This window comes from Mus musculus, chromosome 7 (genome assembly GCF_000001635.26).
Source record: "Mus musculus strain C57BL/6J chromosome 7, GRCm38.p6 C57BL/6J".
Classification (NCBI taxonomy): Eukaryota; Metazoa; Chordata; class Mammalia; order Rodentia; family Muridae; genus Mus; species Mus musculus.
The window spans coordinates 111917527-112205884 of record NC_000073.6 but is presented as its reverse complement, the minus strand read 5'-3'; the positions used below and the strand labels follow the sequence as shown (position 1 = coordinate 112205884).

General features: G+C 43.3%; 2 protein-coding genes, 3 long non-coding RNA genes, 1 other non-coding gene and 1 pseudogene across 14 annotated transcripts; 4 read left to right on the top strand and 3 right to left on the bottom strand.

Moving 5' to 3' along the window:
• Positions 1-1892: 1892 nt before the first annotated feature.
• Positions 1893-6280, bottom strand: Gm39070. The gene is made up of 3 exons (XR_001778349.2): positions 6215-6280; positions 4094-4197; positions 1893-1995 (listed from the first exon to the last, which is right to left on the bottom strand). It is a non-coding gene; the product is annotated as a predicted gene, 39070 (long non-coding RNA).
• An 11701-nt stretch (positions 6281-17981) lies between these two features.
• On the top strand, positions 17982-19054 carry Gm39071. Of its 2 annotated transcripts, none has more exons than XR_869869.3 (3): positions 17982-18098; positions 18480-18614; positions 18906-19054. It is a non-coding gene; the product is annotated as a predicted gene, 39071 (long non-coding RNA). The 2 variants fall into 2 exon arrangements; XR_869870.2 differs by having other exon boundaries at positions 18416-18614.
• Positions 19055-46402: 27348 nt separating this feature from the next.
• Dkk3 (dickkopf WNT signaling pathway inhibitor 3) lies at positions 46403-89866 on the top strand. Of its 4 annotated transcripts, none has more exons than NM_001360257.1 (8): positions 46403-46486; positions 47467-47702; positions 55137-55274; positions 56841-56924; positions 84203-84295; positions 85353-85497; positions 86381-86537; positions 87455-89866. In NM_001360257.1, the coding sequence occupies exons 1-8, from the start codon at positions 46459-46461 to the stop codon at positions 87672-87674; spliced, it is 1101 nt and encodes a 366-aa protein (NP_001347186.1). In that variant the 5' UTR covers positions 46403-46458; the 3' UTR covers positions 87675-89866. The 4 variants fall into 4 exon arrangements, with proteins under 4 accessions (NP_001347186.1, NP_056629.1, NP_001347190.1 ...); NM_015814.3 differs by lacking the exon at positions 46403-46486 and adding an exon at positions 46754-46919; NM_001360260.1 differs by lacking the exon at positions 46403-46486 and adding an exon at positions 47189-47263.
• A 4632-nt stretch (positions 89867-94498) lies between these two features.
• On the bottom strand, positions 94499-182409 carry Usp47 (ubiquitin specific peptidase 47). Of its 5 annotated transcripts, none has more exons than XM_006508273.4 (30): positions 182139-182409; positions 158899-158958; positions 152465-152668; positions 150930-151043; positions 149272-149410; positions 146817-146913; positions 142494-142639; positions 141441-141520; positions 138651-138800; positions 131318-131413; positions 131076-131228; positions 127926-128093; positions 125654-125713; positions 123324-123455; positions 122721-122797; positions 121973-122028; positions 119778-119890; positions 118780-118884; positions 117912-118119; positions 116245-116360; positions 114361-114480; positions 112399-113179; positions 103972-104147; positions 103366-103446; positions 101820-101935; positions 101417-101535; positions 98976-99106; positions 97402-97449; positions 97181-97311; positions 94501-95940 (listed from the first exon to the last, which is right to left on the bottom strand). In XM_006508273.4, exons 1-30 carry the CDS (start codon positions 182175-182177, stop codon positions 95766-95768), a joined length of 4191 nt encoding a protein of 1396 aa, XP_006508336.1. In that variant the 5' UTR covers positions 182178-182409; the 3' UTR covers positions 94501-95765. The 5 variants fall into 5 exon arrangements, with proteins under 5 accessions (NP_796223.2, NP_001344881.1, NP_598519.2 ...); XM_030243044.1 differs by lacking the exon at positions 182139-182409 and adding an exon at positions 173740-173818; NM_177249.3 differs by lacking the exon at positions 125654-125713 and having other exon boundaries at positions 94499-95940; positions 182139-182379.
• On the top strand, positions 182310-183934 carry Gm3960. The gene is made up of 2 exons (XR_001778258.2): positions 182310-182788; positions 183808-183934. It is a non-coding gene; the product is annotated as a predicted gene 3960 (transcript).
• A 9475-nt stretch (positions 183935-193409) lies between these two features.
• Gm33204 lies at positions 193410-196109 on the bottom strand. Its single transcript, XR_378422.2, has 3 exons — positions 196062-196109; positions 195740-195889; positions 193410-193742 (listed from the first exon to the last, which is right to left on the bottom strand). It is a non-coding gene; the product is annotated as a predicted gene, 33204 (long non-coding RNA).
• Positions 196110-258554: 62445 nt separating this feature from the next.
• On the top strand, positions 258555-258704 carry Gm23345 (annotated as a pseudogene).
• Positions 258705-288358: the final 29654 nt, after the last annotated feature.

Sequence of the window (288358 nt, the reverse complement as noted above, 5' to 3'; positions counted from 1 at the left end):
ATCATCACCTCTACTTTGTGCTTCTCCGGGATCTTATTTTTTTCTTGTAACTGTGTCCAAATACTTAACAAGAATGCTGAACATCAAATGGGACATCTATATCAACCCAGCCCTACCCTGTCACCCACGCCCCAAGGCTCAGGGAACATCACAGAGGAGGATGGGGGGGGGAGCTCTGTTTTATGCTGCCATCTGGACGTGATATGGCGACTGTACTTGTGAACTTACATCTGCTGTCCTTACCTGCACAGGATCAAACCAGCCAGAGTTTCCCAGGTCCCGCGCCTTACTGAAGAGCTATTAGCAGTTGATAGTTGCAGTAGGCCTCTGGGCAGAGGGCCTGGAGGGTTAAATGAAGGTTTCTGTATGTGCTCTGCAGTTAGTGATACAAGGTACAAAGAGGCTGCCAGGTGTTCCTGTGACCATGGGCCAGATGTATGGTTTCCCGTGGTGATGGACTATATATCCTCAAACTGTGAGCCAAAACACCCACCCCCCACTTAAGTTGTCCCTCCCCCCCCCAGATATTTTGTCACAGTAATGTGAATCAATCTTCCTTAAGGATGTGGCCCCACTATACATAACTCACTATACTTAGTAGGTTATGACCAAAGACATGAAGTTGAGAAGGAATCTACTGGAAAAGGATATGGAAAGCCACTAAAGATCCACTTCCTCCTTCTAGACCATGGCCCCTATGGGCTCCACAGTCTCCCAAAACAGAGCCACCAGCTGGAGACCAGGTGCTCCAGCACATGAGCCTATGAGAAAATGTTTACATACAATCCGTAATAGCCCAAAGCAAGAGCCTTCACCCTCTTGAACTCCGAATCTCAGTCCTTCATGCATATCCTAGTATATCACGTCCCTGTGAATCTGGCTTATCCAGAACCACAGACAATCTTATTGGCAGTAAGCAGGGCTTGCTTGGTGGTCGGCTCCGGGAGCAGAGCTGGGTACACTCAGTGTGGCAGCTGCCTAGGAGGAAGGCTCACTTCCTGGATGATGCCTCAGCTTGCTTGGGAGCTGTATCTCCTCCTCCTCCCAGTGTGTTAATTCCATTTCTTCCCAAGTGAGTGTTTTTAGGACATGAGCTAATTATAGTGTCTCCTAAGTCTTTTGCAGTCTGTTTCCTGTTCAAGTACTGCATTAGTCACCAGCAAGAGTCCAACAAACTCCTGTCCCTGCCTGATCTCAGCCACTTGGAACAAGGGGACTCTGGAGAGACTAGGGACAGATCCCAATGGGGAGATAGGACGAGGGGGCTAGACACTGGCTGGGGGGGGGCAGCGGCACAAGGGAGAGTCTCCTGTGCCCCATCCTCTGTGGCCCTCTTGGTCCTGGAGTTTGCTCAGCTGCAGAGGCTGCACAGCATCTCCAGTCAGCTGCATAGTTTTGCTATTACTTGGTGACCTATTTGCATCTTTGCTGAGGATTTCCTCTCAGGCCATATACGGTGATTTCACTGCCTCACAAACGGAGGCTTCCTGCTGCAGCAGTGCTCAGGATCCTTCGCACATGTCCCATCCTTGCCTTTAATTTAGTTTGTGCAAAACAAACAAACAAACAAACAAACAAACAAACAAACAAGCAAGCAAACGCCTTCATACTCAGACCTTCCCATGCATGGCTGGTCCCAGGATCTAACCAGTTGCATTTGATGGGAACTCCCTGCCTCGCTGACTTTTGTGCTCACAGGCGCATGAGCAGCTCCTGCACCCAGGGAGGAAGAGGAGACTGGGCCAGGGTTTGACAAAGCTCCACCTCCAAGCCCTTTTGCTTTCCTGTGTCGTTGCTCCTGCTGTCTCTGGCCTGGAATGAATACCTTGGACCAGGTGTCAAGGTATCCATTGCCAAGACTCTCCATAAGGCCACTGTGTTGCTTTGGCTGTGACAAAATGCTTGACAAAAACAACTTGAAAGATGGGCCCGTTTATTTTCATTTTGGCTCACTCCATCATGATAGGGTGAGCCAGCTGGTCCAGCATGTTGCATCTGCAGTTAGGAAACAAAGAGAGATGAATAGCTGGGGTTCAGCTAGCTTTCCCCTTTTTGTGCAGTAGGATTGGTGCCATCTGACATCAGGGCGGGGCCTTCCCACCTCAGTTAACTGTATCTAGAAAAGCCCCTTACAGACGACACACCCAGGGGGTTGTCTCTTCAATTCTATGTTCTGGAAAGCTGACCATCAGTATTACCCATCACAGCCACCAACATCTTCTGGCCTCCTTGACTGTTTGACCCACCTTTAGCAATCCCTGGTGAAGGAGGGGAGAGCAGGGCTTCCAACCTGAGTCCTCCAGGGACAAAGGAGGGACAGGAAAGGGGAACGTTCTAGTTGAAAACCACATCTTCAGGTGGCCAGCATTCTAGAGACTAAACTCATTCGAAATTGGCTTTACCACTCCCCAGTCACCCCAAAAGGGGACTTGTCCCTTGAACAAAGCTTCTGGGAGCTGTGGAGATGGCTCATTCCACGCTGTCTCCCTTGGAACTTTGGCTTCTGATGCCAACCTCGGGTGGGCCAGGTAAGTCAGGGAGTATCTGATCTGTACCAGGAAGCTTTCTGGAAATGCATACTAAAAGCGAGCCTCTAAGAAGGTGCCCGAGCTCGCATCATCCTCTGTTCCCATTTGGAGCTGACATGCAATGGGTACCTTGAGGTAGACAGGATGGAAGAAAGTGGGTATGAGCCTCATTTGCCAGCCACTAGCTTGGGCTCAGACATCCCCGGGCTACTCCTGAGCCGTGGTGCATTCCAGCAATCTGGCCCAACTATTTTTATAGTCATTTGGTTTCCATCCTAAGAAATTTGTTACAGACCGTCTGCCCACAGAGCATACACGATTACATCCTGGGAAGGGCAATAGCCCAGAAGACGCCATCAGGGGTGGCTGAGTCAGGCTTAGTCAAAGATAAGCTTGCCTCTGCCAGGGCTGAGGACCAGGAGACCAAGTCCCAGGGGAATGGGATATTGGGGAGAAGGGGTGTGAGCACCCAGCACAAACTCTCTCTCCTTAGGGCTACAGTTGTAGGTCTTGAAACAAAGAGCATCTGAAAAAGATTACCTTCAGCTAAGCTCCTCTTTCTCTTCCTCCTTCCTCCCCTTCTCCTCTTCCGTCTTCCTCCTCCCTTCTCTCCCTCTTAAAAGAAAAACATCAACCCCCCCCCCAGCTCCTCTCCCACAGACACCCACCAGGCAGTAGGGCTGAGTTTCTTCTACAAACTTCTTTTTCAGCTACCCAACATAAGAGCAAAGAAGGATGGTAGAGATAACTCGGCCGGCCAGCTGTTCCTCTTGAACAGGGGGGGCCCTGAGAAGTATCCCCAAGACTGCTAGCCCATCCCCTCAGGTGACTCTCCAGACAATCCCCAGCCCCCATCAGCTCTGCAGCTGGGCAAAGGATCGCAAAGGCTCCTGGCAGACAATCATTTACCAGGGAGAATGCCCCATGGGAAAGGATTTCTTCTTGATTACATAGACTATCTCCCGCTCTGTTTTTCCAACAGTGACTCACCCAGGAGTCATCAAAGCTGCTGATGGGGACCATGCCTGTGCTCCTGCCTTAGCTTTGATCACGATTGCATAACTCAGAGCTCAGAAACTGGCTCTAGCTCTTCTGTTCATCCCAAAACCCAAGACAGAAAACGACAAGCCTGAGGGTGGCATTAGCATCAAAGCCTTTCACTTAAATGTACAGATGGGCATGGAAGTGTCAGTGAAAGCCCATAATACCAGCCCTCAGGAGGCAGAGGCTAGAGGACTGCTGCAAGTTCAAGGCTGCTTTCTTCTACCTGGGAGGTTCCAAGTCAGCCAGGGCCACATAAAAGTACTGTAGTAGAGGCTGGAGAGATGGCTCAGAGGTTAAGAGCACTGACTGCTCTTCCAGAGGTCCTAAGTTCAATTCCCAGCAACCACATGGTGGCTCACAACCATCTGTTATGGGGTCTGATGCCCTCCTCTGGTGTGTCTGAAGACAGCTACAGTATACTCCTATAGATAAAATAAATGTAAATAAATATTTCTTTAAAAAAAAAAAAGACTGTAGTAGTTACTTTTCTGTTGTGGTGATAAAATACCAAGGCAACTTACAGAAGGGAACGTTTACTTGAACTTATAGCTCCAGAAAGAGAAGAGTCCATCATGGCGGGGAATTGTAGCAGCAGACACAATGGTCAGGACGCTTACATCCTCGACTGTAGGAGCAAAGCAGAGAGAACTAACCAGAAGTGGAGAAGGGTGTAAACTCTCAGAGCCTGCCTGAGATAGTTCCTCCAGCAAGGCTACACTTCCAAGACCTCTCCAAATAGCATCACCAACTGGATACCAAAGTGTTCGAACACCCAAGCCTATGGGGACATTTCTCATTCAAACTGCCACAGAGACCTTGCCTCAAGATAAAATAAAATAAATTTTAAAAAGAAAAATAAAATAAAAGGTATTCAGCCACATCTAAACACACCTCTGAGTGACACTGGACCTTGAAGGAAAGTGCCAGGCTCTCAGAAATTCTTGCTCAACAGACCTCTACAAGGGATTGCTCATTTGTCCTGTATTTACCGGGTAAGTACCAGTCTGTGGACCCTGTACTAGACAAGACCATTAGCATCTCTATATGAAGTCTTAAAACATGGCCCTGTGAGGCTGAGGAAGGGAGAGTGGGACACAGACCAAGGAAGAGTGTGAGGAATGGGAATTGCTGAGAACAAGGGCAAGTGGCTCGGGAGGAGTCAGTTCTACAGTGAGCCTTGGCCAGTGGCAAGCCTGGGGTGGGGGTGGGGGTGGGGGTGGAGGCGAGGCCAGATGGGGCTGCACGATGAGAGACCTCCTTCCCAAGATCTTTAGCATGGGCTTCATCACAGAAGGGTTTGATTAGGGGAGCTGAGTCACTGAGGGACCCAGCACAAAGCAACAGGGCTCATCTTGGCTAGCTTGGAGAGCATTCGTGAAGAACTGTTTACTGAGGGCTGACCACGCAGTATAGAACTGTCTGCATAAAGATGATGAGGCAAGAGGGGCTGAGGGAAGAAACAGTTACTGGGAGTCAGGGGAAGGTCACTTTGAGAGGAGCTGTGGCCTAGAATTATTACACTGTGAGGAGCCAAATTTTGACTCTCTTCTCCCTGACAGAATTGACTAAGCCCACCCAACATCAGAGAGGTAAGAATGTGAAAATGTGAAGCTGGAATCTAGCTGAGACCACAGCCTTTTCTTTTCTCTTCTCTTCTTTTCTTTGTTTCTCTCAGACACAAGCAGGCCTCCTACTGAGACTGCTCTGTGGCTCTCCAACCAGCAGACTCTCACCAGGGAAGTGAGTTTCTATATGAAGCAGGTATTAGTGGCCATATATCCTACTCCTTGCCCTATTCCCTGACCCCTTCCCTGCCTCCTGCTTGGAAATAAGAGAGCCATGCTGCAGGCTTACACTGTGAAATTTACCCCACACTCAGGTCTGAGAAGATTCCAAGCTTCTGCTTTGTAGACTCTGGTCTCTCTCTTTAGAGACCCCATCATGTAATCTGCTTCTGGTACTAGGTGCTAGATTAATTCTTTGCTGATGAAATGAGCCAATTCAAGCCAGATGGGTTGTATATAGGCAGACTTATTGGGAAGCTGCTCTCTGGTGAATTCACTGGCTCCAAGGATTGAGGCCAGGGGAGTCACCATGGATGTGGGGAAAGAGAGAGAGAGAAAGGGCACTCTTGGGTCAGGAAAGAAGAGACCAAAATGTCTGGATTATCTAGGGAAGAACCTCTAGGGGAAGGGCAGCCCATCCCTGGGCTAGAAAGTTCAGAGTTGGGGGCAGGGCATGCCAGATAGGGACTGAGGGATGCTGGGAAAACCTGGAGGTCAGGTCTGCTTTAATGTGTAATATATGCACCTCAGTCCCTTATCCCAGGGTCTGAAACCAAACAGAAATAACTGACAATCTTCCAAAGATATATGGACATTAATCTCTAACAAGATTTTAAACTCTGGACTTTTTAGAGGCCCTCTGAACCTCCCTTTCATCCTGTTCCCACAACTCCTTAAAAGAATTCAGGCAAGGGATTCAGTGCCTGGTCTTAACTGTGGCCACTCCTTATTAGCATCAAAAAAAACAAACAAACAAACAAAAAACAAAACAAAATGGTGTTATAAAATGGCAAATGCACTAAGTTTAAGAGTAGAGGTGCCCCCCCCCCGAAACCCCATTATCCCACCCACAGCTACCTTAAAAGACAGCAAGGTCTCCAGAGAACCTGGCACCAGAAGGAAGAGTGATGGGAGAGAAGGGAGACATTGTTACTAGGTAACATGCTGCTGTCCTGTGGTTGCCCTGGTGATGATGGTTTGTATGTTCGAGGAGTGGTAGTGGGTGGTTCCTCGCTAAGCTTCTGCAGTAGCTGGCTGGGCTTTGTTAATGGTGCTGCATTCTCTGACAAGATGTCACAGGCAGTCAAAACTTCCAGGGGATTAGAATTGTCTCCTTGAGAAGCTGCCATAGTTGAAGGCACAAGTGTTGGGTATCCTTCATGACTTCCAGAGCTAAAAGTGTACTTCAGCCTCACTGCAAAACTAACACCGGGCTCTATATTCATTCACTCACTCATCCACTGACTCACACATCTACCCATTTACCAGGTTATCCATCCATCCATCCATCCATCCATCCATCCATCCATCCATCCATCCATCCATTTAAATATAGATTCACTCACCTATCTATATCTTTACACACTTATTTATCTCTTCTTCTATCTATCCAGCCATCCTTTTGAGGGTTTTAGGTGGCATTGTAACTTCCTCTAAAATCTAGCTCATCTCAAAAGATCAGTATTCTAAGCTAAATTGTGTTCTCCCAAAATGGTATATCAGCATCCTAACTCCTGGTACTTTGGAGCAAGTTGTGAAGGTGAAACGTAGCCATGTGTTTAGATTCACAGTCCCTAGCAGGTGCTGCTGTTGTTGAAAGCTGTGGAACCTTTAGGAAATGGGACCTTGCTGGGACGTTGGGGACACTTCCTATCTGCATCATCTTTGCTTCCTAACTTAGGACACAATAGAACCCCTTGTTTTATGCTCCTGCCATTGTGGACTCTGTTCCCTTGAACTATAAGCTAACCCCCACCCCTACCACATTCATTACTTCTTGTCTGATATTTCATCACAACAACGGGAAAGGTAGGTAACACAGAAGAAAACTATATTAATAAATAAGGAGTTTACAAAAGACATTTAGTTGAAATGAGGTAATTAAGGAGAGAGTATATCTGGTATCCTTATTAAAGGGGACACCGAGAAACAGACAGAGACACACACACAGGGGAAATGTGAGTGTGACGTCACAAGGCATCACTTGAAGACAGAGAATTGGGATAACACTAAGGATTTGGGGCAGCAGCCAAGATAGACCAAGTGCAGCCAGCAAGCCACACCAGAGGCTAGGAGGAAGTACGTCTAGTCTTCTAAAGTGTGGAAGGTACAATTCAGTGACTTTAGACCACCCAATGTGCCCAGCTTGGTTGCAGCAGCACTAGGACGTAACTGACTAACAATCCCATGCCCTTTGCCCAGTCTTCGCTGTGGAGCTGTAAGAAGGCCTGCTCCTGGATAGCTCTGTGAGTTGCTCAAGTCCAGCTGTGCTAATCTCAATGTTAATGCTGATTATCAACCTGATGGGATCCAGAATCACCTCGGAGATACACCTCTGTGAGCGTCTGTGAAGGAGTTTCTACACTGGTTAAACTGGGGTGGGAAGACCTAACACTCTACATGTGGGCAGCACCATCCTTTAGGCTGTGGGCCTAGACTAAATAAAACGGAGGGTGTGGGCTGAGTACCAGCATTCACCTCTCTGTCTACTGACTCTGGACATATTGTGACCTGTCAACTCACACCGTTGTCACCATGACTTCCCTGCCATGATGGAATGTATCCCTGCAACTCGGAGGCAAAACAAGGCCTGCCTTCCTTAGCTTTCTTTTTTTCAGACATTTTGTCCCAGCAATAAGAACGTAACTAATCAGCCCTGTAAGGGCCCAGAATCAAAGCTTCATCGCAGAGGGCAGAGAAGGAGTGTCAGGAACCCTGCTGAGCCACCGGTTCAGAGAACTGCCAAGGTTCCCACCCCTGTTACCCTCCCGAAGAGTTGGTTAGTGAATCCAGTCTATTTCTCCACTCTTGTTTCAGGCTTGACCATGTGACTTGCCTTGATTTGAATGTGTCCCCAACTTGGGAACTGTCCTAATTTGCTTCTCTGTTGGCTGTGACGAAACAATGACCAAAGGTAACCAGGGGAAGAAAGGTTTATTTCACTTACAAGTTTCAGTTCATCGTTGCGGGAAGCCGAGGCAGGAGCTCAAAGCAGGCGGCAACTGGAGCAGAGCCCACCAAGAAACTGCTTACAGGGTTGTTTTTCAAGGATTTCTCAGCTTGCTTTCATTTGCAACTCAGGACAACCAGGGACACCATCCACAGTGAGCCGGATCCTCCCACAGCAATCATCAATCAGGAGAATTCGCCCCTAGATCAATCTGGTGGAGGCAATTCCCCAACTGAGGTTCCCCCTTCCCAAGTAGCTCTGGTCTGTGTCAAGTTGACAACCAAAGATGAACCAGAACAGGAAGTTCCCAATGCAACCATGCTGAGGGTAGTGTCTTTTGGAAGTAATTAAGTTGCAAGGACTCATTGAAATCACAAACATGGACTGTGTTCATTAATGTCCGGGGGAGATCCGTCTGAAGGCTGAATTCTGCTCCCTCCACATCCCTATCTCTGGCCCAATGTCTTCTGCCATGTTATAATGCAGAAAAGGGCCCTGGTTAGAAATTGAACTTCTTAGCTTCCAGAACTACTTTTCAAATGAATGTCATTGTTTTGACAAGAGGGTGACAAGACAACTTGAAGAAGATTTACTTTGGCTCTTGGTTGGAAGGGATACAGTGCATCATTCAGGGGACAAGGCAAGCATGTGAGGCAGCTGCTCACAGGTCAGCAGCCAGGCTGGGGGGAGAGAGAGAGACAGAGACACAGAGACACGGAGAGACAGAGATGAATGCTGAATGTTAGTTCCTTTTCTCTTTCTCTTTTCCTTCTTTTTATTCTGCCTGGCACCCCAGCCCATGGGGTGGTACCACCCACATTCAGGATGGGTCTCCTCTCTTTAGTTAAACCATTCTGGAAACTTCCTCAAGGACTCACCTCTTAGGTGGTTCTAAATCCAATAAAGGGATCCAATCCTTCTGTCTCCCAAGAGCTGGCTGGAACTGCAGGCGGGTGACTGAGGGGTATAGTGCTTGCCTTGCATGTGTAAGGCCCTGGGTTTGATCTCAGTACAGCGAGAAAGGAAGAAGAGAAAGAGGAGAGAGACTGAGGGAGAGGGAAGTGGACCCAGTTATGCAGAAAGATCCTGTGGTCTTAGAAGCCTGTAGTTAATTTTCCAAACTGGTCCCTACAACTACATGACTGAACATCATTAATCTAGATCTCACCTTCTTAAATTGTGAATTGCAACATGTGTGGGTCACAAAAGTCTGACAGTAGTATAAGGTTTCTGTGTGCATTGTGATCCAATGTTGATTCAGAATCATAAATAAACTCCATGTTTCTGGCAGATTTTGCTGTAGCCTTGGTTCTGGACATGCAGAGACGCGTGTTTGCTGTGCTCCTGCTGTCAGACCACACAGTGTCTGTCAGCAGATACTACCTGACGGACTTTGGCTCACTTCTGCTAAGACTGCATGTTATAGACTGCAGGACTTTTAATGTACACGTTTCCACTCTTGTAGAAATGTGTTGGCTTCATTATGGAAAACAAAGACTTTAAATCTTTTCCTACCATCATGCCTAAGCATGTGAATCTCAAATTAGTGTATCTTTGGTCCTCATATTAATATTTGATTTTAAAAGTTGCCCCTTGAACTTGTTTTTCCAGAGGATCTGAGTTTCATTCCCAGCACTGTCATAGCAACTCACAACCATGCGTAACTCCAGATTTAGGGTATCTGATGCCTCTAGTCTCTGTGGACATTACCCACATGCCCACACACAGACACAACACAAATAATTTATAATAATAACAATAAACCTTTAAAATTTCAGGTTGGGTTGCTGGCTTGAGATTCATTAAAATCAATTAATTAATAAAACGTGATTCATGAATGTTAGTTTGAGATTAGGGCAGAATTTCCAACAGTTTCTGAAATGTGTCTAAATTTCCTTGTGTCGTTTGTCACTATACATTTATGTGAAGCAGTATTCTCAGCATTGATTAGAAAGTCAACTCCAAATTCTGATTAACTCTAAAACATGTTAAAGATGCTTAGATTCTGCAGCATCCAATACTCAGTATTGATATCCTTATGGAAAAACAAATAAGTACATCCGCCTCATTAGTATGCAAGTTTTCTTTCTTTTTAAGGTTAAAATTATATGCATACAAAGGAAATATTGGATTTGGGCTTTTTGTTTTGTTTTAGATTTTGAAATAGAGTCTTTCATGTAGTACAGGCTGGCCACGAACTTGCTATACAACCAAGAATGAACTTAAACATTTGATTCTTAGGCATTCACGTCCTGTGTGCCACTATGCACAGTTTATGTGGCTCTGAGTTCAACCCCAGAGCTATGTGCATGCTGGCTGGCAAAGCAGTCCACCAACTGGGCCATATCCCAGCTCCCAAAAGATTGCTTTTAAATAACTTTCATCATGATTTGTTATCAGTAAATGTTTGGGCCCTCTATCTTATAGCACTACACACCTGGGGTCATGTAAAAGTTTCGTAGAAACACGAAGTTTAGAATGGGAAGTTTTCAGAAGCCCTGCCTAGTTAGAAAAATAGGCTTCCTGTGATTGCCGTCAGATAACAGAGCCTGGTCCCTGGTCCTAGTGTACAGAGCATTGAAGGAGATGCTGGCTTGAACCCAATGCTCTAGGCACAGATGAGGATGTATACAGGGATTGGATAGAAAGCAAGTCCTACCTAGAGCACCTCATACCCCTGCCATGCCAGAGCCCCTAGAGGAGGCAGGACACTCTCACTTGCAACAACCTTGTTTTGTGCCAGGCATGGAGCAGGACCCTTCAGAGATAGTTCATTTAAAACAATAGCCCCATGTAGTGCCAGGTGTTAACCCCCAGTTTATAAATAAGGAGTTAAGTTTTAGTGGTGGTAGGAAAGTTAGTCCGAAGAGCGCAGAGCCTTTGGGCGTTTGCAGCAGAGCTGGGGTAAGATCCCAAGTTGCCATGTACCCAGACACCTGCTGAGAGCCCAACCTTTGGGCTGCATAAGCCACAACAGTCAGATGCCCCTCCTGACTCGGCTCTGACTGAAATAGAGCAGAGCTCAGAGGTGCTATGGTCCTCATTGCCACGGTCACAGTTATAAATGTTACAGAGTGAAACCACTGACCTTGGCTGAGAGTAAGCGCAACATCTCAAGAAGCTGGCAAGCCAAGGTACAGGGTGTGCACTTCAGAATGGCAGGGGACAAGGTGCTCTGTATTCACCGGGCCTTTTGTCCTCAGATTTCACAGGCTCCATGACACATACCTTCTGGACCAGCACCAGGGGCCACGGGACAGCCTGGACCTCTCATTGTTTATTCAACAGTGGCTGCCATGAGCCTACCAGGTTAGTCCTTGTGCAACCACGCTGGGCAAAGTGGGTAAATCGAGGCACTGAGAGGTAGGTACCCAAACTGGGACTCACACCTTGGGGAGGATTGAGAACCCTGTACTTTGGAGTCCCCAAGTGTGCCCAGAAAGTATCTGATTATTGAGAGTAGGATACCTGGACCTCAGGTTGCCCTCGAATGTGAAACCCTCTTGCCTCAGTCTCTAAGTAATTGGATTATAGGTGTGTGCTAACCAGGCCTATCTGGAACTCTCTCTACAGTAGGAATAAATGGCTCCAAATTAAAATTTGTCTTTGTCTCTGTGAGGATCACATGAGCAGAGTTGATGACCATAGCCAGAGTCCTGGCTCCTGCTGGTGGGCAGTGATAGAAAGTACTAGAATAATCTCCAAGAAACTGCTTGTCACATCTACAGTGTGCCCTTCTCTTACCCTTAGGACAGGGCTTCAGGAATATAAATATATAAGGTCTCAGGAATGATGTAAATATATACATACATACATATATACATATACACACATATATATACATACTATATATCACATTATATATAATATTACATATATAACATTATATATTACATATATAGCATTATATATGTAAATATATATATATATAAAATGTTATATATATAGTAGTGCCCCAAATATCCCTCTGGCCACCTAGCTCTCCATCACCACGTCATGATTATTTTTAAGAGGATTGATTGGTAAGTCTTAGGCCAGCCAGGGCTATGTATTAAGTCCCAGACCAAAATGATATGCAAAAGAAAAGCCTCTCTCAGAAATAGATAGATAGATAGATAGATAGATAGATAGATAGATAGATAGATAGATAGATAGATAGATAGATAGAGGGTGGATGAGTGTTTCTCCTTTGTTAATTAACTGACTCTCTAGTTAAAAAGTCTAAATGGGAAAAGTGACCTAAAATTTTGATGTATCAAAATCTACAAACTGCCAAGACTCACTGAGGGCTCTAAGACGTCACTCACTTAGTAGGGGACAGTGACTCACTAGCACCCTTCTAAGGACAGTGAGTAGGATGGCGATGACACACAAGAGACAGCTCAAACACATGGGACACTTGTCCTGAGCAGCACAAGGCACTGCTTCCAGATCCTTGGGGGATTCCAGGGACAGGAGGGATGGGCTTATACACAGAAAGGCCCCACAGTGGAGGCACTATAGGATGGCCACCTGGAGGTCATAGCAGCTGACCCCAGGGCAGAGACCGATTTCAGATGTGTGCAATCTTGCTCACTCACTGAGTCGATGTATAAACCTGAACATCAGGGCACTAAGGCTGCCCATGAACTTAGGAGACCTGGGTAGGTGCAGAGGTCAAATTGTCACAATTTGTTAAGTGAATGGATGTTTGGATATTTCCAGAAGCAGGAGCGCAGCACCTTATATATAGGTCACCCTCTGCTATTTGTGGATGAAAAAAAACGCACGCAGGTCCAGATACCACTGTCAGGAAGCTTGCATTCTGGTGATGATGAATGGAGGGGACAGACAGACAGACAGACATGTATGTGCATGGCACATACATGAACACACAGAGAAAGAGAGACATCCACACATGTGTGCACACACACTCATGAAAAATGCGGTAAGTCATTAACCACTTTCAGGAAACTTAAGGAGCATATGGTTGCCACCCCCTGTGGTGTTTGAGGGGACCAGAGCGCCTCAATCACAGTGACCTAGGGACTACCCCTTCTTTCCACCTGTGTCCCCATCCCACATGTGCTATATCTCCCAGGCTAGTTACGTAACTGCCTGGCCTGGGTTCAGAGCCCAGCTCAGCACAGCGCTTGTAAAATATTCCCTCACTCCATGAAATGCCAGCGATTTCACAGCCAGCCAGTCCTGTTCTCATAAAGTCCCCACACCAGCAGCCTTGCATCTAAAAGTGGCCTGGAGATTGAGAGATTGATGTCAGACCCATTCTGGAGCCAAGAACCAAGTGGTTTCCAGGTTTGCACACAATGTCAGCCTCTCTGGAGAGAAGGCCCTCATTGCTTGTCTACTCCCCAGGCTCTGCTAGCACAGGCACCCCCACCCCCACCCCTGCCTCCACTGCTGCCATCAGAACTCTGAGCAGGGCTCAGGGTGGTCACTCCATGCCGGAGCCAAGGAACTGAGCTACATTTGTTTTTCTTTCTTTATCCATTTTAATATGTGATCTGATGTATGTTTGCTTATGAATTGTGTGTATATGCTTGAGTGCATTTGGGCACATGTGTGTGGGGGGAGTGTGCATGTGTGTGCCTATGAATATTAGGAATCTCCTTGATCGTTCTTCCATCTTATTTAATGAGACAAAGGCTCAGTCAACCCAGAGCTGCCCACTATGGTTAGTCCAGCTGGCCAGCTTGCCCTGGGGATTCCCTGTCCATACATCCAAGGCTGGAGTTATGGGCAGGCTGCCACACCCATTTGGCACTTAATGCCAAATTCACATGGGATTTATGTGAAGTCTGGGGATTTGAACCCCAGTCCTCAAGCTTGTATTAGCAAGTACTTAAACTATCGATTCCTCTCTTCAGCCTCTGGACCACATTTATGTTCAACACTGTGTAGGAGAGGTCTTAGTTATGGTTTTTACTGCTGTGAAGAGACACAATGACCACAGCAACTCTTATCAAGGAAAACATTTAATTGGGGCTGGCTTATAGTTCCAGAGGTTTAGTTTCTTATCATCATGGCAGGAACCATGGCAGCGTGCAGATGGGAGCCGAGAGAGGTAGCTGAGAGTTCTACATCTGCAGCCTCAAGCAACAGAAAATGAATGCCTCGCTGGGCTTAGTTTGAGCATCTGAAATCTCAACTCCTTAGTGATAAACTTCCTCCAACAAAGCCATAAATATGCTGGCAAGGCCACACCTCTTATTAGTACTACTTCCTATGAGGTGGGGGGCATTTTCTTTCAAATCTGTTGGGGTACACTGTGTGAAGGTTGTCTTTGTATATTCAAATATTGATTGCTAAATCAGCAGAGAGATGAGTACCAACTGGATACACACACACACACACACACACACACACACACATACACACACATACACACACAATCTTCTAGTGACTGAAAGTAGATTTATGGTTACCTGGGCTTAAAGAGTGAGTGGTTGATAAAAGTATTCTAAAACTAGATTATGGAAATGGCTGCATAACTTAGGATGTTGTTATTGCTGCTGTTGTTTTAAATTGTGTGTGTGCCTGCAGTGTTCGTGAAGGACAGAAGAGGGCAGTAGACGCCCTGGAGCTGGAGTTGCAGGCAGTTGTGAGCCACCTGAGGTGGGTGCTGGGAACCAAATTCCAGTCATTGGCAAGAACAGTGCTTGCTCTCAACCACCAAGCCATCTCTCCAGACCATGGACTTGTTTTAAGAATCACTGACCTCTACGCTTACAAAGAGTGGATTTTACGTCATGTAAATTAACCTCCATAAACTATAAGGAAGTTACATTTCGTATCTTGAACCAATTAATTCATGTTAAGGGCATCATTAAAAATATTCACAAAAAAATCTGCAAACTCATAAAATTGCTTTTTGAGAGTTAATGGAAAAACGAGAAACATTCTAAATAGAAATAATGCACTATTAAGAAAGGGTAGAGACTTTCCAGTGTGACTGCTCTGGGGCTACCCACACTCAGGTCAGTGACTGACTTCTGAACAGTCATTAAAATCAGTATTTATAAGAAATTTTTGAAGGCTCTGGGTTATTACTGCTTAGGATACAATACCAAGTTGTTCTTATGGTCAAATTACACTAAGAGTAAAATAAATTTATATACAAATGTTTGTGTATGTGCACATATGTGTTCATGTGTGTGTGCATGCGTGTGAGTGAGTACATATACACATGTGTGTGGGTATATGTGTGTGGGTATATGTGTGTGTGTGTGTATTTGTAAGACAGAGGACAGCATTAAGCTTCTTCCTTCGTTTTTCTCTTCACTATTTTTTTTAAGACAGGTCTCTGATTGAGCCTAGAGCTCACAGAGTTGGCCCGACTGCCTGTCCAGCAAGCCCCACAGTTCTTGCCATCTCTGCCTCCCCAGCACTGGGATTACAGACAGTCACTGCCACATCTAACTTTTCCTTGGGTGCTGGGAATCAAACTGAAGTCCTCCTGCTTCCTCGGCAAGCACTTTACCAACTATGCTGTGTCTGCAGCCGCAGTCTTTAAACAGTTGAATCTGTCCTGGGAATGCATGATCTATGTATAGTATAACCAGATGCCCGTGTGCATACATTGTTTTCCATCTGGACATCTTTAAATAGCATCCTGCTGCTGTGAGCTTTCCTATATAGAAGGAGATGGGGAGAGTCCATAGATCCTCACCTGATAGTTTAACCGTCCTCCCACCCGCACCTTTCAGGCACTTATATGCAATCCTGCCCTGGTTGCATGTGGCCTAGGAGTTTAGGGAAATGCTAAGTGGAAGATTAACTGAGGGGCTCTTTATCTACGTGGCTATAGAGATGTTGGCTCCCTAGCAGGTAGAGACTTTCCAGTGTGACTGCTCTGGGGCTACCCACACTCAGGTCAGTAAGGCCTCACCCACTCTCTGTAAGTAAGTCCAGTGAACTTGCTTCTCCACGATGAGCTTCAGTGAGCTGGTCTTCAGTCTCTTGTTGGAGTCTTAGGAGGAAAGGGAAAGATGTGGTTAACATCTCCTTGGGAAAGAATTCTTATAACACCCAGCATGGCTCAGACTTTTCCATTCCTCCTGCTTCTACAGTGTTTGTGCGTGAGAGCCCCTGTGATTTTCATTTGTTGATTATACTACAATAGATCTGGAAAGACCCAACCAGTGATTTGAGTCTACTTTTATTTCTGGAGCGTATTTTATTTCTGAAATATAAACATCATTTCTGTTGACAAAAGACATTGTCAAGTTTTGAAAATAAACTACATCTAATGTTCAGACACGAAGTTTTAGACTGGGTTCTTGGAACATGTGCACGAGATCAGAGGACAGCCCAGTTTCATCTCAGGGTCATTGGGTGACTTCCAACTGTCTTCAAGCACAAATCCACAGCAAACACCACCCCTGAAGAATCCAAGTATGGGTGAGCGTCTGTTTTTTGACAGAGGGTCTCATTCTGTAGCCCAGACTGGCCTGGAATTCACTTGTAGCCCGGGCTAGGAAGTAACTATGGGAGATGGAGGATGTGGGATTGGTGAGGCCAGCTGCCCCAGGCCTGCTCTCAAGATAGGGTACTCCCGAGGGTAGGAGACAGTCAGCTTATTTACAGTGAACAGCCGTAGCTGTGCAGCCAGCTTCAGGGGTGAGTGAATGAGATGAGGGGTGTCAAATGCAGGCTGACCCTGGAAGCATGGCCACTCCTGGAAAAGGTGGACATAGATGGTGGCTGCCTGGCTCAAACACACGTACTGTGAGTCATGCTATAGCCAACAGCACACACATTCTATCTCCCCACCCCAGCAGTCCTCTGGGTAAGGCTCACGGTCCCTGAGGCTCAAGGATCAAGCCTTCAATGGTACAATGATCCCCTTAGTCCCCTGAGTCAAGCCCTGTTCTCAGTGCTGGCCTCCATCTGACCTCTGACCCCTTTCATGGTTGTAGGACAGAGGGCACCCCTGTGCCTCAGCTTGTACCCATTCCTGAGTGTCACTGTGAAGTTAGGTCAAGGGGAGTTCTACCAAGCATGTCCCTATACATTAAAACATCCACCTTGTGAGTAGTTCTCCCTAGATAAAGTATCATTGAACGGTGCCCCACTTGAGTTCCTGAACATGAGCCACAAGCACCCTCCTTCCAAGATCCATGAACCCTATCTACCCCCAAGTAACATCTGAGGGACCAGGAAACAGACTAATTACCCCAGCCATGCCCACAAGCCCCACCTACTCCCTGGCCCTCTAGTGAGTTGTTTCTCTATACTTTTCTGCCCAGCTCAGGCCTTGCTCAGCTGTCTGCTCCAGGGTGGGGCAGAGACCCGTGAGGTGACGTAAACAGGGCGAGGCCAGGGAGGTCGACTGGAGTCGGGCTCCTTGGGCTCAGACTGGAGGTGGCTCTCTGGGCTCAGACCTGCCAATTAAAGGCAAGGGAGATGAAAGAGGAACTCTCCTGTAAGCAGTCTTGCAGCCTGGCAAGATGAAAGCCAAGCCAAGTCCTGTTTTACAGCCTTCGGTATGGGAGGATTCTAGGTGTTCCTTACTATAACAGTGAGAGCTTGTAATCACAGAGACCTGGGAGCCACTGGGGCTGTCTACCAGCTTTGCTTTCCTCTGCTGGCTGGCTTTGACAAGTCACATTTGCCCCACCCAGGGACCTGGGGACAGGCTAATTACCTTGGTCATAGGCCCCACCCGCTCCTGGTGCAGAAACTACACACCTGGTCCTCTCTAGCCCAGGAGCCTCACAAGCTGCCTCTCTGTGTGCTTCTATTCCAGCCAGAGCCAGGGAGCTCTGGACACCGTAGGCAGACAGAGCGGAGGTGTGAGGCCCAGGGGGTGGGGGAGGGTGGGGGAGGAGTGGCTGAGTGGGAGGGACAGAGGGGTGGCCTGTCATCGTCTGACCCTTGATCCCAGATGCAGTATGTCCTGCCTTTGTTTCTTACTGTGTGTCTGTCCTTAAAAGGCTAGAGACTCCGAGCCGAAGGGCTTGTGTTAGTTTCCTTTGGTTGCTATAACTCCCCAAAGTTGGTGGCTTAAAGCCATGAGAATTTATATCATTCTGGACGGTCCAGTCTTATCAAGCTACCGTGAAGGGCGGCCCGGCCACTTTCCATCTCCTTCCCTTTCTTGGTCCTAGGTTCAGGCTTCATCCCCAAAGCCACAGTCACCTCACTCATAACCTCTGCCTCCTCTGCCATCAGGACGTCCACCTGCGCGCTGGCTCACCTGCACTCTCCTTATAAGGGCCTTCAGATGAGATGGACACACCCGGGCAATCCCAGAATAGCATCCCTTCCATCTGTAACCACAGTTCCTCAGCCACTTGAGGCGGCATGGTAACCAAGTCCAGGCACCGGAACACGGGCACCGATAGTCTGAGGACTGCTCTGGTTTAAGTGTGAAATGTCCCCTGTCGGCCCAAGTATTGAACACCCACTGTTTCATCAGCTGCTGGCACTGTTGTGGGAAGTTGTAAAACCTTTGGGACCAGAGACATGGGGTGGGTGTGGAAGTGGGGGTGGGGACAGGATTTAAGGGCTACAGCCTGATCCAGTTTCAGATCCTATTTGTGACTTCCTGACCTAGCCGCCTGCCACGTGTGAAATGGCTGCCCCATGTCCCTGCAGGTTTGGAAGAAGCCACTCCTGTTGCCCTGCCCTCTCTACCATGAAGGACTGTACCCTCTTCAAACAGTAAGCCAAAACAAGCCTTTCTCGCTGAGGTTGCTCCTGCCAGGCGATTCACCAGTTGATTGACAGTTGGTCTGTCGTGCCTCCTGCCCCTGGGGGATCCCCAGTACCCAGAACACTGCAGACTCTCTATAAAGACACTGAGGAGCGCATGGAGAGACAGATGAGTATAATGTTTAATATGGCAAACAGCTGTGGTTATTCAGCGCCGGCAATATTTGAATGCTTTTGTGTGTATGAGCTCATCTAATCCCCTCCAGTGTTTGGTTTTTGTTTGTTGGTTTGAAATAGGGTCTCCTCACATGGCCCAGGGTGACCTTGAACTGACTATGTGGCAGAGGACAACCTTGGACACCTACCTCCACCTCTCCAGTCCTAGTTTTACAAGTGTGGGCCACCACTACACACCCACGGTGTATATGGTGCTAAGAATGAAGCCCAGGGCATCCTGCATGCTAGTCAGGTGCTCTGGGCCATATCTCTGGCCCTCCCCAGCAGCCCTGTGAGGCACAGTTGGGTATTATTTGTAGTGTACAAATAAGGACACTGAGGCATGCCATGCTGAGTGGTGAAGCTGCAATGCAGCCACCCGTTTCTTGAGGTTTTACCGTGCTCCAAGCTGGCGACTGTGCATCTCTCATCTCAGTTCATCCCATTGGCCGGGAGATAGGAGTGGGGGAAGCAGTGATGAAGGGGATACGGAATACACTGTGAAACAGAATAAGGTCCCTGGCTCTGCTGGGGGATTCTGGGAGATTTAGTGACTCTGCAGTGGTTTCTTATTGCTCTCTGAGTCTCCTTTATTCATGATATCAGGACTCTGTGTCTCAGATGACCCCAGATGTCTAGGTTCCTACTATGGCAAGGGGCTTCTGGAATGTACTTCCTCCCTGGTTCCCCTGTCCCCTTATAGACGTTCCCAGTCTCCTGCCAGCCTGAGACACACCGTGACCTCCGCCTGAAGGTAGATATGACCACTCCGTCTCTTAAAGCCTGTCCTTTGAAGGATGATAAGAATGAACTCCAGGCCTCCCCTAGGGCTCAAGTCACATTGGCCATTTTCCTGAGAACTGTACCCTGACTACTTCAGCACATCTTATGGCTGCTCTTGGTCTGAATATTGGCCCAGCCCCCAGCCCTCTTCACCAGCTTCTTCTCCAGGGTCCACCTATGTCCCATCTTCACTGGGTATCTCTCTTCTTGCTCCTCATGACCATGCACACACAGGCTTTGAGAAGCCCACACTGTCACCTAGCCTTCAGCTGCCTTCTTCTTTGCGGCAAGAACCTGCCCCCAGCAGGGAGGAGGCCCCGCCTGCTCTCTCACATCTTAACCTTTGCAGTCAGTCGGCAGCCAAGAGCAGACACTGGTGCCTGCCAGCACAGTGGGCCATCACATTTTCTGTGCCTGCCAGCACATTTTTCTAGGTCAATGTCAGATCAGGGAAATCCAATACCGCATGTCCCAACGTTTTATTTGAAAACAGAGCAGTTGCTTTCCAAAATAAATAGTGTTTACAGGCAAGGTCTGGAGGAGAAGTGTCCACTGGAAGCGGACAAGAACTTCCTGGCTTGTCTGCTGCTAGCCTGGTGTCAGCCTCCGCTCTCAAGCCTTGGAGACGCTGGCTAGAGGAAACACACCGAGGAGAGGTCACCTTTGCTGCACAGTCCCCCAGCCTTCCTCTTTCTGCAACCAACACCATTGGTCTCCAGGCTTCGTCTTTTCCAATACATGCCCCCCACACACACCCTGCCCCCCACCCAAACCATGCCGTACCCAACTGCAGCAACATGGCCTAGTTTCTGATACTCTTCCTCTGGGTCCCCGCCCCCAACTGGCCACTTTCCACTGTGTCTGCTCAGGCCCTCCCTCCCAACCTCCCAGTCTCTCCCCATCCTTGCATGGTTCTGCCCAATACCACACCATGAGGCTGATTTTTCCCCCTCCCCCATTATCTCTGTTGTTCCAAAACCCATGCAGGCCCTCTCATGTAAACTTTGTAAGCATGGTGTCTCTCCTGTGGTCCTGTCCCACAGGGCCATGTACAAGCCCAGATGGGACCTAGCAACAGTTTTGGACTGATCATGTCACATATCTTACCAGTCACCTAGATGACCATCTCCTTCTGGAATCAAGCCTCGTGCTACCAGTGAGCCAGACATAGGTTTCCATGGTGACAGCCCAGCCTGAGAGTACATGGGCTGCAGAACAGAGCTGGGGACTCACCTGTTGTTAGTTAGTAATAACTGTGGCAGCTGGCAATCCTGTCTGTACCGCATAGATGAGATCACAGCTGGAGTGAGACAAAGTGGCTTGTCCAAAGCTTCAGCCATAAGACTGAGTAGTAGACTCAAGCATTTGGCCTGCGCCCTGCCTGACCCTACCTCCAAGAACCTTGCAGGAACCACATCCTTGGAAGGTAGTGTTAGACGGCCAAGTGTACTCCGACATGCAAACGAAACCCTGTCGGTGGGAGACATGGGTTCTGGGTTCATGTTGTCTAACAGGACTTTCAGAGATTGTCTATACTCATCTCTGTGCTGGCCTGGTAGCAGCTACTAGCCACTACTATGTGTCTGAAGTGTGGCTAATGGAACTAAGAAACTGGATTTTTCGCTTCAGGGTTTTGCTGTGTATCCCAGGCTGCATCCAAACTCACAGCAATCCTCCTGCCTTGGTATCCTGAGTGCTGTGATTACAGGCGTGTGCAGGAACTGAATTTTAAGTTGTTAGAGAGCCTGCCTGACATGTGCCCTGGCTTCCATGCCCAGCACTGCCCACACCAGCTGTGCTCACACAAATCTGTCATCCCAGCACTCGGGAGGTGGAGGCAGGAGATGAGAAATTTAAAGCCATTCTCTGATACCTGTCAAGTTCACGAACAGCCTGGAACATGGTATACCCTATCTCATAGGATCTCAAAGAATTTTTTTATTAATTAATTTAACAGCTATATGCATCTAGCACCTGCCACCATAGTGGGCCTACCTCCCAAGTATGTTTGTGTGAAGCTGCTATGGCAATCACCACTGCAAAATAGTGAGGCTCCTTGTTGCCAGAGGCAGCTGTTCAAGGAGCTGTCTCCCCCTGACCCCCCTGGCTTGCCAGGTGCTTCAGTTTTTAATGAGGGCCAGCTTTCCCACCTGCTCCAGGCCTAGAACACCTTCAGAGGTATAGTAGGGTACAAAGAGCTTTGTCGGCCATTGCATGGCACCACACACACACACACACACACACACACACACACACACACACTTACAGGGGGCACTCAGAGCCTGGTCTCCACTGAGCACTGGACAGTAGTAATGAGCAGAGACGTCTTGGCCTTCATTGTGTATAACAGGACCCCTGTTATAGCAGAGATCGGACTCTTGACCAAGGCCAACTACATCTGTTGGCATGGCAGCACCCCTGCAGATCCCCTCCTTCTCCACACAGGGGCTACCTTCTGATTAAGAGGTTCATAGGCAACTGTTGTGGACATCAGTTTGGCGCCACCTCCTGGACATCTTGCAGAATGCAAGTGGCTACAAGCCCAAACTGCAGGAGGAAGGGAGACACGCAGCACTGTCACTGTGTGGGCCTAGAATGGGAACATTCCAGAACCCAGGCTTTAGGGATCCTGATCACTCCTGTTACATAAACTTCCAGGCTATGTTTACATGGAGAAACAAGATATGTTTGTGGGTCTGCTGGGATTGCTGGAGCAGGCAGAGGGTGTGCTTCTCATATGGTCCTAAGAATTAGCAGTGTGACCACTGTGGCGTGTGCTGAAGTGTCCTCCTTGAGAACAAACCCTGGGTGAGAGCATGGAGGGGTGAGGCACTAAGAGTGCCCAAACAGTGGAGACCTTGTGGAGACCACATGGAGAGGTGTCAGTCAGCCCCCACCTGTTCGACCTACCCCAGAGATAAATTATTAATAAAGAATTTGCCATTGTTATTTATTAATGAATAAATAAGAGTATGGCTGCTTTTATCCAGACCATCTAGTAGATGCCTAAGGCTACAGTGGATACAGGAAGGGGGAGACCCAAGAGAAGAGATGATGGTGGTGATGATGATAATGGTGGTGGTAGTGGTGATTATGTGTATGCTGTGGATATAGTGTGTGTGTGTGTGTGTGTGTGTGTGTACTTGCCATGGAATGTATGTACAAGTTAGAGGGCAACTTTAGGGAGTTGTTTCTCTCCTTCTACTGTGTGTTTCGGGGATTGTCCTGCTTGTGAGGCGTGCTATTTTACCCTTTGAGCCTTCTCATTTGCCTCAGATGAGAATCTTGCTTCATGACCTGGCAACATTCTTTCCCTCAGTGGGACTCAGTTTCCCCACTGGAGAAGTGTAGAATTGTCGGCTCTATCAACTCTGACTTAATTATTCTGAGCCCTAAAAACCTGAAGATGGCTAGAGAGAGATGGCTCATGGGTAGAAGCATTTCCTGCTAAGCCTGACATGTAGCTTCAAACCCAGCACCCACGAGATAAGGAGAGAACCAACTCCCACATACAAGCTGTGACCTGTACCCCCAACTCAAACTAAGTACATAAATGTAATCATAAAAAAGAACTGGAAATCTGGGTGGTGGTGGCGCATGTTTTTAATCCCAGCCCTTGGGAGGCAGAGGTAGGTGGATCTCTGAGTTCAAGGCCAGCCTGGTCTACAGAGTGAGTTTCAGGGTAGTCAAGACAAAAAAAAAAAAAAAAAAAAAAAAAAAAAAAAAAGAAAGAAAGAAAGAAAGAAAGAAAGCAAGCAAGCAAGCAAAACAAACAAACAAACAAACAAACACCCAGTAGAACATGTGATGTGGATTGTGGTTTGGGGACTGTCTGTGACCAGGCTGTGTGGATGAGGGAACACATCCACTCGCTAGGTGGGCACCTTCACCTGTGGCTCTGAGGTTCTCAGAAGAGACTGGTGAGCGAAGGGCCCCAGTGGAAGGTTTACTGTGGGACTGGGTCACAGAGGCTTATGGGATGGGGTCACTGGGTCAGCCTGAAACATTTTTCTACAGCATCCAGAGAAGTTTCTGCTATTGATCTTTGTCAATCCTTTAAAACTCCAGAGAGCATCTCAGTCATTAATGCTGGCTTGATAGCGGGAGGGTCCGACTGGGGCTCCAGAACCCCTGGTTTGTTTGTTTGTTTGTTTGTTTGTTTGTTTAAAATAACAATCATTTTTAAGAGCCATGTGTGGTGGTGTGTGCTTGGAATCACAGCACTGCTGCGGAGACAGGCAGATCTCAGGCTCACTGGCCAGCCAGACTAGGCTACTCAGTGAGTTCTAGGTCAGTGAGCAATCTGTCTCAAAAATCAAGGCGAGCAATGCCTGAGGAGAGACATCTGAAGCTGCGCTCTGACCTCCACACCTGTGTGTGCATACATGAGAGTGTGTGTGTGTGTGTGTGTGTGTGTGTGTGTGTGTACTGATGGGGGGAGATTGGAGGGGAGACAGACATGATCCAGTAGAACAGGGATGGATAATCCATCTTCCTCAGGCCAAACACTCGTCACTTCATTTTCTAAATCTCACACAGCCACCATGGCCCAGTGTGAATGCCTCCATGTGACTTTGCCAGGTCATGTTGGTCTCTTCTACCAACTACCAAAGAATCCTATGTCCTTTCTTGTGCTAACTGCTGCTGGTGTGTGTGTGTGTGCATCTGTGTGTTTCCAATCTAGTAAAATACATACAGAATCCCAAAGCCTTAGAACCAGGGTGGGAAGTGGAGCTAAAGATAACATTACTCTTTTGTTTATCTTTGTTTGTCAGATGGTCTCTCTGTTTTAGTCCAGGATACTCTAGTTCACAATCCTGTTGTCTCAGTCTCTCAAGCACTGGAATTACAGCTGTGTACCACAATGCCTAGCTCTGAATTCTATTTTCTTAACATGTTAAAATGCCAAGACATCAGATCTGTTGGATGAAACAAAATATAGTATCCAAATTAATTTTTATTTGCTTCGTATACTTATTTTGATGTAGCTGTTAGAGGAAAAAAGCACAGATGACTTTCGTGTTCCCTGCCTGTGGTGGCAGTCATCTTTGTCTCAGACAGAGATGTGTTGTGCTTGAGAGTCCCACTGAGAAGGTGAGGAAGGGAAGAGCTCCGGGTGCCTCTGGGACTTCCGATGTTCTAGGAAACTGCCATCTTATTTTACCTTCCTGGTACCCTGTGTTGGGGTGATGGGGGGCAGCAACGGGAGAGACCAATAGACACACCAAGACAGAGCTAAGGGAAGGAGTGGCCAACCCATCTGCCTTCTGCCTTCCCAATGCAGACCGCCTGGTTCCCCAGCTTCCCAGCTTGGGCGTGGTCTTCCAGGCTCTCTGCCAGTCCCTCCAGATCCAAATGGTCTCATGAGTGCCAGCCACACGCCCTTCTCCCCCGCCCCCCCCCCCCGCCTCTTCTTCAACAACTATGTAGCTGTGCCAGAGTAGTCTTTAATGAAGTCTTTTGAGTCAGGCAGCTGGGCCTGTCGGAGCTAGGTTCTAGTGCAGATGTCTCCCAGTCTCCGAATCAAAGTCCTAAGTCCAAAATGTCCGCCCCAGTCTGGTGGCAGCTGGCACTGCAGCTATAGCTGCTCTGGAAAGTAATGATGAGACCACAAGGTGGCGCTGTTCCCACGGCCCTCCACCCTTAACCATCCCCACCCTCTTCCTGAAACCTCAGGCCATATTTGCATCCAACGTAAACATTTCAGCTTTGGGAAAAGGCTCTGGATGGGTTGTTGGGTTTGTTTGTTTGTTTTTCCCTCTCAGCCTTCAGCTGCCAAAGGTTGCTCAGATTTCGGAATTCTGCTGCAACAAATGCTCCTCTGGGTGCACACTTAAATGTTGAGCAGGTTTTAGACCCAAGGCCAAGTCCTGCTCCAAATGAATTCTGTACCCAGAGGTATGCCTAATACTTTGGAGAAGAGCACCCGCATCGCACAAACACCCTGTGGGTGTTCACGGGTGTAAGCACGAGGGCAGGGGAAGGACGATGATGACCTCCACAGATCAATCAATGTGGTTCCTTACTAAGGGATGCTGGCTGGTTGGTTGGTTTGAGATGAGATTTTATCACATAGACCAGGCTGGCCTCGAACTCACAATCTTCTAGGCCTCGAAAATGCGTAGATCACAGGCATGGAACCCCCCCCCCCCGCCAAACACACACACACACACACATCTCACTTATCTTTAGGATTTTATTTTTAAATATCTAAAGCTTACAAAGAAGTAAAATATGTAGCAGCAGGGTGAGTTTTAAAACATAACCACTGCTTTTGGCTACAGCCATGGGCTAAAGGGATCCCTGCTGCAGCCACTCTGGAACGTGGCTTGAGAAGCTCAGGCCAGGCCTGAGTTAAGGGGAGACTCAAGGGGGTTGTATGCTACTCTGTGATGGCTTCATTTTAAAGTCCAAGTCTGCAAACGCAGCTATTACAACTCAGAGGGTTTTGGTTTTTGTTTCTTCTGTTTTTTTATTTTCTCTGTGTCCAGAGTGTCCTCAGACTATTCTGCTCGTGGAGAGTGGCATCTGAAGCTCCTGACCTGTTCCGTCCACCTTACCCCTTTCAGCATCTTTATACTCAAGACCCTCAGGACTCCTGAGAACAGGAGAGGACAGAGACAGCCAAAGCACAGAGACAGAAGTAGACTCACTTTAGAGCACACACTATGTCTATAAAGATAAAACTTAAGCCAAGTACAGCAGCTGGCACCTGTGTAGTTCCAGCACACGGGAGGCTGAGGTCAGAGGACTGGGAGTTCAATACCTGGGCTATCTTGTATGACTCTCTTTTTTCCTTTAAAAAGATTTATTTTGTATATGAGCGCTCTTTCTACATGTACACCTGCATGCCAGAAGAGGGCATCAGATCCCATTATAGATTGTTGTGAGCCACCCTGCAGTTGCTGGGAATTGAAATTAGAACCTCTGGAAGAACAGTCAGTGCTCTTAACTGCTGAGCCATCTCTCCAGCCCCATGACTCTGTTTCAAACGAGAAAATACTATGCACTGAGCTGGGGCAATGGTTCAGTTGGCGAGGTGCTTGCCCTGCAAGTGTCAGGACTGAGTTTAGATCCCTAGAACCCATATAAAAAGTGAGCTCTGTGGTCTGTAACCCTGACACTGGGGAGAGGAAACAGAGACAGATGGGTCCTTAAAGCATATTCATCAATTAGACTAGCCTAGCTAGTGAGGTCCAGGTTTAACACAAAACCCTGTCTTAAAACAAGACAAACATCAACCCCTGACTTCCCTGGGCATGCACATGGATACCCCTTCCACACACACAATGCAGTGACACAGACAACTACACACATTACATCACAGCACACACACACACACACACACACACACACACACACACACACACACACACTAAATAATAGCATTTGGTACTCCCATAACAATTCTATGCAATAATCTAGAGTTGTGTTTAAGGTAGAATTCATGGAAAACATTAGACACTATGAAGAAGGGGCTGGGGACACAGCACAGTGGTGGCACACACCTATGATCCCAGCACTCAGGACCTGAAGACAAGATTATTAGAAGTTCAAGGTTGTCCACAGTTATATAGTGAATTTGAAGGCAGTCTGGGCTACTACGGAAAACCCAGTCTCAAGAAAATAAATAAGGTAGCAGTTGAAAGTGGCTCTGAGAAGAATGTCACTTTATTCAGTGATGTAGCTGCTGATATGCTGCTCCAGTAAATGGCCCCCTACCCATGCTTACACAGGTAGCCATACTTAAACTCAGTGGATAACGCATGCACAAAAAAGGGACAGACTTGTAAATAAGGGTTTCAGCAGGAGAGGGGGATAGCAAGAGTAATTTGAGTGAGACGGGATAAAATTATAAATGTATATTGATATTTAATGTATAAATTAATATGTAAATTTATATAAATAAAATATAAACTTATATGCAACAGTCAAAGAATAAAAAACAAACTAAGGGCCAGCAAAACAGTTCAGCAGGTGAAGGCACTTGCCACTAGGGCTGGTGACACTAGGTCTGGTAACACTAGGGTGTGTGTCCTGAGTTTGATCCCTGGGACCCACATAGCAGAAGAGGACATGATACCAAAAGGTGACCTCTCACCTCAACAGGTGCACTAATAACGTGCATGTACACATGTGTGTGTGTGCACAAAAAGGTAAAACACTAAATCTAAAATACAACAATTAAAAATTAAGAACAAATACATAAGTAAAAAATGTTAAAGGATGCTGACACACAAGTAATGCGTAAGGAGTTAGAGCAGAGCTTGCCATTGCTGAGATCAGGACCTCTGCCTTCTTAGCTCTTATATCTCTGGGCCAAGTATGATGGCACCTCTGTTGTGTTCCACACAGTCTCCCGATGACTAAACAGTATGACATAGACACATAAATAAATAGTCGGTCCCTAAGATACACAATTAAAATCCTGCCCAAGTCACCGCCATCTCCATCACCCACACAGACAGATGCTTTCCCTGGGTGCCTCGAGGAGAGAGAAGGCCCTAAGCCCAAAGATCTTTATCTTGTGTCGCTGAGAAGAACAGCAGCCAGGGTGAAGGCAGGCTTTGAACAGTGCTGGTCCCTGCATCATGGCTACTGTTCAGCTCTTCCATTCAGATAATATGTTCTTTCTACTCATTCTGAATGGCTAAGCCTGAGTCCTGAAATATACATCACAGGTGGTTCAGATAGGATGTGCAGTCATGTGACAATTCAGCACCAAAACTCTGTGGTGGTTGACTGAGAAATCTATGCCACAGACATTTGAACACATGGTCTCTGGTTAGTTACACTATTTTGGAAGGTTTAGGGGGTGTGGCCTTGCTGGAGGAAGTCTGTCACTAGGGGTGGGCTTGGAGAGTTTGTAGTCTCACCCAGGTCTAGTTCACTCTCTCTATTTTGGGCCAGCAGTTGAGAAGTGATGTCTCAGCTCCCCATTCCTCCACACAGCTGCCACTGTAGCCATGTCTCCCCATGATGGTGAACTCTTACCCGCTGGAACTGTAAGCCAAAATAAATGCTTTCTTCTATGGGTTGCCTTGGCTATGGTGTTTTATCACAGCAATAGAAAAGTGATAGCACACTTAACATGAAAGTGTGTAGGAGCTAGAGAGATGACTCAGTAGTTGAGAGTGTAGGCTGCTCTTATACAAGACCCAACTTCAATTCTCAGTGGCTCACAACCACTAATAACTCAGGTTCTGGGAACTTAATGCCCTCTTCTTGTCTCCACAGCACCTGCATGCACACGAACACACACACACACACACACACACACACACACACACACACACAAATTAATTAACTAGTGAAAATAATCTTTTTAGTGAGAGGACAGTGAGCCCAGTGTGGTGACAGAATGTGCCTGCAATCTCAGAACTCTGAAGGCTTAACTGGGAAAATTGTAAGTGAGAGGCCTTAAGTGGGCATGGGATTTGGGGGAGGGGTGATGATTCTCAAGTCAATATCGTGATAATGTATGTACTAGCCCCTAGCATGTCCCAAAACAAGAGCTGGCGGATGTCTGCTGTGGTTTGGAGACAGCTCAGGTGTCTTCAACAGTCTGTGTGCCCCATGTGAGAGCATCAAGTGGTGGATTCCTTAAGGGGTGGGGCTTAGGTCATGGGGGGAGGGCACCTTGGAAGGGACTAGTTTTGTCAGCGAGTTAGGTCTCAGGAGGCTGGTTTATTGTAAAGTGAGGTTTTTCCAATAGAGTTGATCTCGTTTGCTGGATCTGTGTCTGTTTCTCCCTCATAATGTGACACACAACCAGGAAACCCTTGCCAACACAACAGTACCATGTCATTTGGACCTTCCTAACCATCAGTATTGTCAGCTGAACAAACCTCTAGTTTATAAAGTGTCCAGCTTCAGCTATAGCAACATAAGATAGACCAGACCCGTGGGGAAGCCGGGGTAAGACGAGACAGAAGCTTGACAGATACAGCGTCAAGACTAGCACATAAACAGCCACAGTTCTAGGCAGCATCCAATGAAATAGTGCAAGCTTAAGCATCCAGAGCCATTAACAGTTGGGATGCTCCCCACATTTTAACTGTGGTTGGGTAATCAAGTGCATTGTCTGGAGGCATAGTACATCTTCCCTGCCTCCACCAATGGAACTCTGTTGTACACACTTTCCACAAATCCTTCCAAGTTAAAACATTGCAAATAACTTTGTTCATTCTGAAGACCCTTTATGTGGTTCATCCTGGCTCCAGATGTAAGGCCCTGAAATGAGGGTTAAAACACACGCTCCCTGCTCTTTGGTAGCTCTGGTAGCTCCAGTAGTGTACCATAAGAAGTCATTTTCTTCTTCTGTGCACCTCGGTTGGAACTCTTTATCGGGGGAGATGGTGGTGGCCATATTTATTGAGCCCCTGCTATAAGCCAGAGACAATGAGAAGAATATTATGTAGATTATTTCACTAGATCTTTGTAAACAGCCCACAGCTTCAGGACCCTTATAATTATTAATGCAGGTTCTATTATTAGTAAGTGTGGGAAGCCACATGTGCCGTTGCAGAGTGGCGTTGACTACTGCTGGCCACCACGTATAAGTTTGGACAACCAACCAATGTGTACATATGCAGTAAAGTTTTTTGCAAAGACACTGCCTGGCCCGGGCATGATAATGAGAGTATAACCAATCAGATGTGAGACATGCAAATGAGGTATGATAATGAGGCTCTGTGAGGTACAGAGAGAGAGAGAGAGTAGCCAATCAGATGAGGAACATGCAAATGAGGCTTAGTGCATAACCAATCCAGGTGTGAGACACGCCTCTCCTAGGCCTATATAACCAGCACCAGTTCTGGGCTCGGGGTCTCTTCGCCTCTGCAATCAAGCTCTCCCAATAAACATGTGCAGAAGGATCCTGTTGCAGCGTCGTTCTTGCTGGTCGAGTCGGGCGCGTGCAAGAAGTAAGGACCTGGGGAATAAAGGGTTAATAATCTTCTCAAGGTCATGCTGGATCTGAAACCAAGCAGTATAGGTTCAATTCCCCTGATGCCTTCAGCAGCTGCTGCTGCAGCAGCCACAAAGCTACGATGAATATTCCTATTCAGATATCTTTTATAAAGCACTTGTGTGGAGATGGGCTTAGGTATGTGTGTATGCCATGTGTAGGCATGTGCCTCAGACAGTCAGAAGAGGGCTTTGGGTCTCCTGGAGCTGGCGTTACAGGTGGTTATAATCTGTCCAACGTGGGTCACAGGAACAAACTCGGGTTCTCTGCTACAGTGGTGAGTCTAGCTGAAATAGCAAACTCCAGGTTTAGTGAGAGGCCCTGTCCCAAAAAAAGAGATGAAGAAGGATCGAGACAGGCATCCAAGGTCAACACACAACCTCCAATGTGTGTGTATGCCTGGGCACACATACCTACACTTTCATGCATGTGCCATGTACACAAGTTGGCACACAGCCCTCTATAAGAACAGATGTAAAGAAGTGAGTTTCTAATAAAACCACGATTCCAGAGGGAAGACTGGAGAGCCTAAATGGTTTCTTACTGCTCTTTCTTGAGGAAGACAAAGCAAACAAAACCCAGCCACCGATGTTCCTCTCTTGGAATTAGATTGTCTAATGCTTGTTTCTGCTCCATGATTTTGACCTGGAAGATGATTTAAAGCCCCCAGTGACCACTTTGCCTATTGTAAAGCAGGAGCCAGTGAGAGGTTAACACCCTGTCTCCTCTTATGTTCCATTCTCCCAACAACGCATTGATCACCTTATGGTTTCAGGCTTGTGAACTCTGGAATCTATCTGAGCTACATTTCACTGGACTGTACCTTAACCTTCCAAGGAGACTCTAGCCACACACCAATCTGAGGTCTTTGAGAGTGGGACTTCCGGCTTGAAGGACAGGAAGGAATTCGGAATCCCAGCAAGCTCAAAGGGACAGCGAGGAGCTTGAGAGATAGTTCAGTTGATTAAACACTTGTGATGCATGCATGCATGTGGTTCAGCATGTGTGTGTACACGTGGTCCAGCATAAGAGTGTGCACGTGTGGCAGCATGTGTGTGTGTGCACACGTGTGAAGACACAAGGACTTGAGTTTGTATTCCCAGTACCCACATAAAAAGATGAGCAAGAAGGGCTAGAGAGATACGAGCTCTGGCTTGGTTTCCATTCCCTGTGTCTACATGATGGCTTACAACCATCGTTACTCTAGTTCCACCGGCTCCATTGCCCTCTCTGTTCTCCTCAGGAACCAGGCGCACAAGTGGTAGATATAAATACATACACACAAGTAGGCAAAACATTCATACACATAAAATAAATAGTAAATTACAAAAAAAAAAAAAAGTGAAGCAGGGTAAGTCTTTAGCCCAGTCTGGGGATTGCAAGGGTGTGAGGGTGGTCCTCAGAGTTCACTAGTCAGACAGTCTAACCAATCAGTGTTTATCTCAGTAAGAGATGCTGTCTAATAAATAATAATAATAATAATAATAATAATAATGAGGGTCGGCAAGGAAGATACCTGAAGTTGACCTCTGTCTTATACATACACATTTACCCACAGTGACCCACTTCCTCCAGCAATGCACCACTTCCTATGTGGTCCACAACCTTTCAAAACAGCACCACTAGCTGGGGATAAAGAGCACAAACCATGAGCCTATCAGGGGCAGTAGGGTGGTGGTGAGCCTATGCAGGGGTGGAGAAAAGGTGGTGGTTCTCTTTGAAACCACCTGGACTGCATAGTGAGCCCCTGCCTCAACCAACCAGTCAATCAACTAGACAAACAAGAAACATCCAGGGATTCTGGCTAAGACCATCTACCATATTCATTGTTCAACTTGGAACTTGGTGCTCTGACATCACCTGGTTGGTGAAAGGGTGGAGGATGTCTCACTTTCACTACCTCCACCTAAGTCACCCCTTAGCAGAGCGTCTAAGACTCTTGCTCTGTGACTGCAAAGTCGAGAACAGTGTGGGCAGGAGGGACACATGGCTGAGACAGGCTGGGTTGTTTTGCTTGAGTTCTGACATGAAGTGATGGAGCCCAGAACCAAATTTATTCATTTATTCCATGGTTCTTGGGCAATGCTGTGAGCCAGTTCCTGCTAAATGCCAGCACTCAGGAGACTAACCAGATGGTGTTCAGGATGTCTGAAAGCACCCAGACCGGGAGGTGACACACATGGAGACACACGTGGAGCCTGGGTGCTGAGTGAGCACACCCAGGGCCTCTCAAACCAGAATGAGAGGGAGACCAGGCAGAGGAAAGAAGACACCAAAGAAAAAGAAGTAAGCAAGCGTTTGGGGAGCTTTGGAATGCGGTCACTGAAAGAAGCAAACCTCTGTGTCCTGCCCACTCCTTATTTTTAAGTTGCTTGCTTATAGTGTCTTTTGTTTCGCTCCATTTCAGCTTGGTTTGTTTTGTTTGTTTTGAAACAATGTCTCTCTGTGTATCTGACCCAGGCTGCCCTCCCTTTGGAAAGCATTGGAATCCCACCTCTACCAGGGGAGGCACCCTGCCTTAGAATTTTCATTGCTGTGAAGAGACCAAGAGAACCTGTATAAAGGTCAGCATTTGATTGGGGCTGGCTTACAGTTTCAGAGGTTTAGTCCATTATCATTATAGCAGGAAGCATGGCAGTGCGCAGGCAGACATGGTGCTGGAGGGGCCAAGAGTTCTACAACTTGATCTGCAGGCAGCCAGGAGACCAATTTCACACTGGATGGCGCTTAAGTGTAGGAGACCTCAAAGCCCACCCCCACAAAGACACACCCACTCCAACAAGGCCACACCCCCTCCAACAAGGCCACACCTCTTAGTAGTGCCATTCCCTGTGGGCCAAGCATTCAAATTTGTGAATCTATGGGGGCCAAAACTATTCAAACCACCACACATCCCTTGTCCCATTTCAACTTCCAGAGATTTTGTTTGTCTGTAGTTAAGAAACTGCTGGAAGGCTGGGTGTGGTGGAACACACTTTTGCTCCTAGCACTTGGAAAGCAGGAGTTCCAGACCTGCTCGGGCTACATAGCTAGTTGCAGGCCAGCTACATAGCTAGTTGCAGGCCGGCTACATAGTGAAATTTTGTTTCAAAAATAAAATAAAATAAAATAAAAGAAGTCTAAGCTGCTTCCCTCCTGGTGACAGTGTCTGTCCTCTGTTGACTGCTGGTCCTGCTACATCTTGCATGGCCATCAGACTCCAGCTTCTCTGGCCTTCCAACATGGGCTGAAGACCAACAGTTCCTGAAGAATCCTCCAAGCCAGACTGGGTTTGCTGGAGCCGGCAGCTGGTGGACTGAACAACCAGATTGGGTTCTCGGCACCTCCAACATGCAGCCAGCCATTGTTGGATGACCCAGCCTTTGTAAACCAGTCTTGTGAAGGTCTTTTCATAACACTTTTCATTCTATTGGCCCTGTTCCTCTATGGAGCCCTGGCTAATAAACACACCACCTATGGGAGAGAAGATGGGGATTTGACTTTGAGCATCTGGCTTATTTCACATACTGAGATAATGTTTAGCTCCATCCATTTTCCTGAAAATAGTTGCTTTATTTGTTTCTTATGCCTGAATAACTCTGTATATTTGTATACTACATTCTCTTGGCTTTTAAGTCGGTCTTGGCTTTTAAGTCGGCTACTAGCTACTAAGCTGGCTATAGTGAATGCTGCAATGACTGAGTGGGTGCTCAGCAGTGACGTAGAGGAACCACACAAAATTCCATTACTACTTTTCTTCCCCCCTTCAAGACACAGTCTCATTATGTAGCGCTAGCTGGCCTTGAGCCTTCTGAGTAGATCAAACTGGCCTCAAACTCTCGGAGCTCTCCATGCCTCTGCCTCCTATGTGCTGGGATCAAAGGTCACTGTGCCAAGACCGTTTCTTGAGAACTTCTAGGAGCCTTCTTGAGATGCTCTGGTTGCAGGTTTTTCTCCTGGTCTCTGGGCCTGGATTCAGAGGAAGGACTGCTTGCCACCAGAGTACTTCTAAGGAATCATGGTTGTGTTGTCTGTGGCCAATGCTGGGCCCAGGGCTTTAGTGTATGGCTCAGTATGAATCTGACCCCCTATGAGGTACCAGACCACTAATCTCAGATGACGGGCTTCCTAACCTGAGTTTGCAGCAATATTAGTCTGTACATCCTATGGGCTGTGGAACCTTCTGGTAGCTCCACAGGCTGGGAAACCTTCAACACATTTGTTGTTTTGTGTGTGAGTCTAAGTGATGGAGTTTCTTGGGCATGCATCACTGTGCCTGGTTCAAGAGTAACAGCCTTAAACTGAGAACCCCAGCATCAGCACCCGGGACTGGATGGGGGCATGTTCTGCATGCAAACGTTGTTTATTAGGTGAACTTCTGACCCGGCTCTCCTGGCAGCTCTATGCTGGGAGGGAGATAAAAGGCTTGCCTGCGTAAACAAAAAGGGCAGTCCGCTGGACTCTCCGAAGCTCTTTGTGGTCCTAGCACATTTACTGTGGACACTCCCTTGCCGGCCTTCCCAGAGCTTGGCTGGGCCCACACAAAGGGGCTCTGTTCCTGCCCATGTCCGTGTGTGATAAAAGGCTTAAAGCTCTGCCAGCCAGGCCTGGTAATGATGTTGCTGATGGCTGTCTAACCATAGTCAGTGCTCCCCAGGGCTTCCTATGAGCCAGGCACTTTGCTGGGTGCTTTGAGGAGCTATTTCTTACAACAGACCCGGGAGGGAGATTGAGTTCCTGCCCTCCTTTTGTAGAGGAGGCCAACAGAGCTCAGAGAAGTGGAGAAAACTGCCAGCTCACCTGGGAGATGAGGAAGTAGTATTGCTTTGGACCACGCTTTTATAATTGAGTTGCAGTGTTGGGGAATAGGGAAGTGGCTCAGTGGGTGAAGGGCTTGATCCCTGGCACCCATGTAAAAAACAAACAAACAAAACAAAAACAAAACAAAAACAAAAACAAAACCACAACCAAGTCTGGTAGTGCACACTTGTAATCCAAGCACTGGGGAGGAGGAGGTGGTGGGTCCCTGAGGCTCCATAGTCAGCCAGTTCAGTCTAATCATTAAGTTCCAGGCCAATGAGAGACTTTATCTCAAACATCAAGGTGGATTGCTCCAGAGAAGTGAACTGAAGTTGGTCCTTTAACCTCCAGATCCACGTGCCCGAATACACCTCACAAGCATGCTCAGCCCATCCCGAAATGCAATGGCCCCTGGCAAGTTTCTTCTTTTTAAGGCAGACTTTTGTTGTTCTTTTGTAACAAATGAGATACCATATTTCAAAAAGTAAGGAAATGTTAGGGTTATACACACTGGCTTATCCAAGATTATGAGTCTAGAAGGCTTTGCAGGATAGCATCTGAGGCCTGGTTGCCAAACGCTTGTCAGAAAAGGCCTCCTGGGGTGCTGTCTAAGTCACGGTTTCTATTCCTGCACAAACATCATGACCAAGAAGCAGTTGGGGAGGAAAGGGTTTATTCAGCTTACACTTCCATACTGCTGTTCATCACCAAGGAAGTCAGGACTGGAACTCAAGCAGGTCAGGAAGCAGGAGCTGATGCAGAGGCCATGGAGGGGCGTTCTTTACTGGCTTGCTTCCCCTGGCTTGCTCAGCTTGCTTTCGTATAGAACCCAAGACTACCAGCCCAGAGATGGTACCACCCACAAGGGGCCCTTCCCCCTTGATCACTAATTGAGAAAATGCCCCACAGCTGGATCTCATGGAGGCACTTCCCCAACTGAAGCTCCTTTCTCTGTGATAACTCTAGCTTGTGTCAAGTTGACACACAAAACCGGCCAGTACAATTGACCCCTTGTCAACTTGACACACAAACACATCACTAGTAAGCCTCAACCCATTTGTTCTTATTCATCCCCAAGATCTAAATAACTTTAAAGGTCTCACAATCCTTACATATTAAAAGTTCAATCCCTTTAAAATATCCAGTATCTTTTAAAATTCAAAGTCTCTTAACTGTGGGCTCCACTAAAATACTTTCTTCCTTCAAGAGGGAAAAATATCAGGGCACAGTCACAATCAGAAGCAAAAATTAAACTCCAACCATCCAATGTCTGGGATCCAACTCACGATCTTCTGGGCTCTTCCAAGGGCTTGGGTCACTTCTCCAACCCTGTGCATTGTAGGACACAGTTTTTCCTTTAGGCTCCAGATGCCAATACTCCACTGCTGCTGCTGCTCTTGGTGGTCATTCATGGTCCAGGCATCTCCAAAACACTGCATGACCCCTTCAGTCCTGGGCCATCAATTGCAACCGAGGCTGCACCTTCACCAATGGCCTTCCATGGCCTCTCACATTGCTGAGCCTCAGCTGCTCTGCATGACCCCTTCATGCCTTCAAAACCTGTACCACCTGGGTGATTCTTACACATTACCAAGTCCAGACACAGCACAAGGTACAACCTTGGCTATCTCAACCTTGGCAGCCTCTGTGCTCTCAGAAAACACTTCCCAGAAGATGTCACCTCAGTGATGCTGGTCTCTCCTTAATCACCACTAATTTCTTAGCTCCAGCTAACCAGCATCAATAGTCCCAGTAATGCAAAAGTTTCACTTTAGTAGTTCTGGTATCTTGTTAATCACAACTGATTCTTCAGCCCCAGCTAACCAGAACCACAGAATCTTCATAATCAAAATATCAATGGCCCTGAAAAGAGTCTTTAATCTTCCCTCTGTAATTTCACAAGCCAGACCTCCATCTTCTGCACTGTTTTCAACATTATCTTCCAAGCTCCTACACAACGTCTGACAGAGCTCTTAACAACAAATGGATCTTCAAGCCTACAGCTCCAAAATCCTTCCACAGTCCTCCCCAAAATATGGTCAGGTTGTCACAGGAATACCCCACTATGCTGGTACCAATTTGTCTTAGTCAGGGTTTCTATTCCTGCACAAACATCATGACCAAGAAGCAAGTTGGGGAGGAAAGGGTTTATTTGGCTTACACGTCCATACTGCTGTTCATCACCAAGGAAGTCAGGACTGGGACTCAAGCAGGTCAGGAAGCAGGAGCTGATGCAGAGGCCATGGAGGGATGTTCTCTACTGGCTTGCTTCCCCTGGCTTGCTCATCCTGCTCTCTTATAGAACCCAAAGACGACCAGCCCAGGGATGGTCCCATCCACAAAGGGTCTTTCCCCCTTGCTCACTAATTGAGAAAATGCCCCACAGCTGGATCTCATGGAGGCATTTCCCCAACTTTAGCTCCTTTCTCTGTGATAACTCCAGCTGTGTCAAGTTGACACAAAACCAGCCAGTACAGGTGGTGAACAAGCTTTGCCCTATTATATGTATTATATGTATGTGTCTGAAAGTCAGGATTCAGAAAAGAAAGCGCTCTCTCTCTCTCTCTCTCTCTCTCTCTCTCTCTCACACACACACACACACACACACACACACACACACACACACACACACACACACATAGACACACTGTCTTAGCTTTGCTCCATGTTGGTGACAACAATACCCCTACAAAAGCAAATCACAGGAGAAAAGGTTTATGTGGCTCACAGTTCTGGGCTATGCTCTACCATTGTGAGGAAACCAAAGTGTCAAGAACGTGAAATAGCCAGGTTTGTCACATCCACAGCAGATATGTCACACCTACAGCAGATACGTCACATGCACAGTTAAGAGCAGGGAGTGATGGGCTTGTGAGCATGCTGGTGTTCAGCTCACTTTCTCTGCTCCTTCAGTCCAGGATCCTTGTCTACAGAAAGGTGCTGCCCACAGTGGACAGGTCTTCCAAACTTGAACACCCTGCCCTAGACATAGCCAGAGACCTACCTCCCAAGTTATTCTGTGTTGTGTCAAATTGACAACTAAAACCAACCATCACAAACTCACATCCATAAAATTTCTCTCATTAGTGGCCAGTGTAGTGCCCACGGATAGGCTCCAAAGTTACATGCCCACGGCCATGATCAAGGCACAGACTCTTCCAGTGTGTTCCAGTTTCATCTTCAATTCCTTCTTGCCCCAGCCTCTGCTTGCAGACCCAACAGCTTGACTTTTCTAGAACATTCAAATGGACCCTAATTCTTTAAACCTAGATTCTTTCTCTTAGTGTAATGTATCTGAGATGTGTCCATATTGTATATAGAGTTTTTTTCCATTCAGCTGCTGACCAGTAAGGATCTTAAGGTCACACAGCCCACAGAAGCCACCCCCACTTTTCTGGAAACACCTACCAGGTGAACAGTGCCTGATGGGTCCTGCCTCAATATCTTCAGGAAGGCCCTGCCCTCCTGGTGGTGTTGGTAGTGCTATGCCTAGAAGTCAAGGTTGATTCTTGGCTGCACAAGCATTTCCTAGAGGCTTCCCTAATGACATGACTGATAGCATCACTATCATATACTATATCAATACTGGGCTAGGAGCCCAGGTATTGGGTGCGAACCTGCATATTTTACAGGAGAACCTACAGGAGATGAGAGGGTCCAGTCCTCAAAGGATCTGAACCCAGTATTGTCAGGCTCTCCGTCCACCCGTCTTCCCTCTTCTCCAGCAGTTTCCAAGAACATCAGGAGGACGGGCGGCCCTGCTGGGTGTGAACAAGCTAACTCAGAAGCTAGAGGAGAAGCTGGTGAAAAGACAGAAGAAGAGCTTTGTGGTGAGGCCTAATGATAAGAGGATGCTTTGCAAGGATGCTTCCTGTGGTCTCCGGAGCCAGACTGGACCACAACATGAAAGGAACCCCATGTCACACCTACCAAGTCAACACCTCTAAACATGGCAGGCAAGCAGGCACCTGGATTTATCAGCAAACATCTATATAGTAATATGGTTCCTATCAGCCAGCATTTTCAAACAAACAAACAAACAAACAAACAAACAAATCAGACAAACTGTCCTAGAGAAGAAATAAACACATGTTCAGACCCCAAGAGGTATGGTGGAGGGGACTGGGTAAAGACAGTTTTAGTTCTCCTCATCTATACCTGACAGCGTGAGGATAATCTTGAATTCCTCATTTTCTTGACTCTACCTACTCTACTTTACTCTCCTTCCCCAGGAGCTATGAATGACATCTACCCCCTCCCGGTAAGGCCCTGATGACAAATTAAAGTGGGATCTCATCAACGTTTACCCTGAGCAACCAGTGAGACCATCTGGGCTTCCTTACAGAGTGTGGGTGGGAGGCTATTTGCAGCAGTGCGGGGATCTCTGAGTGGCCACACCAGGAAGTCTTTATCCAGTGTGGATGATGGCTTCCCCATAACTCTCCACACTCTGTGGGATAGCACCTCTGAGAGCCTGAGTGATTGGGGTAGAATTGCATACAGCTGGCTGGGAAGAGCAGGGGTTATGAAATGGAGCTAGTCCTCCTCCATTTCAGACACATGCGATAACACAGGGAGCCCACGGATCCACCTGCCAGCCAGAGAAACAAGGCAACCAGCCTCCAGGTTCTCCCTCCTGTGCTGTGCTAAAGGCTAGGAATAAGGTCCTATGGGTCTCTTTTGCTCCACCCATGGAAACTTGGCAAAAGAAACATATATTTTGGATATTCAGGGGTGGAGGGTGTGTGTGTGTGTGCACAAAGAAGCATCCATTGTCTCTCAGAACCTCCTACTTCTAAGGGGACTCAACAGGCCTGCTCTCTGTGGTCTTTCGAAAGCAGGCTGCTTTGCTTGAAGGACTGGGTTCTATAATAATAACTACTCACCATCAGGCTCTGCCACGTTTCCTTTTGTGAACTAGTTCCAACAAAATACTATTCCTGCTTGCTAGTCCTCCTCCATTTCAGACACATACGATAACACAGGGAGCCCACGGATCCACCTGCCAGCCAGAGAAACAAGGCAACCAGCCTCCAGGTTCTCCCTCCTGTGCTGTGCTAAAGGCTAGGAATAAGGTCCTATGGGTCTCTTTTGCTCCACCCATGGAAACTTGGCAAAAGAAACATATATTTTGGATATTCAGGGGTTGTTACTCATGGAAACCATGAATCCACGTAGACAGTCTTTCCAAGGGCAGTTGGAATTTCCATTCAGAAAAATCTTGGCACCATTTTTTTCTGAACTATTTTATGTTACAGGCAGGAACAGAGAAGGCTTCAGGAAACTGTGCATATGGCATTGCCAAGCAGAGGCTAACAAAGGGGGCCTGCTCTTGGGGACTGTCTCTGTTCAGTAGGACCAGCTGATCCTGCTTCCTAGGAATCTCAAGGGAAGACAGTACGCTCCTGTGAGTAAACAGACTACCTTGAAGAGAACCATCTCCTTAAAATGAAAGCAAGCAAGCCAGGCACAGTGGTGCACACTTGTAAGCCAGGCACTTGGCAGGTGGAAGTGAAATGATTCAAGAGTCAAGTCACCTTTGCCATTAGTGAATTGGAAGCTAGCCTTGGTGACATGAGACAGCCTCAAATAAGTAAACAGATGAAACTGGAAGAACGTAGGAGAACAAAGTATCACCAAACCCAGCAGGCTACATGCAAATGCAACACTTGTTTACGGGGTGAGTATCTGTGAGCATTCTGGAACAGTCTCCAAGGACTTGAAGATTCTAAGGACAGATATCTCAGCTGGATCTCAGAAAGATTCATAAGAAACTAGAGGCAAGGGTCCGGGGGTGTCTCCACCTATGTCCCTACTTCTCCCTCAGACTCTCGAGCTTGACTCGGGTTTCTCTCTTCCTCCTTTGGATGGTTTCCTCAGCCTCAAGTCCAGGAGAGAAGAAAGTGGCTCCAGCTTCGCTGAGCTGTCCATCCTCAGATAAATGGAATGGAATGCCATGACAAGCTGCCCCCTACCCTGATGCTATGAGGCAAAGCAGGGATGGTGGTACTTCAAGCACTTGATGATGGATCAGCTTTGGCCTTTGTTTCACCTGTTCCCTCCATCCCCCATCTTGTCTAATTATTCTTCATGGCACTGTGACCTCACAGGCTTGACTCTATTTGACGTGTCCCTGTGGCTGCTCTGGGATGGACTGTAGGTGGCTGCAGGGACATGCAGAGTCATGTGTAACCTCACTCTTTTCATTTGAGCCATGAGAACAGCTGTCAGAGACATTTTCTCCACCTCTAACTCCATCCAGTTGGTCCAACTTATTGGGGGGTGCGGATTTATTGGGTTACATGTCCCAATCACAGTGGATCAGTAAAAGAAGTCAGGACCAAACCCAGGATTAGCACTGCCCACAGTGGGATGGGCCCTCCCACATCAACTGTCAATCAAGAAAATAGCCCTATAAATTTGCAAGACAAGACTAAATAGCACAGACACATGAAGCAGCACACACACAACACAGCGCCATTGGATCTGTCTGGAGACTCAGAAAATATACAGTGGCCGTACTTAACTATGTACAAGTGCATCCTCCGTAGCACACTTTAAATAGCTTTACAAAACAAAACAATTGCAGCAGAGCACATTAACCTTCTGAGTTATCTCAACATATATTCACCATTGAAGATGGAGAGGGCCAAGTGGCGCTGTATGCCTACAATCCTTTTATTTGGAAGGTAGAGGCAGGAGAATTAAGGATTAAAGTAAACACCTTACTTACATAGTGAGGTCAGCCTGGCCTTTAACTATATTAGAAAACAGGGTGGGGGGTGGAGGCTTTGTGTGTTTTCTGCTGCCTCTCACTCAGAAGCAGGCTATACATTTCTGCCTGCATTATACCTGCATTTGTTACAATTTACAAGGGTTCACACATAATATCTGCTCTTATTTCGTGTTTTTAAAATATGCATACAGAGTAGTCTGTGAATTTCATTTTGCAAACTGCCTTTTCCAACTTTACATAATGTTTCTGAGACTTAGCAATATTGTTGTATAATGTCACTCATTCTTTTTATTGCCACACAGCATTGAGCTGTGTGAGAGAGAGACACCCAGTCTGTCCTCTCTCCTCTTCAATAGTGCCAATAAGTGGCCTTTGCACGCTCAGCAGCACACATGGATCTTTGATGAACAACACTGTACAGGCCTCCTTGGGTGCGTGTTCCCGAAGGGTGGGGGTTGGGGGCGGACAGCAAGACCCAAAGCTGCTGAGCAGCCTCTAACTCTCTAGGAAATTTCTAGTGAGTGACAAGCCTGCTGGGACCACGTCTTCATCCACGAAATGAGATGTTTATGTCACAGTTGATTCTCCAAAAAAGAATGTGAGAATTTAAAACGCTGTATAATTATTCCAAAAAGTGCTCCCAGTGCTCTGAACGAAGGCAGAGAAATAAACAAAACCACACTCCCTATGGTGGTTTGAATGAGAGATGTCCCGACAGGTTTGGGTATTTGAATGCTTGGTCCCCAGTTGATAGAGGAAGTAGGTCACTGTGGGGTTGGCTTTGAGATGATATCTACTCACCTAATTTCAAACTGCCTCATGTTTGTAATTAAAGATATGAATTCTCAGCTTCTTGTTTCCTGCTGCTTGACGTGTTGTCCCCACCAGTGTGGAATAAGGACACGACCAAAATTTTAAACCAAATTTGAAGCAAGCTTTAATTAAGACCTGACCAAGTTGATGAACTCTGGCTAGGTTCATCTCTGGGTTCCCAGGAAATGGCCATGAGTCACATTTTCCAGGAGTTTAAAAAGGCAAAATTCACAGTTCATCACACTTCCCATCGGGTCCAATCAGGAACAAGCATACATCCTGACGTATTTCCTGTCTGTGTACCTGCCGCCTTTATCCAATCAGGGGCAAGTGTACATCCTGATGTATTTTCTGTGCCTGTTCCTCCTATCCACATGCGATCAAGCACATCTGGTGCAGATGGGACAAACAAACATAGGACAAACAGGAGCTTATTCTAACTGTCTTAACTGCAAATATAACCCTTAACCTGCAAGGTATATTTTTCCTGTGTAGGTCTCCTGTTAACTTGAAAGGTGTATTGCTCTTGTTTCTGCTTTGATCTCACAGTTGCCATGCCTCCACTGCGTGAACCCTTATCCCCTGGATAAACTCTCTCTCTCTCTCTTCCTTAAGCTGCCTTTGGCCGTGGTGTTTATCATAGCGGCAGAGAAGTACCTAACACCTCCACTGCCCCTGATATCCCTTGCGTATTTAGATCTTGGACAAATTGCAAGTGTGGTTCAGAAGGTTTGTTTTGCCAAACATAACAGAACTGTGCAGATCTGCTCTCTCTCTCTGCTCCAGCCCCCACCCCTCATCCCTTCATCTCACAAAAGCCACCTAGGTAGGGACTCTTCTACCAGTCTCCAGAGTAACTGGGCTTTCTTTGCCCGAATCCAAGCTCTTCAGAGCCGAGCATGCCTGCACTGGGGTGGTGTCCATGGCTACAGCTTGCTCAGTGTCTCTGCTACCAGCCTGGGGCTATCTGCCAGACTGCTCAAAGCTAGGCAGGTAGAGACCTAATAATTGAGTCATGTATGGTTTCATTTCCTTTTTGTGATCGTTTTGTTTAATAACAAAACTATTTATCTGCACAACAGTTCTGCAAAGAATGTGATCACAAAATTGATATTTCCCCGTGTGAGAAAGCACAACCCTTCTGTTGCCGTTTAGGAAGAGCCTTTGTAATTTGGTCAGTAGTAGACCTAAGGTGGGAGTCAGGGCTCATCTGAGGAGATCCTCAGTATTTTACAGCCACATAGAGGGCTGGATAGCAAATTTGGCCTTTTGCAGTTTCTCACTCGATGCCGGATCTCTCTCTCTCTCTCTCTCTCTCTCTCTCTCTCTCTCTCTCTCCCTCTCTCTCTCTTTCTCTCTCTCTTTCCCCCCAGGTCAGCTTTCATCTCTGTTGGTGAGTGAACACTGATGCACAGTGACAGGCAGGACATCTAGAGCCTAAGTAGAAGGCTCCTTGCACAGGGTCAGCCATCTCCAGCAAGCTAACAAGCAACTGAGCAGGGCCTTCCAGACACCCAGGAGGGCAGAGCAAAGCATGCTGGGAGGGAGCTTTCCTTGGACTCTATGAGTCTCTACTTAGAGGCCTGCCAGTTGAGGAGTGGCTGGGTGTCCCATCTTGGCCAGAGGCAGGTCTACGTCACTGAGTGGTAGCCTGGCCTTTCTGAGTCTTCATTCCCATTCTCTGCCTACAGAACAGGACGGACATCTCGAATCAATGGCAAGCAGTTGCCTAGTAGGAAGAAGGCCTCAGGGATGCCTCCTCTCAGCGGCCACTGCTGTGGACTCAGGTGTATGGACATGACACAGCAGTCACCATCGCAGACACTTATTTTCTATGTTTTCCCAGGGAAATTGCTCATCTTCTGCTCCCAGACACCTCAGATACTTCCCAGCCGAAGTGTAGCAAAGGAGTATCGTGTTCAAAGGTAGTAGAAGCTCTGGAGGTGGCTTACTGGGTTCAAATCCCCATCTAACTCCTTGTTAGTTTGAGATCTTAAGGAAGGGTTCTTGTTTGAGACCAAAAGGCTTAAACCTTAAAAGGCTGCTGAGAATTCAATGAGTAAAACTTAATAAATAAATTAAATAAATAACTAATTAACTAACTAACTAACTAAATAAATAAATAAATAAATAAATGGATAATGCTTGTCACTATCCACGTCACCGTAGTGCTGTACCAGCAGCTATTGCTCTAACCACCCCACCCCACTTCGTTTCTCAGGGATCAGGTGTGTAGGCCTGGAGCCCTGCAGATACAACCAAGCTCCTGGTTCCTCGTGGGTGGCAGGGGAGGGGCTGGTGAAGAGACTCCAGTGAGTCTGTGACCTGTGCTAGCTACCCCAGAGGACAGATGAGGCATGTTCCAGTTTGGCTTTCTGTTGCTGTGATAAAGATCATGATTAAAAGCCACTCAGGGAGGAAAGGGTTCATTGCGTCTTACAGGTTTATACTCCAGCATCAAGGAAGCCAGGCCTGGAGCTCAGGACGTGAGGTAGAGCCAATGGAGGAAGGTCACTGTCTTTTGCTCTTCTGGCTTGCTCAGCCACTTTTCTTACACAGCCTTGGCTCAACTGCCTGTTGGTGGTATCACCCCTAGTGGCTGGGATCGCCTACATCAATTAGCAGTTAAGAAAATGCTGCAACGGACAGACCAAACCAATGGAGGCAGTTTCTCAGCTGAGGTGTTTTTTCCCCACGTGGCTCTAGTTTGTGTCAAGTTGACAAAAAATTAGCCAGCACAGGGAAGAAATGAGAAAAAGATCAGGAGATGCGGAGAGGGGGGAGGGGAGGGGAGGGGAGGGGAGGGGAGGGGAGGGGAGGGGAGAGAGAGATGTCAGGGAAACTGATGAGGAAGAATCAGGATAGATAAAGAAGTGGGAGAAGGGTTTTCGGAAACACTTTTTAAAAAAATTTTTAATTTAATTTAATTTTTTAGTACCCCTTTTCTAGGCACTGAAGAGATAACTGTCAATAGACCAGGTTGCTATCTCAGGTACACAGCCCATTTTCAAGCCCTGACCCCTCTTCATGAATCGTGCGTATTAAGTAGGAATTACATGTACAGCTGTAGCCTGCAGCATACATCAAGCTACGTTACAGACCATACTAGTTTGGCAGTACTGGGACTGTTGGTGTCCATCCTAGCTACTTTGCTATGTCGCCTGTCTAGGGACTTGCTGACATTCTGTTGACCCATTCTCATGGCCAAAAGTGGATTTTCCTGGCTGGGTACTGTCTAGACTACCTTGTAATGGCTGAGGGGCTGGGATTCCATCCCTTAGGACTGCGTCCAAGGCAGAGGCAGGCTTAGAGCTAGCAAGGTGAGACTCAAGAAGGCTGTAAAATGTAGTAGAAGCCTGGGCTATCGCGGAGGTAGGGGGCTGCCAGGAAGAGGATAGATTCCTGCAGACTGGCCCTCCCAGGATTTAGAGGCTGGAGTGAGCTGAGGTCGCAGACGGCCTGGAGAGCGATTGGCTGTGCGACCGCCCCTCCCGCCGGGCGGAGGCGTGGTGGACTGGGGGGGCGCAGGCTGCAGGCTTTCTGGATACAGGCGCTTTTGCATCCTAGCCGCACACAGTGCCTCTCCAGCTGCTCTGTGGCAGCCCAGCTACCGGTCGTGACCAGATCCAGCTTGCAGCTCAGCTTTGTTCATTCGAATTGGGTGAGCGGTGGTCATCGTCGTGGAGATAGCCCAGCTGGGTCTCCCTTAGTTAGAGATGGGGGGCTCCATGCATTTGCATCGCGATGGGAGGAGGATGAACTGGGAGGAGGGCTCTGCTGATCTCTGCTTGGGGCTAGGAGAGGCTTGAGCCTGTGTCAGGGTCCAAGAGATCCCAGTAATAGAATTGATGGGGAAATAGTAAAGGAAGGGACGGGACTCGAACCCGTAGTCCAGATAATGTCTCCTGATTCGGGCAAGTGGTCTGCTATTAAGAGTAGAAGACTTGAGTTCCTTGGTTCCGGAGCTGGGGTTTCCATAAGCGTGTCAAGTGGAGCTCTTCCTGGGTACTAGAACGGGGTTTGGGGGCTTAGAGTGCAGAGGGCACCCAGGCTGGAGAGGAGTAGTGGTCACCACTGTTTCCAGCAGGGATTGAGTCTGGGAGGGGGCTGGGTATCGCTCCATCTGGGGGCGGGCAGAGCAGCGGGGCGGGGCGGGACGGGCAAGAGGGGTGGTCCTGCAGTCTTTGATAGCTTTCCGGGACACACAGGCGGCGGCCAGCGCGGAACAAACATGCAGCGGCTCGGGGGTATTTTGCTGTGTACACTGCTGGCGGCGGCGGTCCCCACTGCTCCTGCTCCTTCCCCGACGGTCACTTGGACTCCGGCGGAGCCGGGCCCAGCTCTCAACTACCCTCAGGAGGAAGCTACGCTCAATGAGATGTTTCGAGAGGTGGAGGAGCTGATGGAAGACACTCAGCACAAACTGCGCAGTGCCGTGGAGGAGGTGGGTGCACCCTGAGGGCGCCTGGCTCTGAAAGTGCGAGAATGAGAAAGGGAGTGGGCCGGGGGCTTGGCGGGGGTGGGGTGGGGGGGATATTTCTAGCGATGGTTGCAGCACTGGCCAAAGACTTGGCTTTGTGCAGAGCTGGAAAAAAGGCCTGACAGCAGACGTGGAGTGCCCTGAGTGCAGCGCTGGGTGATTCTTACTCTCAGCCGGTTCTGTCTGCCTGCCGAAAGTCTGAATGCATCCCTGTCCAGCAAGGGAGGTTTGGTGGAATTCTTCCTAAGGAGCAGGAGCCACTGTGTCGCAGCTGGCTGTCCCCTGTTGGAGCTGAGCTGAGGTTGGGGCCACTCGGGTGTCTCAGCGCAATGGGTTTGCAGAGGCTGGGGCAGCTGCAGACAGCTTCAAGTTCCAACGTGTCCCTTGGGCATTGAGCCTGTACCATCTTCCCCAAGAAACAGTCAGGACGCTAGTCATGCGGAAAAGAATCTTGAGCTCTGCTGGCAATCTGTCTGGCTCCCTTAAATGTGTTGTGGGGCAGCGAAGGAGGACTAAAGTAAGTCCTAAGACCATGCCATAGTGAGTGGTCAGAAGGGAGGGCATGAGGGTGTTCACAGCAACCCTATTCACCTACACCCAGTGGGTTTTGGAGACCAAGGTTCAGATTCTCTGCCACTCAACAGTAGGTGGACCGTGGTCAATCATTTAGCAGCCCGACCTCAGTTTCCTGTGAGAATAGCCGAAGTCCCAAAAAGTTTGGCAGATGAGAGCCAAACTTTGGTTCCTCATCTTCCAGGGGCCAACACTTTGCATGGCACCCTGCTCTGTTTCCTAAAATGGCCTCCAACCATGTTGAAAGTGGCCTGAATCTTCTTGATCAGCATATTAGGCTAGCCGTCCTTGGCACCTAGTGAGATGGGGATTTGGATCTGAATGGAACTAGCTATTGCAGTGAACAGACAAGTGGGTTGGGTGTTTACCATCTCTATTGTGGTAACCACCTTAGGTAGTTCTAAATGTTGGCCACCGCCTGCTGGAATAGGTTGATTTCCCCTCAGCCTTTCGTCCTTTGGGTGTATTTTGCCTTCCATTCCCCAAGCCAGCCTGATGACTTTGCAGGGAACACTGGGTTGGGAGGCAGGGACACGAGCAGACCCCTGAATATCTACCAGCCAGGCCTGTAGGTTTTCTGAGCTTATGGAATGGTTTGTGTGTAACATAATTGAAGGAGGGCAGTCAGCCAGACCCCAGCAGCCCCCAACTCTGTAGCTGTAGATTGCACGGAGCTCCTGACCATTCTCGCTCAAGTCAGGGCTCCTGCTGTCCTTACCTGGGTTGTAGGACCCCCCCCCTCCCCCCCCCCCCCCCCCGTGCACATGGATTTCCAGGAACACTGACAACAGCACTTCCATGTTTTAGCTCACTGGGAAGTGCCCATCACAGTTGAGAAGGTTTATAGCAGGGCTCTCTGAGATCTGCGTCCAATGAGGACTGCTTGGTTTCTGTGGCCACAGTGCAGCTTAGGACCCCATCGGATCTTAGTGCCGCACTTTTCCCATGGAAATTTTTATCATGGCTCCACTGCTGCTCATCTGGATACATTTCTGCTTCAGTTGCGCAGATTGGCTGCAAACCAAAGACATTGATCGTCACATTTAACAAAGTCAGTGGCCTTTTCCCTAGATTGTCCTCATGGGCTGTGGCGATGGGAAAGGGGGCATTAGACAGTGGGGACCAACTGCCTTTCATTCAGTCCCAGCACTGCCATTAATTAGTGATGGGATTCAGGGTCCAGACTGGAGAAAATCTTTGACACACCTCTGGATCAAAGAGAAGATTCTAGAAAAGCAAATTACCTGGTCAAAAATTGGTATAAGAAAAGCAGGTAGATATAGACCAAGTGTCTTCCTCATGAGGTCATTATAATTAAGGACTGTTGGGTCTCAGGAAATAATGGCTATCATTATTGTCATAGTAACACTGGTGCTGTGGCCAGGGTTAGTAGTACTTACCTGTGTTGCAGCCCTTGGGAGGTTTGAGGTCAGCCTGGGCTACACAGTGAGACCCTCTATTACAAACCAAAAAAAAGAACAAAGGAAAACAAACAGTAGTAGCATGAGTAACACACTACTTACCAGCATGTGATAGATTCTCAGTGGAACCCACCTTTAAAATGCCGTGGGCTCTTGACTGCAGCTCAGCAGTAGAGCCTAGCATGCTCTGAATCTGAGTTTGACCCCCAGCACTGGAGCAGGGTGGGGAAAAAAGAGAAAAGAAAACTGCAAAGTTTTAAAAGTCAGACTTAAAGTAGTGTATGATTTTATGGGTTGTTGGCTAAAAAAATAACTTTTTTAAAAAATGATTTTTACTTTATTTATTTTTTAATTAGGTATTTTCTTCATTTACATTTCAAATGCTATATAACTTTTATTTGTTATTATTGTATATGTATGTATGTGCATGATGTGTGTGTCTGTGTGTGAATGTGGGTGTGTGTGTATGCATGTGCACATACCTGTGGGCCACAGTGAATGTGTGGAAGTTTGAGGACAACTTTGTGGAGTTGGCTCTTTCATTCACCTTTGCGTGGGTTCCAGGGGTTGACTTTAGGCTAGGAGCCTTACATAGTGAGTGTTGTTACTCTCTGGGCCATCCACCAGCCCAGCTTTTTTTTTTTTTTTTTAAAGAAACTTCCAGAGAGTCTCTTAAATGTCATAGATACAGGACAGTTGCTGTTTAGCTGCTAGCCAAGAGAATGGGGAAGGACCGAGCCAGAGGCAGCTAATGTTTACATAGTTGCACCATGAATCTGCTTTCAAGTAACTTCCTGGCCTTTTATTTTTTCCAGCTGCCTCTGGCTGTTGATGTCTCTTAGGGAACAAAGTAGCTGATTTTCTAGGATTATCTTTAGAGAAAGCAAATCCTCCAACATCTTTGATCTGAGAAGTTCCTAGTTTTCTTGTTTCATTATCCCATGCCCTTAAGAAATATATGTTAAGGATAGAGTTACTTTACAACCCCCCTGCCCTCCTCCTTGTTGCTACATCTATAATTGGCATATTTGAAATGTTTTACTATATATGATAATTTGGGTGGGTGGGTGTGCACGCACATGCATGCCCCACTGCATACATGTGAAGGTCAGAGAACAATTTAGGGAATTGGCTTTCTTTTTCCACCATGTGAGTCCTGGAGATTGAACTCTGATCACTAAGGTTTGGTAGCTTGACTTTACCCAGGCCCCATCTCCCAGCCTGGAACTGGCACATTATAGAGGACTCTTACTGTATGACTGAGTCCTAGGAAGCAGCCCAATACCAAGCCTGGATTTCTCTGTGCAATTTTCCAACTGTGCTCCTTTAATACCCATGAATTTGATGGGCTGCGAAGGCCATTTTTAACAGCATTCACATTCTTCTGCTGTGAAGCAACTACTGCTTCGCGGGCTTATGTTTCTCTTGCTGGTGGCAGGAGTCACTGTGGTTGAAGATTCCGTGGTAAACTGTACTTTTAGTTTATGGTTTCATTAAATAGTCCTTAGCTCATTGTGTTGATATAGCCACTGGCAGAGAGGGGGGTGGGGTTTGAGAGGGTCTGCTTAGCCATCAGTATTCTGGAGATTTGGGGACTTGCCAGCTATCTGGAAGCCAAACTCTACAATTCCAGTTCCAATGGAACTTAGAACACATTAAAACAGTCTTTTTCTGGATACACCCTCTATAACACTTTGCTTTCCTTATTTCCAGCTAAACCTTACTTTTTGCTAAACATGCCTGCCAGGTCCCTTTTTTAAAAAAAATGTCATTTCCTTCCCATCCATCCTGTCTAGTTCTGGTTTCTTCTCTTTCTTTTCAACTTTGGTATAATGGGAGCTGTTGGCTGCTTGCTCCTCCCATTTCTCCCAAGCTGCCTTCTTCACCATCTGCTTCCTTACAGGATGCTTGCTAGAAGAAGAACACAGCAGCTCCCGTCACCTGTTAACCCTGCAACAGGTGTCATATTGATGCTCAGACTGGGAGTTCCCTAATTCTTTTACCCGATGAACAAAGTGGGGAGCATCCTCGCCACACCTGTATCCAATCTGTGGTTTGGAGGGGCCTGGAGCATTGCCCAAGCTGAGCCTTAAGCTTGCTTTGTCTGACCCCAGAACCTTGGCACGTCCTCCCATGCTGCCCTGCGGTGCTTTTCAGGCAGCTGGTTATCTAATTCAATGCTCATCCTGGTCCTTCTAGAGCTTACACGAAACCTTTGCTATCCAGACTTGATTCTGGCCAGTCTCCTGACTCCAGTTTCTTTCTACACTGGTCTCTAAATCATTTCACAGCTAGTATAGAATCTGTTGTAGCTCCCAGTTTCCAGGAGCAGGAAGAAGGAAATCTTCCTGGTTATCTAAAAATACAATAATGTGTGGAGTCCCGCCTCTAGAAGTGACAATTTGGTGCATCTAGGAAGGGGCCCAAGTATTTGTTGAAGATATTTGAATGACCTTGATGTCTCTGGTTAAAAAACAGGTCAGTGTCTGTATTAGAGATGTTCTTTGTACATGTCTGTTGACCTATGGCTCAGTTTCCTCCTGTGCCCAGCATGGGCCCTCTGTTAACCTATGGCTCAGTTTCCTCCTGTGCCCAGCACGGTCCCTCTGTTCCAGCTCACAGCAGGCAGATGCTTGTTTATTCAGGATGCTCCAGCTTTGCCTGTGAACACTCTAGCATTCTCAACTCCTCTATCCAAATCATCTCATCTCTCGGGACCAGCCCAATTCCGTGTACCCTTCTCTTTCTCCTCTGCCTCCTCCTGAAACCTTACTCTTTTCTTCCTTAAACCCTTCAGTTGCCAGTAGACACTATCACAGGAAAAGGGCTACAGTTATCTTTAACTGGTTTGTGTGGGACTCTTCCCATAAATGTGTAAGTCACTGGGGAATAGGGAATCCTGAACTGTTCAGAAAAGGCATGCTATTTGAAATGAAAAGGACCTAAATTTTAACCCAAGCTTTGCCATTTGCCAGTTGGTATGATGGCCTCTGCCAAGTTTGTTTTCTTTGCCCCTAAAAGGAGAGTGAACACCACCATCCCTCTACGGGCAGTGCTGTGGGTATTCATAGTGGCCACACACATGAGTAAGACTGGAACTTCACAAGGACCCAGTGGTGGCTCCATGGAGCAGCAGTGTCACCCCTTCACAATGTCAGCACAACATTTCTGAGGCAGGCACCTGAAGCTGTTGGGTGAACTGTGTGTGCTTCTGTGTCAGTGTGTTTGTGTTGCCTCTGTTCTCAGCAGCTTGGCTTCTGGGCAGGGAGGTGGGAGACGGGGTGTTATAGTGTTTTAAGGAATGGAAGCAGGGTGTTGTGGCTCATGGAAACACTCAGGAGGAGGAAGCAAGGAGTTAAAAGCTAGCCTCTAGTATGTAGTGAGTTAGAGGCCAGTCCACATGAGCCAAGTCAAGAGAGGAGAAAGAAAGAAAGAATGAACGAAAGGAAGAAAGGAAGGAAGGAAGGAAGGAAGGAAGGAAGGAAGGAAGGAAGGAAGGAAGGAAAGAGCAGGGATAGAGAAAGTGGTTGTTTTCAGTAGAAAAGTGCTTTCTGAGATTTGTTTTCCAGTATCAAAATAACTCAGCATATTAGAGAGCTCGAGGCACCTACCTACTGCACCATGTCCTGCTGCAGAGGCTTCTTCATAGGTGAGAAGGAGACACCGCTTACATCTTCAGGGTGCCTCTGTCACAGTTGAGGAGACCTTATGGTAGAGGAAGCTTTACTCTTCCCTCACACATAGGACTCCCTGCTGGGACTTGCATTTGAGACACAGCCTCTGGTAGGCTCTGTAGTCCATGACCTGGGCTGCCCTTGTGTCTGTGGAGCTCTGGAATGGTCACTGTCACCTGCCCACTCACCAGGGCTGGAGACATGATAGATCGGGAAGGAAAAGCCGAGTGTAAACTTGTGTCACTGCTGTTTGTGACACAGGTGTCAGTGAGGCTCCCAGGACCAGAAGATTTGAGGGTGTGGCCTCAGAAGCCTACCACCAAAGAAGGGCTGATAAATGCTTCCAAAGGACAAGAAGGGATGTGGGTCCAGGAACCCATCTATTGGTCCCATAGAAGTGCCACCCAGAGTCACTAAGAGATGGGGTGGGGAAGGGAACTTCTGAAGGATATTCCGTCTATCTGAGTTTCAGTCTTCCCACACACACACCAGATCCTGCAACAAGGGATTTAGCAGCAAATTGTTTAGTTGGGGGACAAACCCCAGAAAATTCTTGCAGGAATTAAAAAAGAAGTAGGAAGGAGAAAACCAAACCAGCAAAGGCTAGGCCCTGAGAAGGACCCTGCCTTGGCCACTTGGGGTTTAATCCCACTGGGGCTCACAGAGAGACTTGTCTTACAAGTGAGAAAGTTGGGTGCTTCTTCTCCATTCTGTTCCTCATTAGAGGCATTCGTACTTGAGGTTTCAAAGACTGAGAACATTTCTGTGGCCAGAGAGAGAGAGACTAAGGTACTGGCTGGCTGTGTGGGAATTTAATGTAGGTGACCTCTGGGTTAGGTCACCAGGGCCTGGGCAAGGACCAATGATCAAATTTTCAACTCCACACTACACTGAGGATCTTGGGAATTCCTCTGGACTCTGTGAGCCTCAGTTTAGATACTTGTAAAGTGGAGATAATAACATTCATTTCCTAGGAGGTTGTGATATTAAAAGGGAAAAATAATTGACATAGGTAATGCAAAGCCACAAGTGTCAAAGAGATCAACAGGAAATAGATTAAAAAATAGAATTGGGGACCCGAGAGATGGCTCAGCAGTTAGGAACACTGACTGTTCTTCCAGAGGTCCTGAGTTCAATTCCCAGCAACCACATGGTGGCTCACAACCATCTACAGTGGGCTCTGATGCCCTCTTCTGGTGTGTCTGATGATAGCAACAGTGTACTCACATACATAACATAAACATACAAACAAACAAACAAATCTTTTAAAAAAAACCAGAAGTGGGGAAAGTGTTTGAGGGGAGAGGCATGTATGTGTGCACGTGTGTGTTATGTTGAATGTGTGGCGGATCAGAACAAATGTTCCGATGTTAGTTTTCCTCTTCACCTTGTTGAGGCAGGGTCTCTCTGCTGCTGCTCTGTGGACTCCCCGATGATTCCCGCCCCCTGCCTCCCATACTCTTGTAGCTGTGCTGGGATTACAGTTCAGAGGGACCACATCTGACCCTTTTACATGGGTTCCAGGAATAAAACTCAGGACTTTTGGCTTGCTGGCTAAGATAACCCTTCTGAGGTCATGTAAAACGTTTGGAACTCATGTCTAATGGCCACTCAGTGGCCTGCCGCTGTCACCAGTCTTGGCACCTATAGAAGAGGGGAAGAGAAGGCAGCCCCTTTTCTTCACCTCAGTTGTAACTGAAAGAAACCGTTTTGTGTCTTTGATTTGATAGATGGAGGCGGAAGAAGCAGCTGCTAAAACGTCCTCTGAGGTGAACCTGGCAAGCTTACCTCCCAACTATCACAATGAGACCAGCACGGAGACCAGGGTGGGAAATAACACAGTCCATGTGCACCAGGAAGTTCACAAGGTAAGGGCCGTGGCACAGCCAAGGCTTCTTCCCACAGGCAGCTGGGGAAAGGGGCTTGTTGACAGGTGGGGTACCAAGCCATGATGTTGAAGTGAGAGCTATAGAAAGCAGACTAAAACCCAAAGGAAGGGAGGGTGCTGTTCAAGGGGACAGGCGTGTCTCAGGCACTAAATGGCTTCTGCACTTCTTACACCATGTCTTGCAGTTGAGGCTTCTTCTCAGGTGGGAAGGAGGCACTGGCCTCTTAGGTTTCCAGGGGTGCCTGTGTCAGGGTTGACGAGACCTCATGGTGGGTGGGGCTTTACTCTTCCCTTAAGAGCAGCTCATTAGTGACACAGCTCACCTTAAGGAGGAAAACTTTCAGCTGGGTGTGGTGGAGAACACCTTTTATCTCAGCAACTTGGGAAGCAGAGGCAGTTACAGGACCACCAGTACGACATAAAGATATCCTGACTCAGAAAACAAACAAAAAGAATAGGGAAACAATTTTTTAAAGATAGGCACAATGTAGACCAGGCTGGCCTTGATCTCAGAGATTTACCTAGTGACTTCAAGGCCAGCCTTGGCTACCTAGTGACTTCAAGGCCAGCCTGAATGACTTGAGACCTCGGAGGAGGAAAAAGAGAAAGCAAAGGAGATGAGGGTGGTGGAGATTGGCCCTTGCTGCCTGGGAAGCAGAAGCTGACCCCTTTCTTCATACCGGTCACATTTGCGTGTCTCTGGCTGTAGACTCTTGAGGTAGTAAAGCTGGAACCGACTTTAAAGATGATGTCAAAATGAGAAACCTAAGTCAGGGGAGAGAAGTGACTAGATAGTTGCTGGCAGCTGAACCGGGGCTCAGAGAACACTTTAGAACACTCAGACTCATCTTTTGTCCTGGCCTTGGAGGAGGTGGGAGTGGCCCTGCATCCTTGCTGATCCAGGACAGAATTGGGAAGCCCACAAGCAGGCACAGGGGCCCTTTAGAGCTGTCTCGGTGAGATGAACAGTTCTATAGAATCAGGAGCTGGGTGGAGTGGCCAGAGCCTTCACCTTCTTGTCTCTTATGGAGACATTTGTTTGGCTAGATGCATGGACGAGATTTCTATTATTTATTTATTTATTTGAGACAGACCCCCCTGCAGCCCAGTCTGAACCCCAATTTACTTTATAGCTAAGGATGACCTTGAACTCCTGTTGCTTCTGCCTCCACGGCCCAAGTGCTGGGATTACAAGCCTCTGCTATCACACTGGTCAGGCTGGAATTTTGTCAAAAAGAATCTTGACACCGAGAGCCAAGTGATGAGTCCCAAGAGTGATAAAAATAGCTGCTGTCGAGTACTGAGTAGGTGGTAGACGCCAGTCTTGTGCGGTCCACTATCACCTCGTTCCTCTGCACAGTCACCTGATGGTGTGGACTCTGAATATCTCCAGGAACTCTGTCCGCTGGCAGTGCGGTGATGACAGCTCGGAAGGGAGAGAGGGCATCCCGTGGCTCCCACTTCAGAAAGTGAAAACAGAGTCTTGAGATTTTTTTCCCCCCCGAATTCCTTGTTTCATTTTTACTATACCTGTGTTTGCCTGTAGATAACCAACAACCAGAGTGGACAGGTGGTCTTTTCTGAGACAGTCATTACATCTGTAGGGGATGAAGAAGGCAAGAGGAGCCATGTAAGTTACCATCTCTCTCCTTTCATGCCCCAGAGTAACACACCTCTGCGCAGCACAGTCTATGGACCTAGACTGCAGGCCGCGGGGTATGCAGTAGACTCCCCACCCCTCTCCAGCCTTGTCACTGCCAGTGGATCTCATTCCTCCATCTCCTACCTGAGAGAAGGCTATACCTTCAGGTACCTGGACAAACAAGGGCTGTTGAATCCAGCTGTGATTTGTGCCTCAAATTCAAAAGGGGAACAAGTATCAGGTATATATATATATATATATATATATATATATATATATATATATATATTCCTTTGGTGACAGACTGTATGTTCCAGCTGATAAAATGTCTGTCCAGAGACAATGGGGTGGTCCATGCCTTATATAACCCCAGCTCTGACTAGGTGGTTTGTGAGCCAGTACCTAAAGGTGAAGAAGGCTGCCTGTTACCCCTGGCATCAGACTCTGGTCCTCATAACTGCTCTTGCAGTTTGCCAAAAGGTGTGCTGGATTTTGTAGGATTATAAAGTCCTACAGTTGGCAGGGATAATGACATACACTAAAGTCAGGGAGACCCCAATGAGAGTCACAGATCAAGTCTCCAGGCTGGAGGAGAATTCCCTGCAAGTGGATGTGGTCACAGGAGACAATATGCTTCCTTGTGGGGGACAGCCTCTTTGGCCAGATGTCTCCCACAGCCCTGGCAAAGGTATCTGGGACTTGTGCCCACTCTTGACCTCACTGCTGAACTGGCGGATTACTAGGAAGGAGGTGGTGTTTTGGTTGGCAGTCAGAACTTTCTTTTTGTTTCTTTTTCTGCTTGTTTTGGCCTAGTACTTAAATGTGGGGGGAGTCATTAACCACAGGCTGGGCGGCTTGTTGGGCTGTGTGACAGTGGCTACCACCTTTCAAGGGAGAGTGGAGGGAGATGGAATGACTTCTGCTGTGGACTGGATGCTGTGGACTGGAAGGGGCAGAGCCAAAGCCTTACCTTTTTTTGCTCTGTGCACGGGGGCACCGCAGCTTCCTAGTTATCAGCCCATACACTGTACCTTTTCCTTGTTCTAAAAGGACAGAAGACTAAGACAGGATTAACAAGGGCTGGAAGGGAGGGGGGCCAGGTTCCCTTTTTTTCTCTTTTTCTTTTTTTTCAAATTAACTTTTATTTGAAATTACTCTTCCCCACAAGTATTTTAGGATCCTATACAATAACCTATGTAACCAATGTCCCAATACCAAAATTTCTAACAGCAAGTTATACAATTATTCCAGGTAATAGATAAAGGTTGTCCTTCAGTGATTAAGGGAATACTTAAGTTTCCGTAAATTTAACATAAAATCACATTTTAAGTTTATAAGGTTTAACATGTAAATTCAAATACAACATGTCTTATAGGAATTACAAGCTTTTAATTTCTAAACGGTGACTTAATTTTTAGGTTCAAAGTTATATTCTTCAAAAGAAATGTCCCACATTTCTCCTAGAGCTTTAAACTTTCTGCACTCAACTATTTAACTGTCTCAGGCCACGTCAGACAAACCTGACATGACTGTCCTACAGGTTCCCTTTCTTTTTAACACATGTGTATGTGTGGGCGTGTGGAAGCCAGAGGACAGCTTTGAGTGTTATGATCAGGAACACTGTCCACCTCCTGTGAGGCAGGCTCCCATTGGCCTAGAGCTCACCAGTGAGGCTAGACTGGCTGCCCAGCAAGGCTCCCATTTCCATGTGGTTTGCTGGTTTGGGGGGTTATATGCATGGAGCGTCATATCAAGCATTTAGAACCTAGGACCTCATTCTTGCAGGGCAAATGTTGGTTGCCTGAGCCATGGCCACAGGATAAGCTTTTAAAAGGAGAGAGAGAGAGAGGGAGAGAGAGAGAGAGAGAGAGAGAGAGAGAGAGAGAGAGAGAGAGAGAGAGAGAGAAGAGCCTCAAATCAGCCAGCCATGGCACACCATGAGCAGCCTTCCTATAGGGAAAACACTGGAGAGCTCCTGAGTGAAGGCAGGCTGCTAGGAGCCAGAGCCTAGGTTTGAAGCCATTCTAGTAGAAAGGGCAGGGCAACAGATTCACAGGGCTGTCAATCAGAAAGAATGCCTTAGTCCTCACTGAGAGTTTCCCTTGACTCCAGGGGTGCCCCGGAGATGATGTTCAGATTATAGAGGCCCATGTGCACATTACACAGGGCACAACCACATTACACAAGGCCTAATCGAAATACAGCCTTGCACACCTCTCACCCTCTACAGCCCTAACGAGGGCCCTATAGCAGGTTTCAGTACTGTTGACGGAATTGTGATTCTAAGAGCTGTGGGTGGATAAACACATCGGACTTCAAAGATGCTAAGAGCATCCCTAGGCCAGAGGACAGCTGCCTGCACATTTATGCTGGGTGCTGCGACTTCTGCCAGATTTCTTGAGTGTGCCTGGCTTCGTGGGTCTGTGTGTGGCCTGGCTTGGGTCATTAATTGAAAAGCCTACATGGCCCTTGTTCATCGGGTAACATAAGCATGGCACTTTGTGTGGTGCATAATCTGAACCCGTTTGTGTGGTAGCCTCCACGAGGCAGGACACTAGAGGGGAGCCACATAGCCAAGCCATGGGGTGGAGGCTCATCCCAATTTTTCCTTGGTTTTTGCTTTGGCCCTGGGAAGTGAGAGAGCTGAGTTTCTCTATGAGAGCAAATGCCACTTTGATTGGCCAGAAGGGAGACCTGAGGTTGGGAGCTTCTTTCCCAGAGCCTGACTCTTCTTCCTGCCCCTACTAGACTTACAGGGCTTTAGGGCAGAGCTCTGTTACAAGCTCCCTTTAAAGGATGGCATTTGGCCCTGTATCTACCTCAATAAGGGCCCAGCTAGTGTCACAGTGTCATGTCACGTGTCAAGAAAATGGCATCTAGTTTCCAATCTTCATTTAACTACCTGCCCATCCTTGGCTCATCATGGTAAACATTAAACCAGGTGCTGTGGCATGATTACATCCATCCATCTATATATCTATACATCTATACATCTCTATATCTCTATCTGTCTGTCAGTCTATCTATCTATCTATCTATCTATCTATCTATCTATCTATCGTGTGTGTGTGTGTGTGTGTGTGTGTGTGTGTGTAGGTCAGAGAACAACTTGTGCAAATCAGCTCTCTGGAGGTTGAACTCGGGTCCTTCAGCTTTGGTGGCAAGCATCATTACCTACTGGGCTCTTCTGTGAGTCCTTGTTTGTTTGTTTGTTTGCTTGTTTGTTTAAGGCCATTCTGTAGCCCCGACTGACTTTGAACTTTGACATGATCCTCCTTCCTCTGTTTTCCAAACACTTGGATTATACCTGACTCTCAAGCAGTTTCTTTTCATTTAATTTAGTTTTGTATGTGTGCGAGTGCTTTGCCTGCATGTATGTAAATACATATATACATGTGTGTTGCCCACTGGAAGAAAATGTCTAATCCCTTGGCACTGATGTTACATGAGTTCCCATGTAGATGACGGGAAACACACCCTGGGCCTCTGCAACAGCAGCATGTGTTCTTAACGACTGAGCCACCTCTCCAGCCCTGGAGGGCTATCTTTAAAGAATGTAAAGTTTCTTTTTCTGAGCAGGAAGCTGTGGAGGCCAGATCACCTCTGAAGGATCACGGCAGTGGTGCACTGTCAGACTGTCCCATGTTATAGTTCTGCCTCTTACTGGTTTTTACAGGGGGCTCTAACAACACTTCATACTACAGAAACTGTCCTATCCCGCAGAGCAAAAGTCACAACCCACTCAAACCTTCATATGCCATAAACAGCGCTAAATGTTTTGGGTTTAAAATTCCCAGATGAATTCAATTAAAAGTGATCACCAGGCACAAGTCGCTTTCCTTCTCTTTAAATATGGTGCTCATATAAATATGTATGGTAACCCGAGGAGGTTCATGGAAAGTTCCAGACAGTAACACTATATGCCTGTCTAGAACTTTCACAGTCTATGTAAGGCACTGGTCTGTTTTTACACTCAGCCGTGAGAGGGTGAACGTCCCGAGGCGTGTAATTTCACCTGAGCGCCTCAGCTGATGCAGATAGGGCCTGACGTCTTTGTAAGGGGCTTTTGTGTTGAGCCTTTAGCCAGGCCCCTTCTCGGGCCAGTGGGCAGGCCTACCTTCAAGCTTCTGTCGGACAGGGGATTAGAGGGAAGTGGCAGTTGGAAGCTGAGGAGGACAAGCCACTATGCATTATCAGGAAGCTCTTCTTCATAGAGGAGTCTGGCCTACTTAGCCAAGCCACCATTTTGCAGGGCTCTGTCCTCTGATTAAAACACATCCTGCAGCTACATGATCCAGCACGCCTGCATTGGCCATCCTTCCTAGATGATATAAGAGTGAGTCTCTGTTTTTCCACCCAAACACACCTAGCTTGAAGCTATGGGTTCATTCACGTTTAATAAACTCCAAGGCCTCAGGTGAATGGATTTCATCACCAAAGCCATACAGGCAGTGGAAACATGAATGCCTCAGTGATTTCTTTGTTCAAGAAAGTATCTGGTGTTGACGTCATCCTTCTGTCTGGAGGTGATGGATGAAGGCAGTGTGCCTGCCCTTGCCGTGACTGCAGAACCGATGGCTTCCCTGGTACCAAGTCACCTTGCCTGTTGCTCCTGGGGAAGATGGAATGTTACACCCTGACAGAGCTTTGGACAAATGTCTCATTTTTTTTTCCCATGAGAACATGAACATAGCATCCCTGGGAGACAGAGAGATGAATGGGAGGAGAAAATGTGCCCAGTGACCCGAATCCAGCTCAGGCATCTCCTGCCCCCAGCCTGGGCACACATCCCAGAGGAAAGGCTTGCATGGGCGTGCCTTTGTTCCCGCCATACCCTGATCTCTGCTGCTGCCTGCCTGTTAAGTTACTGGATGTGCTAGAGATGTCAAGATGCTGGGGATTAGGGTGTGTGTGTGTGTGTATGTGTGTGTGTGTGTGTACTTGTTCCTTCTGTATGGACAAGTATGTGTGGAGCCCAGAAGTCAGCTTTGGGTGTTGTTCTTCAGTTATTGTTCACTGTGTCATTTGAGACAGGGTCTCTCACTGTCCTGGAATTCACCACGTAGGCTAGGCTGGCTGTCCAGTGAACCTAGGGCCCCACCTCTTTCTACCTAGGGCCCCACCTCTTTCTACCTAGGGCCCCACCTCTTTCTACCTAGGGCCCCACCTCTTTCTACCTAGGGCCCCACCTCTTTCTACCTTTCCAGTGTTGGGATTACAAGGTGCAGACCACTATGCCTGGCCTTTTAAAACAATTTTTAAGACAGATTCTGGAGCTTGAGCTCAAGTCCTCATGCTTGACTGACTGAGCGTGCTGTGCATGTACCCCTGGGGACGGTACAAGCCTCCTGAGAAGTCTGAGGCCATTTCTAGAGACTCAGCCCCTTGGGAAGTCCTGCTGGGTCAGGCCAGCTCGGAGGACTGAAGTGTAGCCCTTTCCTTCCGTCGGCCATGGTGCAAGATGGAGAGTAAACACAAGATCGTCAGGAGGCAGATATCCAGCACTCCCTCATCCCCACAGCCTCTGCCTTCTGGGAATCCATGCAGAAGATTGGCAAAGACTCTGTGCACACTCATTATTAAGGAAAAATAATTAAAGCTGGGCTGTAATTGACAACTGCCCTGGTTCCCAGCAACCTGCTGGGGGAAAAGAACAGGACTAAACAGCAAGCAGACGCTGTCTGGGAGAGCCCCGCTGCCTCTGTCTGGGGAGGAAGCTGTGGGACAGTTACTTCAGTCTGGGTGCTTTGCTGAAGGTCCTGGCCTCGAGCTGACCTTTCTGTTGCGGCTCTGTGCATGCGTCACGTGGCAGCAGACAAGGAGAGGAGCTGATGGCCAGAGTGTAAGTCCTGGTAGCAGGTGTATGCCTGTTTCTGTAGAAGAAAACAGACCTGGTAGGAAGTCTCTTGGGCTGCTGTGAGCCCCCCCCCCCCATGGTTAGTCCCTAAACTACAAAGAATATGATGTTCTTATATCAGGCCAAGTAGAAGACCCTTAATACCATGGGAGAAAAATTACGTGGAAAATTGAAGACCTCTGCTGCCCTGAGGCATGGATAATTAGTCCCAAATACAGATGGTATGGGGAGACATATTCATGGGGTTGGTATGCCCTCACCCAAAGTGTCCTCCAAAAAGGAATCTGCCATCTGTGAATGATTTCATGTCTTGAATCGAAGCACTGTGGTCTTAGTAAATGAGTTTCAGGCCAGGAATGTAGCTCAGTTGGTCGAGTACTAGCCAAGTATGGATGAAGGCCTAAGTTCCATCTCCACCACAGGAATAACAGGGCATGGTGTTGCACACCTAAAACCCAAGCACTGAGGATGGAGGCAGGAGGCTCAGGATGGAATCAAGGCCATTCTTGACTACATAGCGAGTTCAAGGCCAGTTTGGGCTACATGGGACTGTTCCTTTTGTTTGTTTGCTTTATTTTTGTTTTTTTTAACTTTTTATCAATTCTTTGTGTATCTCAATCGCACTCATCTTCCCATTCCTTCATATCTGCCCTCTGCTTTTACAACCTCCCTCACAAAAGAAAATTAAGCAAGCAAGCAAGCAAGCAAGCAAACAAACAAACAAACAAATCTCACTGTGGAAACTGTCACACACTATACCCTTTTGTTCACAGATCTTTACTTGCAAATGCTCACTGCAAATGAGTCCTGGCTTCTGCTACACTATCAATACTAGATGCTCACTGGGACTCCTCTCTAATACTCTGTTGTTGCCCTGTGTCATGGATCTTGCAGCCTTCACATGTTCCAGCAGTTGATTAACGGGGTAGATGTTGGGGTGGGCCATCTTGAAGCCCTGGATCTGGGCCTGGGTGGTAGCTGAGTTGTTCAGCCAGCTTGATCTCCTGCATCCACACCACCAGGGCAAGCTCTGCACCCAATGCTGCAGCTAACAAGGGTTAGGGCCAGCTCTCCCGCTCTCAAGACTCTGTCTTTAAAACACAAGTAAGTAAATAAGTTTTATTTAGGTTTAATGTAAATTGGTATGAAAAGATAAGAGGATGTTTTCAACAAAATTGGTAAGAAAATCAATTTCAGAGAGGTACTTATATAAATTGTATAAGATATATTGTATAACATAAAAATATCTCATTTTTAAGGAAAAAAGTATGTATTAAAAAGCGTGATAAAGCCTGGCAATGGTGGCGCACGCCTTTAATCCCAGCACTTGGGAGGCAGAGGCAGGCGAATTTCTGAGTTCGAGGCCAGCCTGGTCTACAGAGTGAGTTCCAGGATAGCCAGGGCTACACAGAGAAACCCTGTCTCAAAAAAAAAAAAAAAAAAAAAAAAAAAAACAAGAAAAAAAAGCGTGATAAAATATACAGTAGAAACCTCTGGAGGAATTTCAGTTTGTATTGACCTTATAGATTACTGTTTTGAAAATATTTTAATGGGATAGAGAGATGGCCCAGTGTAAGGGTGCTTGCTGCTCTTGCAGAAGACCCTAGTTGAGTTCCTAAGTCCCGTATCAGAGGGTTCACAACTGTCTGTGACTCCAGCTTCAGGGGATCCAACTCCTTCTTCTGGCTTTCTATGGGTACCTGCACACATGTGGCATACACATAAAATAAAAATAATCTTTAAAGTCAGCCTCAAAGACCTGGTAGACTATGCATAATTCCTGTATAGACAAGTTTGCTGTGTGAACCTGGAGGTCAGCCTCTTAGGTAAAGGTTGAACGTACCTAGTGTCAGGAGAGGACCTGCAGAATTTCCCACCTGAGTATTGTCCTCAAAATGTCAGCAATTTCTCAGGCTTGTTTCTGGGCAGCCTTGGCTATACGGAGTGTCTCAGTTTGTGGTCCTCAGGGAGGATCAAGCAGAAGGAAGAGCTTGTCTGTGGTGTGCGCAAGCTCAAAGGGGTGGCCACTGAGCAGAAATTGAAGCAAACAGAGTCTTCTGAAGTTCAGCTCACTCTGCCAGCTCTCTCAATGTCAGAGAAAGGTCAGATTTGCATTGCAGGCTGTCCCATGGAGAGAGGGGGGTGTTGGGGGACAGATAAGGAGCTGGGAAGTCCCAGCAAGGCCCATCCCTGTGCTCAGTCTGTGTGAACTCATGGGCTGAGTCACATAGGGGAGGAGGTGATGGCAGCTTAGAGACTGTGGCCTCCACCTCTGAAATCAGCAAGCCCTCCTTCCCTCTACCCTGCGTCCCTATTCCTCCCCTTCCCATGGGTGTTTAGATGCTCCTAGCAGAAGTTCTTTAGCAAGTTAATTAAGAGCTGGTCACACACCTATTAGCTGTGTGACTTTGATTAGTGTTTTAATGATTTTGTGTCTTAATTTCCCCTTAGGTTAAAGTGAGTCTCTCACATTTCCTTCTAGCTAGGAATGGTTATTTCAGCATTCAGCAGGTAGAAGCAAGAGGATCATGAGTTTAGGGTTATCCTTGGCTACACAGTAAGTTTAAGACTAGCCTAAGCTACATGAGACCCTGTTATTATATTTTGACTATCTCCAATCCATGCGCTAGTCACTTATCTCATTCACTACTCATTCACTAGCATTTCCTCCTGCTGGCCTATTGTATTACAGGCAGGTAAGTGTAAAAGAGTCTAACATCAAAGGGACCCAGGTCCAACCAACCAGCCAACCAACCAATCAACCGACCAACCAGCTAACCAATCAACCGACCAACCAGCCAACCAACCAACCAATCAACCAGCCAACCAGCCAACCAATCAACCAAATAAGTAATTACAATATGAGTGCATAGTTTATTTCTTTTTTAGGATTTAATGTGTGTGTGTGTGTGTGTGTGTGTGTGTGTGTGTGTGTATTTGTGTTTATATGCACGTGAGTGAAAGGAGGCCTGAAAAGGGTGTCAGTTCCCCTGGAGCTGTTATAGGCAGTTATGAACTACCTGGTATGGGTTCAGGGGATGGAACTCAGATCTTCTGGAAGAGCAGTATATGGTCTTCACCACTGAGACACCTCTCCAGCCCAATTTCTTTCACTGTGACACAGGGTCTTGCTATGGCTGTCATAGCCAAGTCTGGTCCTAGACTCCTGCCTCAGCCTCTCAAGTATATGGGTGTATACCACATGGTTTCTGAGGCAGAGACTGAACTAAGTAGAGCAGCCTGAGAGGAATTTGTTGGGTGGGTTGGTAGGGAATCTGCTTGCTCTGTAAGCCAAGACACTAACTGCCCCGTTGTTCTAGACTTTAGGGTATTGAAGATGTGGGAGGGAGGCAAGGTCTCTCTCTATCAGAAGGTGATGTGCTCCAGCACCAAAGCTTTTATTCTTTATGTTTCCAGGTCCTCAGGCATAAGGTGCAACAGGTAGCATTTCCCCAATGTGTGCATGCAGCTTAGGGAGCCAGACGGTAGGTTCACACTGCTTCTGTGCAGCTGCCATCAAAGCCTTCGTCTAGCCGGGCGTGGTGGCACACGCCTTTAATCCCAGCACTCGGGAGGCAGAGGCAGGCAAATTTTTGAGTTTGAGGCCAGCTTGGTCTACAAAGTGAGCTCCAGGACAGCCAGGGCTATACAGAGAAACCCTGTCTTGAGAAAACAAACAAACAAACAAACAAACAAAAAACAGAAAAAACAAAACAAAGCCTTCCTCTCCCACCCCAGGGTCTTGTGTAAGACAGGAGGGCTTCCTTCTCATCTTGAAAGCAGGGGAGACTCAAGCCCTTTGCATTCTTGATGGGCTTCCTGGAAGAGGCGGCGATTAGGCTGTATTTGCAAGGGTGTCTGAGAATCAGTTGCATGGGGGAGGGGCATTCCTCACTAAAGCATTGTTTGTTCAAAGCCAAGAAGACAAGAGCCTTAAGAACTGCAGAACACTTATTTCGAATGCCAGGCCATGGTAGGAACAGCAGCTGACGCTGGGAAGGGGTGGGGATTGGGTCAGGAGACTTGGAGAACCCAGCCAAGGAGTCAGGAGACATGCTGAATTAGGCATGTTCTGTGTCCACAAGGCTTTATCACTTTCTGTATTCCGTTTATGAGCTATCACATGATTTCCCCAAGCAGGGAGCCAGGAGGACTCGGCTTGGGTGGCAGAGATCATCTCTGAGAATGCAGCTTTGCTCAAGCTCAAAACCCAAGTCCCCGTCAGGCTGTAGAGTCTGTGTCCTGCAAGAGCCTGGCTTTGGGCCTAGAAGTCTGGAACATTTTACTTGAATGTGGAGCATGGGACAGATAACTCACACTGATTGTACCAATAATCTGGTTAGGCCAATGCCATTAGCTGCAGAGATCACAATGAGTTCTGTGACCTCTGCACATGTAGGGGCCAAACAGTGTCTGGTGCAGGCGTGTGGCTGTCTTTCTGCCCGGGGAACTTAGTGCTTCTTCCAGGCACTGACCCAGCGGCCTTTGCATCCTGTTTGTCAGATCTGTGGAGTCTTGCCCTTCTTTGCCCTTGGCGTGGTTCTGAAAACCACAAAGCTGTAGGCCCATCTTGTTTTGTTTTTAAAATAATATCACAAATGTAATAGAAGCAGGGTCTGCCATTCTCCCCATGGCTGGCCCCTCATTCGGTCACCGTGACTCAGATGTGATCAGATTAAGGAGCCCCTCCCCAAACCCAGCCACTTTCGAGCCAGGGTAAATACAAGCTGTGGAGAAATGACTAAGAGTTCCATAATACCTAGTGATTATGACGACAGCGAAGAGTCGACACAGTGAAAGCTAACATCGACTACTGTGTGCCAGGTACCTTGTGAGAGGTTTCTAGTACCCCTCCCACCATCTGCATGGTAGCCATCCAGGGATGATAATCATTGACCCCCATTTTACAGATGGAATAATGGAAGCACAGAGAAACAATCCAAGCTAGTAGGTGGCAGGACCAATACTAACAGGAGGGATAGAGCTTTGAAGTCTTTACTGACTCCAACAAACATATCTCTTCAGTGGAGTTTTTGTGTATTTGCTTGCTTGCTTGCTTCTATTTTTTAGTGGCCTGATCTCATGCAGCCCAAACTAGTTTCAAACTTGCTATATAGCTGAGGTTAACCTTCAGTTTTTGGCCCTCCGGGGGTAGTGGTGGGGACAAGTGGATCTCAGGTTCTCACTGGCCAGCCAGTCTACCTAAGACGGTATGGTGAGCTGCCGGTTCAGAGAGACACGATCTCAAACAATAATGTGAAGAATAATGAAGAAAGAGAAATGTATGTCAATGTCTGGTCCTCCCACACCATAAAAAAAAAAAAAAAAAAAAACAGACCCAGCTTTCAATTCTTGTGGGTGTGTACTCAGGAGTGGGATTCCCAGCATATGGGATCTTTTCTTTTTTTTTTTAAATATGTATATGGGTGTTTTGCCTACATGTATGTCTATGTGCCAGTCTCCTGCCTGGTGCCTAAGGTGGCTAGATGAGGGCACTGGATCCCCTGGAACTGGAGTTATAGAAGGTTGTAGGCTATTATGTGAATGCTAGGACTCTTACCTGGTTCCTCTAGAAGTGACCTAACCACTAAGCAATCTCTTCAGCCTCTCACAGGACTTTTTGGTTTGGGGTTTGTTGAAAGGCTGCAATATAACCTCCCACAGTGACTTTTGGTTTCAGAACCTGTGTCTGCCACAAGTATATATTCCCCCTCTCAAATCTCATCATTGTAGGCACTGCGAGATACACACACTGGGGCAGGAGGATTTCAAGTTTGAAGCCAATTGTGGGTATGTAGCAAACCCTGTCTCAAAAAGAAACAACATAAAAGCCAAACCCCAAATAACTCCTGGTCTCTCGTGTCCTCGGATGAGGCAATACTTTCCCTGTTCTGATTCCAGAAGTCGCCTCTGCAGCGTGGCAGCCCCTGCCTTGGGGCTTATATACGTATAAGACCCAGAAGAAAACTTATATACTTCTTCTAGCCAGCACTACTGGCCCCACATTCTCAGCCCGGACTGGGGTCTCCAGTTAGTGTGTGCAAAGCTACCCATGGTTATCTTTGAGTCCCAGAGGCTTCTTGGGAGATAGGTCCAAACGGAACCAATGGAGGCCCAGGTCATGTCTGCTCTTCCTTCAGAGTGGGGTGCAGGGTCAGTGGAAGGGAATGGCTGGGATGGGGTGAGCAGGGCAGAGGCCATGTTAACACCTTTGAGGAATGACAGGGGGCCACAGTTGGACAAGCAGAGCTGGTGCCCCACATGAGGCAGAATGCTGCTTCTCTGGTCACCTCCCCAGCAAGGGCCGGAAATGATGAATGGAGATAAAGCCACAGACCTCACCACTCTCTCTAGACCTGCTGTCACTTCTGCATCACAGAGTAGGAATAAGACACTGGGGTGCATTGCAGAATAGCACAGTACAGTAGGATTTGGAACATGGACGACTGTGGTCAGAAGCTCTGCTGTGTGGCCATTGTCGATGCTCAGTGGGAAGGGCACGCACTGACAGCCCGAGAAGGGATTGAAGCAATGAGCACAGCCACACACCTGTGATTCCAGTGCTGGGTACCGGCAGCTGGGGACCAGGAGTTGGAGGACAGGCTGGGTTACATAGCACACCCCCACCCCCAGTAAGAGGTGGAATAAGTGTAAATATTTTCTTCTGACTTAATATTTTGGCTTCTCGGGGTAGGAAAGCAGTCGATTACAGAGGATGCATGTGATAAATCAGGAATAGTGTTTACTTTGCTCTAAGGTTACTTCTAAGTCAGTGACTCTGAGTTTCTAAGAGGTAACAGTGACCAAGGTGCCAGACCAAACAGATGAAAAACTGTATGTGTGCAGACAGGTCCTGGGCCAAAGAAAACGGAGCACTTCACAGGGTCTGGTCGCTTTAAGTCGGAGAATTCACAGGGCCTGTTGGGGTCACTTCAAGTTCTTTAAGGAACGAAGGGCTGTGAGTGTGGTTCAGTTGGCAAACTGCTCACCACGCATGCCCAGAACCCTGGGTTCGATTCCCAGCACTGTAAGGACCAGGTGAAGTGATGTATGCTTGTGGTCCTAACACTCAGGAGATGGGGAAAAAGGACAGGGGATTCAAGACCATCCTTGGCTACATGGTAAATTTGAAGCCAGCCTGTGCTATTTGTGACCCTGCCCCAAAACAAGACAAACAGAAGAAGATGTAATGGAAGTGAATAGGGCGGAACTCTGTCATACCACACCCTGGGGCAGACACTACTAATATATTGTAGAATGATTTTCTCATGCGCACAGATATTTCAATAATTGAGCTAAGATAACACTACAAGCAGCTGCTGACAGGAGAGTGAAAAATTTGTATTTGTGACTCACTTCTCATCCCACTTGGGGTGCAAACGCCCCATTTATTGATGAGGTACAGAGATGGGGGTTGTATACTTTCTTCAGGATGCAACATGATCAGACTTGGAACGTCATTTCTGGTTAGTTCAGGCTGTGATAAGCCTGGGGTTTCCTGTTACAGAGGCAGGTCTGGGAGTGTCATGCCACCAAGGATTGGGGGCAAGGAGGGGGGGTGCCCGATACTGAGGGAGACACTGAAGACTGAGGCAGAAACTTCCTGGGAGTTCTGGCTAGGGACAACAAAAGTTCATAAAGTACAGAGGAAATAATTTTCTGAAAGGTTTTGAGTCCCAGGAAGTCAGGGCCTCCATTTGTTATGTGTCACCCCTGGGCCTGTGCTTGGAATGGAGTGGGCCCCAGTGGTTGAATGGACATGGTTAGTAGATGAATCAGAAAATCTAAACAGAATAAACGGAAGAATTCTTGAAAATAAGAGCCACAACAATGTATACAAAGTGATGTGTGTGCTTGTGTGTGTGTTGGTGGGGGGCACGTGTGCCTGTGTGTCTCTGTGTGTGCCTATGTGTTTATGCGTGTGTCTCTGTGTGTGTCTGTGTGTATGTGTGTATCTATGTGTATGTATGTATGAGTGTGTGTGTGTGTATGTGTGTTGGTGAGGGGGGGTTACATGTACCTCCATGTGTGTGTGTGTTGGTAGGGAATACATGTTCCTTGTGTGTGTATGTGTGTGTGTGTGTGTGTGTGTGTGTGTGTTGGTGAGGGTGGTACATGTACCTCCATGTGTGTGTGTGTTGGTAGGGAATACATCTTCCTTGTGTGTGTGTGTGTGTGTTGGTGAGGGTGGTACATGTACCTCCATGTGTGTGTGTGTTGGTAGGGAATACATCTTCCTTGTGTGTGTGTGTGTGTGTGTGTGTGTGTGTTGGTGAGGGTGGTACATGTACCTCCATGTGTGTGTGTGTTGGTAGGGAATACATGTTCCTTGTGTGTGTGTGTGTGTGTGTGTGTGTGTGTGTGTTGCGCGTGCTCGACTGGCCAGGAAGAACGACGCTGCAACAGGATCCTTCTGCACACGTTTATTGGGAGAGCTTGATTGTAGAGGCGAAAAGACTTCGAGCCCAGAACTGGTGCTGCTTTTATAGGCCTAGGAGGGGCGTGTCTCACACCCGGATTGGTTATGCACTAAGCCTCATTTGCATGATCCTCATCTGATTGGCTACTCTCTCTCAGTACCTTACAGTATCATACCTCATTTGCACGTCTCACATCTGATTGGTTACTCTCTCTCAGTACCTTACAGAACCTCATTATCATACCTCATTTGCATGTCTCACATCTGATTGGTTATACTCTCAGTACCTTACAGAACCTCATTATCATGCCCGGGCCAGGCAGTGTCTTTGCAAAAAACTTTACTGCATATGTACACATTGGTTGTTTGTCCAAACTTATGCGTGGTGGCCAGCAGTTGTCAGTGCCACTCTGCAACGGCACATGTGGCTTCCCACATGTGTGTGTGTGTTGGTGAGGGTGGTACATGTACCTCCGTGTGTGTGTGTTGGTAGGGAATACATGTTCCTTGTGTGTGTGTGTGTGTGTGTGTGTGTACATGGAGACCAGAGATTGGCATCAGGTGTCTTTTCGTCTCCCACTGAACCTGGAATTTGCCTGTTCAGCTACACTGGCTGGCCAGAGAGCCCCAGGCTCCACCAGTCACTGTCCCCCAGCTTTGGGATTAGAGGTGTGCACAACCACTCCTGGCTTTCCCATGGATGCTGGGAAGTCACGTTCCCTGTGTGTGTGCAGCAAGCACTTTACCCGTCAAGCATCTTTCCGGCTTTGTGGATGAGTTTTGTTAGGAAACCGTCCATGCTGAGGGATTGCTTGTCTGGCCTGCATTCATTCCTCTACGATCTTAGCACCCACTGTTTGCTGAGTGGTGTCCCTGAGGGTTGTACATGTTCTATTTTCAATCCCTGTAATACTATGACATAGATATTGTTTTGAGGAGTAGGACACTGGAGTTTGGGGGAGATAAATATCAAAAGCTACAATAGAGGAATGAATGATAGAACTAGAATAAAAAACTGTAAATTGTGGCCATCGCAGTTTTGAAAATGTATTTCTGATGACAAAGTGATGGGCACTTGCAGCCGTAATTTTGGGTAATTTTAAGAGTTTCTCAAACCTCAGATTTCTCACCTGATTGCAATGTGTGCCATTTAGACTGAGCTTCACTGATTGGCACCAACTCCCTCTGCTGGAAATTGGAGGCACATTTGCAAAGGACAAGCAGAGACAACACGCACAGTGACTGTCCGCTCCTCAGGGACTGCCAAGCCTTGTAGATCACAGGAGAAAACAATTGTGGTCTCTCGTATCTCTGTTGTTCTTTGTGTGTGTGTGTATATATGTTCCTGGGTGTGCACATGTGTGTAGGCATGTGTAGAGGCCAGATGTCAACCCTGGGTCCTTTCCAGTCACTTCCTATTTATGTTCATTGTTTGTGAGACAGGTTTTTCACTGAACTGGATGCTCACGGACTGGCCAGTGAGCCCTAGGAATCCTGTCTGTGCCGTGACAGCACGAGGATCCATATTATCCATATTCCTGTTCAGGCCCATGCGCTTGTAAGGTAATTCACTGACTGAGCCATCTTTTGTCTCTCTTTTCCTCTTGCTGACATTCTCAGCCACTGAGGCAGGGCCCTTTCTGAGAGTGGCGTGCAGTGTCAGAAGACGCTGCCGCTGGCCACAATGCAATGATAGGCTGTGGAAAGCACTGCTTTAGATCAGCCTGAGTCCCCCACAGTTTCATCAGTTAGGACCACTGAGGAAGAGTCAGGTCCAGGAAGCAGAGAGAATATTGCTTAGAATGAAGGAACATCCAAGGTCAAAGATAAAGGCAAACATGTCCAACACCAGGGGTCCTTGGGGCTAAGATGAGTAGTGACCCTGTCCTTCCCCAGCCTGGGAGCAGAAGGATGTAGATTCTGGTCTCTAGAAGCCTTTGCTTGTTTCCAGGGTCCCTGTCTTCGGAGACCTCCTCCCCTAGGGAGGACAAGCATCTTGTAGCAGAAGGGCCAAGTCCCGTGCCAGTCAGATCAGTGCTACCTGTGTATTAGACCGAGCAGGAGCATCCCTGTTTCTCTGCCCCTACAACTTTCTGGGATTTAGAAGGCAAGAGAAAATCAAGAGAACTCATTTTCTCAGGTACCTACTATGTGCCGAGCTGTTTTTCCTTATTCCCGCCAACTGCCTAACTGGTAAAATAAATCAGACATGTGGGGTTGGGCAGGCCCCTGGGTGTGCCCTGGGACACTTGCCCAAGGCTTTCTCCTTGGAGGCAAAGCGTCCATGTTTCCTACCAGCCCCTAAGGGTGAGGCAAAGGCTCAACCACTTCTGAGGAAAAACGAAGTCAAGCACGTTTCTTTCCACCGCAGAAGCAAATGAAAACCTTTGCCAGGCTCATTAACATGCATGGCTTAAGATGAAAAGTCTAGAAATTCCAGGAGCCCCCTTTGTGCCTTGCTGTGGAAGAGTTCTGTGTGTAGAAGCGGGAAGAGGAAGAATATTCATGGAGAGGCGAGCTGGAAGGGCTTTGAAGCCTGGCAAAGGCCCTGGGGTAAGGCTTCCTTCTGTACAGAGCTGAGCAACTTTGGTTTTGTTCTGGGTAGCTTTGGATTTTATTCACTTTTTCCTACTTTTCAAGGGAGCTGAGGAAATTCTTTGTGATGTATTTTTAAACACTGGTTTCTTTTTATTTGCATGTGAAGCATGCCTTTCTCTCTCTCTCTCTCTCTCTCTCTCTCTCTCTCTCTCTCTCTCTGTGTGTGTGTGTGTGTGTGTGTGTGTGTGTGTGTGTGTGTGCAGAAGACAATTTACAGAAGTTTGTTCTCTCTGTCCATCATGTGGGTCTTGGGATTGAACTCAGGCCAGCAGGCTTGGCAGCAAGCACCTTTAACCAATAAGGCCATCTTGCCCTGTGATATATTTTTAAAGGAGGTTGATCTATTGATAACTTAGAAGTAGAGGTTCTTAATCGTGGGTACCCACCATCATCACTCTCCCAATCTACTCAGAAAAAGACCACGTCTCTTTCTCTGCCCACTTTTTATTTATCTTCCGTCCATTTGTTTCTGAGGCAGGGTTCCTTGAGGAACTGAAGCTTACCCACCCTGCCCAACTGACTGGCCACAGGGATGCTCCTGCCTCGGCCTCTCCAGCACTGGTGTCCCAGGTGTTCCTCAGCACACCTAGATTCACGTCTGAGTGCCGGAGATCAAACTTGTGTAGCCCTGGCTGTTCTGAAACTCGGGCTGTAGACCAGGCTGGCCTGGAATTTCAAGATCTACCTACCTCTGTTTCCCAAGTGCTAGAATTTATTTGTATTTCATGTGCATTGGTGTTTTTCCTGCATGTATGTGTGATATGCAGTGGTGTCAGATCCTCTGGACTTATAACCATTTGGATGCTGGGACTTGAGCTCAGAACCTCTGGAAGAGCAGCCAATGCTTTTAACCTCTCTCTCCAGCCCCCTTTCAAACAACACTTGTGCTCAGCCCTACTTCAAAAGAAAGAGCTACCACTGGACTTTACCGTTAAGGATGCAAATAAGCCACAGAACACTAACTCTGTTATCTCTCCTTAGGTGGGATCATTCTTGCTTGTAATCTCATCTGCCCCCTTCTCAGTCTAGATGTAGTGTTCTGAGAGGGGTCCCCAGGCTTCAGCCAACTGCGAAAAAGTCTACATTGCAAAAAAGGTCAAAACTTCTGTTTTTATGGTTTGGTTTGGTTTGGTTTTGACATAGGGTCTTGCTATATAGCCCAGAATAACCTCAAACTTGTGGCATCCTCCTTTCTTGGCCAACCCCAAGCAGCTGCTAGCTGTTTTGAGTTTCGCTCTGACTAGGCCTGGAACTCTTAGTGATCCTCCTGCCTCAGCTCTCCAAGCCCTGGGATTACAGATGTGTCACCACACCCTGTTCTTTGTGCTAGTCTTTAAGGTTAACTACAGATCAAGCAGGGGAAGGATTCCAGATGTGTGGGCTAACATCTGGGTGCCGCAGAGGTCAGAAAATCAGATAGGGCAGCATGCTGGGAACGGTTCCCAGAAGCAATGTCAAGGACAGTTTGGATCCCAGGCTATGCTTGGTAGGGAAGGTAGGTGATGTTCTTAGAATAGAGGGCTCGCAGGGGCTCTGCCTTGAGGAATTTTGTGAGTTTGGTCCCTTGAGCCGGGCAAACCCGGAGCTTAGCCATCCCTAACACTCTTGCTAACTAAACTCAGACCTTATGTGCCAGGTAGTTAATTTGCAGAGTTAAGGAGAGCCTCTTTTGGGTGACAGGAATGTGAGGGTCCTGTCCAGTTGTCCCCTATCTGTTGTTAGTCATGAGGATACAAGGTTGTCCCTCTGTAGGTTGCTGGGTGAGTGAGGAGCAAAGCCACAGGAGGTCACCCTTTGTGGGTCTCGGAGCTTGGCACCATTAGGGTCGTCATCTCCTCAGCTCTAGGACTGCAGCCCCACCTCAGGGTCACTGGGGAGGTGCTGTTTTTTTCCACTTGAGTCCTTCTTGTCACATCGATGTCCTACAGAGCATTTTAGATGCAGGCTGTTGCCAAGGCCTGGAAGGCGGCTGTCTCCTCCAATTATGTGTTGACTGAATTAGTCCAACACTCAGCCTTCTCCAGGGCCCTCAGCCCTCCTCTTTCAGAATGATTACTATCAGCGACATGCATAATTAGGTTTGTGTTTTAAAAGAATGACTCAGGCCACCAGAGGGAATTGTGGGGAAGGAAAGGGCTAGTGGCTGGAGGTCAGCATCTTTGCTGGGGACAAGATATGGCGCGAGGGAAGGGGAGCACTCTCTGAGGACAGTGAACCTCACTGATGAGCTGAGGCTGTAGGTAGGGAGAGTCCAGTTAGAAGAGTCTTGGACCTGGGTTCTGTCACCACCAGCACCATATAAACTCGGCCTGGTGACATTGTGTGTACATCATGAGACATCTACCAGAAGACCACTGGGACACGGGTTCAAGACCATAAAAAGTCTTTACCAGCTGTTTAGCTACTACTACACTGGGTGTTTGGAACCCAAGCACAGCTCTGAGCATTTCTCAGGGTGAGCTTTTAAGCACAAAAAAATACATCCTGGGTGGACGCAAGCTCAGTTAGCCAGGAGCAGAACGACAGAAGCCAAAAGGCAAGGTCAGTACTTTTAGGAACTCATCCAGAACTGTGGGCTTTGATGGATTAGGTCTTTGTTCTTATTTTTGGTGCTGCTGCCTACATGCTGGGTTCCAGGGCCTGAATGGTGCTTCCATCATGCTGTCATTTGTGTTAAGGTCTGGGGGCCTTAACATAGATATAGTCCTGAAACCCTGCACTCAGTGGGTAGAGGCAGGAGGATCAAAAGTTCAAGTTCATTCTTGGCTAACTAATGAGTTCTTGGCCAAGACACCTGAGACCCAGCCTCAGAACAATCCATCTGCCACATGTGTGGGAACCCCTTTTATGTCTGAATCCAAGAACCCCAATCAGAGCCCCCCGAAAACCCCATCCCTGGGAGAAACTGGCCCCCAAAGAGCCCCTTTGGGATGGTTGGTTGAGCAGAAGCCTGGCCTTCTCTGTCTGTCTCTAGTACCAAACACCTTCTCTAGGGACCCAGGTCTGGATTTAGTTACTGGGAACCTGGCAAGAACTTGGCCGTCTGCCATTTCTGGCCCTAACCTGATCACATGGCTCTGAGCTTTGCTGTACCTTGCAGTCTGGCGTTTGTAGCACTGAATCTCAGATTTAGGGGGCAGAGGGCAGCAGCATGGGAGAGGGTGAGAAGGCTTGACTCAGCTCACCTCCACTGACCTAAGGGAGGGGAGGGTGGATGGGGGGGCATGGCTAGTGGGTGGAGACGTGAGAGCCTGGGGAGAGGAGGGGTTCTCTTTGGCACCATTTGCTCCTTGGTCGGGGTATCAGTTCTAAAGGAGGACGTATATTTTGGCTCATGGTTTCAATCTGTGGTGAGCTGGTCTTGGGGACTGTGGAGAAGCAGACATCATGGAAAGGAACACATACATGATAGCACAGCACATGGCTGCTCAAACCATGGCCAGAGAAAGACAGGAAGGGAAGAGAAGAGGGAGGGAGGGAGGAAGGGAGGATGGGAGGGAGAGAGAGGGAAGAAGGGAGGGAGGAAGATTGGGGACCAGGAAGACGTTTTAGCTAAAGCAAATCTTGGCCCAGTTCTTTAGAGAAAGTACTCAGGGACTCAGGCTCAAAGAATGTACTGGGAAGCCTTGGAGGAGTGTGGTGTGAGACTTCATGACCAGGCAGTGGGATCAGGTCCTGATGTGGGTTGCTAGCTGCTCTGTAAGGTACATCTCTGCTCCTAAGGATCTGGGGCTGATGGAAAGGCAGTTGTGAGAGGAGTTCTGGTGTTGGCTGTGAGTTAGGGGCAGTGTGTACTCCTTACCTGAAGGTGTTGAGCCAAATCCAGGGTGGTGGGGGTTCGTCTCACTGGGGTAAGGATATACTGTCACCCTCCTCTTCCCTAGGCGGTGGAATGTGGGAGGGAGGGGGAATTGGCAGGTGCAGGCTACCCACCCAGACTTTTGCTGATGCTAGCTAGCACTTACAGATGAATAATAAGGACCGGCTGGCATCGGCCCCTGGCTCCTGCCTGGATTTTCCACCAAGCTGTCTCTATAGCAGGGGCCAGGCCAGAGCCCTGGGTGAGGTTGCTCCAAAGCTCTGAGCTGGTAGGACAACTTGTAGCCCCATCTCTGGGAAAGGCTGCAGACCCCACTGTGTTGGAGACAGATGTGCAGTTTTCATTACTGGCTCCTACAACTGGCTTCATTCTGAGGTCAAAAAAGGAGTCTCAGCAGTGGGGAGAGACTGACCTAGAGGCCTCTGTACCTCTGCATACCCACACAGCACACATAGACACACACACACACACACACACACACACACACACACACACATGTACACGCACACACATGTGTACATACATGCACATGCACACACTTGTACATACACACACACACACACACACACACACACACACACGCACCTTAGAATTCGCTGATGTGAAAATCAACTGAAGAATGGAGGCCACCCACCGTTCTGGGTATCTTGAATCAAGGTCAGCCTAAAAGAGCTGACCAGCAGGGAGGGTTCCCCTTCCTCAAGAGCTCTGGAATATTCACTGCCTCACACTGTCACCTCCTGCCCCCTGCCTGCCCTTAGCCTCTGTGTTTGCTCTAGACTCTAAAGCCCTAGCTTAGGGTCAAGTACAACCGTGCCACTCACTGGTGACCCTGGCAAGAGACTGATGATCTCACTGCCTCACTTTCCGTGTATGGAAAGCAGGCTTCTCTGCCTAGTATAGGAGAGAAGGTGGTCTGAGGGTGGTGAGTGGGAGGTGATTGACAGGTGGTGTAGAGTGGTGGGAGGGGTGTGGGTAGAAGAGGGGGAGAGGGGTGACAGGTGGGGCCTAGCCTGCAGCACTGACCAGTTGGTTTATACTTTCTGTCCTCTGTTGCCTGCTTGTTGTCTTTGGCGAACTAATCGGTCTTCTGCATTTCTCTGTCCTTGTCCTCTCTGTTGTCCTTGTCTGCTAACAGAGGGCTCTGGGAAGTTGAGTTGTGGTGAGGCAGAGCCCTGGTGTAAGCCCTAGGTTGGTAGTCATTCAGTAGGAAAAATAGTCACTTACTAGAATTGGCCCCACTAGCTCAAACTGAGGTGAATCAGGTTGCTGGAGTCTACCTGAGTGAGTGGTGCTTCCGCCCTGAGGTGTGGGCTCTGAGGGCAGAGGCGGGAGGCCATGGTCTGTTAGTGTACACAAAAAGAATTTATCCAGTAATCACAAGAATGTTAGCTTAGTTAGACACAGAGGTGGGCCATGGGTATATGCTAAAGGAGGCTAAAGACAGTCTGAGATAATGTAGTGTTAGGCACACGACATTCTAACACTCCACATCAGGAAGTTCTAATTAGTCAACTTTGTAGCATCTTTAACACAGGTGAGGCCTTTACTAGGGAGTCCGGTTCACAGTTGTATTGGAATTAATTGAGCCTGCCAGGACCTTATCTCCAGAGTAGGAGAATTCTGAAGTATTCGGTGGCTAGGATGTCAACATAGGAACTTTGGGCAGGGAGAGCAAATCTGAGATGATGCATTAACATTTTATTTATTGGTAATAGTTGTCGGGGCAGAGTGGCACAAGCGTGGATGTCAGAGGACAACTTTACAGAGCGGTTCTCACCTCCACCTTCTCATAGATCCTGAGAATAGAACTTGAGGTCATCAGACTTGTGTGGCAAGCACTTTTATGGGCTGAACCAGCTTGCCAACCCAAATGGGGTGTTTTGAGACTAGTAAGAATGGCAGACAGAGTGCCCCTTCTCAAGGGGCTGAGGGACTTGTGTTTAAATCTCTCCTTTCCTTCCCACCATGATCCAAGGCTCACTTTTCTTCTCTGTAAAATGAAACCCAAACTGTGGGAGCCTGCTGCTGGCCCCACAGGGGTGCCTTGGAAACTTGGACCCATTGCCATCCTCCCACCCCACCCCCACCCCAGGCTTTTGACCATGAATCAGAATCGCTTTGCTGACAAACCGTGAGCTTAACAGAGTAACAGAGATGCCAAGTGACGCCTGTGTCTTTCCCCACTCTTTCAGGATTGCACCAAGGTATCGGGCAGTTTCCAGGAGGTTCTTGCCAGGTCCACAGTTTCCAATTCCACTTTCAGGCCTCCCGCCTGTTTTTCTAAATATAGCTCCAGACAACAAAGAAGGCCTCCATGGAATGGCTGCAACCCATGACCAACTTCTGGGCTATCAGGCTAAGGAAGGAACAGGACAGACAGACAGATAGGACATGGCTACAGCTGCATAGAAGCCTGGAAGCCCTATGCTGCCTTTGCCAGCTCAGGCACCCAGAGTCTTGACTTTGGTTTTGTGTCTCAGCCCTGGTAAAGGCAGCGTCATCAGGCTGGCTGTGGCCCATGGGCTGCTACTGAAGGGAGGGGCCAGGCTGAGATGTACAGAGATGAGATACCTGTGGCCAGCTCATGACCCTGAGCAGATTCTTCAAGCGGTTAAAACTGAAGTAGGGATGTTGGACCCCCAAAAGGAAAGCAAGCAAACAACAACCAACCAAATATGAGTGCACACGGCCCCAGGAACTATATGTGGTGGGTGAATGGATACTCTTGGCCCACAGAGTAGCACTATTAGGAAGTGTGGCATTGTTGGAGTAGGTGTGGCCTTGTTAAAGGAAGTGTGTCACTGTGGGGGTGGGCAGTGAGACCCTCCTCCTAGCCACATGGGAGTCAGTCCTCTGTTGTTCGTCTTTGGAACAAGATGTAGAACTCTCAGCTCCTCCTGCACCGTGCCTACCTGAGTGCGGTCATGCTCCTGCCTTGATGATAATGGACTGAACATCTGACCCTATAAGTCAGCCCCAGTTAAATGTTGTCCTTATAAGAGCTGCCTTGGTCATGATTTCTGTTCACAGCAGTAAAACCCTAACTAAGACACTATAAATTTCTTGTTCTAATGTGGTAATGGTTTCATGAAGGTCACTTTTTTTTTCTAGTAGCAGGAAAATGAAACTAATCATAAACCAAGGCAATGTATCTAGGAATACACTGGAAGGTACAACAGATAGGGGAGTTGCTTCAAATTGGGGAAATATCTGCTATAGGCCTTGGCTGATATCTGATGACAATGTGGGTTAATAGAGGCTAAGGGTCAATTTGTACATTACAAGAAAATTTAGCTAACAGTCAACAGAAATGGGTCAAATATAGAAGTGGGAACCAACAGATAGCTATGGGGTGAAAAATAGCCCAGAACAATCTGGCTCTGTACCTGTAACATTCGACTCCCCACAATTATTTAAGACCTGCAACATTCTGACTCCCCACAATCACTTATAGTCTGGTCAGAGAATTTTATCCTGTACAACTTTCTTCACGGGTATGTGGCTTTTGTTTCTTTGTTTGTTTTATTGTTTTGTTTTTTGTTTTTTTTCTGAGACCTTCTGCTCACAGGAACCTTAACTATGTTGAGGGGATTAGAGGAAGCCCGTGCTGATCTGTGGGCACTCACCTTGCTGTGGTAGAGCCCTGTGCAATGATGAGACAGGCGGCTCTGCAGACCTCTGTGGGGCAGGGGTTTAGGTTAGCATCTCATGTCTTTGCTGGGCAGCTTGATTGAGCCAGGGCTCCTGACTCCGACCTTGGTCTTCAGTTCTGGCTCCGTTTTGAGCAGCAGTCTGCCTTCAGTTCTAGAATCTAAGATAGGAAGCCAGTGAGGCCCTCAGCCCTCAGAAATCAAAGCACCTAGGCTTCATGGCCGTAGACAGGAAGCAGCAGAGCCTTCCAGCATCCTGACCTCTGACCTCAGGTCTCAGCCACTCTGGTGGCCTGGGCACAGTTGGGTTCCTTGGATACTGTAGGGTGAGCTTGGATGTAGATACAGTCCCTGAGCACAGGAAAGAGATGATGGAACTCAGAGAGTTCCTTCCTAGCCTTCCTGCACTTCCTAGCCGTGTCAGCCCTTGCTTCTCAGCCATGTCAGCCCTTGCTCTACTCAGGTTAGAGACTCCAGCCTCCCCCTCATGCGGGACCTGCCCTTGCTGTAGAGGGAATCTCTGGATTGGACTGTCTTCTTTTTCTTTGTTCCCTCCCATGGTTGAAGACAGATTTCTTAAAGGCAGAGCGAGCCACCCCCACCCCTACCCCATAGTCATTTCTGTCCCTGTGCCTGCTGCTTCTTCCTCCTTCACAAATGTCACCTCTCCCACTCTGTTCCCTTTCTGTTAGGTTTTGGAAGAAATATCAGAAGTGTCCTGTCGCACTTCCCAAGCCACCTGTGTACAGGAGGGTGTGTTGGGGAGCCAGGGAAGACAGCCTTAGCACCCCAGGATCCAGGACCACAGCACAGCCAGCCTGTTTTAAATAGCATCTGTACCAAACATACACTTCTCCCTTTGTCATTACAGACAACATAGCCATGATGAGCGTGGTGTTCGTGATGCACGGGGTACTAAATCCAAAGATGATTATGTAGTAGGATATGTGTGGGTTAGGTGCAAATTCTGTGTCCTTTTATATAGGCGACTTGGGCATGTGTGGAGTCTATATACTTGTGCAGATGTGTGGGGGTGGGCACATTGGAGATGGGCATGCTGGATGAAATCCCCTTCACCCCTGGGGGATACAGGGTCAACTCGCATCCTCAGGACCTTTCTTGTCACTATGGGATCTTGGATCCGGCAGATACAGGTTCAGCCCCTTGATGTGAGATCCTCTGCTTTCTTCCTGGTGTACAGCAGATTGTAGCTCACCTAACACTTCTGGACCGCTGAGCTGGGAAAGTTAGGGGAACAGAAGGACAAAGGGATCTGCCTGCTAGACTGGGTGAAACCTGGGCTGCACTGTTGCTCCCTACAGAGGCCAACCCCCTGGGGGTGAGGGGAAGGAACCTGCATCTTCTGAGCTAGATGGACGGGACTCTGGGGTCATGTGTGGGAGAGTGACATTAGATTGCTTTAGGGGTGTCTGTGTCAAACAGGCATTCTGACTCAGGATGACTCTATCACCCTTAGAAAGGGATGGGGGGAGGGGGTGGTGTTTTAGGTGACTCCATCTTTCTTCTTGGCTAAAGAGCCTTGCTTGGTGAGCAGAGCACAGCCCAAGCTCCCCTTGGTGGGCCCTCAGCTTAGGGCTGCAGCTACTCTGAGCCAAATACCCATCTCCTCAGACCTACAAGATTGACCAAGGGACACTCAGTGTGACCTGGGTCAAGGACACCAGCTACTTCTCAGTAACAACACTTGATAATAGTAAGCAACCCAGGGCTTGTTTGCTGGGACCCAGCCTGTGCAAGCTCTGGGTCTGGTCCCTGTCCCCCGCACTGCCCCCCACCCCCATACACACTGGTTTAGTTGCCTCAACTCAAACAGAGTGGAGCTGAGGACCAGCCCCAGGTACCGAGGTTCATGCCTGACACACCATGCTTTAGCATGCATGGCTCCACACTGGCTCTCAGGATGGAAGATGCTCATAGGTGGGGATGAGGCACATCCTGTTCTTCACAGAGACCCTTCTAGAATGTTTGCCTGGGTTCCAGGACACCAAGCCTCCAAGAGCCCTCCTCATCTCTGATTATAGTATTTGGGAGCCCTGAGCCCCTCCACTCAAGGGCTGTGGTAGGAAAGAATCCGTCTACTCTGCTTTAGCCATACCTCTTGGGGGGTGACGTGACTTTTCTGTGCCGCCATTTTCCAGTTGGCAACGTAGAAGTGACCCCCAAGCTGCCTCTTGCTGAGAAGTTTCTGTCCCGGAGAAGAGGTGATGAATGGCGTCCTTGCCTGTGCTTCGTCTCCTACTCCCTTTTCCTGGGGCTGAGCCTGACCATGGGTCTGACTCACAGATGGACAAATGTTCTTAGCTGAGTGGAACTGGCAGCCATGAGGAGTCCCGGGACTGGGAGAGTGGGATTCCAAACTTCCAGCTTTCACTTTAAAGCTCACCTTGCCTCTTGGCGGCTCCTTAGAACCCAGGAGCCCGTGGAGGGCCCTCTGTGGCTTCCAGGGACAGTGCCAAGGGTCTCTGGTATCTTCCTAGGCAGCAGAGACTGCTGGGCCTGGCCTCCAGCCCTTCCTGGGCAGTCACACAGGGCCTGGAACTCATTAGCACCTTTTCTTAAAACCATCTGTTCTATGTAGGAACAACTTTGAGTCCCCATCCTCCCTGCCCTGGGTGTGGGGGGACACTGAACACAGATGGCCATTGTGTGGTGGATGTGGAAGGCTCACAGATCCTGGGGGGTACTGAGAAGTAGACCCCCCCTCCACGTGGACGGCATGGAAGGATAGATAAAAGTGCTGGCCAGGCTGGCTTCTGGGGTGGCTAGGGCTGGTGGACACTTCAGGGCCGGCGCTTCACTTAAGACCCAGATTAACCCGGATTCTGCCCTTCCAGGGCAATGCAGATCTACCCCTCTTTGTTTTACTGACAAAGTTGTCCCTGTCTCTCCGCCCTCCAGGAATGTATCATTGATGAAGACTGTGGGCCCACCAGGTACTGCCAGTTCTCCAGCTTCAAGTACACCTGCCAGCCATGCCGGGACCAGCAGATGGTAAAGATGCCAGCAGACTCCATTGTTGTACCAGGGAGAGAAGATTAGAAGTCCCAGGGGTTCTCAGCTAGGCTGCTTGCAAGAAGAGCCTCTCAGTGATGGGGAGAAGTCCCAGAGGGACTGATTCCTGGAGTAATCAAGATGCCATTCCAGCAGGCCTGCAGCCACTTCACTCCAGGATCTCTGATCACAATTGTGTGGCTCATGGGTAGCAATGGGAAAGAGGAGAAAACAGGAGGCCCCGCACTGGTCCCTTCCCCTGGGACAGCAGCACACACAGCAGTGCACACATACTGTCCCCAGGCAAGGGAAAGGGCCACCTCTATCCTCCTGGGCTCCTCCCGGGCTCCCTTCCAGTCTCATTAATAAATGTGCAGAAGGAGGAGGCAGGAAGAGGCTGGAGCATTCCCCCACTGCGGCACTCAAGCAACGGAAACTCATCGGGCCATTTGGACAAAGCCCATGAACTCTTGACATTTTCTTTGACAGTAAAAAAAGCACAATAAGTTCAAGAAATAAAGGGTCCTGTGATCTTGCTCTGTCCCTCTTGGAGAGATAGCTGCTGTAGTCCCTCCCCCATCCCCCGCCAGGCCACTCCCACATCACAGGGCACAGTCCTGGAGACCCCTAGTTGCTCTCTGGGCTCCTGCTTCCAGCTTGCTGTCCCTAGCCTGGGTCTTCCTGGCTCTGCCTTGACTGGGCAGCCTGTTAGACTCCTGCTGCCTCTGCCTGTGGCCTGAGGCACCTTCCCTTCTGACAGGGGTTAGTTAAAAGGGTGAAAGGTACAGTTGTGGGATGGAGGCGCCAAAGACACACAGGCACTGTTAGACATCCACCTTCTCAGGTGCCATTTTCCCAGAGCTTGACCCATCCTGTACCAACAGCCACACTTCCATGCTGGCTCCTGGTTTCTACCTTGGGTCTGCCTCTTCTCCTTGAGATAGGGGGGAAGGGGGAAGTTACCTTTGATTGATCTGAGCAGGCTGGAACACCCTGCTAGGCCGTCCAGGCTTCTAGGCTAAATCTTGGGGCTTGTGTTTGTCTCATTTCGCTGCAGCTATGCACCCGAGACAGTGAGTGCTGTGGAGACCAGCTGTGTGCCTGGGGTCACTGCACCCAAAAGGCCACCAAAGGTGGCAATGGGACCATCTGTGACAACCAGAGGGATTGCCAGCCTGGCCTGTGTTGTGCCTTCCAAAGAGGTATGTGGGTTCTCCAGTAGCTGTTGGGGAAACCTGCTCCCAATCTCACAGTCACAGTTTGTTTGCTGGGCCTTAGAGTGCTTTCCACCCTCCTACCCCCCAAAGCAGGGTCTTCAATGACCTCACCAGCCCCACAGCCTCCTACTGGGGTAGGGTGGTAAGACGAGCACTGGGTTTGGTTTTTCCTAGTGTTGACTATTCCAGCTAAGTTCTTTTAGGATGTATGAATCCTGGCCAGAGGGGCAGGACTCCTAGGTGGGTGAGATTCCAGAAGCCCTTCCCCCATTCCTCAAAAGCACCATTGGCTCCAGGATTCTTTGTGTGAATTCTCCTTTCAGTTCCCAGCTTCAGTTCTCAGTGCCTCCCCCTAGGCCAGCTCAGGCCCCCTCCTTTGCGCGCAGTGTGTCTGAAAGCTCTCAGCTGCCTCTGGGCTCTGCTTTCTCAGCTGCACTGTTCCTCCAGGTACCTGCCACTTCAATGATTTGCTTGGAGGACAACATTCTAGAGATTGCTCCTCTAGCCCCCACCCCCACCCCAGCCCCTCTGACACCTGGAATCTCCTGTTTGCAAGGCCTTGTCCACCCAGATCCACTGTCCTCTTTATTTCCACTCCTTGGCCCAGCTTGTCATACTACACTGACCCGGGCCTTTTATTGGCACTCTGTCCCTGCTTAAAGGACCTTGGTTCCATGGTTCATTTCTGCAGAGGGTTTAGCATCTTCAGGCAGATTCCTGTAACTGCTCTAGTCCTCAGGAGTTGGTTCAACTGCTGTTCTTGTCCTTTCCACGACTTCAATTCTAACCTCACCTGGGGCTGAGGGAGGAGAGCAAGGCCGCATCCATTTCCCTTCCTGTCCTCATGGTGACTCTCGGTTGGCTCCAGGCCTGCTGTTCCCCGTGTGCACACCCCTGCCCGTGGAGGGAGAGCTCTGCCATGACCCCACCAGCCAGCTGCTGGATCTCATCACCTGGGAACTGGAGCCTGAAGGAGCTTTGGACCGATGCCCCTGCGCCAGTGGCCTCCTATGCCAGCCACACAGGTGAGGTCCCTTCTGTTGACTGCACTGGGGGCTGAGAGCAGCCAAAATTATCATCTGGGAGTGGGGGGGGGGCTCAGGAGTAGGTTTGGCTGGGAGGAGATATTGATTCAGTGAAGGGCAGGTGTGGCTGGAGGTGTCCCTGGGTCACTAGGATAAAGGCGTCCAGGCAGCATCCGATCTGTAGGTTGGGGCTCTCTTAGATGGTGATTGAAGCTTCCCAAGTGGGTGCCCTAGTGGGAGGGTGTGGAAGGAATGAGCCCAGACCATCCCATCATAGCGGGGGAGGATACTGACAGGCAGAAAGTGAAGATCACCAATGTGGAAGGCACTTTAGTGTTAGAGGCTCAACTTCGAGTTGGAGAAGTTGCTCTCTACATCTTTCTGCCCTGCCACAACCTCTACTCAGCCTTCCATTCTGCCGGAATCCAGGGTCATAGGGAAGACAGGCAGAATTCCCTCTCCTTTCCACTGAGGCCTAGGTTCACAGAGTGTACAGCAGTTGTGGGGGAACAATGTGCCTTCTGCTTGGCATGCAAATGGGCAGAGGGCTTAGGGGACTCTGTGTGACAGTGAACTTTCAAATCCCCATCATCAGGGCCTGCTTTCAGGCAGACAAACCAATAGTTAGTCTCTCTCTCTCTCTCTCTCTCTCTCTCTCTCTCTCTCTCTCACACACACACACACACACACACACACACAAAAGATTGTCCCCAGCTTCTCCCAGCTGACTCTTCGGGAAGAAGTTGACAGAAAACCTAACAAAAAGTAGTGAGTGAGTGAGTGAGTGAGTGAGTGAGTGAGGCCTGAAGGCCCACAGAGTATGGCCCGAGGTTTCACATGTAGTTGACATGCTCCAAGCCTGCTCTCCAGGATAATGGAGAGAACCTTGACTAAATGTCCTTGACTCTCTTCCCCAGCCACAGTCTGGTGTACATGTGCAAGCCAGCCTTCGTGGGCAGCCATGACCACAGTGAGGAGAGCCAGCTGCCCAGGGAGGCCCCGGATGAGTACGAAGATGTTGGCTTCATAGGGGAAGTGCGCCAGGAGCTGGAAGACCTGGAGCGGAGCCTAGCCCAGGAGATGGCATTTGAGGGGCCTGCCCCTGTGGAGTCACTAGGCGGAGAGGAGGAGATTTAGGCCCAGACCCAGCTGAGTCACTGGTAGATGTGCAATAGAAATGGCTAATTTATTTTCCCAGGAGTGTCCCCAAGTGTGGAATGGCCGCAGCTCCTTCCCAGTAGCTTTTCCTCTGGCTTGACAAGGTACAGTGCAGTACATTTCTTCCAGCCGCCCTGCTTCTCTGACTTGGGAAAGACAGGCATGGCGGGTAAGGGCAGCGGTGAGTCGTCCCTCGCTGTTGCTAGAAACGCTGTCTTGTTCTTCATGGATGGAAGATTTGTTTGAAGGGAGAGGATGGGAAGGGGTGAAGTCTGCTCATGATGGATTTGGGGGATACAGGGAGGAGGATGCCTGCCTTGCAGACGTGGACTTGGCAAAATGTAACCTTTGCTTTTGTCTTGCGCCGCTCCCATGGGCTGAGGCAGTGGCTACACAAGAGCTATGCTGCTCTGTGGCCTCCCACATATTCATCCCTGTGTTTCAGCTCCTACCTCACTGTCAGCACAGCCCTTCATAGCCACGCCCCCTCTTGCTCACCACAGCCTAGGAGGGGACCAGAGGGGACTTCTCTCAGAGCCCCATGCTCTCTCTCTCAACCCCATACCAGCCTCTGTGCCAGCGACAGTCCTTCCAAATGGAGGGAGTGAAATCCTTTGGTTTTATTATTTTCTCCTTCAAGGCACGCCTGCCACTAAGGTCAGGCTGACTTGCATGTCCCTCTAACGTTCGTAGCAGTGTGGTGGACACTGTCTTCCACCGACTGCTTCAATACCTCTGAAAGCCAGTGCTCGGAGTGCAGTTCGTGTAAATTAATTTGCAGGAAGTATACTTGGCTAATTGTAGGGCTAGGATTGTGAATGAAATTTGCAAAGTCGCTTAGCAACAATGGAAAGCCTTTCTCAGTCACACCGAGAAGTCACAACCAAGCCAGGTTGTGTAGAGTACAGCTGTGACATACAGACAGAAGAAGGCTGGGCTGGATGTCAGGCCTCAGATGACGGTTTCAGGTGCCAGGAACTATTACCATTCTGTATCTATCCAGAGTTATTAAAATTGAAAGTTGCACACATTTGTATAAGCATGCCTTTCTCCTGAGTTTTAAATTATATGTATACACAAACATGTGGCCCTCAAAGATCATGCACAAACCACTACTCTTTGCTAATTCTTGGACTTTTCTCTTTGATTTTCAATAAATACAAATCCCCTTCATGCAAAAAAATTAAAACAATCTGTAGTATAAAGAGACAAAAAAATTCCATAGAAGCAGATTTTCCAGGCATCTGCAGTTTCCCTCTTTTAGAATCGGAATTCGTTGGAACTCTCATCCTTGTCTGGATGGGAATTAGCTTTAACAGAGAAACTACTTCACCCTCTCCTGAAAGAACAAATGGAATATATGAGTCTTCTCTTGGAGGCTCTTTCCACTCAAATGCAGTTCTGGGGCTGTGCTAGCATTGATACTGTAACAAAACGGCTGAAGCAATGAACTTATATATTTAAAAAGTTAGGTTAATTGGGTTCACCATTTCAGGTTTCAGTCCTGATCCCATGGGGTTGAAACTAAGGAGAGGCAGCACAGCGTGGCAAGGGAATGTGGTAGAGTCAAGCTGCTCCCTTTCTGGCTAACAGGAGAGTGGGCAATGTGCAGTCTTGTGAGAATGCCCAGGTCCTGGGGGGAAGGGAGTGCCCTGGACATCACCTTAAAGGTGGAGACTTCTGCAGCTTTGGTTTTAGTTACTCTTCTGGGTGCTACAATCAAACGCCCAACAAGAAGCCACCTGAGGGATGAGGGTTTATTTTGGCTCCTGGTTCAAGCAGGGAGTCCTTCGTGGCAGGAGTGCAAGGTTGCTTCCTGCAGTGTGGAGGATCAGGAAGCAAAGAAAGAGCAATGCAAGACTCAGCTTTCTCTCTTTCCCTGATTATTTATTCTGGAACCCCAACCCTTGGGGTGGTGCCGACCGCAGTAAGAGTGAGTGTCCTTTCCTTAGAACCCTCTGAAAACTCTTGGCCTCATAGAAATGTGCAGAGGTGTGTCACCTAAATTGTTCAAATCCATTCTGTTCCAAGACATGGGAGCGCTATGTGCTAAGTCTTCCACATAAGAGCACCGAGTACCTCTTAAACGCCTGTAAATCGCATCTGAAGATACCACAGTAAAGAGATGTAAACATTTAGGAAAACAATAAATGTAACTGATGAAGTCACCTGTGTCCATGGTATGGGTCCATTTGTCAATAATCCTGTGCTGGTTAGGATTTTCTGTATTTTATCTGCTATGCTGAAATCCTCTGATTTTATGGATAAATGTTAAGATTCAGAATAACTGAATAACATATTTAAGAAAATACTCTCAGGTTGATAAAGATTATTGTAGCCTCCCAATATTGGCATGGGGACCAATTAACAAGCAGGTCTTTGGCCAGGGGGTTATTTTATCCAGCTTGCAACAGAATTGTGACACATTAAGCTCTTTAAGGACTAGATTAATGAGGTCGCTGCATGTTTAGGGCAGCAGGGCAGCAGGCTGATTCATTATGCCTCTGAATTTTACGAGATATTAACTGATGAAGAGATGTGGCTTCAAAAAGATGGATTGAGATAGCAGTCAGATGAGGTGGCATCTAGGGGACATCTATCTTGGAGGTGTCCTGTATTCAGTGTCAAAACTTACCAGGGCCACTCTATCTCATGGATCAGCAGGCAGCTATGTGCCAAGGGCTTCCTCAGAGCCAGATTTGTGATGTGCCCTGAGGGTTCCCAGATGAGAGCCCAAGCTCTGAAATCATCACAGTAGAAAGCAGGCCACAGCGAGACCAAGCAGTGACTGACGCCGTCAATCCGGTACAGATTGTTAGAGGAGCCTCGAAAGAGTACTTAAGATGCAACCAGGAAGCGCTTACCAGGAAGTCAAAAGGGGACATGGGGGGAAATGGATAGGATTCTCAAAGGAAGCTTGAGGAAATGCTTAGATGAGGCTGAAAATTGTTTTGAAATTAAAACCAAAAGACAAATAATAAACCTGTTGGGTACTGTACTAGCTGGTTTTGTGTCAACTTGACACAAGCTGGGGTTATCACAGAGAAAGGAGCTTCAGGTGAGGAAATGCCTCCATGAGATCCAGCTATAAGGCATTTCCTCAATTACTGATCAAGGGTGGAGGGCCCCTTGTGGGTGATACCATCCCTGGGCTGGTAGTCTTGGTTCTATAAGAAAGCAAGCTGAGCAAGCCAGTAAGTAACATCCCTCCATAGCCTATGTATCAGCCCCTGCTTCCTGACCTGCTTGAGTTCCAGTCCTGACTTCCTTTGATGATGAACAGCAATGTGGAAGTGTAAGCTGAATAAACCCTTTCCTCCCCAACTTGCTTCTTGGTCATGTTTGTGCAGGAATAGAAACCCTGACTAAGACGGGTACCCATCATGCATCAGGCCCTGTCTCAAGAGCCGGAGTGAGTTGTGAATGAGGGAAAACCAGAATTCCCTTCCCAGAGCTAACTACCACAACATAAGGACCCCACGAGAGGCCTGAATGCTCAGCTGAGGTTATGCCTCACCATTGTTAATGGACCATGGGAAGAGTTGGACAGACTGTGACTCTCAACTTCATGCCTGTTCTTTTCTTGGATCAGGTTCCTGCCAGGGAAATGGCGGGAGCTGAAGGTTTGGCTCCTTAGTAGTGATCCCAGCAAAGGACCAGGCTGCCAAGGATGGATTTCCCCCTCGGGAAATGGGAGAATTCCCACCTTCCCATCTTCCAGGACAGGCACTTATGATGTGGCATTTGGCTTGACAGCCCCTGGGGAAGCTGGGAACTGCCAGGCTGCCATCCTCCAGGTCTTCAGAAAACACTTACTTCCTAGCTTCTGTTAGAGTAAGCTGGTAGGCATTCCTTGACTCCCAGTCCACGGATGGCTTTTCTTATTTCTATGTCTGTTAATACTTGGCAAGAGGGACTTAGGGAGGAGAGGTTTAGAATTTGAAGGAATTGTTCATGATGTCGTTACTGCAGGAGTGGAGGTGAGTGGTCATAGGACTTTCCTATCAGGAAGCAGAGTCACTGGGAAGTAATGCAAATCACAAGGCCCACTTCCAGTGACCCACTCTTGTCAGCACAGATCCACTTCCCTGATGTTCCACAACCTTCCAAGGCAGGAATGCAAGCTGAGGACCAAGTGCTCAAAAACAAATGGGTGGTGGTTGTTTGAATGAGAACTGTCCCCTATAGTCTTAGACATTTGAACACTTGGTCCCCAGCTGGTGATTATATTTGGGGAGGTTTAGGCAGTGCAACCTTGTAAGGAGTATGTTTTATCTAATATCACTCTGCTACACATCTTCCTGCTTTGCTGCCACGTCACATCGCAAACATGGGCTCTGAAACTGTAAGCCAAAATATTTTTTTTGGGTGAGGGGTGTGTGTGTGCCCTGGCTGTCCTGGAACTCACTCTGTAGACCAGGTTGGCCTTGAACTCAGAAATCCACCTGTCTCTGCCTCCTAAGGGCTGGGATTAAAGACATGTGCCACCACTGCCTGGCTAGTTATGTCTTTTGTTGATGGAACCTATAGACATCTACCATTAGGTCTGGGTGGGGGGAAGCAGGGACAGATGGCTGCTCATCTCTTTCCCATACCTCTCTTCCCTACATCCTACATCGGGCAGCTTTAGAACTACAGTGTGCACTGAGGAAGCACACCATGTTGAATGAATGATACAAGTTTAAGATCATACTGTTGTTAATAATATAAAGCAATACAAGTTACAGCTTGTACTGAGAACAGGTTTCCTAGTGGGCTTATTCAACAGGGCAGTCTAGCTACCAGACAACCCACCATTTCTTTTATTTCCACAAACTAGCAAGCGGGCTGAGCAGTGTGAGGTTTTTTTTTTTTTTATTAATATTTTTTTAAAAAAGATTTTTCAATATTGTGAGTGTGCTTTCAGTATGGAGAAGTTGACAGCACTCAAAAGCAGAAAGGGGTGCTATCTTCCAATAATTTGGGGTTGGGGCATACCAGTCAATTCCCAGTTCCCACATGTCCTGATCAACTTCTCTGGGGTGGTTAGTAGTGGCGGTGGCAGGGGCAGCACATCTCTCAGCTCTCCTTTGCCTTCCTACCTTGGCCAGGCTGGTCCCTGCATTCTCTAAATGATCACAGACAGTAATGAAGAGTTTATCCAATGGTTTTGGTAGCTTCCAAAAGCCAACTTGTGAAAAACAGAGATCTAGGAATGATGACTCCTACATCGGCTGCTCTAAAGGAGCATCTTCAAATTCCACGTTCACTTAGGTGAGCTGTCCAAGAGCCTCTTCTGAGCTACAAACGGGACTAGAGAATGGAAGGCATTCTACTTTGCATCTGATTCCAGGATTCAGGACATTTTAAAAGCACTATTAGTGACCAAAGTACTGTTTTGTTTTAAAAAAACCATACAAAACTGTTTGGAAGGAATAAGGATCCACAGTATTGGACAGACTATAATTTACAAGTCATAGGTTCAGGAACTTTGAGGTCTTTGTTGCTGAGCAGAGGTGGGATCCAGAGGGAGTATGACAATACCTAACCACCAATGAAATCCTACAACAACCCAGCAGAAGGAATCTTACTGCATTCTGGAGTATGGATTTATAGAGTAGAGCCACTATACTGCTGTGATGCTGGGCTCTCAAGTGGCTCAGACCATCAGGCTACCTACTTCTGACCATGGGTGTATCACTATAAGCCACAGCAAGGCTGGCAACCAGTGGCTCTTCTGCTCACTCTCTAGCCAGGGCCTGGGATAATCCATCTTCCTAATTGTATCACACTTCTTATTACAAGGCATTAACACTCTAGTGTAGGCTCCTTCACTTTGTCACAATTACTATCCCTTACATAGATTCCCTGGGTTTGAGAAGTGGACTTTTAGCAAGCAAGCCTCTGTAGGCCTGGTAAATAGGATGTAGCTGTGAAATGAGAGTTGTGGACCCTTGACTAGAATGCCTTTCACCTTAGCCAGGGCCCCAGAAATACAGCCACATGGTTCTAAAAGTCTGCACTTGGCTGACACAAATTCATCTGACCTGCATAAAAGACCTTCACAACTGTGATCTCTAGAGAAGGGTCATAGCTCAGCACGTGACCTGCCTCCGGCTCAGGAGATAGGCTAGCACAGGTTTCACAGCCTCCACTAATTCTCCAAAGCCGGAGGGACTGAACCGCAGTAGCCTCCTACTTCTGACTACACTGTGAAAAGGTCCTTGGCTCCTTGCTTTCACTCTCTACCAAGCACTGAGAAGTGAGCTCTTGAATTTCCTTTTCTATGAAGCACTCCCTCTATTCTTCATATGTGCACTATGCCTGCAATGACACACAGCAGCAACAGACCCGAACAGAAGGCACAAGAAGGGGCAGACAAATGGGAACAATTCTGCCAGTCATGGAGGGACACTATGCTAGACCAGAGCTAAGGCAACCAAGTCCACTCTGCTGGCAAGCTGGCTGCTTTTGCTCACCAGGAAGCCAGTCTTGGGGGGCTGATCAACGCCCAGGTCCCAAGTAAGAAGGCCTGGACCAGATCCAAGAGACTTTTAAGACAGAAATGTTAATTATACTCAAACCAAAGAGTCAACATTTGCTAATATTCTCATTAAGTATTTCTTAAGAGAAAATAAAAAAGGGTAAGAATCTGAGATAGTCAGGAGATTAAATACATCTTTTGATCTGAGAACTTCACTATAAATATACTTCGTCACAGAGTAACTTAGTACTTATTACACAGCACTGTATTTAAAGACGACAAATCCATTCTGTACCCAGATCCATTATTGTGCCCCGAGGTTAATGACTAAGATAACACAGCAACATGAACAAATGTTTTATTGGCATGTTCATTGTTGTAAACAGCATCTTGCATGAAAAAGTTTTACCAAAACCTTTTATTGACTTTTATAAATTAGATAGTATTTCAAAGTTTATGTAGAATCGTATTCTTTGAAACTGTACTTAGCAGAGCAGAAGAGGCCTGCTGACGCTAGCACGCTCTGCAATGAATCATGTGGCACCGAGTCTACGCCAAGGCCCCCGAGAAACTTTATTCCATAGATGGGCAGATGGTTCCCAAAGTTACACTACAGAACTACAAATCGACTCTTAAAATTAAAACGGGACTTTACAAGCATTCTAGAAGACTCAAACTTGAAGCAATTTTTGGAAAATAAATGTACAGAGAAAAGATCTTGAAGCTACTGAACAGAGAACCCTCATTAACGAGCAAATACATCCTATGGAGTCTTACCGAGGAGTACACAGACAGACCGACCGCTAAGCTTTAGTGTACACAAATGTACATGACAATGAGAGGCAAAGAACCTTGGCAGACATCGAAGCTGCAGCTGGGAGAACTCAACAGGACCGCTGTATTTACATGCCGGCCGGCCCGAGTGAAGGAGGGAGACATTCTCTACATCCATAGCTTACAGACAGTTGGCTCTAATCACAAACCTGTAGCAGCTGAGCACACCTACTGGGCGTGGCCCGAGGAAACAGATGTTGGGCTGTCTCCCTAAGGTTCTTAATACTTTGCAAAAAAGTCAAATAAAATAACACACCTTCCTAATTCCTCTGAGGGCTACACTGGCTCTAAGAACTCCTTCAGCTCCTCTTTGCTGCTTTTCAAAAGTCAACACAGTTGCATTTGCTTCAGAACTGTCAATGAGGTAATGTGTGTATCAATGAAATAAACAGAAGATTCATTCATTCATGGCCTTTGCACAGCTTTTATTATTAAGCTATGAGCATCCTGTTTGAGGCTAGTTTTACTAGCGGCTATGTGCACATTTGTCCGCAATCAATGAATCTACTTGTCCCCCTCCCTTCATAGTAGCAGGCTTTGCTTGTTTCTCTTTGCACATCCTTGGCTTTACAGTACATCTGACCATAGTGCACAACATGATTCCAAGTCAAGACAGTGGCCCACTGGGCACTGAGCTTCTGATTGGTGAAGGGCAGTCCAATCAGTGCTGGTGTCATGGGATTACCCAAACCATGTCCGGCCAAAATGGCACTACCCAGCAGTAGTGAACCATCTACTTAAACAAGCCCTCAGGGGAAAGGCTACACTGGCAGTCAGTCTTGAGCCACATCTTTATTTGGCGCCCCATCCAGGTAGATCTTGAGTGCTTTCTCTTTGCGAGGGGAGTATGTCACACGATGTCCCGTCTTCTGCAGTCGGCTGCTTTCCTTTTTCATCAATTCATTTCTTTGCTCATCTGTCAATTCCATCACTTCTTCTGTTCTATCCCTTTATGTAAAACACAAATGCATTAGTCCAGCTGGCCCCTTACCCTGTTCACTTACATCTCTATACTATGGTGCGCTTCCTCTTGCTCTGACACACCAGGATGCACTAGGTTGCTAATGGGAATCACATGTGCACAGAACTCATTTCTTAGAATGGACAGAATCAACTCATGTGAGTATTAAAAGTAAACAGTCAGCATTACTGACATCTACTTACAACAGACAATAGCTCCAGGAAATAGCCTGGATTCTCAGCAGAGACAGCACTGTTACCATTTTACAGGTAAGAGCCAGGAAAACATCAATGCTAGATCTGACCTCCAGGTCCCAAAGACTAGTTCCCTTTGAATGTGTTGTACTATGTCCAACAGAGTAGCTGGAGAGCATCTGAGGCATGTCTTGTCCACATGGAGCCTTGCTGGGAGTGTAATACTCAGAATCTCTTAGACATCTACCCATAATCATGTCAGTGGCTTGCTATAGTAACATTTTTTTATGCAATGGATTAAAAGAATTTCTTGCAATTACAATTTTATTGGTTTCTTTTTCATATTTATTTATTTTTAAAAAGGTACACATGTCCTTTTTTTTAAAGAATTATTATTTACTTATTTATTTATTATATGTAAGTACACTATAGCTGTCTTCAGACACTCCAGAAGAGGGCATCAGATCTCATTACGGGTGGTTGTGAGCCACCATGTGGTTGCTGGGATTTGAACTTTGGACCTCCGGAAGAGCAGTCGGGTGCTCTTACCCACTGAGCCATCTCACCAGCCCCATATTTATTTTTTATGTGTTACTGTGAATGGGTATATGTGTGTCATAGCAAGGATGTGGAGGTTAGAGGACAACTTGGGGAGAATTGTTTTTCTTTTTCTAGGGTGGCAAGTGCCTTTACCTGCTAGGTCATCTTGTCTGTCTTCCCTCACTACTTATTTTTTTTTGGGTGGTGGTGGTGGTTTAAGATAAGGTCTCATGTAGCCTAGGCTGGTCTCCAATCTATTCATAGCAGATACTGGCTCTGAACCCTGATCCTCTTGCCTCTACTTCTCTTTTGCTGGGGTCACAGGTGTGTGGCAGCACATGGTGTTCTTTTTCTTAATTTAACTAAGGTACTCTAAGCTTCAAGCTGTGATGTGCAGCATCCTGTATTACTGCTCAGTGCTGCTGTGTCAAAGGTAAAGATACAATATCACAAATACATCAGCACTAGCAACAACAGCATCATTGTACTTTACCTATAAAATATGACGGCACCATCATCACAGATATAAAGAGGCCAAACATTCAGGGTAGAGACTTTAGGATTCCAGTCCAAATCTTGATGAATATCAAGGACAGAAATATCACAGGGGAAGGTTCCCCTACCCTGAGGAGAGAAAGGATGACTGCATGAATCACACCTGGAAGCACAGCTACGGCACACCAGCACTGGGACGCAAACATTCTGAGGCTTTACCTTGGCAAATTCAATGTCTTCCAAAGGAATCCCACTGATTTCACTTAGCTAGGAAAAAAAAGTCACATGTAAGCTATTTAAGAATAATTTTCTCAAGAAGTTATTTTCCTTTTCTTCTGAAACAAAATTAACAGGATTTAAAATTAATATATTTGATATTCAAAAATTAGAAGCAGACAGTGAAATCCACTTCTCTGCCCACCCTGCAAACCCATGTCCCTAGAACATGCTAGCACACTCCTTCTAGACCCAATTCTGGTACTTATCACATTCATACATTTCTCAAAGCAGAAGTTCTACTCTGAGCTATCTCTACTCACTGCACATGGTCAACGTGGAAACACAGAACCCAGAGTAATCTCATGGATCTCTTGTGGAGTATGCAGTTCTGCTCCTCTGAGAAGCTGACAGCACCTAGACAACACCTGTCACTCTGAAAACTTACCAGAGTGATACAGTCATCGTCCTGAAAGCCGGGCAAGGCAATTTTCTAAGTTTTTGATTTTCTAAATCCTCACCAAGTGAGAGCTCAAATGGAGGTTATTCTTTCCTTTGTTTTTCTTTTAAACTGCCTGCTTACGTCCTTTGCCCACCTTAAGATTAAGATGCTTATGTTCTCTTTGTTAAGACAGTGGCTGCTTTTAAACAAAGGGCACGAGTAAATGTGGCACATGCCTTTGATCTCAATGATGAGAGACACAGGCCAGAGATTTCTGTGAGTTCTAGGCCAGCCTGGTCTACAGAGTAAGACCCCATCTCAACCAAACCAATCTCCTACCACAGGGGCATCATGTTCCACATAAGTTTCAAATACTTTCTTGGCTTCCCTGTCTTCTAGCTGTGTTTGTAAGCTCACACTTATTACTTGGGTGACATGGAACATTTACATTTTTATGTATCCTTTTTCTGGCTTTTAGAATCATGATCAGAATTATTGTTCTCTAAATATTTAAGATGCACATGTATCATTTTCCTTTATTTCATATATTAATATATTTAGAATTATTTGGGGAATTAAACCCAGGGCCTTGCACATGCCAGGCAACTGCAACTGAGTTACTTCTTAAGTGTGGGAACTTCAGGCACACACTGTGGGAGTTAAAGGTCTGTAAAATGCCCACTGAAGTCGTACCACTGTTGGGAAAGGCAATCCTCCTTCCCTAGACACCTTAATTACTGTAAAATGCAAAGCCTATCTTCATTCTCTATTCTACTCCCTTTAAGAGTCAACCACACCCAAATCTGTTTAGCTTCTGTGTCAGATGCCACAAGGTATGTTCAGAGTAGTATGACCCAGGATCTCTATTCAATTCTCTTTCGTTTGTTTATTTAGCCATATAGCAGTTTAATAGCTTCTAGATAATCTTAAATACTTAGGACAAAGGTGGCAAAATAATGAAAAGTGAAGGTTCTCCTCTAGACAAATGAAATAAAGTCATTTCAAAACATAAGGAGCTCCAAGTGACCCTAGTGGTACAAAGTTTGTCTGAGACGGAGGAGGAATCCTGCCTTCAGTGGCTGGTACTTCCTTCCCAGATAACACAAAGACATGGATGCCTCATAAATGAACTTACCTTCTCTCGGAGTTCATCAACACTATTGCTTTCCAACACAAGCTCCTGGAAGGGGTCCAACTTCATCTCTGCAGGCCTCCAGCGTCTTGTTAAGATGGCAAGCTGTGACATGGACTTCATCTTCTCCACACCTAACAACACCCAGGGTTAGACCCAGCACTCTACTTCTCTAAGAGATTACAACCTTACTTTCCTGTAGTTCCTAACTAGACAAAAAGAATTTAAACATTTGTGTGTTTGTGTGTGCGGGTGTGCATGTGCAGGCGCTTATGGAGGCCAGAAGGTATTGGGACTCGACTAAAGCTGAAATTGCAAAGGTTGTTGAGTTGCCTGATGTGGATGCTAGGAATCAAACTCATGTCCTCTGAAAGAGTAGTAAGAGCTTTTAACCACTGAGCTACCTCTTCCCTTTAAAAAATTAGTGTATTTATTTTATGTGAATGGGTGTTTTGCCTACATGTGTATCTGTGTACCACATGCATGTTTGGTGTCCTTGAAGATCAGAAGAGAACATTAGATGGAAATGGAGTTATGGATGGTTGAGAGGTACTATGTGAGTGCTAGGAATGGAACTTGGGTCCTCTACAAGAGCAGCCAGTACACTTAGCTGCTGAGCCACTCCTGCAGTCCCTATTTTCTTTTAAAGCAGGTGCCCCCCCCGCCCCCCCGCCCCCCCCCCCCCCCCGACTCTCAGAAGACAACTCTCCCTAGTCACCATCTGCCCATCAGTGTCCCTAACCGACTGCTTTTCCAGTCACTCTTCCCTTTGGGTCTTAAGCTGCTCCTTCAGTGCCAGTAGCACCCACTTCAATCTAAATTACTATCAAGCCATCTTCATTTTATTTTCTTTATTGACCCAAACTAGTATCACTTTCACTGAATCTAAGAGGTGGCTCTTCAAAATCTACCTGTCATTCACCTATCTGGTAGAACATACAAACAACTTCTACTGTGTCTAGTCTCTTAGCAACTAACAACTTACAAGTGATAGATGTGCAGGTCCACTCCTCTCAGACTCAGCATGTGGGGGACAGTCTCTAGCTTATTCATGTTTATAGCACCAGACACTAGCAGCATCTGGTAAATTATGGCTGAATAAATGCTGCTGGGATTTAATCACATGACTCATTTCTTACCCATTTATTTTGATGCTAAAATGTATACAGACATGATACAAGGCAGGTATCTACTACGTGATGCTACCTCCTTCATGATCCTGTCTCAGTCTGTCAGACATGGCTGTTATTCTCTCAGGCCCCAGGCATTCCCAAGAACACCTGCATGCAGCATTTGCCTGGTACCCTGGTAGTTCTTTGCTTTCTCAGTTAACTTGTAAAGTAACTGAAAGTTTACTTTGTTAAATTTAAACTATTTTAGATTAGAAACAGCCAGTAAGAAGGAATACTGAATTCTCTAAGAACTATCATGACCTTATTTTCTAGATTGTAGACAGAGCTAACTGTTCACTTCAGTGTGACCCCCCCCCCAGAAGCCAACTCTCCATCCACCACTCTTGAAGAGTATTTAGTTGGTCCCAGTGCTGAAAGTCAAAGTGGGCTTGTGTTGGACACAAGCGCTGCTCCAGGTCACTGTCATGGGCACAGCTATTTGCTCTAAAAGACATGGAGTTCAAGTTTCAAATAACTCAGAATTTAACTTTTTTATAGTTATGGAATCAAATTAAAATAAGGTCATTAGGGTGGACCTCAATTCAAGATGACCAGTGTACTTTACAAAGGGGGAAAAGTTTGAGTACAAACAAGCCCACATGGAGAGCACCATGTGGAGATGAAAACAGAGTTGGGGTATGATATCTAGCTACAAGGCAAAGGTACTCACCAAGCAGAAGATACACTGCCCCCATGAGATCAAGAAGAAAGGAAACTGACCCACTGACACCTAGACCTCCAACCGCAGGAAGACTGAGCTTCTGCCATTCAGCCTGCATGCCTGCCTGCCTGCCTGCCTGCTGGTAGCACTCTGAAGTGTCAGTGGCCCAGGTCACTAACACAGCTGCTCTCAACATCTCTGACACACCTTCAATAGCGTATTCTCAACACAACTCTGGGACAATTATAAAGAAAATAACAAGAGTGTCTCAGAAAACAACAACAGAATTTCCAGAAAAATGAAAAACATCTAACTTTTAAATTATAATTTTTATGTAAGGGAAAATGAGAGAAAAGAAGAAGTAACAGAAGGGAAAAGACAGGAGTTATCTTCTAAATATAATGCAAACAGCTAAATTAGGGACAAGGAAAGAAAGAAGAGTCTGAGGGACAGGGCAAGAATCATGTCAGTTCACCAAGCCACAGCCTGAGGCAACCAGGACAGCACTAAGGCACTGTACAAGGAACTTGTCACAACTCAACCTGGGGTCAGGCTCCCATTAGCTCTATGGTCTTTCTAATTGATATTTCTCCATAAAACAATGACAATACCATCAAGAACTTCCAGGAAAACTTCCCAGTTGCTGGAAATATTAATATCTTCTTCATAAATATGATAATCCAAAAAGACAGTGCCAGGATTCTTCCATGTTTTCTTCCTTAGACGAAACCTAAAGATACAATAATACACTGAAAACTGCTATAATTTCAAGTATTTAACTAAAATAGCTACATTAATTGACACCCAAAATCAACTGTGTTCAAGGTACAAAATAATGATTAGTCATTAAGATTTAGGGGAAGTGATGCAGAAACCCAGCCTCTAGCACATCACATTTTGTATTCTTAGGGAAAGGAGAAGTCTAGCATGGCTGCTTAGTGCTCCCAATCCGTGGCTCCACAGTAGACCAAAGGCATAGCAGCATGAAAGCAGTTCGCAGTGGGGCCTCCCTACCTGTCGATGCTGAGGTCTAAGCCACACTGCTCCCTGAGTTGAGGAATCAGCTCCTCTTTTGATTGCCGCACAGTCATGCCTTTAGCAAACACAGCGTCTAGCAGAAACTTGCATGGCTAGGAATGCAAACACATGATTAGAGCTTGTGTCACAGTGAAGTAAGGGTTAGGAAGAGAGATTATTTGTGCTGGGTAGTGTGACAAGAAAGGGCCTGAGTTTGAGAACCTGTCTCCTTGTTCCCAGTATTAATTCTACAACTTATAAGCTCAGTGGATGTAAGCAGCCTTGCTTAATGGCCTATGCCTCAATTTTCTCATCTATAAACTGGGGACAATAGCCTCCTTTCAGAGTTATCATGATGATTAACTAGGATAATGCATTCATATTTGTAATACAACTATAATTATTTTGAAAGTAAAAGGCACAGTTCCATGGATTACAATAAAAGAATATGCACTCAATCTCTAACATATAATAAAGGACTCAGAAGAGGCATATGAGTGAAAATAGGTGATTGATAAAACATTGTTCAATTAATAAAGGCACTGTATAAAAAGTTCAAAGCTTTCATATTTGTTTGGCACTCTATATGGTATGTATGAGCTCTCGGAAATATTTCTTATACTTTGGGCAATTAGGCCCAACTCTTATGCATACCTGCTCAGAGCCTTTATCCAGCATTTGAACTGTGTGAGCTTGAGCAGGTTACTTAACATCCCTGTGCTGGTTCTTCACCTACAGACTGGGAATACTAAACAGGACTTACACCCGAGATAACTAATGGGGTTTAACTGAGTCTTTGCAGGAAGGAAGTGATGTCACAGAACACACTACAGCGATGCCTCGTAACCCATGATGACCTTGGACACAGAAGGCACTCACATAGGTCAGCTGCTACTGCCTTGGAGTACAGTGTTATCCCTCCCAGAAAGCAACCATGCATTTCCTTTTCAAGTCGGAAAAAACCTGCTTACTCCAGCAGCCTGTCGACACACCACAGGGTTAACTCATGGTTGCCTGTTTTGTAAATATGACCTCACTGGGTATACTGGCTGGTTTTGTGTCAACTTTATACAAGCTAGAGTCATCAGAGAAGGAGCTTCAGTTAAGGAAATGCCTCCATAAGATCTAGCTGTAAAGCATTTTCTCAATTAGTGATCAATGAAGGAGGGCCTAGCCCACTATGGATGGTGCTACCCCTGGGCTGGTGCTCCTGGGCTCTACAAGCAGACTGTGCAAGCTGTGGGGGCGAAAGCCAGTAAGTAGCATCCCTCCATGGCCTCTGTATCAGCTCCTGCCTCCAGGTTCCTGCCCTATTTGAGTTCCTGTCCTGATTTCCTTTCATAATTAACAGCAATGTTGAAGTGTAAGCCAAAGCAACCCTTTCCTCCCAACTTGTTTTTTGGTCATGGTGTTTTGTCACAGCAATAGAAACTCTAATTATGACACTGGGATACAGGTTACTTTTGTACGATCCTAGCAGAGTGAGTACTGCAGCAGAGAGATGAAGGACTAGAAGCCATCCCTACCCTTGGGTGTCACTCACCTCTTGCTCATTGACTAAGAGCTGGCACACTTTAACTCTGTACTCTCCCTTCTTCAGTGCTCTCCCCAGTCGGATTGTGATCTGCAAATCAAGAATATTCTTTGAGATGAACTGCCTAGGCAGAGCAACCTAGGCTCACTCTGTTGTTTGCTTCTGTTTTCCCCATCCTCTATCTCATGGGCTCCTGGAGAACAGGTGCACCTTCACCCCTGACTCCATAGCACTACAACTACAACTTAAACATAGTTCATATTTAACCAAGCTTGCTGGATAAACAAGCAAAAGACAATGTAAACAACCTAGTAGTTGCCAGCCTCCTATCTTTCCTATTTCTTCACTGAAAGGACTACAAGGTCCTCTCAAACCCATTTTTTTTAAAAGACTTATTTATTTTATGTATGTGAGTACACTGTCGCTATCTTCAGACACACCAGAAAACAGTACCACATCCCATCACAGATGGTTGTGAGCCACCATGTGGTTGCTGGGAATTGAACTCAGGACCTTTGGAAGTTCAGTCAGTACTCTTAACCACTGAGCCATCTCTCCAGCCCTCTCAAACCCATTCTTAAACGGACTAATTTTACAAGGGTTATTGCAATCAACCTTATTGTCATCTGAAAATGATGAAAGGGTCTCATTCAACCGGACGGTCTCAAACTCTTGATTGCTGGTGTACACTCGAAAAACCTTGAAGTGAGAGGAGAGGACTCCAACAAAAGGTTCTAAATGCTGTTTGAAAGCTGCCAGGGTGATTCTCTTATCAACATGCACCATCAACCCTAAGTATAAAAACCAAACAAAACAGGAACAAAAATGTGAAAGCAGCCCTGAGAATATTAAGTAAAACAGACCACATTTCTTATACTGTCAACAGGAAAAAAGTCTCTCTTCTTTTGGCTGGATTTTTAGGTAATAACACTGAATAAAACAGCAAAACAGAATATAAACAATCTAGATGCAGACTGAGGACTTGATAGGTATAATCTACCAAATTTCTAGGGTAGTGGTTCTCAACCTTCCCAAAGCTGTGACCCTTTGATATAGCTCCTCATGTTGTGGTGATCCCTGACCATAAAATTATTTCACTGTTACTTCTTCACTGTGATTTTCTGCTGTTATAGATCATAATGGAAATATCTATATTTTCTAATGGTCTTGAGCAACTCCTGTGAAGGGTCATTTGACTACCCCCACAGGTTGAGAACTACTGCTCTAGGGTGACTCTTAAAATACAACTGTTTTCACTTCACATAGTACTAATTCTGGTCCTCTGCTCACTAGCCACAAGAAGCAGGGAGCCACTGGCTTCCATCCTCATTTAGGAAGCCTTTAGCACAGATCTATAGCCAGATCTATAGCAGCTGTTTCAAAATCTGTTAGCAATATTGCCTGGAATAATTCTGGGATTTCTGCTTGGAACCCTTCGGACTGGCATACTGAGATGCATATTTATAATGTGTCTGGCTGTAGAGGATGTATGTAAATGATGCGTTGTTCTCACCTCTCCCAGGCTCAATCTGAAACTTTCTTGGCATTGTGATAGGATTATCTCTTGAAAACTTTTTTGGAGACAGGTCTATGTAGCCCTGGCTGACCTGGGATTCAAGAGCTCTGCTTCAATGTTGGGATTAAAGGTGTGTGTCACCATGCCTGGCCAATAAGTTATTTTCTGTATTTCTTCCAATGCCTACCTCCTTCAGCCCTCTGTGCCTTGTAAGAATGCATCTAGCCATCCTGGTCTTCACAGTCTGGCACAAGTGGTTGCAGGCCTAACCTCTCTGTCTTTTTCTCTTGTAATAAGGTAACAACCCAAGAGCAGCCTTGCTGACAGGCTGTCCTTCAACAGCACTAAGCCTCCCTTGTTAGTAGGCTTCCTTTCAACTTTACAGAAGGCCATAAACTACATGGCTTACATTATCAGGCCAGCTCAACTGGTTGGATGAAACATCTGAGTACTTTTTTCAAGTGAATTAATCTTCATTGACTACTTCCCTGGTCATAAAACAGGTATCAGTGGATGTAAGGAGTATAAACTAGGAGTGAATATGGACAGTGATGAGCTTGGTTTTACTATGCAACATCTGAAGCAGTTTTTTTTATTTTTTTACTTGCCTAGAATTCTAACTTCTAAGTGTTAAGGGATGGGCCCAATTGAAATCATATGGGAAACAAATTTACATTTGCACTCTTCAAGACACTGAAGATTCTGAGGGAGATGTGTAATGGAAAGTGGCAGGAGATCAGAAGCTAAGGGCTTGTAAGCAAGGATCCAATCTGAGCCTCAGTTCTCCCATAGGATCCTAGGAGCCAACAAAGACTTGAATAGCATTTGGTTCCTTTCCTAACTCCCAGGAGACTCAACTGTTGGTTATTGAGCCAATCTAGTCTGGAGCTAAGCACCAGGTGGTCTAAAGGTTTAGTTTCAATGACCTCCTGGTTCCATTTTGTAGCCTGAGACTAGACTCTTTGTACTTACAGCTTCAGCAAAGACTCACTATCGTGGTTGAAACTGTTTTAGAGATGACCATTACACCTCTTTCTTTCCTCTTATAAAAACCACAGAAAGAAAGCTTACAAGAGAAAAAGACAGATTCAGCTCCTTATAACACAACTTCAAATATTTTTAGGATATCTAAATTATAGGAAAACACTTCAAAGCTCGTGCACTAAATCCATTATTTGCCTTCCTTGTTTATCCCTAAGTTCTACAGACTACAACGAGTTCACACTAGGACAAGGTTACACCAGGATGTCGATTTTGGTGTTTTTTTTGTTTGTTTGTTTTTGTTTTTTTTTTTTTTTTAACAGAGTTAATGCAGTTCAGTCATCCCTAGGGCTCTGCTGCCAATGCTAGGCAGGACATTCTTGGGATATGGAATTCTTGGTCTGCTAGATATGACCACTACATCACTGTGAGCAGCTCAAACTGACAGTGGTACCTAGATGGTGGCTAGAGGAATCCTAGGAGCACAACTTACAGGAATATGACCACAGACAACCGAACCTGTTTGAACTAGGTATTTCACCAGAGCAAACAGGATTCACACAGCTGCTGAGAGGACAACATGAACTCACTTATGCAAGCTAATGCGCCTTTTGAGAGGGCCCTGGATGGAGACTTAAGCACTAGTACAACACCCTTCTGTCACCATTTTGTCCAGTAGTCTACACTTTTACACTTGAGTTTCTTTCTTTTTTAAAGAACTATTTATTATATATATGATTACACTGTAGCTGTCTTCAGACACACCAGAAGAGGGCATCAGATCCCATTACAGATGGTTGTGAGCCACCATGTGGTTGCTGGGAATTGAACTCAGGACCTCTGCAAGAGCAGTCGGTGCTCTTAACCACTGAGCCATCTCTCCAGCCCTACACTTGAGTTTCTTTAAGACAAATAATACAGTGTCAAAGGATTCTGGTGTTAGTTATAGCTCATTAGTTAAAAATATATCCATGCACTCCTATTATTGATTACTTTCATTTAAAAAAACAAAACTTTTCAATTTCAGACCGTCTTCTCTTTCTTTTTAGGAGACACTTTCCCATTTATTGACTTCTCTCTGTTATGTATACGGGAACACAGAGTGTATGTGGCGGTCAGATGACAACTTGTAGGAGTTGGTTACACCATTGGGTTCCAGGGATCAAACACAGGTCATCAAGGCTCAGCAGGAATTATGTTTACCTGATGGGCTATCTCACTGGGCCAAATCTCCTCTTTGTGTGTGCAAGTAAGCACGCACATGTGTGATGCCTGCTTGTGGAGGCCAGAGATCACTCTCAGGTACTGCTCCTTTGGAGCCTGCTCTCTTGTTTTCTGCCTCCCCAGAGCTGGGACTACAAGTGCAAAAGTATATGCCACTGTGCCTGTTTGTTTGTTCTTACATAGGTTTTGGGAAATGAACTCAGGTCTTCATGTTTGCAAGGCAAGCACTTTACTGACAGGGTGTCTCTCCTCATTTCCACTTCTAACAGCTATATAGGGCCTGACACCTAGGGAGTTCTTTCCCAGAGGCAAAGGAACCATGCATATTCAATTAGAAGCCTTACAAGGATTAGAAAGTTGGCTCAGTAGTTAAGAGGCCTGCTGCTCCCATGTAGGGCAGCTCACAACCATCTGTAATTCCAGTTTCAGGTGATCTGATGTCCACTTCTGGACTTCTCAGACACCCTGGCACATATACATATATCTACCCCCTGCCCCCACAAGTAAAAAAAAAAATCTTTTAAAAAAGGAAGCTTTATACTTTGTGGCAGTCCTGCTGCTCACTGCATGGATGTTATATATGTATGCTCTTTTGCCAGATGTTGCAGAGAGCCCTGGGGCTAATTGTATTTGATGTTAATTCTGTTCTCCTGTGAGGGACTGTGAACAAGGAATGAGTCAGCACTCAGGTGACTTCCTGTAAACTGTCTTCCCACCTTAACTTATAAATAAAGGCTAGAGCCAGTGATTGGGCAGAGAAAGAGGGCAAGGTGGAGCTGAAGGTTTGGGCTGAGAAAGAGAGGAATATGGAGGAGGAGGAGGAAGAGGAGGAGGAAGAGGAGAAGGAGGAGGAGGAGGAAGGAAAGCAGAGCAGAAGCACGTGGCCTGGAGAAACCACAAGTTATAGGGGGGTCTCATAGATGGGGAAGATGGTAGTGTAGTGGTAGACCTGCCCAATCTAGGCAGACAGCATGTATTCATATTAAGTTGTGTTTTCATTGCCGGGGCATATTTGGGTTGGAGATTTACCACAACAAAATGGCACCCAAGGTATTGATAGAAACTCAACTAACCTGAGATAAAAGTTCACTGCCCCCCAAACCCTGAGTGGGGCTTGGGCAGTGATCTAGGGGCAGCAGTGTGAATTTGAAGCTGACTGGGTTTGAGGGGCTCACAGAGAACAGCAGAGAAGCATCTACACCCGAGAGAGCCCGTGTTCGCTTCCCTGTATTGTATCCTGCGCTCCTCAGTCTGCCTCTCCTACCCCCAAACAGGGACACAGACAACGCCTATCTTTCTATACTCGGCTCCTCCATGTGAATAAAGAATCAGGAAACAAAGGTACAAAGGGCTCTGGACCAGGTAATTCATTGATACAAAGAGAGAAATATAACCTTCTGATACTTAAAGATGGGAAATTTCACCTGTGGTTCGGAACTAGATAGGGAATATTAGTCACTGACTCCAAGTAGAGAGAGCAGTGATAATCGCCTGCTATGAACATGTATTAATTAATATAAATCTATGGCTCCAGGTAGAGCGCACAACAGGAGGGCTGCTCTAGGCAGAGAGCTTAACAATTAAAAACTATCTGCTTCCTATAGGCAGATATTAGTGGAAGTTTGAAGTTTGGATTGTTTTAAAGATAGTATAAGGATATATTGCTCTAATGAGTCTTACAAAATACTCATATTCTGTCTAATGTGGGCTCCACGGGAATCTTGGGTTTAAATCCTGGTTTGAAAAGCTGCCTCTTATAAGCAGGTATAGATAGAAGTGTGAATCAATTGTTTTAAAGTTAGTATAATAAAGTCTGCAGGAGACTCATATACTCTAACGTGGACTCCATGGGAATTTTGGGTTAATATCCTAACATGACAAATTAGAAAGGCCTAAATAGGCTAAAATGTGTGTGATTGAGTCCTGTGGTTGTTTTATTGTTCCTCTGGGACAGAGTTCAAACTACAGGTTTTCTTGGTTACCGGTTGATTTAGGGGAAAGGTTTTGTCTTTGTGTTTTTGGCAAAGGTGACTAAGGTGTTTACACCTTCCAGAGTTCTATGGATCAGACTTGATAGAGGGAGACCCCCTGAAGAACAAGATTCCAGAGAATCAAACAAAAAGGTTATCTTGATACTAAAATTTTGTTTTGAGATTTATATATTACAGAATATACAGCTTGGTGAATTTCATCATCAGACATGCTAAACTGACCTGCCTGAACTCCTGATGTTTGGTTTTTCATCCAGATCCAGTCAGGACACAGACATCAGACTCTAATAAAGGCCAACCAATTCCATTTTCCCTACCCTTCCCTCTCCCTTCAAAAATACCTCAACGCCCATATTCAGCTTGAAGAAGTTATGAAGAGTCATCGTCCCAGTTCCCTGGGCTTTGGGGCTGGGGGTGGTTATTATAGGTTGTCTTTCTAGGGAATGTAGGAGTGGTCATAATTGGAACAGGGAGGAATATCTAGAATTGATTGCATAGTCATAATCTCATTTAGCAGAAATCTCTTTAATTGTTACTAAGCCGAAGTCATAATTTCTTAAATGTACATAATTTGATGCAAAATCAAAGGTTTTCATTGGTTTAAAATTCTTCTATTGATACTAAAAATTTTGAAGTGCAGGGCTTAGACCCAGTCCTTCTATTGCTGTTATTATAAACAGATATGAGATGTTTGAGCCTGTGAGTTAAGTGTCAAATAGGAAATTCATGGCTCTGAGTTTACTGTTAGGGTGTTTTCAGTTATTTTAATTAGAAATGGCTGAGAGTAGTTAACAGACAACAGTCCAGATTACTTCACATAGTTGGTTTTCAAAAACGCCAGAAGTCCACAAAATGTGACATTCAATGTTATTTACTCACTTGTTGAAACAAGTCTGCTCCTGACATCATTCCCTTTCTTGGATTCAAATAAGAAATTGAGCATCAATTGGAGTTGCTCCAGTTGTGGCATGAGAGCCACTAGGCAAGAATTGCCTCATTTCATCTGCAGACAAAATATTGTCCAGAAAAAGGTCACACTATGTGGAATAGTTGACTGATAATCTATGCCAAGACAGGGTAATCAGCCATTCAAAATTCTGCATTACAAAGGTTTGTCAGATGACCCTGGGCCAGAAGGCTGAAGACTGATGCTCCAACCTTTTTAAGTATAAGGAACTGTCCAATAGTCTCTATAAATTGGCTAAGTTTTGGAAGCTATATTTGGGGCTTCTCATATTTTCAGATAATATTAGTCATTCTTAGATTTCTGACGGGGATGAAGACTGGTAGTCTCATAGCCAACCAAGCTGTTTAGCATTGGGAAAGCTAATATAGATTTGAAAGGATGGTTTTCAGATGACTTACAATCTAAAGTCAGGACATGAGTAAGGTATATAATTATGTCTTTTTAGACAGGATAGATGACAGAGGTTCTATGTAACAAAGATGATGGACTGGGTATTAGGTCTCTTGTATTTTATAAATTACAAAATAGTAATAGCTGTGTTCAATTGTATCTGAGATAAAATAATCTTTTAATTGGACAGAAAGAGGGAAGTGCTGCTAATATCCCCTGGGGCTAATTGTATTTGATGTTAGTTCTGTCAAGGAATGAGTCAGCACTCAGGTGATTTGCGGTAAACCGTCTTTCCACCTTAACTTATAAATAAAGGCTAGAGCCAGTGACTGGGTGGAGAAAGAGGGGAAGGTGGAGCTGAAGGTTTTGGCAGAGAAAGAGAAAGAGGATGACAGAAGAGGAAGAAGGAAAGTGGAGCAGAAGCACATGGCTTGGAGAAACTGCAAGTTCTATGTATATGGGGAAGATGGTAGTGCAGTGGTAGATCTGCCCAGTCTAGGCGCACAGCATGGATTCGTATTAACTGAGCTGTGTTTTCACTGACCAGGCTTATTTGTGTTGGAGATTTACTGAAAGAGCCAGACCTCCATTCTCTGTGAACTTCAGTTCTCTAATCTGTCAAATGGAGGACACCAGGATTTGCTTTAGTAATTTGGAGACACTTGGAGATATAAGATTTTGAAAACTAAAACCATAAGGGGATATTAATATATGCTTTGTTTGTGTGTGTTTTTTTTTTCCACAGAGTCTCACTATGTAGCTAAGGATGGCCTATAACTCCTAGAGATCTTCCTGCCTCTGCCCCCTCAGTGCTGGGATAAGAGGCCCACGTCATCAAGCTAGGCTAATGCACAATTTGCTAAAGAGTAATGCTAATAAGCATTTCACTTTCAGTTACTTCCTTTTCATACTTGGGGAAAGAAGTGTATCTTGACTCTAGCTTTCTTGTTAATTGTCTGGGTAGCTCTAGCCACTGGTTTTGTAAAAGCCCTTCCTAAAGTTCTTCTTATATCTCCTACAGTTCTACATTGTGGGTGTATCTGTTGTTACTGCCAACTCAAATGCTTACACTGACAAATCCCTCTCTCTCTCCTTTGGTTTTCAACATAGGGTTTCTCCGTGTAACACCCTGACTGCCCTGAACTCACTCTGTAGACTAGGCTGGCTTCCAGCTCACAGAGATCCTCCCTGCCTCTGTGTCCTGAGCGCTGGGATTAAAGACTTGTGCCATAATGTCCCAGCTATGAATCTCTTCCTTTTTTTTTTTTTTTGAGATCTGTAACATTCAGAACTCTAGCTTGTCTCTTGCTTACTATCAAATTAACAAAATTAAATTAGCAAAGTCAAAGGAATGGAATATGGCTCAATGGCAGAGCACTAAGTTCCATTCCCATCAGAAAAACAAAAACAAAAAACAAAAGACCCTGCTAGAGAAAGAAGAATAAAGCTTTCTTAAGAGAAAACTTTAAGGAAAAAAAAACCCCAAAAACTCTGAGAGGCTACTCACGCTCCAGAATATGGCCCTATACCCATGTACATATAGACAGCACTAGCTCAATGGGTTTAAACATAGCACATGAAGTTGGCAGGGAAAAGTGGTAGTGGTGGTGGTGGGGATAGCAATGGAGGAGAGGCAATAAGGGGTGGATTTGATCAAAACACAGTAATATGCATATATAAACTTCGTAAACAAAAATAAAACTTCTAAAAGTGTTTGGCTTAAGTAGTGAGAGTGTATGCTATGTTAAAAGTATTCCTTAGCATTCTTACCATAGACTTCCCTAATATTGGATACTCTTCTACTTAACTTGATGCAATTACTGCCTAGAGCACTGCACTGCAAATGAAAGAAACCTTAATTATCTTACAGTCCATGTAAGGTGGTCTTAGAGCTAAGCACTGGATTGCTAATCAACGCTGAAGTGAGAAACACACTGACACTGTTTCAAAGAGCCTTCCTCTCAAGTACATACATTTGTGTCCTTCCCCAGAGCCTTCATCCGCAGTGTAGGGGTCAGCTTTGAAGTACATGTACTGCATGTCCCCCCTGCTCTTGCCACTCTCGTCATATTCACTGTCAGTCCCAGAGTCTTCTTCAGCTGTGTCCCAGGTCTCCTTTTTCCCCTCGTTTGCTTTAGTTCTTCTACTACTTGTGATACTGTGAGAGTCAAGTCCATTGGCCAGAGGAATCTGAGCGCTGTCTGCATTGCACAAAGTGTCACTGCTGTGACTGGAGCTAAGAATATCACTGTCTACCGAACTTGTACTCCGGTCATTATTCACATCTGAGTCCGAGCGTTCCTCAGACTGAAAGTTTTCTGGGTCAGAAGTCTGAATGTGCTGTTCAAGTTCTCGATTATCCACAGAGGTGGAAGAGCCCCTCTCATTGAGAGGGGATTCAATATTTTCAAAGTCACTTGTCTCAGTGCTTTTGCTGCTGTCTCCGTTGTCCCCATCTTGCTGCTGCTGCTGCAGTGACAAGCTTTTCAGTTTTTCAGTGCTCTCTTCTAGAATAGCATCCACAGACTTTAAATTCCCTGCAGGTCCTTTGACTCTTTCACAATCATCGTCCACATTACCAGAATCACCTCCAGCTTTCTGGTATGCTGTCCTTTTCGAATATGATCCTGGAGATTGTTCAGGCAGCAAAACAAATAACCGGATTGTATTTGCATGTCGATCCAGGAGTTTCCACAAGTGGGAGTCTGTAAAGGCTGCCTGGTGATCCACTGTCTCAGAGCTTTCAACAAACACCTAAACAGTAAATGACAGAGTTACACTCCGCACTATGTTAGTAGCATTCTTATTCTTCATAAGCACATCTTACCAATAAAAGACAGTATACAGCATATTATAATATCTGTGACATTATGAATAAATTTGACCAGGCATCTGATCTCAGTAGTTGGAGAATAGAGGCAGGACAATTGTCACAGGCTAGCCTGGATTATGAGATGAGTTCAAGGCCAGCTAAGGGCAAATACAAGACACTGTATCCAACAAACAAACAAAGCAAAACAATAATTGATAGATTTGACAATAATTAACAGTATGTTGTGTTTTGCATAAAAAGCTATTACTATTTAATTAATGTTACAAATTCAGGCTATTAACCATTTAAGGAAAAAAGTGGGGGAAAGGAGCATTCTGGCGCTTTTTACCCCAAATTATCATTATTATGATTTAAATGTTTTATTGTGCACACGAGTGTGTATATGTGTATGGGTGTGTGGAACACATGCAGAGTTCAGAAAAAACTTGAGGTAGTCAATTCTCTCTCTGTCATATATGTCCATTGGATCAAATTTAGGTTGTCAGGCTTGGCTACAAGCATCTCTTATCTGATGAGTGCTCTTGCCAGTCCACAGATTGCATTTTAATAACACATACACACTATAAGAAAATACAGAATTAATAAAATGATAGTAAGAAGATTACATGTGTTAAGTGTAGATACACCAAAATGAACGACTGGAAAGTGTGATAATAGAAGATAGTCAACAAGATGATACAAGCCATGCTAAAGATGGTAAACAGAGCAGGCAAAGGGGACAAGGGTGGGAGAGTCTCGTAAGTACAGTTTTGACTTGGTGTGAAGGACTGTCTTAGCAGGGAACTCAAACATGAAAATTAGGAAGACAGTCACTGAGGAGAGAGACTCAATCACCAAGTCTCAGAAAGGTGGATTATACCAGAGTTTGACAGCTAAAGGGAGGGGAAACAGGAAAAAGTGCTCCTGGGCAGAGGTCAAAGGAGCAGCAGCAAGGCTGAGTCAGGCAGACTGGAGGACAAAGGAAGGAAATTTGGGGAGGCTGTGTGCACTGAAAGACAGGCAGATGGGACAGTACTGGTTGTAGCCAGGCTTACAATAAAACCTCAGCTTTACTCCATTGGTTACCAGCAGAGAAGACACAATGACAAGATAAAAGACATACCTTGTTACTTCTGAAGAAGCCCTCAGCCTTCAGGGTCTTGCTGGGCATGCTGAGAAGGCGCAGGTCATTGTAGCAGCGCTCCAGCACTATCCTCATGGAGTCTGCAGGTAAGTGCGTGGCCTGCAATGAGAGTGTCAGGATAGAGTGCTTCCCAAAAGAATTCTACCTGGATTCAGACACTTCAGAAGACATGCTGAGTTCCTTAAAGTTGAGGAGAGCAGGACCCTAGATGCCAGTCCTAATACCCACCCTGAGCCCTCAGAAGAACTGTCAGAGGAAAATAATTTTAAGTGGAGATTTAACAATTTTTGGTTACTCAAAGGAAAAATTCTTAGTCATCTCCATATTTATGCTATAAACTGGAACAGAGTAACACTTTCTAACCTTCAAGGCTTTTTGCTTATGACAAAACTCTGACTGCACTTGCTCTTTAAGCCATTTCCCCAAGGAGTGTCATTAGCTTCATCACAGTGGGCTAATATGCTGTCTGTCTTCTTTTTAATTTTTTAAAAAATCCAAGCTCAGTGCTTATATTTTGCATTGGACTGAATGTTTGCACGTGGCACTTATTTTAAATGTATAGAGCCAGGTGATCACCTGGTATGCATGTGTGCACAAGTTAGCCATCATGTACTAACTATATAGCACATTATGATTTGTCTTCTGATGTTGTAACTGGCAACAGTGATGGAAATCTCTTAGTGGTTATTGCTTAAACACAGTAACAGCCACCAACCCTGACAGACCTCACAAGATCTCTCACAACTAGAACATTTACTGATGGTCACAACAACCCTGTTTCACAGGAATTAAAATCCCCAGATATTGAGCTATAAGATAAGGCAGAGGGGTGACAACAGAACTTCGAACTTTTTAAACTTGCAGTCACTGGACAGCAAGGAAGGCTGAAAAATTACCTGTGTGTGCGCTTAAGGTACACAGTGTGGGATACTTGAAAGGGAACAGTCATTTGTCTCAGACGGTCCAGTCCATTTGTTCAAAGAGATCCAAATGTTTTCACCATCTCATTCCAACTCAAACATTCAGCACTGGCCTATATTCTGAGTCACTATTTAATCCATTACTTTTTTCCTGTCAAGTTTGCTTCCCCACCTCACTGCTGCAATTAACATGCCACTAAGCCAGAGTGCAAGCACACATACCACAAAATAAATAAATGTAATTAAAAAAAAATTTTAGGGCTGGGTGTGATGGTGCACACCTTTAATCCCAGCACCCAGGAGGTGGAGGCAGGCAGGTATAATTTATGAGTTCAAGACTAGCCTGGTCTACATGAGTTTGAGGCCAGCCAGCACAATACAGTAAGACCCTGCCTACAAAGTAAAATAATAAACACAAACAATTCACTGTACTTCTGTCTTCCTTTGAAACATAGCAACCACAGCCTGGAGGTATCTGCTTCTTGGCCATATGCCTTTCCCCAAATGATTTAAGCAGCTTCCTCAGAGCCACCCCAAACCCAGCCTCCATGCACCTTGAATACCAGTTTAGTGTCACTGGACTTACTTTCCATTCTATAGCACACATCTGATACACCACTACAGCATTTATATAAAAAACAAAGGGTCTATTTAATGCTATACCAATGAGGGTCCCGTTAGTGTTCAAAGCCCTTCTATTAAACAAACAATTCAAACCCCTAGTGTATGTTTCACAGAAACCTAGTTCAAATTATAGTCTAGGTTAATGCTACTCAAAGCTGCTCAGTCTGTTTCTTTTACTTGAAGTGTCCCTTCTATTTCAGTTGTGTTCTGCCTATAAATATTGCCCCTTTAAGAGAAAACTTACAACTTGAAACTACCACAGTGATCTGTGCATGCAGCAAGAACTCAAAGATGTTCATGGTCTAATTTTACCGCTTACCTTTGAGATCAGCTGTTTAAACTCTGTAACTGTCTGATTTAAATACGCACGCACTGTTACAGGAGCAGCGACAGTCTCTGCTTTCAGATCAACAACATGAACTTTCACCATCACTTCTATTGCATTGAAAAACATAAAAATGTAGCTGTAGGTTAATTTTTTAAAACTGTATTTTACATGAGTAGTACATTCTAAGTGTGTTTCTAATAGATGGCAAAGAGAGTATGCTCTCATTATTCAATATAGTAGGCATATATTACATCCAACATTACTTTTGACTTCTGCACTCTATGCTTTATTACACATATTAAAAATTCAATTCAGATATTTCTTAGTCTTCTGCTTAGAATCAAATGTAAAATATTTTTTATGCAAACAGATCCAAATAGAAACCAAACCACAGCACTGAAAGCATACATGGAAGTAGAGGTTGCAAAATAAGTACTAATGGGGAAGACAGAGGCCTGACTGCTTATAAACACCCCCATTAAGCCATTCATGACTTTACTGCTCTCCTTAAAAAACATACCTCAAATTCCATGGAAAATTCTATGCCCAAACCAGTATAGTTTGTCTGATTTTCTTTCACTTTTAGATCATATTTATAACTAAATTTTAGTCACTTGAAAAAGAAACAGCCGCCAAGTATTCCATTTAGCAGTTATTTTGTTTTATTGTCAATTCTCAATTTTCCCCTTATGCTGCTCACTTAAATGACAAAATAGTATAAGATCTTGATGATTAATAATAGAAATGACTCCTTAAATATTAATATACATCATCGTATTTAAAGTCTATTTAAAACCTTTTTTTAATATTTATTTATTTTGTATTGAGGGGTTATATATCACACACATTCTCTCTCTCTCTCTCTCTCTCTCTCTCTCTCACACACACACACACACACACACACACACACACACACACACACACATACACACACGAGAGAACACTTGTTAGAATTGGTTCTCTCTTTCTATGAGTCATCTTGATGACCTCATCATGTTTTAGAAATTGGTTTTACTACTGATTCATGTATTTAATTATTGTTATCTTTTTTAATACCCCATTTGGAAAAATCTCTTAATGGGACTCTACACAGAGTACAGAGTCTGGCTAACACAAGCACCACCAAGGTTTCAGAAATGACAGGCAAATTTCTTGTGAGGTGAGTATACTTAATATACTTTGTACAGCAGAGCTGTACAAAGCAAGGAAGTGTTTGGCTTCCATAAGGAATAGGAGAGAGAAGGGAGAAAGAGGAGGAGATGGTGGCAGAGATACCCTTGGGAGCTGAATTGATCACTAAGGCATTTTACAACATCTGACAGGCACTCCACATTGGAACCCTACTGAAGACTGAGAGGTGTTTTCTTGTTGCTGTTGTTCATTATTTAAGTTCTGTGTATAGACAAGGTCTTAAAAACGTGTTCATTTGAACTTAAGATGTGCCTCCCCACTAATGAAATCACAGCACGTGCCAACAAACCCAGCAAAAGCTGGAACTTAATTTCAAATTAATTGCTGACTACTTCTCAACCTATCAAAACTAAGCACACTTTAAGAACATATAAAAAATTTAGATCATTTGCTTCTATGAACAAAGTATTTGATCTTTGATTACAATAATTTAAAGTCCATTATAACTTGAGTATAAAATTGCTTACCTCCAGGTTTGTAAGACTGAAAAATTTGATCAGGCTTTCTCGTTTCCAACAGCAGATCAAACATGTATGTGGACTTGACTCCTCCTAGAAGCAACCCCATTGGTGTATCTTCTTCTCCCTCATACGATCGTTCCAGGTAATCATGAAACTCGTCATATTTTACCAGGCGACAGCAATCCAAGGGAATCACATCTTCTAAATCCATCATCTAACAAAACATAATCCCCCACAAAATAAAAATAGTTTTGTGTTTGTTTGTTTGCTTGTTTTGAGAAAGAACCACATGTAACCCAGGCTGACCCTGAATCCACTATGCAAAAGAAGAGGACCTTGAACACTTGATCTTCTTGCTTCCACCTCTCAAACACTATTACAGGGTATGAGCAGCCATGCCTGGCTTAAATATATTTAATTAACACTTTTCATCAGTCCTAAAATAACAAACTATACAATGACACAGTTGTGTCCTTATCATGTTTATAGTTGTAGGATAAATTATCTTAAATTACTACTGATTTATATTATGATACCTAAACAATAAAATAATTGCAAACCACCATAAAAATTTTTCCTAATGGATTATAAATTCCATGAGGCCAAGACCGTCTTCCCTCTGTTATCTCTAATGGCTCATACAGAAGGTACTCAATAGATACCTGCTAAATAAACAGAAAGAAACAAATAAATGTGTTTCTAATTCTAATTTCAGGATTCAGAAGGCAGACTAGTTTTCAAAATCAACTGAGTATAGTTCAAAGAACAGTTGGAGGACGGAGGAAGATGAACAGTTAACTTCAAGGTACTTAAATCATCTATTCCAACTATAAAGCTTTGGTGGTACCAAAATTAAGTCCAACCATCCACTAACCTTATAAGCCATTTCAACGGCTTCCTTTAGCGTCTTATCCTTATGAACCTCCAGCTTGTTTTCCATCATTACTTGTTTCACAGGATGCAAACAAAATAATTTTATCTACAAAACAGAAAATACCACCATCAACTCACTAGATCAAGTGTCTCAGCTGAATCCTTTGGCAGATAGCACTTTTCTTCATTGTCAAAACAATGTAATTAAAAACCAAAAAACATAGTTGAGACTATTTTTTCTTACTGTCTGTATTTGTAACTGATTGACAGTGATTAAGTCTTATGTCTTAAAAAACTCAAAACATTACTTTCAATAACCATATAATTATATGTAAGCAATTTTTTTATTTATGTTTTTTTTTCTAATTTGGAAAAGACTGATTAATATGCTTCTCAAAATTTTTATAATATCTGCAAGAATTTCACAAGGTTATCTCTCTAAGAGAAATTATCTCCAAGAATATTAAGTTTTGAATATACTTAAAAAAAATTAATGTGTATAGGTGCTTTGCTTGCGTGCATGTCTATCTGCACCACGTGTGTGCCTGGTGCCCCTGAAGTCCAGAAAGGATGTCAGATTCCTTGAAACTGGAGTTAAAGGTGGTTGTGAACTGTCATGTGGGTTCTGGGAATTGAAGCCAGGTCCTCTAGAGGAGCAGCCAGTGCCTTTAACTTCTGAGCATGTCCCTAGTCCTGTGTAAGGTTTACAAGAGAACAGTGAGGGTAAAAGGACAGTAACTGAAGTATGCCTCTATTTCTATGTTTCCCAGTCCTCCTGTACTCAGGATATGGGAATGCCTGCCTCACACTGCTGCAGAAACATTGACCGCCCACCATGCTACACATCACTAGGTTTCAGTATCAAATCACACTTCTCCTTGTGATGAAGCCACACTACCTGATTAATGACCACAGAACTGACTGAGTTATCCCCAGAACGACAGTGGTCAGAAGAGCAAACCTGAGCAGCAGTTGTCACTCACAAACATGGAATCAAACCTTGCACGTGTTGCGTTCAATCTCTCGTTGCCTCTTTTCCTGCTCTTCCAGCTCTCTCTCCTTCTGCACCAGATTCTTAATGTGTTCTGGGTACTCGTCCACTTCTAGAAACTCTAGGAACATAAAACAGTGTCACTCAGAGCAGTTTCCTGTACACTTTTTGTTCTACAGTGCTTCCTTTCAATGTGGAGCAGAGACATTCTTTCAGGCAATAGTGAAGAGGTACTGATAGTGAGACCATATTCAGATCTAGTAAATGGCTCAAATCCTAGAACCCAACAAAGATACCAAAATTTTTAAAAGCCTTGGAAACTTACAAGTCATTTTTTATTTCAAATTCACCAAGGAACTCTGTGGCCCTGGGCAACTTTACTTCAGCCCTCAGCTCCTTACATTTATTAAAAGCCCCTGGCCCAAAGGTTATTGCCTTTGGTGTAATACAATTGAGTAAATGTTTACTCCTGAAACTGTCACTACACTCACTACAGCATCACTACAGCATCACTACCTTCCCTTCCTCCTCAATGCAGCTCTTCAGCTGCCTTCTAACAAAAGAAGGCAGAGGCACAGAACTGGGCACAGTTTCATGTGACTTAAAAGCATATTCAAAACAATATGAAATCAGGACACTTGAATAAAGCCAATGACTGTTTGATTTTTAAGGAAAACAATGACTATCAGTATTATTCATCAATAGGACTGGTAAAGAGTAAAAATGCAATGTTTCCAGAAATCAACTCCAGTCTAAACAACACCCGCCCTCCCACCACACTTCCCTTAACCCTCACTGCTGTATACACCTTCCTGCAATCAAGTAGCTACAAAGCATTCCCAGTCTGGTAACACAGCGCCCCCTGGTGTTTGCCACAGAACCAGAGTGGATTAGTTAGCCAAGAGGGGCTGAAGCACTGCGCTTCAAGGGCAAGATCCACAGGATGCGTGGATTACAACCCTAGTTGTGCCTCTAAGCCAAACTACTACAGGTCCTGAAACATACACTGGTGAGGCCACAATCCAACTTTTGTTCATGAAAATGAGAAAAAAATATATAATGGTTGAAACAGATATATGAGCACATCTGCTACTAAAAATAAATATGCTAGGATCAAAGTCAGTGATTATTTGAATTATAAAAAGAATATAGGATAACTCATCATCTGTGTATGTGTCTAGATACAAACATACACACATCCTAACATGTTTGCAATACTGTGAATCAGTAAGAATTAGCAAGGACCCCCCCCCCAACTAAAAATTTAAAGTAGTAACATTCAAAAATATAAAGAAAAGGACAAACACACTTAACACTAAGGATTATTTTGGGAGGTCAGTGGGCAGCTCTGAAGGTTCTGGGCATTGAAATCAGGCCATGGGGCTTGGCAACAGCATCTTATACCAGTTGAGCCATCTTGCTGCCCACCCTGGGTTTCTTAATAAAATATAACAATTTTTTTTTTTTACTAGATTCACAAAAATGTATTGGATCTTTAAACAATTTCTGCAGTACTTCAGGCCATCTGGAGTCCTCTCAAACTTTGTAGATACTAAAAGACCCGAAAGCTTGAAACTGAAACAAGCATACTGGCTATGCTGCAAGACCCTAACATGTGCTTCCATTCATGTATTACAACCCTACAGGGTGTCATCATTTCCAGTCTACAAATCTGCAAAGACTCAGAAAAGTCAAGTGATTTGCTCTAGTACACACAGCTTGTGAACTGTGATGCTGCACAGGGTATTAGCTTAAAGTAATACCTAATCTGTTAAAAGTTTTCCAACAACGTTTGTCTGTGTGTGGGTGTGCTTGTGTGTGACTGCATGCCTGCCTATGTGCAGTACTGGTTATCAGAACTCTGGGACTTATGAATGTTAACTAAGAACTCTATCACTGAGCTATAGCCTTGGCTTCTTTAAAATTACTATTTTTGAGACAAGATCCTGTTAAACTGTCAGTAGGCCTCAGGATTGTAACCCCACCCCCGCCTCCGCCTCATTCAGCCTTCTTCTCTAAGTAACTAGAATTACAAGCACTTATCACTATGTCCAGATCTATAGATTTTTGTAAAATGTTTTTATCACTTAGTATTACTTCATAACAGTGTTTTTAATTCACTTTCCCAGGCATAACAAAATTCTTAGGTGTTAACTTTTCTATCACCTAAAAGCAGTTATCTGTGTTTTCAAGACTAACATACTTGCATTTCTTGTTGGATCCTTCAGTCTGTATATCAGCATATATGCATTTGTTGAGCTAGGAGAAATTAACAAAGATTAGCAGGTCCTTTAAAGTAGACAGTACCTTTTATTTATAAGCACCAAATCTTTATTTGAAAAAAAGTCATACCACCATTCACTGACACACTAATACTAAAGCATTCCAGAAAAAAAGGAAAACCCTTTTTTGTCATTAATGGCACATGTATGAGAAGGTTCAAACATTCCTTTTGGTAACATGATGAAGTTTAATAAAGTAGGGTGTGTGTCACAATGCCTACTACAGCTAAGTAAGGGTTGGGCAAACTGCTTTGCTGGAAAGAAGCAAGAAAAAAAACCCCTTAGTCTTGCTGATTGGTGGTGGCACACACCTTTAATCCCAGCACCCAGGAGGCAGAGACAGGCAGATCTATGTGTGTTCAAGGCCAGCCTAGTCTACAGAGAGAGTTCCAGGGTAGTCAAGGCTACAGAGAAACCATGCCTCAAAAAACCCAAACCATACTATACCACAACACACCAAACCAAATTAAACCCTCATTTTTTGTAGGTCAGATGGTCTGTACTGCAACTCAAGGTATGTTACAGTGGGAAAACATCAGCCAAAAACTTATGAACAGATGTCCATGGCCTGCAGTCTGCTGACCCTTGGGTAAGGCTTTCTTAGTAAGACCCACAGAGAAGCTAAACTTACTCTAGTGAGCCAACACTGAAGTTCATGCTATTGCTTACCTTGCAAAAGCACTGGAGTAGTAGCCTCTGCTTCCTGAAGACCCACCATGTGTCTTCTTAATGTCTTCTTGTGTTATCTAAAAAGTTGTAATGTTACTTTTTTTTTTTTTTGTAAAAACCAGTAACACAAAGGTTATTATGTAAATATGTAACTTAATAGTTCCCCCTGGGCCTGAGACAGGTTCTTAATATGTAGCCTGGGCTGGGCTTGAACAATCCTCTGTTACGACCTTCCCAGTACTAGAAACTGTGGGGGTGAATCACTAAGCCCAACTTTAATCCAACCTCTTAGTGTCTGAGTTAGATGTGTCATGCCATTTCCATGAAGGATCATACTGATAATTCAGAGTTTATCAGTGGCTGCTCTGGTGAATCAGGCTCAAGACTCCTAGCACCACATCAATCATAAGGAAGGCTAAGGGCTAGAGGAAAGGGTAGTCTATTTTGGAAACATGTAACAAGCTCTACAAAGCAGAACAAAGACACTACTAACAATGAAAAAGGCTTGTTCAATGGGAACTTGAGACATACCACCATAGGTATCTCGGCTCTGAATAAACCCCACCTGACACTGAGTTAACTTCTCCACTTCAGGAGCCTTACCCTGCTCACATGTTGGTCATTGAAACTGTACCATTGATCGTCACTGAAAGACTTTATGCAAGCATAATAGTGTCCTCCAGCAGCACTCCCTGAATGCACCATCACTGAGAAGAGCTCATACATCAGGGAGTTCTAAAGAGAGAAGAAAAAGTTTGGAAGAGAAGACTGTAATAAACCCTTATTTGAAACTCTATTTCCTGTGGATACAGAGTAACGTAACATGACAGCTATCTGTTGTAAGCTAACTTGCCCCTTAGGTAACATTAAAATGGTAAGTCACCAAAAACCTTATTAGTGTGTGACACTTTCATCCTTCATATTTGTATTGCGATGTCTTGTGATCTTTGGAACTGTATCTGTCTATGAACATATGCTTGATTATTTATGAAAAATATTAGTCTGCAATTTTGTGAAGTACGTACTAAATAGAAGGTTGTTTTAATATGTATAGTCTAGATCAAGAAATTATCAGCCAAGCAATGGTGGTGCACACTGCCTTTCATCCCTGCACTTGGGAGGTAGAGGCAGGTGGATCTCTGAGTTTGAGGTCAGCTTGGTCTACAGAGTGAATTCCAGGACAGCCAAGGTTAAATAGAGAAACCCTGTCTCAAAAAAAAACAAAAGCAAGCAAGCAAGAAAGAAATCACCAACACATTGCTTTTTTCCCATTAAATAAAATTTTATTTCTGACACTAATTTGAAGTATCTTCTAAAGTACTCATGCAGTATTTTTGATATGTAGCATATTAATCTGGCATCTATTATTTATATTAATAATCAATTCAAGCCAGGCATGGTGGCTTACAGTTTAAATTATAGCACCTGGGAGGCAGAAACTGACATAACTCTGTGAGTTTAAGACTAGCCTAGTCCATAGAGTGAATTTTAGGATAGACAAGTCTCCATAGAAGAGCCATTGTCTCAGCATACCCACCCACACCTCTCCCCACAAATGCAGAACTGTTGCTATTTCTGTAATAATAAATCAGTTTATTGCTGTTCTGCTCTGAACACGCCTGATGCTTTCTATAATACACTAAGAACTTTTTCTCTTTTTCTTTACTCTTTTGTTGGTAGTAGAGATTGAACTCATAGATGCGAGGCAAGTGTTCTAGTGTGTGGCTATATGCCTATAGGGTATAAGTTGCTCAGGTAGCTTTGATCCACTATGTCGCCTAGGATAGGCCCCAAACTTTTGGCTCTTCTAGACTTGCCTTCCAAGTGCTAGAATTATTAAGACATGTGCCTCCACACTAGCTTGAATTACTTTTTCTTTAGGAAGCTTTGGCACTTCACACCTCCTAAAACAATTAGTAGTACTAGAGACCCTAGCAACCAGTACTTTTACCTCTAAAATCAATAGAAAGCCACCAGACTCAGGCCTGATCTTAGCACTTAAGAGGCTAGAGCAGGACAACAGTTGAGAATTCAAGGCCAGTCTGGACTATAAAGAGACATTGTTTCAAAAATCACAAACAAACAAACAATACATAATAGAGATAAAGATATAATAGCATAGAAGGCTTATATCGAACTCACAAGAGAGGCTAGAGAGACAGGTCTGAGGTGAGGTTATAGAGCACTTGAGGCTCTTGCAGAGGATTTTGGTTCTCAGCACCCACACTATAGCTCACAACCACCCTCTTCTGGGGTCCATAGGTATCAGGCATGCACACAGTGCATATACATACATCACACACACACACACAGAGAGAGAGAAAAAGAGAGAGAGAGAGAGAGAGAGAGAGAGAGAGAGAGAGAGAGAGAGACAGACAGACAGAGACAGACAGACAGACAGACAGACAGACTGGCACTATTAGGAGGTGTGGCCTTGTTGGAGTAGTTGTGACTTTGTTGAAGAAAGTGTGTCATTGGGGGTGGTCTTGGAGGTTACAAATGCTCAAATCAGTCCTAGTTTGATTGTTTCTTCCTGCTCCCTGCGGATCCAGATAGAGAACTCTCAGCTACTTTTCCAGTCAATGTCTGCCTGCATGCCACCATGCTTCCCAGAATGACAATGGACTAAACCTCTGAAACTGTAAGCCAGCCCCAGTGAAATGTTTTTCTTTATAAGAGATGCCATGGTCATGGTGTCTTTTCACAGCAATGGAAACTCTAATTAAGACATACATATACTTCTTGAAAACTCCACAACCACCTCCAAACACAAGAATGTTATCAACTGAGAGGTTCAGGTTATATAAACAGTAGTAACCAGGTGCTGAGAAAGGAGACTCTTTTAACTTGCTACCCCATGCTAGAGTGGACTTTTTGGTGACAGAGCAGCATAAGAGTCATCATGCTCCATTAAAGAAGTGCAATAAACTCACTGGTTCACCAAGCTGGAATTGGATGGGATCCTTTCTCTGGTCTGTCTCCGCCATCTCTACCTGGAGTGAATAAAAATAAGAGTTCCCAGGGCTGGAGATGGCTCATTGGAAGAGCAAGGGCTGCTTTTCCAGAGGACCTAGATTCAGTTCCCAGCACTCACAGAGCAGCTCACAACTGTCTTTAACTCTAGACATCCTTCTCAGTCTTTGAGGGTACCAGGTATATACATGGTGTAGACATGGAGGGAAAACATCCATATACATCAAATAAAATAATTTTTAAAAGAAAAAGAAATATAGTCTTTAGGAAAGGTTATGACACAGAAGGTTAGAAAGACCCTTTGTCATAAGTAGATTCTGCAAAGTTTTTTGTTTTTTTTAAGTTTTAAGCAAGAGAGGGTCTTGCTTTGCAATCCTTTCTGGACTGGAACAAGCTATGTTAGACCAGACTAGCCTCAAACTTGCAGCCAATTCTCTGACTTTTATCCTACATCTGGGACACTACTGTATAGGCCTGTTAGATCTCATTCACTTTTCTGAAGAAGCTCTTTCTTCGTTTTGTAGCACCAGGGAACAAATCAGGCATGCTAGTAAATATACTTACTTCCTTTATTCTTTGCTTAGAAAATACTGGGACCTTCCAACAAAATCAAATATCAGCACATCTCAGTTTGCCTTAACTTTAAACTGACTATAATTATTACATAATGAAACTTCTAGAACAAATTCTGAAAACTTGAGTAGTTCAAATTTTATTGCCAAAACTAAAGTTAATCAAAGTAATGACAGGCAGGTTTCAAAATTTACCTACCATCTAGAATTTGTGCTAAGAACATCATTTATTATTTTTTGAAACAGGGCTTACTCAGTAGTAACTGCTGGTTGGAACTTGTTATTCAAAGAGATACTACTGTCTCTTTTACCCAAGTACTGGGATTCTAGGCATTTGTCAACTGGCTACTAGCAACACATTTTTAAGTTTTACTGTAATTAGCAATTCTACCCCCAATTATATTTCTGAAAAATTTTGAGGTTGCAAGTTCTAGATAAGTATATTTGTAGACCTGAATCACTTTCAAAACTAGAATTATAGGTATCACATTACTAGTAAAAGGCAACTCTGCCTATACAGAGAAGCAAGGGATTTCAGGTACAATAGTTTACTAACAGTTACACTGAAGCATGTCCCTAAGGTAGGGACAAAGCAAGGATGTCACCTTATTCAGTACTGAACTGGACATCTTGACAAGGACACTCAGACAGGATGAAGAAAAGGCATCCATATCAGAATGAAGAGACCAAGCTGTCTTTATTAGCAGATAACATGATTATCTACACATAACAATAGGCCAGGTGGAGCTACACTGGGCTCATGGCAACTTGATGTCTCATAAGGAGTTGTAATGTATCTGCTGCATTATTCACTGCATAGCAATCCCCACTCAGCTCTCTTCCCTGAATTGAGGTGGTAACTTTAAAACGTCAAGAATAGTGGAGATGATGGTGAGAAGAGAGGCCCTGATCTAAAAATAGATTCATGCTATAATACTTCATTCTTAAATATTGCTCCAAATCTTTATATTTAATGATTCTGTGACTTGAGAAAAGTTAATGATTTATTACTTATGCTATGCTCAAGAGCTTTTTTAAAATAGGAATTATCCTTTTAATAAAGCAGTTTACATGACTTTAAAAGAATGGCTTAGTAAAAAAGAAACCAGCAAAAACAAAACAAACAAACAAAACCCCTTAAAATCACTGATACAGTGAAAAAAAATCCTACCCCCCAGACATCTAGTTCTTTGGTTTCCAGATCATAATTTTAAAAAGAGCATCATAGTCAACCAAGGATTTGGCTTCCCTTGACTCAAGGCCAGCTCTTTTATTAAATGTTTCAGAAGGGCACAACTGTTAGAATTCTTAAAATGCAACAGATCAAGCCCAACACTCTTATTTTCCTCTATGAGCAAACTCAGTGAAGACAAAGGATTTGGAGAGGTAGCACCCATTCTAACATGGTACAATTTTCAACACAGTACACACTCATGGGAAGTATCAAGTAGTGTTTCCCAAATACAATTATGAGTATTCAGCACAAAAACAGTTAAAAGTCTTCATTATAAAAAACGAAGCACAAAATAATACTGAAGTTCAAAAATTACTATATCCTCTATCTTAGCTAAAGCATGCAGGAACTAGGGGTAGAGCTCTCTGGTGGACCATTTGCTTAGCATGCTCAGCGCCCAGTACCAAGAAACATCATCAAAGGTACCTTTTCCAGGCCAGGTTTTGAAATCTTCTCACTCCCACTACTGCTCTCCAGGCATATCCCTTCATCAACAGCATCATCCGTGGAGAAATCATTACTCATCTGGTCGCTGTGGCAACTGCCTTCATTTTCTGCTCCACTATCAGTGCAACTTTCAGTCTGAGGAGATTTCTAATAAGACAAAGTTATCTTAACATCTTAAGCCAAATAAAGGAAAAGATATTCCTATGTTTTTTTTTTTACCATGTTCTCACAGTTTACCACGTTCTGATTAAGAGAAGCATTTATTTTAAGTAAATTTGTTTTCTTTTAAATTCAGACCTTAAGTTTAACAACTAAAAAATTACACTCTAAAACTATTTCTACAGTTCATAAAATTTTAATACTGCAAATAGTAATTCTCAATTATATTAAACCCCATTTATGATTACTGCTACGAAGTAACAATAGAAAAATTAATATTTTCCTCAGCAACATTTAAGACAGTCCATCTGCAACATTTAAGACAGCAACTATGCTAAGCCCCAAACAGAATCATTTATTCCCAATCCCAACAAAACATTCTCTTGATTACTGTGCAAAGGGTTACAAAAGAAGAACTAAGTCATCCATTGTCCCTGAGAACTTTGGAGTCTGCTGTACTCAGTGCAGGGATATCACACTTTTATGCCTGACTGCTTTCAACTCACAGCCACCGAGACTTAAGCTGAAGAATTCTACTTGTTATAAACTCCAAACAATTTTCTTCTCCTTTCCTTTTATAATTGATTCACATTCCTACAATGTTTTTATTAATATAAATTTAGATTTCTTTAAGATGAAAGTCTTTGATGTACATAAGTAAGCTCAAGGTCATGAAACCACCAAGTAATACTCAACAAGAATAGCTTTTGTTGGTTGTAATAACATTTTCTAAGCATATCCTCTAGTTCTCAGTACAGTCTTCTTCCTGTGAGGACATTTGATTCAAGACAAAATGAAGGTGAAAAATCACCCCCAGAACTGCAAGCTAAGCATGGAGGCACACACCTGCAACCCCAGCATCTGGGATGCAGAGGCATAAGGACTGCTCATTTCAGGCCAGCCATAAACAAGACTCTGTTTCAAAAAAGCAAAACAAAACCAACCAAACAGATTAAAAAAAAAAAAAAAGTCCCCAAATTCCAAACAAACAAGCAAAGTCTGTATTTCTTTCCCCTGGGATAGGTTTCCCTTCACAACAAATATGTCAGGAATATACAAACACAGACCAGATCTTCATCTACATTTAAATAGGAATTTGATGAAGAATATCTCTTTTCAAGTTCAACAGATTTCCTAACTTTAATTAAGCACAATCCAATCTTGTTATTCCCTCTCTGTCTCTCTCCGTACATGTGTACACATCCAGCCTGATCCGCTACTTTATCAGTTCTTTACAAATGCTCATCAGCTGCCATTCAGTGAATATCCACTGCAGTTATAGCAGCTTCTTACAATAGCTAGACAGAAAAATGAGAGCCAAAGTTTAGAGATTTACTAGGATGTACCAAATATAAAGGCATATTATCTCTGGTGCTTTCTAGCACTAAATGGTGACATGTAAGGACCAGGTGGAGAACAAGTGAAGCAGTTAAAGACTGTCAGGACAAAGATGGAAGCTCCTCTCTACCAACACTGGGACAACACAGCTGAGGTGCAGTAAACATTGTTTTCATCATGCTCACACAAATACTATGTTGGTTAGTTTTATGTCATTTGACACATGCTATAGTCATCAGAGAGGAGGGAGTCTCTATTGAGAAAATGTTTCCATAAGATCAAGCTGTAGTCAAGCCTGTAGGAGAGCCAAGCAGTGCCATTCCTTGGCTGGTGGTTCTGGGCTCTATAAGAAAGCAGGCTGAGCAAGCCAAGATGAACAAGCCAGTGAGAAGCGCTCCCCTCTGATCTCTGTACCAGCTCCTGCCTCCAGGTTTCTGCCCTGATTCTCTTCAATAATGAACAGTTTGTCAAAGCTTAAGCCAAATAAACCCTTTCCTCCCAAACTTGCCTTTGGTGTTTTATCACAACAGTAACCTTAACTAAGACAAATACTAAATGAAACTTGATGACCATTTACACTTGTATTTGAACCCCTGGAAGAAAGAGATTTTACAACTAGTATTCAGTTTCAATCAGGAAAACAACACACAAAACTTTTACAGCAACAAGGATTTATCATCCTGTAACAACTACCCTTTCTGATTGGAAATAGTTCACACAATGCAATCAGGAGAGCATCACACACACACACACACACACACACACATTAAATAAAGCTAGAAAACCCTTGGAGGTCAATGAATAGAAAGAAACGGATGAACCTTTCCTGCATTCATCAAAATTCCATGTATAAACTATTGAAAGTTCCAAGTTAAAACAAAATATAGAATCAAAGAGTAATAGATAAAACCTCTAGTATATTTGTTTTTGTAACTTCGTTTAAGAGCTAGAAAACTTATGTGGTGGTAACCAGTACCTTAATTCTCGAAGAGTATTGGCACAAACAGAAGACAGTAAGGTTATATATTACTTGTTCATTCACTCATACATTTGCACCATGTGTATTAAAGATCAGAAATCCAGCTATAATATAGTTTCATTAATAAAGAAACTATGAAACAAGACTGTTATCCAAAATCAAGAGAGAATCCCAGAGGTGAAACCCTTTTGTCTCTTAAAGAGCTTATGCTATTCTGACCAAATAAGAATACTTGAAATGTACAGTTTCAGGAAAAGTTTTTAGCCACAGCAATAATCTCATGTGGTAAGCTAATGGAAAATGAGAAAGGAGAAAGCTTTCATCAAGAGCACACTTTAAATATATCAGTCTTAACTCACGTCACACAACTCTTCTCAAAATAAATAGGGGCTGGAAAGATAGCGCAGTGGTAAGAAAACTGGCTGCTTTCCCAGAGGCCTGGGGCTTGATTCCTAGCCCATATAGTGCCTCACAACTGTCTCAAATTCTAATTTCAAGGGATCCGACGCCCTCTTCTGGCCTAAAGGGCATCACGCACACATGTAACACAGATATTCAGGCAAAACACTCATATACCTAAAGTAATTTTAAAAAATTAAAATAAAAATATAAAGTGTATAATGAAAAGCATAACAAGGAAATGTAGTATTTACCTCATCTTCAATATCAATAAATGTGCTCATATCCAGCTCCTCCGGAAATGACATTCGATCATTCAGTTTAATTCTATGCATGGTTGTATAATCAAAATCAAACCTTTTCAACTGTAAGGTCAGCAGATAGGGGAAATGCAAAAACCGAAGGCCCTAAAAAGAGGCAAGTGAGGTTAGGGGGACAAATGGACAGAATACTGAATATCATCTTAGACAAAGTAATATATTTACAAGTCTCTTACCTTCCGAGCATCACACTTCTTCTTACAACGTTCACAAAAATATTGATTTGGGCCATCCAAGATCTCTGGTTGAATAAATGCATGCAACGCTTCTTCCTAGTTTGAAAAAAAAGTAATTGTTTTACAATTATTTAAAACACTGCTTAATGTTAAAACTGTAACTGAAATCACCAAAACTGGTATGAATAAAATGATTAGAACAAAATTAGCAGCAAAGTATCATTATAATTATCATTAAAAGTTCTAACAAAATTATGTTATTTCATTCTTCATAAAAATTGCCTTGGTCACTATTTTATATTGCAACCACTTTTACTTTTTTTTTTTTTTTAAATAAGTTTTTCAAGGCAGGATTTTATTAAGTAGCTTGGGCGGTCCTGGAACTCAAAGAGATCTGCCTGCCTCTGCCTCCCAAGTGCTGGCTGGCATTAAAGGCGTGTGCCACCACCACCCGACTTCTACCTAATTTCTTACTGACTTTTACACTGTGGTGTTAGACTGAATGCTATAGAAAGGAAAAGTCCTGATCTTTAGAAAGTAGGTAGGTCCTGAGCTATGAAAGGGACAGAACATTACCAATACCATGCTGTTGTTAGCACACAGAACAGAAAAGGACTGCTTCTGGTAAGCTACAGTTTGATATGTTAAGCTATTAACAAATTAAGCTTCTAAATTAGCTCCAAACTGTGACTTTATCATTCTAGGGTGACGAGCTTTGCTTTAACGTGGGCCATCCCCTCCCTCACACACTATGAACAGTTTAACTGCTCATATAGTTGTAGAGTGTATTTTTCAGAAGTCAAAGTAGAACAAGGAGAGTCTTACATTCTTAGGTTAGCAAATATAAAGCCAGGATCATTACAATTTTATAGCACATAATCTAGGCACAAGTGCAACCAGAAGGAACATAGCCCGGACCCCATCTTCTCAGTGATGGCCTAGCTGTATTCTCCTCTCATGCTCTCATTGTTGGCCTATACAATATTGTCGTATTCTCCACAGATCCATTTTTCTTCACTATTTAGCATTTGCTTTGTTTAGAATAGGGAAACCAGTATTTCTAGGCTTTATAAATAATAAGAACTGGAACAACACACTGAGCACTATCTCCTGCATCTCTGGTGCTGTGAGCAATTATTGTTAGTGACACACAGCAGCAATGCAACACGCCTCCTTACAAACAGCTATATTCAGGCATCTCCATGAGACTCTCTGCTCTGAGTCAGGGAAAGAATTCAAGATATCTTTATCTAAGCCATTCATTCATCTTGTTTTCATTTTCATTTCTAAGATAATTATAAATTTGCACATACTTGCAAGAATTGATATTACCCAGAGATACTCTGTATACATTGCTCTGCTTCCTAAAAATGATATTTTGCAAACTATAGAACATCATAATGGTGATGGGGTCACTAACATGATACTCCTTCATTCAAACATTCTCAAATCACTGTTTGCCCCAGTCTGTTTATTAAGTTAGTTCTGTGTATTTATTATCTGAATTGGGTCCTCTTTACCACAGGATAGCCAAGGCATTAAATAGTTTCTATATAAAAGATAGGAATTGACCAAATTCAGTAACTCTAGTAATGACCAACAGTGGTGCAATTCTAAAATGTATTCATAAAAAATATTTACATGACCAAGTTTATGCAAATGAAATCAGACAGTATGCCAACTTTTGTGACTGGCTTTCTTCCATCCATGTTCATTTCCTCCATTCATTCCAATTACTGCTCATTGTATCTACAGCTTACACATATTAGAATTTGTTCAATCATTTACTTGTAAAGGCAAATCTTATCTTACTTATTTTTTAATATTAAAAATAAAAATGCAACCAATATTAATGTATAAGTTTTTATAGGCATATAAATTTACTTCTTTTAGATAAATGGCCCAGAATACAATTACTGGGACTTGTTTTAATTCCATATTCAGTTTCATAAAGATAATCTGTAATGTTTACAATTATACAGCAATGTAACCCAGTTTCTCTGCATTGTGAGTTTTAAGTTCTATAACTATTTTGTGTGTGTGAATGTATGTATTTGTGTATGTGTATAGGCATCTATCTGTATACTGAAGTTAAAAGTCAATGTTGTAAGTCTTCCTCAATCGTTCTTCACCTTATTTTTAGAAACAGGGTCTCTTACTGACCATCAGTCCACCCAATCTGGCCAGCTAGCAAACCTTAGGCATCTTGCTAGTAAACATAAGTTAACTTCCTTTCTCCATCTCCCCAGCACTTTAAGTACTGGCATGCATCTCTATGCTCAACTTCTATGTGAGCTCTGGGATGGAAAATCAGCTTCTCAAGCTTGCACGGCTAACACTTTACTAGCGCAGCCACTGTCATGATTTGTACTGTTAACTGTTCCAGGGGCAGGAAGAAAGATCTTCATTGTAAAACCTACATTTCCTGTAGCTAGTTGACTAAAAATGTCTTTTTTGATTCTGGCATATGACTGCCTAATCTGATGAAATGCTGGTAGTATCTTTTGCCAATTTTCTAAATGGACTGTGAGATTAAAAAATAAAACTGATGGCTTGAAATTATATATTTTAAATATTCCTTTGTCAGATATATGATGCACAAATATTCTATTTCAGGAGTAAATACTTTTAATTTTGTGAGTTATATTTTTGACATTACAGCTCTTCTGATGTCTAGATTTATATGATTTTGTTTTTACTAAAGCTTTACATATTTTATATTGAAGTGTATGTCCATTCTGAATTACTATTTTGTTACTGTTGTCTTCTCATTTGCACTTGTACTTTCTTCAGTCCTCTATTTTAAATTTCATTTTCACCTATTCATTGCTTGGACCCTGAAATATAATGAGTTTCGAATGTTTTTCTTATAGCCTATCCTATTACCTTGTTATCTGCTTGTTTTAAATCTGTCTTAGGATTTTCTATATGATCATGTATATTAAAAACCAGGAACAGGTCAGCTTCGTCCTTGCTCCTCATGCTTAACTGAGTTAGGCAGAACTCACAGTGAACAAACTGCTGAGAGCAAACACCACTGCTTAAGACAACCTGGACATCAAGGCTCTACAAAACAAACAGGGAAGAACCCTTCTTTCTTTCTAAGAAAAGACTATTTTGAATTCATATTTTGTTCTTAAAATGTTTAGTACAAGTGTCCTGTGAAACAATTCAGACCTGAAAATTTTCTTTTCCAAAATGTTTCAGTTGTGGAGTTAAGTAGTTCACTGGGCGCAGGGTTATTGAAAGAACCTAATCTGCACTTGGTGAGGAGTTGCAGTTTGTGTTGTGTAGCATCTTTTTTCATCCCCAATGCTTGGAATTTTTGTCCTCTCTTTTTCTGTCTTGCTGTATTTTAAAACCTACTGTTTTTAAAGAATAAAATGCTTTACCGATTATCTCTACACCCCTATTTATTTTTTTCCACTGCTTTCTGCTCTTTTATATAATTGCTTTTATTGGGTATCTTCCACTTTCCTTTTAAGAAGTTAGGTTATTATTAGGGTCATTATAATTTAGTACAGATTATTGACTTGAAATTTACTTTTAAAAGGACTATTCAGTGTTCAGTTTTCTTTTCAAAATTGTTTCACCTGTGTCTTAAAATCTGATGTTATAATTTCATTTTTCACTCAATTACAACAGTTGGTTTTTTTTTTTAGCCCTTCTTTGCCTGATTAATTCTTGTTTTTGTTTTTATTAGATATTTTTTTATTACATTTCAAATGCTATCCCAAAAGTCCCCTATACCCTCCCCCCGCCCTGCTCCCCAACCCACCCATTCCCACTTCCTGGCCCTGGCATTCCTCTATACTGGAGCATATAATCTTCGAAAGACCAAGGGCCTCTCCTCCCATTGATGGCCAACTAGGCCATCCTCTGCTACTAGAGACACAAGCTCTGGGGGGTACTGGTTAGTTCATATTGTTGTTCCACCTATAGGGTTGCAGATCCCTTTAGCTCCTTGGGTACTTTCTCTAGCTCCTCCATTGGGGGCCCTGTGTTCCATCCAATAGCTGACTGTAAGCATCCACTTCTGTATTTGCCAAGCACTGGCATAGCCTCACAAGAGAAAGCTATATCAGGGTCTTGTCAGCAAAATCTTGCTGGCATATGCGATAGTGTCTGGGTTTGGTGGTTGTTTATGGGATGGATCGCCGGGTGGGACAGTCTCTGGATGGCCCTTCCTTCTGTCTCAGCTCTGAACTTTGTCTCTGTAACTCCTTCCATGGGTATTTTGTTCCCCATTCTAAGGAGGGACGAAGTATCCACACTTTGGTCTTCCTTCTTCTTGAGTTTCATGTGTTTTGCAAATTTTATCTTGGGTATTTTAAGTTTCTGGGCTAATACCTACTTATCAGTGAGTGCATATCATGTGTGTTATTTTGTGACTGGGTTACCTCACACAGGATGATATCCTGCAGATCCATCCATCTGCCTAAGAATTTCATAAGTTCATTGTTTTTAATAGCTGAGTAGTACTCTGTTCTGTAAATGTACCACATTTTCTTATCCATTCCTCTGTTTAGGGACATCTGGGTTCTTTCCAGCTTCTGACTATTATAAATAAGGCTGCTATGAACATAGTGGAGCATGTGTCCTTATTATAGTTTGGAACATCTTCTGAGTATATGCCCAGGAGAGGTACTGCTGGATCTTCTGGTAGTTCTATGTCCAATTTTTTGAGGAACCGCCAGACTGATTTACAACAGTTCTTAAAATGCCTATTGAGATTTTCTACTTGACCAATAGCCATGCTTATTGTTTATTTCTGAATATCCCCTCTAATGAAATAAATGCTGGTGCTGGTAAAGTCTTTTGCTAATTTTCTTCTTCTTTTTTTTTCCTTTTCTTTTTTGAGGCAAGGTTTTATAGTGTAGCCCTGGCTGTCCTGGAACTTATTTTGTAGAACAGGCTGTCCTTGAACTCAGAGATATCTCTGCCTCCCAAGCGCTGGAATTAAAGGTGTATGCCACCAATGCCTGGCCTTTTGCTAATTTTCTAAATGGATTGTGAAATTAAAAAAAAACAAACCAACCAACCCCCCCCCCCCAAAAAAAAAACCCAAAACTCGATGCTTTAAAATTTTGTATATGTTTTAGATATTCCTTTGTCTGGTATATGATATGTAAATGTTCTTTTAGCCTTTAGTCTCTTCATTTCTTTCACATGAGATTCCAATTATTTGGTTATTTTCCTATTTTTTTGCTAGTAGTATCTATGCCAACTTCACTGTGTTGGAAATCACATAATATGATTAAAAAATTTAAGAGTACTTTTACAGCCCAAGCTTTGGCCTATCTGGACTATATTTTATGGGCATTTAAATGTGTACTTTGCAGGTGGATGGAACATTTGATGTCAATCAAATCATGGTGCTGTTGGATTCTTCTGTAACTTCTTTGCCATTCTGTATAGTTGTTTTACCTATGAATTGGCAAAGGAGTAGGATACTGAAATCTCTAACTACAACTAGAAAAAAATTAGTTCGTATGTATTTTCTAAAGAAGCTATTCCTTCACGCACTTTACAGCTGTTAGTTGATATGTATGTGTTTACTAATGTCTTGATAGTATGGAAATGTTCTAAAACTATCCTCATCTGCCTAACATACACAGCCACTCCCGATTTCTTCTGATGTATGACACTACTTTCCACCATCTCACATAGGCATGCACATAATTCCTTCTGGACAACATAGTATTGGACTGTGTTTTAAAAATCTACTGTTTCTCAGCTGATATATACACACACATGTCACTAAGGTGTCCATACTATTTTCAGATTTTTGTATATATTTTGGTTATCATTCCTATTTCTTTCTTGTGCCTTCCAAGGATTACTTAAACATTTAAAAAAATTCTACTGCAGTACCTAGAGTATGCTTGGGTCCTTTTCCTTTTTTGATCACTGTCCTAGTTATCAGGTTTATCAACACCATCCTTCTATTACTTCTATTACAGTGTCCAACTGCCCCTAAGGTCTTATGCCCTATTCCATTTATAGATCAACTGGCTTAAATATTTCTTTTACCTGTACTAAAAAAAAAAAATCACATTAGACAGCATTATAATTTTGGTTCAAACATAATTTAAAAGACTTGGCAAGGAAGGGAAACCCACTACATTTGTCCTAGACCGTATTAGAGATCTTACAATCTATGTTCCTCAGAATCTCCATGGACCTTGAAATATTATCAAGTGTGCCACAGAGAAAGAAATACAAATAAAATACTTATAACAAATTTCTCTGGTACAGAAATTTCTGGAACATTTACAATATGTCTTCTATCTTTCAAAAAAACATTACAGGTATACAATTCCTTGGGTTCCAAGAGGATCTAGTGAGTCTTGTGAAAATGAGTGCCTACAAGCTACAGTGCAGAAAAGTGCTTGAACACTGGTTACTACAAATACAATGAAGACATGTAGTATTAAAAGATAATTCCATAATGAATGAGAGAAGACCTTTCTTAATTGTAAGAGATCTTAGCATTGATTGCTAAGTCTGTAGTCATGCTAAAAATCTTACGAGGTGATCAGAAATGTTAAAATGAAAAAGATGCAAGATTTTGCTGAAAGGACCCAGATAGAGCTGTCTCTTGTGAGATTATGCCGGGGCCTAGCAAACACAGAAGTGGATGCTCACAGTCAGCTATTGGATGGATCCCAGGGCCCCCAATGGAGGAGCTAGAGAAAGTACCCAAGGAGCTAAAGGGATCTGCAACCCTATAGGTGGAACAACAATATGAACTAACCAATACCCCCTGGAGCTCGTGTCTCTAGCTGCATATGAATCAGAAGATGGCCTAGTCGGCCATCAGTGGAAAGAGAGGCCCATTGGTCGTGCAAACTTTATATGCCTCAGTACAGGGGAACGACAGGGCCAAGAAGTGGGAGTGGGTGGGTGGGGGAGTGGGTGGGGGAGCGTGTGGGGGACTTTTGGGATAGTATTGGAAATGTAAATGAAATAAATACCCAATAAAATAAATAAATTAAAAAAAAAGAAAAGAAAAAGATGATTATAGGTGTTAAATTTGGATAACTGCTCACTTGATGTTTTAATCTTAAATATTATTGTTTACTTAAACATGAAACTAATTACTATATCACACATTTTAAATTAAATGAAAAAATACTAAAATTTTAAATAGAACTTCATATACTTGTCTGAAAAACTCCAGGTTAACCTGACTAACATATCCTTAATTCTGTGGCTTAGTAAACAGAACACACAATCATCAATGTTGTATGTACATGTGTATACATAACATGTAAGTGTAGATTGGTGTGTGTGTTATTTGTAAATATCTAGTCATCTGGAAGGTACATACCACACTAGCAAACGCTTGGCTGGACCCATAAGGTCGGATGACCAGTGGAATATCAAGATACGTGTCAATTCTCCAGCCTTCATAACCGCATTCCAGACACCTCACATAATCTTTCAGCTTGCCTTGGTACAGCTCATTTATAAGATCAGCCTAAAAACAACATCCACACTTTAAAAAATGTTCCTTGTTACAAGCAATTTTAAGTTATATCAATATACAATTCCTTGGTATTAAAAGAGACACAAAATGATATTGATTTTTTCCTACTAAAGTTTTAGAAAGCCAATATAATAAATATCTAAAATTTCGGGAACAAAGTTGACAATTGAAAAACTAACCACCTGAAAAAGAAATTAATAAAATTAGATTATCATTAATTTAAGACAAAATGTATATAATTAACTATTTCAATACTCTTAATCAATAAAACTCTTAGGTAGTAAAATAGATGGTAATGACATCAATTATCAATCACTATGTTCCTTTTCTTTAGACTGGATCCTAATCCACACTAGTCAGGTAGGTTGTTACAGAGCTAAGGAGCTGTCTGTGTTCTGAATGCCTTACACAAACACCACTAGTCTCACAGTTTATTCTGATTTATAAAATTCCACTGCTAACTCGGGCAAAGAAAAATTTAAATTTTAATACTAAAGATAAAATAATTTAAAGAAGGTTAAGATACGAAAATTCAAACAATACCTTAGAATTAATCTCCCTCAAAATATCCTCATCTAAAAGAATGCATCTTTCACCTACTTCTCACAGCCAGCCAGGGCTCTTCTGACTCAAAGTAGGCAAGTAATTCCCTAAGTAATGACCCTTCATATGAATGTCTTGCTTCAAGATTCTTTTGTTTGTTTGTTTTTTGTTTTTTTTGGAGACAGGGTTTCTCTGTATAGCCCTGACTGTCCTGGAACTCACTCTGTAGACCAGGCTGGCCTTGAACTCAGAAATCTGCCTGCCTCTGCCTCTCGAATGCTGGCTCAAGATTCTTGTTATCAAATTTTAGGAAGTCAGAAGGGATGCCTCAACTGATCTTAATGAAGTGCTGACTCACAGAGAGGAATGTGAACAAGGAGGAAGGGTAACTTCAGACCTATGAAGAAGAAACAGCCCCTAATACCATTTATATAAATTACTCAATCCCATAGGATTACACAGAGAAATCACCAGGTTGTTTAAATGTTTTTTTTTTTAATAATTTCTCAAGTAAAAAACAAATCGGGCTGGTGAGATGGCTCAGTGGTTAAGAGCACTGACTACTTTTCCAAAGGTCCTGAGTCCAAATCCCAGCAACCACATGGTGGCTCACTCTGTAATGAGATCTGACGTCCTTTTCTGGTGTGTCTGAAGACAACTACAGTGTACTTACATATAATAAATAAACAAATCTTTAAAAAAAAAGTAAAAAACAAATCAGAGAGAAAACATACTAACAGTTTCCTTCCTCATAATTTTACATCTTTTGAAATGTCCAGGATAGATCTACACACCTTCAGACTAGATTCACCAAAGCTGCCTACTCTAATACAACTGACTTGATGGATCTTTCTTCATTTTCCTGCTCCAGTCAGGTCTTCTGCATATAGAATTTTGGTTCAAACAAGTGTCAAAAAAAAAAAAAAATCTGGTATTTCCCCACCTTTTTTTTTTTTTTTTTGCAAATCAACAGTTATAAAACAATACTTATTCCTATTTATAAATTCTCTTATGTATTTTCTATTCATCTTTTAAAAGTTCGGGTATAGGCCTGACTTCATAATGTACAAATGGGTCCCACCTATTGTTTAAAAGATTCTCTTCCAAGCCATCGCAGTATTCCAATCACAGGTCCTTGTGCCTGCCACCTTTGGACCTCTTCCTCTTTCACCCCTGGGCTGCTCTATTATACTCTCATCCACATGGAATCCCAGAGTCAAGCCACTCAGTTAGTTAGGTCAGATAAATAAGGACCTTAAATGTCAAAGCATATGACTACACCTGATTGATCATCAAAATGAATATAAAGCTTAATGAATACACTTTATAATATGGTACAAATTATCATTTATTTAAAAAAAAAAAGAAGGAAAAACTACTCAAAATCCACACTCCCTTTTTCCTGAGTGGAAAAAGATCTTGCTCATATAGACCAAATTCCATTATTTTGCTGATGAATGTGCTAGCTAGTTTCATATCAACTCCACACAAGCTAGGGTCATCAGAGAGAAAGGAACCTCAATTGAGAAAATGCCTCCGTAATATCTAGCTGTAGGCAAGCTTGTAGGGCATTTTCTTAATTAGTAATCGATGTGGGAGGGCCCAGCCCATTGTAGGTGGTGCCATCCCTGGGCTGGTGCTCCTGGATTCTATAAAAGAGCAGGCTGAGCAATCTACGGGGAGCAAGCCAGTAAGCAGCATTCCTCCATGGCCTCTGTATTAGCTCCTGCCTCCAGGTTCCTGCCCTGTTTGAGTTTCTGTCCTGACTTCCTTCAATGATAGACTATGATGTAAAAGTTTAAGTCAAATAATCCCTTTCGTCTCCAAGGTGCTTTTGGTCATGGTGTTTCATCTCAGCAACACAAACCATAACTAGGACAATGAAGAAACCAAGGTCTGTAGTGGTGTGATGAAAATGCTTCAGACTCAGTCAATAACTTAAGAGAGTTCCATATAGTTGGAATTTAACTTCTAACTATAGCAGACTGATGCCCACGTCTTAAAAAAATCCAACAAATTAAAAGCCATTTTAAGATCCTATCTGCCTTCTTAGCACATTGTCCCTTTACCTTGAGAGAGAGAATTTACCTGTTCTGTTTGCTTCCATTTCTGTTCCAAAGCATCAAACATAACACGGCACAGTTCTTGTACATCATGCTGTTGCCAAGCTATTTAATATAAAATTTAATTAAAAATAGTATCAGACAGTATACATTGTGTTACTGTTTCAACATAAATACAAACGTGGACAAATCTATTTTAAGAAGTTTTAAGAACATAGGAAGAAATACTGCAGCTATGAAAGGACAGTCACAAAAAATAATCAAACCAATGTTGTATAAGTAGCATTAGCTTTGTGGTACTGCAATACTTGTTAATTTTTATTGTAAAGAAATGTGTTAGACACCCCACATTAAGGACATTTCTTCCTGCATCAGACAGAAAACCACAACCAACCAAAATGTAGAGCTACAGAGTCCAGTTCTAATGGATATATCTATGATATGTATGTAATGACAATTAATGAGAAAAGAGGCCATACTTTTTGTTTTGTTTTTCAAGACAGTGTCTATGTGGCCCTGGCTCTCCTGCAGCTCACTCTGTAGACCAGGCTGGTCTCAAAATCACAGAGATCCACCTCTCTCTGCCTTCTTAGTACTGGGATTAAAGATGTGTGCCACTACTACACAGCTAAGAAAAGAGGGCACGAATTTTAAAGAGAGCAAGGAGAAGAATATAAGAGGGTTTGGAGGGAAGAAAGAAGACAGAGAAATGATATAATTACACTATAATCTCAAAAAACAATTAAAAAAAGAAATAATATTTTTTAAAGTTACAAAGTTAAAAAGATTGCTCCTTTTTAATAAAGTTTTTTTCCCAGTATCTTTATTATGTAAAAAATATGTTTGAAAAAAAACTATAAAAAAGTTTAAACTCATTAAAAATAGAACATATCAAATTCAATTGTAAGAGAATCTTAATTGTTAAAATTTATCTCTCAGATATTAAGTAATTAAAAATAAATTACTTTAACATCCAAATAAAAAGCAAGATGTTTCAGGTAAAGATAATAATAGGTGTGACACTGTAATCCAGAAATCTCTGAACACTAGAAGTCGTTATCATTAAAAGAATTATTACCCTCACTGCTATCCCATCCAAAGCTCCTTGTAACATCTGTGGTCTCAATTGCTCTCTTTTTGCTGGTTTGTAACAAAACAAAAAGCCTTTGAAGCTGGTATGGGATACTCGTTACAGGATCTTCTTCAGAGTCTTCAAATTCCCACCTAGGAGAGGATGAGATCATGTTAATTATATCAAATTATTTCATTTCATATTCAATATCAAAACCATCACATAAGATCTTAATTCTAGGCAATACACAGAATTTGGATATTAACTAAAACTAAGAATATCTAATCAGTTTTTCTCTAATTTACAAGTTCAAAACTAAACAAAAGGCACAAGGCAGCTCCAGTCTTGAGAATAAAAGACAAAGCTCACTTAAATGTAAGGGTCAGATCTGAATCTGATGAAAACCTTGTCCAGTAAGTAATTCACAAAAAAATGTAGAATATCCACTGACAAAACATTAAAACCCAAACTCGGAAAAAACATATTCAATATATGTTTTCAGAGAATTACAAAGGAGAACAAAAGAAGTTAAAAACAGATTAAATCAATTAAGAATCATACTGATCAATTATAAGGTTTATACATTATCAATTATAATGTTATATGTCTTGTTTGGATCTGACTTATACAAATGGCTCAAAAAGTTATATCGCCATGCCAGGAACTCAAACACTGAGCTGTCATATCACAGGTGAAATGAAGCTATGCCTGCCACGCCAGCGCGATGGAAGCTTACATACAAAGCAGTGGTTCTCAAACTTTCTAATGGTGCATTTGTTTAAGACAGTTCCTCATGTTGTGGTGACCCCCAACCATAATATTATTTTCATTGCTACTTCATAACTTTAATTTCACTAATATGAACTGTAATGTAGCTACCTGATATGTAGCATATCTAATAGTGACCCCCGTGAAAGGGTTGTTTAATGCCCCATCCCCAAGGGTTGTGACCTACAAGTTAAGAACCACTGATATAAAAAGATGAGATTACCAATTGGTGCCATTCAAAGCTGGGTAATGAGTACACATGGACTTGTGGTACCATTTCCTCATTTGTAAATGTTTCAAATATTCAACTATACATTTTTTAAAAGCTATTAATGAGGTTGTAGAGATGGATCAGTGGTTAAGAGCATTGGCTGTTATTCTAGAGGACCAGAGTTCAATTCCCAGCATCCACATGGCAGCTCATAACTGTGTGTAACTTATGTTTCAGTGAATCTGACTTCCTTATACAGACATACATGCAGGCCAAATTCCAATGCACATAAAAATTTAAAAGCTATTAAGTAAATAAAATAATCCCAGTAGAATTTTATTCTCATAAATTTGTAAGTGATCATCTAGGCCTAGCTACAGGGACTCCCAGATAAAAAACTTAGGATCATATGGCAGAGAAAAGATTGGATAACCCCAGTTGGCTACTATACTCTGGAATTCTTAAGGTGTTAAACATATTTAACAAAACAAAATGCAAACCCCCAAACATTAAGAATACTATTAATGGTTTCCTGTCTAAAACTGGCAATGCTAAGATCACTCCACTACTCGAGGCTAACTATTAAGTTTCCTACTTTCCTGTTTACAAATGGTTTTGCTTTGACTCCGTCCCTCTGTCAAGTGTTCACTGTTTCTTATATTAGGACTGAGAGGTTGCACCTGTATGGCTCTGCCCCCTTTTACCCATGGGCAAACCCTTCAGACTCTGACTCACTTTTCTTCTCTGAGACCACATGTGCTTTACCTTCCTCTATACTCAGCCACTAGCTCTCCTGTTAGTTATCCTTATGGAAGGTTTTAGAATTGAAATTATAGGATCTCAAAATTCCATTACAACCTTAAAAGGTTATACATTTTGCTGGGACTTGCAATTTCATAAGTTATATAGTCAGACACTTTGTTGACACATTCAATTCTTCCCATTCTTTTACTACTAAAAAGGTTGCCAGAGTGTCATCTCAGGTTTTCACTCAGAAATACCAGTACTACCCACAACTGCCACTCTGACCCCATGCATCCCAGCTCAGCTTAATCACAGACCCTCAAAAGGACTTCTTTCAAATCATTCTTTGACCTGCATTACATAAGCTTCCTAATAATTCACAGACTGTATCACAAGCCTTCAAGTCAACAGTGAAGCGTCTATGTGGGCCACATACAAAGGATGAATGTGCAACTTCATCTTTCACTGTGGTGCTGCTCCTGTGCAGTCCAGTGAGGGCCCTAGGTTTATCTACACTCTGATATCACACTGCTGTAAACTTCTATCTAAAACCTCAATGTCAAAAGTCCACCTCATTGAATCTGTGTTTTAACCCTTATCCCCACTACAGTGGGTTTCAATGGCCCTCAAACACTTCTCTACTTACAGTTCTTGGGTTCCCTTGAAGGCTGCTCTCATGGCTGTTTCCCTTCCTCACTCTCTAAAGCTATGACCCTTCTCAACATTTCCTCCAGAAGTTACTCTCTCTACTTTGCTTTATTATCTCCCTTGGCATACTGGGCTTGTAAAATGAACTTATTTATATAGGTTCTCTATGGAAGCTCTTAAGGGGGAATTCAAGTCTTATTAACGCCGTGAACTCTGTGTCAGATAGAACTCATGGTAATGCAGTCAGTGTCCAAGGAATGCTTGCTACCCAATAGCCTGCTCTACAGAGCTGCAAATTTGCAGGTTACCTTCAGAGTTTGAGAACACACAGTTAAACAAGCACCTAGGATGCCAGGCAGATTTGTAGCAGCAGGCAATCATTTTGGAGTACTTAAATCTTCCCAGCAGGTTCTAGCCCATCCCAGCCATTGTGCGCATCTAGGGGCTTCTGCAACCCACCTGAATCAACTGCCAACAGCTATAGCACAGGGACAACGGCAATTGCATCCTGGCACCTCTAGTGTGGCCTCAGCAGTATCTGTGTACTTAGTAACTGATTTTACCAAATGGTGGTGATAACAACAGCAGCAGCAGCAACAACAACAACAACAACAACAAATAATTCACAGCTATTCTGAGAAGTGGGTAAGCATATAAAAGGGCTCTCAATAGTACTAACACATTATTTAGGGAGCACTAACTACTATTCACTATGACATCTAAAAGTTTCCTTATAATGTTCTCTTTCTTGTCAACCTAGCCCAAACACACCTACTTCATGACCTATTTCAAACTTTATTTCACTAAGCCTAATATATCTATTTCACTATTTCTCCATATTTCACTAATATCTCTCCTCTTTCAGCCCTTGTGGCACTTAGCTGACCCCAAATGTTAAATGTGAAATAAATTATTTCACAACACACAGGTACTTATTATAGACAGATCATAAATTACTTGAAAACAAAGATCTTACTTTTCCTACATCTCTATCCTCCCAAGAACCTAGAATATAATTATTGCTAGGCAACAAATGATAATGAATTAAAAGTGTCTGTTTCTACAAGCAAATCCAGAGAACAAGCTTACAAGTGAATATATGGGTGAGAACACAAGCAATACAACCAATGCCACTACAACTTTAAAGAGAATTCAAATACATAGATTATTTCAAAGGAGCCACTCAAAAGGAAGAGAAAAAGGAAAAGAAGTTTACTTAGACTTTAAAAGTCTAATTTGCTGGGCATATGGCACATGCCTATAATCCCAGCATTTGGGCAGGTGGATTTCTGTAAGTTCAAGACCAGCATGATCTACAGCGTGAGTATGAGGACAACTGGGGCTACCCAGAGAAACCCTATTTGGAAAACAAAACAAAACAAAGCACTCCCTAAGTTACAGATACTTACTAAGCAGAAGTACATGAACTATACTATAAGAAAACATTCATAAAATGGCTGAAATTTACTAGACGTGGACTTCTTCCATAAAGCATTTAAGGTATATGAGCTAGTCTTAGAAATATACAAACACATTTAACAAACAAGCTATGTCGTATTTTAATTAGAGAGTTTATGAGTTCAAAAATCAACACTGAAATCTTAAATTTAGAGAGGGAAGAAAATCAATGCATATGTTCTGGACTCTCTCAAAATCAGACACTCCTTCCCTACAAAAGCAGTAAAATTATGAATGGACAAAAGCAGTAAAATTATGAATGGGGACATTCAATAATTTGACCCTTTTCTATCAGATCATTTATGATTCTTCCTCCCCATTGCTTTTATGTCAGTCTTTCGGTAGACTCTTGTTCATATATAATATACAGGAAGTCAGCTTATAAAGTAAGAAATATCCCAAATATTACAAGTAAATCTATGAAGGTAAATTTAATTTAGGATTTAAAAACTGTACTTTTATTCTTACTTTCACTTATAGAACATTTTTCAAATACTCACTTATATAATGCATTCCTAAATTCAGGAGTCATAAAAAGTGTTTGCAAAAGGCTATTCAAATAGCACGTCATCGCCTGGTTTACTAATCCCACATAACCTTTAAAGAGAAAATACAAATATAGACAGATTAGCACTTGGGCTAAAACACTACAAAAACAAAAAATACATAACAGAGGACAAGACTGATTAGTTGGAAATTATTTCTGTTTTTTTTTTTTTCAATGCCACTTAAGAAAGCTCTCTTCTGCAGTATGTATTAGGTAAACTTTCTCAACAAAAGTCAGGATACTTTGTTACCAAGATACAAATAGGTATTATATGATATTTAACAAGATATTAAGAATAACAAATGTACTACACTAGGTTATATTAGTGTAAATAATCTTATTCTCTAAGTCTAAACACCAATAATTAAGATGGAAATATATAAGCATTTTCACTTTAAACATCATATATAACACAGGAAGATCCAACTAGCCCAACTGCCTAATTGCCTCTCCCCGACCCCGTCACCAACCCTGTGAATCAAATTTATTTGATCTGCAGCACTAACACAGGGAGCCAACTCAGATCCCCATGCTTATGAATATTTGTAAGCATTATCCATTTTCTTAAAAGCATTATTTCATGAGGTAAGATAAAAATAAGCAAAATAACTAAAAGTGGTTACTACATGGAGTACTGTCAATGCCTTTTAATTTTATAATGTAACAAATGGCATGTTTTATTTGCACAAAAATAACAACACTTCTAAAAACCATTATCTTAATTTCAATGAATTCACAAGATAGGGATTTGGACCTAATACCCAGCATTTTATAAGTGTCTCATATAAAGGACTTAGCTATCAGAACAAATATCAAACTATTTCAAGAATCTTGATTTGTTAAAGCTGCAACTTTTTCAAAGTATCCTAATAATCTCAGAACAATCTTCATAGTACTTATTTAAAACAAGATGAACAATTTTTTGTCCTGACTCAGAGCAGTCCCACTAGCATTTTGGGAAGTAAACCTGGAAATTGACGTTTTAAGCAATCATTTCTACATGACTTTTGAAGAAATAAATCCTTTTGACTTTACAAGCAATTTTGCTATGTGCTATACTTTGAAATAATTCTGCATCCTCTTTTATCCTGGGTGGTATGCATCCAAAATCCACTGACAGAAGTTATAAACCAAAGACCATAGTCCCTTTTGCTATTTCCAGAGCAAATAAACTCCATCGTGATTATCTATGAAAAAAAAATCATTCTAAGTTCTAATTATAAAATATAACAAACATAATACTATAGGTCATATTAAAACAAAGCCTGGAATGTACATCTATGACTTTACTGTTGAGATAGGTGTTGAATGCGATATTTAAAATCTTTTTCAAATTTTTAAAAAGAAAGATTCAAAAACCATGCTTAGCATTAACTAGCTGTACAAAAGACATCTCTGTACTTGTTTTTATTTCTTTCAACATGGATGAAACACTACCTTATGAAAAAGGTTTGTTGTAAGATGAAGACATGACATGGATCTAGATTATATTCATAAGGTAACTAACCAATCATATATACATGAAACCTTCAAATAAGCTAGCCTAGTAAGATGAAATAAAATTTTAATAATCTAGGGCTGGAGAGAGGGCTCAGCAGTTAAGATCACTGGCTGTTCTTCCAGAGGACCCATGTGGAAGCTCACAACTGTCTGTAACTCCAGTTCCAGGGGATCAGACACCCTCATCTGTCCTCAGTGGGTAACGTACACATATGGTATACAGATACGCATTATCAAACACCTATACACATTAAATAAACAAAAAACTTTAATGAAATCTAGGCTTAATCATATTCAGAAAAAAAATCTAACAGGTTAAAAAGATTTGTTTCTTTTTATTTTATTTGTATATGTGTCTTGACTGCATGTGTACATATGTATACATACCACATATGTGCCTGTAGAGGTCAGATAAGGGCATCGGATCTCCTGGATGGAGCCACAGATGATTGTGAACCCACATGAGTGTGAAAACCTAATTTACTTCAATCATAACAATTAAACTAAAAGATATAATAGGCCCAATAAAATAAGTGTGTTCTGTCTGCTTCATGGAAGCATATTTCCTCACAGCCCATCTGAATCTAAAAAGGGAAAAAAAGACTTCATTTCCAGAGAAGCTGACTTCAGAAATGTCAGAATGCACTCTTGACAGAAAGTAACCAAAATAACTTTTCTTCAGAACACAATATCCATTATTTTTTAGATTGCAGATAAATAACGGTAGAAACAATGCAGTTAAGAGAGCAAGTGGATGAGAGAAGAAATGGTACAGTGCTGACTCTGCTGTTGCTGGCCAGTCATCTTGCTCTGAAGCTCAGTTCCTACTGATGGAATGAAGAAATTCAATTAAGCCTGAACTTGCTGAGATTATGACTGTATGAAACACAACAATACATAGGTCTTACCAGTTTCTGACTTGTTCAAAATTGATGAATAGGAGTAGTTCTGGCTGACATAATCATTGGTAGAGGCCACAGAACCTTCTCTTGGCAGTGGACCTATGAACCTGTCATGCACGCTGTCATCCACGTTATTGGAGTCCTCCTAAAAAGCAGCACAGCCAGGATTTACTGAGAAAAAGTTGAAGCATGCTAAGATTGCTTCTAACAGGCACCCATGGAAAGTGTGTCCTGGGTTTCCTGCAGGCAGCTCTGAAAGATGTCTCACTCAGAGGACTAGGCAATACTCAGAAGACTGGCCCCTTCCAAAGAACTTAATTTTGTAGATTCCTTTAAAGCCCTCCTTCAAATGTTTTAGATGTAGCACTCAAGTCCTGAGTGAGCACTTCATAGTCACTTTTAAAGCTTAGGCCTAGAAGCCGAGGCTGTTCAGGAGCTACTGGATGGAATGGAGAGCTGCTCAGCCTCTAACGAGAGACTTCCTGTTAATGTGTAATACACTGCAAAGGGCTAAAGGGCACAAACCAGCATAAGCAGTGGGGATGAGGCAATGACGGTGACTAAGCAACTGAAGCTGCAACTCTAACACCGAGACTCTGGAGCTCTGCTCTAATAGCTAATTCCAATTTCAGAGTCACCCAAAACCAATCAGAACTCTGTGATGCCACAAAACAGGCTTCCGGGTGCCTGAGAGTGCCGCTTCAGCATGGACACACTGCTTATCACCGTCTCCGGCTCAAAGGGACAGCTCTATTCACAGCACATTTCTAACTGAGGCCATTAAATACAACAACTCATTCTAAGCAAATTGTAGTGAAGAGAAAGAAAGGCTCTGAAAAAAAATCCATATTCTGTAACACCTACGCAAATCAGACCAGGCCTTTAAATTTTTCCACATCTACATCCTCTGGAACTTATAACCATCAAACAAGATTTACTTACCATAGTGGGTTTTTGTTTTGCTTTGAGATTGTATATTTAAATTTTGTGTGTTTGAGTATTTGCCTGCATATATGTCTGTGCACTATATGCATGCAGTACCAAGAGAGTATTGAATCTTCTGGGACTAGAATCACAGTTGTGGGCTGCCATGTATGTGCTAGGTAGGAATCAAACCTTCATCCTTTACAAGAGCAGCCAGTGCTCTTAATCTCCGAACCATCTCTCCAGCACCACAGTAGTTTAAAAAGAAATAGTATCTCGAATGGATAGTGCTTTTACTTCTATTTGCACACCTCTTCAAAAGTCAAAACTCTGGAAAAATGCCCTTCTAATTGGGAGTCAGTGGGCTCAACAGGAGCCTGTTCAAGTAAGTGAACTGTGGTGAGTAAGTCAGAGAAAGCACCTGATTGACATGGGGATGGGGGTGTCTAGAGAATGCGAATGGAAATGGTCTCCCAAAAGAACTAATGAGTTTTATACTGAGCCAGAGGAAAGGCAATGGGACTACAAGTTTGCATGGTATTCTAACCTGAGCCTCCCCATCCTTTGCATAGCAGTAGTTCCAGTGAGGCAACAAACTAAATGTTACAATGGTGCTGTGGAGACCTGAGGCACTCATGCCATCACATTCAACTATCATTATCACACAATTGTACATCCCTTCTTCCTTCGGAAAACTGCACTCCTAGTGCACAAAAATTATGTCTTTCTAAATAGCTTACCAACAACATCTGAGGCGGTTCACCATCTTTATCTGTCAAATGCAGAAAGTTCTTCTTTCCTGGCTCAAAATTAGCATCAAGAAGAGACTTGTCACTGGTGTGATCCAGTGGTGCCTATGGGTACAAAATAATGTTAAGAGTATATATAAAAATGTGATAATAAAACACCAAACACACACATATTTATATGTAAATATTTCAGTAATGATTTGGCTAAATTTCTTTTAAGCTAGATTTTGAATGAACCCCTCTATCACGAGCTGAATTGCTGAGCTCAATTGACAGTTTATGCTGTGAGCATCCCAGAGGGTCACATTCCCCAGCATCTAAAACCCCAAACAAAGAAAAGGCGAAGGGATTGATGTAAGCATAATGTGTACTAAAAATCAATACTGCTTGTACATGCACATAGATTTCTTTTTCTAAAATGTATGCAATGCAATAGATTTTCATAAAAACTAGAAAAAGTTATATAACTACTGAATAATCCTCCAATCTCCAAGAATGTCAAAAGGTTTTTTTTTTTTTTTGCTTTTTGTTTTTAAAAATTTAGCAATAGCACAGGAAAACAGAGTACTATGAACATACCAGAAATTCTGAGAAATTAAAAAGTAAGATAGAAAACAGTTATGACTTATGAAAAAAACAAATCTAGAAAAACCCTAGAGCTCAAAGTACCTACAGTTCAAAGTGCCTCTAGGAGACTTATGGAGATAAAGGTGGTAGAAAACACTAGTGAACAAACGAGGAAAGGCGTTCTGGTCAGGCCAGCCCCTCCTTTTCCTCCTTGGACTAAGCAGTGGACATCAGAATTTATTCTCTCTGGATACTATAGCCACCGAGGTAGAGAGCAGAACCATGCAACCAGATGCTGGTCATCTCTCAACCCCAGAGAGATGGGCTAACATCGGCACGCCCCATCCCTCTAACATGAAAATGGAAACTGAATACTGCACATTTAGTCAGCCTCCATGCAGATTCTTGACTACAAAGATCTCCGAGTAAAACAAGAATCACTAAGCCTTTGGGGAGATGCTGCAGTATAGAAATGAGACAACACAGAAAATGAAACAGAAACATCACAAAGGAAGCAAGCAGTTACTACCACAGAAACTGAGACATAAAACAAACTCACACATCTGAGACTGCATACATCAGAAATACCTTTGAGCTTGAGAGTTAAAATGCACAGTTACACAAATAAAAGGAAATGAAAGTGATTTTATTCATAATTTTTATTAAAATAAACTTCCAGTAAACATGAAAAATTTCCTTTAGTTGATATGTATAATAGTCACCTTTTTATGAATACAAAACTGATGACCTGATATTATGCAAATTTTAGGACAACTGGTGACTCTAGAACCAAGGCAAGGGAAGAGGGATCAGTCACTGTGTCTATACGGTTTTGATAACCATATAAAGGAAATTGTAATGTCCAAGCTTTCATTTTAGCACCACTAACAACAGCAGTAATCACAGCTATGACATTATTATTAGCAGCTTAAGCAAATGCTTTAAGTCTGAGGGTTTACCATGTCAGCAGTAGTGACTCCATTTTCCCTGGTCAAATCAAAGGTTCCATTTATGTAGCCTACTTTGTTGGCCACATCTTCAAAGAGCTTTCGGACTGGGGTAGATGCTGGTAAATTTAATGTGATCCGTTCACTCACTGTCTTCGAGTTAGTAGTGTCTTGTATTATACATAAGACTCTAGGTTCTTCAGCAGCATTTTCTATCTGAAATTTTAAAAAAGTTTCAATTATTCTTAAAAGAAACACAAGTATAACTAACCATAAAATTTTATGATCAGCGTAAAGAACCCATAAGACAGTATTTTCTCTGTGTTGTTTTACTCTGTTTGAAACACATCCCAATAGATCATGTCAAACATAAGCACCATGATTGCTTTGGGGGAAGTAGCCATTCCTATGGGTATCTGCTTTTACCTTTTAAGGTTATAAAGCAATAGAGCCAAGAAGCCATGAAAACTTAAAGTTAAAAATTACAAAATTTAGGGCTAAAGCAATGACTCAGGTTAAGAGAGCCTGTTGCTCTTCTAAAGGACCTGAATTTATTAGTTCTCAGTACTCATGCTGAGCATGAGTTCATATGCACTTCTAACTCAGCTCCAGATCCAATGCTCTCTTCTGGCTTCCACAGGCACCAAGCATTTTGGTGGTATACAGACACACATGCTGGCAAAACACTCATACATGTAAAAAGTTCTCAATTAACAAGTTTGACCTTTAAAAATATATCATTACCAAGTCTTTTCAGCTATCAACCTGGAAACTGAATTATAAATTTTCCTTCCTTCTTTTTATCAGTAAATGTCAAGACAATTTAAAAAAATATATATATCCTTCTCAAAAAAAAAAAAAAAACAAGTATGCCCTATACCCTCCCTTAAGCTCTTGAAAATACTGACTTCCTTTTCCATTTCTCATGATACTAACAGTTAAATCAACTGTGTCTGAACACACCAGATGCTTGAGTAGAAGAAATTCCCTCTTCCTCATCTAATGGCGACCTCAACATGAGTTACCTATATCTACCCAGCTTCTGAAACCAGAGCCAAGCTGAGCGTCTTCCAGTTCCAGCTTTCCTCTTCTAGTCTACTTAGGCATCCCTTGTTGCTCTGTTCTCATGCTATAATCAGAGTATCTTCTATCAAAATTGTGGCAACACCTTCCCTTCCCATCCTGAGAAGTTTACTTGGAACACTAGCTCTGGTGCTACATCTCGTGCTTTCCCTGGAGGAGCTGTGGGTGGCATCCTTGTGAAAGGCTCTTCAGAAACACACCCTTTACACCCTGGTGTTCTAGCCAAGCATCTTGTCTTCTCCTTTCCCCTTCTTGTCCCATCCTCTCTTCTCCCATTCTCACCTCTCCTCACTGTGTCGTACTGCAGACTGAATTTATAGTCTCTGTATGTTAGCCAATACTCTCGCTCTTAGTTAAAGTCCCATTTACAAGAATTCCTTGTCTGTAACAGGATCAACTTCAACCTTTTACGTTCTTATTATCCAATTTAAAATTAGAATTAGTATCAGTGATGAATACTGAAAACAGGATAGCCACAAAGTTTATGTCAGGTGAGGTAAAGTAAAATCACTGCAATCATTGTTTCTGCAATGTCAATTTTGGACTTGTAAGGGATTGTGTGAATTAAGGTTAATCCTATTAGACTGGAATAGAAATACATCTCTATACAACAGATTGGCTAGCACTTCATTTCAGACAAATAAAAATTTTAATTAGTAACAATAACAAAAATGAAAATAAAAAATACCCAATCTATAAATAACAAAAATGAAAATAAAAAATACCTAATCTATAAAAACTGACTACAACAAAAGGCTATTATTATTAATATACCTATGAAACAGAGGAAAAGCCTTCAACTCTGTATTTAAAGTGGACATTAACACACAGAATGGATTAGATTACACACTTAAAACTAAAACTAATAAACATAAGCCAGACTTAAAAAAAATCTGGTCTGCTGTAAAAGAGTGAACTCAAAATAATTTCAACTAGTGAACTTTTTTTTTTTGGTTTTGTTTATGGATTTTTGTTTGTTTTGAGACAGAATCTGTTAACATCCTAGGCCAGGCTGATCTTGAATTTCTTGCCTCAGCCTTCCCAGTGCTGGTATTAAAGGTATGACCTACCATGCCCATCAAGTATCTGCTTTCATAATTCTAATATATGTTAGGAGAATATGATATGGAAGATGCTATAGCATACTGTACTAAAGTGATATTATGGCACTATCACAGGGCTCTGCATTCCTAGCGCCCAACTTCTTTAACATGTGTGAGAGTAAAGTATAAAAAAAATATCTAGACTCTTCTCTTTCTACCTGAACATACAGTGAAGTTACTATAATAGACCCCATGTGAAGAGCAACTGTGCTATAGTAAACATAAATTTAATTTTATCTGTTCCTTTTACTTCTTTTAATGGCAATAATTATTTTATATGTATGTATATATTGCCCTTTTCAAAACAGTGAAGCCTGGGCATGGTGGTACCTACCTTTAATCCCAGCAATTAATAGGCAAAGATGAGTTTAAAGACAGCCTGGTCTACAAAGAATGTTCTATGCCAGCCAGAGCTGGACCTTGTCACTAAATAAAATAAATATATAAATAAATGAAGACTATAAAAAAAGACAGAGAAATGATTTATAATTCTATATCTCAAAAGAAACCTAGTAAGATTTTGTTGAACAACTTTCCAGTGTTTTTCCTATGCACATACACAGGCTTCTCAGATACAGGCATTGAATCAGAGCAGACATGCTGTTTTGCAATTCTTTACTTATAAATATGTCATCCAATTCTTTTTCTATTAGACTTTATCATTTTAAGCTGGAAAATATTATTAGTGCATAGATTAATAATATTTTATCATTCTATGTTACCGATTCCTAGATTGGAATTTGGGGGGAGGGAGATAGGGTGGGGTGGGAGCAGTGTTGAGGACTGAGCCAGAGCATTGGGCATGCTACTGAACTACACCCCAGCCCACAAACTTTTAAAAACAATTATGTGATAGAGCTTTGTACCTACTCTGTTTTCTAAAATTCCCATGTCTACCATGTTTTACTCTTGAATTTAATTCCAGTATAATTTAAACAAATACAATGTTCTTTAAAGGTCTAAACTAGCCCTTTATAAACTATTACTTTATTTTATACCCAATTATTTGTTTTTTCTTTACTTCACCTATAATTAAATTTAATATGTGGCTATCAACCATACATTTCACCTAACTTTAAAATCCCTGTAAAAAGTTTTCTTTTCCTCACCTCAAATTTGGAAACTGATTAGGAAAAAAAAAAAAATTTCCCCATTGGAAGGTATTATAAATAAGCCATTGTAATTTTATAATAAACAGCTTTTCAAAAGCAAAACCCCTCTACAGTATCAACTTAATAATTTTCTAAAACATTAAATTTCAAAATACATTTCATAGATTTGAGACAACTGGGTAGATACCTATTCTTTGAGGCTCTACTGCAGAATGGTGGGACCCAAAGAAAAAGGTAGTATGATCTTCAGGTGAATTACTGTTCTTTTTCCTTTTCTCCACTTTTCGTGAACTTGAGTTGGCTATGTTTAGGTCCATCAGAATGTGTGACACTGTGCTACTTAAAACTGGGCCTTAAGAAACCAGTAGCCTCCACTATGCATCCTGAAACCACCCCTTCTATAACCACCCCACATGTAAGAGATCCAACTACACCAGCATTAGCTTGCTATGTGGAAGCCGTAGCAGTCTACATGGGCAATTGTGGCCGCTGAGTGGAAGCACTGAGGTAGATGTGTGACATGTGGGAATAGCATTCTTGGACTTTCCATTTAAAGCCAAGCACCAGCTAAATGGAGCCAAGGCAAGATGCCTCAAGGAACAAAGCTCAACAGCTGAGTTTTTGCTCAAACTTCATCCCACACAATCCTGAGTAAATAAATTAATTGTTCTTTTAAGCCACTAATTGTTATGCTAGGCTGCTATCAACAGAAGGTAACAAAAACATGGCAAGATACAGTCAGGCACATGCAAACTATTACAGAAGATGTGATGATGATGGGGTATAGTGGGGTGGGAGTGGGAACACATCTGAGCACAGCTCATGCTTTAAAGTAGGGAGCAAGTGTTTAGTCCAAAGAGTTCTAAGAACTCAAGATGAGAGAAAGCTATAAAGTTTTAAAAGCCTACAAAAGGTTCCACTTAGGAAGACAAATGCACTTAGGATAAGGTATTGGAAGAGCAAAGTTCCCTACATAGAAAAACTACGAGGACAATCAAATCTATTTATTTTACAAACACACACACACACATGTACGTACATTAGCCTAAGCACTGCATGTGGAAGATGTCTGGTGTCTAAATTCCCAGCACAAGCAGCTGATTTTCCAGCACAATGGAAAGAAACCCTCAAAAAGTTAAAATAAATAATAGAATCTTGATTCAAAAAAGTAACCACATTAGGATATTCACAGAGCAGATAGTGTTTTCTTCCAGAAACTGCTCTGCTACTAGGAGAATACAGAAGTAGCTGATAAGGGAAATCCCAATTACACCCTGAATGTATAACGTTCTCTTATATTTTTGGTTGTGAGCCTAGCCTTTAACGGCTGAGCCATCTCTCCAGCCCGTATAACGTTCTCAAATCAGCTTTTTAAAAAAAATATTCTTAACAGTCAAACTTTAAGAGGTTATTGCTGTCAACATTGAGATTTTTCTAACGATGATGACAACAACATCCCCAAGCTTTGCTAGGGCTTACAATACTGTAATTCTAAGAACTTAAGAGACTGAGGCAGGAAGATTCCAAGTTCAAGACCTGTCAGGCAACTTAGTGAGGCTGACTCAGAATAAAAAACTAAGAGACTAGAGACATGGCTTAGTGCTGGGCTTGCCTAGCAGGTGTGAGGTGTGAAGTCCTACACTTAATCCCCAATACCTCAAAAGCAGCAACAAAACAAAACCCTGACAACAAAACAGTTCTTAGATGTTTTTTATTTAAAAATACAAAGATATATAGTTGATGGCATATGTTCAATGTCATTTGTAGAAAATAACAAAACTCAAAGGTATCAACATTTGATTTTTCTGAGAGAAAAAAGTTAAAGAATTAAATCACTATGAAGGGTCTTTTCCTTCTCCTATGGCATTTATTATATTTGTATATACCTGTGTAGTTTATACACACTATATGTGTGTGTGTGTGCGTGCGCATGCGTGCTTGCACGTGTGTATGTGTGTGCATGTGCTACTGTGTCTTCACATGTGCTTTGCCCTAACTTGGCTTTGGATGACTTCCTGCGTGAAGGGTCTTCTTTACTTCCACATTCAACCGTCAATCTGTTTTCTCTCCAGGCTTTCTTCCTTCAATGATGTTAAAACTAAGCGAATATGGTTACAAACTTATGTACATGCAAAGTCCATTTCTCTACTTCTGGGCAAAAGATGCCATAAGGTAAGATAGCCAGTCTTGGGTCTTTGCTGTGGCTAGTCACTATTCATAAATACTACACTGCAACACATTATTATTGAGTATAAATATTTTTTGCTACCTGAAATTTATATAATTATTGGCCTTGTTTAGAGTATTCAAGTTAAGTTATAAATCTTGGTCTGCTGACTAATGAAGATCTTGATTTACATTAAAAATTATTTTAAGATTCTCTTTATACTCCATCCAAACCCCTAACATACTCAAGTAATCTGTTTTCTAAGTGGTCACTTACAACAACACTTGGGACACATGCAAACACAAAGAAGAAACTTGAGGGGAAAAGCAGATGTGGAGGAATGAAGGAGAGAGAGGTATGAACTACTGGTTAGAGTGTAGTGCACAGGGAAGTTTGGGCTTATTAGAAAGAACCACAGGGGATCAAGAAGCTAACATTTGTATCTAATTCTTCAATAAGCTTTCTAGATATAGGGCTCAGTGTGTAAGACATTTGCTGTCATGCTGAAGACCTGAACTTAATTCCTGGAGCCTACATGATGGAAACAGAGAATGGAGTTCCCTAACAAGCTGTCCTTTGACCTTCACACACAGGAGCAAGCACCCCCCCCCAATAAATAAATAAATGAATAAATAAATCATATCAAAAGTTTATAAGCAGTAATTTTGTAAGTAATTTATTTAATCCCCTAGTACTATTTAGTGCAGAAAATAAATATATCTGTACTAATATTACATTCAAATGCAAAACTAAGGGCTCTACCATTTTCTTTCAGTTCTCCCTTACTCACTTGTTAAATACAAAGGACTGTACAGATGTAAAATTCATTTAAGATGACTTGTATGCTACTAGAACTGCTTAGGAGTAAAGTAGCCAGACAAGCAGAAAACTTAAGACATGCTTTGCTATTGAACAAAACACAAGCATGCTGTTACTCGCTCTGCTGACTATCGCACTAAAGCAGTGACACCAGCAAGCTACCTGTAAAAATTTCTTCTTCATTTCATCAAAGATATTTTGTCTGCATCTCCAAAACACATCCTATAGCATATAAAGACAAAATGAATTATTTCCATAAAATAAAGGCACAAGTGAAATAAAAGCAAAATACATTCTAAGACACATACAATTACAAAATTAAAGACCATCTAGAATTTTACTCATAATTTATATTGCAATTTTAATGCTGGGTATCAGTCGTATATATATACTGAAAACCTATGGTACAGTGATGACATGAACTGGCATTTTTAACAAAAGGCACCTTTAAGGTACGCTTACTATAGGTACTATTTTTTAACAACGATGAAAGCAGACACACATTTGTATGCAAGAAGAAATGTTACCATTAATTACCAAGAAGCAATTTCTTGAAACCCTGAGTCTGCAGTATCCATGCTTCTACACACATTTCTCTCTTGCCTCCTCCTTTGCTTAATATGGAGAACATACTGAATGAAAGAAAGGTCATTTTGCCTTTACAACAGAAATATAATTCTAATAGCTGTAATCATTTTTCAAACAGTGACTTCAGGGCAGAAGGGTCAGAAATTCATGGTATCTTCAGCTACATAATTAGTTCAAGAACAGTCTGTACTACAAGAGTTTTTTTTTAAGGGCAATTCTAAAATAACAATCATTAGCAAATTCAATATATGTTCTACCAAAACCTTTTCTATTCTACAGTGACTCAGTTTCTAACCAACATGATCATTCTGTTTGGCACAAAATTTGAATTGTGCTTCTTATCTTTTAACACCCACTTTCCTGTGCCAGAACAGTTAGTTTGAAAATTTCAGTTTGGTTCAGAATGTTGACTATATTTTTCACAAAATAATACTGACCTGCAACCAGCTGTTAAAGCTGCACTAGCAGCGGCCTAGAATGTAACAGTGAACAAAGCTTAGCCCTTGGAGCAGTCATTCATCATACAGTGGAAAGCAGGCCACTAACAAACCCGGGCAGTCTGGGACTCACCACTCTCTGTCCATGGTACCTAGACTGCTTTTCCATTGGTAGCCTCACGTCTTTGACCCAAGTTTCACTGTGGCATTTTCAAAACATGTGTACCAATTCTTTGGCATAACTTTTAGCTAACATAGGAATCTAGTGCCATACTCTTTACATATATGGAAGGGCCTTAGTGATTTCTATGCTATACAACATGACTTCCAAGGTTAGGTTAGAAAGGACTTTAGGTTCTTGGCTCTATAAGCCTTTATAGTTGCAGCTTGTAGGTTGGAAGGAAACTAAATAGCAAATGAAAAGGCCACTTGCAGATATGCTACTCCTAGCCTCAGTGAGAACCCAGCTGACAACCAGCATTGACATCACAGTCTGAGGACTCCTTCAAATGCTTTCAGGCCTAACCTTGATGTCACTCAGCAGAAAAATAAGTTGCTGCTGCCTGTCTTGCCTGGGCTGTATTCTGTGAGGAAGAAGTGGGGACCAGTAGTTACATAACTGAAGATAATCAGAACAGTTCACCTCTTCCCTCTTAAAATTATAATCTTCCTGCTACCCCTCATCTCCTGTCCTCTTAAGTGTCTCCATGGTTCCTGTAGCTGCCTGATTAGCAGTTAATACCTAGTGTCTTCGTCTCCAAAAATCTTCTACTTTGAGGCAAGACAAAATACACAGGACTACCCTGGCCCCACAATTTAACTAAAAAACCAGATATGCCATTAAAATTGGTACTCATTGCTCAGTCTTGGTCAGAAAGTTCTTTACGAGGAATGAAATACAAAATAAAAAAATATCTATAAACAACAGTAGCACATGGCACCAAGTTCAAAGCCAGACTAATTTACATAATGAGTTCCAGGGCAGCCTGGACTATATAAGACCACCCTTTCTCAAAAAATGTTTTATATTTTAAATGAACTCAATAGATGGAAGACCTAAATATAATAGCTAAAACTATAGATTATCTAGAAGCAGATATATCTGGGAATTAGGCTAGATGAAAGATACATTTTCCAGCCAATCTGGCTGTGTCTTTAATCGCAGTACCCAGGGAAGCAGAGGCAGGTTGATCTTTGTGAGTTCTAAGCCAATCTGATCTACATAGAGTTTCAGGCCAAACAGGGCTACATAATAATATACTGTCTTAAAAAAAATAAAATTAGCTTAACTTTTTGGTGAATGGTTCAAGGATAAGTAGCCATATATAGAGGGGGAAAATACATACAAATTTAAAGCATATCTTATGTCCTACATGAAAACATGCCCATTTCAGGTATATTAAAGACCTAAATAGCAATGCCAAAGTCCTAAATCCTTAAAAAATTTTATAGAATATCTTTAAAATTTTAAGCTTAGGAAAAAAAACCACAAAAATGAAGGGAAAAGGATAGTTAATGGTAATTAAAATTGAAGACATGTAGAGTTAACAAAACAGAAAGGGCCAAAAGTTGGAAAGTTGGTAAAGAATATTTACAGTAAAGCCAACTAAAAAGCCTGCTACCTGAGCCGTAACCAACAAGAACCCAGACAGGATAGTTCACAAAGAAATGCTGAAATATGTAAAATTATCGATCAGCAAAAAAGACACTCGAAAAACCAAGATTTTTCATTCTTCATGTGAATGCAAACCGATTTCACCTTCAGGAAAGTTTGACATTATATCACCTATAAAACAAAAAGTGCTTATCCTACAACTTACCACTTTCATCATTAAAAATATTCATATGTCCCGCTGCTGTCTGGCCATCTACTGATTATCTCCTATAGAAGCTCTGGGTTATAGCAGACACACAGACATGTGCAATACCCATTGCTTAAAACACAAAAACTGCAAGCGTTCCAAATGCAATCCAATGGATAAACCAAGAGCAGGTACCATTAAAATATGAACTGAGCTATGCGGTTTTGGTACTATCTAACTGTTTGGGCTTTTCTAAGCCTGCTGCAGCTCCCAAATAAGGACACGGAGGCTTATTTTTATTTACAATGCTTAATGGCTTAAAGCTTTAGGCTTGCTCCTCAACTAGCTCTTAACTTACATTAATCTGTTTATACTGTTATGTCTGTCATGGATGACTACCTCTCAGTTTCATATGTCGGACTTCTTCCTTCATCTGACTCCTAGAGTTCCTCTCTCTTTCTGGAATTTCTGCCTATTTCTTTCCTCCTCTGTCATAGGCCATTCAGCTCTTTATTGACAGGTGATACTTTTACACAGTACATTAGAGATTATCCCTACATAATGTATATGTATTTATTTTTGTATTTAAATCTTAAGAAGAAAACAGCAAATTTAACTGGCATATATTAAATAAAAAAAATTAAAGTACTATCCTCTCATTATCCCTCCTAGTCATAAGATAAAAATAGTTACCCAAGATAAAGGAACAAAGCAATTTGCCTTGGCATCAGAATCCATAAAACTTATCTAGGAAAATGTGTAGGAATATGCATTTTTAGTGTGAACAAACAGAAAGAACAATATGCCTACAGGAAATACATGTCATGTAATATTAACAAACATCAACACACAGAATAGAAGCAATTTGGAGGTGGTATGTCAGAAAATGCATGAAGGAACCAAGGACACCTTAACAGAGGTTTCTAATAAACCCTGGTTTCTAAGATTCATAGATATATTTTAACCCATTACAAGAAAATTCTCAGATGGAAAAGAAGCCTCTTAAAGATAAAACTGCATTTATTTAGATCGTGGCTAAATATTGTAACAGTTTTTCAAGCCACATACAATACTCTAATCTTTAAAGTATTTGATATTTTTAAATCAGATCAGTAAAATTTTATATAAACCAAAAAAGGGGGCAGGAGAAGAAAGGGTGGAAGGAAAGGAGGCAGGCATCCTATGTGAGTGTACAAACTAAAAAACTCTGAGAACAGCTCTGGAAAGCAGCAGTCTCACTAAACAGGAAACTTACTAACCACACTACCACAACCAATCACCAAAGAACAAAACTGACCTCACAGCACCATCAACTGCCAAGAGAGACACTCACTTGGCTATAACAAAGAGTTCACCAGTCCCGAATCAGGGAGGTGTCCTTCAGGAAGCCATCGTGGGCAGAAGCAAGTACACTTGTCTTCCAGTCTAGGGAGGAGTTGTCAAGGAAAGGGGAACCTGAACTCAATCACCACCCAACAGTAGCAACAAGGCACTTGACCAACAGCTGAAAGTCACAACAAAGTTTCCCCAAAATGTATTGTCCTATAGTTGGTCAAACTGCCTACAGATTCTCTGGGCTCAGCCTAGGTCATGGTGGTGTGTTTGAATGCACCAAGAAGTGCATCTTCAGTAAATCCAAGACCCATTGTGATGCCACCCTTTGGAAAAAGGTAAGAAAACTGGAATTAATTAGCACTCCAAGTACAATTAATTGTTCCTTGATAAAGGGATGGGCCACTATTGTTCCCACACAAAAACAGCGCCTGGCAGGGCCCGAACCTGAAACTCCACTTGCGCTGTCGCAGTCAAGTCTGCTGTCAGAAGCACACTACCCTGTGAGATACATCTACCCTATAATAAATAGGTCAGTTTACGTAACAGCCACAAACATACCATAAAACAACAGACCCATTTACAGGACTGGAAATTCTAACTCTAGGTATAGCAACAACAACAAAAACTGACAAGAGCTAACCAACTTGTACAATATCCATGTTCACAACTGAATAGTAACAACAACTCAAAAGTGGAAGAAGTCCAAGCACTCACCACTGAGATGGCTTAGTGGGAAAAGTGCTCACTGTCAAGCCTAACTAACAACTGAGTTTGATCCCTGGAATCCACCTGGTATAGGGAGAACATAAGTTGTCCTGACTTCCACATGCATACTATGGCATTTGTATGCCCATACACATACATATAAAGAAACACATCTTTTAAAAGATGTTAAAAATGTAACCATCTGTTTATTATGGAATCTTTGGGTATAAAATACAGATTTCACTCTTAAGAAATGCTTCCTGCATATATTTATTTAGCTGATTCTACTGAGGACTTAGAAGCAATGACATGTTTCTAACAACAGATATGTCCAGAGTTTATGTTTTTAGGTCCCAGGTACCATTTTGCACAACAAAAACAGGATCCTAAAGTCTTGGTAGAAATTTCTGAGAAGGTACAAAAAAACCTAAGTACTTAAAGAAGTACTCAAAATATATCAAGAGAGTGTAAGAGTCCCATGAAAGGTTGTTCTCATTGATCAGTTCTATATAATTCAAACTTAAGCAAATGATTCACTCAGTTTAAGTTAACATTTGTTTATGATACAGAATGGGAAACAAACAAGTAGGAACATATTCTGAAATTTTAAGCAAACATTCAGGTACTGATGATCAGCAGTAATTATTATAGAGCAACAATCATTGGCCTAGTTAGAATTCCTTGAGAAACCTTTAGAAAAAAAGTATTTTCAGCAGCCAGGTGTGGGGACTCATGCCTTTAATTGCAGTACTCAGGAGGTAGAGGCAGGAGGATCTTTGAGTTCCAGGACAGCCTGGTCTAGAGTTCTAGGACAGCCAGGGCTATAGAGAGAAACACTGTCTCAAAAGAAAAAAAAAAAAGTATTAAAAGTTTTAAAAACCAATTTTGAAAAAAAAAGTAGCTTAATAAAGGTTTTTAAACTATTTTGATGATAATTATTCCCCTGATTTAGTTTGCTTTCTTTGTATATGAAATATTCTTAAAAACAAATAAAATTTACTTTGTGTCTATTCTAAAGCATATTCAAAGTGTAATGAAATTATGGGTAGAGTGTGATAAATGAACTTTTATTAATTTATTGTTCAATGTACTATGGTATAGATTTTCTGAATTTAATAAATATGTTATAAATTATTTCAATACATAGCATTTACTTCCAAATTATAATAGCATAACAACATTCAAGTACTAAAATACAGGCTGACTTGGATAAAGTATGCTTGTAATATTTATGCCTGCTCTCTATACTAGTGTATGCATCACTCAAGCAACTACATTCCACTGTCTTTGAAAATATTTTTGACATAAACTTACAGAACTCATATTAACAGAAATGTTTTTACTCTCATGTAGCTTATTTTTAGTTGCTGCAATCAATTATTCAATTCATAGGAAAGTGTAAGAACTTTAAAGACTAGTGACTTAGGGTTTCTATTGCTGTGATGAAACACCCACCAAAGCAAATTGGGGAGGAAAGAGTTGATTTGACTTATGCATACATATCACTGCTCATCATAGAAGGAAGCCAGGGCAGGAACTCAAACATGCCTTGAAGGAGTGCTGCTTACAGGCTTGCTCTCATGGCTTTCTCAGACCACTTTCTTACAGAATACCAACTCTGCTAGTGATCTTCCCATGGCTGCCTGCTGATAAGTCCTGTGTTGGTCATGCTAAAAATACACTAACAAGTATCAAACTTTGCAACTAACATTATTTTTAGGAGGTGAAACAGTAAGTGTTTACTATTCCTGTTATTTGTGATTCTGATTTCTGCTTAGATTCCTGCTGCTGATAAGCAGTGACTTACTCAGCTTGTGACACAACTGACCTGTTCACAGGTTGGCAATATTCCAATATTCTAAAGCTTGACCTAGTGTGGAGGTTTTTCTGCTGCTTTTGTTGTGCAAACTTTGTTCCTTAATTCAAAACTAGTGGTTAAATAAAAATGGCTACAACCACTTACTGAAGGGATTAGAGGTAGGTGGGTTTTGAGTTACCTGGCTAGGGGTTGGAGAGAGAGGGGGGAGGGGAAGGGGACGCTGTCACAGAGGAGATGACCCACAAGCACGCGGCCAGGAGAAATACCAAGTACTTTGGGTACACCACTGGGGAAGTAGCCGGGCTAGTAGTTAGAAAATTACATTAGGGTAACTCCCCAGTAATTAACCAATAGTTTTTAATAAGGAACAAGGTTTGCACAGCAAAAGCTGGTAAATGTGAGAATACACTTGTAGGCAACTAGACCTTTGGGTACAGAATTTAGCATTACAATATACTGCAACAGACCAAACCTCAACAATCTACTATTATACTATACTTATCTATTTTGTGGTGATGGAGATTGAACTCAGGCCCTGGTGCATGTGAGGCAAGCACTTTTAAGCTACAACCCTAGCTCATCAAATATTTTACTTTAAAAAACATGGATAACTTTAATACAAGAGTCTTAACAATGCTCTGATCATAAAGATGTTGCATTTAAAAAAGTGTTAAAGTTTTCAAAATTCAAAGCTGTCTATTTCTATGGACATTCTTTTTGAGGAATTCCTTTGTGAGCTTCAGGAACTTTGTGCTGAAGTCAGAGCATCTGGCTAGAGTCCTTAGCATAATTAACATTTTGGCTGGGTAAGACCTACACAATTCTACCCCACTCTGGCTCAGTATTAGAAATGAACCTTCTATTACAGATTCTAATAGAGCATCATAATGCCATGAGAGTTACGCATCATTAATGGAACTACCAGTTATCCTCCTCAGGACAGATTTAATAAACACCTAATCCTTGACTATAATAGAATTTTTATTATACTATCCCCAAATGCAAAAGATTATCTGCAAGGAGAACATGTGAGTTTTATCATATTGGGAGAAATCTGAAAAAGTTTTGTTTTCATTCATATGACCATCTCACAACGGCTAATAACTAATCCGGCAAGCACATTTTGTATACATATATAACTGAGTTAGAGAGAACTTTTATTAGCTTATGTCATCACACTTCCTCATGAAACAGTTGAAAATGAAGAAAAGACCCAGCAGGGAGTGGTGGTACATCCATTTAATCCTTGCATTTGGGAGGCAGAGGCAGGAGGATCTCTGTGAGTTACAGGCAAGCTAGGCTAATGTTCCAAGACAAAAGAAACAGAAAGAACACAGAGAAGTGATGTTAAACTACTGGCTTATTACTCCCCACCCCCACCCCCGATTCTGTAGCCGTTATCCTTCTCACCAAACTAGGTACTGTGAAAACTCCTTTCTCAAAAAGCCTAGTAAAATTATACTAGGGCCATTAAACAGTCAGAATTAACTATTAAGAGTAGACAGTCTTTTATTGCCCTCTCTCCTGGTATTATCAAGCACACTACTTGCATAAAGTATGCAGGATTAGGTTTACTAGGAAACCAAATCAACCTCATGCAAAGTTGCACTGTGCCATTGGTCATCAGAGAGACAAAGTCACATCACAGAGACCTTACTTTACACGAAGAGCTAAAATATGGACTCAACAAAACAAGCAGCAAACAAGGCCTGACACTGCCAAGTAACAAGGAGCTGAGCATCTGGGGCTGCCACACTTCTCTGAGTAGAATGCAACATGTGCATGCATTTCAGGTAGATTTGGCAGTTACTTACAAAGTTAAACAGATACTTTCCACACAAAAAGTATGTCCTAGTCAATCTCATTTCCTTACCCACTAGATCACAATGTGGCTGTTTTATTCAGAATCATCAAAAGTGTAGCAACAGCCTGGCCTACATAGTAAGTCCCTGGTCAGGGAAAGGTACAACACAAGACCCTGTCCTCAAAAAATAGCCCCCAACAACCCAGAGAAAAACCAAATGTCCACTAGCTGGTAAATATCTAAACAAATTGTAGCACTGAGCAACAACAAAAACAAAAAGACTAATACAAGCAACAACATAGATCAACCTCCAAAGCTTCACACAACTGTGTGGTTCCACTAAAATGATACATAAGAAAAACAGCAAAACAGAAGGACAGCAATCAGACTGGCAGCAGTTTACTAGGATCTGACTGGGACAGGAGCTAAAACAGGAGAGAACTTTTCTAAGGAGGCAGGACCACCCTATATTTGACTTGGTGGTGGGTGCATAACTGTATAAAGCTGTCTGTCTCCACAGAAAAGATTTTACTCTACATAAAATACACCTCAGACACCTGATGCCTACTCAGACTTTCTTCACCTAGGACATGAAGGGCTGGGCTGTGACATCCAACCTCTGCTCTCCTTACAGAGTTAAAATCAGACTATACTTGCAGAAACATGCTATGTCATGTCTATTTTTTTTTAGAACTCTTAAATTATTTCTGTATTGTATTACTGGTAAACAATACACTAGCAAATATTTTAACACATATGAATTTAAAATGTCAAAACTAGTATCTCTCATGTCTTTTGTATTAGAAAAGTGGCTATAGGTATCTAATTTTTCACCAATTCCTTTTCATAACCGCAAACTACTAAAATATACAAAGAAATTACACCACATGGTGTAAACTCAAAATTAAAACATTAAACATTTTTATGTTAATAAAACATGACAAGCTGTATATAAGATCATAGACAGCTTATCAGTATTTACTAAAGCAGTGCATTGTATTTTAGAAGAGTCATACAAAAACTTGACTTCTTAATATAACCTGGAACTGGAGCTGCAATCAAAGTTTCCTTACGTAGTAAAGTCTTAACTTCACTCAGAGCATTGAGCTATCCTTAGGAATAGTTCATTCATCCCCAAATAAAAACATTCCTGGAGGGATGTCCAGTAATCACTCCGCAGTTGCCACACTACGGTCACTCTCTAGTGAGTAAAGAAGTAGATATTAGAGTTAGTAGGGAATACTCTATATTAGGGTGTAATATCTCTTATAGCTGGTGGTACAGGAAGTTAAAGGCCTACACGAATGCTGAGAACAGAACTCAGTCCTCTAAAGGAGCAGTACCCGCTCCTAATTTCTGTAGAAAGAATATCTTGTATATTGTATGGATGCATCACCTATCAACTAAAAAGGCTTATGGCTTAGGTAGGAAATAGAGGTGGGACATCTAGAAGGAGAAAGAAAACTGAGATAGAGCCAGGTGAGAGATTCACTGGAAAGATGTGACTAGTCAGATACATGGTACCAGAGCACAGGTAACCAGCCACGTGGTAAGGGTAGAATAAATGGGATGTTTTAAGTTATATCTAGTTAAAGAAGGGCCTAGCTATAAGGTCAATGTATTTGTAAATATACTTTAAGTCTAAGTCTTATTTCTGGGAGCATGGGGCTGAGAGGAAGAACCAAGGACTAACTTCAAGAAATTCTTGAGCCACCTATCCAGTCCCAAGTTACACATATTATATGCTATAGATCTCTTTATTAATCTCAAGGCTCACAAAGAGATTGGAGGAGAGCACTCAGGAAACAACAGCTGCATAGCATTCATGAGCATGTGCCAACACAGAAGGTTAAGGAAAAACTACACCATCCTGGTTTGTGTGTGTGGCTCTCAGTGAAAATCCCAAGCTATTTTTAGAACACTAACTTCTCACTTGTAAACTTCCTTACAGCAATAGGTGAGAAACTGCTGAGGATTTTACAAACAGATCTGGACACACCCACGATCAGACTGTAACTGGTGGCATTTTCTAAAGGCAAGAGAGACCTACCTGATGAGCCTACTCAAGATGTTAAGTGTATCATCGAAATCAATCAAGTAATTATGTGAAAGGACATTCTGCCAAATAACACATGTAGAAAATACACTAAAATGTACTATTATGAAAAGCATTTTATTAAAAAATAAAAAAGTACCTAATTATCTTATTTCAAATGAAAAAAAAATCAGGTAAAACATTTGTTAAGTATTCCTCTCATTTTCACTTATATGCAAATTTTAACAAGTTGAAGGACATAAAATATCTTGGAAAAAACTCTTTCCATAAGCAAGCTTTAGCAACTAAACTGTATAAAAATTAAGGCATTCTGTGAACTTCTAGAAAACAAACTTATATTTCTTGATTCTTGATGTCTGTGCAATAAAATGTAAAATCTTTCAAGATAAACAAAGCCTCTGGAACGTTTGGACTCAGCCTGCCAGAACTAGGCACTTACACTCAATTGGCTCAAGCCCTGACCACAGTGCAATTATCTGCCACTTCCTAAAATGTATTACAGCCTTTTCTGTTTTAACTGTTGCTCCCTGTAACTGAAAGCTCTGCTCTGTCTTTGTACACTGACCATCCTCTGAGGTCCAGCTCAAATGTTATATCCTCAGAGAATCCCCCTAGAAAAGCCAGCTGCTCCCTCTTTTATAGCTCCACAGTATCTCTGGAGTGCACATTTGTCTCATCACGTCATCCTCTCCTTTAGGCTAGACTGGCATTTAAAATGAGGTCATTTCTTATCTCTCCAACTCTGTGTTCTTGACAGGTTTTAAGCTCCATATCTGAACTGAATGAATGCCTCAAAATCAAAAGTAACAAAAACCTTCATTAAGAAAAAGTATATGTATAATTAAGTATCACTTGACACAAAGGAATTTCTAGGACAAACTATAATGTTTTGGTTATGCTAAAATTCTCTCTCTCTCTCTCTCTCTCTCTCTCTCTCTCTCTCTCTCTCTCTCTCTCTCTCTCTCTCTCTCGGTTTTTTCGAGACAGGATTTTTCTGTGTATCCCTGGCTGTCCTGGAACTCACTTTGTAGACCAGGCTGGCCTCAAACTCAGAAATCTGCCTGCCTCTGCCTCCCAAGTGCTGGAATTAAAGGGGTGCACCACCACTGCCCGATGCTAAAATTCTCTCTTAAGTCATGAACAAGACAGATACATTTCTGGATCTAAACTATCCCCCTGCAAGGCTCATAAGTGAAAGGTTTGCTCCCCAAGGCAGCACTGGTCAGATGACTGGATCATGAGGGTTCTACCCCACCAATGGGTTCATCCATAGACAGATTTTTAGTACCGGCAAGTATAAGAAACCAGGAAGTGGGATTATTGGAAGACTGGAGACATTTTTGTTTTTGTTTCGGGACATGGTCTCTATAGCCTTAGGATGTCCTGAAACTCTCTATGTAACCAAGGATGACCATGAACCTCTGACATTGACACTACTACCTCCCAAGTTCTGAAATTATAGATGTGTCCAAGCATGCCATCTTGGAGACACACAATAGAACAGTGGTTCTCAACCTTCCTAATACTGTGACCCTCTAATATAGTTCTTCATGTGAACGGATTATTCAACCCCCAAAGGGGCCACAACCCACAGGTTGAGAACTGCTGCGCTAGAATATATCTTAATCTCGTCCCTTAATCACTTAATGGCTCTTCTCACTTCCACACCACAGGCCAATGGGGACTAACAACCATGGACTGAAACCATAAGCCAAAATAAATGTTTCTTCCTTCTGTTTATGTTAGGTATACTGTTTTAAGCAGTGGATGCTGGGGACACATGGTTTCCCCAAAGGTAAGCCTATCATCTTACCAAAGGTTTCAGATTCATTGTTTTTAAAAATATTTTCCCTAAAAGCTCTTAAAAGTTTTTATTTATATCACATAGCCATTTTTAGTTACACCACTTTAGTTACACCGCCACAGAAGCAGGCGGATTTCTGAGTTCAAGGCCAGCCTGGTCTACAAAGTGAGTTCCAGGACAGCCAGGGCTATACAGAGAAACCCTGTCTCGAAAACAAACAAACAAACAAACAAACAAAACAGTCTTTGTTTAATTTATCTCTACAATAAACACTACACATAATGATGAAAGCACAGTTCCCCAACAAAAGGCTATAGGTCTTAGAGCAATCAGCTAAACCACAGTCAACAACACTGATAGAGACAGTATCTTCTACCCCAGAGTTAGAGAAGATCAGAACATCAATATAAAGTTCTCAACATGGATCATTATTAGCAACAACATTCCACACCAAATCCTTACAAGTGAGCAATTTATGTGGTTGTTTAAATGAGAACGGCTCCCATAGACTCATGTATCTGAATATCTGGTATCTAGATGGTGGAATTGTTTGGGAAAGATTAGGAGGTGTAGTCTTGTTGGAGGTATGTCACTGGAAATGGGCTTTGAGGTTTCAAAAACCCACACCATTCCCAGTTAGCTCTCTTTGCTTCTTGCTTATAGATCAGATGTAAGCTCTCAGCTACTGCTCTAGCTACCATGCTTCCCACCATGATATTCATGGACTCTTACCCTCTCTAACCCTGAACCTCAAAATTAAATATCTTTTTCTACAAGTTGTTTTTGGTCATGGTATTTTGCCATGGCAATAGAAAAGTAACTGAGATACTTATTAATCAAGTAAATTACCTTAAAAACTACTTATATATATCAGACCACATTTTCTCAGGACTTCATAGCTTAAAAAACCTTTTCTTTAATTTTCACTATCTGTATTCAGTTACACATTCCAGCTCTCAAAAGGAGCAATAAAAACAAGTCTTAGTTGATCATACAAGAGACTCTTGTCAAGTCTAAAAACTAGCACCATGGATAATAAAGATATTCATTAATATGAGTAGCAATCAGAATTCTGCCTTTAAATCTAATTAACAAACACACTGTACAATGCACAGAGGATGCTGTTCCAAGAAGTAAGGATGGAGGTGATAACAAAGGGTAATATTGCAATACATTGTTTACTGAGTAACTCTTTCCCACACTAGCAGGTTGTTACTCTTGTCCTTATAGAAATTTAAGTAACTTGCCCAAAGTATTTTACCATTAGTATTTTGAACTAAAAATTCTGTCCTATCTCAGGACAAAAGGAAGAACACAAATGACAATTTACAATAAAGGCACAAACTTTCAAAATTTAAAAGGTATAATGCTGGGACTTCAGAACTAGAAAACAACAATCAGATTGAGGCAGAAGAATCAAGAAGGGTCCATCTTGCTGGCTGAGAAGGATTTCCACCCCTGCTACACTATACCAATAGAACACCAAGCAGCTGGGTGGGGTAGGGAGTATTTTTAAGAACCTTGATGAGAATGACCACATCATTTTTATCAATCATTTGCCAACTCTGCCAACTGTAATCACTTTGGTGAAAAAAAACTTCTACAATAAAAAATTGCCTTAGATTTGACACCACTAAACTCCAGAAATACTCTGTGTAATGAACCTCATAGAAGAACTCTGCCTCTGTAGAGTTCTAAGTTTGCTGACTAAAAATCTTTAACAAGGAACTTTTTAAGTGGAAGATGGTTTTTGAAACTTTAATTTTTTCTAAGTATTTTACCATATTAATACTGTCTTTTATTTGTTTGTTTTGGCAACTATTTTCAATGGAATCTTTCTAATGTGGCATCCATGTAGCTCTGAAAATGTTTGAACCTTCTCCCTCCATCCTGTCTTTACCCCTAAATTATAGAATCTAGACACAAGACATGAGGAGGATACATCACTAATTCAAACTAGTGGATTAAAATTCAAACAAACAAACAAATCAGGAATTCTAAGAAAACACTGACTTTCATGAAACATCCAATTTCACCCATTTAAAGTTCCTTAAAACTGGGTAACAACAACAACAACCTTCCTAACATTCACTCAGGACTAAGCACAGAATGACACAAATGCAAGGGGCATATGGGAACAGCCTAGTGAGAGAGTGAAGGGAATTCAAACACAGCTGGCCCAGTGCAGCAGACCAAACACTAAGTGAGGAATTTCTTTCTGGTTAAAGAGTATAGACTGGACGTATGCAGTTACTTCATGCTTCTCCAACTTTATATCTAAAACAAGAGAAAAGAAAAAATTCAAGAGCACAAACTCACAAGAAACAGAAACAGGAGCTTAGGAGTTAGAAAGCAAGGCAAGTGGTATTGACTACAGCAGGCAACTAGAAGCTGTTGCTGCCTAGCTTAAGCAGCAAGCCAGGCACCTCGGATACATGCTTATTTACATTTTAGCATGAAGTGAAGTCCAGGGCTGTGTGTGTGTGTGTGTGTGTGTAGGGAGAAACAAAGCAGCATTGTAGAAGTGCTTGTAGAGTAAGAACACTGAACAGAATAGAGCTCCTCTTTACCCAAACTAGAACAGTTTAATCACCAAATCAGGTAACTGTACTGAGTTAAAACCAAAGAATAAAAAAAATAAAAAAATAAATACCTGCAGGTCCACACTGATGAATGATAACTGAGCAAGGAAAGGGGCATCCTCCTCACAGAAGAATAGTGGGAAATTACTAAAGGACTAGCCGTGATGACTGCTGTCTAAACATCCAGACAGATGCTAAAATTAATGAATAAAAATTCAACAAAGGGACCAAAGAGATGGTTCAGTGGTTATGAACATTGGCTTCTCTTATAGAAGGATATCCTCTTCCGACCACCAAGAGTATCGGGAACATTTGTTGTGCACAGGCATACATGTAGGCAAAACACATAAAATAAGTAAGTTAAAAAAAAATCAGTCTCATCTTATAAAAATTAACCAAGAAGCTGCCACCTGTGTGGTCTAGGTCATCGGGGGAACTGTTAGGGGACAGTAGGAAAGATGACCATCTTACCTGAGGGATCCCACCTGGTTCAAATGACCAGAGACACATCAGCACCATCCTCTTTGCCTTATTCAATGCACAAAGGATACAGCATGTCTGTGATATCCTTCTACTTGATACACAAGTTCAATATACTGATGAAAAAGCAGCAGACAAAGCCAAAGGAAGGCCAATCCACAAAATAACTGACTGCATTCTTCAATGATTAAGGTTAGGAAAATGGTAGTAAAGACTAGAAAATTGCCACAAATAAAGAAGAAAAATAAAGACAACTAAACACATTGTGGATTCTGAGGCTGATCTCAGAAACAAACAAACAAAACCTTAATGGAAGTCTGGTAAAATTTTGAATTTTTTTTCCACTTTGGCAACTCATTTGTACTAAGGTTGATTCAGACTTGAGAACTGCTTTACAGTCATGGAAATACTAAGAGAAAAAGCTAGAGAAAAGGTATGCATGAATTTTGTATTCTTCCCACAACTCTTTCATAAAGACTTTTAAAAAGAGGAGGCGCAGAAACTAGCCATTTCAGATATCCTAGGAGAACTGACAGCAATCTAAGTGGCAGTTAGAACTTCCAGGTTCCCTCTTCTTCAGAATTCTTCCTGACAAAAGAACAATCTTTGAAAAGCATAACCAGGCATTTATGAAGGACATATGCAACATTCTGAAAACTGGAAAACTGAATGAAATCTCATCTGCATACTCCATGATTAAGATTCATAGGACTTCCCTATTTCCTATTTATAAGCTTGAGGGGGAAAAGTGCTTTCTGTGCAATTCACCTGTTACAAAAGAAAATGATGTGTTCCTAGATGCTATGGTCTAAAGCAGGGGTTCTCAACTTCCTAACGCCACAACCCTTTATTTAATACAGCTCTTCATATTGTGGTAACACCAACCATAAAATTATTTTGTTGCTATTTCATAACTGTAATTTTGCAACTGGTATGAATCATAATGTAAATATGCAAGATGCAGGATATCTGGCATACAACCTCCAGAGGGGTTGCAACCCACAGGCTGAGAACCTATGGTCCCAACCCATACTTTTACATAGCACCAATTTATATACTGAACCCTAATCACTAATATAATGTTTGGAGATGAGGCCTTTGGAAGTTTATTAGCTCACAGGGGCACAGACCTCATTAAAGAGAAAATATCTTTATAAAGACATCCCAGAGACATGCCTCATTCTTATCCACTATGAGACACAGTGAGTAAGAGACGCTGGTTTTGAGCAAGGAAACACCTTGATCTTGGACTTCTTTGCCTCTGAAACTTTGAGAAGCAAATTTCTTTACAAACCACCTAGTTTATTGTATTTGCTGCAGCAGCCCTAACAGACTAAACTATTGGGACTTTGTTAGGAAATTATCCAGACATGTATGTCACCATTCAACAAAAGCATAAACACGGGTTGACAGTGTTTGTATTCTGCATAGACCCCCAAAGACCTTTGAAGGAAAGCAACTGTAGGAAAGACAAAACTCAATACAAGCAAATTATTAATACAAATTAATTCGGACGAAAAAGTATGCAGAGGAAAAAACAAACAAACAAACTACCAGCATTTCCAAAGAGAGATAAGTCATTTCACACATAAAACAGACTAACAATAATTTTTAAACATTTGGGAGAAGGTGTAACTTAGAAATAATGCATATTACAGCAAACTAAAACCAAAACCAAAAAAGATTTTCCCTTTTATTTTAGAGACTGTTTAGCTGGGCAGAGAATTATCACCCAGAAAAATTTTGAAGGAATTCCTCTTGTGATGTTGCTGAACACACCAGCTTCTTCTATTTTGAAGTGTCCTACCTTGCTCTTGCCACCCATACCTGGAGGAGTCTTAGAATTCCAAGTGGTCTCCATTACATCGTCTATTTTAGCTGTACTGCTAGGTTCTGGCCAGTCCGTCCTGCTCACTCAGGACTCACTGGGCCTGGAAACTTTCCTTAAGTGACTTAACTTCTTTCACGTCCTTCCTTCATTTCTTCTGCTCTCTCCTGAATTCTAACTATGTAGACCTTGGCTCTACCAACTTGCTCTAAGCGTGTGTCTGTGTGTGGTAGGTGGGAAGGGGAGTTGTTTCTCATCAATTTTTTCTTTCCCAAGTTTTTCTTTCAACTCTCTTCTACTAAAGTTTGTTTAAGACAGGGTCTCATCGAAGCCAAAGTCAGCCTGGAACTTGCTATCTACATAAATCAGGCTGGCCTCCAGTTCACAGAAAAGCTAGTAGAGCTGGTAATTTCTTACAATGACAAAAATGGTAGGTGTGACTGTAAGAGCAAAATGTGTACACTCAATAGTCTTTATAACAACTATGGCTTTTCAACACTGGTTCTACTGACTAAGTTACAGGAATTTGGTTGGTTTTTTTTTTTTTCCTTCCTTCCCTTTCTTTTCTTTTCTTTTTCTTTTTCTTTTACTTAATCAGAGACAGGCTCCTGAGCCTGTCCCAGAACCCTCCACATAAACCAACTCACAGAAATCCACCTGACTCTGCCTCCCAGAGTGCCGGAATTAAAAGAATGTGCCACCATACCTGATGTACAGGAGTTCTTTGTTAAAGGGGCTGCCCTGGTCCTATAAAGACGTTGGCAGCATACCTGGTTTCTATCCACTGGATGTCAGCAGCACAACCCCTGCTCTTTCCTGAGTCCCCAAACTGCCATACTCACCCCCTGTCGCCCATTAAGGACCATCTGCTAAACTGATAATTTAGAAAAAAACCTGAGAACTGTGAATTCAACCCCATTGTGGTGAGGGGCATACAACTACAGAACACTACTAAAATTCTATTTTAAAATATGGAGGTAATTATCTGCTACCAGAGGTAGTATGCACAGACTTTTAAGCACCTAAGTCATATTCTCATCTTTAGAAAGTAACTCTAAAGTTATAGTGAGGGTGGCTAGGGTCAGCCAGCCGGGAAGCAGAGCAACCACTTAGAAGGACATTTGAGTGATAAAATAATTACAGAGGCAGAGTTACAAAGTGGTAACCGTATAAGAGATGTTTCCTACATGAAGAACTATACTTTTAAAAAAACAAAACAAATAAATAGATGAGTTAGATGTAGAGAATCGATGAGACACCTACAACATGTAAATCACACCCAAGACTAAGGCTGCACAACTGTGCTTACTCAAGAGAAACAGTCAGCCCAGGGACGCAGAAGAAATAAAAATCACGATCATAAAATTTGACAGTACAGTACGACATCAACAACTACCTAAAAACAACAAGCTTGCCGAGCTCCAGCCACACAGCCCAATCATCCAGACACACAGAAACGTCAACTATCAGTGCCAAAGTCTCCTCTCCTGCTCCTGCATGTCCACTGTTTCCCAAAAGCACTGGAGTCACACACAGTCTGCATTCAGTCTCCTGTCACTGCATTAAATGGTAAGCTTCAGAATGAGCCGACCTCTACTAATACTCAGTTTAAGACGCTGACGGTATTATCTGGGAAGCATCTCTCAGGCAAGAATCGATGCTCTGCAATAAACAAAATCAGAAATGACCAATGTGGCACTGCAGCAATTCCAAGTAGTTTAACAAAGAGAGATAAAATTAGAAGAATACTCATTTGATATGGTAGACAAGGATGAAAAGATTTCTTCTACAAGAAATCAGACAACAGAGAAACCAATAGTCATTGACGATCTCTACTACACAGTTGTGAAGTTGCTGCCCTCAAATGAGTTAATACATACACAGGATATGTGACCGTATCTGGTATCCCAATAAAGATCAGTTATTACTATCATCATTAGATGCCAAAACCCATATCCAAATGCAAAGAGTAGTGACAGCACAGGGAAAAAACATCAAGGTGTGCAATTTACATGTCCACTTATCTAAATTTATATACTCTGTGTGCTGAAAGTATCATTTTAAAAACTTCAGTGACAGATGTGATGGCACACAAAGGCAGGAGAAGCTCTGTGAGTTCAAGGGCATTCTGGTCTCTATATATAGGGAGCTCCAGGTCAGCCAGGACTACATAGGGAGACCCTGTCTTGAAAAGAAAAACCAAAACATTAATAAACACGTTCCTTTCTGTTCATACCCGATGACACTCGAGGTGTCCATTCTAACTTTCTCCTACAGGGCAGAGTACTCCTATATGCTATGACCCAAACCCTTATAAGGAAACAAAGAAACAACCACCAGGCAATAATTAAAACTGAAGGTACTAAAAGCAAGCAATCTCAACATCAAAATCAATATTGCAATTAAGTCACATAGCAGAGTAAAACAGTGATGCGCTCCTCAATGAACACCGCCCTCTCCTTTTGCTCTTTTTGGGGTATAATTTAGGAGTACTAGAATGCTGGAACATGTCCAAATGAACAAGCACCAAGCAGCTGAAGAGCTGAGGAATGCAGACTCCAGAACAGAAAGGGTGAGTGAGCTCTGCTTTCTCTATCTTCAGCCATAAGAAAAGCTCTCCAACAGAAATGTTGATCATTGACAACTATCAAAAGATGACACTAAAGATCTAGATTTATCTCAATGCAAAACCTTAAAATAACAGAGGTCTGTTATTTTAAGAAGAAAAAGCTGTTATCAAGATAAGTCATGGATATGGAAACAGCTTGCCAATTATGCTATGGAAAATCTCCAAGCAGAGGAATAGCCAGTTAGAATTCAAAGTCTCCTTCCATCCTTACAACCATACAAATGAATATTTACTAATCTATGCTCCAGCAAAAACACTCCCCTAGACTTGTAATATATATAGAAAAACAAAAGTGAGAAACACCACCTCTGCTGTCAAGGAATTCCCAATGAACATCATAAAATGTGTACCATAGTCAGAAACCACAGTAGATGTTCCAAAATACTGTTTATGAACTGCTAAGTGAGCTCTGCTCTTATGCTAAAGCCTTCTATGGAGAAAATCCTTAGGTTAAAATGCTCCAGACTCTTTGACAAAGAGGGTTTATGGACTGTGTACGGAGGATTTGAACAGGTGAAGTAAGTAGGAAAGAGGGACAGCACAATAAAGCAAGCTGGAGAGAAACCTGTTTGTCTACATTAAAAACTTGTTCCATGGGAAGAGAGATAAGCTAGGAAAGGGCAGGCTATGGCCAGAAGCAAGTGTACTGCACTTTGAATACCAGGCTGCACACAGCCTACACAGCAGCCACTCAACACTGCTGCCACCACTGAAAACTGTGTCCTAACAATGAAATTCCCATGTCAACCATGCTCATGTATCACAGAAAGCTATTCTTTTTTTAGTTTTTTAAATCCAGCAATTTAAAAATCACTCCTAACTCAAACCAAAACAGGCTGGGAGCTGGGCAACAATTAGTTAATCTGTACACTAAGATGCCGCCTACAGCAGTTCTCCAAGGGACATTTGTCCTGGAGTTTTAGGACCAAAATAATCTTAACTTACTTAACAACTCTATGAATTCACACATAGAATCGAAAGCCACATCCATAAAGGTCAGACCTTCTCTGAAGCAAAACAAAGCTCTCTCGGGTTGTTAATATAGCTGGAATAGGCACAGGTAAGCTTCTAATTCTGCACTGTATTGTCACTTACTAAACAAGTACCCGGAGAAATAGAAACTATTCTTAGAGCTCCAAGGTAACATGGACTGAACGTAAGAGGATGAAAAGACCCGATGGAGGACCCAAGCTCTAGACCCCCACCTGTGAGTCCTTAATTTGAACAAGTCACTTTCAACCTGAGAGCTGTACTTCTCACTCCTGTGAGAAGTGAAGTGGTTTAAATTACACGATTTGCCCTCAGATTTAGCACTGTATAATTCAAATGCTATTTGATAACAAAGAAAATAAAACTCATTACTAAAAACACAAACAAGAGAAAGGCCATGTTTTAAAGTATCTAATGCTACTAACTAACTAAAGGAAGAGAAGGGGAGAAGCCCACATATTTGGTTTAAGAGATCACTAGCTTCCTTTTGGGATACAGCCCTGGTTAACTCAGAAGCAAATATGGAAGTAGAAGCAACCTGTGAATGAAGAATGAGTGAGGCTGACAAGTAAACAAACAAACAAACAAAACCACTATCTGGCTAGGTAAAGAAAAAGTCTGCATTTCAAGAGCACTTCGGTGTATATCCCAGGAAGCAGGAACTGTGGATAAAGTACTGAAAGCCAGGAACAGGAAATAAAGCATAACATCCAGAAGGAAAAAAAAGTTAGGTTCATCTGATAAGGGAGATCTCCTCAGATAATCGAGAGTTCAATCGTCCCGGAGGTGAAACTAGCATTGCAATATCAGTTTTTAAAACAACAGGTAAGTTTGTGCAAAGCAGGATATGTGCACATCTCTATCAGGACTTCTACAAACCGAGTCATTAATATAATATTATGCAGGGTTGTACTTGTTGTTCTATTTTCTAAATGTTGGAAATTAAGGGTTAATTTTGTTTCTTAAGATTGGAAACCAGCACCAAAGGAAATGAAGGTTAGCTTTCTCGTAAAACCTATTCCTTCCTTCCTTGTTACTTAGTACAAAGTTCAAAATGCCGGACTGGACCATAGGAGGACTCACATTCCCGACTTCCTAACTCTCAGTTGTTGAAACTGTTCCAGAGGCAAGATCTTTAGTTCGTGCTTATCTGCTGTACTGAGACTTAGAGATGTCTGACAGATAAAATACTGACACACACACAACTCAGCCTTAAACAGCAAACAGGCACTCCACTGAGTTTGATAGCACACACTTTTAATCCCAGCATCGGGGGAGACAGACAGGGAAACCTCTTAAGAATTTCCAGGCCAGCTTATCTACAAGTGAGTTCCAAGCCAGCCAAGTCTGTACTTCAAAGTCCACATAGTAAGATCCTACCTCAAAACGGCAAAACAAAACCCTAAAAATCAACTTATTATCCATCTAAGGAAAGATGGGAAATTTTAACTATTCAGGTACAAAATAAAGTCACTTTGCATTGTGCCAGGGGTTGTCTGTGTAGCAACAAATTGCTACAATTAAAAAACAAACAAACAAAACCTAAACATTTAGGAATCCGAAATGATCGTGTATAAATATCAAGATCCTACCATCCTAATTTCAACTTAACACTTGGCATCTATTTAAGGTATATGAGATATAAAAGTCCAAAGCATTAAGCCTGACGACCAGCAGTTAAAAATACATGTTTGAATATGCTGAGGATATTTATAAAGCCAACGGACTATTAATATGTCGAAATCCACTGGCCAGTGCAGGATTCTACCTTTAATCTTCTACTACTGACTGTTCAAGGGAAGCCAAGAAGTCCGGGAGTCTTATGTCACTCGCTTTTAAGAATTTAAGTCACCCAAGTTGGCAACACCAGAAAAAGACCAAAATTACACACAAAAACAACGTTTCGTCTCTCCATATGGTGAAATTAACTCGGCTATCTCTTACCCTCCCGTTCAAGCCCCACTTAACTACTTTTTCAACGATCCTGGGTAGGCCCCATTTAGGCTGGCCGATAGTACTACGAAGTAACAGGAGGGGGAATGGAGGCTGGGGGGAGGGGGGTGGGGAGACCGACAACTCTTTAACAGTTAAGTCTGCCCTCCCACAGATCTCAACTTAGGTGTCGATTTCACAAGCCCCGTAAGCTATACGCTGTCAAACCCCAGAAGCAGCACCGTCACCCCGTCCTGCCCACGGGCAACTGTTCCAGAATGTTTTCTTTGAAACGATCTCTCTTAACTCTCTCGGCTCGACGTGTGTGAAGTCTGGACTTCAAAGGCCACTTTCTCTCCGCAATACTCCCCCCCACCCCCGGGAGCAGAACCCAACTCCTCGGGTCCAGTCTTTGATGCGTTAGCCCCTCGCAGCCGGAGCTCTCCCTCGGCTACGTGGCCCCGGGAACCAGCGGTCTCCAACTGCCCGCCGCGCCCACCGTCCACCCGGCCCCACGCCTGCCCGGCCCTAGCCTTGCCTCCCGCTCGGGGCCTGCACGACTTCGAGCGGACCGCAGGCTTCGGGCCTAGTCTGGCCCGCCGGCCCCTCACCTCCTTCGGGACCAGTTGGTTCTCCTCGCCGGGCACCATCGCTCAGACTCCGACCGCTCGTCTCCGCCCTGCCTGCGGGGGCCTGGTGGAGGTGGCGGCGGCTGTGTCTCAGGAGAGAACGGCAGCGACAGTCATCCTCCCAGCCGCCTGCGCTCCAGCAACTGAGGAGGCCTCCGCTCAGGCCTTAGACACCAGCGCGCAGACACCGACCCAGGGCGCCGCCGCCGTCGCCGCTGCTGCCGCCGCCGCTGCCGCCGCCGCCGCCGCCCCTCCCCCGGCCCGCGGCAATCAATGGAAAAATGGCGGCCGCCGCTCTCGCGAGAATTCAACGCAGTGGGCGCGCGGCCCGGCGTCTGGCGCCTGGGGTATGCAGGCGGCCGTCGTGAGCTCGGGATCTTCTCACCTCTTGCTCAGCCCCGGGGTACGCCGCGCTACGCTGGTTGAGAGCCGGTGTAGGCGCTTTTCACTACGGGGAAGCCGGTCCTCCCATCCTCCGGCTCCCTCTGTCGGCCGAGGGAGGGACGAGGCCCCTGCGTCACGAACGAGCTCCAGTTCAAAGCCCCCCTTTCAGCCCTGCAGTCCCCAGACTCTTTCCTGGTCTCCAGCGACCCCGCTGCAGCCCCACTTGAGGAACCTTTGGCCTCGAGCTGGTAAACAACGCGCCTTGTAGAGAAATCGCCTTTCTGGCTTTCGCCCTCAAGGCTCTGGTCCTCGTCTGTCATGTTTTCGTGGCCGCCCCACTCTCCTTAGGGACCTCGGTGCCCATCAGCTAGCCCCTGGAGCCCCTTAAAGAGGGGTCACTACACTTAGAGGTGCTCCCCTGCACCCTTCTGGGTGGCTTGCTGTCATCCTCCTACAGGGCCAAGTCTGAGGGAGCCTTTTGAGAGCAGAGCTGTGGTGCGCTTCAACCTGTGCTGTCCTTTTGAATATGTTTTTTTTTGTAATCTCCCCAGACGGTAAATACCATGTGTTTGACCAAACAAATCTCCTATTAGTCATTTTCCTTCACCGCACTCCTTCCATTATGAAGACCCAGTGAGACGTCTTTCATGAAGACTTTTGGCAAACTAGTCCTCTTACAGCCTGCTGAGTTAATTCCATTGTGCCATGTACCCAGCATCCACAGCGCCAACTCCTTTACCTATGCTATTGGTTCGCCAAACTTGTTACTATTGAACACCCCACACCCAAGAAAAGCTCTCTATACAGTTATGTAAGATTTATTAGAATTCTGCTATTTGTGGCACTGTAAAACATCTACAAATTCTAAAAATTATAGCAAAGACAGACATTTAAAATAAACGAGATTTTAAGTAGTAATGGTATAAAAAAATCCATTAACCCTACTGAAAATATTTAGTGAACGCACTCTGATTGACTAGGTTTCATTAGTTTTTTAAAAGCTAATTCTTTGTGAAACACTTATTAAAATATCTGATTCAGTGTTCAGGTTATTTCTGTACTTGGCTTTAATAGCTGTCATAAGCTGAAAAAGGTAACCCACAAAGATTTTGATCCTAATGGAAGAAGTGCATTTTCAACTACTATTACTAATACAATGCTCATTTTTATCTGTTTCAGCTTCCAGCCATACAAAGGGTTTTGTTGAAATTCAGCTACTAATTTTCCATCTTTCCTAATGTCAACTAGAATTTTTATGTTTTAACAGGTGGGCTGCAGTGGTGAAGGACTTTCCAAGCATACAGAGCGTTCCGAATTCAATCCCTACCTCCTTCTCCCAGAACAGTCAAATACCTTCTCCCAAAACAATCAACAAAATAAAAACAAAAATCCAAGTAGACTAAAAATTCTTTAAATACACTACTCAGATTTCTGAAAAGGCCAAAAAAGTCTGTCTTCATGTTTAAGCATACATATGATGAGTTTGGGAAGAGTGTTTAATTTTTTTTATTTTTTATTTTGTGTGTATCAGAGTGTACATGAACCACAACCATGCAGCTCACAGATGTTGGAAGAGGCACCAGATGCTCTGGGATTGGTGTTATGGGCAGTTGTGAGTCACTTGGGTCCTCTGTAAGAGCAACAAGTGCTCTTAACTACTGAGCCATCTCTTCAGCCTTAATATGTAAATGTTTGAAACTTCATCATAGACTTTTAAGAAATACTGCATCAAGATTCTCTTGACTATTGAAATGTAAATTGTTCTAAAGGTGAATAACTCAACTTGCATATCCACGGTCCCCCTGGCTGGCACATCTTGGACAAAATCACAAAGTGGGAGTATGTCCAAATCTGTTTCACGCATGCCATTTCCATTTCCTAAGTGAGCTGGTTCTCTAGAAGCCTTGTTAGAAGTTAGGTGCCATTCTAGTTTTCCTTTTTTTCCTTCATGCTTACACTCATGACCTCTTTCGTGAAATCCTTTCTGGATTCTTTCATCTTGGTAAAAGTTGATTTAACGAAATAATAATATAGCAAGTATCTTAGTCAGGGTTATTATTGCCATGGTGGAGCACCATGTCCCAAAGCAACCTGGCAGAATAGGGTTTTATTTGACTTATACTTATGCATAGTCCTTCATTGAAAGAAGTCTGGTCAAGAACTCAAACAGGGCAGGAACAGGTAAGAGCTCATGCAGAGCCCCTGAAGGAGTGCTGCCCATTGGCCTACACTCATGGCTTACTCAGCCTGCCTTATAGCACCAAGACTGCCAGCAACTCACAGTAGCTGGGCCTTCCCCCATCAATCACCAATTAAGAAAACACCTTGTATATATATAGTCCAATCTTATAGAGGCATTTTCACAATTGAGGTTCCCTCATTTCAGATGACTCTAGCTTGTGTCAAATTGACATAAAGCTAGCAAACATAATGAGAGAATTGACATGGACTAAATCTTAATATACCAAGAAGCAATAAAGTGAAGAACCCCTGAACTATTACCCACATTGCAGAGAACATACTTTTCACTTAAGAATAGTGAGATGCTGATGTTGATCTATGGACTAAATATTGATAAGGTTTAATTTTTTCTTGTTTATTTATTCATTTAATTTATTGAGATGGATGTCTCAAGAAGAGAGTACAGCACAGGAATACAGTAGAGTTCCTGGAGAGCAGTGCAGTGGAGTTGAGAGGGAGAGTGGAGCAGCACAGAGACGGAGAAGGAGGCAGTTTTACCCCCAGAGTTTTCCAGAGACAGATTGAAGAGAGAACAAGCTAAGTAAAGGCAGTATGAGCAAGAGAATGAGAAGGAGCCAGAAGATTAGAAAAGATTGTTAGAGCCAATTTGAGGCTAAGCAGAGCATTTCAGAGACTGAGAGAAAAGCCAGATTGAAGCAGTCAGCATGGAGAGGAGTTTTGAACCAGAACAGCTGACCAGCCAGCCAGAGCTCAGAAAGAACAAGAAAGAGTGAGCTTACTCAGCAGCATGTCTCAGAGGCTGAGAACATCCTAGACCTAGATAACGATGGTATGAAGACCCGAAGTTTCCAGGACTAAGCCTAGGTTAGCAGTAAGCCTCCCAGACAACAGTTACAACAGAATAGAAGTTACTTTTACATACGGCATTCAAAGTGGTTGGAAGGAAAACCCAACATGATTAGAGAAGAAAGCCCACCAACACTGCAGAAAGCATAAGACATTTGACAGAAATGCTGCAGAGGAAAAAGTTGCCTGGATTGGCTCCAGAGGAAGCCTCAGCTCTTCGAGTTCATCTGGATGACCAGAGAGACTGAAGCAGCTGGAGCCTTAAGCCCAGAGCAAGGAATGACTTGGGAGCCTCGGAGACAGTAAATCTTATGGAACCACAGCCACCCCAAATGACAATTTTAATGGTATACACATTTAACAACTAGGTGTACTACAGTACTGTTGCTTGTATCCTGCAACAGAAAGAGGCATTCATGAAAAACAACTAGTGAATTTCAGTCCTACTTTCCTTTGATGATTTATTCATTCACTCATTCGTTCCTTGGATAACCTTTTAAATCCACTAAATATCTTAACTGTAATGTGGGGATAGTACTAGTCCTATTTTACAAGACTGTACTAAGCACTAGAATAGCCATCCCAGAGCTACTGAAGCTAGAGTATATGAGACTATCTCCCAGGCCGCATCCTAGGAGCTTCATGTCTGGTATTTTTCACTTAGTTCTTTCAATAATTATATTTATGAGTACTACTGTTGTCCCTCCCTAAGAGTGAGAAAATTAATGTAAAATGTAGACAGAGTTTGATATGCTACCTGGTACACAAAAAGCAGTCAGCATACGCTGGCCACAGTTTCTGTATTGGACAGCACCAGTAGGGAAGACACAGCTTTGAAACTGCATTAGAGCAGGTGGTCTTGGATACTTGTTGAATTAGTTGATAATGTGGTCACTTTGCTAGACCTCAAATCTTTTCACTTACCCAACAGCTAAACTTCCTCTGTGTCACGTTGTTGACTGTTTCACTTATGTGCTGTCTCCATGAAAATGATATGGGAAAAGCCTCATCTAGAGATTTGCAAGCACTAGGGTTTCAATGCAAAAGAATCAGGAGGCATCTAATAAAGTGGGTGGCGTGGTGCTAATGTTTCTGAAATGATTTCATAAGATCTTGATGATAGAATAATGGCTATTATAAAAGTTTGGCATTTGAAGATGCCTCAGTATTGCTTGAGAATGTTAAGGGTGATAGCATTGCTCACAAAGATGACTATTTTATAATAATACTATGGAACAAAAAAATGAAACAAAAAAAGTAAAAACAAAATATGGTTTATTAATTTTAATTAAAGTATTATTCATTATAACATTTATTATATGTTGTGTAATATAACATATTATATAATATTAATACCAAGCATTGATAAAATATTTATTATAATAAAGTTAAAATATTAAATTAAAAAATTTAACTTACATGTAGAAATATATTGATATAAATTGAAAATAAAATACCAGTTAGAAATTGGCACTAACAGGGGACTGGAGAGACAGCTCAGTGCTTAAGAATATCAGCTGCTCTTCCTCAGAGCCAGGGTTCGATTCTCAGCACCCATAGGGAGGCTTGCAACTGTCTGCAATTCAACTTCCGGGGGATCTGACACACAGACAAGCAGACAGGACACCAATGCATGTAAAATACAAAAACAAAAAAACAAAAAACAAAAAACTAATCATTTTAGCCTGGCAGTGGTGGCTCACGCCTTTAATCCTGGCACTTGGGAGGCAGAGGCAGGTGGGTTTCTGGCCAGCCTGGTCTACAGAGTGAGTTCCAGGACAGCCAGGGCTACACAGAGAAATCCTATCTCGGAAAAAAAAAAAAAACAAAACAAAAAACAAACAAACAAACACCAACTCAGGAAAGAAGCTATGAATAAAAAATGTTTAATCTTTTTTGAAGATGAACTACAAGTCACCAGGAGCATCTGGAAAGATGCACAGCTTTACTCAAGGCAATGAAATGCAAATGCAAGCAAAGCAGGAGCTTTAATTTCAGATTGAAAACACCTATGGGAAAACAGGTTCTCCCCCCCCCCCCACAGTCCTTCCCCTTCTTTCCTCCCATCCCCCACCTCTCCCCTTTGTCACTTTTACTACTTAGCATGTAGGGAATTGTTAGTCTCTGGACCTTCTTTTTAGTTTGAGCTAATAGGCTTTGATGCTTGGCTTTCTGCTTTTTAAAAGTTCACAGGGTTTTTACTTGAGTTTCACATAAAGTGGCCTAGTCCTCGTCAGTTTTTTTATAAATATAATTATTTAATTCTTGTGGTCTTTCTAGTAGATAATCATTTCTTTCCCTAAATGTAAAATTTGTCCTTAAAATAAAGCAAAGAATTGTTAATTACTATTTTCCCTTTTCCTCTCTCTGTTTTATGGCTTCATTGTATCATCTAAGGTTGTCACTCAAAGTCTTTCACAAAACAATGCTAGTCATTATATCTCACCTAGCAATAGGTGAGAACATAAATATCAATTTATATAAATTTCCTTGTTGATAAAATTAAATTTAATAATTAGATGCTAGCCATCGATAGAATTTTATATATTGACAGAAAATTAGGTCATTCCAGAAACATTGTTCTCTCTTTGTAGGCTGTAGACAGACTGTGGCCTCTGTACCTCAGCCCTCGTCACCATTTGGCGCACAGTGAACATTTATAGAAGTCCTGTTTCTATTGCACCACAGTCTATGAGGTGTCATAAATCCCACGATGGATGTCTCGTTTGATTCAACTACAGAAGCCTTGAAGTTTATTATGCATTTGAACATAAGGCTCTTGGAAAGATAAAAATAGTGAGTAAAACTTAGAGGGTAGTAGCTTTTCGGTTTTTGTCTCTTTTGATATTTATTTATTTATTTATTTATTTATTTATTTATTTATTTATTTTGAGACAGGGTTTCTCTGTGTAGCTCTGGCTGTCCTGGAACTCACTCTGTAGACTAGGCTGGCCTCGAACTCAGAAATCCACCTGCCTCTGCCTCCCGAGTGCTGGGATTAAAGGCATGCACCACCACGCCCGGCTTGTCTTTTTTGATTTTTAGTAATTAAAACTTTATTGTAAAGAATTTGCAAATAAAGAACATAACATAGCAGAATCAGGCAAAACCAAAGTCTCTACATGTCAAAGGTCTTTAGGAAGTTAGAACAGCCATTCAAAGCTGGGCTTTATAATGCATCCTGCATTTGCACTGTAGATTATATTTTTATGTACCTATTTAACATACACACACAAGCACACACACTTCACAACAGAATCAAAACTAGAAAAAAACAATTAGCTTTATACCCTCTTTCGTGACTCATGTATTCTTTACTTGTATTCTGTCTTCCCTTATCCTCTAGTAGTTACCTTTTTTTTGCTATCCTTTTTACATGTAATACTATATACTCGCATGTATATTTATATATATGTACATATATACATGCACATATATACACACACATATACACATATACATACATACATACATACATACATGAATGTGAGGGCAGTATTTTTCTTTCTGATATTGTGTGACCTCCTTAATACACATTCTAAGTCTAGCCATTTTTCTGAAAGCTTTGTGACTTCATTTTTATTTAGAGCTAAATAGTATTCCATCTTATATGTGTACCAGATTGTTATTGTCAACAGTCCTCTGTTGATGGTTAACAAGCTTGAGTCCACTTCCTTTCTGTTATGAATAAACAATAATGAGCATGGAGTACAAGTATCTCTATGGTAGCTTCCTTAGTTACTTTTCTGTTGCTGTGATAAAACAGCACAACTAAGTCACCTGATAAAAGGAAGAGTTTAACATGGCTTATGGTTCCAGAGGGTTGGCGTGTATGATGGCCCAGTGAGGGAACAGTCTAGAATAAACATTTTAATTCACAACCACAAGGCAGAAAGAGATCACTGGAATTGCATGAGCCTTTTGAAACCTCAAAGCTTACCTGTGACATGCATTGCATAGGAAAGCCATGCCTCCTAATCCTCCCTGAACAGTTCCACCAACTGGGAATCAAGTATTTATATATATGAGCCTACGGGGGCCATGCTCATCCAAACTGTCACATCCCATTCTCTGGCCCCCATAAGCTCATGACTGTATCATAATGCAAAATGCACTCAGTCCAACTTATAAGTTCCTGTAGTCTTTCACACTCTAAACAATTTAAAAGTCCAAAGTCTCTTCTAAGATTCAAGGCAATCTTTTAATTGTAACCCCGTGTAAAACAAACAAACAAACAAACAAACAAACACAGCAGCAGGTGTTGTGCATGCTGTCACAACTGCCAGGAGCTCATATGCAGAGTGCAGCTCCCCTGCTCTGTCCAGAAACACTATTTCCTTATAGCCATTCACTGCCTCTGACTCTTGCATTCTTTCTTTCCCTACATAAGGATGAACCCTGAGCCTTGGGAGGAGGTGAGATGTTGATGCCCTATCCAACAGCTCTGAAAGAAGGTTTTGATTTTAAAGGTGGCTTAGAAAATATGGAGTGTCGGAGAGTTCATTTAGCAGAGTGCCTTCCAAGCATGCATAAATCCCCAGCACTGCTTAGGAGACATAAGAGAATCAAAAGTTCAAGGTCACCCACAGCTACATAGTAAGTTGAGGCCAGTGTGGTTTACAGGAGACACTAAGAGAGGTGGACAAAGTTCATTTATTATATAGTCAGTTTCCACTAAGTATCTCTAAGGTGCTTGTTGGTCATTGTGATACAGGCTTAAAAGAATGTAAAGGAGAGAACTGACTGGTTTTCTGCATCACTGAATAAAGACAATGAAAACTAACGAAGGGTGTCAGAATCCTGTGTGTGACATTGAATTCAACAGATATTTGTTGCTGTTTGTTTTTGACGAGGCATGCCACCAGGGAGTGTGTCAGGTGAATAAGAATGTTCTTCACGCTCAGACAACTCACACTAACTAATTCAGCACTGGACAATGTGTGAATCCGGAAATCCACATCAAGGCACACAGCTTGGTGAGTGGAGCCTGGTCCAATGTGAGCTCCCGCTTGCTCATAGCCAAACCTCCACATCCACAGAATAAGTAACATGGCCACACGTAGCAGCCCTAGCTGTAACTAAAACAAACCACAAGATGAAAAAGTATAGTTGTGGATGTAAACATGGAAACCTGAGTATAGGAGCATGGGGCTGTCAGACCATAGCCCCTGATGATTGGTAGAACTTTTAGTGAGAAAAGGGAGCCATTGACATGTGACCTACTTAGTCTGTGTCATGTGTGAAGCAATGGCCAAGATTAAACTTAGTACCGACAGATCCAATAGATACACAATGCGGAGGCAGCCCTGGATGTGGAAGCTGCTTGGGAGAGTCTTAACAAGATCACAAATGCTGTCCAATGCAGACCTTACCAAAAGTCTTCACTGCCATGCTGAGGTCTCAGGCACTTCTTGTTCATTAGAATGGTTTTAAAAATGTTCTATAGTAGTTTAGGAAATTTTAATATTAAATCTGCAAGTAGAAAGTAGCAATTTTACCATAAACCTGTTAGTCACACAGAATCTCATTTCCCTGGAAGAAATGACAACCAATTTTGGAGCATAAGATTGCTGACCCTCATAGAAAGTTAGTTAACCATCTGATCACATCTCAAGCCGCAACAAGTTCCAAATTTATTTGACCCATTGTGTATTTGAGAAAGCACTCACATAAGTTAGTTTGTTTGTGAACTCAGTAGCAAGCCCCTATTTAGTATCTAATAGGGTTGGCAACAACCAATTGCTGTACTTAGCAGTGCTGAGAACATCACTTCCTAAGATGTCTGAGCCAGATAGCTAACCATTTGCTTACCATTTTTTTATTTCCTTTTGTTAGCAAGCAGCAGAGTGTTGTGGTGACAGGCTCTGAGTGCCAAGTGAGGGCAGAGCATCCCAGTGCAACCACTGCTCTGGCGCTAGCTTAAACAGCTGTCCATTTTCCTCATGGCTAAATGGGAATGAAAGTGTGGTGTTTGTGAGGGTAAACCAGGCAGGCTTGGGCAGTGCTTGGCGTCTGCTAATCACCACCCAGCTCCTTGATGCTGGTGGGATTACATCTAGATTGCTTCTCCTGCTAAGAATCTTTATAGGTTGCTTTCTTGTTTGTGAGGGCAAACTAGTTAAAACCAGATAAGGTAATTTGCAAATCTACCTCACTGAACTCTCGGTGACTCACTCTTCTCTGTGCTGAAGGAGAGCCATTCTCTACTTCCCTCAAGAAACCTGGGTACAGTACATGCCAAGGGGCCATTAAACAGATGTGACAAGTGGGTGTGCTGATGTTCCATGACAGAAAATCTTAATGTTTCTTCTTTTTATAAAAAGTAAATATATGTATGTGCGTGTGTTCACATGTATATGTAAGTATAGGAGCATATGTATACATGCCCATATGTATGTTTGCACATGTAAGTGTGCATGTATATATAAGTACATGCTTATAAACATGCACATATATGTATAGGCATACAAGCATAGTATTTTCACAAATACATCTATTTGTATATGTACATGCATAGATTTTAATGAATCTAGATGTATGTGTGTATATATATATATGTATATATATATATATATATATATATACACACATCTGTGCTTTTATATATATGTATTTATTTGTAAAGATGTATATACCAGCATATCTATGTATTTTGTATGCACATAGACATATACAATGTTTGTTTATATAAATTTTACATTATTTATCTTCAGTAGATTTTCTATAGTTTTTTTTTTTGTGTGTGATATGCTTAATTACTTTTCTTTTGATTTGTGACACAGTTTTACCATGTAGTCTTGGCTGGCCTGTTGGAGAGATTCACCTGCCTTTGCCTGCCAGTGCTGGAATTAAAGATGTGTGCCACAAGCTGGGCAGTGGTGGCGAATGCTTTTAGTCTCAGCACTTGGGGGCGAATTTCTGAGTTCGAGGCCAGCCTGGTCTACAAAGTGAGTTCCAGGACAGCCAGGATTATACAGAGAAACCCTGTCTCGGAAAAAAAATTAAAATTAAAATTAAAAAAAAAGATGTGTGCCACACCTGGCTAATGTGCTTAATCGCTTTGGAGGCCTCTGTGCTTAGGAATCTACTGCTAACATCTTCACTCTGCCTGCACCTAGAGTAAGAGTAACAAGGATAGCAAAGGGGACCTGGCCAGAGCCCAAGTGTCAGAGGCTGCAGGCAGAATCCTGCTGTGCCGGCCCTTCCTGCACAAGTCAGTGAGGGCGTGAGTTTCAGATACAGTGTGTTCCAGAAGTACAGATCCACTTGGCAACATTAGTAACTGGAAACACTCTAGCCCAGCACTCTGCTAAGGATGTTGACACTAGATGGCCATTTGTTCAAGGAGTTTATATTCTGATAGGAATGACTAAAACCAACAAATTCCTTCAACCGGAATTATTTTTATATGTCTAGATATATAAATATACCTACATTTCATGTGTAAGTAGCATTGCTTCACATCCAGAGGACTTCGGAGGAAAGGTTTCCTGGACAAAGGAGGTGGTGCTTCAAATTAATATTGAAAAGAAAAACTGTTTGCTTAGCTGAATGTTAAACAAACAAGCGCCTTTCCTGAAGTACTTGTTAAGATGTTAAAAATGTAGATGGAGCAACTGCAGATATGAGTACGTAAGTTCTAGGAGGATGCTGTGGGTTCTTGTTTACTGCCATGTGCCTAATGCCTATAATGGTGGTCAATACATAGTGGGTTCTCATTTGTTAACAGAAAGATTGAAGAGACTGCGTGTGTAAAGTTAGGTGGGAGTCTTTATATCTTCCTTTCAAGTCAGAGTGAGCAATGTAGTGACCCTGGGCTTAATCTAGTGCCAATTCCAGAGCTGAAAACCAAGGCCCAAAGAGACCAAGTAACCAACTGGGGACAGCCAGGAATCCAGGCAAGAACTGGAATGGGACTCCTGATTCCTAGCCCAGTGCTGTCGTCACGATCCAACGGCAGCTCCTCCAAAGTACCAGATGGTCACAGTCCATCCTTGGCATTCAGACCTTCTCCAGAGCCAGAAAGGAATCTGACGCCCGAAGGCTGCAGGAAACAAGACAGCAGCAGTTCTTCAGTCCCACTACTGTCTGCACTATGCTTGGCTCCTCTTGAAACCAGTGGCTCTGGTTGCTCTGAGTCCCCTTGTCTTTGAACTGAGGAAGAACAAAGTAGCATTTATATCTTCAGGTGCCAGCCATGCAGCTTACATAATATAAACACAAGCTCTAACCTCTTCACTTCACAAGCAAACAAGCCAGGCTGAGAGCAGCTCAGTCTCAGGCACCAGCATTTAACAGGAGTTTATCATGCTCTCTCTCTCTCTCTCTCTCTCTCTCTCTCTCTCTCTCTCTCTCTCTCTCTGTGTGTGTGTGTGTGTGTGTGTGTGTGTGTGTGTGAATGTGTGTACACACTGTTGACTGTGAGGTAAAACTAGTGCTGTGTGTACTGTACTACTACGAATTATAGCTCGAGCTCTGTTATTTATTTTCATGTTGAGGCAAGATCTGTCTAAAATTGCTCAGGCTGACCTTGAATTTGCTCTGAAGTCCATAAAAGCCTCTACCTCTTGCCTCAGCCTCCAGAGGAGCTGGAGTTAGGGCTATGCCCAGATGCCATAGTTCTGAAGAACATGCTTAGAATAATAATAAATGTATGTTGGGCTATATATTTATATTCAGTGTAACTATACATGAACTGAATGGATATTCTCTTAACTGTTGTAATTCATATAAAGCTTTGTGAGGCTCCAAGAACCTCTATAGCTACATTTATGCATAAACCAGGGCTTTCCCTTAACCCCATTTAGTCTCTGCATAAATATTGTCTCAAAAACTATAGTCACCTATTTAAAATAGAGAGATTCTTGGTTTACCCAGTTATTTCCACCTTTTAAACTTAAGTTTATATCTCACACTGAACTTCTGAGCCTTACTTTTGGAAAGCTGACCTAGAAGCTTACTGTGAGCAGCTTGCTTTTTCAGTTTTATCAGCATAAGTGGCCAGACTACTACCATCTCCTACTAAGTAGTTTCCTGCTCTTTAACTATCCGCAGAGCAGTTAGAGTGACTTTTTTTTTTAAACGAAAAATGTTTTGGGTCTGGACAGATGACTCAGCGGTTAAGAATGTATATTATTCTTTCAGAGAACTCAAATTTGGATTGCAGTACCCACAAAAGTTTGGGGTTGCACACAAACACTTGTAACTCCAGCTCCTGAGAGAACCAACACCTCTGGCCTCTTCAGGCACGGACACTCACATGCAATGCCATTATACAGACACATGCACATACTTTTAAAAGAAAGAATTAAAAGAAACACAGAGAGAGGGGGGAGGAGAGAAGGGGGAGGGAGGAGAGAAAGGAAGAAAGATCATATTTTAGTTATCTTTCTCAATGCTGTGATCAAATAAAGAAGGAAGGGCTTATGTGGGCTTACAGTTTGAAAGGACATAGTCTGCCATGGTGGGGAAGCCAGGCAGCTGGTCCTACCTGCAGTCAGGAACAGATAGAGCACAGGAAACGGGTTAACCTGTGCAACCCCAATGTTTGTCCCTAATGACTCACTTCCTCCGTCAATTTTTAATCCTCTCTCTAAAAGGTTACACAACCTCCCCAAGCAGTGCCCCCCCCCACCCCCAGCTGGGGACAAAGTGTTGGAAACCTTGAGCCTGTGGGAGGCATTTCACATTTCAACCACAGGCAGTCATTTCATATTATCATCTTTCAGAAATTCCTGGTAGAGGGGGGCTGGAGAGATGGCTTAGAGGTTGAGAGCACTGACTGCTCTTTCAGAGGCCCTGAATTAAATTCCCAGCAACTACATGGTGGTTCACAACGGTCTATAATGAGATCTGACGCCCCTTCTGACATGCAGATATATATGCAGAACACTGTGTATATAATAAATAAATAAATATTTTTAAAAAAGGAAAGAAAGAAAGAAAGGAAGGAAGGAAGGGAGGGAGGGAGGGAAGGAGGGAGAGAGAGAGAGAGAGAGAGAGAGAGAGAGAAAGAAAGAAAGAAAGAAAGAAAGAAAGAAAGAAAGAAAGAAAGAAGAAATTCCTGGTAGAGACCAAAGCCTCCGGCATGGCCAACGGGTCTGTGCACGACTGTTCCCTCCCTGCTGCTCAGCTTCCTCGAGGATACCCACCTCCTTCATCCTTAAATCTTGGCTCCAGTCTTCAGTTCTCCAGGCAGCTAGCCTTTGCCTTCACTAGGGCTTCCCAAGCTGCTTTCTGCTTCCTGGGATGTTTCTTCTGTGGCGCTTGCCTCCGCTCCACCCCTCCCTTCCATGGGGTTCCTTATTTTAAAGTAGTACATATGAACTATATTACAGTAGTTACAAAATAATGGTTCCTTTAGGACATTTCCAGACACACAGAGTTGTAGTTTGATTGTCTTCACCCCACCCCACCCCCACTCCTACCCCACCCCCACCCCCATTATCATCTCTGGACTGCACTTCTTCCCACCTGTTGCCTCATCTTCTTCCCAGCAAATGTCTTCTCAGCTTGGAGGCCTTTCTCCCACTTTAGATGAAGTCAGATGCCTTTCTTAGGAACCTGTTTTTCTCCTTCAAGGCACGTAACACAACTGTAATCAAATACCTGTGTTATTTGTTGTTCAGTGTTTGTCTGCCCCCAACAGAATAAAAGTTCTGTGAGAAAGACTTCACTCATCCCTGCTGCTGCAATAACGGGAACACACACTTGTCTGATGGAAAAAATAAGAAAGAATATGTTTTTTAAAATTCAAAACAACATTTATTTCTTTATTTATTCATTTAGTGTGTGTGTGTCATGTTGTTTCCACATATGTGCATTCATTCATGAGTGCCGTAGATACATGTGGAGGTCAGACTGGGACAATTTGTGAGAGTTGTTTTTCTGCCTCCACCATATAAGCAATGCAAAATCTAAAAGCAAGCTCCTTTACCCACTGAGCAACCTCACCAGGTCCAAATAAGAATACTATTTAGAGTCTGAAGAGATTGGTTCATGGTTCCTATCCTAGCATCCATTTTGGGTGGCTCACAAAACCTGTAACTTCAGGGGATTTGACACCCTCTTCTGGCCCCTAAGAGCAAAGCACTCACATTTGTGTAACCACCCACAGATACACACACTTACACATTAACTTTTAAGTAAATACCTAAAAAAAGAGTGATTTTAAAATAAGTAACCTTTACAAATATTAACTCATAAAAAGGAAAAATTGAACATACAAAGGGACATAATACATACTGTGACACAGGACTTGACATTGCTCCCTAACACAGCACGTGCACACCATTCAGTTTGGACTTCTTGCAAAAATGGAGAAGAAACATGCGGCTGCAGTTCAAAAAAAAAAAAAAAAAAAAAAGGAGGCAGATACACTTTACAGCGGGTAATTGGGGCACTTGTGAGGCCTAGGTATCAACAGTAGAAGGCAGAGCTTCATCCCAGCCAGGAACACTGGCTTCCCTCTTGTGGGGCAGCCTCTACATTGCCTGCCAGGGAAAGAGGAGTAAGAGAGACTGTGGGCATGCATGGGGAAGGATACGAGAGGAAAAGATGAACATCTGAAGCCAGGGTTGGCCTCACTGGATCACAGAGGAGGAGCCTGTAGGACTGCAGGAGAGAACAACACAGAGGATGCTCTGGTGTTCAGTGTCTGGGGATAGAGCAAGGGGCAGAGGGGCAGCATGAGCCCTGCTTCTTGAGTTCTGTTGTACTTCACCAAGTAGTTGGTTGGTTGGGAAAGGCCTAGCTAGGATCAATTCTTCACATACTCTTATATTCCTGGTGTTTACAGTGTCACACCCAGGGTGGTGGCTTGCGAGGCTCATTCTGTTCTATGAAAAATACAAATGGTTCTATGAAAGGGTTATTTGTTGCTGTGTTGTAAGCTTTCATTATATATTGAAATTGATTCCCTAGAGGATATTAAAGATTACACAGCACAAAAGCATATGAACAACTATTACCAATCTACATTAGAGAAAATACCAACTCTCTATCACATTGTGGGCTTAAAGTCACTTCTCTCAACGTGCCGCAGACAGGAGTGGGAGGGAGTCTTATTCAGAAATGAACTTTGGTTGGCAGTTACTGCTCATCCTGCTGCCACTGCAGTCTGTACAGTCTCAGAAGAAAAGGTGGATGACAGAAAAGAGGTTTGACTGAAGACAAGTGTTCACAGGACTGGGGTAGGTGGCTGGAAAACTCACTGTGTGTGTCTGAATTAAAAGGCCATCTGGGGGGTGTGCCTCTCAGTTGATTTACCCTAAGCATCCTTATTTTCCTCTTAACTATTTTTTAGTTTCCGTGCATAGAGGCAGCAAGGTACGGAGCTGCTAGAAGCAGGGAGCTGAGAAGCTCTTCCTGGGGGGGCTCACTCAGTGCAGGCAGTGGAAGGAGATGGATGCAGACTGGAGGAAGGAGGAGTCAAAGGGAGATGCCCTTTGGGGAGTTGCAAAGTCAGTTGTAAAGGGTTTGGTGCGACAGCTAGTACAAACGTGGGAAAACTAGATCAAAAAATATAGCCGTATGGGCTATGTAGGGTTTTGTTTTCTTTCTATTGAACCATCTATTTTTTTTTTGTTTGCATGTATGTGTGTCTTTTTTTTTTTAAAGCATTGGGTCCCTTGGATGTGGAGTTACAGCCAGTTTTGAGTCACCCATCATGGATGCTCTAATAGACACACAGGTTCTCTGGAAGGGCAGACAATGCTCTTTAAACACCGAACCATCTCTCCAGCCATGTTTTTATTCTTTATTTTTTATTTTAAACTAAAATAACCCCATAGGGATAAGCTAGCTAAATGCTATTTCTCACTAATCAAAGCAAGGCTTATAGGATCTCTCTGCGTGTTTGTCAGCATGACATTTCTATCTAGAATGTTTAAGAATGTATTTTAAATAATAGCTTCCATGGATTGAACTGGACATTGCTTATTATGCTGTTTCTCACTAAACTAATCCCAGGTGGATGCTTTTAAGTTCAGTGTCTTTCAACAAACGATAACCTACAGCTTTAGGAGAGCTTAAGTCACTAAGTCACAGCAAACAAGAAGCAAGAGCCAAACCAGTGACTGTTGCCGTTATGGCCAATTCCGTATTCCTCTACACTACTAAACAGACAGAATGAGCGCTATTTCCCAAAGTTAGATTAATTGTGTTGCCTCATAAATTACCACATCCACACTCACATTCTGTACTAATGTGAAGACTTCTGGGGGTGGAGCCATCTCCTCTTCTTGTGCCCACTGCTTGGCATAGTCCCAGATAGTAAGCGCATAGTAACATAATGCTTACAGTAATTCCCAAGGACAGTCATGATTATTACCTTCATTCTACAGATAGAGAAATGGAGCCACAGGGATGAAATAATGGTTATGAAATGTCTTCAGGATGTTCATCTTTCCCCGAGTCTCTTCACAGGTATGCTGGAGATTCAGTTTCCTACTCTCTCAAAGTCAGGTGGCTTTGGGAGTAGTGATAAGACAACAAGGCGTTAGTAGAAGTGATGTCTGTGATCATCTGTGGGCTGGGTCACTTCTCCACTAAGGCATTTAATTGCTACTGTGAGCTTGCTTCTCTGGTGCTCAAAAGAGATAAAGTGTATCTGTGGCCACTCCGTGATAGAGTCTCCTCACCCTGGATTCCTGAAAACTCCATCTTCCATCATGATAGAAATAAGCATGAATAAGAACCAAGCTGCATGCTTCAGCCTTGCATAGTCATCCTAACCCATCTTGACTAACACACAGGGTCAGGAGGCTTGTAGAGATGGCATAAAGATTCACATTCAGATAATTTGGATGAGAAGCCCATGACTTAACGCTCTACCTTATGAATGATAGTGAGTGGTGAGAATTTGAGGGAATGTTCAACAGCCTGAGGCCTGTGTTACCCACTCACACTTAGCCATCTGGATCCATCTTTGGTGAAGGGCAGATAAATACCTTTCTCTTTTGAAGACTATCAACTTATTTTCATCTAAAGCATTACATAATCTTAACTTTTAAAAAAAGTATTATATTTTTAATTATTTATGTGTGTATCTATATATGGGTATGTACACATGAGTGAGCACAGGTGCTTGTGGAGATCAGAAGCATTAGATCTTTCTAGAAATGGAGTTGCAGGTGGATTGTGAGCCACCTGACTGGGAGCTGGGAACTGAACAAGGGTCGTCTGCTAGAGCAGCAAGCGCTCTTAAACTGCAGAACCATCTCTAACTCTTGAGACAGTCTCAATGCTTAGAGACAGGTGAATATATCCAGGCACCGCAATATTCTTCAATAGTAGTCCTTTGAAGATATGTGGTTAAATTAGAGCTTTCAGATTTCATTAAAAATTGAAACATTTTGTTGGTTCGATTTGGCCATTTTGACTCTGAACATTTAAAATGAAAGTATGAGTAGTTAAATGAAACTTTAGTCCAAATTGGAATCTTTAATAACAAATAAAGACACAGTTAACTGGTAAAAGACAGCTCTCCACTGAAGATACCTAAAGGTGCTTTGAATTTATTTTAAAAATTTATAAGAAGAAAAATCTTATAACATTCAGAAGATAAAAATACCAGAAAAGTGATTCATATTTCAGCCATCTATTATAATTATGTTTGATTTACTCTTTAAATTTTTGTCACTTAAGAAAACACAAGCCAGGAGTGGTGGCAAACACCTTTAATCCCAGCACTCAGGAGGCAGAGGCAGGTGGATTTCTGAGTTCGAGGACAGCCTGGTCTACAAAGTGAGTTCCAGGACAGTCAGGGCTATAAAGAGAAACCCTGTCTCGAAAAACCAAAAACCAAAAACCAAAAACCAAAACCAAAACCAAAACCAAAACCAAACAAACAAAAAAACCCCACAAATACTTTTTTGAAATTCCCCAAAGCAGCAATCCATGGCTATGTAGACAAAGCATCAACATTCATTAGTCTCCTAGTTGCACATTTCGATTCAAATAGAGTTTATTAAGGAATATTTGACTTTAGTATATCATACTAAAACTATTATTTACTTTTATTATTTTGTGGTTTATAAGACGTGCACAAGGCTGGGATGCTGGTGCACACCTTTAATTACAATATCTGTAAAGCATAGGAAGGTGGATCTATGCGAGTTCAAGGCCAGCTTGGTCTACATAATGGGTGCAGGTCAGCCAGAGATACATAGTGAGACCCTGTCCCCAAACAACAGCAACAACAACAACAACAACAACAACAACAAGCCCAAATTAAAACACAACCTAAAACGTATGTACAAATAATAATTGGATTCTGTTGTCTCTGTGTTGACAAACCTTGGAAGGGAATGCAAAGCTGGTGTCATTGAGGTTTTCCTGACACTTAACTGTACCCTATGTCCTCATGTCTTAAAGGTTACAAAGGTTTCTGTCCAAGTGTACTGGTTAGTTGTGTTTGCTGCTAGCCAAGTGTCCCAGCCCGAGCAGCATAAACAACAGACGTATATCCTCACAGCTCAAACTGCGACAGTCCCACTGGCAATGATCTTGGGAATAGCTGTAACCTTTAGTTTCCTCTCTATTGTCATGATTGTACTTGTCTGGTTTAACCAGTTAACTCTTTTCTGTCTGTTGTTTCTCTCCTTTCCCTTCAACCTGGAGAAGACTAAAGTAGAAATAAAAACAAGCAAACAAAACCCCAACAACAACAACAAAACCAAAAAAAAAAATCAATCAAACAAACAAACAAAAACCAGATAATAATTCTGGTAGTTACCCACTTGAGGGGCATCTTCACATATTGTAAGTTTAGGGTGATTTCCTCTGAGTCTTATGGACCTTAGTAACCAGGGAACTGGCCCAAGTTCCCTGTGTTCCCAAGTGTGTTCTTATAAAGGATGAATTCTCTACATAAGAAGCAGTACCATGTGAGTGATGATTTTATCTTTTGTAACATTTAAATAATTTTAATGACTGAGTTTTTCAAATATTCCCTGCGTAAGAGATCAGAGTGAAAAATAATTAATTTGCCCAAAGATAATGTTGAACTAAGGTAAGTTGTGAAGTCCTGATAATACTGGATTATAACGGGGGTTTCTCCTAAACTTGACTGAGTGGCTAGAATTTAATGCACCATTTATGGTGAGGTATGTTGCAGCTAACAGTGTTTGCACTCGCTTCTGAAAGCTCAGCACAATCTTAGGCTACTAGCCGAATCTCTATTCACAGAACACATGGCTCAGTTTTTAAATATTCTCAGCACATAAAAAGGCCATTTGCTCTGTTTTATGTTATTTGTGTATTTATTGGTCTGTAATCATAACCATGACCTCCAAAGGTTGTGTGTTTGCTGGGAGCTAATGATGTGTCTGTTAGATGGTCAAAGCTCACACAGCGGCTATTAATCAGCCTACCAGCCCTTAACTTGAGATCAGTATTCTCTCCCACCAGTCACCATGACTCAGGTCCACCAGGCCAGAGTATAAAATCTGGAATATGTTCATGGGGCATCAGCTTCCCCAAATAACACAGCACACTTTATCACATGAGTGTAAACTAGCTCCAGAAACTCTACACTGCAAAAGGTGACTCTCCTATGGCTGCATCCTTCTAAGACTTCAAAGGACCCAAGTATGGAATAGATGATCATAAGCTCTTCTGTGAGCTATTGCTCATCATCACAGGTATTTTAAAAGTATTTAAAATTTTAACCAACTCTATTGAATGAGTTTTGGAAATAAATTGAAAGCTACAAATTATAAAATCACAAATGAGCAAAATATTCCTCTTTGTTTCATCTTGTTAATAACTACTGTTGTGGTCTTAATGTGAAATGTCTCCCATAGGCTCCTATATTTGGATGCTTGCTTCATAACTGCTGGCACTGTTTGAAATGCTTTAGAAGGTGGAGTCTTGCTGAAGGAAGTGGCTGTTAGGGGTAGGCCTTGAGGTCTAGCCCGATTTCCTGTCCACTCGGATTTCAGATGCAATGCAATCAGCTGCTACAGTCTCCTGTTGCCCTGCCTTTCTTACCATGATGGACCGTATCTTTTTTTATACTGGGAAGAAGCCTGGACAAACACTTCATCCTCTGTATTGCTCCTTGGCAGGTATTTGGTCATTGTGATGAGAAAAGTCATTAGTACAGCAACTACTCAATCACATCAGGGAAGTAATCTATTGGTAGCACCCAGGCCTCTTTCTAATCCTGTAACAACTATCCATGTAACACTCACATTTTATTAAGTATTGTAAGTAATGTAAAGAGACTTTAACTATACAGGAGAATGTACATAGGTCATTTTATATAAGGGTCTTGAGCCTTCTGGGATTTTTGTGTCTTCAGGTGTCCTGGCCCCAATCGCTCATCAATACCAATACAAATGGCTGTCTACTTGATTGAATTAGGAAATGCCTTAATGATTAGGAAAAATACTTCTGGGAATAGCTGAGGACATTTCTAGACACATTTAAGTCATGAAGGATTTGACCTTATGAATGCTTTAATACACTGATGGATTTAACATCTGAATAGATTATTGGTAGATAGTGAAACTTCCTGCCTTGTTGAAAGAAGTAGGTCACTGGAGGTCTGTCCTCAAGGGCTGGGCCCTGCCCTGGCCTCTTCCCATATCTCTTTCCTCAACTTCTATATGACATGAGGTTAAAAGAAAGATTTCTTTATACCATGTTCTAATCACTGTGATGTTCTGCCCAAACAGAAAAGGGCTAAAGATACCATGGACCAAACCCCCTAAAGCTGTGAGCTAAAATAAATTCTTCCTTCCTAAGTCGTTCCTGTCAGGTATTTTGTTACAGTGATGAAAAAAGCAACTAATACTGCCCAGACAGCATTGGTCAGTGTGCTTCCTGAGGTCCCTACTCAATCACCTAAAAAGCAATGATTTCTGAAAGTTGGATTCTGAGGCTGACAAAAGACAGTGATGGAGACGAACAGCTTCTGCTTGTGAGTCCACCCCCTCACGACTGTTTGTGATAGAGATTGAACGGAGGGCCTTGTGTGTTCTGAGCAAATGCTCTGAGCTACATCCTCAGCCTTGGTGAGTATATCCGCAGTCACAGGGTGGTGGCTCCAGGCTGCTGGTCCCCTAGGAGAATAGACTTATAGACAAGGTGAATGAATGCAAGGTGTTGGAGATCCTCTGGTAGACTAGAGTGTCTCCATGCCTAGGACCTACTGGGAAGCTGGAAAGAAGAAATCAAAAGAAGGAATTCTAGATGTGGATTCTAGAAGTGGATGCCTAGGCACAAAAGGAGTTAGCCGTAGTGCTGAGAAACTGAAAGAACTTTTGGACTAGAGAGGTGGAGAAAGGATTTGAGATTGTGGTGAGAGGTATGGGGTCACTGCACATAGAAGTACTGAAGTGTGAAATATTCTTGTGGGAATAGACTTGCTAAGCTGTTTGAGGGCTAGATTAGTCTCACTTTATAAAGTAATCCAAATGAGCAATATTCCCACAGGCTCAAGTATTTGAATACTTGGTCCCAACTTGGCAGGATCATTTGGAGACTGTGGAACTTTAGGAGATGCAGCCTCATTGGAGCAAGTACTCACTTGTGGGGTAGGCTTTGAGGGCTTATAGCCTCACCTCACTTCCACGTTGTCTTCTGCTTTCTGTGTGAGATTGAGATGTGATCTCTTAGTCACTGATTTTGCCATATGTGTGTGTGTATATGTGTATGTGTGTGTATATATGTATATGTATATATGTATATATGTTTCTGTGTGTGTGTGTGTGTGTGTGTGTATACACACACATAAATATATGTATACATGAGCCAGAGGTGGTAGTACATGCCTTTAATCCCAGCACTCGGGAGGCAGAGGCAGGCAGATTTCTGAGTTCGAGTCCAGCCTGGTCTACAAAGTGAGTAGGACAGCCAGGGCTATACAGAGAAACCCTGTCTCGAAAAACCAAAAATAAAAACAAACAAACAAACAAACAAATAAACACACACATATACATATGTGTGTGTGTATATATATACAGTTGTAGTGGCCCAGCCCAAGTGGTTTCAGGGGGAACACTAACTATTAGGGACTGGGCCTGAGATCATTTGTGTTATAGTTAGAAAAAGAATTTAACTGCCTTTTGCCCATGTCCTAAGAACTTGCCTGAGGCTAAAGTAATTAAATTATTAAACGAAATTAAAACGGACTAATTTTTTTGATGGAAGAAAATTTCATAGCAGCATAAGTTAAGTCTGTGGCATGGTTGTTACCAATAACAGGAATGCAGGTCTACAATGGGAAAAAAAGCAATTGGGACAGAAAGAAAGACAGAAATATGTAGACAGAAAGAGCACTAGGAAACTTAATGCCACAGCTAAACCACACGCTGAAAGAGAGGCTATAACTATTAGGTGGATTAGCAACTGTTAAGGAGAGACCTTCTGCTCTGCAGCAGAACAATGGGAGGGATACCTTTAGGGCAAGACCCCAGCCAACTAAGCTAGTCTGTGACTGGAGAAAGGCTTAGACAGTGGTTCTCAACCTTCCTAATGCTGCAGCCCTTTAACACAGTTCCTCATGTTGTTGTGACCCAACCATAACATTATTTTTGTTGCTACTTCATAACTATGATTTTTTTGTTATTAATTGTAATGTAATCTGATATACAGATGGTCTTAGGTGACCCCTGTGAAAGGATTGTTTGACCTCTCAAAGGGATTGATTGCAACCCACAAGTTGAGAACCACAGGCCTAAGGGGCACCTGACCCTAGAAAGCAATTGCTGCTAATGCAGTTAAAGGGCAAAGGTCTGCCCCAAGCTGGCAGCTGGACTTGGCAGTATTGGCCACATGGCACTGGTTTCGGAAGCATGAAGGATGCAAGAGGGAAGGGGTTATGGAATCTTCCTCCATGGTTTCAGAGAGCTGCTGGGGCCAGGCAATGTGTGGCAGGGGAGTCCTTGCAGGGAGGCTATGAGAAGCCATCTCATGAAGTTGTGGAAGTGAAACCTGGGTGCAATAGAGAAATTGGAGATGTCAGAGTCATGAGGCAACTGCCAAGGAGAGCTGTGGCCAGGAGTGAAGCCAGATCATGAGAGAGCTATTATATGTTGCAGACAACAAAACTGGAGGGGTAAAGACATCTAAGGTATTTAAAACTAAACTCCCAGCCACTGGACATGGAGCTACAGGATTTAGTATTTTCCCTGCTGAGTTTCAGTCTTGCTTTGGTCTATGCATACTCTGTGCCATTGTGTGTTGGAGGTATGCAATCTGTCTTTGCTTTTACAGGGAGTCACAGTTAACAGATCACCTTGAGGCTGGGTAATGATAGCATGTGCCATTAATCTCAGCACTCAGGAGACAGAGCCAGGGAGATTTCTGAGTTCAAGTCTAGTCTGATCTACAGAGCAAGTTCCAGGACATCCTTGGATACACAGAGAAACCTTGTCCTTAAAACCAGGGGTTGAGAGGGAGTTACCTTAAGTCTCAGAAGAATCTTTGGACTTAGAACTTTTCAACAATGTTGAGACTATTAAAGACAATGGAGACTTTAGAAGTTTGCATCATGAGATAGCTAGCCATGGGCAGTGGGTAGCAGGGAATAGAATGTTGTAGTTTGACTAAGAAGTGTCCTTCATAGGTTTAGGTATTTGAACATTTGTTCCCCTGTTGATGGTGCTGTTTGGGAAGGTTCTAGAACTTTCAGGAGGCATGGCCTTGATGGAGTTAAGTACATCAGTGAGTGAGTCTAAGTTTTGAGGGTGTAGAGCCTTGTTTCACTTCCAGTTCACTGACTCCTTCATATGTGTGACTGAGATGCAATCTCTCAGCTTCCTGCTCTGGACATCAGCAGCTGCCATGCCTCTTCCTCCATTATTGACATTTTCTCTGGAACCTTAAGTCTAAATAAGTTATTTTTTTGTAAGGCAATTTTGTTTGTGTTTTATCAAAGCAACAAAGGTAATACATTTTCCCAAGAGTAGTCTGTGCCTAGTGGGGCCCTTTAAAATGAATGGCTGCTATCAGCCTATTATGTCAAAAACCCTGTGCAACTTCAAGTCACAGAAGGAGGGATGAGACAAAGGGTTAAAAATAGCATGTGGACTTGGTGTGTATGAATGTGTGTGTGTGTGTGTGTGTGTGTGTGTGTGTGCGCGTGCAATTGACATTTTATTACAGAAGAGCAGAGTGAAAACAAGGCAAGCTCTCTTCTTTGTCCCTTCACAAGGGAAAATACCACTCTGATAACAACAAACAACAAAGCTCTCTTTCTTGTGGGTGTGGCTCTTGGTGTCTTGTTTTTTGTTTTTGTTTTGTTTTTTTTCAGTAGACAGAAACTTCCTTCCACTCTATCTCCTGTGGCATTTTAATCCACTCAAGATGAAACTTTTGAAGAAGGACGTTGTTGAACTGCAATGTGTTCAAGAAGTGATGACCAAGATAGTACGGAACCTATGAACTTTGTCATATGAGCAGTTGGGTGTATTTAGTTCAGGGGCATGGCACTCTGCAGGGATATGACAGCTGCCATCAAACAAAGTGAGGCTGCCAGGAGGAGAAGGGCTTGCTTGGTATTTCTCACACAGACGCTACAGGGGGATAATTTTGGCTAGCACAACAGAACATTTTAATGATTAGAACAATCCAGAAATGGAAGAGGCTGCCCCAGGGGACCCTGATTTATAATCAGCAGAGGTGTTGAGTCAGAGTCCGAATCCCCTGTGGGCATGGCTGTGGTGCTTTATCGTAGGATAATTGATGCAGAAAGTGGAAAATTAGGAGAAAAAAACCTTCTAAGGTCATTTCCAGACATTCTAATTCTATGCACTGAATTCTGGTTAAGAACATCTGACCTCAGCTGACTTACACTGAAGATCTGCCACGTTTCTAAGGCCTAAGAATGAAGTGTGGGGAATGTGAATGGATAAGGGGCACTAGAGCAATGTGCTTGGATGTAAAGTGTCCCTACAGCAGTTCCATTCATTTGCATGCCTGGTCATTGACTGACCGCGCTATTTTGAAAGGTTGTGGGAATTTCAAAAAGTAAACTGACCTAGAGAAGGGCTTGTGAAAATTATGTCTTGTTCTCTTTGCCCACAGGTCCCTGTCTCTTTGCTTCCTGTCTGTTCTACAACACCCTCCCCAACATGATGAACTGACAGCTTTGAAGCCATGAGCTAAAATAATCCCTTAGGTTGTTCCTACTAGGTATCTTCTGGTGACAGCAGCAGCAGCAGCAGCAGCAGCAGCAACAACAACAACAACAACAACAAAAGTCAGCAAATACAGGAAGGTGGGGGCTGTAAGGAAGAGTCTAAAAAAGTAGGCTTTGCTTCTTCATTTTCTGGATTTACTGGTGGATTGGGAAGTTTGTTTGTTTTTCTGGGATTATTCTGTTTACCTTTGCATGGAGAGGTTCTAGGTGTCTCAGGGGCTATGCTGATGCAAAGCCTCTCTTTCTACCAGGTCCTTTCTGCAGATTGTGCGCAGGATATCTAGTGCCAGCCATGACAACTCTAAGTGCCAGATTTGAAGATAAAATGAAAAGCAATTGAAATTAGCCAGTCAGATCCAGACTGAAGTTCTATTTTTATTCCTCCCTTATTGAGGGCAGTGGCTGAAAGTTTGATTCAAATGCCTGATGTGTTTCTCCTGCCTTGCCTTTAATTGGTTTTGTCGGCTTCATTTGATTTTGTTTTGATTGGAGTCCTGCTGCATAGTCTGGGCTTTCTCTTCATATAATGCAATGTGCCAAAGATGGAGTTATCCTGCATAATGGGCCAGACATTCCCTCCCCGCCTCAGTTTACATTGTAGCTACATCTGGCAGACTGTAATAACATCCTGTTTCACTTATTGTAGTGGGGGTGTGAGAGCTTCCTGAAAGCAGAAGCAAAACTAAACATGTAAATTATTTCTATGGATAATACACAGCTCTTAGGGAAAGTTTACAGAGCTATTTGGTGGTAAGTTAGCAGCAGATCTGGGTTTTGTTGTTTTTTTTATGGTGTGTAATTAGACAGCTATAGCTGTTATTGTAAAATGGCACCCAGTTTTGGTAGCTAAATGGATCTGTAGTTTTAATATGGTTCTTCTTCCTTGGTACATGGTCCTACATGAAGATCCATCTTTGATTTTCTGTTTTCCTGTTTAAAACATCCCATGGTACTTTAATCAACTTTATGCAGCAGAAATAATATTTCTGACAGACTGGAAACAAACTTTTTTTGTGTTCTGTTTAAAGATAATCTCCATCCTTGCTTTGAGAACACAAGCTTTCTAAAGGCTGCCAGGACAGTACTGTTCCAGCTGCACTCTCACATGCCCAGGGCATGAGGAACGCTCTGCTTGCCTTGCATCCAAATTACTACCCCACGTGTAATCTTACAGAAAGACTATTTGGGCCATCGAGATAGTTCATATAAGCCTGCTGACCTGAATTAGATCCCCAGAACCCCTGGTGGAAGGAGAGAACTAACTCTGTAAAGCTGTTGTTTGGTCTTCACATGCCTTCCTGTGCTGTTACACAGCACACCCACAGCATGTATTAATAACTAATGAAATAAGCTTTAAGAAGCACATTATAACTTTACATGTTGATGCGATCCTCAGGCCTGGCCATTAATTCTTTACTTGATTATGTAGCACTGTTTTTGGTCAAGGATCTGCATATCTATTTTCTTCAATTGAATTCCCTAAGATCTGGATAGGTAATAACTAAAAGGGTGATGAATGCAGTGATCACTTATTTATCGTAGGAATGAGTGGAGATTAACTTTGTCTTAAGTATTATTATGAGTGACAAGCCAGTGAGCACTGATCTGAGAAGCTTGATGGCCGCAAAAGAAAACCATGAGCAAAGCATCAACAAAGGAAGGCTAAAGCCAGAACCATGGGGACCAGTAAGCAGCCTGTAGTTACACAGGAAAAGATGAGGACATGATGTATTCAGAAAACCCCACAGTTTTGTAAAACATCTCAAGCATTTCTTCTCGCTCTTAATTTACTAAAGCAATAAAACATCTAAAATCAAACATATGAGACACCACAGAAAGGATAAAGAAAAAAAAATCAAAACTACTAAAGATTTTATTTATCTGGGTCCATTTTTTTCTTTAATCTCTGTTCTTGTTCATTATGAGAAAGAAGGAAAGAAGAGAGAAATGTGCTGAGTCATCATCAAGAATCATTGTCAGATGAAATTATAGAAGATTTCACAGGAGCTGGCAATGTAGTCCATTGGTTAGAGCACTTTCCTGGCATGCAGGAGACCCTGGCTTTGGTCTTCAGTAATCCCCCCCTCCTCCCTGCACACACAAAGCTTTACAGGAATCTTATTTCCAGTTTCTTCCAAGAAAAGTAAAAACCAGAGAAAGCCAAAGGAGCAATGTGAGTTGTTTATAGATGCTTATCTGTGTGGATGAAGGCAGAGTATCCCAGGTAGCTGGTTTCTCCAGAGATAATTGCAGCAAAGATCTGGAAATTGCCACCATGGCTCTGGTGATGGAGTCCCAGAGGCTTGAAGAAGCAGGAAAGTGCATACAAGGAGAGCATTGACAGCCATGTATTAGGAATTTCCACCCTGGGAACAACAGCTGTCCTCACAGATAGAACTGCCTTTGTCACCCTGTCGCTCTGTGCGCCAACTGAAAACATGTAACACACAAGATGAGTTCTGGTTGCTGAGCTTTATAGAGGGAAAGGTTTCTCAAGCAGGCACAGTGAGTGCCTGTGTGGGGAGCGGGTGTGGCGGCAGTCCCAAAGGTGCCAGGGACTGCAGCTAAGTCATATGACTTGCACCTGACTTCCTCACACAAGACACAAACATCTTGAGTGCTGCGCAGGTGTACCAGGATACAGGTGAATCCAATTTGGTGGAGATTTGCCCCTGCTGCCCTGATTAGCTGAAGCTGCGTGCCTGGTGAGATGGCGTGGCCTGCTGTGCGTGGATGGGAACTGAGAGTATATAAGAGTGAGAGGCCCGGGTTAGAGGGAGGATTATTATTCAAGAGAGGATTACTATTAGTGAGGAGATATAAAAACAAGGGAGATATAAAAACAAGGGAGATATAAAAACAAGGGAGATATAAACAAGGGAGATATATGGAGAAAGAAGAAACAGGACTGAATAAACGTGTGCAGAAGGATTTTGTTGCAGCGTCGTTCTTCCTGGCCAGTTGAGCGCGCGCAAGAAGTGGTGCCGAAACCCGGGAAGAAAAACTCGGGACGGGACGAGAAGACCTGGGACGAGAAGACCTGGGACGAGAAAACACGGGACGAGAAACCCGGGAAAAAGAAACATCTTCAGGCATGAGCGAAGACCCCCTGCTACAGGGAGGATTCAGAACTGCATAACGGGGAAGAAGGGGTTAATAAAGGTTCTCGTAAAACAGACTGTTGAGAAGGATCCGGCGTGGATTCAGAACTCTTCAGCTGGGGAACGGTACTGATGAAGAGAAAGAAGAAAGATGAAGACTGAATAAACTGCTGTTAGAAGGACTGGTGGTCGCATCGTTCTTGCTGGTCGAGAGCGGACGCGACAATTGGTGGCCCGTACGGGGAACCGACTCCCCCACCGAGTTCAGAACTTTCAGCAGTCAGTGGTTGCTGGCAGGGTAAGTTCACGGTGAGTGAAACTTGCGACCCCAGGAGTTTGGGAAGGACCTCGGATAAAATAGAGGTGAGCATAAAGTTGCCAGGAAGTAGGCACAAAGTAACCCAGGAGTTTGGGAAGGACCTCGGATAAAATAGAGGCAAGCATAAAGTTGCCAGCAAGCAGGCACAAGGTAACGAAAGGTTCCCGGCTTTGGGACAAGATAGGTTCCTGGCTTTGGGACAAGTTAAGGTTCCCGGTTTTGGGACAAGTTAAGGAACTATGATAACCTCAGTGTAGTGATCAATAGATCCTCGCTGTGTAGTTATGCTTTTTTCTCCCATTGACCCTTTGTGGGTAGGTCTGATAGTTTTGGTCTTGTTTGTTCTGATATATGGACTCTGTTACTGTTTGAAACTGTGTGTAGAGGCAGTCAAGACAGGTCAGAAAATCCTTATAGAGCAACAAGAAAGTATGTCGGAAGAGAAGGGCTTAAAAAGAAAAAGGAAAAAGAAAGACACAGTGTTATCAGGTGGACAGAAAGGACAAAATAAAAGAGCTGAGGTGGAGGAGGAAGGCGAATTAGCTTTTGCTCCCCCTCCCTATGCCTCCTCGTCAGCCATCTATGGGCAGACCTTCTGTCCGGAGGTCTGGAAAGAGGATAGATTCTCCTTGCTGGGATGTCCTATTTTCACTGATCAAGCTGAATTTGCATGGGATAGAGATATGCTGCTTGATCAAGGTCGATTTGCACAACAACAGACAGGATATCCAGTGCAGGTGCTTGAGCAGGTGAATCAGATTCCTATAAGGGCGTGGAAATCATTGCCTAACAGAGGGGAAGCTAGTGAAAACTTGACTCTCATATTGACTCCCCAGATGGACACACAGGTGATTGAGGTTATGGTCTCATTACCACGAGGTATTGTGTCCATCTCCCCTGGGGATCGAGTAGATCAGGTGTTGACGTGGGCGAGAGGGTCTGTTTGTGTGTTTCCACAGGACCAGATGGAACCTCTTTGGGTGCCGGAGAGATTGGTGAGACGCTGCAAGAATGAGGCTCCTGATCCAGTTGCCCCGTGGATGTGGTGGATGGTCCCATAAGCACAAACGATGGAGCAGAGATGGGAGATCCTTTCGGTATTCCAGAAGCCGATACCAGCTCGACATGACATTCAAATTTTTCCACGCTTTTTGATCCCTGAATTCCCCTTAAAGATATAGCCCCTCTGGCCATCTATCCCTTGCTTTAGGGAAGATGAGCGGGGGTGAGAGCCCTGGGATGTATGCTTGTTATAGTGTGTGTGTGTTTTGTGTTTGGCACATGTGTTAGGTGCAGAGTGTGCGGCCCGCACTTTCGCCATGGTAGCGTAGGCTTTTGCTGCAGTGGAGGCGGGACAATCTCCTCAGATTTGGTTTGCCGCTCTAAAAGAAATTATGCTGCGTTATGCCGTGGGGTGCGAGGCTAAGCACTGCACAGAGGATAGCTTGCTGTTGGCATCCTGTGGAAGGCACGTCTGATTGCATGAAGGTTCAGTGTCCTAGTTCCCTTCCCTCAGGAAAAACGACACGGGAGCTGGCCAAGACCTCTCTGGGTGATGAGCCTAAGAGATGGTTTTGTGTAGGGCCCCTATGCTTGCACACTGGGGATCAGACCTCTACCTTCACCCATGAGGCTTGCTTGCAGCAATTAAGATTTGGCCATAGATTAATCAACATCCTGGCCTTTTGATGCACCTGCCACAAGCAAAACACAATCTCCCCAGGAGTGGCTTGGCATGATTGAGAGGTAGTCAGTGATAAGACTCCCTGGGCATGTCACCAACCTAAGACAGGGATCAAACCAATGCTGTTTGTCACCCAAGGACGGGTAAGGGGCATGGCTGCGGGGGGCTATCTACAGACATTCTCTCTGCCAAAAAAGAAAAAAGGGGGAATTGTGGGGAGCGGGTGTGGCGGCAGTCCCAAAGGTGCCAGGGACTGCAGCTAAGTCATATGACTTGCACCTGACTTCCTCACACAAGACACAAACATCTTGAGTGCTGCGCAGGTGTACCAGGATACAGGTGAATCCAATTTGGTGGAGATTTGCCCCTGCTGCCCTGATTAGCTGAAGCTGCGTGCCTGGTGAGGTGGCGTGGCCTGCTGTGCGTGGATGGGAACTGAGAGTATATAAGAGTGAGAGGCCCGGGTTAGAGGGAGGATTATTATTCAAGAGAGGATTACTATTAGTGAGGAGATATAAAAACAAGGGAGATATAAAAACAAGGGAGATATAAAAACAAGGGAGATATAAACAAGGGAGATATATGGAGAAAGAAGAAACAGGACTGAATAAACGTGTGCAGAAGGATTTTGTTGCAGCGTCGTTCTTCCTGGCCAGTTGAGCGCGCGCAAGATGCCTGAAAAAGTAGACAATGGGTTTGAGTATGATCAAGAGATATTCTAACTCAGATGCCTTAAAGAAAGAGTCAGGAGTTGCCTTTATTCATCTTAGAAGTCACTACAATTTTCTGTCTCTAGCTGCTTTCATGTCTGGTTTAAAAGCAGAGAAGCCCCGTTTCTGCAAGTTTTCAGAAGTTAGAAAGAGACCCTCAAATGATTCAGTAATATAGCTGTCTCTTTAGATGCCCCCACAAAGTCTGAAAGCATGCAGGCATCTGGCACCCAAGAAGCTAGACAAGATTTTTCTGGTTCTCTATTGCTACCTCCTGCATGTGTGTGTGTGTGTGTGTGTGTGTGTGTGTACACACACACACACACACACACACACACACACACACACACAGCTGAGATAGAGAAAGGAAGGGGAAGAAGGAGAGGGAAAGGGAGAGAGGCAGAAAGAGAACATACACACAGCCTATGGAAGCATGGATGAATAGCCTGTGGGTATAACTTTTCCTGGAGAAACTAGGTCATGGCTAAAAAGGGGCTGCACATGTATTTTGAAACATGCTGGACACTGGAGATGGAACTCATGTCACTCCTGAAAGTATTTTGGAGACTGTGAGTCTTACAGAGGACAATAATGGAGACCTTACATGATGTTTCCCATTCCTCTGTGATGACAGCTTGGGAGAAATATGCCTGTATTAAGCCAGGAAAACAAACAAACAGTTGGGGGAAAATATATTCAGACAAGATTAATTCTTAACTTAAAAGACATAAAAACAATATCCTTAAAGAGTCTTTAGTGAAATTTAAAACCTTCTCAAAGACAAGGGCTTAAGCATAGACATGACTCAGGAGGAGCAGTAAATGCAAATATTAAAGCAGAGTTTGTCAATTTCTATATTGAAATGCCACTGTGTATTGGAAAGGAAGAGGTCTTAGTATGATATATATATGTATATGTATATATATGCATGTATGTACATATATATTATGTATGTATATATACACATACATAATTTTGAGTTGTAGAATCTATTTTTGAGGCAGAAATTAGAGAAGATTGAGTAGAAAAACACTAGTTTTTTTCAAGTCTACTTTATTAAGGTGTGATTGTCATGAAGTACTGAGCCTTTTTAATGTATATAACTTAATGAGTTGGAGCTAAACACTCCAACAGCACTGTTAAGGTCATAGGCATGCCCATCACTTCCCAAGCTTGCTCACAGACTTTTACTATGCTCAGCTTTTATTTTTATGGTAATGTAAATATTTTTAATGTAAGCACTCAGGAGTTGCACTGTACTATTGTTAGCTACAAGAGTGTGCTGTATGGAGCAGAACTTACCCTTCTTCAGAGCTGAGCGGCCATCCCTCCATTTGTCACCTTCCTCCAGCCCCTGGCAGAGTATAATTTTTTTTTTTTTTTGAGATGTGGTCTTGCTGTGTTGCACAGGCTGGCCTTAGACATCCAGTTCAAATAATTCTCCTGCCTCAACCTCCCAAGTAGATAGGGACTGCAGGTACATGTCCACTGTATCTGGTTCAAGTCTGATTATTTCAGATTCTTCATGTAAGTGGAATCATACAGTGTTTATCTTTCTCTCTGACTTACTTCACATCATTGCAGTTGGCAGGTTCATCTTTAATACCAAATAGTATCCCATTGAGTGCACACGACACATTTTCTCCTTCCGTTCATTTCTAAATACTCATTGTAGATTTTTGTTTTTATAGAGATAAAACAGGGAACAGCTATTTCCTGAGATTGTTAACATTGGATTATCAGAACAAATGGATAAGACAAAGTTAGTTGCACTCTGTTTTGAGTCAGAGTAGAAAAGAGAAGCTAGGCCTAATGGCATAGGTTTGAGGTCAGAGTGCCTAATGGCTAGACACTCTGGAGGCTGAGATAGCAGGAGGCCTGCAAGTTCAAGACCATCTTGGGCTACTGAGTGAGGTAAAATCCAGCCTAGGCAACTTAGTGAGACCTGATCTCAACACATAAAAACTAAAAAGAAGGCTGGCAGTGTAGTTCAGTGGTAAGGAAATCACTGTTAACGTAAGGCCTTAGGTTCAGCCTTCAACACTGAAACAACATTGACAAAATTATTTATAATTTCATATTAACAACACCTGTAAGGAAATAGGGTATTTCCCTCCCACTCCCTGTAATGAATACCAAACAAATGAATAAAATAAAAAGAGAAAATAGATAATGCTAGCTGCCCACATTTTCCCGACAAAAAGATGTTTTAAAAATGAAATTCCCTCAGTCTGTGTGTCTGGCTGGGAAACAGTTAAGTGACTGAGAAAACAGGTGGCTGCTTATTGATGGCTCACAAAAAGATTTAGTGGCTGATAAAAATGAGCATATTTTAGGTGGGGTGGGGATGGGAGCATCCACATGGAGACGTGGTGGGGCGGGGAGGAGGTGTGAGATGTGGAGCAGTTGGAGGGTAGATGGGGGTGGGGTGGGAAATAGAATATGGAATGTAAAAATTAAATTAAAAATCAAAACAAGACAAAACAAAACAAAATTTAAATTGTTTGTATGTGTATGGCCTACCTGAGTCCATGTGTATCCCATGTGTACAGGTGCCTGCAGAGGCAAGAGTTAGGCATTGCATCCCTGAAACTGGAATTACAGGCCGTTGTGAGCTGCTTGATCTGGGTGCTGGGAACTGAGCCCAGCTCTACGGTTGGAAGATGCAGCTCAGTGCTAGAGTGCTTATTTAGCATTCATGAAACCCTGGGTTTGATAGTTCTAATAGTCATGATGTGTGTGACGTGGAAATTTCTGGTTTCTTTGGCAACTCCATTTTGTCATGTGATGTTTTTCTGGACACTTGTCTTATGAGAAGATATTTTTGCTGAAGCAGACACATGGGAAGATATTTTACTGAGAACAAATGTGTTGTTGTTTTTTATTTTTATTTTTGGAAACTGTCTGGAAAAGGGGAATGTGATGCTTTGCTAGAGTGGATGCTTGAGAGGGCACGTGATGTTTGGAAAGGATAGAAGTATAACACAATAGACAGGGGACAATGGCGTGGCATTGGTTTGCCTTGCCATTCTTTGCTGCCCTTCGTTGGGCTTTGCTGATGCTGGTCTTCACTGACAATGCTGTGGCATTAGTTCTTCTTGCCTTCTTCACTGGTCATTGTTTGTCATGACTTCATAGAAAGAAATGCACCAAAGAACTTCTGGTGGTGTTCCAGGTGCATCTTGCCTCTTCTATGAACTCAGGCCAATTGACTGAGCCTCTCAGCATTTTCTGAATGGAACCGCCATTGTTGAATGGTGTTGGTGAGTGGATCAAGCCACCACTACTGATTTGCATGAACTGAACAGCTGCTATCCTGACAACAGAGATTGCGGAAGCCATCCCAAAGAACTATTTCTAAACAGGTCCAAAACTCCCTTTTGCCATATTAACCTTTCCTTTCCACTACCTCTGGTGGGTGGTGGGCTAGAAGGGAGGTTAAAGCATTTTAAGAACCCTTATTAAAGTGGGTTTCAAAAAAGCTTGCACGTGTGTGCATGCATGTGCACGTACAACCCCCCCCCCCCACAAGATACTTCCCAATGACCAGGATCCTCCCCCTCCCTTTGTGTGTGTGTGTGTACATGCACACTCTTGGATGTATATGTTCATGCAGGTACATATACATGCTTGTGAATGTGTATGTATGTGCATATGTATATAAGCCAGAGGTCAACTTTGAGTGTTCCTCATGCTATGCATATACTTTTGAGACAGGCTTCTTCCTGACTTATAGCTCTGCCAAGTAGATTACACATCTGTGTCTCTCCAGTATTAGGAGTCCAAGAGTGCAATACCACCTCAGCCTTTTACACAGGAACTAGGGTCCAAATCAGGTCCTAATGCTTGTAAGGCACACATTGTTACCACTTCTTGGCTTCCAGTGCTCTCCTACCTCTAACCTGTCCACCCTGAGGACTGAACATTTGTCATATGGGCCAGAAGGGCCCATGCAAACCAAGAACTCATTGCACCGAGGAGACAGCCAAGGACATAGCACACCTCTTATCTATATTTCTCCCCCAGCCTACAGTGCACTGGTGTGGAAGAGTCTCATCTTGAGGTGGTGTTTCCTTCCATTAGGGACCAGTTGTGTCTGGCCACATATGGAGGTACAGACCTGTGTGTGGCTTGTTGATTTATGCTAAATAATGAGAGAAGCTGTTTTTCTGAATAGAGAGGAGTTGGGTAAAAATCCCAGTAACTTCTGTAGAAGGAAAGAGGATTTCTGGACTCAAATTTTCCTTAGATTATTTGTCAACCCAAGCTTAAATGTCTGGGGAACAATGGAAGCACAAGGTGACACTGCTTTGGAAAAGTGTCACAGGATGATTTTCTGAAGGCTAGGAAGAGGTCACCTACCTCTGCCTTAATAAGGCAAATTCTTGACGTAAGGCATATTCTTACCTCAAATGCGTCTACATTAGGGCTGTTGCAAAGCTGGTGTAAGACCCAGTAAACTCAGTTCAGTCTCCAAAGCTAGTCTATGTCTCTCTGTCTATGTCTCTCTTTTTCTCTTTCTCCCTCTCACCCTCCTTCCCTTGCCTCCTCATTTGAGTGTGAGTGTGAGTGTGCGTGTGCGTGTGAGTGTGCGTGTGCGTGTGTGTGTGTGTGTGTGTGTGTGTGTGTGTGAGCAAGCATATTTGTATGTACAGAGGCCAGAGGTCCGTCAGGAGTCTTCCTCTATCACTCTCAGCCTTTTTTTTTGACATGGTGTCTTTCATCGAACCTTGATCTTATTTCAACTAGAGTCACTGGCTTAGGACCTACCTGTTCTAGGTCTATAGACTCACACCACCATATTTGGTTTTTATGTGTATTCTGGGGAGCCAATGTTTACATAACAAGCACTTTGCCCACCACACACTGAAACATTTTCCCAGTCTTGTTGACATTTTCCACAAGCAGTGGCTGGCATAGCTTCTTTCTGGTAACTAGTCTTGCTAGCCATCCACATCCTGTGACAAGAATGGAACATGACTAGTGTGATTGGAGGACTGATTTCCCAGTCAGCTCAGGACCTCTGGTCTTCCTTTCTGACCAGCTTATTGGCTCCCCTACCTGTCCTTCCACACTGCTTCTTTGGTCCCAAGGTACACACACTGCCACAGAAGCACAGCCTTCCTTAGGGCTTACATGGTTTGGCTCAATGGTCTGAGTAACACCATAGTCAGTACTTTAGATCACATCATTCTTTTTGCTTGACTCAGAGCCACCCTCCAGCACTATGTGGATTCTCTCGTCTGTGTTGCTAGCTCTAAGGCATCAATGCAGCTGGAACAAGTCACAAAAATCCAGACTGAGCCACTGCTCTGGTGACCTCTGGCCTACTGGCTCATCTGGAGAAGAGTAGGTTTCCGCTCACTAATCTCCTCGGGCCCTATACACTCCCCTGACCTCTTACCTTTTGCAAGAACATTTCTTCTTGAGGATATTGAAGCCTTGCTGTAGTTCCCAGAAGTCTGTGTTGAAGGTTTGGTCAAAATCCTGTGGTCCTGTTGGGAAGTGATGGAAGCATAAGGAGCTAGAGGTAGAGTGGGGTGGAGTTGGATCACTGGGAGGGTGTGTCCTTGAAGAGTACATTGGAAACTTGGCGCTTTACCTTACTCTGTTTCCATGATGTGAGCAGCTTTCTTCTGCTGCGTATTACTTCCATGGTTATCTGCCTTACTACAGGCCTAGATGCAGCAGGATTATGTGACCATAGATAAAAAGCTTTAAAACAGAACAAAATAAATAATTTCCTTCTTTCAGCTGTTTAAGTTGTATTTTTGTCATCTTACCCTGGCTATTTTTTTTATCTCACCTCTCCCTTCAACTTACTGTAACTGAAATTTGTCCCTGCAATTGTCCTACGGCCAGATGTGTCAATGGCCTTGGAGTTGTGAGACTCAGTGGCCAATGATCTATCCTCTTATGGTATTACCTGTCAGACACATCTGTCTCAGTTGGTCTCTGAGCCTTCCCTACTATTTTATTCACCACATGGGCCTGCATCTTCCTGCCAAATGACATCGCTAAGTCAAAGCCCTTCCCAAGCTTCTCCCATCTTGTTTCTTTTCCTTCCTGACTTCCAAATATGTGAATGTGTTGGAACTCTGTCCTTAGCTCCATCTTATTCACAAAGATGTGACCTGGTCCTTTGGCTATAAGTCCCATCTATCAGCTGGACATTGTGAAATGTTCATCTCTATCTTAGCATCACTCCTGAATCCCATAATTGTGTCTCTCACTTTTTGGTTGGCATCCTTCCTTGTTCAGGTGTGTGGAATATTCTGGAGTCAGTGTCTGAGGTGGTCACAGTGACCTTGTTCTTGCAGGGAGTCTGCAGTTTGACTGAGTGCTGATGTGGAGGAGGTTCCTGTCCATGTCTCTCCCTTGAAGATGGTGAAGAAAGAAGGTAAAGGTAGATGCGAAGAGTGGACCCATCAGCTGTCAGCTAGCACAACCCCAACACTAAGACCTGTGTGCCTCTCTGTTCTGTATCAGTATAAGCTGCTGCTGCTGCTGGCAGTCCTCTGAGGTTTTCTTAAATTCTTACCCATTGAGTTCTGATAACAATATTCTGAGATTTTTGAGGGGTTGGCTTGTGTAATAATTAGTGTAATAGTGGATAGGGTACCAGAGATGACTGAGTGTGGATATGGGTTCTGTAGGGCAAATCCCGGCTTAGCCCATGATGCTTATTGAAGACAGCAAGCAAATCAGTCGTGGGAGCATGTAAACTCAACTGCTACTATTGCATGGCCCTGCTGTGCCCTGAGGAGATCAGTGAGTCTCAGGGTGCAGACGAGGAAGTAGCTTCTCACTCAGAAGCTAACAGATAACAGCAAAACTGAGGTCAGAAACAGTGCCAGGTTGGCACGGTCTAACAACCAGGATGGTCAGGCAGAACTACAGCTAGTAGATGCACACTTGAAGGTTACCTCTGGTTGTGACACCAGACTGCAAGAGCACAGAGCACCTGATGTGAGGATGTGCTCTGTGGTTTCTAGTGGGAAGTGGGATTCTCCATGTGTGGGAGCTGTGTGGGAGCTGGAGTGATTCTGAGAGTGACGTAAGGGTTGAGGATGAAATCACTGGACTTGCCCATTATGCCGTGAAAGCTAACGATCCTGAGGAATGCCCAGAGGGGATGGATAGAACAGTATGGCAGATCTGGGGGAGACAGAAAGAATGAGATAAAGAGAAGGTGTATTCAATACAAACTGGTCAGTTGAAAGGATGCACAAAGCATATGTGAGCTGGTTGGTAAAGACAGGAGCAGATACTCCAAAGCCAGTCAGCCAAATGCTTTACTAATGAAGCTTTGGAAGTCTTTCCCTAAGGAAAGGAAGTAATTATTCATACCCAGGAAAAAAGAAGTAAGCCTGCTATTAAAAATCTGAAACATAGCAAAGAAGGGGGAACCCCAGAAAAGCTCACCACAGTGTGGGGTGGCCTGATCAACTCGACAGCCGTCTGGGTCCAGATCCAGTGCTCGGAGTTGGTCAATCCCAACACCTACTTCATCTATGAGCTACTGGAGCAGAAGGAGGAGCCAGTGTTGCAGAACCAGGTCTGGGAGCATGACATCACCACTGGAGATGAAAACCTGAAGCATGGCTGTGAGGGAAGAAATCTTGGCAATGGTCTAATATTACAGTGCTTTAGAGATCAGAGGCCCTGAGCAAGCCCAATGACTCATGACAATGAGTATTTGCATGTAGACCTATGTGGGTAAAAAATATACAGTGATGAGATGTTGTTTCCAATGCCACTGTGATGAATGAATTTTTGATGGGGTAAGAAGGATGGAGGAATTGAGCAGTGTGTATGCAGTGAAGAGAGGCTGAACCATTTCCAATCCAAGGCCTAGCTATCTCTGGAAGCCATGTTGATGTGCATGGCCCGCACTTCCTCTTGAGGCCATGTTGATGTCCGTGGTCCCTGCTGCTGCAGGGTGGGTGGGAGGGTAAGGGGTGGGGGAGGAGGAATCCAAGTTACCACAGAGGCTGTGAGGATGTCTGTGTACTGTACAGCTGCCTGGGCCATGTTTGAGTCCATGGTTCTGCTGCAGCTGTGGGCCACGTTGTTGTCTATGGTGACCTATGTAGCCACAGAGGGCCATGTGGATGTCCATGGGCTGTGATGCTGAGGACCATGTTGGGGTCTTGGGTCCTGCTGCAGCTGGGACAGAGCTGGCTTGTGTTACCATTGAAAGGGATGCAAATGTCTGTGGTCTGTGCTGCCACCAGAAGCCATGTTGATGTTCACAGGCTGGTGATCGTATTGGTGCCCATGGCCTATACTTCCACTGGAGACCATGCTGGGGTCTGTGACACATGCTGACACCAGAGACCAGGTGGATGTTCATGGTCCATGCTGTCATCATATACTATGTGGAAGTCCATGATCAGTGCTCCTGCTGACTGTAAGGGCAAGGAAGCCTCTGCAATAGTATCAATGGCTGCCGACTCATAGCTGAGAGAGAGAGACATGGAAGGCTTTGGTGATCCGTCTCTCCCCACAAAGTAACAATCTAGACAGGAAGCTATCAAAGAGAACTCTGACCAGGCTCCAATGACTATGGACAACACAAATTAGACCTTTTTTTTTCTTTTTTCTTTTATTTTTGGGGGTGGGGGTAGGGGAGGCCACAGGGTATGTGGGGGGTGCAGATCTGGAAGGACTTGGAAGTAAGGGTGATTGGGGTATATTTTGTAAAATTCCCAAATAATCAATAAAAATATTATGTCAAAAAAAAGACATCTGGAATAGACACCTAGCAAGGCTGAAACCTAGGTCAAGCTTCCAGATGGATGGCACAGAAAATATCCATCCTTTAAGCCATCCATGCAGCCTGTTGGAGGCAGTCTGATAGGTGCTTAGCTCTGTGAAAATAAGGACCAGGGGACTGGTCAAGATTTGGGGGTTTAGATCACATTCCTGGACTAGAGACATTGTGTACAGCTGGCTATATTATAGCTCTCCATAGCACACATAGAGTTGCTGTGCTGGTAGACACGGAGGCTGAAGGTACATGAATACATGGAGACACATACATGCTTCAGGACCTTTAAATAGGAACAGATGGCCATGGTAGGCAAACCATCAAGCTGAAAGGGTTAGTGTGATGGTTTATATATACTTGGCCCAGGGAGTGGCACTATTTGGAGATGTAACCTTGTTGGAGTAGGTATGTCATTGTGGACGTGGGATGCCTACAGGTCTTCCACTAAGCAGCCTTCAGATGAAGATATAGAACTCTCAGCTCTGCCTGCACCATGCCTGCCTAGATACTGCCATACTCCCACCTTGATGATAGTGGACTGAACCTCTGAATCTGTAAGCCAGCCCCAATTAAATGTTGTTTTTATAAGACATGTCTTGGTCATGGTGTCTGTTCACAGCAGTAAAACCCTAACTAAGACAGTTTAGTGCTCATTTTTTGGACTGTGATATCTGCCTCTGAAGTTCTACCTGGAGTACTTTGCCCCAGTCCTCAAATTTACCATAGTGGTAGACACTTGTCATGGAAGTCCCTGCAAAGGTCTGTGGAAGCATTTCAGTTAAGACACAAGAGAACCAAACATGTTACACCTATGAAACTGATCTTGATGGCTTATGGAAAACACCCTCAAGAGGCTCTACTACCCCCAAGGTAGATGTGTGATCAGAGCCTATCTTTCTCGTGCCCAACTCGTCCGGCAAGGAAAACGCAACACGGTTGGATTCTTTTCAACAGCTTTATTGCAGGAATGCCTCGATGCTACGGGAACCCCGGGCACCCAGGGAGGACTGTTTATATACACCCCAGCACTGGGGAGGGCTATGTGTCCTCCTGGTATTGGTCAGTCTGCTGGCACCTTAATTTGCATGCACCCGCTTGGGAGGGGTTAGCGCCAGATTCAGGCTAGCGCCTGCGCAGTGGTGTTGTTTACACCGGCGCCATCTTTTAGGCGCTGGCTGCCTACATATCTTGAGGCAAAGTCACCCAGAAATCATTGAAACAGTCCATGAACTAAGCAAGGTAAACTTCATCTGGCTAGTGTAGAGTCTTCTTAATTCACTGGTATGGCCTCTCCACCAACCTGACGGGAGCTGGTGCATGACAGTGGATTGTAGGGAAATAGATAAGGTGGTGTCTTCCATGCACAAGTTGTGTATAACACTGCTGTGGTCTTGGGACACAGCTAGGACATTGTGTGCTGGATTTGGTCCATGCTTTATTCAGCATTGATATACCACCTAAAACAAAACAAAGACCCATGTGGGAAGGTCCCATGGGCTGTTACTGTGTTAACTCAGGGTGTTTGAACAGACCCTCTATAGTGTTATCTGACCTAGTACACTGGATGAAATCCACAGTTGTTCAGATATTCCATTACATTGATGAACGAGTTTGTGGGACCACTAGACTACTGGCAGAATACTGAGTCTCCATCAACAACTTGGGTAGAAAGAGAGCAGCATGGGACTCAACAGAAGCTTGCATCCAAAGAAACAGGTACAGACAAGTAGCCATTTGATAGGACTCATTCTGCAGAATGAGTTCTGTGTTGATCATGAAGGATTCAACTGGGGCTTTTGGCAAAGGGCACTTGGTCTGCATGGCCCACAGGCTTCTATTCTAGTCTTGGTAGTGAGGGTTCTGGGGATCATTACAGAGGAAAAGCTGCTAGCAAAGTATTGACTACTTACTCTATTGGAGGTCAGATAAGCCAAATATAAACTCATCCACTGCTGGGTAGGCCTTAAGGATGGACTTTCCTACTCTCTTAGGGTAGAGCACACATCTCTTTAAAGTTTTGAGAATTCTCAGTGTAAAACCTGACAACAGCTAATCTCTGGCAATGGTTATGATTATTTAAATTGGTCTAGTATTAGGATTGTATGTTTAAGTGGATGGGATAGTCAAGACACCAGGAGAACATGACAGTAATTTCTTGCTCCCTGCATCAACTGACATCACACCAGCCTTGTAGCTGTTGTGATCCAGTATGGAGCTAGGACAGGGAAGACTACTAAATGTAACTGTTATATCTTTTACCCTATTGAGAATATGCTGTAATGATACTGAAGTAGGACTCTTAGAGGGGATTATTTCCAGAGGGATGTTTATAGAATCCCATGGAAGTTGCATCTTGCTGCAGTATCTTGGTTCTTTCTTTCCCCAAGTCTCTGCCTAATGGCTCCCATCTCAGAAAGCCAACCATTCAAGTGAAACTTCCTGTACAAGGATGCACCCCGGTATGTATCTTGCCACACAGTACAGATTTTTCTCTTTGGTACCTACTAAAAGCTATGGTTGCGTTTCCTTGGTGGGCAGATAGCATTCATTTGGGCTAATGTCCCACCACATTAGTGTTAGTGGTTGCCAAACTCTGAATTCCACAAAAGGGTTGTAAGGGCTGCCCTGGTGACTTATTCAGCCAATATGATGGAATAGCACTCTTGTTCAGAAATTGTCTCCTTGGTTTATTTATTTTTAGACAATGTTTTACTATGTAGCCCTGGCTGGCCTAGAACTCACTACGTATGCCAAGCTGCCTCAACTTTATAGGAACCCAGTTGCTTCAACTCTCTAAATGCTGGGTTAAAGGCATCATCATGCCTGGCTCCACCTTGGCTTTTTCTTGAGCTAGGCCTCTATGAGGACTGACGTCTCTTTGGTTCAGGTAGGCCATCTGGCTTCTGAGTCCTAAGGAACATTTTGTTTTTGCTTCCCCTGGAATCACAATTATGTACCACCATACCTATCTCTTTATGTGGATTCTGGGTATCAAACTCAAAATGGTAAGTCCTCTTCTGACCTCACCAGACCCTTCTGATAACCTCTTAGCCTTACTTTACTTGTGTGTGGGTCATATGGAAACTAGAAACTGTAACTGAAGTGGAAACTTAAGAGTTCTTTGGAAAGTCGGTTGGATGGTGTTTTGCTGGGGCAAACACATGAAAGTGGACAAAGGTGTGAAAGGCTAAGGCAGACTCGTGAAGGAATGTTTTGCTGAAGCAGACACAGGAGAGAGGGTGTTCTGCTAAGGCAAGCACATGAAAGGACGTGATGAAGGATTCTTTGCTAACAGCATGCATGTATTCGTCTGCCTTGCATTGCATAGTTGAGCTGCATTTGTTAGGACTCCATACAGAGAAACATACCAAGAAAACTTCTGGTGGTGTGCTGCAGTTTCTTGCTGCTTCTGTGGATTCCAGTGGATTGGATGTACATGCTAAGGCAAGACCTGTGCTAAGGCAAGACCCATGCTAGGGCAAGACACGTGGAGGACATGTGATGTTTAGAGGGTATAAATAGGACTCCATGCGTGGAGTGACAGAGAGAAAGCTTGGCTTGCTGGTATAGTTAGCTGTGCAATGTTTGTGGGTCTCACATCTTCACTGATTTTTGCTTCCCTGAGAGAGGCACAGACAAGAAATTTTCCTGGGATTCCTGCTGGTCCCTCCTACTGACTGGAGCCAAGGGTGAGTCCTGGTTGTCTCTGCTAGGTCATGTCACTGCTGTTGCTATCCTGCCTCTACAGAACTGGACTGCTGGTATATTCATAAGGTATTTACATACTTGTAAATCAAGCTGCCACTACCTGCTAACCTGTGAACTGAACTGCTGATTTCCAGACAACACAGATGAGAGTTGCTCCAAAGAACCTTTCTAAACAGCTCCACTTCCCCTGTATCCTTTCTTTTCCGACACCTCTGACTCTGGTGGGTGGTGGGCTACAAGGGAGGTTAAAGTGTTTAAGGACCATCATTAAAAATAAGGTTTGAAAAAAATTAAAGTTACAACATGTGTTTGATGTCTCATCTCAAGGGACATGCACCAGAAATGGAGCAAGGGAAATATTCCAGTGCCTGAGGTGGTCACAACATCCTTGTCTTTGCAGGGGTCTGCAGGTTGGAAGAGTAAATGCTTGTGTGTGTGTGCGCGCCCTCATTTGAAGACAGGGAGACAACAGATGACAAGTGGCATGTGCCCCTGAGATGTCATCTAGCAGCCCTGAGCCCTGGGCTTGTTTCTCTTTGTTCTGCATATGCATACATTGCAGATGCAGCTTTTATACACTAGCTGGTACTACATCTCCTGGTTGACTGTTGCCAAGGACTGCATGAGTAATATAGTATCCAAACCACTGTAGAGCCCACTCAGTTCTCTCTTTAGTATCTGGACACAATGCCATGAAGCTTTTGAGGCCATGGGTTTGCATGACAAGAGACATTGTAATAAAGTTCTTGATTTCTCTGTCTTCACCATCCTCATTACCCCAGTTCCAAGCACAGTCATGCTGGATTATTTTCTGGTGTACCCTGGGTCCTCTGAGAGAGCAGTAAGTGTTTAGCCTCTGAGCCATCTCTCGAGCTCCTACTACCTTTTCTTGATGGAATACCTACAAAAGATTCCTGGCTTTCACCCATGTCATGTCTATATTTCCCATGAAGCAGCTACAGTGATTGCCTAGCAATTTAAATTAGATGCAGTCACTTCTTTCTCCCACTAGCTTCCTATAGAATCTGGCTTCCTGACCTCCCTTACAAATTACAAATGATCTCTCCACTGCTTCTTTCTGACCTCACTCCTCTCCTTTGCTCCTTTTTGTCATGGCTGCCCTGGCAAGCTTTGGATTCTTCTAACCTAACGTGCCACTCATTCATCTTTGCCTTTCATGTGGCTTCAGCAAATCCAAATGGCATCTCCTTACAGAGCTTTCCAGACCACTCAGTTCTACAGGAACCCAAACCCTGGCTATGTCACCTTTTCATGGTCAGTAAACAAACCTTTCCATTTTCTTATTTGTTTGGTATCTCTCTCCAGACTAAAAGACCTTCGTTTGCTCTTGTATTTTCTGCACAGTTTGATATAACACCGTTGTATCACTCATATGACAATTGTATGTGGGAACCAAAGGCTTGGGAGAAGAGACTGGAGATGTGGTCAGTGAAGGCCTTATGTAATGTAAGATCTGTTGATATTATCTGCTGAGTGTTTCTAGAGGATCTCTGTATTCCAAGGCTTTTTCTCTTGCATCAGAGAGATGGGGGCGGCACAGGGTCGTCATCATGACTTCCAAGGTAATGTCTACAGTTTCCCAACTCCTCTCTTTACCTTTGATTTTTGTTCCCCTTAGATCATATTCTCATTTTTTAAAACACAAGTGTGTTGTGACACTTCCTGCTTAAAAATGTTTGAAAAGTTCTTAGTTGTTTGCAAGATAAAGTCAGTCACTAACTATGGCTCCCAGGGCATCTTGCGTCTACATTAGCTTCTTGTCTCATTATCTAGGAATGTACAGCTGACCACGGGCCTCTATGAATATCTCATTTCTCTTAAAACTAACTGTTCTCTTACTTTCCCTGTTGCCTTAGAAAGACTGGCATTTAGAAGCTATGTGATCTTGGGATATTACTTCTGAAACTTTGTTTCCTAATAATCGTAATTTATCACTGGGCAGGGTAAAGGTTTAATATTTTGTATATAAAGCCTGCTGACCACATCTTCAGCCTCCTCTCCTATGCCTTAGACTCCTACGTACAATTGTCATGTGAGCGACATATATCTATATCTAATCTATATATATATAAACTCTGTCTACTTTATCAGCAATTTTGATGCGTACAACAATATTGTTGGGTAGTACAGGCGATGGGAATAATGGATTTCTGCTCATTTTTAGACTAGCTTGCTTTAATGGGAAGTAACCAGATCTGATTAAAAAATTCCAACTTCCAGTTTTTGACCGTTTGATCTTCTGTTTTAGATTATTCTCTGTGCTATCCAGAAGCCTTGAGAATGGAACTATTCCTATCCCAGGACTTTCAAGTATACAGAGATAAGATAGCAACTTGTTTCCAGACCCCACCCTGGCTCTGCTCTGGATGAAGGACTAGTGGGGATTGCCTATCGTTCTCATGAGTTTAGACTTTGGAGGTTCCCTCTGTCTTTGCACAATCTTGAACTTTCCCTGAACCCAGGTTCCAGGGACAAGCTGGAGCCTTTTGATGGAGGCCTCTGGGTACAGAAGTAGCTTGAGAAACAGAGACGAATGGAGTCTGACAAGCGAGTAATTTGGCACCAGTTATCGTTTTTCATCATGGTAGAGAGGTTCAGTCTCCACCTAGCATCTTGTAGCCTGGCCTGTGACGATGGGTAATGGCATGTTCTTACCTTTCAGGGTGTGGTGGGAAATACTAGAAAACGAGTTTGGTACCAGTGGGGTGGCTTATCCTAGAGTGCGCCCCACAGGACTGTATCAGGACAGCCTCTGGCTAGACCATCCAGGGACCTGGGTGAGCCAGGTCGCCTGCTGTGGGTGGTTATTTGAATGTACTTTAAAGGCTTAGTTGCTCTGACCTCTGTTAAGTAGTTTGGCAGTCATATATCAAAAGAGTCCTTAACAATTAAGCTAAGAATCAGGCAGGAGGCACATGCCTTTAATCGTAGCATTTGGGAGAGCGAGTTCCACCACAGCAGGAGAAACCCTGTCTCAAAAAAACCCCAAACCAAACCAAACCAAGAAAAACAAACCAAACCAAACCAAACCAAACCAAACCAAACCAAACCAAACCAAACCAAACCAAACCAAAACAGAAAAATCAAGCTAAGAAGTAGCTGCCCCATACTAGGGTCTGTGTTAAGTTTGTCAAATACCAAGGTGAATCATGGTCCAGCAGAAACTCACATCTAGTGTGGATTATAAGATGTACAGACAAACAGCTGAATCACTGCAGAAAGCCACATTGACTCACACACATGACATCATGTGCAGGAAGTTCGGAGGAGGGAGACACACTCATGACTGACTCAGCACCTGAGGCAAAGTTTTGGAGAGAACATCTGAACGAAGCTTGATAGGATTAGAGGTGCAGGAGGGATAGCTTGGGGGCTGTTAGGAGGAATGCCAAAGTGTATGCAGAACTTCTGGAAGTTTTGTTTCATAGACATCAGGAAGGTGGACTAGGGTAGATCTTTACCTGTGTAAGGAGTTTAAACTGGATTCTTTGTGTCTGTGGTGAATGTGTTATGCATTTGTGTGTGTTTGTGTGTGTGCATGCTTGTGCATGTGTGTGCATGTGTGGGTTTGTGTGTGCATGTACATGTTTGTGTGGGTGCTTTCATGTGTGTGTGTGTGTGTGTGTGAGAGAGAGAGAGAGAGAAAGAGAGAGAGAGAGAGAGAGAGAGAGAGAGAGAGAGAGAGAGAGAGAGAGAGAGAGAGAAACTATGGAGTTTGAGAAAGCAAGAATCTCTCATTTAGATTTAAATCTCTTATTTAGTCTGGAGCTCACTAAATAAGCTAAGCTAGTTGTCCAACAAGCCCCAGGGACCTGCCTGTCTCTTCCCCGAAGCATTAGGAGTACAAGCACAGCCCACAAGCCTTGCTTTTCCACATAGGTTCTGGAGACCAAACTCAAGTCTTCAAGAGAGCTGTTTCCAAGTCCTGGACTTGAGATCAGCAACCTGAGTGGATGGGTGTCCTAGAGAGGGTTAGTTATAGGATGGGTGAGGGAAGGGCAGGATGCTCAGCATCCATTAGTACTGTTGAATCAGGATGATCAGTGAGAAGGAACCCTAGAGAAATGTCTTGGAGTAAAATTAATAAGCTGATTATTAAAAGGATCAAAAGGCAGAACTTAATGAAGTGCATGAAGTTCCCAAGCCTGGGTGCTAGGTAGACTGAGGACACACTTGGGAAGAACAGGGGCAAATCATATTTGGAAGGAGAAGCTCCATTCTGGACAGACGTTTGAAGAACATAATGTTTGGGTAGAAGTTCAGAGTTGGCCTGCGGGAGGAAATGGCTGTGAGGGAGAGTCCACAGGCTCCTTAGACTGGGTTGAGAAAAAGTAGTGCACTTTGGTAAGACTTCAGAGGGGGAAGGCAAGTAAGTGAGTTGGTTGCAGAGAATTAGTAAGAGGCAACAGTGACTTAGTGATTGGGACCCGATAGACCAGTTTAATTTCTGGTTCTGCCATTTCCTTTTTATGTGTGGCCTTGAACAAGTTACTTAACTTTGAAAAAACCTGTTTTCTCATCTGTAAGATGGGGGAAAACACTTTGTTCCAAGGGAGTTGTGAATGTTGAATTAGATGCTATTTGAAAGATGCTTGGTCTATAAATGATTCATAAAAACTAGTTGTTCAAAATGTTACCACTAGTAATGGAAAAGTATTGGGCATTAAAGTTGGCATTGGCCTGTCAGGAAGTGGAGGAAGAGGAGTGAGGAGGGGTGACAGGAGAAAGCCTCGGAAGAGGTTTCTGGGTTGTGGTGGCGCAGCCGTTGGAGTCCAGGTAACTTCTGTTATCTTCTGCCCTAAGAAGCTGATGTGGCCAAGGTTAGAGGAGACAGACATCTTTGACTTTGGAATGGGAATCTGTCAGCTGGCTAGGCTGATAACAATACCACAAGCTAGATGACTTTAAGGAAAGTTGATTTTCCTGAAGTTCTGGAAGCTAGAAATCCAGGTTTAAGGTGCCCCTCAAGTCTGAGGGGGCAGTATTTACTCCATACCATTCTCCTTGCTTAAGAGGCTCTGCTGCTAATCCTGGACAATCTTTGGCTTCTAGCTGTATTATCTTAGTATCTGACTCCAGTCATTTGGCATTTCCCGCAATGTGCATGCCTGTTCACATTCTTCTTTCTGTAAGGTCACCAGTCCTGTTAGAGCCTGGGCCACCCTTTCCACTATGACTTCATCTTTAGTAATTATAACCGAAACTGTTCTATTTCTGAATGAGGTCGCATGCTGAAGGACACAGGTCAACGCTGAGTATCTTCCTCACTTGCTTTCCACCTGGTTTTGAGACAGAGTTTCTCCTTGAATCTGGCACTCACTGGTTGGGCCAGGCTTCCATGCCAGTGAGTTCCAGTGATCTTCCTGTCTCTGCCCTTTCCCTCACCTATCTTACCTCAAAGCTGGGGCCGCAGGCACATGTTACCTACCATGCTTTTACGTGGGTCCTAGGGGGCTTCATGCCTATATCAAAAGCACTTTACCAGATAGGCCATCTCTCCAGAATCTCTTGTTTTTGTTTTTTGTTTTTTTATTTTGTCTGAATTATATGAGAAATTAGTTTATTTACCCAATTCACTTGTGAAAAACTATTGTCACAGAATTGTCACAAAGTAAAAGGGAATATGTGCATGTTGCTGAGGTTATATCATAGCATAGGAGTATAATAAGACGTGAAGGAAGTCTTCCCTGGGACACAATTGGAACCTACATTCTTGAACAGTCTCAAGGTTTCTTTTAAAGTATTTCTTTCCCAGAGAAGATGTGTAGCTTAGAATGAAGAACATTTCCTGTGAGAAAACGCTTTAAAGATAGCAATAATCTTAATTAAACAGTCTTTCACATTCAGAAGGGAGCAAAATTATAAATGCATGCGCAACTTTCAAGCATATGTTCTTTTTAATGATATTAATACATCTCTAGAGATAGTAGGAGCGCTTCTTCCTAATTAGGTAGTATTTTATTAAACTCGGTGAAATCTCATGCTAGTTTGAGTATCATTTTCAAGAGTTAAATAACGCCCAGAGTCTCAGATAAAGAGGATTTTCCTTTTTTCCTCTAAGAAGTTATTGGTGTTGGTCAAAAACCAGTCTTCGGCTGAGGGGAGTGCCGAATCTGTCTGTTAAATGAGGACAGTCCAAATTCCCCCAAGGTTTGCTCAGCATGAATATATTATTGTCGATCCTACTTATGCCAAGACAGCTATTTTAAAATAAAAGTTAGAATAGTTTTAATTACATGAAAATTAATTTTCCTCAGTTGACCCATCTTTGAAAGCAAGCCAAATTTACAAGCTATGTAATTTAAAAATTCAGCTTTAATCACTCTGGGGTCATGGTGTGGGAGTGTGAGGGTTGGACTGGGAATGGAAAGACTAAAGTTCAAATTCTGTGTTTAAAGGATGAAGGAGAATAAACTCCACGACACTAGAAATGATAGAGCTTAAAGCAATTTTAAGGAACACTACCTACACCTCTATGGAAAAACACTGGAAAACAGTTGGCTTCCTAGCAAACTATAACCCTCGCCAAAGGATAAGCTGCAGTGGAAACTGTGAACGGGCCCGTTGCACTTTGGGGTGTTAAAATGTGATTACAAAGCTGTGATTAAAGAGACGACAGGGCCAGGCAGACTCGGGTTTAAGAATAGCAATTCCAATGCCCATAAAATAGTCTAGTCGCAGACAGTAGATGTGCACATAGATGCAAACTCTCTAAACACGAGGCGAACAAGATGATTCCAGGAAGGCGGGGTGGGAGTAGGCAAGCAAGGGTAGACTCCCTATGGATGCTCATGTAGGTTAATAGTAGGGACTCTATCAATAAACCCATTATCAACACACTGAAAGAGAAACCCTATCAATCAAAAAGACATTTGATTCAACCTAGCAACTATTCCTAATGAAACAAGAAAACAAAGTGAACAGCACATGTTATGTCAAACGGTGATACAGTGAGCCCCATCTCAGTGTAAACCAAGCCAATCTCTCTCTCTCTTTCTCTCTCTCTCTCTCCTTCTCCCCATCCCTCCCTCCCTCCTTCTCCCCTCCCTCATCTTATATACAGACAACTCATATGCTCACCACCTTTTAGCTGGGTATGGTGGTGTACAGCTACAATTCCCACAATGGGGGGCGGATGTCAGGAGGATCATTCATTCAAGGCGGGAGGAAGGGAGGAAATTAGGGAAAGAAGATGGAGGGAGGGAGGGTGTTTGAAATGTTTAGAGTCCTAAGAGAATTTTGTTGGGTGTCTAGATGGAGGATAAATGGCAGTTTAAAAACCTATCAGAAAAGCAAGTGGCTGCGCATGGCATTTCAGTGAGGATTCTTTTAGTGACAACAAACAAAATCAGAAGAAACTAGACAGCAGAGGTAAGGGCTTCAACAAAGTAAATAATAACGAACAATGCACTAAAGGTTACAGATCTTAAAAAACAAAGTCACTCTTTTATAAAAATTTATTTTATGTGTATGAGTTTCTGTTTTCATGTATGACTGTATACCATGTAAGTGCCTGGAACGGAGGTGAACTGGAGTTAGGGATGGTTGTGAGCTGCCATATGGGCTCTGGGAATCGAACCTGGCTCCTCTGCAAGAACACTGAGCTCTTAAACACCAAGCCACCTCTCCAGCCCTATATGCCTTTTAAAGGAACATAAAAAACAAGATATGACAAGTTTGCAATGTCATGTTTCTGGGGTAGTTTTATGGCTCGAATGTGAGATGTTTCTTTACTCATGTGTTTGAACATTTAGCCCCCAACCAAGCTTGTGAGACCTTCAGCAAGTGGGTTCTAGCTGGAGGAAGTGGTCTCAGGTCTTAGGACAGTGGGCCTTCTAGGCTATAGCTAGCCCTCATTCCAACCCTGCTTTGTGTCTTCTGGTTCACACCATGGAACAAGTCCTAGCTAGATATGTTACCTACCAGGAACTCTGCCATGACTTCCCTGCCATTGAGGGACTGTACCGTCATGGCTCAACATGACTCAAAGTCCACCCCATTTCCTTGGGTTGTTTCTGTTAGGTATTTGGTTGCAGTAATGAGAAAAGTAGTTCATACAGGTAGGAGTACAATACTAAAAATCGACGGTTGCTTTGAAAATTAGCATATGAATTTCATATAATTCTTACAAGAGTTTCACTAGCTTTGGGATTTGGTAAAATGAACTTAATAAGCACCAAAATGATAGTCTAGAAAAATATTATAAAAAGACTAATGTTACAAGATAACAGAATTGCTATAACTAAGTGTCAGATTGGAGATTAGAAAATTGGTAGCTTAGTTCAGTAGGAAAAGGATGCATTCAAAAACAAATTAGACATAGATACAAAATGAAATAGAAAACTCCAAGATAATCTAGGAGACTGTGTCCCCAGATCTTATAAAATTGCATGATGGTCTGCAAAGATTGTGTCAACCCAGCAATCCCTCTCATGGGTTTTGTGGTATACAAATCAACCCTTCGTGTTCAGAGATTCTATAAGATGTTCAGTGAGAAATATAAGATGCCAGGAACTGTACACAGTTCATTTAGATTTCGCATGCATGTTTGTGCGTGTTTGTGAGTGTGCGCACATATGGACAGGGGTCAGAGGACAACCTCAGGTGTCATTCTTCAGGTGCTTTCAGCCTTTCAGTCCAGCACCTCCCCTCCTTGGCGTGCAGCTTTAGCTAAGAGGCCAGCGGGCCAATGAGTTTCCGGGGATCTGCCCGTGCCTGTCTCAAGCATGCTACCATGCCTGGCTTTTTATGTAGGCTCCTGGGGGTTGAATTCAGGTCTTCAGGCATGCAAGACAAGCACTTTGTGGACTAAGCCACCTCCTCCACCCCTAGTGAAAAGTTTACAAGCTAAACAATGAGAAGCCTGCCTCAATGTGCATGAGAGCACGAGCTAGGATACTAAGCAGGAGAAGCATCTGCTAGGGCACAGGCCAGAGGGCTGGTGCGGACCCCTGAGGTACTGGAGTAGAGGGCTGAGTAGTAAAACAAGTATAATGTCTTGAACAAATGTACTTCAATAATTTTATTTTTCCAATTTAAAATTTTATCTTACTAAAGTATATATTTTTTGTGAGATAATTTTTCTGTGAATATTTTTGACAGATTCAACCAGTAGGAATTTTTGCATTTTTAGCTTCTCCTTTGCTATGGTGGCTTTTCATGCTGACTCTTATTTTCAGGCCTGGATTCTCCCGGGTCAAGTCATTAGACCAAGCGTTTGTGATTTATGTTCTTTAACATAAAAAGTTTTAGATTTCAATTTTGCTATTTTCAATGTTGTTTAAAAGACAGGATTTTAAAGGTCATTTTTTTGGGATAACAGCTCTTCCTGTAATAATAGCAATAATGAATAATTATTTAGTACTTAGCTTGTACCAAGCACAAAGCAAACTATTTTGACCATAATTTTTGACCTCAAAGATATTTTTTGTTCTCTTTGCATCCATCCCCCACATTTTCAGTTAATCATTTACCTTGTCCTCAAGATACAACTAACACATCCAATTCATAATGAACATTAGCTACAGAAATAATCCATATACTGTAAAATAAATATAAATGTTTTAAAGGCATGGAAGACCCCCCCATGTGTATAACTACTCCTTAGTTCATGTAGCTTGCTATATTTGGCTGCCATAACTGTACACAGACTTGATACTGATGTGGGTTTTCTACAGTATTTGGAGGAGGGGGCTGTGAGTAAAGTCGGTGGCACATTTCTTGAACAGATTTCTAGACAGTGCTTGTGAGTGTGTGTAAAACAGAGGAGTTTGCTCACATTAAAGGGCACTGAACACTTGGCTCTGGCCAATTGCTGTCACAAAGGACTGAGGGTCATGTGTTAACATGCCTGCAGAGTGTTTTTCAACATATTTTTATTTGGATTGAGATATTTAGCACTGGTGAACAACTAGAATTTTATCTAACACGCAGGAGCCAACATTATGTAGTTTCAACCCATCTTCGGGATGCATTTTCATGTCCCCAGTGCTAAATGTAGGACTGGGGGCGCCTTGGGTTAATTTCTGAAAGGTACAGGTAGAGAGGAATGTCAGGTAAGGACTGACAAGGAAGTGCTCCAGGCATTTTAGTGCAGGGTTCTTAAAATATCCATCCAGCAGGTGGCAGCACAAGAACAGAGATGGGCCACTCTGGACCAATAATATCCACAGGTTTCCTCATTTTTGCAAGAACAAGGAAAAAAAGCAGATTGCAACATTCTAGCTTTGGATAGAAGAAAAAAAATACACACATTTTTGTTTAAAAGTAAGAAGGAATCTCCTATTATGTACAAGCTATTAAACTGTGTACTCTCAACCACACTTAAACTCTTATACTTGTAATTGCAGAAAATCCTTTTTTTCATTAAATTAATTAATTAATACTCCATCACACTCCAGCCCATTCACTTGAGACAGGGGTTCTCACTGAACCTGGAGCTAAGCTGACAGTCACCAAGCCCCTAGCCCCCTATCCCTTATGTTGATATTGCAGGCACGCACTGCCACGCCTGGCTGCTGGAGCTCAGTTTTAGGGTCTCATGCTTGAACAGCAATCTCACTAAGCCATTTGAACTCCCACTAAGCCATTTTAGAGATGAAGAAATTGTGTTTTAGAAGGCTAAAAAAAAATGTGCATTTGCAGTTGTACCACACAGTTTTCTCATTGCTGTGACCAAGTATCTGGCAAAAGTGACCTAAGGAAAGAAAGGTTTATCTCGGCTCCATGATTAAGAAGGGACACAGGCTATCTTGGTAGAAAGACAGACTCTGTGTGTGTGTGTGTGTGTGTGTAGGGGTGGGGGAGTCACATTTCAGCCAGTGTCCACAGTCTAGGCAGGACACTGACACTCAGAGCACACCCCACTAATTTACTCTGAGCTCTGAGCTTGTGGAATAGCATTGTCCACATTCAAGGTCAGCCTTCCCTCCTCAGTTAAACCTTCCTGGAAACACCTTCCCAGACACACACAGCCTATGGATGCAAAGTCCTTTTGAATCTAGTCCACTCAGCAACGAAGATGAGCTGTCATGCACAGTTTCTGAGAGGCAGAGCCAAGTCTGGACCTAGAGTTACTTACTGAGTTCTTTCATGGAGCTGTACCTGTTGCTCTAAGTCTCGCCCTGTTGTCTCTGTTCTGCAAACAGTTGGTTTGATGATGCCCTTCAAGCCTGGGCTATCTATATGGTGGGACACAGAAAGCAGCATGACAAGGAGACATTTGTCCCCTAGGTTACAAGGCGCTTGTGCCCTGGAGCTAGTGATTGAGAGACGATGGATGCTATTACAGAGGAACACCTTATTGGCCATCTGGAGAGCACACGTGGACGTGGGACATGCATTTCCTTGTTAATAGGACAGTTTCTGTGACAAGAACAGATGCTCTCTCCTTAGAGCCTACAGTTCACAATGGTTGCCTAGCAATGAGTGGCCTAAGAAGTTTAATGCTTCTGTGATCAATGTGAGGGATTAACTATCACCCCAGCACTCAGCAACTAAGGACCTGCCACCTGGCCACACATTTACCTGGTTTGGATGAGAAACTTTCATTTTCTTAATAAATCTCACGAACAGTTTGCCAAGTAAATTGTTTAGCCAGAAATGGTCAGCATTTCTTCCTGGAGAAGCAGCGTTAGGTAGAGAGGGGATTCGGGTTGACTCCTCCCCCTTTCTGGGGGACCATCCATAAGCTTTCAGTTAGTGCTGTAGGGCCTGCTCCTTCCTCTGCAGAGCAAGAGTTGCCCAGGCAGCTATAATAAGTTAGAGTAGTCAAAGTCCAGACCAGCTTTAAAGGAGGAGGTGATTCTGAGATTCTAGAACAGAAGGAGGTGTGAGAGCAGCGGGATGCTCAAGGTCCACCCTCACCAGCGGGATGCTGAAGGCTCTCACCAGCGGGATGCTGAAGGCCCTCACCAGCGGGATGCTGAAGGCTCTCACCAGCGGGATGCTCAAGGTTCTCACCAGCGGGATGCTCAAGGTTCTCACCAGCGGGATGCTCAAGGTCCACCCTCACCAGTGGGATGCAAGGTCCTCACCATCAGGATGCTCAAGGCACTCACCAGGGGAATGCTCAAGTTACTCGCCACCACAATTGCTATGGTCTACAGCAGCACTGCCATTGAGCTGTAGGGACCAAAGGGGCTGGCCAGCTGGGCTTCATTCCAAGTAGGGAAGGAACAAAGGCAAAGCCAGGCACCAGAATAGAGAGTTTTCAGGTGGTCAGAAAGTTCAGTCTGTGGGATTTAGGGATGGCTGCCCCCCTACCCCCCCCCCCACCCTGTGCTCACTTAGAGAGCTCTGTCACTCACAGGCTCTCAGGAGACAGCTCTGAAAGTGCTGGTGAGCCAAGCTGGTCTCCTGTGCACCTGTATAGGGGAGTGGCCAGTAGCACCTGGGCTGATAGCATGTGGAAACTGGACCTCAGTTTACACATTGCATTTGTGAGAACTACAGCTAAGTCCAGGGAGAATGGGTCCTTCTTTTTCTCCCTCCCTCCCCCCACTCTTCTCTCCTCTCTTCCTCCTTCCACCTTCCTTTCATCTTTTTTAGTCCCTCTTCCTTTCCCCCTTTCTTCCCTTTCCTTCTAATTTCCCTCCATCCCTTCCACCATCCTTTTGTCCTCCCCACCTTCACTTTCTTATTTCCACCCTCCTCCCGTCTCTCCCTTCTTTTGCCCAGGTTGGCCTCAAACTTGCTATGTACTGGGGATAGCCTTGAAGATCTGACCCTCCTTGCCTACACCTCACAACTGCTGGGATTTCAGGCATACTCTACAGCATCCACTTTATGCAGGTCTGGGAATCAAACCCATGGCTTCATGCATGCTCCTCTTTGCCAGTGAGCCCCATTGGAAGCGAGGGCGCTCTCCTGAACAGAGAGCTGAGGCAGTGCAGCCTGCCTTGGCAACCTTCCCCCTGGATCTTTTCAAGTGGAGCCAATTGATGGCTTTTTCAGCAGCAAGGGGAAGATTTCTACTGTTTGTCATGAGGAAATGTAAATTGTTACAATCTGTTTAGAGAGTAATTTTGCAATATTATAAAAATGGGAAAGATGTTAATTGCAATGTTGCTCGTGGCAGTGAAAAAGTGGGAATGATGGAAATCCAGCAACAGAGGGCTGCCTATGAAAGTGATAGTGCCTCTTTTTAAGGAGTAGTGCTCATTAATCGGAGATACTGAAGCAAGTGCAGCTGTAGGAGTGTGGGGAGCTGACCGACCACTTTCTAGCAAAGGAAGGAAACTTTGAACATCAGTCTTATCTTGTCTATGTAAAACAGACCTGTTGGCATGTAGCATCATGTTTGACTAATGCATGGAGTATACTTAAAAAGAACTGAACTTCAACTGTATTACATTATTCTTTGTGTTTTCTGTTTCTTTGGCCATCTCCAGGTTTGGAGCAGTTTGGAGCAGTTGTTTGGATAAAGTCATGTCGAGATGTTTCATAAAGTCTGCAGGAGCCCATGCAGAGGCTGACAGGAGATCTGAGCTTCCTCAGGGGCAGTCCTAGAAGTCCCTACCTGTGCTGTGGAGAAAAAGGATCCTTCTAGTTGTGCCACTTTAGGGGAGTTGAAGGTCATTTGTCATGCACTATGTAGGCCAGCATGTTCACACGTGTCTGTCGACAAGTATCATACTTAGTACTGAATTGGACCTCTAACTGATGGTGGGGGAATTTTCCACTTTGTGGGGAAATTGTGCTCCATATGGCATAGCATTCTTGACAAGATGTTACATTTGGGATGGCTAAGTCTATCTCATTGGCTTCTATCCAGGCTGGGGTATGTTATAACGTAATGCTCGGGCAGCTATTGTACCATACACAGGACTTGACAACGCATTATTAGGCATGGGTGAAATCCTACAGGGACTACTGCATTGGAAACCTTATAGAGCTTATATTTGCTCATACCCAGAATATGGCTTTGCAGCATAGTTGACATCATTCTAGATTCAGTTGAACACATTCTTTGAGCCCTATCTCAACCTAAAGAATGGATACAAGTGAGTAGCTCCGGCCTTTGAGTCTTGTGTCCAAAACCTACTCAGCAGATACCTTCCATAAACAGCCTGTGCTCCTAAGGAAGCTGAAGGAGGTTGAAGTGGAAGTTTCTGGTTGTGTCATGTAATGCAGACTCATGCCAAATAATATATTAAGGGAAGGGTTAGTGTGTTAGGTGACATTGGGACATAAAAGTGAGTGTGCAACTGTCATAGGATGTTTAGGTCTGGACGAAGAGAAGTTGGCCCATGACTTTTTATCAGATTCTCAGGATTTCTATGAAGTGGAAGTTTCTGGGTATGTTAGGTGATACAGACTCACCTGGTGTTATGCTAAGGCAAGACCCCTGGGAGGACACTCGATGGTTAGAAAGAATGTCAGTAACACTCAGTGGACAGTGATGGGGCTCTTGAATAGCTAGCTGTGCAGCTCTTCATTGGTCTCTCATCTTTGCTGATCTTACTTCATTGAGAGAGGCACGACAGAGAACTCTTGGAATTCTTGCTGGTCCTGGTTGCTCCCACTGCCTTGGCGCTGACTCCTGATCATTCAGCAGAAGCCTTGTGGTTTCTGCTGGATTGTGCTGCCATTGATGATTCATATTTGGTGGCACTTTTGAACTGGACTACTGGTATCCTGACAAATGGAGATTGGCCCCAAAGAACTACTTCTAAGCATGTCCACGTCACCTTGTCCTATTTACCATTTTTCTCCCCTACTTTTGGATGGTGGCCTAGAAGGAGGGAGTGTCAAAGCATTTGTGAACCCTTATTAAAGTAGGTTTTGAAAAAATCAAGGCCTACAACAGATCCACAGGAGATCCATGTACCAGAGGCTAGGAAGGGGAGAACAGTAGCATCCACTCCCAACTGTCACCCTCTTTCCCTTCCTCTTCTTCCTCCTTCTCTTCCAGAAAAGTGACCAGGCCTTGAAAGGGCCTATCTACAGTATGAATTCTTCAACTGGCATTAATACGCACACTTCTGAGAGTACTTCCAAGTAAAGGCAAACATTTTTGACCTGACCTGAAGGAAGATGGATCTCTAGGTCTGTGGCCAGACTCACTGATCCTAGGAGAATAACCATTTTTGGGGGTGGGGTACAGTGGGGTATGCTATAGCATTATGGCTGTGAAGCAAAACCAAATATCTTACATGACTCCTGAGACCTTTCAAGGAAATTACTGTCCCTTGATGTCCAGACAAAGCCTAGCTGGGATGAGATGCAAGGTAGCTTTTAGGGTGCTCTTACTAGTTAAGTTCCACAGAGATGCAGAATTGTCTCCAAGCAGGAAAAAAAATAACGACCACATTGCATGGCCCTATAAGAACACTTTCAAATATTCAAGCAGAATATAGTGTCTTTTGAATTTAGGAGCCCCAGAGTAAGGGTGGCATTCACACACACACACACACACACACACACACACACACACACACACGTCAATTAAACCCTAGAATTACAAATTCCTGCTACCAGGGGGATCTCTGAATTCAAGGCTAGCCTGGTCTACAGAGTAAATTCCAGGATAGCCAGAATTATACAGATAGACCCTATCTTGAAAAACCAAAAAAATGAGAAAAAATAAATAAAATTTAATGGCAAAGAAAAATTGGAAATTGCCAAAAACAGACAACTAAGTTTTTAGCCAGGTGGTGGCGGCACACTTCTTTAATCTCAGCACTTAAGAGGCAGAGGTAGGCAGATCTCTGAGTTTGAGGCTCACTTCCTCTACAGAGCCAAGTAAACAGAGAAACTCTGTCTCAAAAGAAATAAAAATAAAAACAAAAACAAACAAACAAACAAAACAACAGTAGCAGCAACAGCAAAAACCAAGAGCCTACTACCACATGCTACTTTATTATGTGGGTTCTGGTAGTCAAACTTAGGTCCTCATGCTTCATTGGCAAGCACTTTATCATCCCAACCTGTGCTCACCCCTTTAACACCAAAATGCAACCAGAGGCATTCTGGGCCAGAGGCATTCAGTTCCTGCTTAGCTTAGGAAAGGCAGTTTTTTTTTCTGAACTAAAGGCTACCACTAACACCTTCATGCAAATTTTTCTCTTGCATCAAGAGGAGAGCATTGACTCATCATGAGATCCCGCTTGTCTAGCTCCTCCTTGTTCCCCAAGCATGCCATAGATATTTACATTTCCTGGCTTCATCTCCTTGAAACCTCTTATCTAATAGCTTTTATTTTAAAAAAAGCCAAGGTAAAATTCACATAACATAAATCAAATGACTAAGATAAATGTCTAATCCAGTGACATTTAGCACATTTACTAGTTGTGAAACCACCATCTCTATCTTGTTCCATGACATTTTCATCATCCTGAAAGGAAACGGCACCATCTAAGCATCCACTCTTGATTTCTCCCTTCCCTGGTCCCTAGCAACCACTCCTCTACTTTCTGTCTCTATGGATTTACCTATTCTGGATGTTCATATAAGTAGACTCATACAAAGAGTCCTTTGTGCCTGGATTCTTTACTCAGCTCCATCTCGGAGCTTCTCAGTGCCACTGTGCAGCATGGAGAGAATGCAGGCTTTGGACTCAGAACTGGACTTGAGCTCTGGCTTGACTACTTGCCGATTGTGAGTCCTGAGAAAGTTATTTCCCCTCTTCTGAGCTTTAGTTCTCATTCATGAAATGAGAGGATCAATCCCTACCTCACAGCTGATAGGACTGAGAGATAACAGGCAAAATTGCATGGTCTGGTGCCTGGCACACAGTAGATAATTCCTCAACACCAGAGGGAAAGGGAGTTCGTTTGAGAGCATGAGGTGCATCGTGAGCTGAATCTGACCTTTGTCCCTCGTCATGCATCTTCTGAAACTCTGAGCTGCACAGTGCTGGTATTCTCCCTGAATCCCTCTCCTTAATCTCTTTCCTTAAACAGTTTCTCTTGCAGTGAGTACCCGCAGCCTCAGCCTGCTAAGCACACACATTTCCCCAGCTGTGTTCATACCCTCACTGAACTGCATGCCTTTAAAAGGGCAGATGTTATTTTGCTCTTCTAAAAACTCCATCTTTTTGAGGGTGGTCCCATTTTTAACTACCTTGACATGTCACAGCTCTGATATCAGAACCCTGGGATAGTAGTGTAGCATCCAAGTTATACCTCTGGGCAGTTCTGGCATGCAAAATGAGCATTATATGCTCCTTCTGGTTTTGGGTAATAGGATCACTTTCCATGTCAGTTGCTTGGAAATGCTATATATATAGCTCCCCACCCCTCCTCATGAAGATGGAAAGGGTGGCTAGCAAGCCTCCATCCTAATTATCTGCTCGTAATTGAAAGGTGCAAGTTGGCATTCTCAGAAAGGTGCTTCTTCAAAGGCACTCACTACAGAAGCTAAAGTCCAAATTAAAATTGATTCACAGCCTCATAGAAGCATGGGCTATTAGAGAGCAGGGATGGAAATGGGCTGTGCTTCCAGACAGCGAGGTCAGGGATGGGCAGGGAAAAATATTTCTCAGTGTTTCAGCATAACTCAGATGGAGCTGAATTTATACGTTGGATTTTTACTACAAATAAAATGCAATAACATTCAAAGTGTCTGTTTAATGTTGTTGACCTTGTCCTTTTTTTATATGGGAAATTGGTACTTAGAGAAGGAATAAAAACAGAAACCAGAAGTTAGAAACATTCATAAAGACAACACATTTCTAAAAAAAATGTTCTTAACCATTTTTTAAGGTCACAGAGCCCTTGCAGGACTTGATAAAAAAGTAAAGACCCTCTGAGATGGGAAGTTTCACAGTTCATAATCTCATGTGCAACACTAGATACAGTTTTGGGAAAGTCTTCAGAGCCCCCTGAAGCCCATTTAAGTACACCATATTAAGATTTCTACTCTTGGAGGTAGGTGTGTGAGAGATGTTCCAGCAGTTAAGAATGCTTGGTGCTCTTCCTGAAGACCCAGCACTGATCATAAGGCTCTCAGCTGCCTATAACTCAAGTCTCAGTGGCTCTGATTCCCTCTTCTGGCCTCCACGTGCACCCTCCAACACACCTGGCATTCTCTCTCTCCCTCTTCCTCTCCTTCTCCTTCCCAGCCCTCTCTCTCCAAACAACAATGTCTCTTCTTGGTTCTGAGGAGAGGGCTTAGTTGGTAAGATGCTTATCTTGGAAGTGTGAGGATCTGAGTTCAATCCCAGAAAGCCATTAAAAGCAAACATTGTACATGTGAGCTTGCATGTACATTGCGCACGCGCGCATGCGCGCGCGCACACACACACACACACACACACACACACACACACTCACACACACAATTTCTATTTCTATGTGTGGAGAGCTACTGGTGTCACAGGTGTTCTGTAAAGCATCAAAAGGACAGAGATGACTACGACATGGTTCCTGCTTTTGAGAGATTCGGCACAGGCAAGTGGGATCAAACATATCCAGGCAGTGTTCCCTCAGCCAGGCAGTTGCAGGGACTTCCTGGTTCTCTCTGTGCCATTGCTCTCTGTCTGAGCTTCCTCCTGCTTTTACCCCTGTTTTCTCTCGTTTTAGCAGCATTAGCTTGCAAGCTGGTGGCCTGTTGTTACTTTCTTCATCCTTCATGTGGACAAGCAGTGAACCTCCTTTGGCACATGTGTGGGAGGGAGGCCTGGACCACTCCTCTCTTCAGAGACCTACAGAGCTGGTCTTCTATCCTTTGTAGAATAAAGATCCATCTCCTCACCAGCTTACTCAAGGCTCTGTGTTTGGGCATCATTATACACTCTGTCAGACCATGCACTGTGTGGCCTCGTGTGCACCCTGCACTTATCAGTACTGAATCTCTGTTTCCTAAATAGAACTTGCGTTTTCAAGCTCCCCTGGCTGGCTTGATCTGCTTCTCTGCCAGATTGACATTTTCCCTCATATCCATCTATTAAATCTTCCTTATCCTCAGAGTCCCCATTGAATACATCCTCTATGAAATTCTACCCAGATTGTCAGAAGTAATGAGCGATTTTGGAGCCTGCTCTCCCTCCTGACAGTGTTATCAGCCATGTTGGAGTCCTTTGAGGCAGAGATAGAATCAAAGTATCTTTGGGATTCCAAGTCCCTACCAGACAGTGGCCCACTTGAGATGGAGTTTCTGCATTTTCCTCTATACTTCAGTGACAAGATTCGGAAAGCTACCTCTGTTTGCTGAGACTGACATTCAGAAAGGTTGAAGCCTTTGGAGGGCCTCCCTTAGCAAGGCAAAGGCCCTCCTCTAGGAGTGCAGGACCCTAGAATCCACCCAGACCACTCTGTTTCTGTGCTAGACTCTAGAGAGAAAGATGTCTGTTGGTGTTCATGTAGAACCAATCCCAAGACCTCTTCTTGGGTACCAGAACCCACAGTAGCTCCAGTCACTAATATGAACCAGTAGAGAACCTGCATGAAGCCATGCAGTCCTCCTGTGTACGGGCTTAAGTCTCCTCTAGATTTCCTGCAATACTCACTGCGATGTAAACAGCATAAAAAGCTGTTGTAAATAGCTGTTCCACTGTATTGTTAAGGATAATGACAAGAAAAAAGAAGTCTGTACATGTTTTGTACAGAAACAAAAATGTTCCCTGAATATCTTTAATCCATGGCTGGCTGAACTTGTGGATGGAGGACGTAGGTGTGGAACATTAGTGTTTTGCAAGAGGCTGCTTGAATCTGTGGGTGTGGATATGTTGGTGTGGAGGCCAAGTGCTCTATGTGAGACTGGTTGAATCTGTGGGCATGGAGGGTGTAGGTGTTCAGGCCAAGCGCTCTGTGTAAAACTCGGGTTTGGATTCAGTTCAATGTGGGCCAGAGGCTCCTTTTTTTTTTTTTTTTTTTTTTTTTTTTTAATACCAAACTCAAGCCTGGCAGACTTGTAGGCATAGATAACTCACCAGTCCTGAAAATATCTCAGGTTCCTTCCATGCTCAAAGGATGCTACAATTCTTCATTGTGGCCTCCATACCCACACAGTACAGGATAATAGGAGAGTTACATCAACAGCTCTGGGGGGTGGGGTGGACCTTTAGGTCAGTATCCAGTGCAGAGGATATGTTTTAGCATAAGCACAGCTGCTCTGGGGGCCATGCACTTGACCTTGCCTTTGTGGTTTGATGGAACCTCCCAGAGAGGACTTCTACTCAGCCATCAGTGCCTCTCCCTAAAGCTGGAGCAAAGTTCAGGTGGGCTGAGGCATTGCCTGAAGCTCCATAGACGGTTCACCACACCCCTAGGGCAACATTGCTGTAGGATTTATGCTCTTATTGGAATGCAACTGGGCACTCAGGCTCGATCTCAAACACGATGGAGAAATCTTCCACTTTCTCTGTCATCTCCAGCTTTCAGGGTCTCAGTCATAGCATGGTCATAATAAACACTACAGAATTGAAATCTGCTTTGTAGCCCTCTCTGAGTATTGATTCTACTGTACAAACACTGCATCCTTTTCTTTACGATACCAAACACCACTCTTTCTGGTCCCTCTCCAAGGTCTCCGTCTCTGAGCTCTTAATTAGAAAAAAGAAGCAGTAATTATTAAAGTTATTAAAATATGGAATATTGCAAAGGAGCGGATTAGAAGTCTTCATGTTAATCCAAACAAATTGTGCTAATGTTGCTTTGATTCTTTCAAACCAAAACCCACAGAGGAAGATAAAAGCCAGGGCTGCCTCTTAAGAGCGGGTTTGAGCATGCTTGCTAAGCTGGGACTCATCGAGAATTCACCAGGAGCTGCAGAGGAGAAGCAGGAGGAGATGAAAGGAAGAAAGATTTTGTGAACATTGGAAGAAATGAAGTAGGGAGGGGTGGGAGCCGTGTCAGGACAATTAACCAAGAGCAATAACTGATCAAACTCTTCCCTCTTTTGAAAAATACAATGCACAAAGATAGACAACATGCAATATATACAATAATATGCAAACATACAGATACAGTGTCTTAGTTAGGGTTTTTCTGCTGTGAACAGACATGATGACCAAGGCAAGTCTTATAAGGATAGCATTTAATTGGGGCTGGCTTAAAGGTTAGAGGTCCCGTTCATTGTCATCAAGGTCTAGGCAGGTATGGTGCAGGAGGAGCTGAGAGTTCTACATGTTCATCTTAAGGCTGCTACCAGAATACTGGTTTCCAGGCAGCTATATGAGGAGGGTCTTAAAGTTCCACACCCACAGTGACACACCTACTCCAATAGGGTCACACCTTTGAATTGTGCCACTTCCTGGGCTGAGCATATACAAATCATCACACATAGCATACAAACATATAAATTATAAGACTTGCAAAGAGAAGCATATGTTCACGTGTGTGATGTGTGTGTGTGCAATTCACATGAATATGTGTACATGAGAACCAGAGATTAATGTGGCGTTTTCATCCCAATTATATCTCCACTGAATCTGGAGTTCACCAATTCAACTAGATTAACTGACCAGCAAGCCCCAGTGATCCACCTGTCTTTACCTACCAGCACTAGGACTACAGGCTTTCTCTACTACAGCTGGCTTTTGACTGGAGATCTGAACTGGTGATTGTGTAGCAATTACATTACCGACTGAGCCATCACATAATCCTGCCTCTTTTGAGATGAAGTCACACTATACTGTTCAAGCTGGTCTTGAACTTGCAATTCTCCTACTTCAACCTTCTTAGATGGGATTATTGGCATGTTCCACTGCATCTGTCTCAAGGAGAGCACCCCTGTTTCCTTTGTGTGTATGTGCACCTGCTTGTGCTGTGTGTATGTCCGTGTATGTGAACATGGATATTCTTGTGTGTATGTTTGTGTGTGCATGCATAGGTGTGCTTATGTATGTGTATGTATATGCATATGCTTGTGTGTATTCAGATGAATATGTGTGTGTGTGTATAGATGTACTTGTGTGTGTACACATGAATTTGTTTGTGTGTGTATATTTGGAAGTGTTTCTGTGTATGTGTACATTGATGTACTTGTGTGTTTGTGTGTGCACATGGATATGCTTATGTGGGTGTGTCTGTGTGTGTACTTGGCTATGCTGTGTGTATGTGCATGGATGAACTTGTGTGTGTGTGTGTGAGCACATGGATGTACTTTTGTGTGTGTGCACATGGATGTACTTATGCATATGTGTGTACAGGGATGTATGTGGAGGCAGTCAACTTCCTGTATTGTTCCCCAGGAGCCATTTACCTTGGTTTTTCTCAGACAAGGTCCCTTACTGGCCTGGAACTCACTGACTGAACGAAGCTAGCTAGCCAGTAGGCAGCATGCATCCATTTGTCTCTTCTTCTCTAATATTATAAGAATGTACTATCACAACTGGCACATGGACTCTAGCCATCAAACTCGGGCCTTCATTCTTGCAAGACAAGCATTTCACCAACTGAGCCATCCCCCTAGCTCAAGAAGTACCTTTCCTATCCCATGACTTTAACAACTGCACTAATAATCATGACTTCAAAAATGGGACTTGCCATGTAATCGTGTTCACTCAGGAGGGAAAGGAATGCATACACAGGCCCACACAATCTAAGGACCCTAATTGAGCTCCACATTGGATAATGCTTTAGTCCATGAATCTTGGTTGCTGATCACATGCCTGTCAAATTTAACATATGCCAGAGAGAGCTCACAATTCACAGACTCATCTGTTCTTCCTGCCCTGAGATTCTACCTCAGCCTGTGGGGCTGCCACCCACTGATGTTCTAGTTACACATTGTGGACCATCTTCTTTCTCATCCACCTTTGCATAGATTTGGCAATAAAACCATGGCATTGTCTTTGCTAGGCTGGGCTGCCCCTCACTCTCAGCTTCCCATCTCAGATCATCTTTTCCTGAACTGGCTCTCTAAACTCTGTCCATCCTTCTTTCACACCCCACTGTGCTCCTGCCATTCCACACTCCTCAGCATTCCTGGCTGTCGTGCCTTGCACACAGGGTTCCCTTTGTTCAGAATCTTTTGACTGTTGGCCAAACTCTTGCCTGTCCTCCAAGGCTAGCTTGAAGGTGGCCTTCTCTGGCTGTCCAACAGCAATGCTGGCTCTCATAGCTTTGGGCGCTGTGCCATCAGGGCCCTGGTCTCTTAGCATGGATGTTTTGAGAAACAGGGACTGTAGGTGTAATGGGTGACTTGTTGTCATTCTGACAGGGTCTAGAATCACAGGCACATATGTGAGGAGGTTTCTGGATTAGGTTAATTGAGTAGAGAAGACATACCCTAGATGTAGGTGGTACCATTCCATGGTCTAGGCTTCTGGAATGGATACAAAAGGAAAGTCAGATGATCACCAGTGTTCATTACTCTCTGCTTCCTAACTGCTGCCTAGCATCCCGCTGCCATGACCTTCTGCCAAGGATGCAGACTGTATCCTTTATTTCCTCAAGATGCTCATTGTCAGCTATTTTGTCCCAGCAAGAACAAATGAACTAATTTAGTATGTTCTGCACTTACTTATTCATGGGTCTTGGAAGAGCATGTTCTTGCATACACTAGGTACTTAACACAGCACCATTTACAGGACATTGGTACTTGCTTCTGCAAAAGACTGAGCTGCCATTTTGAAAGGAAGAATTTCTGGGGGGTGCCACAGAGAGATATGTGCAGTGTGGCTAGCCACCTGGTGAGTTAGAAGGTGAGTTAGTCCCAGAATCCTGGGACTAGAAGCAAACATTTATATTTGTATCCATAAATATTGATGGGAAGAACCAATTTCTGCTGCACTTACAAGGTGGCAGGTAATTAACAATGTACTCTGCAGGAGTTATGTGGTTTAATTTTTATAACAACCCAATGATGGAAGAGCTGTTACCTGTCTCACTTTTTAGAGCAGCAAATGGATGCATAGAGGCATTGAGGTCATTTATATACGTGGAAGAACCTGAATTTGAACCAAATTTTGGGGGTTTGTGAGATGGCTCAGTAGGGGAGGTTCCTGCTCTGTCAACATGAGAACCTGAGTTTGGATCACTAACACCTACATAAATCCAGTTCCTGCAGCCCTGCCTGTACCTCTACACTATGCAGAGACAAGAGGAGGACCTCTGGGACTTATTGGCCAGTCAAGTTAGGTAAATTGACAAGACCCTGCTCAGAGATAAGCTGGAGAATGGTAGCAAAAGATAGCCATAGCCAACCTCTGGCACTCATGTGCATGTGTACACATGTGAACACATACATAAATATACACATATCTATCCCCAGCCCTGTACATGGTTTAAAAACTCTTCATTGTGCGGATGGCAAGGCTTTGCCTCTCAGAAGGTCGTACAGTACTGTCAGTACCAAGTCAGCCCACAGCATCTTCCGGCATCCCCCTCTCACAGCAGGCTAGGCTTCATTTAGAGCTGGGCTCAGGTGGGTGCATTTTACATGGTGAACATCCTCAGATGTTTGTCATCTAGGCTTTGAGAAGACGTTCAAACAGCAGCCTAGAGGATGGTAGAGACAGATAGCAGGCCACTAGCCTTTCCTGAGTCAGTACCAATTGATGTCACCCACTGAAAGCCTCTGGAGATAAGCAATGGGTAATTCCTTGTATTTCATTTGAATTGTGTACAGAGCATCCCAGTCTTGAGAAAACTATGCAGTGAAGACCTACACAGATACTCCACAGATGTGGTATTTCTCCTCTTTCTCATGGGTGGTTCTGGCTATGGACCATCCTTGTAAGGGTTATAGAAAAAGTCCTTCTGGACATTTCAAGAGATGGTAGTGAGTTTTCCTCAAGGCACAGGATTCCCTAAGACACACAATACCCCACACTTTGTACTTTGTGTTTATAGATTTCTAGGATCCCCCCACCGTATGTCTGTGTATAACTGTATGTTGTGTATGTGTTTGTGTGTGTATGTCTGTGTGTGTGTATGTGTAACTGTATGTTGTGTGTGTGTGTGTGTGTATGTGTAGAAGCCAGAGGTAGATTTCAGGTGTCTTTCCTCATTGCTTCCTCATGTAGTTTTGAGGCAGGGTACCTCATTAGTTGATCTGGTATTTGTCAATTCAGCTACGCTGACTGTCCCTATCTCTTCAGCACTGGGATCACGAGCAGGTGCCACCTTCCCTGCTCAGCGTCTTCATGTGACCACACTCAGCTGATTTACTTAGGTTCTTGGGACCAAACTCAGGTCCTATGCTTGTGCGACAGCATTTTACGAACTGAAGCCATCTCACCAGCCTTCCCTCCCCTGCTTCTTAAACCTCAGCTTCCTTGCCTGCCCAAATCTTTTTGGGTGGTTTCTTCATTGTCACATTTAACATGGATGGGGATAGTCCCTGGTGTCTGCTAGGCATCTTGTCCCTGAAAATCCTTTGCTCTTGGAAGATGATTCTATGACTTTCTGCTTGGATGGAGTCATCTTAGCAGATAACTACTAGAGTCTCTAAGATTTTAACACATTTCCAGAGTGGAGTTTGTCGATCTCATTGTCACCTTTCACTTGAAGCTCCTGTGCTTGCATAATTCGTTCATTTTCTCCTGCCCTTGCCTGTTTCTGAGAAAGAAGACATTTTGCTTAAATCAGCCAGCTAGCATCCCTCCCACCCCTCCCATCGCTCCCATCCCTCCCATCCCTCCCACCCCTCCCATCCCTTCCACCCCTCCCAACCCTTCCATCTCTTCCATACCTACCATTCTCCTTTTTACACAAATGTTGGTCTAGTCAAACCCACCAGGATTGGTCCACCAAGTCCTGCAGAATTTTGTGTTCTCTGTTGCTTCTCTGCTTTGTGAGCCTGCAGCTCCTTCTGAGAAGGAAATAGTGCCAAGTATCAAGACCTAAAAGGTTCTAAGCTCAGACCCCTGTTTCTGGAGGCCATCACATACAACCCTCAGAACAGACCTACAAGGCTGGAGCTTTGACTCCCATTCTTCAGGTAGAAACAGTAACTGGACTCACCTAGCAAGGTTTGGAAAACCATCTGATACACCCCACTCTTGTGCCCCCATACTGCTCTGAGGGGTGCCAGTCTGATGTGCCCTGGTAGCTGATGGGTGATGTGGGAGGGTATTGAAGCAAATGCTTGTCTTTGGCTTTCTTTTCTGTCTAGCCATTGTAGTAGGCACTGTGTTTCCTGTCGGTGGAGTCTAAGGACTATGTTCTTGTTTCCTTACTCATCAGTGTCTTTAGCTACACACACACACACACACAAATCTATATTCTGGATACACACACACACACACACACACACACACACCTGGGGGGGGGTTCAGGTAAGATGGGGGTTTCTTACCACCCTGTGGGACTCTTAGTCACCCCGTTATGGGGATCCACTCAGTTCAGCATCAATAATAAACCTCAAGTTCACATACTACGTTTTAACTGCTGTGATAGTACCTCACATAATCAACAAAAAGGGGGTGTTTATTTTGACTAGCGTATCAGAGGCTTCAGTCCATGACCTCTTGGTCACTAGGCATGACTAAGGGCATAGTGGAGCAGAGCTGCTCAGCTACCTCAGGGTAGCCAGGAATCAGAGATAGTCAGGGAGGGGCCCAGGCTAAGATACAGCCTAAAAGGCATGTCCCTGGTGCCCAATTTCTCCTCCATATCAGGAGTGGCCAACCTTTTGGTTTCTGTCGGCCATATTAGACAATGGAGAATTGTCGTGGACCACACATTAGATTCTGCCTCTAAAACTCTATCACCTCCAGTAAGTCGATCATTTATAAATCTATCCTTGGATTAATCCATTGATCAAGTCAGAGTCCTTGTGATCCCATCATAGACAGTTGACTGGATCACTTTATATCCAAACCATGATATTAACTCATGAGGGCTTCCTCTCATTGTCTTTTTGGTTTTGTGTGCTTTTAACTTAGCTTCTCCTCCTCCTCCTTCCAGTTCTTCCTCCTCTTCCACACATAGTCATTACAAAGACATCTTCAAGCACTTCCCTAAGATTCCCTCCTAGGACAGTTGGGGTTAGCTTCTGCAGACTTCCATGAAGTCTGGAATGTGACAGGACACTTGTCACAATGGCTTGTGGGCAGATGTGGCTGGAGGAGGTCGCTGAGCTTTCAGGAAAGGCCCTACAAACCCCATCTTTCCTGCTGCAGGGAGCTGACAGAATAGTTCTCGTGTAATCCCAAAGGTGGCTGGACTGAGGGGCAGTCTTCAGGGAGCTTCTTGTTTGAAGCTGTGGCGGGTAGAGCTTGTTGCCAGTTCTTCCCTGCTCAGTTCCATGCTTGTTATCACAAAGGCCAGCTGATTCTTTGACCTTTGCTTTCTTGTCATGTAAGGAGCTAATTCCTTCTATCAGGGTGGTGGGGACTGAGGTAGAGTGGTTACTATTGCCCCATGCCTAGGGAGTTAGTTCTTTGCAGAGATCTCAGCTTTGGCAAATGCAGGGCAGAAAGGAAGTTTGGGACAAGTCAATATGAAGCAGAGTGGAAATTTATGAAAACCATAAAGGTGTGTAGGGAAAGAATAAAGCAGACATGTGTGTGTGTGCACACGTGCATGTGCAAGTGTGCAAGTGCATACACGTATGTGCATATGTAACTTATAAAAAAGTTGTGCCTTTGAAATAGATCTATCTGTCTGTCTGTCTGTTATATTTCTTGGCTTTCTAATTTATATTGATCAATGTAATTGACAAGGTTTAGAGGTTAAGGAATTTGTTTTTGTAAACAAAGTTGTTACGTGGGTTTATGAAGGGTGGTGTTTAGATTTAGGAATGAGAGCGGAATGCTAAAATCTCAGCTCTAGATAATTCTGGCCCTAAGTGAACACAGCTTGTTTATTCTCTTTTGATGTCTCTATTTGAGGTACCTTTAGAAAAAAAAACGCTCATGGCCTCTGTAGGCAATTTGGGCTTTGTCAGTGGTGTGGGAGGTTCTCTGACTCTGCCATTAGGAAAGGCAAAGCAGATCCCTAGATAAAAGGCCTCTCTGCCCCCAGGCTTTCATTCTCATGTTGCCATAAATGTCTACCTCTCCACTCCTTTCCTATCTGCAAAGTCCCCAAGCCTCTCTTTCTCTGACTGTACCACACTTGGCCTCGCACAATGGGAAATGGGTACAAAGCACATTTTAAAAGGATCCGAGATGGATGACAGAGATGAGACAGGAAAAGAAGGCAGAGGTTCTGTTTCTTGTTTAAGCATTAGTTGGCCTGAAGGGGACATCCCTAATTACTTCATGGATGCCAGAGATCTTGTGGGAGAGTCTCTTTTTTCTTCTCATGATGTCCCCTGTCATCTATTCATGCCATGGCCACTGGAAATGGTCCTTCCCCAACCCTTTTCACTTTTCACCAGCTGCTAGATTGTATCTTTTTCCAAATCACAGAGTTACTGATTTTATTCTGCCTTCCTGCTTTTATAGTCTTGATAGAATTGCCTGTTCACCTGGTTCCACCAATTGCACAGCCGACACTGAAGGCTTTCCAGAGCTAGATGCCTTTAGTCATTCACCAACCTTCCCAATTTGTGTCACACACATGAAGAGTCAAGCGCTTAGATTTGCTGCCTAGAAAAAGACCCCTGTTCCTTTCTTTCCAATAAGAAACAAGCTATTAGGTCAAGACAATCACTTAGTAACCTCCTGCTTCACTGGACTGTTGATTCAATTATACCCAGATGATAGTGTTTTTGAGCCTGCAATGGGAAACTCTCTAGGTCAGGTAGACTCTGCGTTCTTGAAAGACTTGGTCACACCTATAGATCCCCAAACTCAGTTTTTCCTGGACAGGATATAGGTTATACTGTATCCTGATGCCCATCACCCAGGAGCCTGGAGTTACATTACCCTTGAGTCTAATGGTAAAAATGAGCTCTTCATATTTGAGACAGGCTGAAAAGTTCTGATACTTCCTGCCTCTGCATTACAAGTTGCCAGGTTGTCTGTCTAATGCCTACCTTGTTCCTGCCTAACTACAGTTCCTTGAAATACAATCCCTCTCCATGACTAGGCCTCAAACTCTCCTATCTGTGCATTCGAGACTTATACTATTCAGTGTCATTCCTCCTAGTTGGAGTTGGTGCTAAAGCGTAGTAGCTCCTATTCCCACTGTTTCCCAGGAATGTGTGGATCATAGGAACTATCTCTGTACATCTCTCCCTATACCAAATCCCTTTATTCTCAGTAGTTTGTTAACCACCTGTGTCTTTCCCTAACATGACCAGTGGCCACACTTTGTCGAAGTCACAGGCAGTAAGCTGTGCTTGCCAGAACCTGACCCTTGGGCCACCTATCTGGATACCCTTGCTTGAATCTGGCTGAAATCCAACAAATATTCAAAGATTCCCCACCGTATACTGTGCAGTAAGAGAGCCAGACAAGTCTCAGTCGGGATCCCAGGGTCTGAGCACTTCTTCCTCTGCTGTCTGTCTCTCATTGCTCAGATGCCACTACACTGCTCATCACAGCCCCATCAGCAAAGCAGAACATCTCATCGCTAGGAGTGAGACCAAAAGCAATACAGGCTGAAATCTTATTAGCTCAGGCAGCCGTGGCACCGGGGCTGCAGCTCTCAAGGTAACAACATTTCCATTTGTCTGGGGGAGATCTGTGGAGCCTTAGGATGTTTTCCACTCACAGTGGTGGAGGGGTTTTTGGATCTTGGATGACTCATAATCTGATGGAAATAAAAATATAGCCATGCTAACGTAAGACCCATTGGGATTTGGTGCTTACTCAGGGACTGCCTTGAAGTCTATGTCTCTGATGCTTCATAGCTTTAGGCAAAACCATTGCCTAACTAACAATGATGACAAGGATAATGACAAAGCTGGAAGAAAATCCAGGGGGAGAAAAGGCATTTATTGTGCTTCTGAAATGTGCCAGTCTGGGTAGAAATGGAATTATCAAATACTAGGATTTCCTGCCACAAATTTCAAACTGTGGGCTCAGAGTGAATACTTTGTTCTTTTAAGGTATATGAGAAAGTTTTGTCTTTTAAAACCACCTCTGGTATAAATTTTCCTTTTTACTCTGAAAAACTATAAGCTTCTTACACTATAAGCTACTTTTCTTTATAGAACTATGAAGCCCTTCTTCAGATGCAGTCAGATGTTATTGCTGAAAGACAGGGGATAAATTAGGGATAAATATACCCCTGTATTATTAAAATTCTTCCTCCACAGACTTGATTCACCATTTAAACATTCATCTTACCAGAACTGCAAATGGATGAAAGGTGTGTGTGTGTGTGTGTGTGTGTGTGTGTGTGTGTGTGTGTGTGTGTGTGTGTAGTTTCATACATATCTAAAGGGGTTACCATATAGACACAAAACAAGGACCTGGCATATACAGACATTGCTTTCTGGTCCCAGGCACCTCCAGCTTTTTTTGGCTGTCCTTATGAGGATGGATTAGGATGCCATTCCTGGCCACGATTGCCATGTGTCCTGGGTGTCTGTGAGAGGTGTGCTGACTTTTTCAGGTATGACTCAGAGTCCAGAACTCATTTCCAGACATTTCCAGGTTCTTATGTCTTGAAGCAAAGAAACAAAAATTGAATCAGGGACATATAGATAGTGATAGAAATAGGGACAGTTTAGTAAGAAAGAGAAAGGCACTCCTAGAAATTCAAATGGGCCAGCCAGTTGGGAAAAGCTTGAGGCCTGCAAGCCCTGGGCCACCAGAGTGTGAACATTTGTATAGCGCCTACCTTCCCAGCATTTGGAGATTGCTCAGAGGTGCCAGCCCCTTTCCATGGATGCTCTTCTGTTACACATAGCATCCCACCTCAGGATTGCCCAGCCTTCTTCTTCTAAGTCTGGTTTCTTTCTCAGGTCAATCTTGCTGCTTCTGGAACCCCCTCCTCGGTTCTCCTACCTCAGCTTGAAACCTTGTTCCTTGATCTTTTCATAATTAAGCTTTAAAAAAATGGCAGAAAACACCGGAGATGGTGGGCTTCTAGCTGTTTAAACCAACACATCACCAGTGAATCTTGCAAAATACAGCTTTCAGTCTACTAGATGTGCAGAGGCATTGCTGGGGGCTCTGTGGGTGGAGCTGCTCTGATTTCAGTAGAGCAGTGGCAGGTGGTTGATAAGTACACTTTACACACTGCAGTGAAGGGCTAGCGTTGTTAGCTCAGCGAGGGTCGCAAGAACCTGACAAAAGGAATCCATTGCTTTTGCTTTAAGGAAAATCCTTAAATCCGGTTGATTTAAGGAAATCTATCACTTTGGAAAATGTATGGATCCTTTCCAGATCCTCAATATCAAGGAGCTAACAGCACTCCTTCATATGATTGTTATGATTTTCAGAGACATTGCTCTTTGGAATTGGTTGTCGTCGTGTCCAGTCTCTCATGGGCTTTTAATTAGTGCTTTTGGCATCCGAACACACCTTGTAGTGTAAGACTCAAGTTCCAATCGATAGAATACATGTGGGCCTAGAAAACAACGTGGGAGTCTATGCTCAGGACATTTGTGCGCAGTGAGTCCCCCAGAAAGTGCAGCTCCAGCCCGAAGGGTCTAGAGTCAGAGTCTTTCAGTGAGAAAGAGTGGTGTCTGGGCTAACTCATTACCGTCTGTGGATGGAGCTTCCTTCCACTGTAGGCTAGCCCATAGATGTCCAATACTGCCATTCTCATTTGGTGACGTTGGGCTCCATTCCATCTAGAGAGAGGATCTAGGTTGTTATTGACCTTTCATGCTCTCCTATATAAAATTTGTATTCTATCTATTAGCAAATAAAAGATTGTACAAATTCCTAGTATACATGCACTGTTTTGACATATCTGGGAGTGATAAGCTGCCTAATCAAGCCAATTAACATATCTATCACCTTGCATCCTTATTTTTTATGGTGACATTTCAAATCCACTCTCTCAGCAACTTTTTAAGGTATGCAATACATTATTATTAACTATGGTCACCATTTGAATAATGGATTTCTAGAATTCTTCCTGTTTAATAGAAACTGGTATCGTTAAAAACATAACCACCATTCTGCAATTTGCTTCTGTAAGTTTAATCTTTTCCGATTCTGCATACCAGTGAGATCCTGTTGCATTTAGTTTCCTATGCCTAGCTTATCTTATTTGATAGAGTGCCCTTCAGGTCGATCTGTGCTGTTATAAGTGACACAACTTCCTTCTTTTTGTAAGGCCAAGTAGTTGTCATTATGTATTTCCACAATGTCTGTTTATCCAATCAGCTGTTGATGCACATGTAGGTTAATTCAACAACGTGGCTGTTATGAAGGAGGTTGCAATCAACATAGGGATGTAGGAATCTCTTTGATACATTGATTATATTTACACACACACATACATACACATACAAGTAGAATATGGCCTCTACACTTTTAGAATTTTGAAGAGTCTTTACACATTGGTCTTTAATGGTTACACTAGTTTTCACTGTTGTACAAAGATTCTCTTCTTTCTACATACTGCAATACTAGTTATTGTTCACTGTTTTATTACTCAGCATGTTTTTTTTTAATTGATTCTTTGGGAATTTTACATCATACACCCTCATCATACTCATTTCCCAGTCCTTCCACGTCCACTCTGAGGATTGTCACAGAAGCCTTCCATGTCCCTCTTTACCAACTGTGTATCTGTAGTTGCCATCACTGTCAAAGATTGCTTTTTGGCCTTTTGGCTAAGATCAAGTGTAGTATCTGTTCTTATCAGTTTAATGTCTTCTACTTTTTAATAATAAGCTATTTGGACTGGCATAATATTTCATTGTAAAACCAGTTTGCATTTCCCTGGTGATTAGTGATGTTGAGTTCCTTTTCACATACCTGTTGGACTTGTGTAGGTCTTCATTTGCTAAGTTCCCAATTAAGTCCTTAGTCCAAGTTATTTGTTTATGCGTGATTGAATTTCTTATATATCCTGGATATTGACTTTTTGACAGATTTATTATTTATAAATATTTTCTCTCATTCTGTAGGCTGTCTCTTTATTATCTTGATTGTTCTCTTGATATATATAATATTTTTTTAGTGTGATACAATCACATATACCTACTTTCTTTTATTGTCTGTACACACACACACACACACACACACACACACACACACGCACACCAAAAGAGAACCCAAAATCTTTGCCCAGAACAATGTCATTGTTGCCATTTTTCTCTTCCCATAGGTTGAAAGTTTGAGGTCTTACATTTAAATCTATAGTCTATTTTGAGCTTTTTTTTTTTTAAACAGGTGAGAACCAGGGTTTTAGTTTTTTATTCTGCCAGTGGCTTTCTGTTCTGTCTTTTTATTATTTTCTTCTAAAGATGAGTTAGTGAAGCATTATCAGTTAAATCACCAGAGTTAACTAATCCTCAACCCTAGATTTGAGATCTTCGAATTCTGACAGGATCTTAACGGATATCATGGCATGCAACAGTTTTAACAAGCACAGTTTTAATTAACTTAAAAAATGCCATCTATAGCATCACTGCTTCGAAAGGCATTTTAGGGGGGGCTGGAGAGATGGCTCAGATGGCTGCTCTTTGGAAGTCCTGAATCCAATTCCTAGTAATCACATAGTGGCTCACAACCATCTATAATGGAATCTGATATCCTGTATGTCCTGTTCTGCATACAGACATACATGCAAATAGAGCACTTATACAAACAAACAAACAAGCAGGCATTTTGGGGTCAAGTCTGAGTGTCACGAGCAGCGGAAGGAGAGGCTGTCTTCTGCTTAGCAACTATGGCACCCTCTCATCCTCAGTTTCCTCATCTGAACGTGATGAGGAGAGAACTGAACTTCAAGTGCCTACCTTGAAGATTTCTCTTGTTTTCATTGTTGAAGATGGGACATGTGACATCAATTGAAACATTCCCTCCTGGACTCAGAAGGCGCTCACAATTTACTAGGTTTAGGAAGCTGATGAAACTTGCAAGACCCACAAGGCCTCACCTTACCATTATAAAGCAGCAGACTACTGTGGGGAAGAGGGTCGTCTCAGTGAGCTGTATGAAAGTTGTGCAGGAAGCACCAGGGATGCAGCTTTTGTCACTTGTCATCCATGCTGGGGTGGACTCTCTGATTATGCAGGTGTCTGAGGGTCATCCATGCTCCAGGAAGTATCCCCTCATAGACTCATTAGCTCACCGAGCTAGACTTGAGTCGTTTATTTGGTTTGTTGTGGGTGCTCTATCTGAGGTAAAGAAACAGGGAAAGTTACACAACAGGATGTTTTCCCAGTGTCTTCTGAGACTGACATTACCCAGCTCAACCTAGGCCTACTGACCTGTCCTAGGATGTTGCTGTAAGGTGGATTATTACAAAGGTGCTAAACTAGTTAGATGCCATTTTGTTCCCAGATCTAGTTCTAGAAGGACCCATGCTTCTGTCTTTGCCTTGCTTGTTCCTGCCCTTCAAGCCCATGTCTCCTCTTTCCTCCCTCTGCACCAATAGTTGGCTACACAGAGTTCCATTCTCATCCTCTAACTTGGCTCCTGGTCCATTCTGCTTGTCTCCCATTAAGATGTCTCTTGGCCTCCCCCTCCCCCTCCCTCTCTTTCTGATTTTGAGTTTTGAGGCTTTAAGAACTTTAAAAACCCTTTAATTGAAGTCAAGGTCTCAGGGCCCATAACATTTTAGGAAGCAGCCTGAGATGAGTGTCAGAGTATCTGTGGTTTCACCTGGGCTGTGCTGCTGCTGAGTCAGTTTCTCTATGTGAACCTGGGATGCAATGCCAGGTTCTTTCTTTTAGTATCTGGTGCAGAGCTCCTAAAACCCTTGGAAACTTCCTGAGGGGTAGGAATGCTAAATCTATCTTTTGCCCAATGCTTGGTTTCTGATGTCAGAGACTGACAGAGTGTTCCTAATCCCTTTGGAAATTCCTCTGAGACAGGAGTGTCTTCTGTTACAAGGTGAGTCTTGATGGCCACTGAACCATCCTGTTCACCAGAAAGACCAAGCTATAATTAGAAGCTGGAACTTCCTATTTTCCACCCCTTCCTCAGGCCAGTAAGGAGGGATCGGAGACTGAGTTTAAAATTACGTTGCACCTACATGACACAGTTTGGAGAGCTTCCAAGTAGCTGAACTTAAGGGGGTTTCTGAAGAGTCTCTTTCAAAGAGATGGCGTAGTATTTCTCAGCTCCTTCCACCACAGCAATGGAGTCCACGAAGTTCTTCATGTGGTTACTCAGTTACTCAGAGTTATCCTGTTCGGGATTAACATCACAAACAAGTAACAAAAAAAAAAAAACAAAACAAAACAAAAAAACAACCAAACAACCAAACAAAAAAACAACCAAACAAAAAAAAAAAAAACAACAAAAAAACCAAAAACAACCCCCCCAAAAAAACCCACTTCTCTCTGAGCTCTGGGGGCTGTCACAGTAAATTAATCAAGCCAGAGGAGAGACAGTCATAAAAATAATTCTGCATTAATAACCAGCTGTTTCGAAGTGAATTTACAACTGTGGCTGGCATCTGAAATGGTCTTGTGAGACCCAGTCCTTAACCTTGGAACCCAATGCTGTCTCTAGGTAGATGGTGTCAGAATTAAGTTGAATTAGAACCCAAATCATGCTGCTGAAGGATCTCTGCTGTGTGTGTGTGTGTGTGTGTGTGTGTTTTAAGTTTTTATACCTGGTCATAAAAATATTTTATTGGATGTTGAACATATGACTTGATCTTGGTCTCTCCACATAAAATTCCAACCAAACAAAGTGTAAGTGGTGGGTATAATTGTCCTTCTTCCAGAATTCAGTGGTTTGGTGAGTTTAAAAATAAAGAATATCAGGTCACACTATAGGTGGTTGTGAGCCACCATGTGGTTGCTGGGGAATTGAACTCAGGGCCTCTGGAAGAACAGACAGTGCTCTTAGCCACTAAGTCACTCTCAAGCTGATAGAGCACTCATATACATAAAATAAATAAATCTTAAAAAAATAAAGACTGTCTCATCAGAGAGGCTTCATCTAGCAACTGGTGGGAGTAGTTGCAGAGACCCACAGCCAAACATTAGGTGGAGATTGGGGAATCTCAAGGAAGAGGGGACAGAAAGAATGTAGGAGCCAGAGGGGTTGAGGACATCATAAGGACACAGCCCACAGAATCAATTAATCAGGGTTCATAGGGGCTCACAGAGACTTAGGTGACAATCACAAAAACTGAAAGGCTCTGAGTTAGGACCTCTGCATATATGCTATGGTTACGTGACTTCGTATTCTTGTGGAACGCCTAACAGTGGGATCAGGCACTGTCTCTGACTCTTTTCGCCTGCTCTTGGAACTCTTTCCTTCTATTGGGTTGCCTCATCTGGCCTTGATATAAGGGTTTGTGCCTGACCTTATTTTATCTTGTTATGCTGTGTTTGGTTGATACCCCAGGGAAGTCTGGTCTTTTTTGAAGGGGGTCTTGGGGAGAGAGGGGCTAGGAGTAATGGAGAGAGGGGAGACTGTGGTTGGCATATAATGTATGGAAATAATAGATAGATAGATAGATAGATAGATAGATAGATAGATAGATAGATAGAGATTATCATAAGTAATGAAAAACCATGGAGGAAAGGAGAGAATGAGCTACTGTGAGGTGAGAAACCCACTACACCTCAGCCTGAATGTGTCTGCAGTAAACCAGGAGAGAGGAAAGTCTCAGAAGCAAGAAGACTTTACAGCACTTCTACCCAAGGCTGTAACTCACTCAAGACTGTACTGAGGCTGTAAACTGCAGAGAGCTCCTCTTGACGAATTTACGAGGGTCTGAGAGCTCTATATTTGCTCTAGAGACATCTATTGTTTGTTTATAATGCATGCATGCATGCTTAATTTGCAATAAACCGGGAGGCACTACTCCACACAGAGGCAGTTCACCCAGCCTCAGTGCTGTCTTGGAAGAATGATGCAGTTCAGGGAGAATTTATTGTTTTGTTCTGAAAGCGGAAGAAATTTTAGTCGTTTCTTCGTTGGTGAAGGGTCATCCTGGTGTGGTTGGAGGAGAGGTGATTCTGTTAAGAAGAGGGTGTGAAAGGTCTGGGGAGTCCTTGTGTGTCTCTGACTCAGATATCCTCCCCCCAGAGTCCTGCACCATTTGATCCCTGAGTGATTGCCCCATATAAATGAACTTCCCAGGTGAACGACAGGCACTGGCAGATTCTGCAGAAGACTTCTGGTCCTGACGACGCGTCTTTGGATCAGCTAGGTCTCCTGGTAGAGGAAGGTAGTCTGGTCTGGTTAGGGTGCTCTAGAAGAGCACACAGGGGCTGGATTAACACTGGTAGGTGGCCAGTTCTCCAGAAGAAGGGAAGGACACTGAAGTTAGCTGAGTCTCATGTACTCGTCCTACTATAATATCTTTATTTTATTCATTTATTTTATATGTGTGAACGCCTGAGTGAACTTATGTATACCATGTGCATACAGAAACCTGTGGAGGCCAGAAGAGAGTGTAGGATCCCCAGAACTGGATGGAGTTACAGGTGCTTGTGAGCGCTGCTGTGTGAGTGCTGGGAACTGAACTATGGCCGTCTGAAAGAGTGTGAAGTGCTCTTAGTCACTGAGCCAGCTCTTCAGACTCATGATATAAGATCTTTAAACCCCATTTATTTCAAGGTATTTGGGGTTGGAATCATTACCCTCAGCTTCTACTTTAGGTTTCATCATCACAGGGGGAGTCAGATTCATTCCATCAGGAAGAGCTGGAAGCAACTTCCTTGCTTATTGTAACAGCCATCGTTCCCAGACTGTGTGCTTATGGCCTTACTGGGGTTGTCTTCCAGGGAAGGTGCTTCTGGGGTGGGACACCCTACTTTTTTCTCCAGGGTGGGCTCTGTTGGAAAGTTAGATCTTTGAGTGGGTGTGAAGTATCTTCCTGTTGTCACTAGCTGGAATCCTTCATGCTTAAAGCATTTGTCTGCTGTCATCTTGTGTGACAAAATTTTTCCTAAGAAGATGCAATACCCATGTCTCCTCAGATAGGAACTCCTCAACAGATTGAAGTATGGATACCACCATAGTCCATCTTGGTGAACCAATGAGTTTTATTTGGGTTACTTCCAGGAGCAAAACTCACTGCAAGACCATCACTAAAGCTCAATCCAGCATGGGTGACAGCTCACAGGGCTTGGAACTTGGAGCACACTGCTCAGCCTGCAGGCAGCTCAACAGGTTGGAGTGTCCAATCCAGGTCCCTTAGTTGGTCTAAATCTCTTCCAGGCAGCTGCTCTGGTCTCAGAGTCTTCTTCACAGCGCTCCTTCCTTCAGCCTGAGGGAACTCGGAGCTTTCATTGCTTACTCTGGCAGGGAGGGGCCTCAGTTTCAGAAATTTCCAAACGTTTTTGAGTAACTAGTTTTTGAGTTGTTTACCCCAAGGCTTCCTGCAGCATGGGATGTTTTAATCCCGCAGGAGGGAAGTGTCACACAAATCACCTTTACCAAAGAGCTCAGTTTTATGAGTCAATGTCCTGGAGAGGATTGTGACCTGTCTGTGTAGATACTGAACATTCTTGTACAACATTCAGTCACACATGGAGGCACAAAAGTTGTCATTTAGAATGTAAGTTTTAAGACATTAAGCATATTCTCTGCCTGTGCTTAGTTCTATAGGCTCTTATAGCATATCTGCCACAAATTTATTCATTTAATACTGTAGACTGTATTATTGAACAAAAGGGGAGCTTTGTGGCATTGGTCTTTTGTAAGCTAGGTAAATTCTGTGTCACACGTAGCTTACGAGCTGGTCCTCTGAACTTCTGTATGGGGACTGGAGATGGCATGTCTCAGAGCTCACCTGATGCACTAGAATTTATCTCACAGTTACATTATAGAACCTTGGGCTTTCTCTTGGGTCAGCTGGAGTATTCCCCTTTGTGATGGTCGGGCCAAAGGTGTGTTTTCCTTGCTTGCCTGCAGGGCCACTGAGGATCAAGCCAGGCACAGTGGAGCCAGGGACACACTTGAAAGTACTGGGGTCCATAGGGAGGAGTTGCTTTGGTGGTAGTGTTATACCAAGGCTGAGAAGAGAAGCAATTAGCCAACATGGAGGGGATCCTCTAGCTTAGTACCTGAAGGGGCTCTGGGTACTGATTTGTATTGTCTAGGTCTGACTGATGTTCCTCAGTGCCGAGGTCTTTCCTTCTCACTTTCCTACACGTTCCACTTTCAAGCCATTAACGGTTGCTTAACACTTACTATATCCTAGTGATTTCTAGTGTGATCAGCATCTGTCATCCACCTGTTCCCTGCATGTGGCCCAACCATGACAACCTCAGGTGACAGAGAGAGCCCCCACCTAAAGCTCTATAGTGAGGGTTTCACGTCCTTCTCTGAGCTTTCTGCATTCTGCCTTCTCAGATAGCCCACATGGTTCAACAGAGGGACCCAGAGTCGCAGGAGTATATGTTGTGCAAATCCCCTGAAGGCCTTCAGAGAAGCATCTGAGAGAAAAGCTACCCAGTCGGAGAGAAGCCCCTTGCCTGAAGCTCTGAGTTCAGAGTCACTCACAAAGAGTCATATCTATAAACAACCACCTGCTGCCATCTTCTCCAGCCTCAGTGTTAACACCATTCCTAGTCACAGTGGGTTTGTCATTGCTTGCCTTACACCACACTGGCACCTCGGTTGCTTTACATTCCAGAGCTTTTCTGCATGTTGCTAGAGTCAGTTCACTCATTCAGACTTGCCTTCTTATCTCCTTCCAGTCAGCCGCCCTCCATGAATATTCTGCATATCTGGCTATGTGCAGATGGCGCTTGCTCGACCACGGTGCACCTAGAGTCTTCTCACCACATGCCCCAGTGCCTTGAGAATCCAATCCCAGCTTGGTGTGGCCACAGAGCCAGGAGGGCTTTGATGAAGCCTCTGTGCTGCAGACACAGGTCCTGCAGGCACTCTCAGTTCTCCTTGGGGATGCTCTGGGACCCTGAACAGTGTTGCCAGGAAGTAAATGGACTTGCTGTGCCAGCCCCTGCCCCAACTCAGCTGCAGCTGCAGAGTCACCACTGCTGATTTGCTTCACAACCTCTGAGCTCCCACTTCCCAAAGGAGGGCACTGTGCAGTGGCTGACTGTGAAACCGGAGTTTCCTGCAGACACTGTAGCAACAGTAGCGGTAGCTGGGTGACTAATCTACAGGCCAGGTGGAGCTGACTCAGAAAAAGTCAGGTGTATAAAATAGAATCCCAAAAGACTGGCCTCTTGTCAGCCCCACGCTCCAAGGATTTTATTACTGTGCATTCCGCTCTGCTACCCATTTCTTCTCTATGTCTAGGCAAGCCTGGGTACTGTCTGGGGCTGGGGCTGTTCCATATCCAGTTGGTCCCAGGCAGCCAGGGTTGCTACTATGGTAGCTGCTGCTTTTGGAAAGTCCTAATGCTTTTTTGTTTTGGTCATCAGTACATTAATTAACCAATCAATTAATTAAAATGAATCAAATATCTACCCAGTGCCAGGCCCATGTACTAGGAAGATTTCTTTGATTGTAAGAATCAAGATCCAGGAGCTAGGTGGTTGTGGCACATCCCTTTAATCCTAGCCCTGGGGAAGCAGAGGCAGGCAGACCTCTGTGAGTTCCAGGCCAGCTTGGTCTACAGAGTGAGTTGCAGGACAACTTTACACTTGATCTTAGCCAAAAGGCCGAGAAGTGATGCAGGACAACTTTAGTTACACAGAATAATCTTATCTTTAAAAATTGAAAAAAAAAATCAAAATCCAGGGGCTGGGGAAATGGCTCGGTCAATAAGGTCCTTGCTGGATATGGATTAAGTGTGAGAAACAACATCCAAGGTTGGCCTCTGGCATCCTTGCACACATACACACAAACATGTTCTGGTGGATATATATACATGCATAGACATAAGAATCAAAATCCAACTTGAGCGGGTTTTCATAAAGAAGTTCGTTTGTCATAAGGACACGAGATTGTTTCACAGAACCCCAAGGCAGGGAAGCAGCCAGGCCTCAGGAAGGAAAATGGCCAGGCAGTGTCTAGCACACCCTCCTGATCTCAAAGATGCTCAGCTAGCCCCGCATCTCAGCTGAACATCTGTCTCATTCTCATTTCTTGGAAGACTGGCTTTTTCTGCTTTCAGTTCAAGTGATGGGTTTAAGAGGCTGCTGCTAGCTCCCAGTTCATCTCTTCAGAAGAGCAGCCCCAGCTGTTGCACAGTCTAGCAGCCACTCTTTCAAAAGCAGAGAGATTCAACTGGCTGAGTTTGAATTAGTTATCCACACTTTGTCTTGTACACTATGGCCACGAGTCCAAACTTTCAGTGTTTCACTGGAGGGTGGACAGATCAGTTGAAATGGACATTGGGAAAGTCAAGTTCTCCCCAGTGTGGTGCTGGGTTTGGAACTGCAGAGGTGAATACCCTATGGCCTCACTTTAAGAGGTGGAGAAGGGGCAGCCTGCATATCATCACAATGAAACCAAACAGCAAGTCTTAACTGGGGAAGGACAATGTTGTCCCCCGGAGACATGTGGAAAAGTCTGGAGACATTTCAAGCTGTCACAACTTAGAACATGTGTGGGGTTGCATTGGCAAGCAGAAGGTTGAGGTTAAAGTCCTGTTGAACATGCTATTGTGCAAAGGCTAGGCTCATAAGAAAGAGTTATCTAGGCCCAAGAGGCTGGAAATTCTGAAGAAAGTCAATGTAGTTTGTAAAAATATGGTTTAAAATTTTTGGCTATAGCTTGACCATATTTCTTCATGACTCTTAAACCCTTTCTCCTAGTGAGCCTTTGAGGAAGTGACAGTGGGACCCTGGAATACATATGAATGTTAGATACCTTCTCCCCTCATACCTACACACAAGTCCTCAGAGGCTCTCCTTATATGGAAAGCCATTACTTTCTTCTGAGCTTAGGGCTGGAGCCTAGAGGAGTATGCATGGTGGGGGTAGGCAAGAAGAGCTGCCTTCCATGTGTGTGCATAGTTGAGTCCTCCAGGAGACAGAGTCTGTCCAGCACACCCCACTCCAAACCCTAGGTCCAGAGTGCTTGATTTAATTACTAGTGACCTTCTTGGCAGTAGAATCCTAGTATAGCTATTCAGGAGGATAAGCTGAGATTCTCCATGAAGTTCTGACCCTGGCAGAATCCTTGCCTTCACTGAGCCTTCATTTTTTATTTGTAAAGTAAGAAAAATACATTTCCTAAGATGTTAAAATGGTTCAAAAGAAGAACAGAGTATATAAGTTCTACACATCTAAAGCTCTGGACAGCCGTTAGCACTCAGTCAGAGGCGTCTCTTGGCAGCACATTTTTCCAGTTTCTCAGATGTGTTAGAAAACGACAGCCTGGGAGCTGGGGGTCTGAGTTCAATCACTAGAACCTGCACTTCCCAAGGCATGTGTGTTGGTACAGGTACAAAACTAGGGAGGCAGACAGGGATGGTTTCTGGAGTAGGCTGGCCAGCCTCTCTGAGATCCAAGACAGTAAGAGATCCTGTTTCAGAAAACAAGAAGATGGCTCCTGAGAAATGGTACCCAAGGTTGACCTCTGGCCTCCACATGCACACACATATGTACACAAACATATATGAACACACGTAAACACACACACAAACACACACACACAAGCAAACAATGTCTCCCACAGCCTGAGAACCAGCTGAGTCACCTCAGGGTGATGGACTGCCATCTCTGGGCACATTTAAGAAGCCAGAGGGAGCCCGAGTCCCAGGTACTTAATTAGACAGGGAACTCAGTTAGATCCACAGTACTTTTTCTTTGCTTTAAATGCAAAGTGCTTTCATTTTTTTTTTTCAGGAAAAAAAAAACCTGGAGAGAATGTTCAGGAAAGCAAATCCCTTAAATAACATGGAAGGAGTTGGGGGTGGGAGCAGTGGCAGAGAGCTGGGGAGGAGGAATTCTGCAGGCTTCCCTTTGCAAGGCATGTGGGTCCCTGACTGCAGTTCATCAACAAAATGGAGCCGCTGAAGGCCAAGCCCTGTCATGGTGGGGTGAGGGCTCACACTTCCCCTTGGGAATGTCTGTCAGAGGTATTCATTCCTCCCACAGATGTGTCTTCAGAAGTAAAGAGGATTTCACACAAAATGAAAACAGAGTATATTTCTGACAGACAGGTAAATGCCCTTTTGTGAAAGCAGTAATAACACGTTTGTCAGGGAGGCAAGGATCTCAAACTTACTTTTGATACAGATTCAATTGCTGTTTTAATCCCAAATAACCACTCCATCACTGTACAAAACAGAACAGCCGAAGGATAATTGCCAAAGTGGGAAGGAGGTAAACCCACTGCTTTCCATCTTGAAAGGATTTAGTCTGCCTTTCAGAAGCGCTGTGTGTAGGAATTGCTCACCATTCCTTTAATACCGTCTAGCTCCTTCCTTCTGCAGACATGCTCAGAAACGGCCATTTATCACAGGCCAGGAGACAATGCAAGTACTTTTCTGTAATACTACCCTTTCCCCAAAGTGAGCCATCAAAAATTCATGACCTAGGAGATGTCAAAGAAGGGGAAGGAGTACTGGGGTCAAGGATCTTGTCTCAAGCAGTCCAGACAGTGGAAGCAATGTTCTCCCTTGGCCCGGCAGTAGCTGTACCTGTTACCTGCTGAGGGGCCACAGAATGCTTACACTTCATCCTTTAGATCAGCGGTTCTCAACCTGTGGGTTGAGACCCAGTTGGAGGATTGAAGAACCCTTTCACAGGGGTGTCCTAAGACCACTGGAAAACACATGTTTACATTATGATTCTTAACAGTAGCAAAATTACCGTTGTGAAGTGCACTGAAGATAATTTTATGATTGGGGTCACCACAACATGGGGAATAGTATGAAAGGGTCACGGCACCAGAAAGATCGAGAGCCACTGTGTTAGACGAAGGGAGTTTATTCTTCAAAGCCTTCCTTTGACTGGTGTTTCTCAAATAAAAATCTCTGTTTCTCTTCTCTAGAGATTTACTTAGGGTTCAGAGACTCCAGGCTGAGCAGAGGCAAGTCCAGGCTAATGTTAGAGCCAATTAATCAGTGTTAGATTCTTTTGTTGTTATGATGAAATACTCTGACAAAATCAGCACAAGGGAGAAAACATTTATTTCAGATTACAGTTCAAGTGTACAGTCCACTATGGCAAAGAAGTCAAGGCAGCAGAGGCTTGGAGCTGTTGCTCATCTGTCATCTTGACTGCTCCACAGTCAAGAGGTAGAGAGCAATGAATGCTGCTGTTGCTCAGCTCCGTCTCCACTTATGCAGTACAGGCTCACAGCTAGGGAATGGTGCCACCCACAGTGGACAGGTCTCCCCACCCCTCACAGCTATGCTCAGAGGATCATCTCCCAGGTTTTTGTACATTCTTTAAAGTTGACAATTAACACTTTCACATAGGCACACAGGGGCTTTGGTCATTGGTTAAAGTCTTAGGTGAAGGTCAACAGCAGGAAAACACCAGAATGCCAGTCACTATAGCAGGGAGAACCTACGTGAATGATCTCTATTTTTTAACCCAGATCAAAGATTTTAATTACTTTTCCTGTCTTTTGGCCATTGCTCTGTCTTTACTGGAGGTCTGAACTGTGTTGGGCTCTGTGCCCAAATTCAAACAAGACAGAAAGCGACTAAAAGATCTAGTTCCTCCTTACCAGAGTTCCCAATCCAGGGAGGCTTATAGAAATAAAGTTGAAAAACAGTTGGGAGCACAGTATGGTACATAAAAATGCATGGTACATCCTAGAACCCAGGAATGGGAATAGGTGGCGGTTAGGACCAAGCCGGGAATCCAGTACAAGGACACAGGCACAAATTTAGAAACAGGCAAAGAGGAAGAGCCACAACCTTGCACATGTGACTTGCAAGGAGAGAGAATGATATTTTATTCTTTCTATCAGATGTGGTTATGCTTTCATCTTATAGCACATTGATTTGAAACTGAGAAGTAATCTGAAATGGTGAGGTTCAATCACTTGAATCCTCAAAAAATCAGGGTGGCCATGGTAAAGGACTGAGTCACTGTAAGAAGGGGAGTTATGAACAATGAAGATAGTGGGTGGGACAGAGGATGCTTCCCTGTAGTTAAATGACCAAAGCATCTTGGGGTTACAGAAAGGTGGTGAATCCTCAAAGCGGCAAGCACTGGTGCTGCCTCATAAAGGAAGTGAGAGGGAGGAGCAGGCTCCATCCACCCTACTCAGGATTGTCACGCATGTAGCTGCATTATGACAGGCGTTGGTCACAGTGTAATCAAGGCATAGGCATGTTGACGTAGTAAGCTATGTGCAGTGAGACCCAGCCTGGAGTGGCCATCCTTGTGTCCTGAGCCTCTGCAACTCCATGGCTTGTCCTTGGCTTGATACTTCGGGTGACCTGTTTATCCACCCTGGCTTGTCTCTGACTTGGCACTCAGGCATTTGGTGTATGGTGGGCCATCATGGCTGTTGGCCACTGTTGTTCTTGCTGCCTCAGTGCTCCTGTTTGTTCCAGTGCCTTCTCACCATTCAGACCAGACCCTGGCCTAGGGAATAGAAGGCATAGCAGATCTAGAAAGAAAAACAAACAAGTAAAGTTATCTTGATTAAACAAATTGATTTGGAAGAATGTTTGGCTAGTCAGATCCTTCTCATCTGAACCAATGAAGGAAAAAGAAAAATCTGTGGATTTAAGGAAACAAGAGTTAGGAGTTAAAAAAAAAAAGAATGTGAGGATGCATCCTGAGTGATAGAGCCAAATTCATGATTCCTAGGGACCTGCATCTTCCATAAATGATAGGGGGTCTATGGTTACTGCAGTTTTCATACTGCTATGGTGTGTGTTAGTTACCATTCTCATCCAACAAAGCAACCTAATGGAGGAAGGCTTTCAATTGTGGTTTAAGGGTACAGTTCATCATGGCAGGAACAGCTCATGGCTGAGATGGCACATGCGTGAGACAGATCAGGAAGCAGGAAGTAAGGGATCTGCCACTCAGGCCATTTCTCTCCCCTCCCTTTTTACTCAACTTGATACCACAGCCCATAGGATGCTTCTGCCCACATTTAGTATAGATCTGCCCATTTCAGGCAATTCTCTCTGGAACCATCCTCACAAAAACACCCAGAGATATATGTCACTAATGTCTCAGGCATCTCTTAACCAAATTGACAATCCAAATAAACCACCACACAGCAGGGAAATGAAACAGCAGCATGGGTATCAGAGTAGAGAGGACTTTAGACAGCCATTTTCTGCTAGCTCAAGAAGCATAAAGAGTGCTTGAGTTTTCTTAGGCTCCTAAGATGGAGCTGAGAGCATCAGAGCTCCGGAAGGTGCCTTGCAGACAAGTGAATAAAGGTATCTTTTTTCATCTGCTCATGCTCTCACCCAAGTTGCTGGACACGTGATATGGATGACACTGTTAGGTAAAAATGAGCTTTGATGCAGGAGTATTTTATTCTATTTTAGAAGGAAGAATTGCAAGGCCTACAGAGTCAGAGAAAGTGGCGAAGGGGAGAAGGATTGGACTGCACGCCATCGACCACAGCGAGTCTGTAGATAAGGTTAGACTGGACTGCACAGTAACGCTATTTCAGACCACTTTGATACCAGATGTGGATGAAGATGTTTCAGAAATAGAATGAGCAGAATTCAAAGGAAAGGGCAGCTGTACCTGGGGCCAGTGTTGGCTTCCTCTAGGATCACTAATGAACTTGAGAGAACTGTAGGCATGAGGCCCCAGTCTAAACATGCTACTTATAGTTTCCCCAACAGTGGGCCATTTTTACCACGTGGGTAACTTCAGCCAGCCGCAACTGTCTCCCACTTCCATTTCTCTTGTGTGACAGAAAATGGTTAGCTGGTTTATTAAAAGCCACATTAAGATTCGTTGGGGGTACTTAAAGATACACAGTCTAGTGACATTAAGATGCACTCTGTTGGCTAGGTTTCTTGCTGGGAAATGGCCTCTCTGGATCAATTCACTGAGTATAACAGTGTGGTGGTCATCATAAATCTAGAGCCTGAGATTTCACGGCAGTCCCAAGAAAGCCCTTTGCTATTACTCTGAGTCTTCAAGCTCCTCCTGACAGTGGGCCAGGCTCTCTCTGCCTCAGCCAACAATGAAAACAGAGAATGCTTGGCTATACTCTATATATAGAGTGGCTGTACTGACCCTACTCCAGATGTCACTAACAAATTGCTGCAGTTGTGCTATTTTAGGGTGATAGCGCTCTAGCCATGCCATTCCTTTGAAGACCTTTTTGGCAGTCTGAGCAGCTTCAAAGGGCAAATAACAAGGCAAAGGACTTAGCAATCCCATTTTTAAAATCCAGTCTTAACACTTAAGCTGTCCCACTCCATAGCTGGTCTTTCTCTGCCTGTTCTTCATCCTTTGACACCATGGCAATATCTTATCCTCTAACTCTGTACATTACAATGTCTGGTCATGCATACCCAACTCCTGGCTCTCAGCTGGTCCCCTGACTTGATCATTATTTGGATGGACTTAGCATCTCAAGCCTTTCTTCCAGGACTCTCAGTTGAGCAGTACTCTGTGAAATGCCCCAAGGCTAAGTCCTTGATGGTGTCTATGAGTCAGGAAAGAAGCTAGATGTATGTGTTAGTTTCTGATGATAGATCCTGACTTAGTTTGGGTGCCTCTCTGAGCATCAGTCCAGACAGTTAACTTCATAAGATACTTGGCACATGGTGGAGAGATAAGATATATCAGTTAGTAAAGTTATTGCTACTGAAACATGAGGACCTGAGTTCAATTCTCAGAACCCACATAAAAATGCTGGGTAAGAGCTTGTAATCTCAGTGCTGGGGAGGCAGAAACAGGTAGATCTCTGGGGCTCACTTACCAGCCAGCTTTATGGTGAGTCCTAGGCCAGTGAGAGACCCTGTCCCAAACAACTATGTTGGGGGCTGGAAAGGTGACTCAGCAGTGAAGAGTTAAAAGCACAGCCCAGGTGCCATTCCCAGCATCCCCATAGTGGCTCACAACCATTTGTAACTCCAGATTCAGGGAACCCGATCTCTTTTGACCCCCAAGGGCACCTAGCATAAGTGTGCACAGTTATATGTGTAGTCAAAATACACATAAAATAAAATGAATAAAACTAATTTTAAAATACCCCCCAAAAGTCAACAACATCTTGAGGAACATAACCCAAGGAGAACCTCTGGCCTCCAAACAGAATCACACATCTCTGTTTGTACACACAAACATAGCACATACACAATGGTGGGGAGAGAGGAGGAGGAAGAAGAGGGAAATATTTAGTACATATTGTTTCCTTTTCTCTGGGAATTCTTTAGATCCTTCTCATTGAATCCTCTCATGGTTGGCTGGAATCATGTGAAACATTTTATCACTGACAACTTTGATGTTATTGCCTGCCTGGACTTCAGGTATCATCCACTACCTGAAATTTCTTCTATCAATTTTCTCAGTTTCCCAACTAAAGTCCCTTAGAGCTCTGTGCTTTGGTTAATCTAGACAGCTCACTTAGAACAGCCACTGCAGCAGGCCCCCAAGTCAATGCCCAGCAGAATACAGGCTTCCTTTGTGGTCCACATTCCTCACAGTCTCTCATATTCTTCCGTGGGAGGATACTGGGAAAGATGTCCAGGCAGACACCGTAAGGGGTGACACTGCTCCTGTCTAGGTGTGAGTTCAGAACTAAAAGCCCAGGCGGATGCCTCAGGAAAAGATGAACTGCTAAGGGTGGAGTAGCGTTGAAAACAAAAACTTGCACAATGTTTTCTTTAAAAGCCCAATCTGCAGAGACGATCACTCTGCAACATTTACTGAAATGTCAGTGTTCTCCAAAGCCCTCAAACACCCATACTGGTGATTAAGAAATCAATAATTAACATGCAAATCTGAAAGCTGTAGGCAAATTGAATATTAATTACTGACTTCATAAGTGGAGGCTGCTCAGCAGTATGAAAATAGTTCGGGATAATTAGGATTTAACAACCTTCAGACATAAAGAAAATAAATACAGGGTTCTTGATGAATGACTTTATTTTTATTTCATTATTGTATGATAAACATCCCTGCATTTTGTTTTTTTTTTAGAGACTAAGGAGAGAGGGTGATAAACAAAAGGAGGTCTGGGTCTGGAGACATGGCTCAGCAGTTAAGAGCTTCTAGAGGACCTAGGTTCAATTCCCAGCACCTATATAGCAGCTCACAGCTGCCTGTACCTCCAGTTCCAGGGCTTCTGATACCCTCACACAGTCATACACGCAGGCAAAACACCAACAGGCACTGAATAAAAACAAATTATTAAAAAAAGAAAAGAAAAGGAGGCCTAGAATATTTAGTAATATAGTGACACTCCCCTTTCCATCTCCTCCACTAAGGTCCTCTGGGAATTATTAGCTAGACTTTTGGTTTTGCAGCTAAGATGACAAGGTGACCCCTGCAGCTGGGAATCGAGAAACACTGCATGCAAGAGAAGTGATGGGAAATAGATGGAAAGATAAATCCATGACTTAGGGGAATCTCATTGCTCTGCAATGGCCTTGTTATGGTGATGGGGGAAATGATCATATAAAGCCATGATTTCGGAACATCGCTCTGTAATGCTTTTGGTTTGAGCACCTGTGGTCCACATCTTCCTTCAAAATGTAGCTTAGCTGTAGAATTACTGTTCAGAGATCTGACATCATCTGTCTCTCCTTGCTCTTAGGTTTGGCTATCTTTTCTAGCTCCCATCTGCTATTGGTTCCGGGCACTCACTTTTAGTAAGTTCCTCAAGTCTAAGTCCCCTGGGTAGTTGATACATCCTTGTACCTTCTCTAAGGTAATCTGCATACAAAACTTCAGGTCTCTTTTGTATGTGGTAATTGGCACCAATTCAGATATAAGTCTTAAATAACTATTGTTGAAAGTTAACCCCCATATTAAAGGTCCAAAACTACAGATGAAGCGTTGTGTATTCCGAGCAAGGGAACATATCCGTGTTGGTGCTGATGAGGTCAAGAAATAGGATGGAAAGAGCATCCCTGAAGGTGCTCGGTGCTCCTCTTAGCCATTATCTCTATTATCCTGCTCAAGGGTCAATATAACCTTGAACTTAATGTCGCAGATTCACTTAAGCTGCTTTCAGCAAAATAGTTGTAGAAATACAATCATCCATTGTGTCTTGTGTTAAAAAATTCAATCACGATGCTGAATTTAGAAATAATTCATTTTCCTCTCTCTCTGTCTCTCTCTGTCTCTCTGTCTCTGTCTCTCTCTCTCTCTCTCTCTCTCTCTCTCTCTCTGTGTGTGTGTGTGTGTGTGTGTGTATGTTCATGTGTTTACACCTGTGTATATGTGGGGGTCAAAGGACTATGCTGAATCCCTTCCTCAGTCACTTTCTATCTTATATTTTATGACAGTATCTTACTGAACCTGGAACTGACCAATTCAACTACACAGATTGTCCAGCAAGCTCCAGGGAAGGGGTCACAGGTACACATGGAGCCCAGCGTTCTACATGGATTCTAGAGATCCATACCCAAGGCCTCATGCTTATCTTGTAAGCACTTTCTTGTCTGAGCCATCTCCTCAGGCTCTTCATTTCATTCGTATTTTATGTTATGTAATATACTGTGTAGAATATAGTATAGCACTTTATTACTGGTGGACATTTAGATTGCTTCTGTTTCAGTGAAATTGCTAAGTCATGGGGCTATGGGTACAATTAACTCTAGCAGTGTTGATGACCAGTTTTCTGTAGTGGTTGGACACATTTGCACTCTGTATCAGGATCTGAAAGTTCTAGTTGATCTACCTCCAGTCTTTAGGAGCCCAGGCTAGCCTCACATTTGCTGTGTAGCTGAGAATGACCTTGAACCTCTGATCTTGCTTCAACTTCTTAAGTACTAGGATTATAGGCATGGACCATCATGCCCAGTTTACATGGTGATAGAAATTAAACCCAGCCTTCACTTACACCAGGCAAACACTCTATCAAGAGAGCTATTTTCCCAGTCCCTCCTTGACAATATTCAGTGTTGCTCTTTCTTTTCTATGGTAAGCCACTCTGTTGGCTACATTAGCACTACCTCAAGGACTATCTTTTCACCTGTTTGCCAGTGATTTGGAAATCCCCCTTCTCTACAGGCTTACCTTTCTCTCTCCTAATGCCTCACACACATCTGTATATTCTTGACACAGTTCCTTAGGGGTTACGTATATATAATGCAAGCACACTCCATTGGCTTAAAGCTTGCTTTCTCTTTGCCCTTGGATTCTCCAGCTTTTATCTTGCCTTTTTAATAAACTGCATCTCTTAATTTTAATGCAATTTAGCATATCAGTCTTTTTCTTCATGAGTTCTGAGTTTCATATACTGTCTAAATAAATATCTTGGGCCAGCACACCACTTTTATACAAGGTGTGAGAGTCGGAAGGCATTCACTCATTTTGGTTTCTGGAAACTAGTGGTTCTAATATGGGCTATGGAAGAGTGTCTACCATGGTCTGGGTGTGAAATATGCTGCAGAAGCCATATGGTGAGGGCTTGATCACCAGCTCTGTGCTCTATGGGTAGAAAAATCTTAAGGATGGGCTCATGGGAGGTCCTTTAGTTTTCTTCATTTTTTCCTTTTATTGAAATTAGATTCTTTCCTCATTCAATATATCCTGTTTATAGTTTGACTCTCTAATTCACTAATTTCTCAACCTTTCCTTCCCTCTAGATCCACTTCCTTTCTGTCTCTCATTAGAAAGGAATAAGCTTAACAACCAAACTAAACAAAATAAAATATAATAAGATGAAGCAAAACCCACCATATTGAGTTGGCTAAGGCAACCTAACAGAAGGAAAAGGCACAAGTAGAGCCTCACTCTTCATTCTCACACTCCTAAGTCCCATAAAATTACTAAGCTAAAAGCTATAGCACAATGCACAGAGGACCTGGTGCAGATAGTGTGGGTTCTGCTTGCTGCCTGTCTCTGTGAGTTCATATGTGCCTTGCTTAGTTGATCCAGAGGACCTTGCTCTCCTGGTGTCCTCCATCCCCTCTGGCTTTTCTACTCTCTGTCTCCTCTTCCTCAGGGTTCCCTGAGCTGGGGGTGGGGGGATTTGGAAGAGACATCCCATTTTCTCTGCATCTGTTCCCACCTGCTGCTAGAAGTTGCTCCCCTGATGATGACTGAACAAGGCGTTGAACTGTTCCCTGTCCTGCTCTGCTGCTAAGTTTCCAGTGAATGCCTGCTGGTACTGGAGGCTGGGATGGTAAGGTGAGTTGGGAGAGGGAAGGTTGGGGAAGAAGATCTTTGTGATCTGTTCGGGGTGAGGTCAGAGAGGAAAGGGAGACCACAGCAGATTTTCTGCTACAGAGCTGGGGATGAAACAGGGTGGATTGGAACTGGACAAAGCAAAGCAAAGCAAAGCAAAGCAAAGCAAAGCAAAGCAAAGCAAAGCAAAGCAAAGCAAACAAAACAAAACAAAACAAAAAACCTCTTAGGTTCATGTGCTCTTGAAGGGGATTATGGGACCCAAGTTGTGTCTCCTCCCCCTTCTCATGCTCTGCCCCTTTGCTTCCTAGTCCTGTTGAGTGGTTCTGCTCTGCCCTCTGCTCCCACCATGATGTCATGCCTACCATAAGACAGAAAATGGCTGACACCTCCATCGCAGAGGCAGAACAAATCTTTCTCCTTGGCAGCTGGTTATGTTGAATGTTTTGTTACAGGAACCGGAAGTTGACTAACATCAGCTTCCTTCTACTGAGGTGCTCTTGTCAAACCCAGCTGGGCATGTTCCATGGGCCTGTTCCTGGAGCTGGTGTTCTGTTCCACTTAACCCTGAGCCTATTTGTTACATAACAGGGATGAACATTGAGTAGAATGGGTCTTCCTCTTCTTCACTGGTCACTTTTAATTCATTTTAGCCATGGGGTTCTTCTCCATATAAAGTTTGGAATGTTAAGACACTCAAAGATACTGGTAGGACTTTTGTAGGAATTGTATTCATCCCATGTCCCACTTTGTGAAAATTTTCTTTATTATTACTTTTACAGTCCTTGAGTATAGCATTCCCCTCTGTTCAGATGCCCTTTGCCAAGTTTCTAGTCTTTAGCATACAAATCTCATATATGATTCATATATAAGTATTTTATTGTGCTTTGTAGTGATTGAAAATGAAATTTTATTTGCCATGCTAACTTCTTTTTTATTTATGTATGTGTGTGCCACCATTCACATGGGTAGGTCAGAGGACATCTATGGGAATGGTTGCTCTCCTCACACATCCCCTGAGCAATGTCACTGGTCCTTATCTGTCTTACCTATATTGCTAGTGTGTAGATATATGATGAACCTTTGTGGGTGATCTTGAATGACATGACCTCATGAGCTCACTCACTCACCCAAGGCTTTTCTTTGGGGGTTTTCTGTACATCATGCCATAAGAAAATTAGAAGACACTTATTGTTTTTTTCCTACATAGTTTACCTTTAACCTTTTTGGCTTATTTTGACTTTATTATGTTGTCCAGGTCTTCCCACTAAGATTATGAGAGTGAGCATCCTTGCCTTCTTTACAGCTCTAGAGAGATGTTATTTACCTTTCTACTTAGTGTAATGAGTTCTGCATTAAGAACTATTCTGCATTAAGTTGTAGACAGTCCCCTCTACTCCTAGTTTTGAAAGAACTAAAAAGAATCATAAAAGGATATTTAACTTTGATCACATGCATTTCCGAATCAATTATTGGATTTTTTCTGTTGTCTTTTATTCTGATGAATTAAATTGACCAATTTTTGAAACAAGGTCTCACTGTATAAACCAGGCTGCCCTTGAACTCACAGAGATCTGCCTGCCTCTGCCTCTGCCCCTGCCCCTGCCCCTGCCCCTGCCCCTGCCCCTGCCCCTGCCCCTGCCCCTGCCCCTGCCCCTGCCCCTGCCCCTGCCCCTGCCCCTGCCCCTGCCCCTGCCCCTGCCCCTGCCTCTGCCTCTGCCTCTGCCAAGTGTTGTGATTAAAGGTGAGCACCACCGTGCCTGGCCCCCAATTTTTGAATACTGACTAGCTTAGTTTCTCTTGAATGAAGTCTACTTGGTCCAGGTATTCATTTTCTTAGTAACTTCTATGTCCATTCAAAAAATGAATATTGATTATAGCTGTCTTTTCTGTACTATTTTCATGCAGTTTGCTATCAGAATAACCCAATCTCCTAAAGAGAGAGATGCAATCCTCCCATTCTCTTTTCAGAGGAATTATGTAACATTGTCTCTCATCTTCTTCAAATGTTTGGTTTAATTATCCTCTAGTGAAACCTGCTGGGTATGGAGATTTCTTTTCAGAACATTTAAAAGTTACAAACTCAGGGTGGAACAGAGTACTTGCCTAATATATACATAAAATTCTGAGCTTAATTGCTGGTTCTGAGAAAAAATTTTCAAATTAGATTTTAATAGTTATAAGTTTACTGAAATTGTCTCTTTCACATTTGGAGAATTGTGGGGGCCTACATTTGGTGGAGGTGGGGACTGCACTGAGGCCCTGGATGTGTTAGGCAAATGTCTACCATGAGGCTGCATTCCCCACCCCTGACAGCTATTATTTTTAATGGCCGTAGGAGCTGTAGTGATGTTCCCTTCTCTAGTTTGTTCTTGCTTAGCTTTTAAAAAGTTTGTCTTGACGAGTTTAATAAAGTTTGTCAATTTTATTAGTCTTTTGAAAGAACTGTCATTTGGCTTTATTGATTTGTTTCTCTAGTAGGTGAATTTTTTTTCTGTTCAGCTTCTTTAATGGCTTCTTCTTTTGGTACTTCTTTTGCTGTATCCTACATCCACCTCTCAGATTATATGTTTCATTTACCCAATTTTTTTTCTTAAAAGTGCATTTGAAGGCTATAATTTTTCTCTGACCAATAGATTTACTTACATATCACTTATTTTTAAAAGTCAAATCTAAAAGCATTTTATTCAAAATAAACTTAAAAATAAATTATTGAGCTTTATTATTTGGAATATTACTAATAAACATCATGTAGTGATATTACAGTATTAAAGACTATATTTCAATGAACTTCCATACAATTGGAGCTGGAAGATTACTTCATCAATCTCTGTTTCATGTCACACGAAGCTCCACAGCGTCACTATGGAGACTGCAGCTTGATGTTGAGTAGATCTTGTATAGGTAGGCATAGCTGCTGTGTTTCATGAGTGCAGTGTCATGTCCAGAGGTCAGCATGCCACATCACTCCCCTCCACCAGCAAAATGACAGTACTAGATTCCCCAGTAGGGCCTGTGACCACTCCAGCCATTGGCTTTTGATGAAGTTTACAGTACCAGGAATGATCTCCCCCTACACCCCCGTGGAGTAGGCCTCAGAGCCATTGAGAAAGTGGTGAGTTACCCTGTAGGCCATACAACTATTGTTCCAACTGCCAGGCAGGTCAGTCAGTATTACTATATTTAGGGTCTAACACTGGTATAATATCATTGATGCTCTTCCTCCTTCGGGGCTTACACAGCACTTCTGGGGCACTGAAGACGTTTCCTGGTGGGTTTGGGGTTGATTTCTTTAAGACCTGCAACCAAAATATGTGATTTCATTAGCAGTGGAGACTTGCCATCTAGTTATAGTGGGCAACCAGAGCAATGACAGTAGCCTGTATGGTTTTGAAGACTTCTGAGGCTGCCTTGCAGGGCAGCATCCTGTGACTGCTATTAAGATTTTCGTTTAATAATGCAGGCACTCTAGCAGCAGTGTATCTCCAGTTCTTGACTGTTACTAATGGAACTGCGCACATCTTGTGATTGCACGCTTTCTCATTTTTCTCATGTGAATGATTAGGGGTGGCTTCCCACATTATATGTCCTAGCAGGGTTGTCTTTTAACTTCATAAGATGTTATCTAACTGTGTCCTAAGTGGCCGAATCATTCTGCGTCCTCACTAGCACAGATGTGACCTCCAACAGCCATGTCCTTGTCAACGCTCGGTCTTAGTCTTCGACTTTGTCAGTGTTTTAAATGACATTTATTCCAATAATACTTCATTAGCTATCGCTGCCTCACTGGAGTCTCATCCTCTGGTTATCTTATCTGTCCTTTTAGAATTACACCCACCCTACTTCAGACACATAAAATGTATCTCATTATGCCTTTAATACTTATTTCCCTGATGACTAATGGTGTTGAACATACTTTCACATGTTTATTAGCCATTTATGTCTCTTCTTTTGTGTAATGCCTGTTCAAATCATTTGCCCATAAAATTTAATTTTTACACTCATTTTTGATGCAAAGTCAAATGAATCACGGACTGATGAGTAATTATTTGGTGACAATTAGGGCTCGATGGTCTCTGTGTGTCCTTGCAGATGTGGGCCTCTGAGTGCGTTCCTCCTTGTGACGGCATTGACAATCTGGTTCTCTTTTTAAGGTCCCCAAACACTTCTTCTGTGACCCACTTCTTGGTGCAGTGTGCTAAGTTTCTAACACTGTGGGCCTAAAAATGGTCTAAGCTCTCTCTCCAGCTCCACACACAATCGACTCAGCCTGTTATGTCTCTCTCTTTATTATTTTTCTTCCCATTCCTCTTGTCATTACTGGTGATTAAAGTCAATCTCTGATCATTTTAAACTTTGGTTCCATACTTCTTGTCTCTGAGTGATACTTCTAAACTACCAATCAGACTACTTCCTTCCCCTGCTCAAAAATCAGCATGCAAGCCCTTACTGCTTACAGAAGGAAATCTATCAAGTCAAGTTAGGCCCCCCAGGCCCTTGGTAAACAGGCCCTGTTGCTTAGCCCTCCACTCCTCACCCCCCCCAATACTTTACATCTCTTCAAAATGGAGTTGGGTGCAGTTTTCCTTTTTCTATTTGTTTTACTTTGTTACCATTCTCTATTCATTTACATCTTTAGGTTTATTGACCTGGAATGTCAATAATCTATTCAGCTTCTTTTTGTGTTTCTGAAAGCCAGCTGTGCTCTGGCTCCTGCTTAGGTACAAGGCACAGGAGAACCCAATGGCTCAAGCAGCAGAACCATACAATCGACAGGCTCCAGCTTGCTCCTCTCTGTCCCCTTTCTGATGCTGCCCTCAGGCAGGATCCTCAGGTGCCAGGGTTTTAATTCCAGGTCTCACCTGTAAACGGGGTCTGCATTCTTGCACATGGGGCCACTCAGTCTTGCACTGAGGATTAGGTGAAGGTGGAGCTTTGGGGACTTCTTTCAGCCTTGTGCATAGAAGATGTGAGGTCAGGAGAAAGGGTGAGTCCTTTTGGCTCAGCTTGGTCATTGCTCTGGACAAGTTAGCGAGACTTAGGTTACTGGCCATGTGTGGATGCTGAATGTGAGTCCTGTTAGTGTGCAATACCCCTGTTTACACCAGCTGCAGGTGTAGCCCCACACTCTTTAAAGCCAGAGGAATACATGAAGGTAAGGGCAACTTCTTTCACATATCTGTGCTTTAGTTCATAGTGCAATTGGGAGAGCCTTCCCTTCCCGTGTATTTTGATTCCAGTCATAATAACAGTATTCAAAAATACATTTGAAACCATTCAATGAGTCCATTTATGAGTCACTATAAAAATTCAGTAAATTAAAGGCTTGTTTCGAATAGGAGTAGCATCGTCTTTTAGTAGGCTTACCTTCCCAACTCTTTGGAAAAAGGAAATGAACTTTCTGATGAGATGGCTCTGTAAGCACAAGCACTTGTTATGAAAGCCTGATTGTGTCCTTGGAACTCATGTAAAGGTAGGAGATAACTGACCATCAAAGTGGTCTGGCATGCCACCACCCACTGCCACTGTCTCCTCTCTCCCCGACTTCCCCTCATACAAATAAAGAAAATTTAAATGCAAAAGTAGGAAGCTGGCTTTACAAGGCCAGACAGGAGGGTATTAAGTAAGTGAGCCACAAGGATGCAGCTAGAATCCAGTGAGTCTCCCAACCTGAATGTCCGGCACCTTTGTAGTGTTTGGAGCCACAGCTTTCCTCTGGTTGGCATCTGCTGTGATAAGAAAGATACAATGGGATTGGGCTTTATGTCATCCTTCTGATTTCTTAGGTTTCTCAACACATCTGAAGAGACTGGGGGTCCAGTACTTTTCTGCAGGCCAGGGAGCCAGGCTGTGGTTGACTGGGATGGTCTTAACAGATGCTGTGTAAAATAGTATTGTGTGTGTTAGGCAGCTTGCTCTGTCCAAAAGGAAAGGAACATGGTGCCTTCGGGCTCTGTGTTCTCAGCTGATGAGGGTTTAGGAAGCTCAGAGAGACCCACTTTAATCACAATCAGGAAAGAGGGGTTCCTAAAAGTGCCTCTCCTAGATTATTCATGAAGGAGAGGAAAGAGGCTCCAAATAAAGATGGAAGGGGAAGCCAGTGCTATGAAAGGAGATAAAAGGCTGGTGAATGGGAGGGGAGAAGGAGGCCAGGGCTTTTGTGCCTGCTGAAATACAGTGGGGGGTGTCAGAAGTCAGGCAAAGAGGAACCTGGGAGACACCACGAGAAAGTGAAGACCGCTTTGGGTCACCTTCAGACACCTCATAGCTAGACTCTCAGCTTTTGCAGAAAGGAGATACATTTCAAGTGGAGCCCAGATGAATGATGGAGTGGCTTTCTGCTCATTTCTACATTTCCAGAGCTGTAACTAACACCTACTGTGACATGTCAAATACACCTTCCCCTATGGGGATTTACTTTTTGTCAAATGTCCTTTGACATTTGACCTCTGGCCTCACCTACGCTTCCTCCCACCCCCCTTGTCTTATTGCCTAGATCTCCTCTTGATTCAGATATTTCTTCTCTCTATCTACAAGCAAAGCCCTTTCCCTTAACTTTGCAAAGCTCTAAGCCTCAGACTTCTATGTGACAGACTTATGATTATGTACAGCACCTGCAACTCTCATTCTTCTCGAAGCTTCTGTTCTGAGCTCATGTTTGCATCATCTCCATCACCTGGATTCATGTTGCATGTTCTTCCTCCTGAGACACCCCAAAATGGATTTTATACATGTTGTATAGTGTGTGCAACCATACACTCATATACAGTTGTAGCTGGTTCAGATAGAACTCACATGTCCACAGCATCCCTTCCAAGTGTGCAGTTTACTGGTCTTTAATGTTTCACACACCATCCTGATCTAATTCTAGGATGTTTTTATCCTTCCCCTATAGACATCCTGGACCCATTTTAGTTATTTTCCCCAGCCCCTCCCTCAGCCCCTGGAAACTGCTTCCCTGCTTTATGTGGTGCTGTGCCAAGTGGAATCGATTTTATTTATCTCTGTGTAGCTTGTATGATAAATTTGGGAGACACTCTACCCATTACAAAGGTGAGGAGTCTAAGACACAGAAAGGTCACTGTGAGCTGAGGTTACCTGTCTGCCATCTGGAAGAACTGAAGGTTAGAACCAGAAGCAGTACAGCCTTTTAAAATTCCAATATTAATACACCTGAGTGACTTCTCCAACCTCCCTCCAACCCAAGGAGACGATCTGCTGTTTATGTGTATCTTGTGAAAATGATACATGACCCAAGACAGATGAGCTATCAAATGTTGGGGGTGATAGAGGGTGGCCTCTGAGTCCCAGGCATGGGTGTGCCTCATGTTGGGTGCTATGCAGCTGTGACACAGGGACATGGGCTCGGCAGATGTCAGCACCAACCTCTATGCACTGCAAGCTGCTTGCCCAACCTGGGGATATGCTGCCTTCCATCATGCTGCTCCTCCCCATAGGGACATTACTGGGCTCCTGGGATTCAGCAGGAAAACCTCCTAGGGTACATTTAGGGCTCCAGGATCCAGGAGTCCAACCTACTACAAGCCAGGAGAGATAACACTTGGGCCCCAGTGGCTATTGGGTCACCAGAGTAATTTAAAGCCTGAATTGATTTCTCAGTTGGAGACAGTGTCTATTTCTGCTTCTTTTCACATATCACTTCATGTGGAAAATTAACAGGCAAATTAACTAGGGCTAGAGGGAGGCCAGGCCTTCTGCATGTGACACAAAGCAGGTTGGCTATAGGGTCACAACAAGAGGGCTGCCAGGCTCTGGATATCTGGGACCCTTATGAGCCATCGCAAGAGCCATGTCAGTTCTGCTGGCTCTAGATAGGGATTTACATCATTCTGAGCCATGTGGTTTTATGGTGACACTGTGACTGGGTGAAAGAACACACTGAACACAATGGTCCAGCTTTCTCAGAGCCTGGTCCCCTGACAAAGGCACTCCTTTGAGAATCCTGGAAGCAGCTCACTTGCTTCCTGCTCCTGAGGGTCTCTTGTGATGTCTCCTTTCGTTTTTTTCACAAGTGTCACATGCTTAACATCCTCCAGTAGGACAGGTCCTGCAGGTTTTTGCCCAGCAGCTCACAGGGACCATTCTTCATTGTTGGCTTAGATTTTTAAAAACCTACTTTAATAAGGGTTCTTAAATGCCTCAACCTCCCTTATAGCCAACTATTCACCAGAGGTAGTGGAAAAGAAAGGTTAATAGGAAATGGGAGTTGTGGATCTGTTTAGAAATAGTTCTTTGGGGTTATTCGATTCTTTGTTGTCAGTTGCCCAGTCCTTTAGCAAAACACCAACACAAATCAGCAGTGGCAGTCCAGTCCACTAGGCAATCACCAATCATGAATCAGCAATGGTAGTTCAATCCAGAAGAAACCACGAGTCTCCGTCAATCGACTCAATTCTAAGGAAGTAGCAAGAAGCCGCTGGAATATCATGAGAAGTTCTTTGGCAATTACTCTCTACAAAGTCACACCCTATGAGGCCATGGCAAGCAAAGATCAGCCACATGATGCAAGTCAAATCTATACAAGAGCATCGTCAGTCAAGACTAAAGATGTGGATCAAGATGAACTAACGCCAGAGCCTCCTCCCACTGTCTGTGGGGTTATATTTATATTCTTTCTAAAGATCACGTGTCCTCTCATATGTCTGCTTCAGCAAAACATCGTTTCACCTGTTTGCCCTAGCAAAACATTATATGATATAACTGAGTTTCCAAAGAAACTGGAAATTTCCACTTCACTTTATGCCCTATGTTCCCACTCTGGGACTTTCTTTTAGTCTTCCCTTGTTGAATGCAGCCTAGGGACTTAGTATACACTGTTCTTTCTTTCTGGAATAAACTTCCCTTCCCTTTTCTCTGAATCAGAATCCCACTCAATTTAAATTTCACTTCCTTGCGGAAGCATTTTCTGATTTCACACCTCCCACCTTGCACCATTATCTGGTTTTAGGCTTCTGTATTTTTTGATTAACAGGATTTATCAAAATGGTAATTAAATAATTAGTTTATAATTGATTGACTCAATGACTGCCTTTCCTGATAGAGGTCTGATTCCGAGGACAGAGTCAGTTTAGCCTTGTGTACCCTTGTCACTAGTGTTCTGTGCAGCCCGGGATCAAGTCCTCAAAACACACATGGGATATGTGAGTGTTATTCTTGGTAGGATCTTCTTTCTGAGTTTTTAATTTCCTATTTCCTGGATTTTTGCTGACTGCTAATTAGATTTAGTTCTCAGAATCACCTTGTGACTTGTCTATCAGGTCAGACCATGCAGTATAGTCTTACTACAACGAAGCACAGTTCAACAACAGGGGAACAAGCTTCCTTCTTTTCCTGGCTTCCTTCCTGACTCCTCTGAGTCTCTTGCTCCCAGTGTAGATATAGCTAACTTTTAGGCTGTTTCACTGAGCAATAGACTTGCAGGTAGATTAGTCAGGAGGATTTTCCTATGGTCCAGCATGAGACAATGGTTACATAGAAACCAGGGAGGTGGTCACTCTTTAGGGTATTTGTAGGAGTGGCAATTGGCAGGAGATGCCAAAGACATTGGAGGTGGTACCCATGTCAGTCTCCATCCAGGTTAGTCCATGCTTCTCATAATAATGTCATCATCTTATCTTCTGGTTTTTAAATCCTGTCTTATTCTGAGACACGAATTGGAGTTTAATTAGGAAGATTGGGCAAAGGGGAACCCTCTCCAAAGAGAACGATGGAGGGAAAACAATATCACTCCTGCATTAGATGGAAACTAGAAACTTGACTCTCTTTCTGCTAGGTTGGAGGGTGAAGGCCATGTAGAAAGCCAGCAGGGAGACAATATCAAAAGAACCACAACTTTTACTAGTCTTTTCCCGTGAATTTTGGACAGGTGACACAATGATTTTTTTTACTCAGTTTTAAAGTCATTTAGTTGGCCTTTCAACCAAATCCCTGGGACTGATTTAAAGGGGCAGAGGTAGCTCAGTGGGCACAGAATGGGCTCAGCTTGCTTGGGACTTTCAAGTAACAGGGACTATAGGCAGTAGTATTATGTCTATTTGATACCTTGTAGGGAATCAGTACTGCTAACTTCCCTTTTGATCTTCTGGGCATAAAACTGGGGCATGTTAATGATTTAGGTGGGAAGCGACAAAAAATGATCCAGAACAAAAATAAAAGTCAAACAATTCCTCCTTGGGACCCAGAACAAATATAAAAATCTATCAATTCCTCCTTGGGAGGTGTGTGTGTGTGTGTGTGTGTGCGCGCGCGCGCCTGCCCATGTGTAGGTTAGAAGTAAAAATGGAT

Coding starts and splice junctions, on each gene's coding strand:
- Dkk3 (NM_001360257.1), top strand. CDS start 46,459: ATGGCCAAAAGTGGATTTTCCTGGCTGG. Junction 47,703..55,136: donor TGCGCAGTGCCGTGGAGGAG/GTGGGTGCACCC, acceptor TTGATTTGATAG/ATGGAGGCGGAAGAAGCAGC. Junction 55,275..56,840: donor TGCACCAGGAAGTTCACAAG/GTAAGGGCCGTG, acceptor GTTTGCCTGTAG/ATAACCAACAACCAGAGTGG.
- Usp47 (XM_006508273.4), bottom strand. CDS start 182,177: ATGGTGCCCGGCGAGGAGAACCAACTGGTCCCGAAGGAG. Junction 141,521..142,493: donor TGGATGGGATAGCAGTGAGG/GTAATAATTCTT, acceptor TATATTAAATAG/CTTGGCAACAGCATGATGTA. Junction 131,414..138,650: donor GCCAAGCGTTTGCTAGTGTG/GTATGTACCTTC, acceptor TTTTCAAACTAG/GAAGAAGCGTTGCATGCATT.